We start from the raw sequence: 224,244 nt of genomic DNA, 5'->3' as shown, positions 1-224,244 counted from the left end.
GCAGAGCTATATGCAAATGTAACTATTTTTATCCCAATAAAAAATGTATTATTTTGGTTTTTTTAACCCATACGGGTGTTCGTTAATTTTAAATTAAAAATTTGTTTATTCTCACCACTAAATTAGTAAAATATTTTATAACTCTTATTGAAACTACAATATTATATTATGTACTTACTACTTTAAAAATTATAATACTGTTAAATATTCAAACATTGCTATGGTTTAGCTGTAAAAATCACAACTAGGTTTGCCCTGACAAAAGAGGAAATATGACTGTTTGCTCATCAACTGCCCATCATTTCTGAGATTATTTTCCCGATTTCGACTTTTGAAAAAAACATATATATCGTATCAAAATTCTTAGCATATTATAATCGTATGATGGTGTTGAACAAGCAAGCATTACAACTCAATAAAAAATTTTATATTAAATTATTAAGTTATAATACAATATAATTCAAATTTTTGATCAATCTTTTGATGAATTCTGTGTAATTGGATGATCATTTATAGGAGAACATCAAGGGATCACAACCAAGCCAGGGCCGAATCCGAAACGTCATGGATATCGTTAATTGTTCCATTGAAAGCTCGGATCGGGCAATGCCCCCTGATATGCTTTATTGTTTCTTAGCATAATAAACATATATCATGTTTATCTTAAGCGGTACTTACATACATTTCATAAATTAGTCCAATAATATCCATTGCGCCCGAAATTTATATCCACAAAATTAAATTTTTTTTTTCTGACATTTGATTTGAAAAATGAACAAATACCTATTATTAAATGAAACGTTACTACCTACGCATTAAAAATATTAAAGTTGTTATTCCAACGATTATATCATTATATAGTTAAATTCTACTATTGTTTATAATCATTGTTGCAAGCATTTATTATACACACTAATTTTTAATTCTACTTATGTGTATAGTTCAGAGTAATTAGTGCTTTTAATTTCTAGAACTTAGTCTAAAAACTTTTGATTTAAAAAAATCGTTTGTTTAATGAAAATGTACAATCTACGTATACATTGTATACAATAGGGAAATGAGTAGAATAATTTTTCTGATTTGAAAAGCCTGAACATGAATGGTTTCCTAAAAACTTATATATATATATTATATATACTACAAAATGCTCGTATAAATGTATACTACTTGTAGATTTAAATTAAGTTTTATTTATGCTCATAACTTATTATCATTATCTATATTAATTATTAAACAAGGTTTTTTCCTATCCTAATAAATAATGAGTGTTAAAATATATTCATACGTCAATATAACAAAATGTCTGAAGATATCTTATCTTTTTATTACAAAAAGCCTAATTTAATTGTAAAAATAATTTGATTTTGAATAATAACACTATAATTCTTTTCAATTAAAAGTTATTAATTACCTATTAGGTTAGGCTACCTTTTATAAGATTAACTACTTATTAAATATTTAATTAATTGTTTCAAACTAATTAGTATAGGTATTGATATTTTTGTCCTCTATATAATTTCAGAAAATTACAATATTTTAAGTGATTTGCGCATGAAAATATGACGCGATACAAAAGGAATAATTATGTATTTATAACTATTTGCAGTGAAGGTTTATGATTATACGATATTTTTAAATTGAAGCACTGAACAGAAAGAATCGTGAATACAGTAGTATAATGTTTCACTGAAATAATGTTTGACTTTATTTCTTATAAGTTATATATTAAATTTAAAAAAAAAAAAGAGAGATGGTAGTTTATATGACAATATTATACGACAAGTTCAATGGTTGAAAATCAAACACAGATATTATAATGATAATTATGATATAAATACAATTAAATAGACGGGTTTAATATAATCATAGGTTGATAATTAAAATTAAGTAAAATATAAATAAAATAATTAAAATCTTGCTTCGAGTTTAATGGGATAAGATAAAGAGATAATTACTATGGAATGCTATTATTGTGCATTCACTATTCAAGATAGCGAATAGGAGGCTTTACCGCTCACATGGATTAGATAATAATGCAATAACAGATCCAAAAGTGATTGAAGAAGACGAGGGAGGAAAATTTGGTTCAGAATTCATAAATTTTTTTTGTTGGAATGATCAATACTTGGTTTAGAATATTATGTCAAGAATTTTAAGTAAGCATAGGATTTGATATCCATTTTATAAATTTATTGATATGAATAGGTTCATAATATAGTTACCTAAATTAAAAAAAAAAACGTTTCCATGATGTGCGGAATCGAAAGATACACCTTACTGTTTTCAAATTTGGCCATTCGTTATATATTTTTGATAATGTTAAATGTTAATTAGTATTTATGTATATAACTCGATAACTGTAGTCAGTTAATTAAAACAATTTGTTTACCAACTATAAATACTTTTTTTCCTTTTTTACTTTTATCTTAACATAATATTAAATATATAACTTTATCTCTACAACGCAGACACACGAGTTATAATCTTCATACATTTTAATGTACCTATATGTATAATATGTTACTTCTTATTTCTTATTTATCTTATGTGTACTTATCATATACTGCATAATATTTTAGTTATTATTGTTAATTAATAATTATAACAATTAACTTGATAAATTACATTCTCTTTAATGCAATTTTATTGTTTCCCTATTAAAATGTATAATTGTATTTTGTACATACGTTATCATTTTTGTGTACAACACTTACATCAACTATCAGTTTTCCGTACATGTTATAAATCATCCACTGGTGAGTGGTTTTATAAATAGCGGAGACTATTATAATATATTCGTATATATCTTCCTATATACCTTCGAAAGTTCGAAATCCCCCAAAAATATACTTTATTAAACAAGTCTAATTCACCAGCTGATAATCGAAAAAATTAAATAGTGACAAAAGAGTGGTCCAAAAATTATTTAACAAAAATTAAGCATACAAATTAATGTTTTTTATGTAAAAAAAGGTGAACAAATTTAAGATATTTACTAATATATTGTAACTAATAATACTCAATAATCTATATTATAATATTACTTTTTATGGATGTCACATTTTTCCTGGGTAACTTGTTTTCTAATATGAAAATATTTTTGGTTAAAATATAATTAATACTCAATATATTTTAAGTATATAAAAAACTAACTTTCTATAAATTTAAATCTTTGTCTTTTTATGATATTATTTGAGTTTTTATCTATTATTTTGATTCTTCTTCCAAGTTTGAATTATACGATTCCTCCTTTCCGCCATAGGTTAGGTTAGTACTGTAGGTTCTTATGGAACTGTAGGTTGGTTTTACACGTGGGTGAGAGTTCTTAGCAGAATTTCTATTGGGGCAACCGCAGATTTCTGCCATGCCCCGGAGTGGGGGATGGCGGCACTTGTTCTCCGGACACCGTGACTTGCCCGGAGAAAAATGCTGCCCGATGGTCGAAGATCGAACCCGGTCCGGCTGAGCCACAGCCGACGCGGTAGACCACTCGGCCACCTCGTCCCAAATTTGTTTTTGTTTAAATGCATAAGCATTGATTATAAATACTATACAATAACATTATTATTATTTTTTTTATTGATTCTTAGTTCGAGAACTATAACAATTATTTAGTTGTAGGGACTAATATGAAAAGTGGACCTATCCAAAGTGGATCACTTTCTGCAATTAGCGATTAAAATACAATAATTTATCTTTCTCTTATGACTATTATATTACAATAATCTGTATGCTGTAACCAAGAGCAACTATTGATTTTCATCTCAAATCTCAAAATATAATTTCTTAAATGTTTAATAAAAAATATCGAGGGCCTTGTTATGACTTATTCTTATCGGTGTAATTGTATGGTCCCTTATGTCTAAAATATTTTTTTATTATTAGCTTAAAACATATAAGTTATTACAAATTAAAGTTACATATATATAGACATATAGTATACAATAATATGATATCCTCTTAATCTACATGATAGTATTTTTCTTATATAAGTTAAAGTCAGGATTATTATGATAATTAATATTTACAGTAGAACCTTATTAATCCGGACTTATAAGGGCTCTAGGTTGTCCGATTTAATGAATGTCCGGATTAGACAAAATAACCAAAAAACATGTCTCTATTATAGATTTAAGAATATTATATTAAACAAATTACAATATATGATAGGTATATTGCAAAAATGCAACATAATATTAGATCCAGCAAAAACATTACATATCAACGTAATGCATGTAATCATAATTATTATATATTTAGGCACACTTTCATTATCTGGTTTGAAAAAACTGGTAGTCTTTTGTTGTCTTCCTTTCGCATTGATTTATCGTATTAATAATTCAATAATTACAATATATGATAGGTACCTATATTGCAAAAATGCAACATAATATTAGATCCAGCAAAAACATTACATATCAACGTAATGCATGTAATCATAATTATTATATATTTAGGCACACTTTCATTATCTGGTTTGAAAAAACTGGTAGTCTTTTGTTGTCTTCCTTTCGCATTGATTTATCGTATTAATAATTCACGCAGATGTCTCAAATGTTCGTAATATACAGATATGTTTTCATCGTCGTTATCTCAACATATTTAAGGACAATATTTAGATGTTCTTTAATTTCACCAAGTTTTAGCTTAGACTTGATACTATCGTCTACTTCATCTTGTTCGTATATTCACCCGTTTCAGAGTTTTCTGCAGTGGTGAGGCTTTCAAAAATCTCATCTTCTGTTAAAATGTGATACTATTATGTTTATTTTAATCTACGGCATATACTGCGTATTTTTCGTAATATTAGACAACTGTCCGGATTAAGCGAAGTTCGGACTAATGGGGTCCAGATTAATGAGGTTCTACTGTACTCAGTGGCAGATTTAGCGTCAGGCAAAGTAGACAGTTGCCTAGGGCGGCAAATTTTTAGGGGCGGCAATTTTAGGCCAATATTTTATTGAAAATATACTCTAGGTTTCTTTTTGATTTTCTTATGTTCGGTGATTACTTTGAAGGATGGAAAATGAAAATGTTTAATATTTGTATAACATAATATTCTTGTTAATATGATTTCTTCATTATTTTATAATACTAATACATAACAATAAACGTCCAAGTAAATAATCGAACGACTGCCGGAACGTATATTATCTATTATCTAAATACTAACCATAGATTACATATTTCGTTATTTTGTTTTTTTACTAAGTCGTAATGGGACGGCAAAAAAAATTTGTCTAGGGGCGGCAATTGTGCACATGTAAATCCGTCTCTGACTGTACTTTAAAAGTAAAGCCTGGACGAAAATAAAAATTTAAAAAGTGGGTAAGTGAATGTCGCTCTGCTGTATATTAGGGGATGGGGTGGACCTCTGACTAGGGTAGGTTAAATTTAAATGCAATGATAGGTATCATTGTATACGAAAAACGAGTCTGAACGGAGATGATTTGTCAGTCTAGGATATATTATATTTAAATATTGTCATATATTCTATTTTGAAACAAATATTTTATTTTTCAATTAGGAAGCATTTTTTATAAGACATGGTTAATCAATTTTTCCAAAAATATTGCATGTAGTTATTATAATTCATAATACTTTATGGCTTATATTATCATAGACAGGGTGTCCCACAGAGATCTGACAAATGAAATAACTTTTGTTCTAATCAATATTTTTTTAAAATGTCTTTTAAATATAATCCATAGAAACTTGCACTACATTTTTAGAATAAATTTTTTATTTTTTAATACTGAAAATAAAAAACTTAAAAATTGATAAAAAAATTGTTCGAAATATTCAATATAGCCAATTTGTAACTTTGATTTTCAGAAAAATGTATATGGTAAAAACACTTATTTAAGTCAAATGGCTGATTTTTACAATTTTTTTAAATTTCTAAAAATCAGATTTACAAATTGGCTATATTGAATATTTCGAAAAAAAATTTATCAGTTTTTAAGTTTTTTATTTTCAGTATTAACAAATAAAAAAATGTATTCTAAAAATGTAGTGCAAGTGTCTATGGATTATATTTAAAAGGCATTTTTAAAAAATATTGATTAGAACAAAAGTTATTTCATTTGTCAGAATGTCAGATCTCTTTGGGACACCCTGTATGCCTGGTTCGAGGATAAATCGTTATCGTTACGCGATTTTATAAAAATTTAGAACTCAAACGCTCAAAACATTTTTCCTATAATGACGCTTCAAATTTTCTCTATAGCTATTTGAAGAAAAATTTATGGAAAACTTAGTGTTGCATTTTTTAAACTTAGATATAAATACAAACAATTTTATGAATGTTTAACTACCAAATAATTTGCAAATATTCATGGTTTTGACGAATTTTTATCAATATTTGAACTTCAAATGCTAATAAAAAAAAAATTGTGCCAATGTATTCTTATAATTTTTCAATCACTATAAGAATAACTTATGGGGAACTGTGAATTAAATTTTAAAGTATTTTGATTGGGCCAAAAAATTTTACCGACACTTAAAAAAAAATTCTCATAAAAATCGAAAATTTCAGTGGTCTATAAATAACTAAAAAAAAGTCAACAAATTCTGAAAATTAAACTGTATATAGATAACACTAACATAAACATTTGGTGAAAATTTCAAGAATTTACAGTGATTAGTTTTTGAATTACAACATATAGAAAAATCGATTGGTCGAAAACTGGTTTTGTGTAAAAATTCCCGTTTTTCTGTCACTTTTTTTTTGTTTTTCTCGATTTTTTTGAAAACTGTTGGAAAATGTTTACTTTTGACCTCTATAATGCACCAAGGATATTCACTTTTCCATCGGAAACCACCCCCAAAATTTGAAATTGAAGCATTATTTCGACTAGTTACGCTGTACACAGACACAAATAAATAAAACACACATTGTAAAATCAATACATTCATCACTTATTATTCGTTCAGAATCTAAAATTAGTAAGGTAACAGCAAATTGTATTGTTTAACTTTCGGTGTTTGGCGTATAACACCAAAAAGGCATTATAAAATAAATTTATGAAAATCGTGATATATTTATCTACCTATATCGGAAAACTGCAACATAATATAATTAATTGGTTAAACGTATGAATTATAAATATTATAACTATAAAATATTTTCTTCTTGCTCATTTATTTAACGTCGGAGAGTTTTTTAACAGACTTCTTCTGTTAGCTACGAACACCAAAATACCTGAAAAAAATGTTTAATATTTATGAAAAGAATAACTAAATAAGTATATTATAATATGATGTAGGTATATAGGCATTTTTATAAACTTAAACTTTTCCTAATAATGCTTGAATGATTTCGTCTACTAAAATTTTAAAGGGATATGAAAACAGATTAAACAGATCTACACTAATGTTACAAAACATATTATGCATATAAAATTATAAAATATATATATTTAAAAATATAAAACAAGGTTTCACTGGGGATTCAATAGATTTTAGAAAAATGTGTGTATCAACTATCAGAACATATTAGTCTTATTGGTTAGGATATAATTAGATGGAACACATTTAGTTTTTAAAATATTTAGTTTTTTTATATGAAGTATTTCACCCCTTCTAATCGGAACATTGGGATTTAAATGAAAAATCATGATTGCATCATCTATTATTATCAGGGTTAATATTTTTAACATCAAGTTAGTTTTGGGTAGGTTTACTAATAATATAACGCAATATTTGCTTTTTAAAAGAGAACCAATGCTAAATGTATTGTTACATTAATTATATTAATTATATTAGTAATTTGATATCGAATAAATATTATAATTAATATCATATTACCTTTTACTTAACATCGCAATTTTAAGATTTAAAAGTGCGTAATATGTCAGGATGATAAGTGATGGCAATATGAAAACTTGAGAGCAAAAATTTAATCTCCGGTTATTAAACATATAGATAGGACAGATAGGTTGACATGGTGCAACAATCAGTCATCTTCAGACTTGGATTGTTTAAATAGACAGAGATATATTAAATGAAGGTTATTTCCAAATGTTATCTTTTGGTTTTAAAATAAATGCAAATTCAATTTTAACAATATTTTCACCGGTGACAACGACACTACCTAGTACCTATATGAATTGAAGTTGGATCTAAATATATATCATTATTAATATATAATTAATTTAAATTAATCAATTAATTAGTTAATTTTTAATTTTTAAGTGCCGCTTGAAAAATTATTGTCTTCACATGTTGTATAAGTTTCCTTATCACATTTTCTTGTTAAACGACATATTATTTACATCGTTGATCGTTCGTGTTGCATAAAATATGAGGTATTACACGTTGTACGTGATTTTTTTTATTGAGACGTCCCTAGGCTTAATCCACATCGTAAACGAGAACGCGCTAATACCCGGTCAACTACAATCATAATTTATACGGAAAATGCATAGAAAAGTTCAATTATTGCGTATCATATTCGTCTTCTTAATCAATTTAACATAATATAGGTAATATAATTAAATAAATATTGAATTAAATATTTAATAGATTTCAATTTATAATTTATAAATTTTAATTTGTTATTTTGTTGTGGCACGGCATTCGGCCATTTCCAGTTTACTAAAATGTTGAATTTGTATAATTTTCACTCTCTGAATGTATATAACATCTATTATGTAAAATGACTGGAAATAATACATTTTTTTTATTGATCAAAATACACCGATAACTAGGCCATTAGTAAAAGACATTTATTTTTTAAGTTACATTTTTAGTATTTTAAGTATTCAAATTTTCTACATTAAATTAAATTGTACAGTTCTGTTTTCTTTTTTAGAAAAATTATGAATTATTCTAACTTATTCAGTATATTATTATACTTGATATAATAATAACAGACGTTTTTAATTTATTTAAATTAATGATAGTCTTATTAAGGCTTTATTAGGATTCATTTTTAAATTCAACACTATTCTAGCACTAAGAATAAACTATATTATTGTTACTATACTTATCATATTTTATTATATTAAGACCTATTTATTTTGTCTCTAATCACTCCGATAGGATCTCTTTATTCAACATGCTCCTATAAAATGTCAAAAAACTCCTTAATGAACATTTTTTCAAGGTCTTTGGACGTGTTTTTGATGCCAGCCGGCGATATTTGATGTAATTTGAAAATGGTGATGCATGAAGGGATTGGTGGTTTTTACTATTTTTCCAATAATTTTAAAGACCAGGAACTAGTGATAAATTCGATATCGACGATATCATATCGTTAAATCCAACGTAACAAAATAAATAACAATTAATTAAAGATTACTATTGTACATTGAACTGTAATCATTTATTAACTAAGCGACTAGGTCGACGATTGTGGCGATCAATTTCACTAGTGGTTGCCTATTCATCTTTTTAAAATACAATACGTTTAACGTTATAACACTTATAACTTAACCTTAAGGGATTTTATATGGGCAATTACTAACGAAACTGTTGGTTTCTCTGGGCATGGACCAATTGCGGCTAAAACAAAATTTGTATTTTAGGGTCAATATACCAATTGCGCTGTATATATTTTAGGGTCAGTGGACCAATTGCGCTGCATATATTTCAGGGTCATTGTACCGATTGCGCCTCTTATATTTTAGGTTAGTATATCAATATTACGCTCTTTAAATTTTACGGTCAATATATCAATTGTGCTTGTATCCAAAGTTGCCTGATATTTATTAATCAATTGATTACTGGCTAAAGCAACTGGTTATAATATATTTTATAACAGTATCGGAAATTTTATGAAACATTATTATTACGCACATATTTTTATCACGGAAATATGCTGCATTTGAGTGATAGATGAAAACAAGTTTTCATTATGTTATTATTATACCTCGTGGTGACCAAATTAATTATTTTATTGTAATTTCCATGTTATACTTATGATTATATTCTCCTTTTCTCGTGGTAAACAAATATATTATTATGTAAACTAACCAAATTATATTATTCTAAATTGTAATGCCATGCTAAAATTAATATTTAAAAAAATTATTATTATTCTTTAGACATGAAAAATACAAACATCGTGATTACCTTAAACTCAAAATAGTCAAAATCTTATTACTTAATGATTTAATCACCTATTCTCTTGTTATTATTAATATTATTTTATTTTAGTTTTCATTAATTAAACTGTATAATGGCTATAAGTTTCACCGACTTGGGGTTAGGGTCAACACGTGGCTTATAGGTCTTGAGTTAAGTGCTCCTTGATTCATGGGTGGTAAATAGTGCAAAGGTAGTAAAATACTATAAATCTCTCAATGTATTATACATTAATATTCGCAAAAAAATCGGTTAGTAACTATCTAATAAGTTTTCCTTGGGTAATGTAATTTTGTATAGAGCGCATTATGGATTGGCAATGAGCGTATCATAATCGTAAGGTCTACTACAAACTGGAATTCTGATAATACATCATCATTTAGAGTTTAGGCCATAAACTAGTGGCCGGAATGGCTCAAAGTAGTGATTTGATGGTAAATGTACATCATAAAAAGTAAAGAGTTACCATTTCCTAGCTCTATTATACTTCTCAGTCCTCGTCATAACACTTGCACACACATTGAAAACTGAATATAAAATTGCATAATACTTTGTTTTAATATATAATATATTATATACATTAAAAATACGTTTAATACCTATTAATATACGCACACTCTGCAGTAGTCGGCACACTATATAATATACGTACACGATATTCCTAACTAATTCCATGATATAATATAGTATGCAAAAATGTTGGTTTAGTTATAATGTACCTAGGTGTAGGTATAATATTAGAGTGTTAGACTTGTTAGTAACAAATTGTTACCTGTATAATGTATGTATATATTATATATATATTTATATATAAGTAATATAAATTTCGTTAAAAGATTTACATTCATAACCACACAATCGTACATGCTGTTATAGGTTAAGTTAGGTTTATCATTTTTATAAAGAATAAAAGTATAATATGTTTTCGTACTATGCAAATAGTTGATAATAATACTAACAAAATTTACTTGAAAATGTATGTATTTCATTAATCATTATAGATGTGTGTTGTTAATGTTATATTATCGCATTCACTATACTTCTATACAGTTTTCAATGATAAAATTAAATATTCACATTCACATCAGAATTCAAAAAATGTGTGCTGCTTAGATAAAAAAATAAAAAAAATTTTCCGATTGTAAATCATATAAAGTTGTATGTTTAACTGAATTAATTTTTTTTTTAGTATTTTTAATATTAAACTATTTATTTTCTCATATACCTAAGTAATGGAAATTAATAATTATATTGGTACCTAGCAAGTTTAATTTTATTAACTCATATATTATTGTTACTATGAATTTTAATCATATTGAATATTGTACTCGTCTTAAAACGTTTGTCACGGGTTAAATATCAATCTACACTCCTGAATTTATAAAAATCTAAATTATTATTAATTAATAATAATTATAGGTATAGGTACTAATAATTACACAAAAATAATTGTTTGATAATTAATAAATTTAAATTATTCCATTTTTTATCTATAATATACAATCTACATAAAAATCTTAATGCAATCAATAATATTTACGTAATGGAAAAAAATTACTTGGCAGCGGTGGGATTCGAACCCACGCCTCCGAGGAGACTGGTGCCTTAAACCAGCGCCTTAGACCGCTCGGCCACGCTACCCCAATGGGCTTTCGAAGTGAAACGGAGGTACTTTTCATAGGTATAGTCGTATATAGATAAATAATAATATCTAACCCTGTTTAGAATCTTACACAAAGGTCTCTAACGGGTTTTTAATGATTAAAGTGTAGAGATCTCTTTACCTATATTATGTCCTACAACGGAGTGCATATTAAACACGTTTTAACTGAATTCCAAACCTTTCATGTACCTACAACTATAAAAGTATATACAATTTAAGTATATTGTACCACTTGAAACAATTAAAATCTTCCTTATTCAAATCACTATTACTATATTAAACTCATAACCACAGACGACAGACCAAATGCTAAAACAAATTAAAAAAATTAACCTTATTTTTTCTTTTATGAATACAAATATGAATAAAATTAGTTTCACCTAATGTCCTAATGGCCCCTGTCGCTGAGATTTGTAATAATTAAAAAAAAAAAATACTTAATGCAGACATGCAGTTATTCACCAAATTAATATTACGTGTAGAATGTAGCGCACTATATATCATCCACTATAATTATCAATAGTTTAAACTCAATAATGAAATTTATATATGGAAATCACAATTCACATCTTCTTATAATTATACATAATATAGATAGGTAGATTGTAGATTAAAATTATGTATCACTGTATCAGTATGAAATTTAGAAGATTGATTCACACATGTAAAAAACTAAAATTCATATTATCATATCATTATTATTATGTATTAAATAATATTTTCTTGTCACACCTGCACCGAAAGTTTAGTTATCCATGACGATTGAAACGTTGAAAAACGACCTTATTCCGTCCAGCGGCGGCAAAGTGGGAATACCCATAATGACGGATGGTAAGATGTAAATCCCAATAAGTGATCGGCTATCTCCTGCACATCAAGACACTTAAATTTAAACACGTTCCTTAAAACATAAACTGTTGGTTATTTCTTATAATATTATATTCATATTATAACTTCCTTGCATGTTGCATGACACGTAAACATTTTTCTTTCATGAAATTGTTTTCGTAAAATAGTCTAGTTGTTGCTAGATCAATATTATATTACGTTTGCCGTAATCGCGATGAATGTAGATGCATGATGAAAAGTAGTGTGATGTGTAAATGTGTGGCCCATGTGGAAAGGCGATATCAGTCTTGAACGAAATGAGGTCTTCGACTGAAATAGTTCACTTCCAGCCACTTGCAACACAATATTGAATATAGGTACTATACTACTATATAGTATATACCAATGTAACTGTTTAACTAGGTTTATGCATTATGATAAATAGGTACCTATATAGCATATTTAATAATTAAAATATTTTTATTAGTTAATAATAATTATAGAATTACACTGCCTGCTGTAGATCATCTAGATAATTAAAAGTGGATTGCTTGATGCTAGAATAATTATATTGGTTTTTCAAAAAACAAAAAAAGTGAAGTGTACATGAAATGTTTAGTTTATTTATGTAAGGCATTTGTAAAAAAATCAATAATGTGCTGATAAAATTAATAACTCTTAAATAAAACTAAATAAACTCAATATTTAATATAAATGCAGAATAGAATAGGTATGTACAATTTTTTAAACTAAAATTTAGAATTATATTTTTAAAGGCAAAAAGAATCCAATTATATTTTGATAAATAATTGCTTATTCAAATATTCAATTGAATAGAATTGGTCACCGGTCAATTACCATAGATATGAGACTCCCTGCCTTTATGTAGGTATATTATAAGTAGAATACCAATGTTTTTATACGAATTATTTACATGAACAATGCCTATATGTAGTGCTCGAATTCGGAAAAATTAAGTAGAGGAGCTCAATCCAACGACTTAAAAACTGCGTTTTAAGTGCAAAATTAATCAAAGCAGATCCGTTCATTTCGCCCCCACACCCACCTTCCCACCAACAACCTTATGTACATTTTGAATATCTACCTACCACTTTTCAGCTACACATAATTTAATTATATGAAAACTACTGATTGTTATAATCTTGTTCCGGTCTGTGTGAATGTGTATAATTTGTAAAGAAAACATATTATAATATTTTTAATATCTTCAATTATTATCATTTTAATAATTAATTGAACACAAAATGACTTGAAAAGTCGAAATTCGATTACAATGCAAAATCGAAAAATTCAAAACACCGATAAATGATAACCATAACAGTAATAACTGAAACTGATAACATTTCGTTCGGAACCATGGAATAATATCTAACCCTATGTTCAGAACACGATATTTTTAGATAGTACCATCACACACTTGTATCTGTGCACCATATCTATTCAGTGGACCGCAAAAAAGCACGGCTGTAGATATTAAACCATCATGTAGAAAAGATATAATAAATTATTAAACTACAATATCAAAAATAATTTTGATATGAAGAATAGTGAAAATTTTTTTATATAATTGACATTAGGTAATTAAAAATCCATATTTTAATAAAAATGTTTCGGACATAATTTTTTACCGTCCCCTCGTCTAAGTAAAAAAAAATAGTAGGGAGCTCCGTCCCCCTGTACCCCCCCCCCCCCCCCCCCCAATTAGAGCACTGCCTATATGCGTTGCTAGTTTGCTATATCTATGTAATATAATGTATACGCAGGAAAATAATGTCAGAAGTCATGAAAATCTTGAAAGTCATAGAGAAATACAATATAATAAATACAGATTTCTAAATATTGAAATGTATAATTAAATATATTTTAGTTAGGAATAATATACGATCGTCCTAATCATATATAAATATTTTTTAGGTCTCGGATGTTTGATCGAATCTCTAACCTCAATAGGCTCAATAGCATTAAAAATAAACAATATTTGTTATATTATACCTACCGTTACAATACTTCCGCATTATAACGATTATATTGCTATGAATTCTAAAAATTTGATGTAACAAACGAGTCTTATTATTGAATCAACTTGGGTGGTGTGGGAGTTTATGTTCTGGACAAAATTATCAACAAAGCGAAATGCAGAGAGATGATTATCAGATTAATAGATTTCCGCAGAACTCGTAAAATAAACAAATAAGCTAATTATCTACATAATATTATATTATCTAACTATTTTAAAATTATCATTAATCATACGTGAGTGATTTCTGTTCGCATAGGTTAGGTTAGATCTATTATTTAACATGAAAAAACTTAAGCAACGCCTTACAGTTATGGATACTCTTTGATTGTTAGACCTCAACAAATCACACTAGTTCCCTATATATTTTATTTTCGTAGCTATTAGGGAGTGAGAAATGTTTTGAGTTTTCTATAACGTATATAAGTTAAAATAAGTAAGACTGTGAAATTATTGAATTTGCATTTTTTTTTTTTTTTTTTTAGATGCTTTTATTCATTAATAAATGTGCTTAAATGTATTACAATACAATACATGTTTAAATACATTAGCATAAAATGTCCCGTTTTTCTTTAATTTTAATTTTGTTTTCCCCAAAGATTTAGAAAGCCATTGGGTAATTTAAATGTTAACGACCTGAATACACCAACAAGATTATGATATTAATAATCAAAATATTGAAATCAAAAATCGAAGCATTATTTATTTCGACTATTATCGTGTATAGATCCACAGGCAAAAAAAAAATGAAAAAAACACATTGTAAAATCAATGCATTCATTGCTCCGATCAGAATCTAAAATGTAATGACTTACCTACACAAAAATTAAATTATAAGAATAGGATACATTTTAAAAGTTGGATTAAAAAAAATATATCTATTACAAAAGGATATAACATCATCATAGTGAAATAAAAATATTCTATATCTGCGAATATTATAAAATAATTTATAAATACAATTTTTCTTTAATGTCTCTTGTAAATTATTGTAAAACCAATTTTTTATCCTGTTTAATTTCAAAATAAATCATAATACCTTTATAAGCTGGTAGGTATAAACTCAATTTAATTTTTTCCGATGATATTTTTAAAGTTATAATTATATTGATTATAGATCGAAAAAAAATTAATGAAATGCACTTTCATGAAAAAAAAAAAACATAGTTTTGACATGTGCCATTATAATAATTAATAATATGTAGTCATCACTTCATCAGGGTGCGATTTAACGATGAACCTACTGAAATACCAAACTATATTACACTCGCTTGTAGTCTAATTTTAAACCGTGGTCTCAGTGCTCTAGAGTATGCACTACCGCCCGTCACCGGAAACTCAAAAACCGAAACCTGTAACGATGACATGCGCTCAATGACCTGGCGGTGTAGCGCGGAAGCTCGGGACTTGGATAACTCGCGCAGTAGTCTGTACGCAAGTGGTGCGCGAACTTCCGCTCTCGACGTACGCGTGCGCGTGTACGTCCTACTGTGTAGTGTGTGGTACAGAAATGTGATATTATTTTATTCTGTGGCGATGTTTACATATTGTACGAATGAATCGTCAAACTGGCACTGACGATATCGACACCCGGAAGCCGCTGCAGTAGTGTCACGTATTATGTGTATTTTGTATATATTATGAATAGGATAACGATAATATTATAGAATCGCCGTATACAATAATAACAGAACAGATCTATAGGTAAATGCGATGGGCGGAGCGGCGGTTACGGCGAACGGCCGCCAGACGCCGCCAGCAGCAGCAGCAGCTGTGGTGAGACGGTGTGGAAACTAAAAAGTAAAAAACCACCGTAGGTACGGAACGAGCAACGAGGTTTCTACAATAATATATAAAATATTTATGCGCAGAGGGAGACACTGCCGCGTGTGCGTGAAACGGAAACGAGGAAAAAAAAATTACAAAAAAATTGCAAACGAAAGACAATAATAAAATGATAATTGCAATAACAATATATTTACGGCGACCGTCGCCTGTTCCAGTCGACCACCACCAAATCTGCGTCGGCGGGTGGGCGGCGGCGACGACACACCGTAATATTTAATATGTATCATTCATGTATATGATATTATGCACAGCGCGGCGGATGACGATATACGCTCACGATATCTACATGTTCAAATAAATATATTTATGTGCACGGTCCGCCGCCGAGCACACGCGAATTATCCGGCGCGCCGTCAGTGTTGTCTGCGGCGTCTTTGGCGTACGTCCATAAACGGCGACCCCACGACTCTTGCGGAACAACAGCCCCCCGCGAAACAACTACCGACCAGACTGTTGTTATACTGCCGCCGCCGCCGTGGTTTTTAGCAGTGGTAGTCGCGCACCCGCCTGCAACCTCCACAGTTCACGCCGACGACAGTCGTGCACGCACGCACGTCGCCGCCGCGGTCTTGTTGCACGTGCTTATTTTTTCTCCGATCAACCCTCGGGTACCCTCTGCGATAATAATACAAATAATATAATTATTATTGATATCTTCGTAACTGTACCGGAACCAGAACGCCGCCAAGATGTTGGTAAGTGGCTGTCTTGTATTTTGTTATTTATTTATTAGGCACGTCGCACGCATAATTAATATGATAATTATCAACCACGGTTCAAACACATGGATATTATTTTAACCGTTTAATATTATTAACCGCCACCTTGGTTATTCGAATTTCGAACCATACGGGTATGTTTTTGCTCCTCGCGACGTTCCGCTGTCTATCGTATCACTGCTAGGTATATTATATAATAGCCGCCTGCCTGCGATGCGAATCGTGTACAATATCTTTCTCGGACCTTTGTACATTTTAACAATTGTACAGCACAATATTATAATATTATATAATATTCGAAGAAATTCTAAAAAAGTTTTGAAAAGAAATAGTGCAATAAACTGTAATATGGACCAAAGGTGGATTAAGGTTCACATAATAAGTTAAGAATTTAAAATCGAAAGTCGACTACGCGCTATATAGGTACAGGGCGCCAGGGTGGTATGACTAATTACGGGACTCGGGCAGAACAAAATATTAAATCGTTCGGAAAATAATAAATACAATTATAAATGAACCGAATCATTGTACAACAATATATTAAAGCTTATTAAATATTTATATAGTGTCACGATGGCCGATTCGAGTAAAAATAATCCACCCTGTACGCGTTCGATAACGAACGAGAAACTGGGGTCACGCGGACCGTTTTCTCGAATAGGTACATATTATGTTATCATTTACGGATGAAATAATAGTAGTTCGTCCCACGATTGGTTTCTGTTCACGGAATTGTAATCGTGTACAATTTATTGTCGCAACGCTCTACCGTCGACGAATTTTTACAAGAATATTACAATCGGATCAATTATGCTATAATATTCTATCATTTCTATCGTGTTGAACCATTTTCTATCATTACCTATGCATTAATAAAATTTGTTCATATTAATTGAATTACGACAGATATGAAATCGAATGTTTTTCGAACACTTTTATTGGTAGGTAGTAAGGTAGTATACTAGTATAATATTATATTTATTTATATAATACGAGTGGTGATCCGCGTCACTGTCGTAGTGCCGTGTCGCGACGTCACGCGCAAGAGACCACGTTTATTGCGTCATTGTTTTTCCCGCCACCGCCGCCGCAGTTCGTCACCGTTCAAGCTGCGGGCACCCCCCCAATTTGGAGCGCTCGCTAGACATCGGCGCGGCGCATTTGTTAATCTTTTTTTTTGGCACTGACTCGTCTCACCGACACGGACGCCGTCGCCGCGGACGTCAACCACTTACCGCTGCAGCGCTGCACGGCTGCACCGGCAAATGTCTTTTTATGTACCGGCTCGTCATAGTGTCATACGACTCATACGTAAGTCGACCGGACAAACCTCATGTTTCATGTCCTCATCTATACTTGTCCGAGCACTGCGGTCTGCAGTGCGGTTAAACGTCAACGGTCGTAACTAGGTTATTAATTGATCGTTCGCGGTGATATAGGATACAATATTTAAATGCAATATTGGACAACAATTAAAGCGTATTGCATGTTATTGATTTACCGTGTCAAAAATCTACCATAATATGTTATTATTTTAATGCGCAAAAGTCGTTTATAAAGACTTTATATATACCATAGACGATATACCTACAAATTAAGATAAAATATTATAGGTATATTATACATATTATTATATTGTACTATTATATTATATTATTTTGTACCTTTGTCAAAAGATTGTTTTGCCTGTAACAAGTAATAACAGTATTTATTTTCAGTTGTTACTATGATTTAGGAAATGCTAAGTTTGACATGATGAATTTTGATTCCTTTGACTTTGAGCCTTTGTACAGTACCTACATTGTGTTAGTTCTATTTGTTAATTTTGCAGATAATTCAAACTATGAATTTTAAGCGTTAAAGCCGTTAAAGGTATATACTTTTATTAATGTAAACGTCTACTAGAGCTTAAAAATGATATAATAATAGCTAGTATACTATTGAAAATCCTAAATTTAATATAATTAAGTCTAAAAAAATAGTTATAATATATATGTATCTACATAATATGTATATTGTATAGAATATTTTTAAAATGTTGACAGAATGTTGTTATTTATTAAAATGTCTATTGAACACTTATCTATTCTCATGTTTTTGCACAATATTTAATATTTTACTAATAAGTACATTTTTTTTTCAATAATTATAATATTTTTTAAATAATTTATTAATATTTTATAACACTGAAAATATTACGTGATGAACAAATTAACCTCTGCACTTAATAACTATATTTAACCTACCTAAATATGTTTTTATTATGGATAAAATTGTTAGTCTTACTTAAACAGATTTTATAATTATGAAATTGAACATGGTTTTACTCTGCAATTTTAGAGAGTATTAATTATTAATAGTCATAATGATATATTGATATATAATTCTCAGATAATGTAAGCTAGCTAAAAGGTATTGGATTATTAGATAAAACTTAAACTATTTATTATACTATATTAAAAATTATTTCACTAATTCATCATCCGTTTAAAATATTTTATACGAATAAATATAATAAACTGTTAAATGGAGCACGCACCTAATAATACCTATAATGCATTTATTACCTACAAGTAGTTATACATACATGTATACTTTTATTATCTTTTTTTCGATAAATTTTATCCAAAATAAATATAACTTATAGAAATGAATTATTAAATAAAAATATAAAATGTATAAATGTATAATAATATACAACATTATTATTTTATGTTTAAAAATAGATGAGTTAAATAACTTATTTTTCATTTTATATTTATTCTATTTAAATACATTTATCTACCGTTTTAGTCAAAACTTAAACTGATGTATAAAATAAAATAATATATCTATCACCTTTGAGCACATGCTTGTGTTGGGGGTACACTAATAAACCAATAAAGTAATAAGTAAGGTAATTAATGGGTTAAGTTTTGAAGGAGAATACAATTATTTTATGGCCATTTAACTTTCAAATTCTTAGATAATTGACATTGGATAATTAAAGGTAAAGTAAAAAAGTTTATTTTTATAAAATAGTAATATTTTTGAAAAATTGGATTTTAGCAATCAATATTAAAATACATTTAAGTTCATACGAAAGCTATTATAAGTATAACCAATTTTATTTAAAAAAAAAATGATTGTAGACTATATTGAACCGATTTCTCAATCAGAAAAGACGTCACCTCTTAATATTATACGATATATTCTAGTGGTTGAAGACAAGGGAAATTGTGACATCCGCTGATGATATGTAGACATACCTTAAAGAGTCCATGTAATATTTATTGGATCAGTAGGAAGCAATTGGTTCATTTTCAAACTATCAAAACATAATGTTATACCTAAAAAATTTGAATTGTACAATAACATACAATAAAATAAAAATGTAATATTCTCGTTAATATTTTATTGCAAATGAGAAAATAAATCTTATATTAATGATATTCTCGATATTCCGTTATCCACAATAACAATAGAGGTCTATCGATAATTTTGTAATTTTACTTTTAATTCTTGGATTACATTTAATTAAATAAAAATTTAAAATTATAATTTATAAAATTACCATGTCAGCCATTTCTTAATAAATTTTTAGCTTTATTTTATGACATGTTTACTTCTGAGATATCATGCAATAATTTTAGGGTTTCTATTATCATAATGCATTGGCTTTTGAAAACGATTATAGAAAACTTCTAGTAGTAAAATTTAATTTTTTTCCCAGAAAGATGCTAATGAGTAATTGATAATAATCTGCTGTAATTTAAAAGTATTTACTAAGAAATTTGCGTCCTATGTACTATTTGGTATTTATTATTTACATTACCGTCGTGATACAATGAAGCAGCTACCTAATTTTGATGATTAAGTCGATATAACTTATGTTTTGAAGAATAACTTATTATTATTAAGTAATTATACTACAGTAAAAACGAGACTAAACTATATCATTTTTGCAACTTTTTGCAATTTTATCGGAGAACAATTAAACTATAGATATCATTCACGCGTACATATCAAAATAACGTTTCATCACGTTTCAGAAACTATTTTTTTATAGAATGAATCTCATCTCAAAAATTTAAAATGTTTTTTGATATTATTTTGAAGCGAGTTATGAGGATATTTAAATTGTAATGTTTTAAGGAATTTTTTGCGAGTTCATTTTAAAGAAAATATAATTCATTTTATTTTATTAATTGAGTTCATATCCATTAATAATTATGTGTTATATTATATTAAACAATATACCTAGTTATTTTTAAATTTAAAATCATAAAATTATCAAGACCCACGTGGTCAAATAAAGAACGAGATAATCATTATTTATTCATGAATATTTAGCATAATTTTACAATTCGTATAGTAAATAATATTAAGTTATGAAACCTATATAAATATAACAATATGAACTTCAAACGATTTTTATAGTTTTGGCGATGTTACCTGAATATTATACCCGTAGCTGTTCTTAATACATTGATAAGATAATAGTATCTATAATAAAAGCATTATTGTTAATTATCAACAAGTAACAATTGTTACTATATTGGGTAGGTACTATAATTTTAACAAAACATTTTCACAATTTGAAATAGTATATAATTTGACTAAAATATTCATATATTGATGGCTAAATAGCAATAATAGACCATTTTCAAATCAACATATGTTTGTATAATTGTAATTTATGATAGGAGTTATTTTTTCATGCAGTGAGCCTATATCATACAACATTGAACATACAGATTGATTTTTTTATAGAAGAGCACTCATTCTTTCATATTTATTTTTTACAATTTAAACTTGTTACCAAAAATTTTTTACTATTTTTTTGTTAAAATTGTTTAAGTTTTATAATAATTGTTTTAATGATAAAATGTATTTTCAATTCCTTACTGTGAAGCAGAAAACTTTTCAGAATTTAAAAATCGAATATTCGATGAGTATAGTTTATGAGTTATAAGTAGGGTCCTGATTTCAATACAAAGTGCGTATTTTTTTGGTAGATCTTAGACAATGCTTTCCAAAGACATAATTCGTTTCATGTAACCAGTGTTTCAAAGTTTTATTTTACATTTTTTGCATATTTCAGCGTTTTTAGCATTTTTGGGTCATTTTTTTAGGTTTTAATGTATATTTGTTCAACAATAATCTATACAAATTTAGAGTATTTATTAATATATATATTTTAGTACTCATGTTTAGAATGAATATTTCCCTAAAAAAAAATTTATTTATATGTGTATATATATATGTGTACATGTCAACAGCATCAAGTAAATTTTTCTAATTTTTAGTTTTTTTTTTTTAATAAAATAATAAATAATAATAATATTTTATTTATAAATTCCAAATTAAAATACCAAATTGTATAAAATATGGATGGCATTTTAAAGGTAATTATGGGGTAAAATGATTTTTTTAAGGACATTTTTGGCTATTTTTTAGAGCATATTAGTACGTTTTTAAGTGCGTTTAAATCCGTGCCCTAGATAGGCTAGATATAAGTATATTAAAGTAATGATGAGCAGAGTGGATAAGGGTATCCCATAAAATGACGGTTCATTGTTACACGTCTACACTTATTGACATTTTAAATACTTAGTAGAAATTATAGATAAGTCATAACTCATAAGTAAAAAAATGTGTCTAAATCAAACCATCCCTATGACCGGGCCACGGGCCACGATTATAAGATATATTTTGATATAATATGTCAGGTTAATTGTTTAAATACATATTTTTTTCATACATGCAGTTGATAACTGCATTCTTTTTTTTAATATCTACTCTTCTTCGTCTTTTCCTTTGCCATGTCTCTCAACTATTCAGGGTCGGCCACTCTGGTCCTCAACTTCCACTTACTACGATCTTAATATCCTCCTCACAAACACCAGTCATTCTCATATCGCCCTCTATAACTTCAAACCATCTCTTTTTCGGTCTTCTTCTTCTTCTTTTTCCATCCACACTCATGTTTTTTGTCACTGAAACTACCTCAGTTTTTCTCTTTTTAAAACATGTCCTAGCCGTCTTGACCTATTCCCACGCAATTTTTCAACTATTGGAGTCACTCCTATTTACTCATTTCTTATTCTGTTTTCTCTCGTCTGCACTCCACTTATTCACTTATCATCTTCGCAACACTCATTTTCTTCTCCATTATCTTATCTATAGACCAACATTCCATACATCATCACCGACCTTACTATACTGTCTTTTAAAATTTGCCTTTTAACCTAATTGAGATTCTTCTATCGCATAGAACACCTGATGTTTCTCTCCACTTTATCTATCCACACTTAATCCTATACATAATACTATTTTTAATATCTATACTGAATAATAATAAAAAAATCAATAATAATAATTAACTGCCGCCATTTAGATTTAGATCGTTTAAAATTAAAGGTAAATTTAAAGGTAATGTTTAATAGAGATCGTGTAAATATTTTAAAATTTGGTATGAGGTAAACCACACAAATTAAAATTAAACGAACAATTCATATTTTTTTAGACTATTATTTAAGTGAGAAAAACAATATATTAAGTAGTTTGATTTATGACGTTGATAATATAATTTACCAGTCATTAAAGCCTTTAATTAATTTGTCATTTTTAATATATTGTTTATTTTATTGTGTGCATTAACTTTTAGAGCGAACAATTGCAGTGATCAATAATTGGGAAAATATTACTCATTATTTAGATACTCACACTTAACAGACCGGTTTGTCTTGCCTCGTTTTCAAATTAATGAAGTCGGTTTAAAAATCTTACCTCAGATGTTATGTTTCATGTACATCATATTATTTGTATTCAGCTAGTGAGAATAATAACTATTGATAATATTTTTATTTTTTTTTATTTAAAGGAAACTTTGTTTACAATATTAGTCTCGACAATTATGAATTATTATATCTTAACAATTACAAATAGAAACAAAAATGTATATCATATAATATAATGTATCGACATAATTTGAAATAAAAGTATTACATAATTTTAAGCAGAAGATATAGGAAGATAAGGTAATTAGAGGAGGAGTAGATGATTGACAACTTTAATTACCTAATAAAAGTAATAAAGGGTTAATTGTGATTTACGTCTTCAAGAAATTTGGAGATAAAACTTTCAGGCGAACACGTACGTGTTCAAACAATGTAGATTACGAAGTGATTTTATTGTAAAAACACCTATAAACAAAGTTGTAGTGGAGATTCATATCTAGTTCCGTAAAAAACCCGAATTTTGATATCTGTAAAACTTCGTAATATTATATTTCATGTTTTATCTTTTTCGATAGTTATTTTTAGGGCTTAAAATTTAAAAAATCAAAAATCGAGCTTTTACGGAACTAGATATGAATCTTTGAAATCTGAGATTGAAAATGAGATATTGAAATCTCCTTTCAATTTTGTTCAAAAGTGTTTTTACAATAAAACCACTCAGTAGGTAACCCATATTCTTTGAAAGAGAAAACTTGTTTTTAAAAGAAATTTTTAGCATACATTTGATGAGACGTCTTCTTAATTAAAATGTCTTGTTTTTGATTAAAGTATTGTTAATATTTTTAGATTCAAGGAGAGTATGGCGAATGATTTTAGATACCTTAGATAAAGTTAATTCTTGGTTTCATGATGAATAATATACGATGTATAGGGATAAACCTAGAAATCCGATTGTGCGAATGTGCGTCATTGAAATTGGTTATTAATGTATTAATCAGTTATTCACGCATACTCGGTATTAAACAAGGCTCTAGTTTTTCAGTAATTTTGGCATCAAATCTAATACACAAGCGTAATGGGTATAGGTTACATCCATAGATTGATCTTAGGTAGACGCAAGTGCCAAATAACTAATGCAACTTTAAAATACAGAATGTTTTTTCTTAAGAAAATCTGGATATTTGATTTGATTATGCCATGTTTATTTCACTAAATAGACCATCCTTTCATATAATTGAAAATTTCTATACAAAATAATTTCAATGTTTCACATGTGACAGGCTCCCAGTGACTGCTAATATGTCTTCAACTATCTAACATGTTTAAAAGCAAATACCTGAAATACCTATTTTACTTGAAAATTAAAAATTCCAGTTCTTTTTTTTAATATTTCAACTTATTCTAACGAAATATGAGTATAGACTATAGAGTAGTATAATAATATTAATACCGGAAAAAGAGGATTTTTATGCAACATCTGTTTTAGATAATAATGTTATTTGAATATAAGTAACTAATTTTAAAAATATTTCTGATTTTTTTTAGGTATTTATGTAGATATTAAAAATGACTACTTTTAGATTCTGAGCGTAACGAATGATGTGTTTTTTTCTATAATCAAAATATGGGGTAGTATAAATGCTCTGATTTTAGACATCAGCATCAAGATGAGTATGTAGTTGCTACATACAGGAGTTCAAAAATTGAAAATTCCGATCAACGTTTAGAAAAAGTCAGCAAAAATTAAATTTATAATTTTTTTTTTAAATTTCTAGTATAAAACCATGACAGCTTAACAGTTACATAGTAAACAAAAAAAAGAAAAACAATATGAAGTTAAGATTAATACAGATTAATACTTATATACTATATTGTCTATATTATGAAGCCAGCCTCCAGTATAAAGGTGATTATCATTTTAATAGCTGGTTCAGATTTGGTGTTTAAGATAGAGTCAAGATTGAGAGGAATTTTAAGGGATTTAAGAGTGTTTAATAGAATTTTTGTTTAAGCCGGAGGGCGGAACAGTTAAATAAAATATGAGGGAGGTCACAGATATACTCATATGAATGAAGTGTACAAAGTGGCGAGTTATTTGGTCCAAGTTTGAAATAGTGACTTGGTAATAAGGAATGTTCTATACGTAAACGATTAATTTGTTTGAAGTTTAAATTTTAATAAAACTCGTTATTCAAACGTAAAATGTAAACGAAAATCATCTGGATTAACATATCAAATTAAAAAATAATAATATAAATATAGTATTGCATAAACTACCCTTAGGTACAGTCGGTATTACAGACGATGTACCTTCTCACATTCATTGCTTAGAATAAGATTTTCGCGTACTTACATTGATTTATCATTGAATTAAAATGTAACATATTCATTAGAGTATGAGTATCATAATGATCTATTCTATGCGATACGGCAGAGCGAGTTTCACTCGATTTTCTTAGTTTAACTAGGGCTGAATAGGAAAGCAAAAATTTTAAAATGGCTTATGAATTATAATTACGCGTAAAAATTGTATAGACAAATCGTTCACAAAATGCATAACAATATTGTTATGACAATAATGATCACACAGTGCGCATAAATGATAATTTAGGTATTTGTCTCATAAATATTATTAGTACAATTATGGTTAAAACAGCTTCACTAACTACCGTTTTATTAATTGTTCAACAAAAAAAAAAAAAAAATAACGTATAAAACATAATTTATGCATATGTTTATTTATAGCTATACATTTTAATTGGGTTTCGTGATGTGTATACTGAATGTTAAATTAATGACAAAAAACAAATATGATTTACGAAAGGTGAAAGTAGGATAATAGGTATAACGGTTCCTCTATAATACAATAATTAACTATATATACATCTACTCTATCTGTGATCAATAATAATAAATTATAGTAGGGATACTCTAGTGGGGATCTACTAAAGAGATGTTCATAAATTATTGCAATCGGATTATACTGGATGTAGTAGCATTGAGTATCGGGAGCTGTCAACACCGACGCTGTCTTTTCTATTTACTTATTTATCCACCACTTCAAACTCACCATTTCGGGGAAAACAATAACCTCAGGTGTCGTATATTGTTTAATATGAATTGATGAATTTCGTATTACTATTATTATTACTATCGCTATTATTAATATTATTGTGTTAACAAGAGTCGCTAAAATTCAATAATGTAATAATGTTTGGGTACTAAATAGATATAAATTCTAAAATGTATATAAGTAGTGCGCACATCCAGTGCTGGGTTTTTGTTTGTACATATTTGTTTTTAAACGAGTAAATTATGAAAACTATACTTTTTAATGCTAAAATAAAGGATAAATGCACATATTAATAAACCATTAATAACACATCGTGTTATGATTTCTAATTTAGTTTTGAAAATTTGTTGTATTTCTAGGTGTATGTATAATGTATATATTATAATAGGTTAGGTATTCTATTATACATAAAAACACGGCTGTACTATGGCTTACTGCAAGGGCTTTATTTTTTAATTTAGTCATGATTTTCAATATTTTTCTAGTAAAAAATATAGTTTAGCTTATTAATTGTGCATAATAATTGTCTAGTGTTTCAATTTTAAAATGATACCTTATTTAGTACAGAATAACTAAACATTTTTAGATTTCCTGTAATCCTTTATTTTTTAAATTTCAGATTTCAAAATTAAATACTCATCCCAACAAGCACGCCCGTGGGATAAAATCCCATCCGGGGCATGATCAAAATTCTAAAACCAAATCAAAAAAATTATTTTAAATTTTAATATATTTCTAGTGTCTTCATTCTAAAATAGCATAACCTTAATAGAAAAACTACATTATGTCATCACATAAGTCCCTTATATGTGTAGGTTTACAATACAATATTATTATTTTTTGAATACATGTTAATGTAGATGTTATAAATTAATTATATTTATATTAATTATCAAATAAAAATTGTATGCATCTAGAACCTTGGTTGCATACAAAATGATTGTATAACGTCTTCAATGATTTGTTGTTTTTGCTTTTTAAAAATGTCTTTAATATGCGTGGCATTAAATTAGCAATAATTTTAAAATATTCTCAGTAGGGGCAACAATGGCCCTTTTGCCCCCCTGCGGGCGCCCTTGCATCCCAACATTTAGTAGTCTTTTGGAATTATTCTAATTGTACAAATAATAACTTTACTTTTTTTTACATAGGTAAGTACCTAACACAGCTATTACTTTTGACATATTTCAAGATAAGAATAGACAAATTAGGCGCATAGGTTAAATGCTTTGACAAAAAAAAAAAAAAAAAAAAAAACAATTATAATAAAAAAATCAAATGGTTATTAAAATTATAGTATTATTATTGCAATTATGGTCATGATCTCGAATTAATATAGAAATATACATATAATTTGATAAAAAAAAATAAATATCAAACATCTAATTAAATATTATTATCAATTGAAATATTATAAATTCACCTTAAATAATCTTTAATAATAAATAAGGTATATAAACTGATGTTGACGTCTTGTAGTCATGTTATTATATTATTATAATAATTGTCCGTATTTTAATTTGTAACACAGTAGACTGTTACAAAATTGAAAATAGACAACTTTTAGTACAAATTATATTTATATGTACCAATTATAAATAACGTAATATATGTACACAAGGTCTAAGTATTTTTAATTTTTATAATCATTACACAATATATTTTTACTTATATATCATCTATATATGATTGATTATATTTTGTATTTTATGTGTTTTTGTTCACATACGAGTAGGTATCTCTGTCGCTGATAGTGAGAGATGCAGCATCAACCATAAAAAGCAAAGTAACGTAAATGTTATGAATTATGAATAGGCAATGGGTTTCGTACCGATGAATGAAAAGGATATTAGATTTACTTATCACACATTATTTACATGTAAAAATAACATAAAATATTGTGGGTTGGCACTTTTCTTTATATTTGTATATAGCTATAAAATCACAATGACATAGATAAAATCGTGCATCACACAAATGAAATACAATTAATAACATTGTTTTCAAATAATAATAATTTTAACGTGTATTATAAATTATGATTGAACGCTTGTAATGCTTGTATACCAAAATTAAAAACCAATACATGCGAGTTTATCCTAACTATTGATTTAGAATATACAATGACTAATGTATTCGTCTTATTTTACTATATTTCAATGATTAAAATTGACGGTTATTTTGACTATTTCAGATTTTTCATTCCATACTAATGCATTGACTTAAATATCCAATAATTTATAAAAGGCTTATGTCATATCCATTAGTATAGTATAGCAGTAGCTATATACTCTAGGTGAAGAATAATAATACCTAAACCTATTATTATATATAATATGTAGTTATTAAACGTTTATTAATACTTTAAGTGACTATATAATTTACCATATACATTCTAATGGTATTGTATCTATATTACCATGTTAATACATTAAAATATATTTTTATGTTGACTTTCGTTTTAATTTAATAATTGTATACATATTATAATAATAATGGCAATTTCAGTCATTTTATATTTTCCCATATAACTTTATTGTATTTAACATTATTCAGAACAATAGATATCGAACTTGATACCATTTATTACAGTGTAAATACAAAATCAAATGTGTTAGGTAGGTACTTCATAGAAAATGATTTCATACACTCAATATTCATGCATTTACATCATGGTACAGTAAGTGTTGCATGCCACGTTTTAATTGGAAAAGAAAACAAATATCCATCATAATCAATGCAGTTTTATAACATATCAATAAGTGGCCAACAATACATAATTTCGATTCCTTCTGACAGATTAAAATGGTTTTATACATTTATATAGATATATATAATAGAAATCAATCAAAGATATTTAAATCCAGATTTGTCAACTATATACCAGTTTTATCCATTTATATTAAATCGTCATCTCATAAAAATTCTTAATAAATTATTGTGTATGGAACGGGTTACATGGTAACTTTAAAAAAATTACAACTTAAAATAAGAATTTATGCAAACGAACAAAAAACAATCCTTGACTTTCACATTTTCATAGTTTAAAGTTGTTTGTGTGTATCAATGTCATATTTATGATAAATATAATAAAGGGGGTGAATATTCAGGCGAGTTGTTAAATAGGTTGTGCTCTGAAAAATTACACGAGTTCGTCAAACGTTTCCAAATTAATTAATAATTTTAATAGACTTCTGCAAAAATGAATGGTGAAATTGTCTGTTTCGTGCTTAGGAACATTTCAGCATTTTTCGATTATAAATATTCGTAAGAAAACTGTTTAAGCTTACAATACGAAACACATACTCCAAAATAAGTTGAAATCATTCACAGTTAGAATAGTAAGTTAATTTTTTTTTTACGTATAAGTATTTTTGTATTCTTATTACAGCTTTATTAATTGAATACGCGTGGCATAATGTTTTTTTTTTTTTTTTATGTTAGATACACTTTCTTTTTTAAAACATGTTTTTGGTTTTTGAACAAATTTAAAGACAAAAAAAGTCATCAAGGTTTGTCTTATATCAACATTTGAATAATTTATTTAATCGCCATACATTTAATTCGTTTAATGTTAATTATTATATATGTATTGATAATCATATACCTATATGATTATAGTTTATATAATTATTAATATTATTTTCAATTGATTTTAAATATTTTTCTTGCGTATTATTATTAGATTATCTTAATCCAATGATGGAAATGGTAATTGATGTCATTCCTTTGAAATTGAAGCAATATAAATGAGTTACACACACTCTTATTAGTTATTATAGATAGCGAAGGTATCATACACATATTTGTTGTTTTCTTAAACCACCAAAAATATACTTCGTTAATCAAATACTATGACCAATCCTAACAAAAATTGGTTATCACTTTATTTAGGTCATATAGTGAATGTAAAATTATATTTCTGAAAGCTTGATTATAATTCAAATCTAAATGTTAAGATTTGTTATTGAATTTAATATATGTCAATATTTTCAACTTTATCAGTCGACCTTTGTAAATCTTAACAAAAAATACTGACAAGCTAGGTAGTATATTAGTATTATATGATAAACGCCCTTCAAATAGTTATTATATCGTTCGAGTTTTTTCATACCCAATACGTGGAACATTCAGCCATTAAATAATATGTGATCAAGTATATTCAGTGGCACAACCAAAAGAAGTAGATCCTGGAAATCCTATATATATCGAGTGTGTCAAATTTCAAATTAATAAAACGTTTTTATATTTTTTTTCTAATTACATTTATATATATATAATATATATATATAAATAAAAAATTTAGTATGATAACTTCTATAAAAACGGTTGATAGTATATTTTTTTAGATTTATATCCTTATAATGCTTGGTTTTTGTTCTATAACTAAACATTCTATTTTTTTTTTTTTTTGGAATACGATAATATTATATTTGTAATATTTATATCTAACTCCATAAAAAAATCCTAGTTTCACATTTGCGGTATATTTTGTATGACATATATTGTATTTAATACCATAATACGCCTGCAATAAAACAACATGTTTAATATTGTAATATAATGACGTATAGGTACACGGTGAAACTTAAAAACACATAAGTTTCAAAACTAGTATTGTAAAATATTTCATATGACTATTGGACTCAACAAATCATCACACCTGATATGAATAAATAAGATGTCGATACAACCATGCAACGTTTTCGTAAACATTCCAGACCTTGACCCTCTGCATCAGCACACTATACCATCATTCGTTATATTTTTTTTCAAAAGTGAATTATTCATGAATAGTTGTAATATTTATTCATCTTTCTCAATTTTTTTTTTGAAAAATGTTTTAAGTCAATCAAAAAAAAAATGTTTTCTACTAAATTAATGAAATACACTATAAAAACGTGTTTGTCTAGCTGCAATAATATCTACAGAAATATTATTGCTTTTAGGTAGTAGTTGTTGTGGAACTATATAGATTTATATTATATACATTAGGTATCCACCTTTTCTAATTTCTAATGTATTTAAACTCGTTTGAGTTATTCGGATTTTCTTAGAAAAGCGAAAAATATTCGCTTGATTTGAGAGGAATCATTAAAACATTTTTTTAACTAACAGTTGTCCATGCAGATTACTTTGCAGATGACGAATCGCGTTCTTTCGTAATATTTTTATTTTATCAAAGTATTTAATATACAATTGTATTGGTAAAAATACTATACTTATTATATGTCTTACATTTTTATAATAAATAATAAGTACCATCGAACAATAAATTGTATACTAAAAGACATAAAATAAACGAAAAAAATATGAACAATTTAAATAAATTATGAAGTCAAGTTAGTGTCTGATTACTATAAACTGAAGTAACCTTGCTGCAGCTTATATTTTTTCATAATTTAAACTTGAATTACTTTCAACTAATTAATAACTATTTTCAAAATATCAATTGTTATAATTTTTAGTAAAATAATAAGATTAATTAATTCCAATTTATATAGTTCGTGCTACATTTTCCACAACTAATCGGAAATCAATGTGCGTTAAATTTTACGGTTTACCTATAATTAAACATATTATAGCAACGGACATGAGTGGCCATTTACGTAGTAGAAAATAATATAATATTTAGAAGTGATTATATTTGATAAATTATAAGCTTAAATGTTAATATCGATAAATATATAACTGTCTCCACTTTCCATACATCCATATTTACAATCAGTAATATACTTATATTCATTAAATTAGCCTAAAAATCAAAAAAATCGCACAAATCATTACATTACCAACTAACAATATTAATCTGAAAATTAATCCAATTGCTCTCGTTATTTATTAGTTATTACGATATAGTAACACTCGACTTGAGTACTGTAGATAGTTGATGAACCTCGTGTGTTTTCATAAGATACGTAATTATATGTCTTCAGAATTGTATTAATGAGAAACTAATTGATCTAAATTATACGTTTCTTAATTTTTTAAATGTACAGTTGAAATGAAATAAATTAAACGCATGCGTTTTTTACTGGGGATTTTGTGAATCTAAGCTGATTCCACGACTATTGTATTTCAATTTAACGGTCTGTAAAATATAACACACAGGCGCCAATATAATTAACTGATGACCCCCAATTTCCATCCACTCAAGTCACTTGTGCTTTATTTCCACATTATTTATTATTTGAAATTTAACGAATTTCAAACAACTTGGGTGTGACATGATTGTAAATATTTGTATATAGTGCCAGTATAATTTATACCTAAATAAAATAATTATTTTGTATTTTGACCAATTTTACATACACTATGTAACTATTTGACTATAATTTAGGTTAAATTATTTAAATTAATAATAATAATAATAATAATAATAATAACATTTTAATATTAATATAGATATAACCGTACCTATATATTATGTACCTACTTTGACGATGCATATATTATTATTATTACGTTGTATATAATATATCGCTCGTGGGTATTATTTAATAATAACAATAAATAAATAAAATTTGTAATCGTTAATAACAGCATGTGAAATGCATAACGTATATTATTACTTATAATGAGTAGTTATAAATACCTAACTGTTGGAAACGTCACACTTTATACTTAATACTCTATATAATATATCAAGTGACTGATAATTTCTTTACCTATAGCTATATAATATGCCATATATATTATGATCTAATATTTATTTTTGGTCATAATTTTAATTTTTTTTTAATTTTCTGCTATCCTATTATGTATATAATGATTATGCAAACAATTCAATGAAATTTACCTACCATACACTACACTTAATACGAAATCCAATATTCATCATACCATTATATGTAAAGAAAATGCTATTATTCAGCACATTTCACACGATATATAATACTATTGTTATTAGAGTTCGCTTTTTCGACATTCAAACATAGAGTATTATATTATGGCTCAGCACCGTTTTCCATATATTCAAGTACTGAAAAAAAATTTCAATTAATAATCAGTATAATATATAAATACGCAATCGATTCTGAACGGGAATTGGTAGAATATTCAATAATTTATGAAAAAAAATCATTATTTTGAATTATTAGAAATACGCATGAATAGCATCGAATGTATTTAAAATTTGTTCATCACGACATCACCAAAGTAATAATAATAATAATAACTCAAAGCGTCTATATTACCTAAATATGAAAAAATAATGGGTCATAAATTTGTTTTTCATTAGGTATCTATTCTGTATCGCGTGAAGACCCGCGGAAATCAAAAAACAACCGATCTCTAAAGTGCATATACTGTCCTACACAGAGCCACAACTGCAAGAGCGCAAGCACGATATTCATATTTACCCGACAAAATTAAGAGAACGCCACACCCGTATTTGTTGTCTCAGTTTTACAAACGCGTAACATAGCAAATTTACGCTCAGCAGTTCACGTTTTACTTGGTTGGCTTAAAAATTAGAGTGGATAGACCTATTATGAAAATTGATGGTTAGAACATTATCTGTGTTTTTTTGGGAGTATTTTTATGATAATTCAGTTTTCAAGATATGCGTATAATAAATTGTAAAATAAAAATGCTCATAACTCACTTAAAAACTGAATTATCGTAAAAATACTTCCAACAAAACACAGATATGTTCTAACCATCAAGTTTCATAATAGGTCTATTCACTCTAATTTTTAAGCCAACCGAGTAAAACGTGAACTGCTGAGCGTGAATTTGCCATGTTACGCGTTTGTAAGACTGAGACAACAAATACGGTCGTCGCGCCCTCTTTAAGACCACTGCACTGCAGAAGCATACTAAAACCGCAAAATAGATTAAATTAAAATTATTTAATCTATTCTTTGCTAAAACCACGTTTTTGTTTGACCAACCAAAATTATAGTGATATACTATCAGATGTGTGCACGCGCTGTTCGCGGGATACATTCATTGCTTCGGCGGGTCTCGTGCAAATCTATAAAATTCTGGGGAAAAAACCAAGGACAAAAAGACACTAAATTATTGACGCGTAAACATAAAACATATAATATAATATATAGGTATTATATCGGGGGGTTTGGCAGTGATTTTTTCAAACGCGGTTCAGACAAACGTTGATGACAAACGATAATCATATTATTATGACAAATGGCCAATCATCTCGTCGGGAATCGTCCTTGGACCGTGCGCGCGCGCGCTCTAATATAATAAAATTATGCGTCGTCGGAGACGCGTACGTCTGCCGCGGCCAAAGAACATGCACAACGCATTCATTCACCGCGGGTGGCGGTCGCCGGTCGCCTGTCGGTCGGTCGAAACAAGACATTTACATGAAGAGCGAAGACCTCGTGGTCTGTGAGTCAGTAGATACAATAATACAATACATCAGTCGCTCGATCAACTGCACTCTACAAAATATAAGATCGCATCATCATTGGCTACAGATCATTGATCTTGGGAAAAGGAGGGGTTTGACATTTTTACCAAATATTGAAATTAGACAAACTCTCCGACCTTCAACTAAGACCGTAAATGCCCCCAAATATATACGTTAGGTAGGTATGGAAATGTAATGTATTTCAGAAACGCCAAGCTAGCCTTAGCAGTTAGTATATTATATAAGTTTAAAAAAAATATATGTGTAAGTAAACAATTAATATAAAATTAAAGCATAATATTTAGGCTCAGATATTGTAACAATAATGTTTTTTGTGTGAAGCTAATTCTTAAGAAATTAGAACTTTATTTATCGCATAAATTCATTTCATATCATTGTGATTATAATAAAATTAATTTAACTTCGTTTTTTTTAGTGTACCTACCTCTTTGCTAATTTTTCTTAAATCAGTCATGTATTTCATTATTTGTATTATATTAGCTAAGTCACCACTATATTATCACCAGAAATAAATCAAATGTTCGTGTTTTGTCATCTGCTTTATTTCGTTTGTTACCTATCGAAGTTAAAATTAATAGATTATTGATATAATAACTATCAGAATACAGGTTATTATAGTTTTAACATGATTAATTTTTCGATTTTTGGAAAGGGAAAATGGTTTGGCAATGTAATATGGAATGTACATTTATAAATACCTAATATTAAATTCGTTTTTTTAATCTTAATAGAATATATCTAAAATTAATCAAAATATAATTTTTTTTTTAGAATTTTTCAAACTTAAATTGAACAAAATACTTTTGTAACGGATTATTTTGATACACAAACACAATATTATACAAAAAAAACCTAGAATCTTTTTATACTTACTAAGTACTTATTTTCAATTATATAATACTCGTATGTTGTAGACTAAATAAACCTTCTTGGGAAGGAAGGATTGTACTTAAGCCCTCCCCCATATCTATGGATCGCAGTATATTTATATATTCTATAGTTCTATACATATAGACGCTGCACAATTCCGCCAGTATTCGGATTTATATTTTACTCGATCAGTGATGAGTTGGCGGACGGAAGGAATAAAACCTATTTGTGTGTACCGTGTCGAAAGAGGTGCATAGCAAAAAATGCGCTTAGGTTTTATATTATTGCGACGTGCAATGTGGTATACGAATTTACTCTATGTATTATATATTTATATACATCGATGGCACTCGTATACACCGTACAATATCCGATGACTATTACCGCGATCTCAGTTTTTATATCATTATTTTTTTAATATATTTCCTTAAACACCGATTTTTAAGACCAAACATGTAAAGCGCGTGATAGTTATACATATTTAATACGAGTGAACAATATCATAAAGTCAAGGTCAACATCGTCGTTATGCAATCACGCATAAATGCATAATAATAGATGAGGGAAATTACATTTACGCGTGTATATTATGCACAGGGTATGACTGTGGGTATACAAGATACATGTCAACTTTAAAAATAACCCCTTGTTATAGTGTGCGAGAAATTGAAATTCGGAGAGCTTATTTTTTCACATTGTTAAAATTGTAGGGTTTTTAAGAAAACTTTTCGATTGTATTCGATCTCATCGAATTTTTATACATATTGCAGTACTATTTACATTGTAATTAGTAGCTAAATACACAACGAAATTTTTTTGGTCCTCAAAAACTCCTATTTCGATGTAACTCATGGATTTTGAAATTTGCTAACAACAAACAAGCCGAAAGATTTACTTTATGGACGAATAAATTATATTATATCGGTAATGTGTGATAAATTATGTTAATATATCGAGCACGATACTTATTGGAAATAAGATATAAATTATTATTATTGTACATAAACAAATACATTTTTAATAGGTACTATATTCAATGGTTTTAAGTAGCATGTGAACATTTGATTTAATATGTTTCTTTTTTTTTTTTTTTGTAAGATAGAAGTTTCAGATAAACTATTTGTTTTGACAAAATCTCCCTTAGATGATACCGAAACAACTATGCATAATGATATATCTGTGCATAGTGCATATATAGTGATCATATGAGAAGATTATCTTTATCGTAATAGCATAATACGGCTTATTGTGTTTATACAATTCTGATTCAGTGACTTAGATCCAATTAGATTCTATATTACAATGTGCATATCAAAGCTGTATCGTTATAATACTATGTAAAACCAGAAGATATAACACATAACAATATTATTTGTTTGCTAAATAACAATATAAGTGTTTTCTTGACAGAATAATTAACAAAAATGTGTCATAGTTTTATAAATAATAATATATTAAAACCAGTTACATGTTTAACATTATTGTTTTATATTAGTTTACGCTTCCTTTCAAAAAACGAAATTCTAAATGAACACAATTGTATATTTCAAGTTTGTTTTGCTTGTTTGATAGAATAAACTGATCAACCACAACTTTAAAATTTTCTTACCTAATAAGGAACAACTATCTTTATTTTATTATTACTGTACTGAACAGTCGTGTTTCAGCTAAATAACTATTATAGAAATACAAAATATTTACGCCCAACATATAAATTTGTTTAATAGTTATATGATTTACGTATGAATGGAATGACGAATTTGATGCACACTAGTTGCTTTTAGGCACTGGTAAAGTCAAGTCACTTTTTTGGCTGTAAGGCTGTAACGACCAGATGATAAAATCATGACACGTTATGTGACTTATGCAAAATAATAAATAAAATAATTAGCTTTCCTTCCACCCCCACCCAACAAAAGAAAATCTTAATAAATGTTATTTTTATAATTTATTACGCATTATTGGATTTAAACGTTAAACACCTTTAACTTTGTTACCGCTGTGGCACTGTCTTAAATAACTATTTTTCTTTCTGGCTATAATTTTATAGGTATTACACTTTTTTTGCGATTTAGTCTGGCAGCCTATTTTCAATAGCATTCTTTCAAGTGTGACTGTCGAAATATGATTCGTTTAAAATTTTAATATAAAAAAATGAGACGATTTACGCAGTTATAAAAATTATTTTAAAAAAAAAATAGATTACGTTAAAATAATCACAAAATATGTAATAAAAGTGGTTTTCGCTTCAGATATTACGTCGAACTATATGTCTATATATGTATTACGCTTAAAAAAACGTTCTGACAGATTCACTGGTGCTTGAAACTATATTAATTAAATAAACAAAACATTTTGGAATTTTATTTAATATAATAAATAATAGCGATATTTCAAAGTGTTGCTTAAAAATATACTTACTCATCGAACTACTTGTAAAATGATCATGCTTATTTTTAATTGCCTTTCGATTTCTTCGAGTTCAAATGTGAATTCCGTTGGAATAATGCGTATAAATAGGTTACAGCATTATATACTATAGGTATAGGTCAATCTGCCAACGCACTAACGTCCGAGTCAATGATAGATTTCTTAGGTATAACTCCGTCCAATATGCGCTACTAAAATATAATGGCTACCTAATGGCTACTAAATATATAATGTCAATAGGTATATTATATATGTATTATATTAATGCAAACTAAAAATAAATTACACACATTTTATTTGACGATCGTGATCTATTTAAGAGTCAGGTTCATTAAATCGTACAATCCATACAGAGTGATTAATTTATCATAAGCGTAAAAAGTTTTGATGATACAGTGATTATTCTAATTAGGAAAATAATTTTATATTCTTCAATTTTTTTATTGTTATATACATATATAACAATTAATATTAATACCTATACGGGGTGATTTATGAAGCATAAAACACTCATTATTTCAAAAAGTGTTTTTGAAAATATAATTTTACATAGCTTCAAGTCGTTTACAAAACAACGTTTTTATTAAAAAATTATATTTTTAACATTTTTTTATTCCTATAATTTTTAAGTATTTTACTTTTTGGAATGAAAACATGTTTAAAACGTGGAATAATAGTACCTATAATAACTAAAAAAAAAAATTGATATAATATAATATTTGATTAATTTGTTTATATAATACACTTTTGCCATATGCTAAAAGTATAATAAATAAAATTGTCTTAAGGATGTATAATATCGAAAAATAATAAATGTCTCTTTTTTTAGTTCATAAAAAATCAATTTGTATTATATTAACTCCAATTTTTTATAACTGTTAATCGATTACCTATTTATAGACATAATAATTTATACAGCCATAATGTCCGTGATATTAGTTAGGTACTGTCACCTACTTAATATGCAAATATGTATATGATTATTATTAGGTTGTTAAAAAATGTTTGCCTATCTCTCAAAATTTTTTTATTCAAATTGTTTTACTATCTGTTCAGTTATTCGCTAGCATTGTAGGTTATACATTTCATAATGAACATAATGCCATCTATTATTACTAGTTTTGCTACATACCATCTAGACATATCACATATTATGAATATATGATATGATGAACATACTTAGTATTCATGTGAACAAAACTTTAACTTAATAATAATATTATTTTTCTCATTTTCAAAATATGTAGGTAAAATATATAATAGGTGGCAGTATTGTGCTAAACAGTTCCCATCCGTTCCCGGTATATAAAAGGGTAAAAAAAAAAAAAAAGTAAAATATATAATATATTTTTAATTTTGTTTTAGCATACATTAGACAGTGGTGGGTTTAGGGAGGGGGTATGGGGGAATCAGCTCCTCCTTGAGACAAAGCTATTTATTTTTTTAAGACAGTATTATGATACACCTATCAATCATTATTATAAAATATCTTCATTGAAAAAATATAGTCTCAACAAATAATAATATCATTGAACGATTTTAAAAAATTAAAAAACGAAACTTTGAATTAATAATGTAATATATATATAGTTATATTTTAAATAAACAGTTCATTTTTGTTATTAATTTAATTTAATTACTTTTATAAATGGTTTCAGATTAAAATTTATAGTAATATAACTATTTAAAATATGTTGTTATTGTGAAACAAATACATAAGAAAAAAATGGATTTACATATTAGTAAAAACATATTATGTTATTTAAAATTTAATTATTTAAAATACAACTACTTAAATTCTTGAGCCTCAATTAGCCCCCCCCCCCCCCAATGGTGAGTGGTAAAACCCGCCAGTGACTCTAGATCCAACTTTCCATATTTAATATATTTATCGCTTGTTTTACTCAATAGTATGATTGTTAGAAATTGTAATCTATAATGTGTAAAAAAATAATTTATGCATTTGCAGTTTCATTTGTTTGCCTTTTCAACAAATTTTTATTATTAGTTCACTTTTGTTCAATCGTTATATACCAACAAGTGTACAACACTAAAGTTTCAAATATTGTTAGCGCGTTCCAATACAGCAAGTTTTAAAAGTTTTTATGTCGAATATAATCTACCTACTTAATCTAGTTATATGTATATTCGTATGGTAGTATTGAACATTATATAATGATGATTCACTACTAAACTAGTTAGGTACTCATATTGTATTCAATAATATTATAAATATTTTTAGGTTCTTACCACCAGTGGCGTGTCTGTATTATAATTTTTATCTCATATGGTCAACTATTTAATTTTAACAGTATAAAATAAAATTAATCATTTTCCTGAAATCTCCATATGGCTCTGCACTCGCCGATTGTTTATATTTTCTCATTATCAATTCTATTGTGTATAACCATTAACCATGGATCATAAAATATTATTATTATTCTACCTATTATACAACAGCACTTTAATAATATGAACATTGAATAAGCGTAACGGTTCTGATAATATACCTATAAATTATAATAATATAGCAATATCACACACAGCATGTATAATTATAATAAATGATAATTAAAAGCATCGAAGTTTTTCTTTAGCATTTTTTATGGTTATAAGAGTGTAAATTAATTGCTTTTGTTTAAAATAATTGTACGTCACATATTCGTATACGGAGTTGGGTACATTTTTATGGCGTACTTAAGCTACTTAAGATAACTTAGGTTATTAGGCATAATACCTATATCGGCTATATTTTTAAGCACCCTTAAGAGTTGGAAGAAAAATTACATTAAGTCGTATATGCCAGATGTCTAAGTAAAATATATACTAGCCAGTGAAAATCATTCTAAAATTCTAAATTATATTTATTTTAAAATTTACCTACTATACCAGGGGTGGCCACAACGAAGCTCGCGAGCTGCATGCGACTCTTAAATCAATTTCGTGAGGCTCTTGAACCAAACTCAGACTAAAATTTAAAGTAAATAAATGTTCCTTCATTTGTTTTAAAATGAAAAATGTATCTTTATTTTGTAAACATTGCTTTACAATGTGTGGCTCACTTCGAATTAACTTTATAAATTTGCGGCTTCCAAAGTTAAGGTTAGTGGCCACCCCTGTACTATACAATTGCAAAATGTATGGCTTAAAAAAATGTAGAAAAAATGTGAATGTCAATTTTTAGGAACATTAGCAAGTTTTATTATTAAGTTCTTCAATCCTTTGTGAATTGTGAGTAATATCGAGTCATAATTCTGTAACTATATGTGAAAGTGAAATATTCTTTAAGTACAAAAATTTCCACGTGGCTTATAAAGTTATAAATTATAAGCTAACTTATAATATAACTTTAGTTTCAACCCAATATCCTATAGAAAATCAATCATTTCAAATCACTGTTGTTTGTATTTATTTCGATTAAATATATTTAGACAGTCACACCAGTCAGTATCGTATCATATTCATATAATACATATGTATTATATTATATATTTATATACCACTATGTTCCTATATGATACCTATATAATAATAATTATTGTCCTCTGTTTTTTTTCCAATTACTATAACTATTTCTTTTCTTACCGAAATAAATAAAATAATTACGATATCTATATAATGTTGTAGTTATGATACATTTTTCCATATACAATTATTTAAGCGCTTTACCATTTTTGTAGGTCATTATTCGAGGGTATTGAACTCGCACTAATCACATATGTCATATAATACCATATAACTGTGCATTATACTGTCGTTGAATGATTTTATAATGACCGTGACGTTTTTTTATGTATAGTACCAAGAAGTAAACTCCGGAAAAATAATGGATTTAGACGAGATCCTAAGCAACTTTGGATTGGGCTCATATCAAGTCACCGTCTGTGCTCTGATGGGGCTTGTGCTCATGTACTCGAACATATCACCGCTTAGTTACGCCATTACAGCCGGTGACCTTAAATACAGGTAAACTTGTGGGATATTTTTTTCACATCAGATAATATACGTATATTTATAGTATACGTTTTTATTACTGCGAACTGGACACAATAATTACGGACTATATACCTTAAAACCAGAACATGCACATGATCGTATAGATATTCAATTATATACGCACAATTAATAGTATATATATTATATAAATGTATAATTTTAGTATAATATAATTGATTTTGTATTAGGTATATTGTATAATACACATTAAGCAAAACGTAAGTTAACCGATCACTAAATACATGCGATGACTTCATAATATTTTTTTTAAGAGGATGCCACTGTGTTGTCTCTATCGCACAAGTGTGTAGCATAGCAAATTTCACGCTCAGCAGATAACGTTTATCTCCACTAGTTAAAAATTAAGAGCGAATTGAAAAAAAATTAAAGGCAAGATTATTATATAGGGATTCTCATATCCATTTTATTATATTTTAATTTTAAAGCGAGTTATGAATATTTTAAAATTGTAAATTGTTTGTATATCTATAAAAACACTCATAACTCGATTTAAAATCAAAATATAATACAAAGCCCATGAGATGCCCTATACATCATAATCTTGCCTTTAATTTTTTTATCAGGTCAATTCACTCTAAATTTTAAACTAACGGAGATAAACGTGATCTTCTGAGCGTAAAATTTACGAAGCTACGTACTTGTACGATGGATACCACAAATGCGGGTGTAGATTTAATTTATTTTATCTATTATAATTGTATATATAAGCAATTTGTCGATCTAAAATTGTTATAATATGTGCATTTATTATGTTTAAGTGTAATGACAATAAACATTCTCATGAAACATTCTTATACATTATGCGAATTAAATAATTTAAAGCTGCATCCAATTATTCATGAAGAAATAAAATAATTGAGTTTACCTTAATTACAATAAACACAGATAATAGGTAGCTTTTTTTGTGGTTAGTTAAAAATAAATACTACTTTTTTAACGTCAAAATCCACTCATTAGTATAAATTCTAATAGACACAAATATATTATGGAACCGTTAAATCAAATTAAAATACAAAATATAAAGTTATTAATTTATTATAAAATATTATTATACGGATAAACTTAATTAAACAAGTCACAGTATTACAGTAACAAATACATTCATCGATAAATGCGGCGCTGCTTATATAAAACAGAACTATATAGTAACTATTAAGTAATCTAGAATAACTAATCTACATAACTTCAATTTTTGTTATTTGATTTATTTCCACTTTAGCTGTGAGAAGTTAGAGCTAAATAAATTAGCTACAATTTGTAATGTTTAGGTTTGGCGAGCCTTTAATCATTTAAACCGTTAAAAGCTTATATTTTACTCGTAGAATGATGGGTATAATAATATTGGAATTAAAGAGTATACCTCTATACCTATTTATACTTGGAAGTTGAGTGCAATACAACCAAACCAAAACTATAATTTATGTATATAGGTAGGATAAGAGATAAAAGGAAAAACAAAATTATATTTATTCTTTCGTCCACATAAATCTAGTAAAAATGTTGTATGTGCAAATTGTGAGTTTATGTGCATATGTCATGTTATATGATATATATATATATCTTTTGTTGTATATTACAACTTTTCACAATTTTCTAAACAGATTCTGGGGAATCCTAAAAGTGACGTCCTAAAATACCATCAGAGTTCAATTTCCAAAATGTATTGAACGGTAAACTTTTAAACCACTCCTTTTACGAGGAAAAATTATAACATAAAAAAATCCATCATTGTAAAACCAATATATTCCTTCCAGAAATAAAACCCTTGTATACATATAATTTAAATTTTTGTTGACGAGTTGTTGGAAGTATACACTTTTTGTGATCGAATTTCATAGTTGCATCGCAAAAAAAATAAATTGAATTTAAAATTCAAGATGAAAATATATAAACTTCAAGTTTTTATAATTAAAAAAATTCAATTTGTCTTTTTTCTCTTAAAAAATTTAAAAAATGTGATAATATACATTGAATAATAAATAGTAAAAATACAGTATAAATAGTATAAAATTATATTTTAAGTACAAAGTTAACGAACCATGGATATTTCAGTGATAAGTAAATAATATATAAATCCACTGAGCTCTATTTCACTTTTTTACTTTCTGGGTTTTTCAAATAAAATTAATGAATTTTGGTTCAAAAATTATTCTGTTGCATCCTTGTATTGGATATATTATATTATTTTATTTGTTTAGTTATTTAATTATTTATGATCTTAATTAAATGTATTTCTTTAAAGTACCTTTTTTTTCCTGTTAAAACTTCTTTAGATACGTATTAATATGTATTTGAAACATATGTTGGAAATGCATTGAATGTGAGCAAAATTTTTTAAATGATAAATTATTTTTAAATAATATTAATTTTACGTTATTATGAAGTTTCATAGAATATGTACTTATAGTAATAGTATGATAGAATGATACTGTCTAATAGAAAATGAAATTTATATAACTTTATATAAAGTATAATTGTAAATAATAAAAAAATGAGAAATTATTTTTCATATTCACTTTCATTAAACAACCAAACCCCTCTACGTTCTTCCCTGTTTCACAGTAACAGTATAATTTCGTGTGTTCAAATATTTCTCCTAACATAAATAAATAAAACATGTAACTTACTCACCTTATAAATTATTGAATCGAATTGGTAGTACCTAAATTTAGATAAATATTATGTATATTATATTGATAGGTATTTCGTTATTACTAATTAATAAACGATCAATTATCAATAAAAATATAAGATTTTAAAAAAACCAACAATAGTAGAGAATTTAAAAATAGTAACAATCGTTATATAATATTGCAACTTATGTAACTTCATTACTTTATTAATGTACAAGGTTAGAAATGATTAATTTGTCAATCTTACTGCGTTTTTTTTTAACTGCATATCGTAATAAAATACGCATTACAAAATATAATCAATTGTATTGTAATTATAATGCATTTTAAAATGTAATCCTAAATTAAAAAAATAAACAATCGATTTTGTAATGTACTAAATTAAATATATTACTCTAAAATATTTAAAAACGTTATTGACAACATTATAAAAAATGATGTAAAATACGGGGCTAGGTAAATTGAGTCCGAGATAAGTTTGGTACATTTTGAAAGCGGTAAATTGAGTCCCGGGGAAAAATAGGTAGTAGGTAAGTTGAGTCCCAGAAAAAATAAGGCAGTAGGTAATTTGAGTCCCCAGGAAAAACGATTTATATGCATTTAAAATTTAAAAATGTGCACTATAAAATTTGTATTTATGATTTGTGAACAATTCATTGACTGCATGTATATGATTTTGAAAATAGCAACATGCATTTTGATTGCATAAAAAATAATTATATAATTAATAAAAATGCATGTTGCTATTTTCAAAATCATATACATGCAGTCAATGAATGTCCACAAATCACAAATAACAATTTTATAGTGCATATTTTTAAATTTTAAATGCATATAAATCGTTTTTCCCTGGGACCTAAATTACCTACTACCTTATTTTTTCTGGGACTCAACTTACCTACTACCTATTTTTCCACGGGACTCAATTTACCGAGTTAGGGTCATTTGGGACTCAATTTACCAATCCCGTTAAAATATATTTGGAAAAATATATTTTGGTCGGGCGCATTGGATAGGCATTTTTAGTACATTCGTGCTCATCAACTTAACTGTTTATAGTTAAATACTAATAATATAATTAATTCATTTTATAGTTTTTTTATTATGAATTTATAAACAACAATTATTCGATAAACTTAAGTTGGTTAAAATTTACAATCAAATTATTTTTTTAATTAAAACTTATCAACTTATAATATACCTACAACAAACTACATGGATATAAGTAGAATATTATTATAATATAGAATATTTTTCTGACACAAGGAGTAATACTTCAAAGAACAACAGTGCCTTCCAGACCTCCGAATTAATCAGAAATATGAGTAGATAAAAGCTTTGCCAATACTTTTTAATAAGAGATAATAATTATGATAGGTAGTAAAATTATATAGAATGTCGTTATCTTGTGTATTTAAACAAGAGCGTTCGGTTCTAATCAATTTCCACTTTCTACACAATCTTTTATCAAATATTGTGATTTTACTATAAGATAAAGATTATTATCGTTATTTTAAAATTTAAAATTGTGCTGCTATAAAAAATCTAGAACATGCTATACTGTGAAACGTATCAATAGTGTCTCGCATGACACCTGTACAACTATATTTTTAGATTGTAATTCGGATTTATTTTTACAAACTATCTGTTAAACGTATAATTATAATTTTTAACTGTGATTGTTTCAGATGCGAAATTCCACAGTGCGACATCGACAACCCAATTTACGATCCGGACTGGTTAAACCGGTCGATACCTTTCAACGAAAAGACCATAGAGCCATACAAATGCCTCAAGTACCACTACCGGAGTACCAACGGGACGGACGTCTCTGCAAATAACACGTGTAATTTCGATGCATTCGATGTCAATTCGAAAGAGAAGTGCAACAAATGGGTGTTTGGTGAAACGGAAAGAACGATAGTAAACGATGTGAGTGGGTGGCCTCAATTATATAATTTTACGTTACCCCTCTGACAATACCCGTTTTGTGCATACAGTTTGGTATTATGTGCGAGGAAAACAAATGGAAACTCAGCATGGTGGGAACCATCAACAGCATTGGTCAATTTATCGGCATTCCTTTAGCAGGATTTATTTCGGACAAGTGAGTAATATAATTATCTATAAAGTATACCTTATACTTATACCGCATTACCGCGTATGATGCATTGCTATAGCTTATTCGGTGTCGTCGTTTATACAATGTCTGTATAATATAATCATCGCTATAATATAATAGATTTGATATGGATGGTTTGTAGGCCTAATTTTCAAACATAAAATATTCATGTAATTACAATCCTTCAACATTTGAAATTTTTTAATTACATTTCACCCGGAGGATCTATTTATTACTTAACTGTTTTGTATGCGCCTCTACCCCGTCAATCATCAGAAAGTGGTTTACCATAGTTTGGATTTGATTTCATTTGAAATTTCTGTGGACGAGTTTGTTACACTTAGCATGTGTGTATTATTTGCCTGGATCAAGTCCATAGCACTGATCCCATATGGCTTAAATGGATAAATGTATGAATACAACTATTGCTTGACGTATACATCAAACAAATCATAGCAGTCGTAGTTTATTTTTACAAACTCGAACAAATCGAAACCACACACCGAAATAAAACTTTACCTATGAAATAAAACCCATAATCATAGTGGATAAGTTTTCAAATATCCACTTATAAAAACAAAACCCACCGTTATTGTTACATTTTGCATAATAATGAGTACCTATATGTATTCTATACATTTTTTTTTCTATTATTTCTATTAAGTTTTTTCTTTAATATTATGCACCTTTTTTTGTAAACATAAAGGTATGGACGGAAGTTTATCTTAATTATAGGGTCAGTTACGTCAGCCATACTCGGCACGGCCCGGTCCTTCACTACCGATTACTATTCATTTCTCATTTTCGAACTTTTGGATTCCATGGCTTCTAGTGGAGTGTATGGAGCCACATTTGTATTAGGTGAGAAATAAAACCCTTGAAATCACAAAACATGTTATAAAATCAATATACGTATTTATAATAATATCAAAATGTTTATTTCAGGTCTAGAATTAGTCAGTCCGAAATCGCGGGTTACCGTCAGTACTCTGATGGGCTGTTTCTATCCCATGGGCGCGGTTATTATGGGCTTCGCCGCTTATATGATTCTCGATTGGAGGGTAATGCTTAGGGTACTCTACTTGCCCGGATTACTTATATTAGGATACACTTGGTAAGTTTGATAATAATTTACCATTTCCATAGTACATAAACACGATTACACGTTTGAGTTGACATAATAAATGTAAAGTTTTAAACACATTTGTCTGTGTGCCGTTGTGATATAGGTACGTACCAGAGTCCATGCGATGGCTTCAAACGCAAAATCGAATCGAAGAAATGGCCAAAGTTCTGTCAAAAGTTGCCAAATCTAATGGCAAAACACTACCGTCTAGCGTCAAAGAAGCACTGATCGCCAACACCATAGTCAACGCCAACACCACGAAAGAGGTAATGATAAATTAGAAAAAATTTTAAATCGCCGCTCGATGGTTCATAAATTATAATTCCGTTAAAATATTGTAACATGATTAAATAAATAAATCAACATGATATAATAATATGTTTACCGATGTCGTTTCAGGCCGACGAAATCCAATTGTCTTGTAGTAAATTGATGAGTAAAATATTTAGTTCTAAAGAGATTTTCCTGCGGCTGATCAACTGCTCGTTTTGCTGGTTAGTATACGGTATCTAAATATATAATATTAAAATATATTCATCATAGGTAAATTATATGATGTTTTCTACCTTCTCGTTTTAAAATGTGATTAATTAAATATCTTGATAAATTTTTGTGACTTCAGGACAACGATTACGTTAGTTTATTACGGTCTCTCATTAACTTCTGTGGAGCTCTCCGGTAACAAATACTTGAACTTTATGCTTGTTAACATTGTAGAAGTACCAGCGTTTTTGACATCGTGGTATTTCATGGAACACTTTTCCAGACGAAATACTCAAGCGTTTTCATTCCTCTTCAGTGGCATCGGATGTATTATGGTGAACGTAATACCTATGAGTAAGCAAACCCTTGTTTTAGACAGATTTTTTTTCACGTAATTTTATTATTACCTTACGCGTGTTCTCTATAATATAATATGCAAATCATGTGGATATGTGATACATCTGGACTAAGGCATAATCAAGTAAAAATATTACCTTATCAAAATTTGTATAAATTCATATTAATATTATAAACTATAACTAATAGGTAACCCTTATTATACATATAACAAAACATGCAAATATATAAATACATATATTTTGTTTAATTAGAAAATCAACCATATAGGTAACCTATGTTATGTTATAATGGTACCTAAATAACTTGGTTAAGAAAAATTGATTGTAAAGCAAATTTCAAATTATACAACTTTATCTATTTAAAAAACAATTAGGTGCCTACCTAACTAGTTTTTTATAAAAATATAATTGTTGTTTATAACCGCATCTATCATTTTTGAAACCATTAACGAATATACTAATAAATACACTAATTCGTGTAATCGCGTCATGTCTATACGACGTGGCCTTTTTACAATAGAATCCACATATCATTAATTTACAGATTATCTGTGGACGAAACTATTCTTGTTCTTGAGCAGCAAGTACGCCATCACCATGGCATTTAATACTATGTACGTGTTCACCGCAGAGATGTTCCCCACCGAATTACGTATGTCATTATTCGGCATAGCTTCCATGTTTGGTCGAATGGGTTCCATGTTCGCTCCACAGATGACGCTGTTGGTGTGTATTTGACAATTTTTTTTCGATAGATCGATAAGCTCAATGAAAATAGAAACGCATAAATCATGCCCGATTTATTATTATTATATTATGTATAACGTCAAAATTATTTAAATACTGTTTCACAGAGTACCTATTTTGGACAATACGTGCCGATCATGTTGTTCGGAATCATATCATTTATGGCCGGGGCGTTAGCTTTCTTGTTCCCGGAAACAAAAGATCAAAAATTACCCGACACAGTTAAACAAGCTGAATTCGTTGGAGAGGTCTAAAAAGATTCTAAGTGGTTCGTAAATTCAACGGAAGTATAACGCTAGAATACACCGGTTGCAGTCGTGCCTTATGACATTTGTACATATAAGTTTTACTTTTAATGATGATTCCATGTGTCTCATAACGTATGATTTATTTTTATAATTATCTAACGCTAAGCAATAGTATTTTATAAACCCTAACTGAAGGAAACAAGTTTCTATAATCTTTAAGTTCACATCATTCATATATGTACTAACTCCACTAATTGTGTATGAATGTGTACTCTTTACATAATATTGAATTATTTTAAATGTATACATATTACATATAATGTAATGGTAAATAATATCTCAACAAATTCCATTTCATCACCCTTTTTTAGGTGTTCTTTTTTATATTTCTGAAATTACTGTGATATTAAATATGTATTAATTACACGATTTTAAAATTAAAAAAAAAAATTGTATGTTGTATAACTATATAGTATATAATATTATATATTATTTATAGTTAATATATATATATATATATAATATACAAGTGCTAATAGTGTTCCAACACTATAAATAAAATATGAACTGTTAATTTTAGCAATAATGTTGATTAATGATTATTATTATAATATATTTTATTAGGAAATACTTATACGAATGTATATTAGCATAAATAAATTTAAGGAATTAAAGACATTATATATTATATTATTATTTTAGTTGAAATTCTATAATATAATATTTTTATTTTAAAAAAATCATTATTTACAAGTTTAATGTATCGACCATTTTTGTTATAAAAATTAATAAAACACTTAAATTACCAAATTTTTGTTCTTATGTTATTATAGAAATAAACATATAGTTTTAATCAATCAAATAATAAATATTGTGTAAAAAATACAGGGTAATTCACCTAGCATGCTTACCTCCCCATACCATTTTACCTTTATTCGAATTCGAATTTTTATATTTTTTAATCGCGTTATACATATACATTATTATGCTTACTTTAATATACGAATATACCTATCAATATCATTTCCATCAATTACTGTTCTTGGAATTAAATGCTCGACTACAACCATTATAATTTTTCATCTAACCTAACCTATCTCCTCCAGCGATATAAAATACACTTCAGTTTGTCCGAAAACCATTTTTCTCTAAACAAATTATAATATAGTACTTAGATAAATAAAACATTAACATAGATACCTTTATGAAACATGTAAAAAAATATTTATAAAAAAATAAACTTATGAAAATGTGTTTAAAGAATGGTAGCTGCAGCGAGACGCCGTGCGCCGCCGGCGCCAAGCTAACGCCTCGCAGTCATTTCACCGTCATTATTACTAATTGCAAACAAATTGTTACCGCCTATCATAATATTGTAGATATTGTTGATATATTGTTGACTACCACCATCATCGTTGCCAACCATTATTCAAGGTGATTGCTTAATGCTTAGAAGGCAAACGCTCGAAAATTAGACTATTAAATTGTTCGACATAATTTAATGAACTATTTTGAAAATATTTTTGATGGCATTCTGCCAATTCATTACAATACAACATTCTTGAAGATAATTATATTTTTTACTGATTTTTAACGTAATTATTTTTTAAGAGTTTACTTTGAATTAAACAACAGCGCATATAACCTTTTAATTTCATATTCTTATAAGCAAAATAATTTTCTTAGTATTTTGATACATACAAATCGAACGAGTAAGTAGGCAATTAATTAACTAATTAATCGTAAATATTTAAAAATAAATGAATAAAGTTGAATTTCACAGGAGTAAAATGTCGGTTCAATATAGTCTGCTTGAACTATTCGGGAAATAAAAAATGTACGATGACGTTCAAAAATAAAAATAACGTTGTTTTATATTGACTTGAAATTAGGTATAACTATATAAAAATTATATTATTATGAAAATTGGAAAAAATTACTGTTTTTTGCCTGAAAAAGAATCACCTTACACATTGTCGTCATGCGGACATAACCACGCTAGTTAGTGGTTTTATTAACATAATGTCTTCTGTTTCACTATTTTAAATAACGGCGATAACGCACATATTGTGACGAACCACTTGGTGGCTGTATACCTTTGACTCGTGTCAAAAATATCGTCTCCTAGCCCCTATAGGTGAGCCAACGAGCCACGTCATGATGCACCGATCTCTGAAAGTCGTCTAATAGTGTCAATATTATATAACGGGGAAAACAAGAATTCGAGGACGGTCTTTAATCTACAAATTTTCTCTTGGCCTGCAACTGTGACTCATATAATATTTATTTAATAAAATATTATAAAAATATACAATAATATGCGTACGTACACCTGCAGTAGCGTAGCGAGATGGGAAAAGGCCCCTGGGCAGTAATTAATTTAGACCAATATAATTTTAATCAAAATTTAAAATATTACACATATTGTAATTTGTAGCTATGGATATAAGGACGGGTATACACTACGATGTCATAATGAAATAGATGGACGGAATTATTTTTAATGAGTAGTATAGGTACAAAAATGATTGGAGAAATCACGATAGGCCCTCAAAGCGACAATCTGAGCCCCGGGGAACTGCCCCACTTTGCCCTAGGATAGCTACCCCACTGACGTACCTACACGTACACCTGCATGTATGTAACCATACCGGTTATACCATCTCATATATATATACCGTGCATGAGCTCGTTTAATGTTATTATGTGCGTATACTATATATCATCTGCGGAAATGTATACTGTTGAAAGTATATCACGACATCAGAAGTAATTCTTGGGGGGAGGGGGGATAAGAGGTTATTATGGTCCTCAAAAACTAAATTATTGTGGTGTGCAACGTTATTATATAAACTGTAAATTTCGCACGAAAAAATATTCCGCAAGCTTCTGAATCGAGCGACCTAAACCAGTAAACCTATATATGTAATAATATGTTTGAGGGGCTTCAAGTCCGTATAGATATATATTATATAGTTGCGGTTGCAGCGCTGTCACATATAGTGCTGCATCAGATGATGCTCGACCAACTTCGACGAAAGTCAGTAATATAACTTAGTATAATCATTAATTATTATACTATAATAGCGCATATAAAAATAAAGTGCATATACGTTACGCGTAGGATAACATTCGATGTGGGTGGCTTATTGTCTACAATTTTATGAAATGTCTAAAATGATATATACTTAGACTTATCTAGTGTTTAATTTGTATTTTGAAATCTTCGCATCGAGCGTGATGTGTACATTGTGCACATTTCTCACTCGTCAGTTGACTTAAGAGTGCCATAAACCTAACCTAAAATGTACATATTATTATTATTATGCACACATCGTACAACGTGCACATAGCTTTTACATGAGTATTCCGCTGTATCTGCAAGTGTAGTGATGATAACCAGGTCCTATTTTTTAGTGAACCCCGACACAAAGTGTGTATTCCGAAATTGAAAGTGTGCACTACGGATTCGAAAAGTGTGTACCTACTAAATACTAATAAATAAGACTACTTGCTAGATAGTAATAGGTAGTACAGAATACATTATACACATTTTTTAAAAATACATTTTTTTAGCCCCCCACGGATCTGTATTATTTCATGATATATTAAAAGATGAGTAGTACGAATTTTTGTGAAAAATAGGGGTTGGACTGATAACAGTACGGCGATTTGGGCGAAGTGTATTATATAGTAATAACTAGTCGAGAGAACAATCGTAATAGATTTATATAATATATATAATATATATTATATCGTAAAGAGGTAACCTAACCTTATAAACAAGTAGTTTGGAGTATTCGTTACGGTGACAAAACATCTTTACAAAAATAATCTTATCTTTTACTATTTTTTATCGTATCAGTGTGAAACAGTTGCTATTAATAACCTGTTTCGTATTTTGAAATAACAACACTGATTTTCTGCCTTCTTGGTAATCATTTCATTTGTTTATTTTTAATTATATACAATGGGTAGTGATTACACTAGCACAACACTCAGGCCAAAAGGCGAGCTGCCGCGATCGGCGTAATTCCACGACGGACCAAAGGCGCTGCCACATTTACAAAGTAAGGTATAATTACGAGGAATTACACTGCAGTTTAGGGAACGGGGTCGACCACAGGCAGTGTCTAACTGTCAATATAGCGACTGCTGCCGTGCGAATCGAACCCGGAAATGGTAGACTCTCAAAAGCGACCGAGGGGAGGGGTGATAAGGGGGTTCTGTTGGTCGTGAATCCGGACACGGTGAGTGACGTCTCTCAAGCTCTGGCGATTTAGCAGATCCTGCGGAGTAGTTTTGTCCGGTCGCTGATATTGGTTCGGGTAGGTCGACGAGCCTGGTACACTTGTTGTATAAATATTAAATAGAATTGGTCGTAGATGTTCCTGGCCCGTGTCAACGGTTAGTAATTATTCAAACGAACTGTATTCGCGTTGACACGAGTAGAAGCTCGTTTCCGGGAGATGATGCTCACCAAGTGGTGAGATCGGCCTCCTTGATTGGTCGTCGCAGGCGGCTTGGTTTTGTCGCCGCTAAACAGACAGGGAGTACAACTCGTACAAACATGAAACAATATGTGTGGAGATTTCCAGACGGGTTGCTCACGGGTACGAGGAGTGTTGCTGTGCTAGCAATGTTAGCTGTTGCTCGTCGATATCGCCAAATGTTACTTGCAGCTTGTTAACGTTTTACTACTGAACTGCTCGTCGGCGATTGGTCACTCCGGTTCTCTTCTTCTTCTTGTCTTCGAGCGTTAATGTTTGGTTGAAAGTGGATCGAAGAATGTTGAAGTAGAAGTGTCTATTCTAAACGGATATACCGGTAGATATACCGGTATATATACCCGTTGGGGGATAGAAACCGGTGCTGATCGTTCGAAACCTTCTCGGTATGACAATGGATTATAGCACCGTTACTTTGTTATAGCAACCTGCTCGATGCGCTTTTTACTCGTCAACTCGTTGAAATTTAGTTGTCGAAAAATCGCTCTTTTGGTCGTGTGTTTCAGGTTCTATGTGCGCCACCGTTTGGGAATATCACGTTTATTGATGGTCTTGATAAAAACCTTTTTATATCGTCACATGGTATAAACGTCAAGTGTCTAGATATTTTAACGAGAATTGACAACACATAATTGAAGTTGTATAATCAGCAGAAGTAGGATACTTTACTAAAACTCTTTTTATATTTATATCAAACGTTGAATATTATTTAGATAAACAATTTTGTAATTATTTTACTCAAACATGTTCAAAGTATTTGAACACAACTATTGCGAGGTCATTTGTTAAAACTTATAAGTATAACTTGTGCAATCCATCGGGTATAAACTTCAACTTACGGGCCAATGATAGAAACAAAATACTATTTGACATTTTTTCAATAATATTCGATGTTCGTGTATCAACAAATTAACGAGAGCAAAAAATTGCAGCGAACGTGACACTAAAAAGTAGTAGTTTTCATCTGATTTTTAGACATTTACCTACACGAGTCCCCCGTCACCGTCAAAGATGTTTAAAAAAAATTGAATTTAGATCGAACTAGGTATTTAGATATTTACTGTTTAGTAAAGTTTCAATTTCATAAAACTCTCTGTATTTAGGATAATTTATTTTTTGTGGGAAAAAATGTCGTAAACAACGATATTCTGATCAACCTGTATATTACTCCGTGTAAATATCCTTCGACTATCCCTCTTCACGAGACTCCAACAAACCTGCCGCTACGATTCTACGATAATAAAAGTGTTCATACTGCGATATGTCATTATTTGAACTGTAACACACGTTCCCTACACACGTGTTGTACACTTGTACCGCGCACGGCGACGTTTTTAATTAATATTTAGGTATGTATACATTATTACCTGTAATATTATTTTTTTAAATCAACATATTTTGTCGTTTTACGCGTGTATTTATAATATTCAAATGTAGTCCTTCTCTTGGAGAGTAATCTAATTTTTCTTTTCTTTTTCTTTCAGACCGCCAAACACATTTGGATAAAAATGTTCAGGTACGTCTACTTGATCGTGTGCTTATTGTGTCTATTCTACATATTCCACGCCGTCTACATACTGTTTGTTGATTTGATATTGGATCTGGTGTATGGTTTTTTTACGGTGTTTTACGACCGTGTTGGCACCGTTACCGATATATAACAATACCAGTTAAGGTATTTCCATTGGAAAAATGTAGAGATATTCAAATCGCCGCAAAAAGGTTCTACTTTCATAAAAGATTAGGTACTACCGGCTGGTACAACAACTCCCCACATAGCAAAAAGCCGTTTTAAAATCATTTTTCAGAAAATAATAAATATTTTCAAAAGATTTTTTAATGGTCAACATATATTTTAAAAACGTTTTCAAGATTTTTTGGCCGGAAAAATGTTTTTTTTTCAAAATATTTTTAAAACATATTCATAATTCAATTTTTAAAATAAACTGTTAACAATCTTTTCAAAATATATGGTATTTTGTATTCATTTTAAAGATAACTTAAAAATATTTATTAATTAGTATTTACTTCATCATTTATTGATTTAAATGTATGAAAATATAATCCTGTATTATGGCCTATGGGGCATCATACTATATTATATAGTTAATATTCTAACTATATAATATTAGACTATTTTATGTCTTATCCTTAAAACCTAATAAACTTGTTGTATAATTCAACCTGGAGGACTCTAAACTGAATTATTTATTTTGGTTCATATTATATTATATTAATTTTAGTTCTCGAAATAAGTTAAATTTGTTGGGTAAATTGTAAGTTATATTTACTAAGAAAAAAAATTAATTATAAGGTTAGTGTTCATTCTGGTTATAAAATAGGATTTTGGATGTGGTTTGGATTTTTAAGGAATACGCGTAAAAATTAGACAAGTGCAGTCCTGTAATTTACATAACATTAAAAATAGTGTTTTGAATATGAATAATAAATAATAATAAACAATATATTAGACTATACTGATTCCAATATTCTCTTATTATTGTTAGCAAATAAAACAAAACATTTAAGATTAATTTATAATTATGAATAATTTATTACAATTAAAAAGAATGATTTTGTTGTTTCTTTTCTTCCCTGAATTTAACATTTGCCATGAAAAATGTCATTGGTTTTAATACTTCTTGGTCTGTGCAATTCCGATGTTTTTGTACACTTCTTACAGTTTCTAAAATATTAAGTACATTTTGTTTTATTAATGTGTGTAGACAGTATCATAATTATAATATATAACATCTGGGTTCTATTTGTATGAAATATTAGAATGGTTCAAGTTAATGTAAAATTAATAAACAACTTATTTTTTTTTTATCTTAAACATACAAAACAATTCTTACTTATTCTGTACTTTTATCAATCCTTATTAGTATTTAAGAATTTGTTAATTGTTATAGTAATTATAGAACAAATACAAGTTTTAACTTATATAAGTGGATATATTATAAATATATTAAACAATTAAAAAACAAATAATAATTTTATCTTTATAGGTAATGTAAATAAAGTATAAATGGATTGTATAAATAAATAGTGCATTTTAAAAGATTTATACATTTTGAAATAAATAAATAGCTAAAAACCTATTAAAAAATGTATTATATTATGTAATTAAATACTTAAATTTCATTATTGTTCAATTAACCTATTATTGCATTATATTAATTTTAAAAATTAAGTCTTAATCATATTTAAGGTATGTGCAGGGATATGATTTCATTAATAATATACTGCAGTAAAATATATATATGAGTATAGTTTGCATACTATTCCATATTATCAGAAAATTTCAATATTACGCCCTTTCTCTTGGATAATTCTATTTATGTTACTTAACATAGCAGCTCTGACACACATTATATTTATAAACTCTATTTAGTATATAACTTATTATTATTATATAGTATACTAAAAAAAAAATTACCACCAAATATGATGAAACAGGAATGAAGAGTAGCAAACACCATTTTATGTTTCTGTCCTGCTTAAGAAAATGCTGATAGCAAATTATTATGAAACATCTTCGACATTTTTTGGCGTGCCATATCTGAAACACTATCGTGTTCTAGTCTACTCAAGTAATGTACCTGCATAATAATAAAAAAATAAATTATAATTTTTAAGTAAAATTATTATTAAATGTATATCAAAGAATTATTATTAAACGCACCACTTTCTGCCGAAATTCAATGTCTCATAATTTTTCTTCAAATATATTTAGCTCATCAATATTTGTCATTGAGAATTTATAAATACTATCATTGACTAGATGAATATCTTCTTTTAAAAAAAAGATTTGTTTTGATTTGTATGAATATCAAAACATATTTTCAATCCTATCAATTTTTATCATATAATTTTTCATATCATATTTAATATTTGTAATGGAACAAGTCAAATTTTCAAAGTATTTTTTAAACCTGAAAAATTATTAATAATTTTCAATCTTATATACATATCACAAATCAGTTATCTATTATGGCATTGAAAAAGATGCAAATTATTTATTTATTTTATTACCATCGATAGCTAAGACCTCATTAGTATAAAGACTACAAGACATGGGTGATGTGTTAAAATCAACTTGAGTAGTAACAACATCATCAATATTATGATCATTCAAGGGATAGTTTCTTGTAGGGGACTTAAGCAAATCTGTGTTTATGCTTTCTGAAAGTGATAAGTAAAGTACAAAGTTAATTCAAGGAAACCTATTTGATTTATACAGACAGAGATGCAAAATAAATAAATTGAAATTTGTTATTTATCCTTATCTCGCTTTTTTCGTTATCAGTTTTGTTTTTATTATTTATATATGATAAAATAACGTTTTTGGACATTTTGGGTTCGATGGAAATTTTCTAAATTGGTTATGTTCCTATCTTTGTAACAGAACTCAAGTAGTTAAAATTTCTTTTTATTATTCCAATGAATACTTAGTTACCTCGGGAGTTCCTCAAGGATTTCATTTGGGACCACTTCTTTTCCTAATTTTTATCAATGATCTTCCTCTTATTCTAGATAGTTCGGTGAATATTTTGATGTTTGCTGATGATGTAAAAATTTACTGTAAAGTCAAAGATGTTGTTGACCAAAATTTGTTGTAATATAATTTAAATAAGCTTTTATTATGGAGTAAAAAAAACTATTTATCCTTAAATTATGATAAATGTAAAATTATAACCTTTTCACGTACTAAAAGTCCTGTTTTCCATAATTATCTTATTGATAACCATCCTCTTAAAAGATGTTCATCTATTACAGATTTAGGTATTTGTTTTGAATGTGATCTGTTGTTCAAAATAAATCATAAAGCTATCATAAATAAAGCGTATAAAATGTTGGGTTTTATTACTAGGAATACTAAAGACTTTAAAAATCCTATTTGTTTAAAAAATTTGTATACTTCTTTAGTTAGATCAAACCTAGAATTTGGCTCTTTAATTTGGTCTAATAACTTTTCAACTAATTCAAATGAGCTTAATAATATACAGTATAAATTTCTGAAAAGAGTTGCCTTTATTATGCATTGTACGATTTTCAGAGACTCGTTTCTGCTGGTTCAAGACGCTATAGGTATTGACCCTCTCAACATTAGACGTGATCTTATAGATATAATGTTTGTTTATGATATTTTATATAATAATGTAAACTGCCCAGCTATTTTAAGTTTAATTGGATTTAGAATACCTAATAGATATACGCGAAATTCTGATTTGTTCCATATACCTAATTTTAAAACAAATAGTGGAAAAAATTCTTTTTTCTCAAGAGCTATTTTTAATGCCAATAGAATCTCCACAGTCTTGGATTTTTTTTATTGTCTCGTCAAGTATTTAAATCTAAAACTTTGTTATTTTTAAAACATAGTGCCTAATTATTATTTCTTTGTTTTGTTTTATATACTTAATGTTATCTTTGTATTTCTTATCGTATTGTAAAATTGTTTTTTGTATTATCACATGTCTATCAGTTTTCATATTGTGTCAATTCTTATATTTTATTGTTTTTCTTTCTTTGTTAAAGGGCTTTGGCCCGTTGATTTTTATATAAATAAATAAATAATCATGTTCTGCCGCAGTCGCCACCCGCCATACAGAAATATCAAGAATATTTTATCCCGCAGACAGACATACCGTGGACCAACCAACACATAATTCTAAATGCTGATATCCCAAAAAACATTAAGCATTTCTATATATAGGTACATATCATGCGATATAATATAGGTAATAATAATATGATGATACTTTTTTGTTGTTGCCTTTTTGCTTGTAGTGCATAATAAATATGTACCTAGGTAATACTGTAATATAAGAATGACTGAAATACCTAATATTATTATAGGAACTCAAACTTTTTCTTTCCATTTGATATTTGAACCATTCTATATATGATTATAAATTATACATCCCTTGGCCTCTGTAGGCTATACTGCACTGAAGGTACTACAACGTGTTTATGATTGAGTCACACATTCTCATGTGTGTATCATTGGTGAGCACAGGAATCGGTGCAATAGTTGCTCTACTTACGACCATGTGTGTATCTAGGAGGACCTAAGGAGCTTTATCCCCCCCCCCCATTGGATTCTATAGTACTTTTCTGAAAAAATAAAGCTTCCTTCATTTCAGATTTTTAGATCCATGCCTTCTAAAAACTTAATTTTATGATGGAAAAATGGAAAATATCTGATGAATGAATCGTATATAATTGAGTACAAGAAGAGCTTCCAGAACCATTACTACCCTGCAGTCACACATCCGAATGTCTAACTTATTTTTTAAATTTTAAATTTTAATGTTAATTTTTATTATTCAACAACAATTTAATTAATAATCAATTTAATTTATATTTGTATATATTTGATATAATTGTATCAGTTGGTATTTTTTAATAAAAAACCAGAAGTATGAATAAATTTGTGGCATAAATAGCTTAAAATTAATCAAAATATTTTAAAAATTTAACTGTTCATCTAAATAAAATAATGTATTGAACATAATATGGAGAAAAGCTTAAAGTCCCACATGCCTAACAGTATGAATAATAATTTTTAATTACAACTAAAATCGTTAGTTTTCGTATGAATATACATTTTCGTCAACATTTGATGATAATGTTTGTAAAAACAACTAAACATAATAGGTATAGGTATATATTTTTTGTCTCAGTAAGAACAATTTATAAGGAACCTTGTAATTTTATTTTCAAGCTTACAATAGAAAATGTAGATGATATTGGATATTTAAATGTGTAGGTCATCGTTTTTCAACATTTTTAGTGTCGTGACCTCAAAATCACTTGGCGACCCTCCTATCTACTACAGTACTTCGTACTAAGTACAAATTTGAAAAATTAGTTTATCATATCATTAACATTAATCGATTAACAAAACGAATTATACCATTTTGAATATAAATGTATAAATACCACGAGTATACTCAGAAAAAAACATTTCTTAAAATCTACATTTTTATTACATTGATTTCTTGATATTCGAGTTTTCTTCAATTAATTACGAATTTCATTAAAACCACTAGTTTATACTCAATTACATCAGAATTATTTCAAATTAATGAAAAAAAAAGAAATTGAATCAATTGAATTGCATAAAATTGATAAATAAATATTATTTAAAGTAAGTTAACGAAAGTACTTGGATTTAGGATAAAATATTTGTATATGGACTTAAATTAATATCTAATTTCGTTGATATTATTAAATAATTAATACTTTAAAATTATGAAATAATAGTTTCATTTTAATGTGTTGGGGTCATTAATACAACGGGAATTATAATATAGAGGTACAAATAGTTGGTTTATTTAATATTATCATGATATATTATACTTGAATTAAATACAAGTGGCTGCTTAATTTATTTACTAAAACTGTAATTATTTCAAGTCACGATTAAAGATCTTTAATCATGTTTTAAGTTAAATATCCTTAACAACAATGAAAATATAATCATTTTAATGGAATTTGTGTGTTATTTATAGTATGGATTTTTCTTAAAAATGTTAAAATAATTAAATTATGGCAATGATAACAAAGAAAAAGATTCCATTAAAGGTTAAAATGATGCTAGTCCATCATAATATTGAGTATGCGTATACAGACATACAGTATACAACTGCAGTATAAGCTCTGCAATTGTATTATTAATCATATGATTCCAGTGTCGGTCTGGCTCATGACTGGGCCCCTGGTTAACTAATTTCGAATGGGCCCCTACAAACTTAATTTTAACTTAAACGAAAAAAAAATTTACTGTCATTTAATAAAATATTAAAACTATTTTATACATAATTAATAAAATTAGGTCGTTTTTTCCAACGTCTTTGTCAATATAAAAATATAATGTTATAAATATAAAAATGTAAGCCAACATTGTTACTTAACAATCTTACAAATAAAATACAAAATTTGAATTAAAAATTAACATTAAATTATTAAAAGTAATTTTTTAATTCTTTGCAATGAATTGCATGCATGACGATCCTATAACATATCAATAACTTTATCTTTGCTTTGCTTATACATTGAATGATATCATCTTCAACAAATATATCAGTTAAAGGATCCAAATATTGATGGCTAAATGAAGATTAATGTTTGCTTTTTAAAATTCTTAGTTTTGAAAACACTCGTTCACTCTTAATTTGTGTGCATGGACGTATAAGAACATATTTTAATGCTATGTACAGTGTATTGAACAAGCCCGTTTTAGTTGTAAGTTTAAAAAGAATTTGAAATATTTTTGGTAAATAGTTATTACAATTTTGTTCAATGCTTACATATTTATTAGAGTTATGACCAATTAGAATTTTAAGCACATGCCTATTTTTCATTACGTTTACAATTGGCTATGGGCCCCTAATATTGAAAAATATCCAAGGGCCCCCGGCGATCGCCGGGTAGCCGGGTGGGCCAGACCGACACTGTATGATTCCATCATTAATTATAAGAAAAATATACCATTAAAATGATAACGTGTGTAATAGTTTTAACTATGTATATTGGTTAATTATTTTTAAGAGTAAATTCAAATTTACACCTTAAATTAATACCACAATGTTATTGAGTTTAAGATGAATATAATAGATTATAGTACTTGTTTGTCATAATTTTAAGGAAGCCGTATCATTCTATCAAAATAAAACTGTTTAAAAATTATGATAAACATAATTTAATTGACGTGTAGTCGATTTAATTAATTTAAAAGATTCTATATTCATAAATTAATGAGTGAATTCCAAAGGCTCCAAATCATTCCCGTTTTCCATTAAATTTATAGACGTTTTTCATTAATAATAAAACATTTTTTTCTGGGTCTTTATATTACTATATAGTAATATAAACTTTTCACAAGTTAAAGTTATGTCTCGGATTTTTGGGAAAGCCATTACCGGTAGAGTACCTGTATTATTGTATTTTAAGTATTTTTTTGTTTGATAAAAAATTTAAATAAAAAGGTTCATTTTGTAAATCGGAATTATATTATTATTGACCTACGTGACCCCTAATTAATAAGGTGATCGCGAACCCCCAGGTTGAGAAACACTGATGTAGGTAATACCTATACCTACTGTGTCCCACGAGGATTTACCCATTACGATATCTCCCGAAATAATAGATAGCAAAATATTCTAGTTTTGTGATAAGACTCACAGGAATAAGAACTACAATAAAATTACTTCATATATTTTGATTTATTTTAATGTTTTGGTACAAAAGCTAAAAATATTTTTTTCTAAAAAAATTCATTAAAGCCATTTTGTAGTTTATTTTTCTGAAAGTAATGACGTTTTAAAATTTTATTTTCATTAATTTTTTTTTTATTTCAAGAAAAAATTGCGAATTTAACACCAGTCCAGAGTGTTATCAAACATGTGACGATGTGACCATTGTGACCATCTCGCCACGTACGTGCTCGTATACGGCCGGCCGAACGCTTTCAATGTGCCTAGTTAGAATTATATTTTATTTCTTCAAAATTAGAAAAAATATTAAATATCAGGAAAATAATGAAAATAAAATTTAGAAACGTCAATATTTTTAGAAAATTTAACTCTAACAAATAGCTATAGTCGATTTTTTTTAAAATAACTAAATAAAAAAATATATTTTTTAAATTTTTTACCAAAACATTTAAATAAATTATAAAATGAAATAATTGTAGTTCTTATTCCTGCGAGTCGTATTGCAAAACCAGAATTTTGATATCTCTATTATTTCGTGAGTATTGCAATGGATAAATCCGTAAATCCTCGCGGGACCCTCTAGGTACGCATAATCAAGAATGAGCAATTGGACACTAAAAATACTGAGGAAATTACTGAATACCAATTACATTGAATTTAATGTAGGTAACGACTAAAGAATACCTATTTTATTACGTTTTAATAATAATAGTAATTAATTAAAAATTGAAAAATCAAAAATCCGACTACCGGATGTTTTTTAATACGGTATACGAATAAAAAACCTCTTAGACGTTTTTCGATATTTCGACATTTTTTCCCGGACCCAAAAGCCATGTGAAAAGTCGATATTATAACAATATACCTACACAATTTTATGTTGATATATTAATTTGGATTTAATTTGATCACGTAGTATAAAGTTATTTTTGTGGTATATAAAATTATTGTTATGGCAACACTGCGTAGTATTGCTGTAGTGATGATATTGTGACAGTGACATGGACTCAGATTTCTGTTTTAAAAAAAATTATATGAATTATTAATACATTATAATTTTTATCATGCTTTAAATAATATTTGTGTATATATTTATAAATAAATCATATTAAGCGTATAATTTTTGAAATTAAATATGATTTTGATCACAAATTTTAAAAACCTTGTTCCTTTTCAAACACTGTATCCTCAATAAACTTAACATATTTGTAATTGTTTTTTATTTATTATTTAATAAGCAAATGGCGAATTATTTTTATGTAATAAGCAAATGGCGAATTATTTTTATGTAATAAATGTAAATATTCTTATAATAGTCACTGCTGTAAACAACATTTTATTATTATAGTCATTAATTTTTTTTTTTCATTAATCATAATTATATTTACTTGTGCGATTCACTTGTGAATTGTGAAAAAACTAAAACTAGAACTTTAATTTAACTCTCTGTTTTATAATATTATAAATAAATATTTATCAAAGACTTGATATTAGTGAATCAAATTCATATATAAAAGTATAATGTGAGAATATATTACTTATTAGTTATTATTAAAAACTGGATTTACGTTCTTTTAGATTTAAGCTTAGAACATCTAAAACAATATGATGCCCATATTCTCTTAAAAACCTTAAAATATTCTCTAAGAAATTTTAAAATATATCAAAATAATCAACCAATATCAATAAATGCTTTAAAAAGAAATTTTTTTTACAAATTCCTTTCATTAATTTGTGAAGTGTAAATTAACGTTTGCATTTTAAAATTAAATATTTATTTTTATTTTTTAACCTGGTATGGTTTATCTATGGTATGAAATAAACTGACAACATTGAAAGAGGTTAACACAGCAATTTATGATAGATGCTGAAAAATTGTGTTTTCTCTTTATCAAAGTGATCAGAAAAAAAATTCCTGGTAACATATTATTAAAATGGATACTAAATTAATATTTTTTTTTCATTATTTAAAAAATATTCTAAAATATTTAAATATATAATTATTCCTAACCCATGAAATTATCTCATTAAAAATTATTTTTAAAACTCATAATTGAATGAATCGTCCAAATTGTTTACTCTCATAAGACTACATACACTTAGTGAAGATATGTAAAAACATATAAATCTGTTCGTTACCTAATATAAGGTAGACAAATAAGTTTAAACAAAATTCAAAAATGTAATTGTTTTTTATTAAATAAGAAAAAATATATTTTAAGCTTATGTACCGTTAATTTGACAAACAGTCAAGTTTCCTTAAATCATTAACAACATTACTCTCCATCTGAACCAGAATCATCATCCAGAGATGCCTTAGCATATTTCAATGCATCATCAAATACATCTTTTGAAACTTCTTCATGTTTTCCATTAGTATGGCTACCTACCCAGCTAAGTTCAAGTTCAAACTGCTTATCTTTTAACTCATCATGCACCATGTAAATTCTAAAAATAAAATAAAATAATTGTCAAACCCATAATAAAAATATATATAAATAATAAAAAATAACAAATATTTTTATACATCTTAGCAGCTTCTTTAATCAATTCTTTACATGTCATTGTCTTCAAATTTAACTTTTCTATTTCAGTTTTTGCTGTTTGTTTAGCTTTACCAATAGCACATCCAAAATATCCCTAAAATTACAAAAAAAAAAAAAAATAATATGAACATAATAAATTAAATTTTAGTTTTTAATGTATATTAATAGAGTACACATTTTTAAATTAATATTAACATTTTTACTATTAAGTATTGAACTAGAACCAAATCTTTTTGCGTTAGAGTAGGTTTTATATGCAATTAGTTCAAAAATTCTTATCCTATAATCTTAGTGAACTCTATAGGTACAAACATGTTATACAACACTTATAAATGAATAAACAAAAACATACAAATGATACTCCAGCTGGATCAATCATATACATTTGAGGACCGTACTTAGGATCATAAGAGCCAATAATGACAGCACATCCAAATGGCCTAATAGCACTGTACAATGTATGAGCATGTATGTACATGGATACTCGTTCATTTAAATATTTCAATGAAATAGGCATACTGTATGACTGACGATATGATCTCGCTTCCTCACGTGCAATATCTAATATTGCACTGGCATCAGCAGTCAATCCTCCAACAGCCTACATGGAAAGTTACATTATTATATAATAGGCTAGAACATACATACACTTCAAAACATTTACCATTCCAATATGATCTTCCACACTGAACAACCTTTTTCCTGTACTATCTTCATGAAGTTTTGACGTGACCAACTTCTCAACAGCAAAAACAACACCATCAGAACCGCGTAAAGCTATGGCAGTCCTAACAAAAACATATCATGGTTTAATTAAAAATAACTTAATTATTAAATAGCTATATGATTTTTACCCGCTGTTTTCAACTGCTTTAAAAGCATATTCAACTTGAAATACTCGACCATCCGGAGAAAACTGAGATGCTGATAAATCATACTATAAAGAATATATTTTACATGTATTATATTTAACGAAATCTAAATTTTGTAAACATAATCATTTTTAATTTTATGAATTGTATATAATAAATGACACAAACAAATCGAAGATATAAAATGGTCAAATGGACATTGCCGTTTAAAAAATCAAAACATATACTTACACCAGTTCCAATTGAACTCATTTTGAATTATTTATAATTATTGTGAATAATAAAAGTTAAAGCACTCTCTAAATACCTATTATATTCAATGTATAAAAAAGGAACAATAATGTATACTTTTAACTTTTAAGTTGAACACTTAACGACTATCAGGATTTTTTTATTATTAATTATTCTTTATGAATGTAATTTTGCAAACTAACACTGATAATGCAAATAAATTTGATTAAAAAACATAACCTAACAAAACCAGTGTGACCATTTGGTATTTATCTATAATATTAAAGATTTAATATTTATGACCGGGCCATGCATCTTTTAATTCCTATGTCCTATCAGTTAATTCGTAAATATCGCATTTTTCAACGAATAAATTATAATGATATTGTTTTATAAATTCGATGAAATAATAAATACACATTGTAGTTTTAATAAAAATAAATTGTTATAATAATACCTATAAATGTGCAATTAAGATAGAGCGTTGCAAAATGCGATATTTACGAATTAACTGATTTAAAACTTTCGACAGTCATAAAAATGGCAATTTTGAAGATATCAACAAACTGTAAAGATCAAAGTTGCTCAAAAAAAATAGAGCAATCCAAATCCAGTGTCAAAAATAATGATTCCTATTTAAGAAATTTTTGTGCATGCGCAGATAAAAAAAAAAGAGGATATAAAATTAACAGTTGCAACGAGAAAATCAACAGTGTTCACATTCAAATGAAAGAATTAATCAACTTATGATTGCTGACTACAAATCTTTGTATAATAAATCAATAGCAAACCAACTCAACTGCAAGCAAATCAATTTTTTTAGAATATCTTTGATTCATAGTCTATTACACTGCATACTGAGTTTTTCAAGCTGAGTTGCCTACGAGCTGGTCCAACAATATTATTGCCTGCTAAACTAGACATAAACCAATTATTTGAAAATCTCAAGGTTCCAGTTGATAAACTTACGACTGCTGATCACAAACCTTTGGACATTAAATTGCCAGTTTTAAAATCATTCTTTAGTTCCAAATATACTGTACTAAAAAAACATGGGAAACCTTCAGAGTTTGTTTCACCAGCAAAAAACCAACTCAACTAGTATCTGAATAAAATTTTAAGGAAAAATACCCTTTACAAATATCTTATATTAATCCTTAAAGTTGTTTTTTTAATCATTCTATATTATGATGGTCGAAGGGCCCTAGCATAAATTTGTCCCTGACTCCGAAAAACCATGGAGCGTACCTTCATAAAGGTGCCGAATAATAAAGTACCCATTATGAGCTAAATACTACCTAACAACTAATATCATCCAATAATACAAACTATTCCATATTCATCTATCATCTTGATCAAAATCACAGCTAAAATTATCTATAGCCGTGGTTAAAATGATAAATTATTAAATTAATTAATTTAGCATGGTCAAAATCATTGAGCAAATAATATAACTATACATATTAATATATTATAATATAAAAATTTATGTCAAAAAGGTAAAAATAAATTATATGCTACATAGTTTGTACTGCCATCTATGGATTACATTCTACACCAGCACACTTATCAAAGTTAAAATATTATAATATTATTATCAAGGATTTCATTTTTAGTACACACTTATATAAAAATAATGAATGTAAAAACATGACTATAAAAAATAAATGTAAATGTGTAATTTTTATCATATCATAAACGATCAATGACTATAGAATATATTATTTAATTCCTAATCTGATATTCTGATTAGCGATTTATGATTATGCCAGTTGTTGGTTTAAAGTCAGTTGAATGTCATTGTGGTTTGTGGCTATGCAACACGCATTGAATTTAAAGTGAAATGTAACTTTTTCGAATTTAATTTAATATATTATGCCTATTTATCATCATTATCATCATTAAAGTTGTTGTCCAGATGAAAGTAAGTGCACAGATGACCTTCTATAAATCCAATTTCTTAGTGAAATCATGAAACATAAATATTATTATGGTGTCCATCAAATAACCAGTTATATTGTAATTAATATTTATTTTATATTCTGGGTAGTTATTGCTGGTAAATACTAATGTTACCAATTGAAATTTTTGAGCTCTGTTAATGGTATCTTAAAGAGACAATGCTGTTGACGTTATATTATATGGCTACCAATTGGTTTCAATCATATAGATTATCAAATATAAAATCAAAATTGAAAAAATACCTTGCAAACAATTTGACTTTAGTGCTATACAAAGAAAAAGATTTTGTAATATTAGACAATGAAAGTAAGTTAATTGTACATTTTTTTTTCTACTGAAAACATTTTTATGAAATTGTCATTTTAGACTTGTACAATAAAGAAAATGGTGATATATTTCTGTCCTTAAAACCTCATGGTATTACTTCCGACAGTTGCAAAGATGCTAAGTCTGCTCAACTTGATCAGATCCTATCATTTGTTGGGCACAAAAGGTCATGTTCAGTTTTCCCAGAGGTAATAATATATTCATGTATATTTATAACAATTAGATTGCTTAATTTAGATTTGAAAAATATTAAAGTATAAGTATTTACCAAAACTTTATAAATCTTATGAGTATGAAGAAAAAGATGATTTTGAGGAATCATCATGATTTTGGATTTATACCAGAAATATCAATAATTGAACCAATATTCTTTATAAGGCAGATAGTGGAGTAAAACAGGGAGAAAAAACTAATTTGTGTATGATGTTTTTAGATTTGTAAAAGTCAATAGAAATTCATGAGAGATATTTTATTGGTAAGGAAAGGATTGCTGGGGGCATATGCAAAAATAAAAGATGGCATAGCCCATGGAGGTAGACAAGGATGGGCAGGATGGCTAATTACCTCATATAGCTAGAAGCAAAGAAATAAAAATTAACAATTTATAAAATAATTGCATCGATAAATATAAAATATGATGTACTTAAAATATTGACAAATTTCATTTATGTTATCAGTCTTAATTAGATTGTTTTATTTTAATAGCAAACATTAAATGTGGATTGTTGGATTCTTATTCCAAATAACCCTATTACATTTCCTGCACACTTGAATACACACAAGCCAATATCTTTAAGTTTTGAAACAAAACTTCATTTATTGGTTGAAGCCACTTACAGAATGTTCAATGTTCATCAAAATATAAACAAATGTTTTGTAAGTTAAACACAATTTATGTAAATCTTTTATTTATATAGTGAGTGGTTATATAAATATATATTTTGTGTATTTTAGATTGAAGATTTTGGCGTGCCTAAAGCATGGAATGCTGGAGAAAATTTTGGTCTATTGTTGGAAACTGATCTGGATCACTTTGCTGAACTTGCCAATAATTTTATGGCTGATTCAAAGTCACTGTATCTGGGAAACCATATGGAATTACTACGAATACAAAGTCTGTAACAAATTATTTTTAAAATACATTGCCAATAACTGTTTAATTTTTTTTTTTTGTAGCTGTAAAAATTGAAGGTCAACCATGTGATATTAAAAATAGTGAATCAATTGCTTCTAACATTGATTTTATTTATAGTTTACATGATAATTATGGTACTTTTTATTGTATTTAACCTTTATAAGGACTTGTGTAATTTTGAACAGTTATTTTGCTTTTAGGTATTAACAAAAATGTAACAACTCTTCAATGGAAAAACTACTGTGACACACTTTATGCTGTATCTGTGGCTGCAGCAAATGTATTAAAATCTGGAAAACCTATTAATTTTTGGTACCATTTATTAATTTGTTTTAAATTGTTTCTCTTAATTTACAAATGAGTAATTTAATTTTCAGTTCAGCAGTATTGTCTAGAGAAACTGAAAACGAAACAAGTGTGGACGATCAGGTTGTTATTGAAAATATACAAGATGAAGTTGACAGTACTATTGTAAAAAATGTCAAATCAGAATATTATACTGAGAATAAAATTAATAAGAACGCTGCTCCTGCACTTGAAGTTACAAAAGATAATCACTTACAATATGTTCAATTAACCAATGAATATGAATTGAATAACGAATATGAATTGAACAATGAATTAAACAGAAAACCAAATAGTGTATATGACTATGAAAGTTCTTCAACTAGTTCCAATGAATCTATTAGTTTTCGAAGAATAGTTCTCACTCCGATTGAAGAAAATGAAATAAAAATATCAAGCGGGTATGAATATTTTAACTTCGTACCAATAGTGGTCAGCAAATACCAATAAAAATATTTCTTTCAATGGTTTATATATTTCTCTTCTTTTCCAGAATGAAACCAATCAAAAGTAGTCCTGATGTGTTTGGGATATACAGTAATTCTTTAAATTCTCCAATGACAAGAAGTCATCGATCATTTTCAGATTTTAGCAACAGTGTGGAAAAAAGACCTTTATGTCATACACCTGTACAACATAGTGGTGAATCAAAAACCGGAAAACCACCAAATATTATTATATTTAGTGAAAGTGCTTCTAGTGCACAACAAATCCAGCATTCATTGGAATCCGTCTTGCATAGATATAGGTAAAATAACTGTCATAATACTAACCGTAGTTAATTTAATGGTGTATAATAATATTTATAAAATAGTTTATTGTTTTTTATAATAATATATGAGTTTTGACAAGTTATAATAATAATATTATGTTTTGTATTTTTTAACTGTTATATTGTAAACCGTTTTAAATTATAAAATGTATTGATTATTTTTGTCAAAACTAATAAATATTGTTATTATTATTGTATTGTTTTAAAATATTAATATCTACAATTAATTATTTACTTATGATATAGGTACACAATCTATACATTAAGCTTAGAAAAAATGCTTCATTCTCCATGGACATCACAGACCACGATGGTAGTCGTCTATGGTGCTGTACCTGATGAACTTTATCCATTACTTGAGCAATACCTCTTAACAGAAGGAGGTCGAATCTTATGCTTGTGTTCTGATTTTCTTGGAACACTGCTCCCAACTGCTTTTAGTACAGCTGAAGTGTGTTCTGATGACATAGTAAGCTTCACATACCGTCCATTGTCCATGCGGACATCCCTCTTGCACCATGTTCTCTGTTACCAACCCAGCATACCTAATAATGATCATTTTCCATCTGAAAACGGGTAAAGACTTATATTAATTAATTCAATTATTAATTGAACTGCAATAATAATGTTTAAATGTTAATTTGTTAGCGTTAAAGAAGATAGAAATTTAAACGTTGTGGATATGTTTGATTCTAACAACAAGCATCATACTATTGACATCAAAGTTCTAGCTGCTGAAGATACCTGGGAAACGCCAAGTCTAATTTTAGCAACAGCACCGTCCGGAGGAAAAGTCATTTTCTCTCAAGTAATTGTTGATATTGCCTTTCTCATAAAATCCTTATAATTTATACATCATATGTATTATATATATTAATATTATTACAACTTAAGGTACATTTAGAAATCGATGCACATTTAAATGGAGAATACCGATCAACTACTGAGGATAGATATCTATTAATTAAAGATTTGTTGAGCACCCATTTGGGACTAGATTGTGTGTCGTGTGATCAAGAACCAAAACACACACCTGCTTATTTACTGGGAACTGAAAATGTGTGTGTAGTGCCTAATATATAATTTTATTGTTAATAATTCATATTCATAATTTTTTTTAATTTATAGGATAAAGTTAAATTTTTAACTTCATTAAATGGAAAAGTATCCATGAATAATGTGTTGTTACTGAAAGACTTAAAAGTTCAATTTTGTACTAAAGATGAAATGTGTATTGGAGCTAGTGAATACTCATTGCCTGTTATTTGCAATGATTTCCCAATGGACTTCAGTGAAGAAAATTATTTCAAAGTAAGCTTCATATATAATTACTACCAAGAAAATTACATATCATAACATTTTTTAATTAAAATTAATAAGACTGAGTGATATCTTGGACTGATATTTTTATTGTGTACTACCTATTTTTGAAGAAAAATGTAATTAATAATTTCAGAAAATAAATTTGACGCTATAAATTATTTTAAATTTTACCAGGCTATTTCTAATTTAACCAAGAAGCGTTTTCAATGACCCATATGTATGTAGCTAAATGTACAAATAGTTTGAATTTAATCAGTTGGAAAATTGATAGAAAAATCATGCTAGCATAAAAAAAATTAATATAAGAAAATTAAAAAATGAATATTATATTATAATCTAATATCAATATTTTGATACAAAACACAAAATGTATGAACTAAGAGTCCAAAAGTTTGTTAATGCCTTTATAGTTTATGATCACACTGTAAACTGTATATGATTATTCCAAATATTTCATAGTATTTTGTTATTATATTTAAATATATAATTGAACATTTATAGAATCTCCATACTGAAGAATTAGGACGCCTAGTTATTTTTGGAGAAGTCATGTCATCTTCCATGAAGCTCTTAAACGATCCAATATCCAGGCATGGGCTTGTAGTCATTCCAAAACAACAAATTACTGGAATTGGTAAAACTATTAACTTATTTTGTACCATACATTTATTTACTTAAACAACAAAAAATAAATAAGGACCATTCATGAATATATTATTATGCATGTACCTAATCTTTTTTAATACTTTTGTATTGAAAATAAGGTTATAATTTATTTCAAATAGGTAGAGGCGGTAATAAATGGTTGAGTCCAAATGGTTGTGCCATGTTTTCTGTACAATTACACATTCCTTTTGATTCGAAACTTGGTCAGAGACTAGCATTGCTACAACATGTTGTTGCATTGTCAGTCGTGTCAGCCATATGTTCACTACCCGGTGGCTATGATGTAAATATTGAAATAATATATTTTGTACATGCTCTTTATTCTGATTGATATTTAAATTGTTTATAGAAACTTGATCTCGGTTTAAAATGGCCAAATGATATATACGCTGGAGGAAATGCAAAAATTGGTGGCTTAGTCATCAGTAGTTCAGCAGCTGGAAACATAGCTATCTGTTCAATTGGTATTATTTTATTAATGTTACAATTTAATTTATAATGCATGGTTGCTTAGTTTTTATAATTCACTTTGCAGGATGTGGTGTAAATTTAAATAATAGTTTACCTACTACTTGCATAAATGACATAATCATTGAACATAACGCAAACACTCATAATCAACTTACGACATTGACTTATGAACAATATTTTGCCACTGTATTTACCGAACTGGAAAGGCTATTGAATCAAGTTCAAAATGGCAATGTAGATATTATATTTGATCTTTACTACAAATATTGGCTTCATAGGTAAACATAATTTTCTTTTAGTTTCTATATTGTCATGCTTAACATATTATTAATCTATTGTGTAATTTTCTATTAGTAATACGGTAGTTACAGTGCTTCGGCCAAATAAATCGTCATTCAAAGCCACTGTAATAGGACTTGATGACCATGGATTTCTGAGGGTTCGTTCAGAAGATGGAGACATTGTGGATGTCAGACCGGATGGAAATTCGTTTGATATGCTTGCTGGTCTCATAGCCCCAAAATAAATAAACTGATATCAATATTTTTCTCCAAAGTTTATTTTTATCAAATTTTTTACTAATGAATAATTCTTGGCCTAGTAATTCATGATAATTATTTTATCATAATATTAAATACATATAACAATTCAAAAAAATTTTTAGTTTTTGAACTTTTTCATATTTTTTAATTTTTGATTACTAATGATCAACTTAAATTATAATTATCATTATGAATTTATTCAAATCTTCTGAATGTTTTATTAAACATATAATATCTCATATTTTAATATTACTTAATTTTAAAAACATCCTTGGATAAATAAAAATAATTGGATTATTTAGTATAAATATCAAATAATTTTTAACATATTCAAACTTATTTTATTGAAAGCTAACCATTAAACAATAGAAAAATGTTTTCGACTAAACATTTTTTATTTTCATCAAGACTGGGTCGGCTTATATACTATATACTTAATTACGTGGTATATCAAATATATGTATAAGACTAATTACTATCAGATTATTCTTGATTTATTTATGTTTTTTGTAGTTGGTTTAGGGGCTTATATTGTGTATGTATATTTCAAAAACCAAATATTGTTACCAAAAAAATTATATCTAGTAAAATTTTGTGTTATTCAGTGTATTGTATGTTTAAATAAGTAGAAAATATTTTTCATGATAAATTGTTATACACACCACAACAACTTCTTTATAATATTATTAAAATATAATATATATTGTTATTCTCTCTAATATGTGGACTGAAATGTTCATTGCTTGTTAACGGAATTAAAAATTTTTATCTTTTGTGTATGTGTTAAAATAATATTTTCTTTGGTATATATATTATAATACCATATTTTTTGTGTATCTGTGTGCAACACCAGTATGGCATTATTCATATTTACCATTTTTATGTATACCTATGTATGATATAGTTATATAGACATATTGTTTTCATTGTTTTGTTCAAAATTATATTAATATTAATATTAAACATATTACTCTATATTATAAAGTATATAGAAAAAAATTTCTTTAATATTTGAATAGTTTATCATACTGTTATTATGCATTGAATAGACTGATTATCTGTGCTTTTTATACAAATATGTAATGTAGATACTTAATCATTCCATTAATGTGATTTTCTATTAGATAAGGTGTATGATTTTGTAATTTGTTAATGTTAATTTATTTTTAATGCAATAAAATGTTTAATAATATAATGTACTAATCATTTAGATGTAACTTTTTCAATAATATGTAATTATTAAGCTTTAAATCATGGACAAATCTTAGATATTGATGACTGATGTGTTGATGCCCTAACATGATTTATATTTAGTTGTCACAGGCACCAAACAATGCCACAGCCAAACTAAGTATATCACCAAAAACCTATAATATGTATTTTTATGATAATCGCCATTTACAGGTATATGTAATAACTAATCATAAATTACAAATTAATATTATCACCAAAATTTTTAAAATTCTTTCAGAAAATGTATTATAATTTAAACACCTAAAATTTATTGTCGTTCACTCTAACAATATGAGGTGGACACGGACATATAAACCAGGCAGATTTTAATAACAACTTGTGGGAGCTAAATACACATTGCATTTCTTTAGTCGTGCCAATGGAGAAATGAAGCTGGTAATTGATATACTATTTGTGTTTGGGCATAAGGATCAGCACAACGGTTCTAAAATACATAATATAAATGAAAATATATTGTTTGGCATCAAAAAACATAATGCTTCTAAATCCTATTATGCGTTATGTTCCAACCTATCAATAAACTATAAAAAATATAATAAACATAAATAGAGACATTTGATGGAAAGAAAATTCAATGAAAATTACAATTAACGAAACGGACAGAGAAAATTCTAGAATGTTCTAAAAAACCATTGTCATATCTATCTAAACATTCTAAACAATTCGGTACCGATGCGGCGGTACAGTGGGGCGAAGGCGACGCGGACACGGGTGGGCGCACGAAACTTCTCGAACCTTCTCGAACGTTCGGTCGGCCATATAAACGCTGAACGCGCGCCGCTCGGCAACAGTTTGAATTCGAAGCGGTAACAGTGCGATTCATTGTGCGACATACAACGATCTTACCACAATATTTGTCTATTCTCAGTGTTATTTCCGAGTGCGGTTTTAATTTAAAATACTAAGTGATTTTAAATCGTAGTCGATTATTGCAGTACTATATCTACTTAACTATTGTACTGTGCTTTCAATATCACATACTACCTATACGTTTGATTCTCGTCGTAATTTCTAATCGCATTAATTGTGCGCGTTTAACAACTATATTGCCGAAATGGTCAAAAGAACAGCGATTGGTATCGACTTGGGTACAACCTACTCTTGCGTGGGTGTCTGGCAACACGGAAAAGTTGAGGTAATCGCCAACGATCAAGGAAACAGGACCACGCCGAGTTATGTGGCATTCACGGACACCGAACGGTTGATCGGCGACGCGGCCAAGAACCAGGTGGCGATGAACCCTGTGAATACGGTGTTCGACGCCAAACGGTTGATCGGCCGTCGATTTGACGACGAAAAGACGCAAGCTGACATCAAACACTGGCCGTTCAAAGTGGTGAACGATTACGGTAAGCCCAAGATTCAAGTGGAATTCAAGGGAGAACGGAAGGTATTCGCTCCGGAAGAAATCAGTTCGATGGTGCTGACGAAAATGAAGGAGACCGCCGAAGCGTATTTGGGCCGTTCCGTGACGGACGCCGTGATCACGGTGCCGGCGTATTTCAACGATTCGCAGAGACAAGCGACCAAGGACGCGGGCGCCATAGCCGGTCTGAACGTGATGCGAATAATCAACGAACCGACGGCTGCGGCTTTGGCTTACGGTCTTGACAAGAACCTGAAAGGTGAGAGGAACGTGTTGATATTCGACCTGGGTGGCGGCACGTTCGATGTGTCCGTTCTGCAGATCGACGAGGGTTCGATATTCGAAGTGAAGTCAACGGCGGGTGACACACACTTGGGCGGCGAAGACTTTGACAACCGACTGGTGTCTCATTTGGCCGAAGAGTTCAAGAGGAAATTCAAAAAAGACGTTCACAAAAATCCGAGAGCGTTGAGGCGGTTGAGGACGGCCGCAGAACGTGCCAAGAGAACCCTGTCGTCCAGTTCGGAGGCCACAATAGAGATCGATGCTCTGATGGAAGGCGTCGATTTTTACACGCGAGTGTCCCGAGCGCGTTTCGAAGAGCTGTGCGCTGATCTGTTCAGGTCGACGTTGCAGCCGGTTGAGAAGGCATTGGCGGACGCCAAGTTGGACAAAGGAGACATACACGACATAGTGCTGGTGGGCGGTTCGACGAGGATCCCGAAGATCCAGAGTCTACTGCAAAACTATTTCTGCGGCAAACCGCTCAACCTGTCCATCAACCCCGACGAGGCAGTTGCTTACGGTGCCGCGGTACAGGCGGCCATACTCGGCGGCGACACGAGTTCTGCGATTCAAGACGTTTTGCTCGTGGACGTCACTCCCCTGTCGCTGGGCATCGAGACGGCTGGCGGCGTGATGACCAAGATCATCGAACGCAATTCCACCATTCCGTGTAAACAAACCCAAACGTTCACCACGTACGCGGACAACCAACCGGCCGTCACCATCCAGGTGTTCGAAGGAGAAAGGGCCATGACAAAGGACAACAACCTGTTGGGAACTTTCGACCTGACCGGAATACCTCCGGCGCCAAGAGGTACGCCCAAGATCGAGGTGACTTTCGATATGGATGCCAACGGTATATTGAACGTGTCGGCCAAGGACAACAGCTCTGGTCGTTCCAAGAATATCGTCATCAAGAACGACAAGGGCCGCCTGTCTCAAGCCGAAATCGATCGTATGCTCAGCGAGGCCGAACGGTACAAAGAAGAGGACGAACGACAAAAACTCAAGATCGCGGCCAAGAATCAGCTGGAGAGCTACGTGTTTAGTGTTAAACAAGCGTTGGACGAGGCAGGCGACAAGCTGACCGATTCCGAAAAGAATACCTGCAAGCAGGAGTGTGACGCAGTCATCCAGTGGTTGGACAACAATCAGTTGGCAGACAAAGAAGAGTACGAGCACAAACTAAAGGAGATCCAAAAGAGCTGTTCGGCTCTAATGATGAAGATACACGGAGCGGGTCAAGCCGGCTGCGGTGGCGGGCCACAACCCGGCGCCAATGGTTTCCCTGGATCCCGTCCCGGAGGACCTACCATCGAAGAAGTCGACTAATTGCTTTAATTATTATACGTATAATTGTATATTTGTAAATACTTGTGTGATTTGAATCCTATATTCTCATTGTTAAGTATTCACTTAGTAGATTTAATTTATGACTGATTTTTCTATTGTAAGATTATTTTGCTAAAACTTGGTTAAATAAATATTATTTATTAGTTGCTATACATATTATCTGTTTTTATTTGTCCTGAAAAATAACTACCTACCAGAAAGTGCAATTATTTAATAACGCATTTAATTAAGCTGTTATAATTAGTATAGGTACGTTGTATTTCATATTTATTGTTTGATTGTATCATATATTATGGTACATAAACTATTACTAATTACCAGTGGTTGACTTGGAATTAAAGTAGTAGAGGTACTCTGGTTACTTTTAAAATGTAGCGTCCCTAGCATTTTAATATAACTTACATAATCATGGTGGTGGGGGGTTAAAAGTATTTACTTAGCAATCCGTCCCATGCGTTCCCCTTTAAAAAAGAAGCAGGTGTACGCTAGCGTATCCAAAAAATTAATAGAGGTACTCGGTCCCCCCCGCCCCCCCTCACCCAAGTCAACAACTGCTAATTACCATGTCTAAAATATATTGACATTAAACGGTTTGAAATTATATAGGTTTGAAAATTTTAATCTACACAGTTTGAGCGTTTAAACACCATCGTAATTACTAATCAAAATATTTTAAATCTATTCAATTTAAAAAACCTTATCATGATTATCGCCAATATTGGCATATAGAATGGTCCAATTATTCACGGAAAATAGTTATTGACATAACAATAATGAATAAAGTGACTAAAGCCGTTTAGTTAAAAATGTTCACATTTTATAATAATGGCCATCGTCTGTTCGCCCGCTTATACACCATTGATTAAATTCAAATGCTTTTCTATGCATTTATTTTATTACTAAATCATTACTCCATGTCTACATAACTAAACGTATTTTGTACCCAAGGTTTATAGATCTATAAACCTTGTTTTGTTCCCATTGTTTAATGTTTTGTATACTGCGTCATGAAAAAAAACGTTCCTCGAAACATGTTAGATAATATGTAACATGTAATTAATAGTTTTTTGTAGTTCATTAATTGTCCTACAAAAACCTTTTTCTTGTCGGCAAGCTGTAACTTATAAAAACTATAAGTAATAAGTATGCATATAATATCTATTTTAATGATTGTATATGTCAACTAGTGTAATTCACACATCACACACACACACACGCGCGTAATTTAAGAGTACGCTACGCTTACAAGTATATTGTCTCCGTTTTACAAGTGTGTAACTTGGCAAAATTTACGCTCTGGAGATCACTTTTAGTTTAAAATTTAGAGTGAGTTGACCTCTTATAAAAATGAAAGGTAAAATTATTATGGATGGCTTCTCTAAGGCTTTTTATTAGAATTTAATTTTAAAACGAGGTATAAGTATCTGAAGACAAACAATTTATAATTTAAAAATACCTACTCATAATTCGCTTTAAAATTAAAATATAATAAAAAACCTATGAGAAGCCCTTCATTATAATGTTACCTTAAATTTTTATAAGAGGTCAACTCACTCTAAATTTTAAACTAATAGAGCTAAACGTGATCTGATGAGCATAAAATTTTCCATGTAATACGCACTTTTAAGACGAAGACAACACACCCGGGGTAGCGTCTTCTTAAGAATATATAAGCTGCACCACGGTATAGCCTTTTTACTTGTACGATACTTATGAGTTATGTTTGTGGTATTTCGTTAAGAATCGTTTCTGTGCTTTGGTTTTGAAATAATAAGTATACATTCAAATAGTTTAATTTATTAATTGTAACTTTAATTGACTGTGCAGTATCCGAAAAGTCTGCAGGTATACGATATAAACACGTAAACTTGTGACCGCGTAAAAATACAAATTATATCATAATTATAATAGTATTAACAGTACGTAACAGAGGTATTTATTCTCAGTCTTACCAGTGCGTTAGTGCGTAATATAGCAAATTTACTCTCAGCAGAACACTTGTAGCTCCTTTAGTTTAAAAATTACAGTGAATCGACCTATTATGAAACTTGATGGCAAGAACATTATCTGTGTTTGTACGTTGGTTTTTTACGATGATTCAATTTTTAAGTGAGTTATGAGCATTTTTAATGTACTCCACTGTTACGTACTCTTAAGTAATAATACTAATGATAATAATCATGCAATATAAAGTATATCACTATAGTCACACGAATATAATGTTTAAATACGGTTACATAGAAATGATTGATTCCCATACAAATAATTAAGAGGACGTGATACCCGCATGTGTTTTCTCCATCTTATAAATGCGTAACATGTTACATTTTTCGCTCAGCAGAACACGTGTAGCTCCGTTTGCTTAAAAATTAGAGTGAATTGACCTCTTATAAAATTTAATGATAAGATTATTATCTAGACAACCTCATATGCTTTTTATTTTATATTAAATTTAAAGCGAGTTATGAGTATTTTAAACTTGTAAATTTTTTGTGCATCTTAAAATACTCATAACTTCCTTTAAAATTTAAATAAAATAAAAAGCATATGAGGTTGTCTAGATAACAATCATACCTTTAAATTTTATAAGAGATCAATTCACTCTAATTTTTAAGCAAACGGAGCTACACGTGTTCTGCTGAACGTAAAATTTACTATATAATGCACTTGTAAGACAGAGACAACACATGCGGGTATCACGTCCTCTTAATAAGACATAGTGACAGAATTATACGAATAGTCAGTTAGTAAAATAACGTCGTATATATTGGTATTTACTATTATTTATCTACTAGGTACAAATATTGTGTTCATCCATCATCGTGTACTCAGTGTGCAGCCTCACGATCAGTGGCGTAATTTGGGTGAAAGGAGTATGGAGATATACCTCCCCCCCACTCACCAGTGATTTTTTAAATAACTTTAATTAAGTTACCGTAAGCACTTGGTTTTAAAAGATTTTATGATTTTGAAATAATAATTAAGAATTCATGGAGATTATCAAAGTTGAGATTTTTTTTTACCTAAGTAATTTAAAACTACAATACTTCAATATTAATTATAATACATGATAGAAAATTGAAAGGGACATAGTTAAAGATAATTTTGAAAACCACTTTCATACCAAATATACCTAATTTAATTTATAATAACTAGAGCTCAGATGTTTATGACTGCATATTATTTTTTTTTGCGAAACCATAATTATACGACCCGAGTATGATAAAAATTCGATTCGTGAATTCTAGATTACTACCTAATATATATAAACTTATTTTACATATTTTTGCATATTTAACATTTTTGAGCATAATATTATATTGATTATTTCTAGTCTTCTAGATTATTTAGCATTTATATTATATAAATTAAAAGTATAAATATATTAAAAATGTTCAATAATATTAATATATTATTATCATTTATCATCGTTAATTTGTTATACTTCCATGTTATAGACCAGCAGCGCAGTGGTTATATATGGAACTGACGACAATGTTTAATTTAGTATGCACCAATCATTGGTGAAACTAAGGGGGGGGTGCTTTGGGTCTTTAGCACTCCCTAAGTCAAAATTAGTACCCTAAAACATAATTCAAAAAATTAGGGCCCATTAAATCACAAAAAACCGGGAACATGAGCACCCCTTTGTGTACAAATTTCTAATAGCGCCGATGGCACCGATCAACTCTGTAGACTTGGATCGGTTGTATCCGATTTATAAAAACATATTATATTGTTCGATCGTCGAAGATCTTTTTAATTTTCTAATATTAAAAAATAAATGCTATACAGTGTAATCCTGGTACTTAAAGTATACTAAACCTATGTCAAATTTAATATTATAATAACATAATAGATCGGAAACTAATTTATCATTTATTTCAAATCCAATGCTGGATCGTGTATTTTGTAGTAAAGTAATTTTAAATACACATTTAAAAGAGTATATTATTTTTTTTAAATTAATATCAAGCATTTTTTTGAATAAAATTGTTGGAAAAATACATATATTTTATATATTTCATGCATATATAATTGCATATTATACATTTTTTAAATACATATTTTAATGATACTTTGGTCATTAACGTCCAAGCTCAAATAATAAAAAATTAATATGGTACTATGATCCATGACATTTAATGGTCAAGGGGGGTGTACCCGTGTAGGACGATAGTATATAAACTTATAATCCATCCCAGAAGGCCATAACTAATTTCAAATTACGCCACAGAACACGATAGACCTAAAAGGCTAAAATCAAAGGAATGTTGTAAAAAAAATTTAAATAAATTTGTATCAAAGCATAATATAATGATGTTGATTTTTTTTTTTTTTTAATTTCTTAGAGAATTTAATGAGAATATTTGTAGGTATTTGAGAGAATATTACATCAAAAATGTGATGTTTTAAGAGAATATATATATCCAGTGTTTAGCAAGCCCTATATATTTGTAAAATTTCTTACTCCACACTTGCATGCAATGATTTTATAAAGTGAAATTTTATTCTTGCTACTGTCTTAGAAAAAGCAAAAAGCAATGTATTACGTGTATTTATATATAATTATATATATATTTATTTATTTATATACAATAATTTAACAATGCAATTGAATAAAACAACAAAATTCAGGAAATACTCATATTTCCTAGTAGCTGCCATAACATTTATTTTTTGTTTTGTAAACCGTAGTCCGTAGTGCACAATTGTATATTCGTGATGCACATAAGAATAGGGCCTGGTGTTAAGTTATAAAACATAAAAAAAAGGCGAACGATTCAAGAAATAGTAAATTTTATGAATTTTTCTATTTAATAGTTTAATACTATGTATTATGATAAAATAATTTTCAGGAATTAATCATAAATGATAAAAACCATTAAAAAACGAATTGGGAAGAAATTTTGATGTCAGATTATTTTTCAGTTTTATGGAATCCTTATTTGTATTAATTTTATTAATTGCTTAATTGTTTTTATCATTGTTTGTATTGTTAAGTAACTCAGTATTAAATATAAATTACGAATTACAATATTACATACTTTCTGATATTTCCCCCGCGTCAATATTTTTTGCTTTCGACTTTTAGTTAAGATTCTTTATTTTTATTTTCTTCAATCATAAAACATTTTACATTATTAATTTATTTAATTTAAATAATTTAAAATGTAATATTTTAATATGTAAGAAATGAACAATAAAATGAAAATTATCTATATCTTAAATTTTGCTTTAAATAATTATTTTATTTTCAACAATTTATCTAATTCGTTTAATTTTATTTAAATTATTATATTATATGATATTTTTTGATCTATTAATGTTATAAATTCAAACCATTTTGTTAATTAACTTAAAATATAAATTAGGTTCAACTAATTACGTGACATATAACAAATCTTAATTGTTAAATATATATTCTTTTAATAAATTCACAATAATAATTATTATTTTTTCAAACTTGAGCACTTATTCAGGACTTACTAAGTCACCATAGTATTTGGGTTTTAGCATAAAAATCAGTACAACGGCTATTTATACTTTATAGTTAATTATGAAAATTATAATATTATATGTTGGTCAGAACTCAGAAGGCATCAACAAATCGAATGCTATTAATTCCTATACAATATGTTCGGATGCTCCTTGCCTACCTATAAATTAAAATTATTAAAATAAAAACAAATATATATAAAATGAAAAAAATAACTATTAACGAATAAGACAGGGAAAATTCTAGAATGTTCTTTAACACTATTGACTGTTGTTATATTGTATTTACGATTCGGTACCGATGCGCCGGTAGTGCGGTACAGTGGGGCGAAGGCGACGCGGACACGGGTGGGCGCACGAAACTTCTCGAACCTTCTCGAACGTTCGGTCGGCCATATAAACGCTGAACGCGCGCCGCTCGGCAACAGTTTGAATTCGAAGCGGTAACAGTGCGATTCATTGTGCGACATACAACGATCTTACCACAATATTTGTCTATTCTCAGTGTTATTTCCGAGTGCGGTTTTAATTTAAAATACTAAGTGATTTTAAATCGTAGTCGATTATTGCAGTACTATATCTACTTAACTATTGTACTGTGCTTTCAATATCACATACTACCTATACGTTTGATTCTCGTCGTAATTTCTAATCGCATTAATTGTGCGCGGTTAACAACTATATTGCCGAAATGGTCAAAAGAACAGCGATTGGTATCGACTTGGGTACAACCTACTCTTGCGTGGGTGTCTGGCAACACGGAAAAGTTGAGGTAATCGCCAACGATCAAGGAAACAGGACCACGCCGAGTTATGTGGCATTCACGGACACCGAACGGTTGATCGGCGACGCGGCCAAGAACCAGGTGGCGATGAACCCTGTGAATACGGTGTTCGACGCCAAACGGTTGATCGGCCGTCGATTTGACGACGAAAAGACGCAAGCTGACATCAAACACTGGCCGTTCAAAGTGGTGAACGATTACGGTAAGCCCAAGATTCAAGTGGAATTCAAGGGAGAACGGAAGGTATTCGCTCCGGAAGAAATCAGTTCGATGGTGCTGACGAAAATGAAGGAGACCGCCGAAGCGTATTTGGGCCGTTCCGTGACGGACGCCGTGATCACGGTGCCGGCGTATTTCAACGATTCGCAGAGACAAGCGACCAAGGACGCGGGTGCCATAGCCGGTCTGAACGTGATGCGAATAATCAACGAACCGACGGCTGCGGCTTTGGCTTACGGTCTTGACAAGAACCTGAAAGGTGAGAGGAACGTGTTGATATTCGACCTGGGTGGCGGCACGTTCGATGTGTCCGTTCTGCAGATCGACGAGGGTTCGATATTCGAAGTGAAGTCAACGGCGGGTGACACACACTTGGGCGGCGAAGACTTTGACAACCGACTGGTGTCTCATTTGGCCGAAGAGTTCAAGAGGAAATTCAAAAAAGACGTTCACAAAAATCCGAGAGCGTTGAGGCGGTTGAGGACGGCCGCAGAACGTGCCAAGAGAACCCTGTCGTCCAGTTCGGAGGCCACAATAGAGATCGATGCTCTGATGGAAGGCGTCGATTTTTACACGCGAGTGTCCCGAGCGCGTTTCGAAGAGCTGTGCGCTGATCTGTTCAGGTCGACGTTGCAGCCGGTTGAGAAGGCATTGGCGGACGCCAAGTTGGACAAAGGAGACATACACGACATAGTGCTGGTGGGCGGTTCGACGAGGATCCCGAAGATCCAGAGTCTACTGCAAAACTATTTCTGCGGCAAACCGCTCAACCTGTCCATCAACCCCGACGAGGCAGTTGCTTACGGTGCCGCGGTACAGGCGGCCATACTCGGCGGCGACACGAGTTCTGCGATTCAAGACGTTTTGCTCGTGGACGTCACTCCCCTGTCGCTGGGCATCGAGACGGCTGGCGGCGTGATGACCAAGATCATCGAACGCAATTCCACCATTCCGTGTAAACAAACCCAAACGTTCACCACGTACGCGGACAACCAACCGGCCGTCACCATCCAGGTGTTCGAAGGAGAAAGGGCCATGACAAAGGACAACAACCTGTTGGGAACTTTCGACCTGACCGGAATACCTCCGGCGCCAAGAGGTACGCCCAAGATCGAGGTGACTTTCGATATGGATGCCAACGGTATATTGAACGTGTCGGCCAAGGACAACAGCTCTGGTCGTTCCAAGAATATCGTCATCAAGAACGACAAGGGCCGCCTGTCTCAAGCCGAAATCGATCGTATGCTCAGCGAGGCCGAACGGTACAAAGAAGAGGACGAACGACAAAAACTCAAGATCGCGGCCAAGAATCAGCTGGAGAGCTACGTGTTTAGTGTTAAACAAGCGTTGGACGAGGCAGGCGACAAGCTGACCGATTCCGAAAAGAATACCTGCAAGCAGGAGTGTGACGCAGTCATCCAGTGGTTGGACAACAATCAGTTGGCAGACAAAGAAGAGTACGAGCACAAACTAAAGGAGACCCAAAAGAGCTGTTCGGCTCTAATGATGAAGATACACGGAGCGGGTCAAGCCGGCTGCGGCGGCGGGCCACAACCCGGCGCCAATGGTTTCCCTGGATCCCGTCCCGGAGGACCTACCATTGAAGAAGTCGACTAATTGCTTTAATTATTATACGTATAATTGTATATTTGTAAATACTTGAGTGATTTGAATCCTATATTCTCATTGTTAAGTATTCACTAAGTAGATTTAATTTATGACTGATTTTTCTATTGTAAGATTATTTTGCTAAAACTTGGTTAAATAAATATTATTTATTAGTTGCTATACATATTATCTGTTTTTATTTGTCCTGAAAAATAACTACCTACCAGAAAGTGCAATTATTTAATAACGCATTTAATTAAGCTGTTATAATTAGTATAGGTACGTTGTATTTCATATTTATTGTTTGATTGTATCATATATTATGGTACATAAACTATTACTAATTACCAGTGGTTGACTTGGAATTAAAGTAGTAGAGGTACTCTGGTTACTTTTAAAATGTAGCGTCCCTAGCATTTTAATATAACTTACATAATCATGGTGGTGGGGGGTTAAAAGTTTACTTAGCAATCCGTCCCATGCGTTCCCCTTTAAAAAAGAAGCAGGTGTACGCTAGCGTATCCAAAAAATTAATAGAGGTACTCGGTCCCCCCCGCCCCCCCTCACCCAAGTCAACAACTGCTAATTACCATGTCTAAAATATATTGACATTAAACGGTTTGAAATTATATAGGTTTGAAAATTTTAATCTACACAGTTTGAGCGTTTAAACACCATCGTAATTACTAATCAAAATATTTTAAATCTATTCAATTTAAAAAACCTTATCATGATTATCGCCAATATTGGCATATAGAATGGTCCAATTATTCACGGAAAATAGTTATTGACATAACAATAATGAATAAAGTGACTAAAGCCGTTTAGTTAAAAATGTTCACATTTTATAATAATGGCCATCGTCTGTTCGCCCGCTTATACACCATTGATTAAATTCAAATGCTTTTCTATGCATTTATTTTATTACTAAATCATTACTCCATGTCTACATAACTAAACGTATTTTGTACCCAAGGTTTATAGATCTATAAACCTTGTTTTGTTCCCATTGTTTAATGTTTTGTATACTGCGTCATGAAAAAAAACGTTCCTCGAAACATGTTAGATAATATGTAACATGTAATTAATAGTTTTTTGTAGTTCATTAATTGTCCTACAAAAACCTTTTTCTTGTCGGCAAGCTGTAACTTATAAAAACTATAAGTAATAAGTATGCATATAATATCTATTTTAATGATTGTATATGTCAACTAGTGTAATTCACACATCACACACACACACACGCGCGTAATTTAAGAGTACGCTACGCTTACAAGTATATTGTCTCCGTTTTACAAGTGTGTAACTTGGCAAAATTTACGCTCTGGAGATCACTTTTAGTTTAAAATTTAGAGTGAGTTGACCTCTTATAAAAATGAAAGGTAAAATTATTATGGATGGCTTCTCTAAGGCTTTTTATTAGAATTTAATTTTAAAACGAGGTATAAGTATCTGAAGACAAACAATTTATAATTTAAAAATACCTACTCATAATTCGCTTTAAAATTAAAATATAATAAAAAACCTATGAGAAGCCCTTCATTATAATGTTACCTTAAATTTTTATAAGAGGTCAACTCACTCTAAATTTTAAACTAATAGAGCTAAACGTGATCTGATGAGCATAAAATTTTCCATGTAATACGCACTTTTAAGACGAAGACAACACACCCGGGGTAGCGTCTTCTTAAGAATATATAAGCTGCACCACGGTATAGCCTTTTTACTTGTACGATACTTATGAGTTATGTTTGTGGTATTTCGTTAAGAATCGTTTCTGTGCTTTGGTTTTGAAATAATAAGTATACATTCAAATAGTTTAATTTATTAATTGTAACTTTAATTGACTGTGCAGTATCCGAAAAGTCTGCAGGTATACGATATAAACACGTAAACTTGTGACCGCGTAAAAATACAAATTATATCATAATTATAATAGTATTAACAGTACGTAACAGAGGTATTTATTCTCAGTCTTACCAGTGCGTTAGTGCGTAATATAGCAAATTTACTCTCAGCAGAACACTTGTAGCTCCTTTAGTTTAAAAATTACAGTGAATCGACCTATTATGAAACTTGATGGCAAGAACATTATCTGTGTTTGTACGTTGGTTTTTTACGATGATTCAATTTTTAAGTGAGTTATGAGCATTTTTAATGTACTCCACTGTTACGTACTCTTAAGTAATAATACTAATGATAATAATCATGCAATATAAAGTATATCACTATAGTCACACGAATATAATGTTTAAATACGGTTACATAGAAATGATTGATTCCCATACAAATAATTAAGAGGACGTGATACCCGCATGTGTTTTCTCCATCTTATAAATGCGTAACATGTTACATTTTTCGCTCAGCAGAACACGTGTAGCTCCGTTTGCTTAAAAATTAGAGTGAATTGACCTCTTATAAAATTTAATGATAAGATTATTATCTAGACAACCTCATATGCTTTTTATTTTATATTAAATTTAAAGCGAGTTATGAGTATTTTAAACTTGTAAATTTTTTGTGCATCTTAAAATACTCATAACTTCCTTTAAAATTTAAATAAAATAAAAAGCATATGAGGTTGTCTAGATAACAATCATACCTTTAAATTTTATAAGAGATCAATTCACTCTAATTTTTAAGCAAACGGAGCTACACGTGTTCTGCTGAACGTAAAATTTACTATATAATGCACTTGTAAGACAGAGACAACACATGCGGGTATCACGTCCTCTTAATAAGACATAGTGACAGAATTATACGAATAGTCAGTTAGTAAAATAACGTCGTATATATTGGTATTTACTATTATTTATCTACTAGGTACAAATATTGTGTTCATCCATCATCGTGTACTCAGTGTGCAGCCTCACGATCAGTGGCGTAATTTGGGTGAAAGGAGTATGGAGATATACCTCCCCCCCACTCACCAGTGATTTTTTAAATAACTTTAATTAAGTTACCGTAAGCACTTGGTTTTAAAAGATTTTATGATTTTGAAATAATAATTAAGAATTCATGGAGATTATCAAAGTTGAGATTTTTTTTTACCTAAGTAATTTAAAACTACAATACTTCAATATTAATTATAATACATGATAGAAAATTGAAAGGGACATAGTTAAAGATAATTTTGAAAACCACTTTCATACCAAATATACCTAATTTAATTTATAATAACTAGAGCTCAGATGTTTATGACTGCATATTATTTTTTTTTGCGAAACCATAATTATACGACCCGAGTATGATAAAAATTCGATTCGTGAATTCTAGATTACTACCTAATATATATAAACTTATTTTACATATTTTTGCATATTTAACATTTTTGAGCATAATATTATATTGATTATTTCTAGTCTTCTAGATTATTTAGCATTTATATTATATAAATTAAAAGTATAAATATATTAAAAATGTTCAATAATATTAATATATTATTATCATTTATCATCGTTAATTTGTTATACTTCCATGTTATAGACCAGCAGCGCAGTGGTTATATATGGAACTGACGACAATGTTTAATTTAGTATGCACCAATCATTGGTGAAACTAAGGGGGGGGTGCTTTGGGTCTTTAGCACTCCCTAAGTCAAAATTAGTACCCTAAAACATAATTCAAAAAATTAGGGCCCATTAAATCACAAAAAACCGGGAACATGAGCACCCCTTTGTGTACACATTTCTAATAGCGCCGATGGCACCGATCAACTCTGTAGACTTGGATCGGTTGTATCCGATTTATAAAAACATATTATATTGTTCGATCGTCGAAGATCTTTTTAATTTTCTAATATTAAAAAATAAATGCTATACAGTGTAATCCTGGTACTTAAAGTATACTAAACCTATGTCAAATTTAATATTATAATAACATAATAGATCGGAAACTAATTTATCATTTATTTCAAATCCAATGCTGGATCGTGTATTTTGTAGTAAAGTAATTTTAAATACACATTTAAAAGAGTATATTATTTTTTTTAAATTAATATCAAGCATTTTTTTGAATAAAATTGTTGGAAAAATACATATATTTTATATATTTCATGCATATATAATTGCATATTATACATTTTTTAAATACATATTTTAATGATACTTTGGTCATTAACGTCCAAGCTCAAATAATAAAAAATTAATATGGTACTATGATCCATGACATTTAATGGTCAAGGGGGGTGTACCCGTGTAGGACGATAGTATATAAACTTATAATCCATCCCAGAAGGCCATAACTAATTTCAAATTACGCCACAGAACACGATAGACCTAAAAGGCTAAAATCAAAGGAATGTTGTAAAAAAAATTTAAATAAATTTGTATCAAAGCATAATATAATGATGTTGATTTTTTTTTTTTTTTAATTTCTTAGAGAATTTAATGAGAATATTTGTAGGTATTTGAGAGAATATTACATCAAAAATGTGATGTTTTAAGAGAATATATATATCCAGTGTTTAGCAAGCCCTATATATTTGTAAAATTTCTTACTCCACACTTGCATGCAATGATTTTATAAAGTGAAATTTTATTCTTGCTACTGTCTTAGAAAAAGCAAAAAGCAATGTATTACGTGTATTTATATATAATTATATATATATTTATTTATTTATATACAATAATTTAACAATGCAATTGAATAAAACAACAAAATTCAGGAAATACTCATATTTCCTAGTAGCTGCCATAACATTTATTTTTTGTTTTGTAAACCGTAGTCCGTAGTGCACAATTGTATATTCGTGATGCACATAAGAATAGGGCCTGGTGTTAAGTTATAAAACATAAAAAAAAGGCGAACGATTCAAGAAATAGTAAATTTTATGAATTTTTCTATTTAATAGTTTAATACTATGTATTATGATAAAATAATTTTCAGGAATTAATCATAAATGATAAAAACCATTAAAAAACGAATTGGGAAGAAATTTTGATGTCAGATTATTTTTCAGTTTTATGGAATCCTTATTTGTATTAATTTTATTAATTGCTTAATTGTTTTTATCATTGTTTGTATTGTTAAGTAACTCAGTATTAAATATAAATTACGAATTACAATATTACATACTTTCTGATATTTCCCCCGCGTCAATATTTTTTGCTTTCGACTTTTAGTTAAGATTCTTTATTTTTATTTTCTTCAATCATAAAACATTTTACATTATTAATTTATTTAATTTAAATAATTTAAAATGTAATATTTTAATATGTAAGAAATGAACAATAAAATGAAAATTATCTATATCTTAAATTTTGCTTTAAATAATTATTTTATTTTCAACAATTTATCTAATTCGTTTAATTTTATTTAAATTATTATATTATATGATATTTTTTGATCTATTAATGTTATAAATTCAAACCATTTTGTTAATTAACTTAAAATATAAATTAGGTTCAACTAATTACGTGACATATAACAAATCTTAATTGTTAAATATATATTCTTTTAATAAATTCACAATAATAATTATTATTTTTTCAAACTTGAGCACTTATTCAGGACTTACTAAGTCACCATAGTATTTGGGTTTTAGCATAAAAATCAGTACAACGGCTATTTATACTTTATAGTTAATTATGAAAATTATAATATTATATGTTGGTCAGAACTCAGAAGGCATCAACAAATCGAATGCTATTAATTCCTATACAATATGTTCGGATGCTCCTTGCCTACCTATAAATTAAAATTATTAAAATAAAAACAAATATATATAAAATGAAAAAAATAACTATTAACGAATAAGACAGGGAAAATTCTAGAATGTTCTTTAACACTATTGACTGTTGTTATATTGTATTTACGATTCGGTACCGATGCGCCGGTAGTGCGGTACAGTGGGGCGAAGGCGACGCGGACACGGGTGGGCGCACGAAACTTCTCGAACCTTCTCGAACGTTCGGTCGGCCATATAAACGCTGAACGCGCGCCGCTCGGCAACAGTTTGAATTCGAAGCGGTAACAGTGCGATTCATTGTGCGACATACAACGATCTTACCACAATATTTGTCTATTCTCAGTGTTATTTCCGAGTGCGGTTTTAATTTAAAATACTAAGTGATTTTAAATCGTAGTCGATTATTGCAGTACTATATCTACTTAACTATTGTACTGTGCTTTCAATATCACATACTACCTATACGTTTGATTCTCGTCGTAATTTCTAATCGCATTAATTGTGCGCGGTTAACAACTATATTGCCGAAATGGTCAAAAGAACAGCGATTGGTATCGACTTGGGTACAACCTACTCTTGCGTGGGTGTCTGGCAACACGGAAAAGTTGAGGTAATCGCCAACGATCAAGGAAACAGGACCACGCCGAGTTATGTGGCATTCACGGACACCGAACGGTTGATCGGCGACGCGGCCAAGAACCAGGTGGCGATGAACCCTGTGAATACGGTGTTCGACGCCAAACGGTTGATCGGCCGTCGATTTGACGACGAAAAGACGCAAGCTGACATCAAACACTGGCCGTTCAAAGTGGTGAACGATTACGGTAAGCCCAAGATTCAAGTGGAATTCAAGGGAGAACGGAAGGTATTCGCTCCGGAAGAAATCAGTTCGATGGTGCTGACGAAAATGAAGGAGACCGCCGAAGCGTATTTGGGCCGTTCCGTGACGGACGCCGTGATCACGGTGCCGGCGTATTTCAACGATTCGCAGAGACAAGCGACCAAGGACGCGGGTGCCATAGCCGGTCTGAACGTGATGCGAATAATCAACGAACCGACGGCTGCGGCTTTGGCTTACGGTCTTGACAAGAACCTGAAAGGTGAGAGGAACGTGTTGATATTCGACCTGGGTGGCGGCACGTTCGATGTGTCCGTTCTGCAGATCGACGAGGGTTCGATATTCGAAGTGAAGTCAACGGCGGGTGACACACACTTGGGCGGCGAAGACTTTGACAACCGACTGGTGTCTCATTTGGCCGAAGAGTTCAAGAGGAAATTCAAAAAAGACGTTCACAAAAATCCGAGAGCGTTGAGGCGGTTGAGGACGGCCGCAGAACGTGCCAAGAGAACCCTGTCGTCCAGTTCGGAGGCCACAATAGAGATCGATGCTCTGATGGAAGGCGTCGATTTTTACACGCGAGTGTCCCGAGCGCGTTTCGAAGAGCTGTGCGCTGATCTGTTCAGGTCGACGTTGCAGCCGGTTGAGAAGGCATTGGCGGACGCCAAGTTGGACAAAGGAGACATACACGACATAGTGCTGGTGGGCGGTTCGACGAGGATCCCGAAGATCCAGAGTCTACTGCAAAACTATTTCTGCGGCAAACCGCTCAACCTGTCCATCAACCCCGACGAGGCAGTTGCTTACGGTGCCGCGGTACAGGCGGCCATACTCGGCGGCGACACGAGTTCTGCGATTCAAGACGTTTTGCTCGTGGACGTCACTCCCCTGTCGCTGGGCATCGAGACGGCTGGCGGCGTGATGACCAAGATCATCGAACGCAATTCCACCATTCCGTGTAAACAAACCCAAACGTTCACCACGTACGCGGACAACCAACCGGCCGTCACCATCCAGGTGTTCGAAGGAGAAAGGGCCATGACAAAGGACAACAACCTGTTGGGAACTTTCGACCTGACCGGAATACCTCCGGCGCCAAGAGGTACGCCCAAGATCGAGGTGACTTTCGATATGGATGCCAACGGTATATTGAACGTGTCGGCCAAGGACAACAGCTCTGGTCGTTCCAAGAATATCGTCATCAAGAACGACAAGGGCCGCCTGTCTCAAGCCGAAATCGATCGTATGCTCAGCGAGGCCGAACGGTACAAAGAAGAGGACGAACGACAAAAACTCAAGATCGCGGCCAAGAATCAGCTGGAGAGCTACGTGTTTAGTGTTAAACAAGCGTTGGACGAGGCAGGCGACAAGCTGACCGATTCCGAAAAGAATACCTGCAAGCAGGAGTGTGACGCAGTCATCCAGTGGTTGGACAACAATCAGTTGGCAGACAAAGAAGAGTACGAGCACAAACTAAAGGAGACCCAAAAGAGCTGTTCGGCTCTAATGATGAAGATACACGGAGCGGGTCAAGCCGGCTGCGGCGGCGGGCCACAACCCGGCGCCAATGGTTTCCCTGGATCCCGTCCCGGAGGACCTACCATTGAAGAAGTCGACTAATTGCTTTAATTATTATACGTATAATTGTATATTTGTAAATACTTGAGTGATTTGAATCCTATATTCTCATTGTTAAGTATTCACTAAGTAGATTTAATTTATGACTGATTTTTCTATTGTAAGATTATTTTGCTAAAACTTGGTTAAATAAATATTATTTATTAGTTGCTATACATATTATCTGTTTTTATTTGTCCTGAAAAATAACTACCTACCAGAAAGTGCAATTATTTAATAACGCATTTAATTAAGCTGTTATAATTAGTATAGGTACGTTGTATTTCATATTTATTGTTTGATTGTATCATATATTATGGTACATAAACTATTACTAATTACCAGTGGTTGACTTGGAATTAAAGTAGTAGAGGTACTCTGGTTACTTTTAAAATGTAGCGTCCCTAGCATTTTAATATAACTTACATAATCATGGTGGTGGGGGGTTAAAAGTTTACTTAGCAATCCGTCCCATGCGTTCCCCTTTAAAAAAGAAGCAGGTGTACGCTAGCGTATCCAAAAAATTAATAGAGGTACTCGGTCCCCCCGCCCCCCCCTCACCCAAGTCAACAACTGCTAATTACCATGTCTAAAATATATTGACATTAAACGGTTTGAAATTATATAGGTTTGAAAATTTTAATCTACACAGTTTGAGCGTTTAAACACCATCGTTAATTACTAATCAAAATATTTTAAATCTATTCAATTTAAAAAACCTTATCATGATTATCGCCAATATTGTTTATCTATATTACGCGGCTTAATATTCCATGATTGGTAGGTATTTTCTCTGATCATACTTAGAAGAGAAAATATTTATTTAGCATCTTTTTTAATCGTGTATACCCAATTATACTGATAGTCACGGACTAGTCCGTGTTGATAGTCGAATTGCTGATAACAAACTACTAAACTACGAGAAACGAGATCAACTTAGTACTTACTATTCACCAACGACACCAACTCAGTCATCTCACCGTTCAGTGTTCTACTGTTCTGTGTTCATCAGTTTTTAGTCCTGTTTATTGGCTGTCTCCCGTTATTTGCTACTCTGCAACTTTGCTAGGTATATTAGTATATTATAGTGTTTTGTCTTTGACTCGTTGTCGTCCAGATAGTAATGTTTATTACAAAAATGTAATAAATTAACAATTACCTGTTAATTTTATATTCAAATAAATTAATACAAAAATATTGGCACTTTGCAGATTAGTTATTATCAAATATACCTTTAAATATGTGAGTATGCTTTATTATTAGTTAATTTATACCAATTTTATTATAATGTGAAATTGTAATTTGTTGAGAATTTGACAGATTTTTAATATCTAATTTAATTTTTACAAACTATGATTGTATAATATACTCATTTATATATTACTCTAATGTTGCCTGTCATAAAGTATGCGGTCTACCACAAATAAATAAATTAAAAATTATATCATAATATTATAGTATAATTATTGTAGTAGTAATACCTAGTAAAAAATTTGTTTGTCAAAAAATTGTTGTCCTGTATAAAATAAATATAATATTATGTTATACAAAACTTCGGCCATATCTAGCACCATAATCCTGGGTACCTGTGTGCCACGGTTAATAGATATCAAAATATTATAAACATATACAAGGTGATTCTTTTAAGTGGGTACACTAATTATCTCGAAAAGTATTTACTTTTTTCAAAATATTTTTATACATGGTTTCAAGTTGTTAAAAAACCAACGTTTTCATTAAAAAATTATATTTTTAAATATTTTTTATCCTTATCATTTTTTAAGTTTTTTACTTTTTTGAATGACAACATAGAGTTTTAATTTCATATTCCAAAGCAGAATAATTTTCTAAGTATTTTGGTTCATAAAAATCGAATTTAGGGCCAGTAGTTTTTGAGTTATAAGTATTTAAAGTTTAGATTGGCAGAGTGGAGTGGTACGGGGTTACCCCGCAAAATGTTTGTCCACTACTCCGCTTGTCTAAACTTTAAATACATATAACTCATAAACTACTCATCCTAAATTTGATTTTTGTGAATCAAAATACTTAGGAAAATATTCTGCTTTGGAATATGAAATTAAAACTCTATGTTGTCATTCAAAAAAGTAAAAAACTTAAAAAATTATAAGGATAAAAAATATTTAAAAATATAATTTTTTAATAAAAACGTTGGTTTTTTAACAACTTGAAACTTTGTAAAAAAATATTTTGAAAAAAGTAAATACTTTTCGAGATAATTAATGTACCCACTTAAAAGAATCACTCTGTATAGATTTATGTGTATTTTTTTTTATATTTCAAAAATGTAATTATTGACAATGTATTATGAGATAAAAAAATTAACCTATTAATTATTAAAATTATAATTATTTTCTATTATATTTATTTATAATTTTTTATAAGATCGACACTTTGATATAACTTCTTATATAAAATATTAATTTTGGCCCAAATGATATGTCATTTATGCACCTTTGGCACTTATGTCATATAGTCAAGGCAATACAGATAAAGTGTTGACCGAAGAAAAAGATTAAAGCGTATCTATTAAGCCTATGTAAAAACCAGCTGGTTGTAGGTAGAGCCTATAGCGTTTGCCGGTAGGCCACATACTATATACTAATGTTAATATATAAAAAAAACAGTGGTGTTCGTATAGACCATAGAATTAGTGAAGATTTGTATAATGTTCTATGTGTCAATATAGGTCAGTATTTTTAAGATTTTTCAATAATACTTTCAAATTATTCACAATCAATAAAGTCTTGCTAATATGGTTAGTACAAGTACTTTTGATTTTTATGACTAATCTAGTTGTAAAATTTTAATTTTATCTAAACCATGGAGTCTATTTTATTTAGTCTGTGTCTGAACATCCAAGGCTCACGAAAAGGTTAACTTTTAAATTATGGCGATGTCAATAGTAATCTAATAAATCGTCTGGCTTCTTAGAAGTGCATACTCTGTCAACTTATTTAAGTAATTGATTTTCTATACATTTTAAGAAAAAAATAATTTCAATTTTATATGCATGTTGTCTTATTATCCATTATACTAAAAATAAAATAAACACGTTCAGATACTTGTCATTTTTATTATAGTATACTAAGTCATTTTGGGATTATTACTGGCTATAAGTTATGTCTGTCTATGAAAAATGTTAGCCTACAAACACTAAACAGTTTTAATTCTCTTTGTTGGAATTCAAAGTATGATATATATAAAATAAAATAAAATACATATTAAAACACATTAGGTACATGACATGTTGCTTATTATTTTAATAAATTATTGTCTTAATTTTTTTTTTTCAGCATTAATTTTAACTGTTCAAGATGCTCAGACTTTCAAAAACACTTAACAAACACAGTAGAAATATTCGTGGCTTAAGCGTTCTAAAAACTAAAACACCAAATGATGCTATTTTCAAAGTTGGGCAAGTAGTAGAAGGCTTTGTTGTTAAAGAAATCAGACCAGTTACTGACTTTCAACTTACTGCGTTGCGCCTCGAACACCAAAAATCTGGGGCAGATTATCTGCACATAGATAGAAATGACACAAACAATGTTTTTAGTGTAGCATTCCGTACAACACCGAAGCAGTCTAATGGATTGCCACATATTCTTGAACATACTACATTATGTGGCAGTAAAAAATTTCCATGCCGTGATCCATTTTTTAAAATGCTCAATCGATCCATGGCCAATTTCATGAATGCAATGACTGCACCTGATTATACCTTTTATCCATTCTGCACTGAAAATCAATCTGATTACTACAACCTAATGTCAGTGTATTTAGATGCTGTTTTCAATCCAATGTTACGAGAATCTGATTTTCGTCAAGAAGGTTGGCGTTTAGAACATAAAGATGTGGATGATAAGAGTTCTCCAATAGAAATAAAAGGGGTTGTTTATAATGAAATGAAAGGTGTGTATTCAGATAATCAACAAATTTACAATGATCATTTTCTGAATTATATTTTACCAAGTAATACATACGGCATCAATTCAGGTGGTGATCCTAATGTTATTCCATCTTTAACTCATTCAGATCTCGTTGCTTTTCACCATAGATATTATCATCCAAGTAATAGCCGTTTTTATTCTTATGGAAATTTTAACTTAGAAAATCATCTTAGATTTTTAAATGATACATTTCTAAAAGATTGTTCAGCAGATCCATCTATTAAAAATGAAACAATGGTTCCAAATGAAAAACGTTGGACAACATCTAAACGTGCACATGTTGCTTGCAGGGAAGATCCAATGGTACCTAAAGATAAACAATCGTCTTTAAGTATTGGCACCCTTTGGAGCGACATCACTAATACACAAGAAACCTTTGAGCTAGCTATACTTTCAAGATTATTATTAAATGGACCTAATGCTAAGTTTTACAAAGCTCTCATAGAACCAAACATTGGAACAGATTTCAGTGCTGCAACTGGCTTCACAGATCAAACGAGAGACTCATTTTTTGCAGTAGGGCTTCAGGGTTTAAAGGTATCAGATTTTGAACGCGTGGAATCAATTTACGAAGATACCATTAAATCAGTCATAAAGGAAGGTTTTGATAATCGTGATATTGATAATATTTTACATTCTGTTGAACTGTCTATGAGACATCAGACTTCAAATTTTGGATTACAACTCTTGTATGGTACTTTGCCTATTTGGAATCATGATGGTAATATTTTGGATTCAATGTGTGTCAGTGAAAAGATAGATGAATTTAAGAAAAAATTATCTAATCAACCTAATTATTTACAATCACTAGTTGATAAGTATTTGTTGAATAATAATCACAAACTTGTTATGACTATGTCACCTGAAAACAATTTTGAAGAATTGAGAAAAGAAAATGAGGAAAAGTTACTAAAAGAAAAACTGGCTACTTTATCTGATGCAGATAAAGAAAACATTTATCAACAGGGCTTGGAACTTCGGAATCAGCAAGATGCGACACAAGATGTTACATGTTTACCATCTTTGAGCATCAACGATTTAAAAAAGACAACTGATTCTGTACCACTTATAATGGAAAACATTAATAACACTCCAGTTTTTATATTTCCACAACCAACTAATCACGTGACTTATTTTAGGGGTTTAATAAACACATCACATTTATCTAATGATTTAAAGACACTCATTCCATTATTTTGTAATGTTGTAACCAGAATGGGTACTAAATCTATGGACTTTCGGCAGTTTGACCAATTGGTAAGGAAATCTACTGGAGGTTTGCAAGTGTCCCAATCCATTATAGATTCACCTAGAAATTTATTTAACATGAAAGAAAGTGTTATTCTGAATTCACATTGTTTAGACAAAAATGTTGATGAAATGTTTGATCTATGGAAACAAATATTTACCCAAGTAACTTTTGAAGATGAAAACAGATTCAAAACTCTTATACAAGAAGAAGCAAGTAGTTTGGCCAACAGTATTTCAGGTAGTGGGCACATGTATGCCATGTTGTGTGCAACTGCTGGTATCAATCCAATTGATGCTCAACGTGAAACATATGGTGGACTCCAATATGTAAGTGAAATGAAAAAAATTGCCCAAATTGATGATTTAAAACCAATATTGAAAAAACTAGAAAAAATCAGTGAAGAAATATTGAACAAAAATACTATGAAATGTTCTTTAACCATTGTAGACAATAATTCCACAGCAGTTAAAGGTCTGGAAAGTTTTCTAAACACAATTTGCGGAAATTGGGATCAGTTAAATGAATATAATAAAATTGATAAACAAGATAACAATGTTAAGTGTTTCCATCACGTGCTACCGTTTTCTGTAAATTATTGTGCAAAAGCTTTACCAGGCGTTCACTACGCTCATAAGGATTTTGCTCCTCTTAAAGTTCTTTGCAAGTATGTGAGCTCAAAATATTTATTACCTACAGTGAGAGAAAAAAATGGTGCTTATGGTTCTGGTGCTTCACTGAGTACGTCTGGAAGCATTCAAATGTTCTCTTACCGAGATCCAAAACCAATTGAGACATTTGAAGCCTTTGATGGTGTTTGTAATTGGGTAAATAAAAGAAATATAACAATTGAAGAACTGAATGAAGCAAAATTAGCCATATTCCAAGGAATAGATCATCCTGTAGCACCAATGTCAAAAGGTAATGCATTGTTTTTCAATGATATGGACCAACAAATTAGACAGCAACACAGAAATCAAATTATGAATGTAAAAATTGATGATCTATTAAATGTAGCTAACTTATACTTTTCAAACACACATTTTGCCAAAGCTTTAATAGGTCCAGCAAATAATGACATTCACTCGGGAGCTAATTGGAATGTGACTAACCATGAAGACTTATAAGTTATAAAATCATATTATTGTACATTGTATAATTTATAAATTTAGTCATAGGCTGACAACTACTAATGTTATTAAGTTTAAAAAGTTGTAAATAACTGTGTTGTTTTAGTATATAATTTGTAATAATTATGAATATTATAAGTTTGCAAACAAATCAAACTCTGATTAATATTAAAATGTTTTGAATTTTTAGTTAAACATACCTTGCCATTTTATTTTACTAAACATACATATTATTCATTAATATGGAGCACTCCATAAAGAATTTTCAGGTTTCAATAAAATGTATTTAATGAAGTATAACTCTCAAAACTAAAAATGTTGAAGCAGGTGCCAATCAAAAGTGCTGGTAAATACTATAAATTAGAATCATGATGCTTTGTACAATCTTAATGACAAAATAATGCTTTCAACACATTATGTGATACCCTATTTAGTATTTAGCCTTTATCTCATTATAAATTTTATATGCTTGATGATTAATACAAGTTAATTAACACTAATATGTCATTAATCATATAAATATGTAATATCAAATTTTACAGGGTAATATAAAATTATATTTATATACAAACATGAAACAAGAATTTTTATGCAAAAACAGTTTTTGAGAAAATCAATTTTCTTATTAATAATTGTCATTCAAAACTCAAAACTGAATAATTGTAATTTAAAATTTGTAAATACTTGAATCTTTCATCAAAAATTTATTATTTATTATATATTTTTTAAATACATATCATATTTATTTTTGTTATTTATATGACATAAAATAAGCTTTTTTGAATTATCTTTATACAATTTTTTTCTCTAAATCAAAAATTTTGATAACTTAACAATTAATACAAAATAATATGCATGATGTTCCTCATACGTAATTTTTGCTGTAATTTAAATAAAATAATTACTCAACAGATACCTAATACAGTAATACATTGATAAAATATTAAAATGTATACATTTTGTGGAGTATTGACAATATAACAAAAAAGTGCAAATTTTATAGTTGAAAATATATTAAATTTTTAATTTTATTATTGAAATTAAATAACAATTTTTTCCAACATGAATATGTTTTGGACAAATTGATCTAAATTATAGTCCGTTTTGGTGAAAAAATATATACTATATGTCTATATGGGCATTTATTCAATTAAAACTACCCTTTGGGAGAAGGCCCTATTATTTTTAAGGTATTGCAAAATATTATAATAACTTAAAGCTCAAATAAAAAATGGACAGTAAAGTTTAATAATACCTATATGGCTATATTATGCGTTAAATAATAATAAATCATAAGTTACTTAATAATAAACACATAATATTATTGTTTCGCAGTAAAAAATACAAAAATAGGTAATTGAATGGTCATAATATTTTCGTTACGAACTGTTCGATTTTCGAACCGAACCGAACACCCAGAATTCATAGACATTTAGTTATAGATCACAAATCATAGTCATAAAAAAGTTATAATATTTCATTTATTTGTTTAAGATAACTAAATGCGTAACGCGATATTATTTTATTTTTAAAATCAGCTATAGCTTTACTAGTCATATCACATTTTAATAAAGTGGTTATATATATATATATTGTATAGTATTGTATGTTTAAAGCTAATGATTAGTAAAGATTTCATCTGTATCTAGGTTTTAAGATTTTTACCTCGAACAGTCAAAAATAATTCCACTTATCCAAATGGACTATTAATTTTTTGGTAAAAAGTTAAAATCACCAACTTTGACCAGATAACCACCGACCTTGACGTTAGCATGATTAAAGACATCTTTAATCATGACGTTAGGCAGGTAACCTAAAAAAATGGGTACCTTAATGCGTTTGTTTACCTATAGCAAAAAATTAAACGCAGTGTTCTATTCAAAAACTTAGCCCACACATTGGCTCATATTTGATATTAGTGAACCCGTATCCGCCGTATAGATGTATATTTAGTAATTAGTTATAATATTATATTATTACTAATTAATATTTATATTATATGTAAGTATTACTTCATTAAAACTTAGTCAATAGTCGTCAGTTGTAGTCAACTCTTCCTAGAAGAAAGTCGTAAATACACCATTGCATTAGCCTGTGCGCCCGGATTGCTTATTAATTATTTTTAGGATTTATCTCGTGGCATTAATTTATAATCAATGATTTAACTAAATGTTTAACTGTTCAAGAATATAGCATTTTTCATATTTTCCACAATTTATAATAATATAGCCAAAACACGGCATAGCCTGTCAGTTGTCTCTTGTCGACGTGGACGAACCGCAATTTTTCATCTGTGAAAATGTGGAAATAAACGATGATAGTCTCGACGAGGTCAAACTATAAGTTAAGTCTCGTAAGGTGCTTGAGAAAGATTTTTCATTTTTTATACTTCTTTTTAAATTTATGTTGTAAATAATTTTATCCTTTATCAATTATTCAATTTATAGACGTATACAGAGTGCCCCGTGAGGATATACCCATTAGCCATAGACGTCAGAGTGGATTAGACGGTGACTCGCAGCCCGGATAAAAACCAGTTTTTTGCCGTTTAATCTATTAACTAAAAAAATTATTAATGAAAATTAATGAAAATAAAATATTGAAAGGTCAAAATAATGTTCAGCAAAATAAACTCTATAAAATAGGTATCTTTTTTTTTTTTATTATTCATGGTACAACTTCAACTGCTAAGGTTATTATAGCTTTTAACAAAATTAGTATTTAGTACATCATAGTAAAATATGGTTATACAATAGGTTCTTAAATTAGATTATACATATCAATTTGTTTTAAAAATGTAATTATTTTGTTGGTGTTGTCATAGGTAGGGCTGAGGGCTTCAAAAAGGTTGTCGGGCAATTTTAGATTTTTCTGGTATCTATATGGATACGGCAGTGGATAAGGAGATGCTTGACTGTGAGAGGTTCTCCGCAGGTTAGGCACATTACAGGTTCTTCTCTGCGCATAAGATGCCCATGGGGCATCTTTGAAGGTATCTTTATTTTTATAAAAAATTAAAAAATAAAATAAATGTAGCATGTAGGCATGTAAATCCCTTGTCTATGTGAGTCTAATAAAAAAAAAAACAAATTGATGATATTTATCTCAGGAGTCAGGAGATGTCGCATCGGGTAAATTCTTGTGTGACATTCTGTATTAAAAAAAAAAAAATAAAAATAAGAATGTAATATAATAATTAAAAGTTGTAGGTACATCGTAGATACCAGCAGCTGTATTGTATATATATAAATACGTAAAATAAGATAGGTATGTATTATTTTTTTACGTGATTATTATAATAGTCTATAGATACCTGCGAACCAAAAATTAAAATACCTTCCAACGAAAATAGCTTAATAGCTGAATTAATGATAACATAGGTACTTACATCAAATGATGAAGTGTAAAATGCTTTAAAAAAATAATGCAAAATTCAGTTGGTTTGATTTATAAAGTAAAAAAAATGTCATTGTACAGAACTTGAAAGTATGTATCAGTGGTGTAGCCTAAAAACAATTTTTGATGGTGCGTTGGAGGCTATACATTTTTTCTTTAGTTTTTATAGAGCTAAAAAACTTATCACCTGATATGACCCTAATGACACCATTATACATAAAAAAATTCGAAGGAATTTACTTCTTCCCATTTATCTGTAGCAACATAATTGGTGTCTATAAATACCTACTTTTTAAAGTACCTAATACTTATCTGTAAAATGTATGTGTGCCTAATTTTAATGTATGGGTGGTAGGTACCTAAATACTTTTCACATTAAATACATATTTGTATTTGTATTAAATACTTTTAAAAAATGTTTTTTATAAGATTGGGTAAGCAAATTGGTTAGATGGGTTATATTGCTATAGTGTTATAAATGTATAATAGGTGTATATTATCAGTAGGCTTATAGATAGCTATTCTAGCTAGGAATGCCTTAGATCAAAAAATAAAAATAATTGGTGTAAATATAACATGGATCATATCGTATAACCGCAGATTTTATATAATCTGTGGTATAACCATTGGACATTGATTGTATTATCACCTCAGACAGGTAAGGTCTTCAGTTACGAACCTGCAGTGAATAATTTGAATTTCCATTTTCCAAGTCTGCATTGCCCATTTTTCCGGCAGCCACAGGCCATATAGGGATTAGAATAAATAAAGATATTTACAATATTTTGTCAAGGATATAGTGTTAGAAATTAGAATCATAGAAACATAGATAATAGATTAGTTATGCAAATTTTACGCTATATTTTGATTTTTGATTTGGTGCTAAGGAGGAAAGATCTCAATCATAGTCTATAGATAAGTAGGTATATAAAAACAAGTACCTATATAATATATATATTTCTTTTCCAACTACCGCCTTCCACTAGTATATATACAGCCGAAATTTACGCTATTTATGAAGCATTAAAAATTGTCTTATCTTCAAACCCGGAAAATTGCAGCATTATCATCAGTGACTCTCTGAGAGCCCTCTCATCAATATCAAACCCCTATTAAAAAATCGAGCTCGTCCAACATATCCAGAAACTAATATCTGAAATAAATAGACCAACAAACTTCATGTGGGTCCCCTCTTACATTGGGATACCCGGAAATGAGAAAGCTGACTCTATAGCCTATGAAGCCACCTCCTTCCTTCACAAAGATAAACACAAACTCATCCGAAAATTTCAACATTATACATCATAAATTAATGGAAGAATGGCAAAAGTTCTGGTCTAACCTACACCTACCCCTCTCTAACAAACTGAGAAACGTAAAATAAAATAATCTATTAAAAATTAAAATACCCTTCCAACACCAAACGAAGAGATGAAGTAAATATTACTCGAGCTAAAATAGGCCACTCACATTTAACTCATGCTTATCTCAATATCTCAAAAGAAAAGAACCCCAGTATGTGATACTTGCAATGAGACACCAACACTAGAACATATCATCATAAATTGCACCAAATACACGGAAGCCCGCAAGATCCTCAAAAACCCCACCTCACTCCATCAAGCACTCTCAATGAAGACAATACGGGCACAATCAATGTACCTATTCTTCCATAGTATAAACATAAGACATCAATTGTAAACACATGTAAATACTTGTAATAATTATAATGTTCACTTATTTATATTAATTTAATGCAGGCTAAAGACCTTTGATGTCGAAGCCTTATAATAAATTTATAAAAAAAAATATATATATTTCAACAATTTTGTGCATTGAGCAAATTGGTACACCGTCCTTTCATCGTGGCTATTTCATCGCGAGCCTATTCGTTGTGCGTCAATTCATCGCCACTAGTTCATTGCTCTAAACATCCTCGCCAACATTTCATCGTGTAACAGTTTATCGAATACATTATATCGCGTGGCATATCAACGTGTATGACGCATCATCGCAATATTCATCATCGTATCAAATAAATAAATTAATTAGATTTTTTTATAAAATGTTTATTAATGTTTATTAAGCTTCATTACTTTAATAATTTAAAAAAAAAGTTCAATCGTTAAATACAATAATACAATAATAATATAAAATACAATAATAAATAAATAAAAATAAAAATATTCAATGTTTTTGGACATCAAAATTGAAGGCCAATCCTTTCAAATAGAACCAAATTGGTTTATTTCCGTAGTCATCTACAATCCTAATAATTCTTTCTGCTGTGACGCGGTATGTTTTCTGTCCAACCCGTGGAAGTCGGCCAGCAGTCAACTGTGTTTGGGTCGTTTATCGCAGTTTGGCAGTTTAGATAGGTGCGTTACCTATACAACATACACGTATATAATACGATGATAAAATCTCACGATAAAGTGAAGCGCGATGAAATTAAACGAGCGACGTAGTTCTCACGATGAAATAACCACGACGAAATATTCGCGATACGATACTACACGATTATTAAGCTTGCGATAAAACGTCAGCGATGATTTTTAGCGCAATAAATTGATGCCCGATGAAGTATGAACTGTCGCGGAATCGAGCAAATTACATAATAATACCACAGATTATATAATATAATACGACCTCTAATTTACAGGATACCTACTAGTACGATCTAGCGGTATTTTCTTTCATTTTCCACATTTTCCTTCCTTTGAAGTTTGATCAACGGATTCATAAACATTTTTACAAGTTTTCTTTATCCGTTCTTTGAACACGATGAAATTATTTATTTTCATACAATTCGGAATTTCCTCATGGCAAAACCGTTAAACATGACCGCCAGAGCGTGTTATAAGACGGTCAACTCTCGCGAGAACCGAGAACAATACCTTTTGCTTTATTATCTAAATAGAGGAAAGAGAAGTAGAGATTGGAGTACCGGAGTACCAGACGTGCACCACGGCGGCAGCAGGCTGTCTGTGTCGTCGCGCATTCTATAATCTATGGTTGAGCAACAATCTACAACCGCCGTGGTCCAACCACAGTCCATAAACGACAAACGTAATTAACTCGTAGATTATAGAATAGATTTCGTCTGTAAAAATTCCGGCGTGCCGGGTCCCGACTCCCGGTGTTTGTGGAAGTGGCGAGTGGCGGTTATCGTTATCCGTTCTATCAGAGAACGTCATGTGCCGCGTAAAATAAATAAAAATAATATAGTCACTGTTGTCGTAGAACACAATAGGTAATTCAGTAATTGTACGTTTTATCATTGCGTTATAAAATATTTGCATACAAGCATATCGATTGCCGAGCTCGACACCGACGGACGGACAAACGAAATTATATTTTAGTGTTGTATGATTTTTTTTTTTCGATTCTCCCTCGCCGGCCGCCGCTCCTGTTAACACCGCGACCGCAGTCGGCACCCACTCGTTTCGGCCGAAGGCGGTCGACGGTTTACTTTACGGTTATGTTACTATGCTAGTTTGATACTTCAGTTGTAGACTTGTAGTAGTTTAGTCTTTAGTCTGTCGCTCGCCGCGGCTCTTACTGCAGTCGTTGGCGTCGTCGGCGGTTTGTCCTTAATCTATGACACTGCGATTACGAGTTTACGACGACAGTGGTTGAGTGCCGAGTGGTGTTCCATTCGAACACAGTACGTGACGTGCAGACGTGATTAACGTTTTCAAAAATCCTAACTCGCCATGGCGTCTAATGCTCTCCAATCTGAAGCAACGTGAGTAGTCTTGCACCTATATATTATATCCGATATTCATCGCATGTTTAAAAATACTTAGCTTTCATGTAAGATGTAACTGATATTGTGAATATTAAACGATTTACGTTTACGTGTGTAGGTTGTAGGTATACAAGTGACTATAATAACACAACACGCGTACGTACCTCCGTAGTACAATAATATCGTTTTTGTATAGATAGATTAATTTCTATAATCCGTCTCGAAACACTTCACTTTGCAATCTTAAATATTTTGTGAATGAAGACAGTAGACATTGGAAAAGTGTGACAAAAAATTTAACTTAAAATAAGTATTGAAATGGGCTTGTAATTTTTACATTTGACTAACATTCTGATGTCTAGTTACACCCCAAGTTACACAGTTATTTGAGTTAAATATTTGCTTGTAAAAAAATGAATATTAAAATTGTTTACCAAATCATCGTTACTCCCGGGTCCTAGGTGCCACTTGATTATGTATATAGTTATAGTAGATGAATTTTAATTATTAAAATAGGTAGAAGTTAACCCGAGTTTACCTTATCTCATATTGCTGTCTATTTTTATGATTAAAACAAGCTTACTGTCACTGAGGCATTAATACCTACCTAATACTAACATGTATCTTGCATCTATGCATTTATAAGGTAAATCAAATGGATATTATTAAAAAAAAATTACAATTCATTCCATTTATATAAAATGTTATAGCTATATAGGCCTACGATAGAATATATTATAACCAAAAGTTTTCAGTTAAATATCATAAATTCCTTATTACATTTGGTGATAAATCATTCAATTGTTTTAAAATTATAAATATATAGTAGGGTACCTACCTACGTAATTTTAATTGTGAACTCATCATAAATTATATCAATATTGGTATTTATAGAATCAATTTTACCAGATTGACCTTTGCATTTTTCTTTTTATCTATTATAACAATTATTTTGATTACCTACTTATTTTATTCATAGTTTGTTAATCCAATTTAATTAAAATGAAACTTTTGTCTATCAAAAATTTGCTTATCATACATCTTGTACAGTGTGATTTATCATATATGCTCACCTACTTTTTCATTTAATAATGCATTTATTCAATTTCTGATTTTTGGAATTTTTTACATAAAGATCATTTTTTTAAATTCTTGAGATTTTTGTACTACTTTGTCCTGTGGCAATTCAAACTTCTGTTTTTCAAATAAAAACCCTCTTAGGTAGTCTAAAATATTAAATTGATTATTGCATGCACCTGATACAAAATTCAAACAAATAGTTTTTTTGATTTTACAATGTTTATATTACGGATAATAGTCCTTAAAAATATTTTTACTAAAATATAAAACAATCATACTTAACATCAATTTTAGTTTTTATTATAATTTGATAGTTGTTAATAATTACAATTAATGATACCTAGTATTAATTATTATATTTTCAAATTAAAATAATTTCACAGATTACAAACCTATATTATAGACATATTATCATTAAGATATAAAATTAAATAACGTAAAAACTAGGTACTCATTCAAATTTTGAATTAGGATCATCAACATTTAAAAAAAAGTTATTCATTTAATAATTTACCGTAAAAAAGTACTGATCAATTAGCCTTTTAGGTTTTATAATTTTATTGGCATTAATTTTTGCAGAAGGAACTTTTTATTTTTTAACAAAACATCAAATTTGTTGAATTGTTATTGTTATAAAATGTCTAACCACCTGTTACACTAACATGCATGTTAAAATAGTATTATTTATATCAAATGCAATGCTATTACAACTTAAAGATAATTAATATTTCTCTTTATTTTCTCATATTTTTTACCAACAAAGGTCAATTTAATAACTTGTTTTTAGCATTGTTCACTATTTTTTATTTTTCTATTATATTTTAATTAAACATAGTTAACAGGGTAACTGTGTATACATTAACACAATTAAATAATTGAAGCAATATATTGCATATTTTTATTTTTAGTTATGTATGTCATCCAACTAAAACTGTTAGTTTTTTAATGATCATAGTTGAATCAGAATTATGTGACCAAAGCTTACCTAACATATTATTATATTATTTATTCTTACAAATAAAACATTACTACATTTATTCTAACTTTTTTGGATTCTCTAATTTTCATGGAATTATGAAGTTGAAAATTCATAAAATTGTTGTAATTTTTACCTAAGGTAAAAAAAAACCAACTCAAGATTCTCCATAACTTTTTCTTCTAACAACTAAAAAAAAAACTCCAGAGTCAATATAGAAAACATTTTGTGAACAATATAATCATCTCCGTTCAGAATCATTTTTCATGTACAATGATATACCTGTCATTGCATTCAAATTTAATACATCCATTATAGTGACCTACTCTCCATCTCTACTATACAGCAGGTGACCCACTTGCCCACTTTTTTTATTATTAAAAACTATAAATGTCTGTATTATGCTAAAAAATTGACAATTTATGCCTAAAATATAATTTTAATGAATATGGTTTCAACTTCAATAAAAAAAAATTGGTGACGCTGATCAAATAACTGTAAAAAATATAAGCTATAGGGTGGTGAATGGTGATATCAACACCATGGCTTTTGAGTTTTGATACTTGTATAAAACATCTAATGGCCAATTCCTAACTCAAAATGACCCCTACGGGGATATAAATTACACATTTGTTCTTATTGAAAAACTATACATAAATCAAGTTGATTTTTACTATTAAACTACTTTTGTTAAATGAAATGTTCCATGTTATGTTTATACTTTATCTACTTATTGTATAGCTGTGATTGTCCTGTGCTTAATACTATCATATTACCTAATAAATAAATATAATTTTTTTTTTCAGAAAACTTCCATCTTCAAACCGTTTTTCGTAAGTATTGTTTTATTTACACTTTAAATTTGATACAATGAATTAATATTCATTAATACCTATATAGGAATATTTTTTTTATTTTTTTTTAAATGCAAAGAAAAATATTAAAAGGTATAAAATAATATTATATTAATATATTTATAATCATATTAATGATTATCAATGATTATAATGATTTTAGAATATAGTAAATATAATTGTTATTGAAATTGTATATTATATGATAATTTATAATTGCAGTTTATTACCAAAAATAATAAATGGAGGAATAGCAGGTATTATTGGAGTAACCATAGTTTTCCCACTGGATTTGGTTAAAACAAGACTTCAGAATCAAAAACCAGGTCCTGATGGATCCTTCATGTATAGATCGATGTAAGGCTATACAAAAGTAATAATTATAATTTAATAGTTTAATATTTTAAATTTAATGTATAGGTTTGATGCATTTCGAAAGACATATACTGCTGAAGGATATTTTGGAATGTATCGAGGGTCTGCTGTAAATATTTTGTTAATTACACCAGAAAAAGCCATTAAATTAGCTGCTAACGATCAATTTCGACATTGGTTGGCAACACCTGGGTATGTATGCTATAAAAAATTACTAAATAGATCAGAAGAAACACATTAAAAACTTTCATTTTTAAGGAAGCCTTTAACATTATTACGCGAAATGTTAGCTGGTGCAGGAGCAGGGCTTTTTCAAATTGTTGTTACCACTCCTATGGAATTATTAAAAATTCAAATGCAAGATGCAGGACGAGTTGCTGCGCAAGCTAAATTAGGTAAGGTTGTTTTTTTTTCCATAAAAATTTTTGTTTGGCTTTAAATTTAAATTTAAATAGTTTATTTTATTTATGATTTTTAGAAGGAAAAACTGTACCAAAAGTTTCAGCTACATCATTGGCACGAGAATTAGTTGCGTCTAAAGGGTTATTAGGTCTCTATCGTGGTGTGGGAGCTACAGGAATGCGTGATGTAACATTTTCCATCATTTATTTTCCGATGTTTGCTAGACTAAATGCTTTAGGACCACGTAAAAAGGATGGCTCTGGTATTTATTTTATTTTCCTCAAATCAACTTCAAATATAATTTATGATTTTTATTTATCAGGTGATGCAGTATTTTGGTGCTCATTTATGTCAGGTTGTGTAGCTGGTTCAAGTGCTGCTTTAGCTGTAAACCCAATTGATGTAATTAAAACTAGGTTACAGGCGATTAAAAAATCTGATGCCGAATTAGAATATAAAGGAGTTGTTGACTGTTTTACGTGAGATAATATTTATAAATAAATAAATAAATAATTATAATTATAATTTTAATTTTATTCTAGAAAAACATTACGTAATGAAGGTCCTTTGGCATTCTTCAGAGGTGGAGCATGTCGAATGATAGTGATTGCACCACTATTTGGAATCGCACAAACCGTTTATTACTTAGGAGTAGCTGAAAGAATTATGGGCGTGAAAAAATAAAGAGGCGATATTCAGTGTAAAGCAATAAAAAGTATCAGCAATTAGTTCACTTTTATCCTTACACAGTATTATTGTTAGCTCATTTTTTGCGTTTTCACATATTTCTTAGACATAGTTATATACTTATACGAATTTAAAATTTAGTACCTACAGGTCAAAAACCATTTACCAAATTTCACTAAATTATCATTGTGCAATTATATGATTCCGAGGCCAATAACAGTTCAGGGTTGTTATGATTTCCATATTTTTATTAATTTTGTTGGCTTAAATAGTTTATATAATTGTACTATTTTTATGAAAAAAAACCATTTATGATACTATGATAGACAATAGTTAAAGAAGTTAACTTAAATGAAAACCATAATTTAAATATATGTTACTTATATTAAGATTGAAATTAACTGTGATTGTTTATGGACATTATCTTCTTTGTGTACTTAAATATTACCTGTGTTGTCATGCATTCCGTGTCCAATGTAACCGTGATTATATGTTAATGCCAAATTTTATATTTTACTTACTATTATTAATGATGTAGTATTATGCTTGTTTTAACTATTTTAATGATGTCTAAAAACTATGATAAATTTGACAATTAACTTTATTAACTGAATAATTCTGTTTGTGTTTTTTTTGTTTTATTTTATAAAATGCTAAAAACATTTACACTTGGTACCTATAAACTCTAGTTTATCAAATAAAACTGGATATTATAATTATATAACTGTTTATTATTTACTAACTTATTTATTTCTTGAGTAAAATATCAGTTATAAATATATATTAATTTATTATAACTTATATAGATTCTCATAACAAACAAGAGAAAACATTTTTGATTCTGATGAATAGTAAGAGTGAGATTGATTCGATTGTAACATACAATCCATCATTATATTGTATATTTAATATTTATTTTATACAAAAAAATAATCTGATATTCAAATATATGTTTACATTTTGTATCGCACTGGTAATTCACCAAGCATGCTCGCTCATTTTTTTCAATAATTATAACATAATAAAAAAATTAACAAATTTCTTCAATTCTTTCTTGATTTATCAGAAGAAAGAAAACATTAGTTCTCTAGCAAAGATTATAATTTAAATGTGTTGTCACAATATTCAAATGTGAATAGTAGGGTGCTACGCTTTTAATCAACATAGTACATAGCCTTCATTGAATTTAATTTTGTGTTATATTGATAATTAAATTAGTCAAACATTCATGAATCTTCCTAGGAGATTGTAACTTAGTATTTGAATTAAACTCTAAAACAATGAAATATTTATTTTAAATTATAATTATAATTTTATTGTTCAATGTACAATGTAATCATTAAATTTTATCAAAGTTTCAAAAATTAGTCATCACAAACGGATATGATCAAAAGTAAGAACATGTAATTTTCCCATCACAAGAGCAGCCTAACAAATGTGTCGTCGTCCAGTGGTTGATATTAATTAATTTTAAGTGTACAAAACATTACTGGTTAATAGCTATGACATTGAAAGATGACCCTTATTTTTATTAACATTACCATCGTAATATTCTTATGTTTAATTATTGGTATATAATTATGTAGCTGCATTATCTCAACGATGTATGTTTCTTATCATTTATATCCATATAAAAATGAATGGGTATTAAAGTATTAGAAATATAGGTACAACAATGAATTACTTATTTAAATATTAATCTATTATCCATATTTGATAAAATTAGGTATATATAGGTACAAAATTCTGTCATATCTATATAGATAGATAGAAAACCCCTAATTGGTACCTATTATTATTTATTTTTCAAGTCTAATATTCCAAATTTCAATAGTAGTTATTATAGTACAAACTATGAAATCCTACTCCTACACATAAGTGGGATTTTTGTTTTTTTTTTTTTTTTTTACAGAGGGGGCTAAGGTGTGTTTAGAATTCCCAATTTTGAAATCAAAATTCTCATAGTGACATAGTATGTGTAGTACTGTAAAACCTACAGTACAGAGCCGTTATATTATTTATACATATAATAAATTAATAATTATTATTCTCAATATTCTCACTGTCTAATCTATATGATCATAAATCTAATTGTAAAGAAGGGCTTCATCAACTAAACTAGTTTTTTTATTGAAATGTGCCATCGGGTCTATCCTCCAACTAATACCATTATTAAATCAACTTATGTTTGGCTTCAATAGACAATTGGTAATCTTTAGGCGAGCGGTTCTCGACCTTCATAAGTGTTTTAATAGTGTCAGAAGTGCATAGTTCACATTTTATTTCAGTATGATTTTATATTTAAAAAAAAATATTTATAAATTAGGTAATTAATAAATATCATATAAGAAGGATAATATGTCAGAGTCGGGTGGAAATCGTCATGGTGATTTGCTATTACATAAGTCCAGTGGCGAACCCACTGACCTTTGTGGGGACTGGGGGAGGGGTTGTGTTAAGGGATATCAGCTAAGTGATGTTATGGTATAAATTAATTTTTATACAGTAAAAGGTAAAGTAGGTACGAGTTATATGATATTTGAATATTTCTAAAAACAGTTTTAAAGAAACATTTTGCGTATTATCAATTATTAATAGAAGTTTTACGCATAGACATATAATTATATAAATAAATATTTTTTTATGTCTATGGTTTTTCGGTTACGGGATATATACAGCAAAAACGACATATTATTATTATTAATTATTGCACTGTAACAGATATTTGGACATCTAGGCACATTTGGTATTATATATATATATATATATATATATATATAATTCTTATAAGAATATAATGTACTATTTGAAACCTATTTTCTTTGTTTTTTGTTCTGTATGTACTCATCTAACTACGATTCTGTTTTTATGTTATTTGTACAAATTACAAATTACGATTAACCGCATTACCGGTTTTGTCCTAGCCAGGGCGATCCAAAAACAAAATAAGTAGATGCCTATCTACTATAGGTTGTTCTTATGCGCGCATATATAGGTAGGCATTTATTATTTAATAATTATATAATCGTCATATATGATATATCGGATAGTTTTATTAAGAATATTGGACAAATTATTACAATATTTATATGATGGGTACCTACCTAGTGTCCTAGTATATTAAATGCACATCAATCCCTCCCACAAACATGACTAAATTACGCCAATATGCTATGCTCAGAATCCCCAAGCTTGAAACGATTTCCAAATTGAACATTTTTAATTTTTTGTTAAGTTAATTTATAACTTAACGAAGTTGTAAAAAATCGTTAACTTTCTCAGACTTTGAAATAACATTTTAGCTATAGCAATTTATGGTTGAAAGCTAATAAAAAGAAAATAACAAATAACAGCCCTACATCTACATTTTTTTGTCGTACTTGCACCCGCCACACCCAGGGAACGGTCATCGCCGATATCAAATATATATTATTATGTACAAGGTACAACGCTGACGCAATGCAATCTCGCAACAGGAGGGCAATATTCGTGTTTACAATAGCCCTGGTTAGAGTGAGCGGGTTGCTGAAAAAAGGGATCTGACGTCGGAGGGATTGTCCTTGAAAACGAAGAGCCTGCTCCTACTACTATCTGGCCAGTGGACACCGTGATCGCATTGTCCTGCAATCAGCGCGAACGCATTATCCATGACAAAATAAATATTATACAATACGGTAACCTACCTATCTATTTTGTTGTGGTTCACCATGACACATGCGCATCACTAAAAACCGATCACTATAGGTTCAGTGTTCAGCGTCTATACTATAATTGGAAAGATTCTTTTACGAAGTAGCGATCAGTGCGTTTTTCTTTCGACTCAAACAGTCGCGTTACCTATCCCTACTGCGGCATACTCCTTTTAGACAGTGGACTTGGTAAGTTTGCACATTTTTAAACATTTTAGTGGTGTATAGTTTATGTTCTATTCTGCAGAATTAACAACCTCAGCTCCCTCCGGAGAATCAGGTGGTAACTGCCTAAGCTCAAATATCTGATGAGTGGTGTCAGTGGTGACTGACAAGATCTTTAACACTTATTAGTGTAATCAGTGTAGAGAATTTACCTAGATATCATAAATTCTTTTAGTTTAGCTAATTTTGCATTATTGCAGACATATAAATACCTTAAAATTAGTCTAATTACTTAATTATACACAAAATAAAATAAATAATAATACATGTAGTTAAATAGTTTTAAATTCTTACAAATTCAATTTTTGAAACATCCTTTTTTATTGTATATATATAATAGGAATTTCAAAATTTAATATTTGATTTCTTGTGAAATATTTTAACTTTATGAAAAACTATTTCTCCAGTGAGGTAATAGGAACCTTGTACTAAATATTCAAACCTTTTGACATACAAGCATTATTAAAAATTCAATAGTGTAAAATTTGTTGAGTTATTATATTAAGTTCAGAAAATTCTTTTATACAATATTTGGTAGATTTCAAACTCTATACTACTGAGGCATTCCTTTTTAAGTATAATAAAAATACAAAATTAATTTTATCTAACACTGATGTAATGCCTATGCATTCATTTGAGAATCTATATTCTCGAATTCTTGTTTATTTTATCTATTATACCAAATACCAACAAAAATACATTTCCTACTTGAAACTATGCTCAAAATTAAAAACATTTTACATATTTCTGCACCAAAAAGTTTTGTATAAATAATGGTAAATATTTATAAAACTAACTTCAATAAATATAATATTTTTGTTTTTCATTGAATTTCTAATAAAATAATTTTTAATATTGTAAAAATTGTAGTTTTGTTAAAATGTATTTTTATTGATGTTACAAAAAAAAAAAAAAATAAATAAATAAATGATAATACAGCAATAACAATACCAATATAATTTGTATATTAATGAATTAAACAACAATTTACACGATAAAACTTGACACTAATCTACAACAAAGAAAAAAAAAATTCACTCAAAATATGAACTTAAAATATGTAGACTCAAAGGAAATAATTGTGATTGAACCTAAACTATGTATATATGGGATGGTTAAAATTTATTCAATACAATTTTTACCAAATGGAATGCGAAAAAATATTTTAAATAGAATGTTTAACTTTAGTTTTTAATACACATATTATTGCTGTGGGGATATTTTGTGATTATTCAGCAAATTTTCTGTTTGGATTGCGACCAAACAATGCAGTTCGTACAGCTGGTACCAATTGCTGTGCAATCAGTTCCAATCGCGATTCCAGTGTGTTACAGATTTTTATTTTATTCTTATGTGCCAACAACTCAATACCACCACATGTTTGAGGGGCTAAAAATGAATCGGTATCCAATTTCAGATTTACATCCTTATTGGATGCTGTCTTATACTCAGCTGCCACTTCTTCAACTAATTCTTCTACAACTGATAAATCTACTTCACGAACACGTAATGTGACATTTTTCTCCAACAACTAAACAGAACAGTAATAAAGTTATTTTTTAAGTATTATCATTTAAACTTATATAAATAAATTAATATTTTAATAAATAAATAATTATTATAATTAAATACAAATTTGGTATTAATATATTATTATATATTTTTGATAACCATAAACTTCTTGTATGCCAATGGCCATAGACAACAATGCTTATTTATTTAAATATATATAAAAAAAAATACTATACATTTTTTGAAAATAATATGGCCTTAAGGTTCCTTTTAACAATAAAAAAATAATTATAAGGAAGATAATAGATATTATACTTATGTCTTATGTGTTGTCTATATTTCATTTACATATAACAAGCCAAATTTAACATTAAGAAGAATATATCAAGCTCTATTATTTTTAATACTAAAGTGATTTGACCTATTATCAAATTTTATCTAGAGTACCTCTTAAATTTTTTATTAGTTAATTAATTTTGAAAAAAGTTGTGATGATTTTAAAATGTACAACATTCTCTTATATTTTTTATAAAATACTAATAAATCAATAATTTTTAATCAAAAATTTAGTTATACATAAATTTAGCCATTTATAAAATGTATTGTTTAATATAAGAACAATTTATTTATTTTAATACCTATTATTTACATCATACATTGCTATTGCTATTTGTCTAACCTGTAAGATTGCTTGCAATATTAATTTTCTAAGAACTTCTCTGTACAAATCAGGGTTATTTGTCACTTGGACTAAACGTTTCCTTGCTTCATCCAATACATCACTGACATGATCTTCTCGCACTTTCAATGTCTTAAGACGTGCTTGATTCAACATATTAGAGGATTGACTAAAAGATTTTAATGAATCAATTATTAAAACACTATATAATACTAGGTTCTATAGTTCGTAATATGTGTATTAAAATGTTATCACAATGTTGTTATATGTTTTTGATAAATAAAATAAATTATGATGTCTACCAATATATTTAAGCATTTCTTTCACTATTTAAAAAAAACCACATAAACTACATAAATGAATAAGATTACTATTATTTATTACTAAATTTAGATTCCAGAAATAACAGTATTTTAATACTTTAAAAATTATTTTCAATAATTTATCATAACTTAAAAGAAGGTTCTAACACTACTATATCAGGCAAGCTTTTTAATTAGGCACTGTACTGTAAAGTTTACAAATAAGTATTTTACAATCACTAACAATTTGTAGTACCTTACAAAAAATGTATTTTATGTTTTCTATTGTATGTAGTTTTGGATAAAACAAAAATGGGGATCTATATTCATAATAATTAACTACTGGTATTTATGATGCTATAATTAATTGTCAGATGGACAGTTCTTATACGTTTTATTCAAACAACTATTGTAACCTTGAAGTGGACAAGGGTGTGTTCAACTTGTAGACAAACACTTCAAAGGCACACTCACATTTTTTTCTGTAACTCCACTTGTTTCTCTTTGCGTTCAAAATACTCCATGATCTTGAGCCGTTGATGTTGGACCAGACGGCCTTTTTCAATGTTGAATTCTTCTTCGGCTTTGGCATCGATTTCCTCAGCTTTCTCATTGGCTTCTTGTTCGATGAAGGCCATCATGTGTTTGATCTGTAGAAAGAAAATATAAATTGATGAATAAGGGTTGGCATGGTCGGAGTGTTATAAGTAAACAGAACACAGCATCAAAGAAAAGATATGGTGACAAATGAAGTGACCGCAAGGTGTCGGTATGACAGTAGTAGCTGAGCATAGAAAATCCTGCAAGATACTCACTTGTTTTTGGACATCGGCATCGCTGAGCGCCATTTTTGAAACGTGTGCTAGACGTGAAAAATATCGACGAGATGAAAATCTAGAAAATCGAAATGAGTCTGAAAAAAAAAATTAAGAAACGGGCAACGAGCAGCGAAATGGAACAACCAACGCCCAATGGTAAATTAAGTGCAACAGCAGTGCGACGGGTTGGTAGGAATTGGATAACGGTGGGCGGAGTGGGGCGCAGAGTCGTAGAAGAAGATATTGCTGCGTTATCAGCGCGTTATCATTGGGACGTCCGGGAAGACGGGAATTTTTTGACAACGGGGAGGTGAAAATTACGATTTCTGGTGGCCACGACTCGGAAATCGAGTACTGACGGATGTGCGCTTGAGTCCCGAATTTACCCATGAACCCGAGTCCGGCGAACCATCGTGGCCGTTTTCTCTTCCACGGAATGTAGCTGGTGCTTTGTTTTGCTCACCAGACGTGTTATTGAGTTTGTCGGCGGCCGAGTAGGTGTACTTATCGTATATAGGAGCATACACACACACACACACACACACACACACAGTCTAGTCTTCCCCGCTCGGCCGTTTCGCAAAAGTCTACCTTACAATAACTATACATATACGATTTATATATATTGTTATAATACAAGACGAGACCGTTGCCGACCCTCACCACCAGGGCATCGTCAATCGTCATCATCATCATCGACACCGCCGCCGCCGACACAACTGCTGTTGCTTGAGTCGCGCGTCTAGTCCGCGAGAGTTGTTACAAAGCGTTATAGTGGTCTCGACAACTCTGGTTTTTTTTTCTTTTTTTTTTTCCATCATATTTTCTTTGCTCCACGCCGTCGTGTCACGGACCAGTGACCATTGACTGTCCTCAAAAATCATCTTTCCACCATAATTATTTATCTTCAACTCTTATTTTTACCCACTCCGAGTCCGCCGCCACCGCGGCGTCTTCGCGCGTTTGCGTGTGAGTGTAAATCTGCGTGTGTGTGCGTGTGTAGCAGTACGCTTTTCGGCACCACACGCCGCCACCACCTCCGCTTAACACGGTAAAACGCGCGCCAACATACGGACCGTGCGTCGGTGCCAAAACGACATCGTCAACAACAATAACAACAACAACAACAACAATAGCAACAAAAACGACGTTGACGACGACAAGAACGACCTCGTCAACACGGACGGTAGCTTTTGCTTTTGAGCGCGCTGGCCCTTGCGCCAGTCATGTCGGCCAGCGGACGTTGTTGAACGGATCGACAGACGGCCGTCACCGCTCGCGCACTTCCATTTGGCAGCACCTCCCCCCCGGAAGGTAAGCACTGAGCGGGGCCGTCGCCGTACGTGTATTCGCAGGTCTAAAATACGACGCACTCGTTTTTCACGGTCGCCTGCTCGCCGACATCGAATTTTTGATTTCCCGTCTCCTTTGTCCTCTCTCGTCCTCGTTGTTTCCTATCGTTTGCCGGTGGTGGTCTGCGCATGTTATTCCAAAGGAAGTCCGTTGGTCAGTCGCCTTCCATCGCGTCACTGTGCCTCGGAACAATGAAAACCATGCGCACACCTCTGTGCTTGCGATTCGAGTCCACTGAGTATAGTTATAGTATAGTGTGTCGGTTTTGTATTTTACCGTTTTGATGTCGTTGCACGTCTCAAAACAACATTGTTCTTGTGGTTGTAAGCTCACCGATTGACTAACTCTTGTTCATTTTGATTAGTAACATTTGTATTAAAGTACTCGATCAATGTATACAAGTATATTATTCGGTGTAGACCTGATGTTAAAATATTCTCTGTATTACTCTAAAACCGGCAAGTAACTATTTGATGGAAGTGGACATTTTGTCCATTATTACTGTATTATACCTACCTTGCTATTTTATATTTCCATATAAATTTGAGCAGACAATCAACATAATATGTAAATGATGAATTAAGAGATAATAGCTTTTGTACCTATGTGGAAAAATGTGATTTGAGATTTAAATTTTGAGTATGTAAGTTAAATGTGAATGTACCTACGTTTAAATGATTCAAAATGTATTGGTTGAAGCAATGGTTAAATCATAACAATTGAATTAAACTGATTTTTTCACACTTGATGGTGTTTTCAATTTTCTTTTAAATTATTTATTGCTCATTTATTATAGGTATACAGTATTCTATTATATTTCTGGGTTAGTTTAATTTAATGCAAATAAATGCAATAATATGCTAATAAAAGTTCATTAAAATATCTTGGCTTACCTAATACCTTTTTAAAAATTGTGTACAAAAATTAACCATCTTTTAATTGTTTTTAAATATGCTTCTCTATCTGATGTATTTGAGTTAATGTTTTATAAATTAATAAGTATCAACTCGTTTACCACTAAGATAATAATTTAATTATCACCTCGATTATCACTATATATTTACATCATTAGTTCATTACCTATTGCGGTTATTAAGCTATGCTTTGGTTATATAAAAATTTATAAAAATTTCATGCAACAAATGACAGATATTAAACCTTTCCTTTAATGGATTGTATTTTACAATTAATGTTGGTATATTGTTATTACTCAATTTTTAAGTAGCTGTTTTTCTAGTGTTAATCGCACTTCTATAAATTTGTCGGGTATTTATAATATAAAAAATAAGTATATGTTCATTTGCTTTTTATTTAAACTTCACAAATAGGTACAACATTTTGAACAATTATTATGGTTATAACTATTAAACTGTTGTCCTAATTTCTGATAAAAATTCATCAATATTATTGTATTAATTTTCACCGAACTAAATAAATAAGATCTCTGTAAACATTAAATATTGATTCAAGTTCATTGTTTTGAATAATATTGTTGTACAAAATAAGTTACTAATTTTAAGACATTAATTTACGAATCAGTTATTATTATTGCTGTATATTCATAACTTATGTATACCTAATAATACACAATTTAAATGATTTGAATTATCATAAAATAACTATTGACAAAACTCAAAAGAAAATTTTTGGTATCTGACCTCTTTAAAATATCAAACAGATATTTAAATTATATTAAATGTTTATTAACTTTGTGTTGTTGTAAACAACTTAAAAAAAAAATATTTTGTGTTTAATTTTAACAAAAAAAACTTATCAAATTGTGAACCAACTGTAGGTACTTACTGATGAACAATATATCTGTAGAGTGCACTTTTACTTATACTGACAATACCTTGACTATATCATATATATTTCAAGAAAAACACTAATTAGTTTTTTCTATTATAGTTACAGTATCTACTTGAAAAATTTGAATTAATAAAGATCATTATTATTGTATTGTATTATTTTTAAAATAAGGCAAATACATAGGTGCATACATAAATAATAAAAACTTGATTATAATAATTTATTATTATCGTTATTATTTTTTATTTTAATATATTATACTTATAAAATTTAGTGGGTAATTAAAGCAGACATTTTATTTGTGCATATAGATTTTATATGTACATAAGTATACATAATTTAAACCTCTATGACAGACATAATTTAAAATATAGTACCTATTGTACTTTTATCATTTTGGTTAGCTTCTGTACAATTTTTGTTATTTTATAACTTTTAGTGGATACCTGAAAAACAATTTTACATAATTCAATTTGTTTAATCAAACTGGTTTTCAGGGAGGCTCACACTGTGTTTGCCTTTAAACAATCTCAATTAAATTTAAAATTTACATAACTGTATTACCTAATACTTATGAGAATAATAAAAGTATATTTGCATCAAATAACTCTAAAAAATTACCATTCTGTAACATAAAAACAAATTACAGAATTATAAGGTACCAAACACTACAACTTATACATAATTATTATATCACACTTAAATATTATGTAGTATTTAGTATCATTTGCTTATCATTAATTTGTCTTTAATTATAAAGCAATGTTTTATTCAGTTTTGAATATTAAATGAATATTATGAAAATAAAAATTTGAAATAAGTGGTACCTATAATAATAATATAATTTTAACTATAAATATATATATATATATTGGTTCTATTGATTTATTTTAATGGAGTTCTAGTGTTTAAATAATTTTCCATCTGTACTTCCTGATATTTCTCAAAAATTTTTAAATTTTTAAAATAAATCAAATATATTTACTAAAATATTTATTTGTGTTTTCTAGCAAGCTGAATATAAGACGTGTGCTTAGGCACATTACAAAGTTAACAACAGGCGCAACAGTGGCTACCGCGGCAGCAAGCAAATGTTTACACCACAACACCAACAGCTGTCGCCTAATCGGGCGTCAATCAACATGCAGTCGCCACAAGCCAGTAACCTATCGAGAGGTATATTTCAGAGAGGTGGGTTTGCGACCAACCCTGGAGCAGACAGGCGAAATCATATGCCGGGTATCGCATCACTCATGCAAGAATGGTTTGTCACAAATCCTAGAAAAAAAAACAAATGTATATGTATAATAGTTTGAAATGTATACATAATTTAATAAAGGAGTTCAACATCATTGGCGAATAACGCAATGAATAACTATGGTGGGTCAAGTTCTAGTAGCAGTCGATCTACGTCTGGCTACAACTTGTCTTCCCAGCATGGTTTTCATTCGGCATTTGGCAGCAACCATGTTGACAATGGCAATGCGGCACCTCCTATACTGGACCCGTCAGAGTTTCCTTCTCTCACCACTGGACGTATATCCGGCAGTGGGCAAGGAGACAATGTCGGTGTTCTACATTCCAGCACAATGCCTGCAGGAAAACCTTATGGTAAACATTCACCATTCAAATCATTTGATCAGCTGTTTAGTAGTGAGTTAAAATTCTGTATTTGTGTAGTTACTTAGTGATATAATTGTATAAACTATTAAGAGATACAATCTTATTTGATACTTTTTATTTATATTAATTGTGCTTTACTATTATAGTGGGAATGGTGAAAGCACCGACGTCTGAAACGAGTGAATTTACAATGAGTAGTAAAGACTTCCCTGCATTGCCTGGTACGCAACCTCTCAGTGTTACAACTACCTCGTCTACGACAACGGATCCAAATCAACAGTCCTCAACAACAACTTCTGGCTCGACGACCATTTCATTAGATCAGAATGGAATGCAATCGTCTACTGACCATCTGTCAGATCAGAGACTGAACAACCTGAATAGCCAATCGGACAATAATTCTCAAGAAAATGGAGATTCGGGAACTAAAAAAGGAGTGCAAACATCACCTGATGGTTTGTGTTATAAATCAATTGTGCTGTTTATCAAACTTAATTTAAAATGTTATATAGGTAAAGTGACTAACATACCTGGTAGTATGGTACGTGATCAATTTGGAATTGTTGGTCTATTGACATTTATCAGGGCAGCAGAATCGGATCCCAACTTGGTATCATTGGCTCTTGGACAAGATTTAACTGCACTAGGGCTGAACTTGAACTCACCTGAAAACATTTACCCAACTTTTGCTGGTCCTTGGGCAGATGCCCCATGTCGACCGCAAGACGTTGAATTCCATGGACCTCCTGAGTATATTATTAATCATGGAATCAGGTAAAAAATATAAAAATAATTATGTATTCTCAGAATCTAATATTGTTTATTAATACACCTTAGGGATAAGTTAGCGCAAGTTAAGTTGTCTAGGTATAAAGAAGACCTGTTGTTCTACCTCTTTTATACCAATTATGGCGATGCGATACAATTGGCGGCGGCTAATGAATTGTAATTAAATTTGTTTTTCTGTATATTCTTCACATAGTAATATTAATATACCATTTAAATTGCATCAGGTACTCTCGAGACTGGCGTTATCATATGGAAGAGCGCGTATGGATTACGCAAGCGCCTGGATTGAGTTTAATAGAAAAAACTAGTACATATGAACGGGGCACGTATTATGTGTTTGATGCGCTCACGTGGCGCAAAGTGCCCAAGGAATTTCTGTTGGAGTACAGCAAGTTGGAAGGTCGACCCACCGTACCAAATGTGCCGCTCACCACCCCTAATCTACTCTGACACAACGAGCACCGTCGGGGCGTAGACGCACTGCCAACAGCGACCGAACCTGACGTACACCAGCCCACGACGGTCGTTCTCAATGCAGCCATCGTCAACTCCTAAAAACCCTTTCTCACTCCCAGTAACCTCCAAGTATATATGGAATACCTACAGAACAATACTTTCTGTCCCCTTTGCCCACAATACACTCCTACGAAATGAAATAAAAATTATACAAGTATTTATAATAACCGATAGATTTGCTGTCATTTTTTTCTGGTGAATACACTCCCACCATATTAATTTAACATTTATTATAAATAAAACAAAAGTTATTTATAGTCATTTTATAAAAGAAACTTACGTACAATTTTGTAAAGACAAAATAAGCAAAGATAAAAAAAAAAAAATCATTCTTCATTTATTAAGATTATGTTATTTGTTTTTAAGTTGATAAATAAAATTTTGAAACAATAAATAATTTGTTTTATTTTTTTTTCCGAAAATATGGAATGGTTTAGTAAAATGTTTACATATTCAGAACTAATTCAACCACAATATTAATAAGTAAAATGTTTTGTACATGAATATTTCATATACCAACAGCAAAGGTTAATGGAAAACAAAAATAATTAAAATAAATCTATAGTTAAGTTTTATTGAAAATTTTATTTCTGTTTTACAAAAGTTCAGGCAAATATTTCCTGATAATTCCATCTCTGCATGCAGTGTAGAGAAACCTTGTATCTGTACTGACATCGTAGATTGGACCAGCATTAGCACCAGTCAAGTATGCTTTTTTGCCATTAACAGACCGTATTACACAGGAACCATCACCATGTCCGCAAACTACAAATTCTTTAAACAAGCAGAGACAATGGACTGGTGAATTGGTGTCAAATATGCAATATTTAATCACTAGTTGTTCATCAAGCCAAATAACACGTCCGTCATTACAACCAACATAAGTTTGTGCATCTTCATTCAAATGACAAACATTTACTGGACAGTCTAAGTTGTTTGAAGCAATTATCTTGCGTGCATACACTCCAATCAATGATATCATTCCATTTTCACAGCCAATTAGTAAACATTTATCATCTGTGCCGATTTCTATGTCAGCTGCAACAATAAATATGCTCAATTGTATTTTAAAAATCACCCCTATTTGGTCAATTATCTAATTTGTTAATGTTTATGATAAATAAATCAAAATTCATCTTTGTAAACAACGAAGACATTTTCATTAAAAAAATTTGACATTTATATTAATTGTGTTTATTATAAAAGTTATAAAACGGTTAAATGTTTAAGCTAAAATTAGAATGCCAAATTTTAGGGTGGGATCCAGCTAGAAAGAGCCTTAATATTTTTGGTTTGAAAATTGTCTAAAAAGAAAATTCAAAACAAAGAATTTGAATGCGTAAATAATTATATAAGAATAAATTGTTTTCAAGACGGTAAACCAATAATACCTATTAATATTCTAGTTATAAAAATGGATGGTCACAAAGTTTAACACTTTGTACTAGGTGCTTAATTTATATGCATATTAACTAATTGAAACGTTTAATTTTATATTTTTAAAGTATGTACATTAATTAATGGTAGGAATAAAGCTCAGGGGAAAAAAATTCTATTTTATAAAGACAATAGGCAATAGCTAATAAATACAAAATAAAAAGATATATTTAAAAAAAAAAATACTAATTATAAATCATAAAAAAAATGTCATTGAATCGTAGTTAATAATATTATTAAAAAATTATATATATTATACATATATCACTAACTTTGATTATAGGCGTGCGCAGACTTTATTCACAGGTTATGCGATAAGACAAATGGGGGCCCTCAAAATAAAAAAAAACCTTAAACCTATATTGCATCTATGACCATCTACATAATTTTATTAAATTTAAAAGAATAAATAATTTATTCTAAGAAACGGTTCTGAGCCATTAAACATTTTCTTTTACCACATATAGGACTCAATTTCAATCTAAGTTTTTTCAAATATACTACTTATACCTTCTTTGCTCTCTCAAATTTAAAAACACACATAATTTTACAGTAGAATATTAAACAATGCATTGTAGAGTAGTTTGAAATTTGAATTATATTTATTAAAACAAAATGTATTATTTCCTAAAAATAAAGCATATATTATATTCAGTGCTCAAATTGGGAAATTGAAAGGAAAGGAACTCAAGTATAAATTCAAAAACAGCATTCCAACTGAACATTTATTGAGTACCTACTAACCCGTGGGGGGCTTTGTCCCCCACACCTATTTAATTACTACCACAATATCACTATATTTTTATTAGTTTATATATTTTATTTCTGTAAATGTTAATATTTGAAAATAATAATAATCAGTTGAATAAAATAAAATTCTCCTCCAACACTTACGAGTTTATTTTATTTTTTACAGTACCTATTTAATATTTTATAAGATTGAATAAATATAGAATTAAAATATCCATTGGCATTTAATACCGTGTACCCGTGCGTTTTTTTAGAAAAATATAGTATGGGAACGCTATTTAAAATCAAAAGGTAGTATAGGAGCTGAGTTCCCATAAGCCCCCCCCCCCAAATCGAGCACTGATTATATTGAATGTCTTTAAATAATTTGTTGGTCACAAGAAAATTTAAAACTAAAAAAACATTTTTTTAAATACTATATAAGATATTATCAAAAAATGTATTGGTATAATAAACATGGGCCCTTCAAGTGAAGACGCAAACTATGCAACGGCTTACCCTGCATACTCTATGCCATGGTTTCCCAACCGGTGTGCCGCGAACTTACCATTTTAAACTGTTAATGTGCACAGTCTATGTGCACACACTGCACAACTATGAATTTGATAACTTGTCAGGAATATTTATACAAAATAGAAAAAATATATATATTTATAAAAAAAAACCATTGTATAAATTATTATCGCTGTAACTCAATATTTTAGGCTATAGCTTTTAAAAAATCTTGAAGACAAAGTTTTATTTAAAATGTTCCAAGTCTTACTAACTTTTTTCCCCCAAAACTTTCTGTTCCCCGCATTAATTATATTACTTACAAGCAGGTATATTTCGTTCTCCCAGATTTAAACTTTTTGTTGAACTTATTGAACAACAATTTATATGCGTTGTGTTATTTAGGTTAATGAGATCGTCTATAACTTTTCCACTCCCAACATGCCATAATTTTGATGTTCCATCTCTAAAAAATAGAAAAAAATGTTTTATTAAAGAAATTAAAATTATCACTTGATTTTAATAATATTTTTAAATACTTTGAAACTGATATTATATTTTTTCCTCTGTCTATAATATCTAGATCAGTAACAGCTTTTGTATGCCCTAGAAGTGTTTTAGCACATTCTCCAGTTTCAGCACTCCAAATTTTGATCCGTAAATCAGCCCCACAACTTAATATAACTTTTACACTAGGAAACCAACGACAACAATAAATATCACCATAATGTCCTGTCATTGTAACCTATAATTTCATTAATAAAAGTTAACAATGTTAGGAAATAAGAAATAACAATACAATCATTTTTATCTCAGATATTTTTGCCCTGGTTATTTTTATTGTTTACCCAATACTAAGCATCCACATTTTTCAAAAATAAAATAAGTTTTATTTAGCCTCACTTCTTTTTCTTTTTCATGATCTATGCTACTCCAAGACTTCAAAACACTATCTGAGGCAGACACACACAGGCCACCGACCACATCCAATGATGTCACCTATAATAAAACTGATGGTTTTAGCATAAATTCTTCTATTAGAAGCAAGTATATTAAACTTACACTAGCATTATGAACATCTTTGAAAACTCTGTATGGTGATAATAATGTAACTGATGGACAGGACAAATGCTTTGCTTGAATGGCATGTGATGATACAGATTCAACTTCAAACCCATTTGTCCCCTGTATAATGGGTATTCCATTAAGCTTGTGTGATGTGCATTGTAAATGACCATGTACACTAGGACCATCTAAAGAAATACAAAAAATCAAATTTTATGTTTGTATAATATTTTTCTTAAAAAAATTATTAATGTTTATTAGATAGTAAGGTATAGAATAAAATATAATGTATGGTTTAAAATGCAATAAATCAGTATTATATTTACTTCTCGGCTTGACAGATATCCAAACACGATTTTCAACAGATCTAAAAATTAAAAGCATAACCAATAACCAAAGCTATTACAAACACATATTGAATTAAAAAATTCACCTGATGCATTCATCCCAATCATGTTGAATATACATAGAGTACTCATTCATAATTGAGCAATGTTTTGATAATTTTCTGAAACAAAAATTCTATTTTGATTGTATAATTGATTATTGAAACACGAAACGACCAAGTTGTTTAAAAAGATAAATGAAAAATACCACATAAAGTTTATAGTAAAATAGTATACACAAATCATATTAATCAGTTCAGACAAATATTATTTATTTAAAATAATTTCATAAAAAAATATTATTCTAAGAGCAAAAAAATATAAAAAACAAGTGTTAGCAAAAAATTGATTTTCATACATCTACATAATAAGTAAGTAATCACCCAAAGAAATTATGTTCATATTGTAAAATTTACGTTATACAGTATTTATAACTTTGTGCCGTTAAATATAATATTATAACATTGTACTTAAAACTAAATTTATTATAGTTAGCGAAATATTACCTAAAGAAAGATTTCTATGAGCAGTGAATTCAGAGTCAACTCAACTTTTCAAAGATTTCTAACAAATTTATGTAACGTGACGGCCGAGTTTTTGATGAAACAAATAAGAAATAACCATAATAACTATAATAATAAAGTAATAAGTAATAATCACGATTAAAGATAGTCTATCCCGTGGTAATAATCAATCAGCAATAACATTGTCATTTGTCAATTTCCGTTTAAAAATTAATATTTTACCAGACAGTAAATAAAAACGGTTTATATCACTAGAAAAAAAAACGGTTTATATCAGTATCATGGAAGAAATGTGTCATATCTATTCGGCTTGGAATAAACAACAAATTATAATATCTCTGGCCGCCAAATAGAATATTATTTAAATTTTTATTTTGTTTAATATTATATTATTCATAAATTGGTGAATTATAAATCGACAATGATTTATTAATGTCCACATAGTAGTTTCATAAGAGTTTAATATAATGGCATCAAATAGTTTTATTTATAACTTCTTAATCATACATTACAATGGTATTTAGATTATGTTTATTAACATAGCAAGAAAAATGTAATAGAATTAAACTTTATGTATTTTGTATTGGATTTATATGTTAAATGGCTTTAAACAGGTAAGCATAATATAAGATTGTTAATTTATTATTCATTATTAATTTCTTATGCTCTATATGCGTGCGCATGGGTGGTGCAGGGTATGCAAATACACCACCTGCTGAATCTTGAAAACTATTTTTTTATTCAAGTATGTTACTCTTAGTATATCTTTTGTAATAAATCAATCAAAAATTAAATCTAAAATTTGTTTTCTTAATAGTTATCAATTATCATAGGCAATAGACATGAACATATTATAATAAAAGGTATCTATATAGGCTTGCTAGGTACATCTGCATTTATAGACCATGCCAAGCATTTCTATTATTGTGGATAGAAAAACATTTTGGATGGTGGCAAAAATAGTAGCGAATATAGTGATTAATTGTAAAATAGGAATGGACCACCTGCAAGCTATGTCTGTGCACGCCTATGCACAGGTTAAATTATCAAACTTAAATAAAGGACCATACAAAAATACATTTCTTGAAGAAATAATGTAAATAAATCATTATACATACCTATAAAGATACTGTAATATGTACCTAAGTACCTATAATATATCTTTCTGTGTTATAAATATATTTATAAATAATTTTTAAACACAAGTGATTTTTTTATTTTTTTAAAGTACTGTGTATTACAATAACATATTAAGATGTTTGTTGTGTGAATTTTAATACTGTATAAGTCTCTTGCATACAACTAAAAAAATTTACATTTCTAACATCATAACATTCATAATTAATTCCATTAAACTATTATATAAACATATAAATATAATTTATACACCTTTATACAAATATAATAATTTATGGTATGTTTAATAATGTAAAACAAATAAGCTGGTAACCAAATCTCTATTGACATGTAAAGTTCTCAAGAACATTTTTAATTTGAATATTCAAGGTAGTACCTATCGGTAGATAAGTTATTAGTTGTATTAATTATAAATTAAATATAAAATCTCATTAGTTATATTTAAGACAAATTATTAGACAGCAAATAGAAATGTTTGCACATTATACTAAAGAGTCGGATTTATGTAGTTAGACATTTAAAATATCATGAATATTTGAAATATCTTATAATACTTTCAATACTTAAGACCTAAGTTTCTGGTGAGCTTAATTCTAAATAAAAATAAATTATTTTTTATTTTTTATAAATTTAAACCAATATATTTTATAATTGTTACTAATTTATTACAATATTAAACAAATGCACAACTTAATTTAATTTTAATTTATAACATGTTAATAAACAAATTTGTTTCATACAATCTTAAAAATAATTTAATGTCTATACTTCATTTCTCACAATCATAATTAATTTCAAAAATGATCAAATGGTTATCCAGTAATATCACTCAGTATATCATCCATCTGAAATTGACAAAGATGAAATATACAAATGAACTGAAGAAAACTTAATTGAGTGTCCATGTTATACATTGATATCTTGGTCTATCTGGAACTTGGAACCCCTCCTTTGCTATTTACAACAAAGAAACAAATGTATTTAATTGTAATTCTTGTAAATATATTTTAAGTGTAACCATATAGATCATATTGTGTAACTCAACTACCACAAATTATGTGTTATTGATTTATTTTGATAACACCTTGGAGGACAAACAGTATATTGCCAATATGACATACTGACATATTTAACTATAGTTAATATATGTGTAGTTGTATGCATAATATATTAGGTACAGTGTGAACTTGTATTATTTTTCTATTTCATAGGCTATTTTGGTCATAAGTAATTATATTACTATACTTACTATATTCCAAATAAGTTTGGAAAAACTGTGCAGCCTCTGATGATAGGACTGCTGTGATTGGCTAGTAGTTAACAACCGCTAACGAGAGTGCAAACTCCGAATGTTCTATTGTCGGAATATTGAATTTTTAATACTTGTTAAGTGTTTCTTTACGATTTAATTAATATGTTCAAGCTGTCTGTACTATTAAAACTGGATACTGGTTCAACAAAATTTTAACACCTACAAATTAAAAGTTTGTTAAAAATATTTCAATGCACCATATATTTTCTCTCAGACCTAAGATAAACATAACAACCAAATTTGCGCACAGCAGATCCAATTTTGTAATGTTAGCTTTAATATTAGAATTAACATAGAATCAAAATTGAAAGAAAAAATGTTTTACAAGTAAATATTTATTTATATTTTATTTTTAAATGAAGTTATGGGTATTTAAAATTTGTAACATATATTTTACATTGTTATTTATTTATATATTTATCATGACTAAACGGGCTGAGCACTTTGGACACAAATATCAATCAACGCACACATTTAGATATACCATAATAAAACTGTATCACATAATATCAGACAATATAATAATATCACCATACAAATAACTCATTTTTAAATTAAAATATCGATAAAATTATCTAAGGTTCCCACAATAACATTTTTAGCTTTTAATTTTAGAATTCACTCTAATATTAATGTTTTTATAACTTGAATTAGAATTCTTAAAATGTATACTTAGTCTGTAGAATTGCCTTTAAGAAAATCATCATCTGAAAAATTGTCAATTCATTGGCTGGACTTCCTAATTCCTAGTAGATGGTACATCATGTATTTCAGTTTTGAGAACCATGATATAATACATTGTGTGAACTAAAAACAGTAACAGACAACATGCAGTTAACTATTAAGTGGCGTTTAACAAACATTTAAAATTTTAGAGACCTCAGATATTAACTTACTTATGTGTACCGTGAGTATCACTACCGTGAACAGCTCAAGTCTAACGTCTATAAAGACTACGACTACTAACACTATAGTCTATAGTCATTGTTCATTAATCAACATAAACAATAATATTAATGACCTAGTCAGTCTTTGATAAGAATGTGTACATCGGATTGCCTGTATAAGTTCTAAACATATTAGAAAATAATATATTGGCAGTGGTTGGATATTTAGATGTATAGCATGGTAAAAGGACATTTCGCACACACCGTTTCATCCCCGTCAAAAAAACGAGTCCACGGCATAGACATATTAAGAATATATTATTTCTTAATATGTCTATGGTCCACGGACATTTCGTCCCCGTCTATTATTAGAATAGGACATTTGGCCCACATGAATAATTATGTATAATAGTATACTTATTTCACGGATAATATCATATACTAATAAATAATAATATACCTTAGTATATCATTCGAGTATTTATTTAGCTACCCATGAAACGTTTATAGTCCCAGGTATTTTTAATCACCAAATACAAATCGCTTTTTTTAAACTTAAAATTTCAATTATTTTTAAAACGTTCAATTTCAATATAATTTATATTAATAGGTGGTGATGACCACATTAGAAGTAGGTATAGACGACCAAAAACACATTTAATTGACTTTGACTTTATTTGAAAATTGACTATGACAATGTTATCCAAATACAATATTCACCAACCAACAAATGTTTGATATCTGTACATTTGTAAATGTACCTGTTATATTTTTATATAGGCACTTATTTTTTTTTAGTTTATTAATGTAGAACGTAAAAAGTTTTTTAAAAATGTTATAATATAATGTGGCCATCCCCACATATTAATATCAATTATATTGAAATTGTGCGTTTTAAAAAGAATTGAAATTTAAGTTAAAAGTAAGCAATATACAATTTGGTGTAGTACCTACCAAAGTTGAAATACCTAAATTTGATTGGACTAAATACTGTGTGTTATTTTTACCGATCAATCCTGAAGGTAATCATTGGACTTTATTTATTATGGACTTCATTTTGGGCTGTGTGTTTTACTTAGATCCTATGCGTCCAGAATCAGGTTACTTATACTTACCTCAATTAAAAATAGGCTGGTAAGTCGTGGATTTCGCTCTGCTGTACAGTAGGTTACAAGTGTGTTACTGTAATGGATCGAATTAGATTTGAATCCAATGATATTATATCATTGTATACGAAAAACGATTCTGAGCGAAGACGGTTTATCTGTCTAGGATATATTATAGATTATTAAAAATTTTCAAATCTTAGATTTCAAAAGAAAAATTTTCATGAATTTCTAGAATAAAATAATTTACGAATTTTCGTGATTTTTACGTATGTTGTCAAAATTAAAATTTGAATGCACGTAAAAAAAAAATGTAGCTATAGATTTCTTTTATTTTTCAACTGCTATGGCAAAACTATATTATGAGCCTTGTATTAAATTCTCAAATCAAATTGCCGTAATTTTTACGTATTAAGTCAATATTTGAACTTCAAATACTAATAAAAAAAAATTGTGCCTATGTATTCTTATAATTTTTTAATCACTATAATAATAACTTATGAGGAACCTTGTATTAAATTTTCAAGTTTTTTTGGTCGTCCAACATTTTTTTTACCGACACTTCAAAAAAAAATTCTCAAAAAAATCGAAAATTTCAGTGGTCTATAAATAACTCAAAAAAAGTCGAAAATGTTTGAAAATTAAACTGTATATAGATATCACTACCATTAACATTTGGTGAAAATTTCAAGTATTTACAGTGATTAGTTTTTGAATAACAACCATATAAAAATATCGATTTTTTTTAAAACTGTTGGAAAATGTTTACTTTTGACCTCTATAATGCACCAAGGATCTTCAATTTTACATCGGAAACCACCCCCAAAGTTTGAAATCGAAGCATTATTTCGACTAGTTATGCTGTACACAGACACACAAAAAAAAAAAACACACATCATTGTAAAATCAATACATTCATCACTTCGTTCAGAATTTAAAAAACTAATAATGATCGAAAATTTCAAATGCCTATGAATAGTTCAACTTAAGTCGAAAATTTTTGATAATTCCACCGTGGATAGAATAGAATAGGTATACTTATATAAACATTCGGTGAAAATTTCATGTATCTATGGTCATTTGTTTTAAAGTTACATCAAAAACCAAAATCGATTTTGTCGAAAAATGAGTGTGCATAAAATTTCCCGTTTTCACCTTAATTTTTAGTTTGTTTTTCTCGATTATTTAGAAAAGTATTAAGAATTTTTGACTTCAATTTTCCCCCAAAGTACCAACTAGATTCACTTTCTGATCGAACGAGGTACTGAAGTTGAAGCACTTTTACTGCCTCAAAATGTGATGACAGACACACAAAAAAAAACACACATCATTGTAAAATCACAGAATATATGAAATATTTTATATTTATATTAATATTAATATTAATTAATTTAATAATATTATATTATATTAATATTGATTAATATTAATATTTTATATTTCATATATTCTGTGGTAAAATCAATACATTCATAGCTCCGCTCAGAATCTAAAAATGTTGTTTTCAATGTGTGATAATGCAAAAGCGAAATATTTGCTACATAAAATTATTCTTAAGACAATAGAGTATCCTTTACAGAATGATAGTAACAAGTAACAACTGCGGAGTGTTTGTGTTGTTTTATTGTAGTATGTATAGTCCAATGTTTACGCAGAGCTTTTCAAAGGATGTTAATGTGAGAAATTTAAGAAATACATTGCGGTATCGATGTTTGATACCTATACTCTGAAAACATCAGTGAAAGATGCATTATGTGTGCAGAAAATAGGTAAGTAAATTTTACTTGGATGAAAAATGTAATAAATGTCAGCGAAAAATTCATAATGTATGTGTAGGGAGTGTACGTTATAAATTGATGACTAAAGAATTGAAAAATGAAAACTTCACTTGTGTCTTATGCAATAAATATATTAATAAATTATCTATTTTGAATAGATAATAAAAACTAATAAGAAATACACATAAACAAACTAATACATTGTAAGTAGTTATGAATGGTTGTATAAATTATTAATTATAAATTATTGTTTAGTAAAATGGGATCTATTTTTTAACATACAATTATGTAAGTAACTAAGTCATATCTTTAAGAGTGGGCATTAACAACTAATTAAATTTATAAACTATTAACTTTTGCTTATAACAATTTTATGTTTACCTAACTTATCTTGAACATGCCTACCTTTGCATATCTCAGCGTTAACTCCACCATTGACGGTCCTCAGTCCGTATGTAAAAGGAGGAAGGGCGCTTTAAAGATATATTTTTTTTGTAATTTTCAAGTATTTAAAATCAATGATGCTTCTTTGGGTTTAATATGTTTGATATTCATGTATTGTTCTTTTAAATTGGTTTTTAATTGTAAAATTATCTATGGTTATTGCGTTTTTTTTTTTCATTTTATAGGTTATAACTGCTGAATTAATAGCCAATGTTTATAGTACACAGGACCAGGACATGTGATATGAATTGGGAAGTGGAAACAAATATCTAGTTCAAACATTTAGAGTAGTAATGGCAATTGGATTCATTAATATTCAGACATTGAAAGAAGCTTTATGATTTAAGGATTCAGAGTTTCCTTTATTTGATAATATGCCAAATTCTCCATCTGGTGCAAAATCCTTATACATGAGTAAATATCTTTAACATAATAATTTATGTATACCTAATTAATTATTGTTATTGGTATTTTTAACTATTTATGGTGTCATTGTTATAAAGATATTCATAAGAGCAAGAGCATGCAAATTGAAAAGCGAGAAAATATCAATAATCTATCTATGCAATATTCACCTTCAGGAAACCATGGAAGTGGCACAGGTAGGATTTACTAGCCACTATTTAAGGGATTCAGAGTTGCCTAGTTTTGATGTTCCAAAAGCTCACACTTCAAAATCAATACCATCTGCAGGTATATTTTAATTCCATATTTAATAATTATCAATTCAAATTTTTTTTAAGTCATTTTTTTTATAGATGATCAGTTTTCACCTCCATTATTTGCCTCACTATCAAATTTCCCATCATATCAAATTCTGTAAAATAACCGCGATGAATCAAAAAATTTATGAGGTAATTAACAAAAATATTTATTAATTATTTTTAAGTATTGCTTTATAAATAATAAATTTATTCATAAAATATAGATTGGTAATAAAACAACTGATGATATTACAGTTACAAGAACATTGGAAAACCAATGATTTGCTCAATAAATTGTTGTTGACCAGATCAGAAAATGATGCTACGGTATCTCACAATTTCAACCGAGAACAATTTACTAATACTGCTGTCACTTTAAATGACATTCAACATTTAGATGAATCTTTAAAATAAGCTGCATCAAGATATTTAATTGTATGCAATGTTTAAATAATTTTTTATATGAGTTTAACATTTGATGAACTAACAATATAATTATAATTGTTGATTTTTTTTATTTGATTGAACAGCTCAAGCAATGAGGTTGTTTCACAATTGAAGATACTACTGCTTAAATGCTTAGATTATTGTTTACTGTCCAATGTGGCTCATTATATAATTATGAGGGGAAAAATTCAAACAAATTTGCTTTTATGGATCAAACAATTCATGACATTATTATTGGTAACTATTATTATCATAATAATAATTACATATAAAAATATTTAAATAACAAATTGTTTTGCTGTAAAATTAGATATTAATATATATTTTTTTTTAGATACAGCCTTGTTTAAGCATCAAAATGGACAATGATACAGAACAAAAAGTAGTAAGAAAAATAAAAAGTTTGGTGGAGATTAGCCAACAAGAATTAATAATAAAATAGGGGGAAATATGAAACAAAAACATAATTGTATATTCTTAGCCATTAAAATAGGTACTTAGTTAAATGTAAAAAGACAGAATGTATGTATGTATGTATATGTATGTATACAGTATACAGTATGTGTAGGTATGTATGCTATTATGCTAATATAACTGAAAAATACTAATTTTCTAATGTTAATTTTGATAACCTTATGTTAATTTTGTATTTGTGATTTTTTATTGCATATATAAGTGTTTTTTAAATGCATACTATGTTATTTTTTAGTTAAATTTTATAATAAAATAGTATTTTTAGTCTTATTTATAGTCGTGAATTATCTAATCGCATTAAATTGTTATGTATTTATTATCGTATTAACACAAATTTTATTTCTTAAAAAATTGTATATAATATTGATTTTTAGGATAAAAACTGTAATTCAATAGCAATCATGTATAGTATACAGTATACATTGTATACTTTATAAGTAATGTTGAAAATAATTAAGATAAAATAAATTTTATTTTTGCATATTTACTATTTTATAAGATATATTATTTCCACATAATAAGAGCATAAATGTATATTTCTAAGGGTCCGGAGTTCCACCAGTTACGGGCTTGATTGCATAGATGACTATTAAATACAAATTAATTTGTGGTACACATTAATTTGGTCTAATACTGAAGTGTTTATTGTGAACATAAACAATAACATTATTATAACAAATAACAATATATAATAACATTATTAAATTATTTGTTGGTTGTCATCCAATTCATAGAGAATAAGCTGATAAAAAGAATCCATATGAAACCTTTTACATTTTAATTTCTTTTAAGTTAAATAAACATAACTATTCTACTGATGTAACCGCCTTCTACCTACTTTCATGTAACTGTTTACTAATATTTGATATTTATTATGACAGTTAAATCATTTTAAAGAACAAGGCATTATATATAATACTAGTAATACTACATGATATTATTGTATAATCATTACCTCAATTTTTAGTTTTGTATTCTGTTTAACAATATATTTTATATAGCATGGTATAATGTACATTATTAATATACTGATTGCCCTTTAAGGCATTAACGTAATTAATAAAAAATAACTTTAAGAAGGCCTAATAGTTAAGGTAAAAGTATACAATAGAATCTATTGAATAGATAAATTAAGTCTTAAACTACTCAAGATCAGGTAAAGATTACAGAGCTATTAATTAAATGCAAGAAAATCGTGGGTAATCTAAATATCACAGTCATTTATCACTTGATATGTTATAAATAAAACTAATTGCTAAATGGTTAAGTATCCAATATCATTGAAATTAAGAACCTATATGTATATTTTATTCAGTTGTGTATTTGTAGTTGTGTGTGTATCAAGGGGAGTAATCAAGAGGCTGCCTCTGAGTTTTTTATGACTTGGTGTAACCACTGTACCCTGGTAGGTAATAGCCCATAACTCATAGGATATAATTTAGTATTAACTTAAACAGTTAATAACAAATATTACAGTTATTGGAGCTGCAAGGTGTGAGAAACATTAAATCACAAAACAATTAATTAGATTAAACTATCCTCTGAAAACTTTATCATGCAACTATAGAATAATATAATATAAATTCTAGGATGCAAATATGCAATATCTTACTAGTTTTAATTATTTATATTAACTAAGCGTACTTAAAAATTATCTATTTGAATAAATTAATGAATCAACGAATATTGTTTGAGTTATAAAAATATAATAAATATTTGAACTTGGCGGCCAGAGATATTATAATTTGTTGTTTATTCCAAGCCGAATAGATATGACACATTTCTTCCATGATACTGATATAAACCGTTTTTTTTTCTAGTGATATAAACCGTTTTTATTTACTGTCTGGTAATATTTTTATCGATATTGTTATTGTTGTTAACTGCATATCAGATATTTTACTGATAACTGATAAGAAAATTATCATACTAGACCTATAAATATATTTATATCTCAATGTAATTCATACATTTTTCAATAGTTTGTTTTTATTAACTCGACAATATGATATATTTTAGCATGATAAATTTATTAATTTTTTCATGTATTTTAGTTTAGACAATATTATATTGTATAATAATATTATATGCATTCATATTTCATACTTTCATAATTAATTTAAATAATGACTTAGTAAGGATTAAGGCGGTGGGTTCAACCCACTGAGTTGTGAAGTTTAAATGTCAAATATCATGACTTGTAATGAATACTAGGGGACGTCAAATCTGGCAAACACACGTGTGTTGTTCATGTCATGACAAAATAAATTTATTTTGTAATGGTCCATGTCTTACTAACGCATTAGGAGGTATTAGGTATATTATATTAAATTTTACGTGCAGCAGTTCCAATTTTGTGTTTGTTAGCTAAATACATCAGTGTATCATTGACCTATTATAATATAGTCGTTGGTTTTTATATTTTAATTTTAATTGAATTATGACCATGTAAGGTATTGGTAATATGTATGTATTTGATCATTATTCACTTAAAAATTAAAACATCAAACAAAACCAACGAGAAAACCTAGATAATGTTCTTATATTTAAGTTAGGTCAATTCATTTTAATATTTAACCTAACGATAGTAATACAACACAAAATTTTAACTAATGGACATTCATAATGACATATTATTATGCGCTAGTAAGACGGAAACAACACGATACACAGGTACTATTTCTTCTCAAAGATCAACATCTTATGACTTAACTACATATTACAACAGTCAAAACTCATAAACACTAATTTTAAATGGTTCAATATTATTAAGTTATACAGATATATGACAAATTGCATTCTTGACAAGCAAATATTAAATATGTAATTAAAATCAACAATTTTTAATTAACTCTTTGATAGTTATGTATGTTAAGGTAAATTATTAATTTAATCCTGAAAGTGAATTTAACTATTAAATTATTTAGTGGATGTTATTATCTTGTTAAGAATTGTAATGTGTAGTACTTATGTTTTTTTTTTTTTTTTTTACTTATACTTTATAGTATTCTTAGATTTATATTAGGTATTTCAACAGAGTAACGGCCAAAATGGTAAAATAAAAATGTATACTGTACATTATAATTATTATCAATTTGAGTATATTATAATTTAAACTTGACTACCTAGTTAATAAGTTTATGAAATAAATATCTGTAACAAAATAAAATTAGATAGATGTTATAAGTAGATGGGGTAAAAATATATTTTACAATTTCCACACTGTTTACTAATAAATCTTGTACACAAACAACAAATAAAACAATTATTAATGGTAGTACAATTAACTAAATTGTTTAAACATTTTAAAATTCAACAACAATAAAATTACATAAAGATAACATTGGTTCTTAATAAACAGTTAATGAATTTTCAAACAGCAGACTTAAATCTTCTTCTGATTGTTCTCTTGGAGCAAGCTTTGTAATTCTATGCTGTGGTAAAGTACCTTTCACTAACCCGGGTATGTCGTCTTTAGTATACCCAAGAGCTGACAAACCGTTATCGATTTTCATGTCTTGCATGTATCCTCGAATGACATCAGCTAATAACTTCCCAGCATCAGCATTTTTAACACCACTGACATCAGCACCCAGCAATTTAGCGCCTTCAATGTGGCGTTCTGGACTAGCTGAAGATGTGAACTCAAACACTGCTGGCCCAGACATGATGACACTTAACCCGTGAGGAATAATTGGATGATCAGTAACATAGTCAGTGGCTTGATATTGTTTTACATTTCCTGAGATTGGATATGACAGTGCATGACATAAATGGACACCGGCATTACCAAAACCGACACCAGCCATTGTAGAGGCTAAGTGCATGCTAGAACGTGCTTCAAAGTCTTCAGGGTCGTATACAGCCCTTTTGAAGTACTTCTTAATGACATCCAATGCATACCGAGCCCAAACATCTGAAATAGGATTACGACCCTGGTATGCAGGTCTTAAAATTGGATTGGTTGGACGTGGAGACCTCTCGTTGTATGGTACAGCTGTAAATGATTCTAATGCATGGCCAAATACATCAAAACCACTAAAAGCACAAACTCTTTCTGGCTGGCTTAATGCATGCAAGGGATCAACAATGCCTAAAGTAGGTCTTAATGCCCGATTTGCAATACCAGTTTTGGCCTTCAACTTTTCATAATCAAAAATACAAACGCCAGTAGTCTCACTTCCAGTACCAGTGGTGGTTGGTACAGCTATCAATGGCTTTAATGGCACAGTTACTGGTTTTCCTTTTCCAATGGGAGGATTAACATAATCCAACAACTCAGCTTCAGGATCAGAATAGTACAAGTTGGCTGCCTTACATGTATCCATGACAGAACCACCTCCTACAGCTATGAATGCATCAAACTCCAAATTACGCACAAAGTTTGTCGCAGCCTCAAGGCTTTTCTCGTTAGGCTCCACTCTAATTTTATCATAAAGGTCATATTTAATATCGTTTTTGGTGAGCGAGTCCAAAACAGCTTTTACTGGCGGCAAGTTCACCAAGTTTGAATCAGTCATGACACACACACGTTTAGCTTGCATATTAACCATGTCCATACCCAGCTCTTTGGTAACACCAGGGCCATACCGAATAGTTGAGCATGCCATTTCAAAAGCGTACTCTTTTTGATCCACGCTAGTACTGAGCCTTGAAGGTAGAGCCCCTAAATTGGAATGAGAGGGACATCTACATGAAACTGAATTCAAAGTATCCATTAGGCTAATTACTCTTGACCTCATGTTGGCGGTTCTAAAAAAAAAAGATTGAAATAACATTATGATAAAGGTAAATGCAAAACATTTGATACTATTTATTTAACTTACCTTTAATCCTTACCGATACAGGCAATACAGAGATTCTAAATGACACTCTTCAACCTCAAGACTGATCTCAGCAATTACTAGAATCAAAATGTGTATGGTGCGACTATTAAAAAACGATAATACATTCAGTAATCACTGATGTAAATTCTAAGATCTGAATTCTGAATGTCGTTGAAGAGCAGACTGCAGTCACGAGTCACGACACTCGCGTTGAAAATAAAATAATTGATAACAATATCAATGGGATTCAACAGGTGTTGGTAATAGTTTTTTTTTTTATACAATATGTAATATTATGTAGGTTTTAGATGTAAACAAATTACGTCAAACTACTCAATCGATAATATGTTATTAATTATACTCATATACAGGTAGGTACATATGTATGGTATTTTACGAATTATCTGGATTAATAGTAAAGAATCCGTTGGGTAATTAAAGAAAACATTTAAGTTTTTAAATAACATATAATCTTGATAGTTGTACGCCCTGATTATTAAATAGGTATATACAATTATTAAGTTCCCCAATTAAAGATGTTTGGCCGGTAATTTACCAGATCATATTATATTTAACATGAACTACACTGTATTACCTATTTATTGGGCATTGACTTAATGGCTATAATACCTATCGTATATCGTTTAATAATTTCTGAAAGGTACCAACTCGTTCCAATATCTCATTATTATACTGTTGACCTTTTACTAATTAGGTACCCATCTACGTACAAGAAATATTTTTATTGTTAATTTTATAATATTATGGACTTTTGACTTTTCCCTTTAATCAGTTGATATTTACGCTGATAAAAATTAAAAACGAACAATACAATTTTATTATAATACCTACTAAACTATAAACTGTTATAGTTTTTACCTATTCAAAATTTTACAAGTTCTAAGTTTTAGTTAATCTTAGTTTTTAGTTATAATATTTAACGCCTAATACTATTAAATTCTAATAGGGTGATATTTTATTTACTATATTAGGTATATGTGGTTCTCTGGGTTCTCAGAGAAAATATGCCTGTATTTAATTAAAAAATCAAGGTTTTAGCGTATAAGGTACCTGTACAATATAATAGGTTTATAATACATATGATATACCTATTTATAATTAAATAAATGTATACTTACATATTTTTATCTAAAATATAAAATACTGTTATATCAAATATGAAAATGTTACCGACTAGTTTTAAATATTTAGTTAAATTAAAAAATATATTAATTTATGTTGTACACCTTAAAAAAATTGGCAGCTACGAGCTACAGCAAAAAAATTTAAACAATAGATCTATTATTGTTTTAAGGATAAAAAAATAAATATTGGTGGAAATAAAATTCAATACACCTACACTCAATTAGGTATACAACATTATTTTATCATATTATTAAATAACAATAATGTTTTCTAACAATATTCAAAATCAGAAATCCCTCTTTATTTAATTTGAAACGCGTGTATTAAACTATTAAACATCAAAAAATAAATAAATATTCTTTAATTGTGAGTACTATTAATTAACCATTGCAGTCGTTGCTTTACTGTGTAGACACATATTATTATAAGTAGGTATTATATTGATTATCGCCTTATTAGTCTCTTCGAATAATTTTAATAATATTATGATTAATAGATAATTATATCGTTTCTATATGGTTATGGTAATATGATATATCCGTTATATCGGTATGAGTTGGTATATAGTACCTATATACTATTACGAGTTTACGACAAACAACTTATTTTGGACGTCACTGAAAAATCGTTTACGCGTAGGTACGAAGGTACGACTAAAACAAAGAACACCTATGAAAAAAACTAATCCGTTAAAATAGGTACAAAAGATTTATTATTATGATTTGTATTAGATATATAGATACTTAGGATCGCATATTCGTTGTACCATTGATTTTAGAATATACTAAAATCAATGGTTGTACTTCAGGGTCTGAAGTGCATTTACGTGACGACTAGAAAAAAAGGCTCTCGACACATTTCGTAAGTCATCTCAGACGTGATCCCACGTACACATGATAATGCATACCCTATACGTTTTATAGTTTCCAATTTATTTTATTATTAATAAACTCGTGACACGGCTGAAAAATTTACAAGTGTTTAAGTACCCAAGAAAAAAAAACGCGAAATATCTAAATAATCTTTAGTTAGATAAATTTGATTAGAATATTTATGAATATAATATTATACAGTCATAGGCGCCCGCAGAAATTTTTCTAGGGGGGGGGGGCAATGTTAGGATTTGAAGATAAATATTATAATTTTACTAGGTGTTTTAAAATAATAACCTTTTTTATTGTTATACTCGTATACAATATATTATATTTTATTATATTACAACTTATTTTATACTTTAAATTTTTTGTATAGTATATAGTAATTTATCTTAAAACATTCAATTAAAAAAAATATTTTGAAAAAGCCATGGGGGACAAATGCCCCAGCTTGCCCCTCCCCCTGCGGGCGCCTATGTATACAGTGTCATATAAATAAAAACTATATAAAAAAATGAATGTATCAATAAAACTAAAGAAAATGAAATTTTATTATATCTTAACAATGATAAAGATTAAAGTAATAAGTATTGTATTTATAATTTATATAATTGTCGAGCTATAATTGTTTTTACTGGAAGCTAATAAAAAAAAAAAGTATTGTATTATAGTATATTACAATTAAATACATTTACTAAATGATTATTGGTTACCTGCTTAAAAATAATAATTATATAGTGAACTTACCTATTAATAATATTATAATTTATAACTAACCAAAATAAATCTATAGATTTAAGTACGAAATTAAAAAAAAATTATTATGCAATATTCTTGTAACGATCCACTAACATTAAAATTATAATTTTTGGCCAGTCCTTTATGTTACCTTCTGCATTAAAATTTATATTGTAATAAAACAATTATAATCGTTATAAAACATTAGGAACTAGTTTATAAGTAAAATTTGATGTTACTCAAAACTCAATACTAAATAATGTATTGTTGTACCTATACATTTTTTTGTGTTGTTAATTTATTATTATTATTATTCAAATAAATAAATATGATGTAAAGGTACAAAATATATAATAACTAAAATTATATTAATAAATTAGGTTATATAATTTTAAAGCATGGAATTAATGGATGAACGACACACAATGAATGGACAAGTAGCACCCCATAAACGGCTCAAGTCAAGAGAAAGTTTCCTTGGAGCATGTAAACCCCGCTAACAAAAATACCAGCAAACGAACGCCTAGAAAAGTGGAAAGAGGAATCAACCAACTCTGACATGATTAAAGAAGCATTACCCCCTGGACATCAACTACCATATCGAGATTGGAAAACATTAAATCGAATACGGACAAGAACAGCCCGCACACAGGTAAATCTTGTAAAATGGGGCATTGAAGAAAATCCAAGATGCGAATGTGGAGAAATACAAGACGACAAGCACCTGCTGAAATGCACGAATGCACCATATAATATAAAAAATAATTTTTTAGTTCAATTTAATATATATATATTTAAATTTTTTTAAATATGTTTTTATAGGAAAGTGTGTTTAAAAAAAAATTATTTTTTATTTATTTTTAACTTTTTTTTTTTTTGTCACAAAATGACAACGGATTATTGTATTGTCATCCAAGACCTTGGGTCTATACCAATTTTCAGAATTTTTCATCGTCAAAAAGTGCCTCAAATCGAGCGCGCAAGATTTGATTACTGACAAACAGACGTGAAAGCGACCTTAAGAAAAGTGTGTAAAAATAAAAATGATCTGTTTAATACACTGACTGATCGAGTAATTGATTTTATAAAATATTGGTCAGAGATAGATATGAGTTTTGTCGGCCACACGAGAAGAAGAAGAAAAGCATGGAAATACATATGTTAAAATAAATAAAAAATAATATCAATAATTTGAGTAAAATCATTGAATGTTTAATGTTTGTTGGTAAGAACCATTTTTCTTGGATTCCCATTTTATTTCCCATTGTTGACTCAATAATGATAGGAGACATAGGTACTCATGTATATAGGTCAGTATGAAAATATATAGATACAGGATTACAGGAATATGTAGATTATAGAGTCTGGAGGACATTATAAAAAAATGCTACCTACTGCAGAGCAAGAAAAAAAAACTTACACACTATACTTCTAGTAGTATTTATATAGTTATAGTATCTACAATCTATTTATATGTAATGATTTACGGGTAGGTATATTATATGTATACAACAATATCCTTGCATACATATAGCTGGTATACCTAATATCAGTAATACTTGATTAATAGCTATACTAATTAATAATTTCTAATGCAACTAGTCGCCGTACAAACATAATAGGTATAATTATAATTCCATTAAAAAAATATAATAATGTAGATATTATGATTATAGTAAATTATTAAACATGTATCCTGGCATTCGCTTAAAATTACGAGAAATTAATATAATTATAATATTATATATACTGCTGTAATATTTAAAAGCAATATGTACATAATCATATCAAACTATTTTTGTATAAACTCAGTTGTAATAGATAATTGTTATAAATTTGTATCACATCCCCTTTAAAAACTATAGAAGATCACCAAAAAGTCCGAGGTGAGTGGGTCTGAGTAAAAAAGTCTGAACCATAAAAAATTAATGGTGAAAAAATCCGGTACATAATTAGGTAAAAGGAAAAATACGATGTAATACACAATCTAATGTTCCAAATTAGTATATTAATATAAATTTTAACTAAATAATTTATTTGATAAAATTAGTAAATAGTCTTATTGTAGATACTATTACCAATATTGGTAAAATCTCAACTTAAACTGAGAAAAAATTATTATATTATATATATATATCGCTTTTGTATAAATAATATTTTAGATTTTTTAAATAGATATTGAGTGACTTATTCATTATAATTATTGAATTTTATTTTAAATATTGTTCTACAATGTATATTATATATATATACTTTTTTTGGCTTAAGACTTATTTACTGCGATTCTTATAAACTATTTATAGGAAAATAAAAAAATAGCAACATTTATATAATACATTAGGTACTACGATATGGATATGCGTATAATATTAAATACTCAATTTCGACTTTCGATTTGAGTTTACCCAATTTCGTAGGTGTAGGTCCTCTTGTTTATTCATGTAATATGGCAGTATTTGTGTGATCACTTCGGTTTAACGGTTTCACATTGGCCCAATGCTGTATAATATATTATATGTAAGTTGATAAACTTAACTTGAATAGAATGCAAGATAGTATTATACCTTCCTATTATATTATATATATATATATATATATATATATATTTATTTAGGTCTGGGATATGACCAACGTTTTGACCGCCGTCAAACTGACGCCAGTTCCATACACTGAGGTCTTATAGACGTTGCAGACGAACAAAAAAATAAATATTTTACCCTCGAGGGCCAATGTTATGGCATAGTTGTTGTCTCACACCCCGCAGATTATGATGACCAACATTGTGTAGTCTATACGATTTAGAAGAAAACGGTTCTGCAATACACAATTGCAATAACACCACCCACAAAGTGCTGTACAACAATAACGAAATAAACCTTAAATTGTATTGTATATATAACAGTAGAATGGGTAGGTCGTAGGTAGGTACTATATATATATATATATAAGGACATAAGTGCGGCACGTATAAAATAAATATATACCTACCTATATCGTCTTCAGTTGTGACAAAAACCAACCGACTATATTATGATCACTGTATTATAATAATAATATAACATATATATATATATATATATATATATATATATATGAATAAGCAACCATACGACCCACTGTGTCCTCAAAGTGATTTTCGTCGACAAGACACGTACCTAAATAAGGCTATAAAGGTTGTACCCGAGGCGGGTGACCAAAAAAAAAATAAAAAAAATAATGCCTACAGGAATTTATATTATATTATGGACTGTTGTCGTATACCAATAATCTATACTCAATAGTAGAGGGACAAAAAGGCGCCGAACATAAATTATACCTGAACATAAAGGTTCGAATTATGCCTCAATCTGCAGTCTATTCACTATACATTTAAGTCTGTTTTTTTGAATCGTATGAGGCTTTGTGATATTAACTATTAACAACACTATCTTTATCTCCGTTGTTCTCTTATATTCTTATAGTTCTGTGAAGACGACAATACTACAGACCTTAAGACTGCAGGCATCAATTTATGTGCTCCAAACGATGCTATTTCAACAGACGGGATTATATAATTGTGTGAATAGTATAAATATATATATCATTAAAAAAATTAATATAATATTTTTACAAATAAGTATATTATATATTATACTTATCATTAAAAATTAATACGTAGGTAGGTACTACAAATGATTCTAATAAAAAAAACTCCAAATTATGCTTTGATGATTACACGTATGTTCTAAAACATTTTTTGAGATTGATCAACAACAAGTATTCAAGTATTTGGTATTTGGGTCTTAATAATACATTAATACGTAACCAAAATGAGGTTAGAAATTGATACAGTTGAAATTAAGTTGGCTCAGAAATCTTGATACAATAAATTATTGTGTACGTTTTTACTTATTTTATTTGATCAGTAAGTTGAAAAGTAAATATTAAGTATATTTTAATATTGTTTTAAAAGTATTTTTTTGTTCATTGTATTTAAATTAATTTTATTTTAGATCCTTTATTTTTTGGGTAGATCTTGAAAATTTAATACAAGGTTTTAAACATATTGTTACAATAGCAGCTGAAAAATAAAATAAATTCATGGTCACAATTTTTTTAATAAGCATTCAAAGTTTGAATTTTGACAAAATACGTAAAAATTACGAAAATTCGCAAATTATTTTAAGCTAGAAATTCATAAAAGTTTTTCTTTTTAAATCTAAGATTAGAATCGTTTTTCGTATACAATGATATAATATCATTGGATTTAAATTTAATTCCATCCATTACGCAGTAACCCACTTGTAACCTACTGTACAACTGAGCGACATCCACTTTCCCGCTTTTTAAATTTAAAATTTACTTTAGTAAATACATTTTTATAGATTTATTTTACTTGATTGTTATCAATATATTTTTATATATTATTAACTTGGCATTACTAATTAGTGTAATTATTATTTACGAGACATTAGTAAATTTACTAATTACTACTTATTAATTTTAACAAAACATATTATGTTATTTAATAAATTATACTAGGTGCTAAATTTTTCTATAAATTATAATAATTTATAACACTATTAAATATATAGTAACGCAAATAAAAAATACATGTTAGGTACCTATATTATTATAATATATTTATTTTTCTGATTATCGCATATGGATAATTTAAGTACCTGCTATAATAATATACTGCAATGCCTGCAATTTAATAGATATTGATAATCTTGGTCTTATTATAAACCATTTTAAGTAAGAGTTGACTTAGTTGAGTAAATATTATTGGGAAATTGATAGTACCAGGGGGATTTTACAACAATATGAAGATAATCATATTGTTGTAAATTCGCCTCCGATAGTTTTGTCCAATTACGAAAGTAATAAAAAGAACATCAAATCTGATTAAATCTATAAGTGAAAAGAATGCGGCTTATAGTTTACCTATGAAAAAGAATGTTACAAGAAAGTTCAATTAAAAAATATAATAGTGAGTAGTTAATTATTATAACTAATGAGGATTGAGCACCATAATACCTACCTACTAAGAATAAAAAAAGTATACTAGGTATTATAAATAAATATTGTACTTACAGTAACATATATTTTATATTAAAATAATAGATACCTATCTATATATCTCTATATTCTCTGGTTTTATTTTAAAACATCACAATTTCATCACGTGGCTTTAAAGCTAGGTAAACTTTTTTTTAATTCCTGTAAAAGAACTATTAAGAAGAATTTCGCATTATATAATATTACTTAAGGTAAATATGATAAAATTGAAAAATTAAATGAACGTCACTATATTTCACTAAAATAAATAGTAAAACCCAAGTTTAAAATTTTTCACAAATTGTGTAGATATTTTAAAATTAATATTTTTTGCCTTTGACATAAAACTGTATTTTAATTATTATATATATATATATTAATATTATCAGTATTAACTGTGTTTTTGATATTGTGACCTTTGGGAATTTCTTGAGTGGGTCTGAATCGACCCTTATTTGATGTCCAGGATGCGTATAGAATTAGGTACAATCACCAAAGTGCTTCCTAAGATAAAAAAAGTCATAATTTTGATGTAGTCCACGTGTGTCTCAGTTCATTTAGGGTAAGTTTCCAAGGTACGCCACGAGTAGGTGAACTGGCCTGTACTCCAAAAATATAATTTGCGTCTCTTGTTTATGTATTAATTTATTATTTTAGCTCTCAACTTCAACTTTGGGTGAACCTTCTATTATTTTTATTTAAAAAAAAATTTCTTTATATTTTAAGTTATCGAGTTTGGTATATTATTTATAATAGAAAAACAAAATAAAATACACGTGCTTCTAAACAGGTATTTAAATTTTAAATTATAAACGTTTCTTAAATATATTATAATATGCAATATTCATTTTCCGACGAGTTAAGATAGAGTTTCACCTTGTTATTAAAATTTATAATATTTATACAGGACATCTATAAGTCGCCTAACGTATATATATATACAGAATGATTCCCAAGTATGCTCACCACTTTTTTTTTAACAATATATTAATTATTCAAATTCTGATTTTTGGAATTTTCAAGTATACTTATTAAAGGCCGTATTTTTAAATATTTAGATTTTTTTTACCATTTCATTGGTTTCCTGAGGTGAAAAAAACTTAGGTTTTTAAAATTAAAAACCCCATTTTTACAGTACATTTTTAAGTTTAATATAGATTTTTGAAAATTTTAAATCAAAATTTGTACGAATAGTTTTTAAGATGTTAAAGTTAATGTAATGATATATGAATTATATGATTGAATTATTATATATATGTAAGAATAAATTAATGTGCTTGTAAATAAATTAAAAACTATTGATTCGACTCGTTTTACACAAATAGGTAATATATATAAATATTATGCAGGTATATGTCAACTTATCAAGTTCATGAAAATATTCTAATTTATTAACTTTAGGGATGGAATAAAAAATAATACAAGTAGATACCTAAGTGGTATCCTAAGTTGTACCTATTATAATAGTTTAACAGTTACAATTATAACCGATTGGTTTTTCGCTATTTAATACATTTTCTATTTAATAATTCAGTTATTTATTTGTTTACACTTCCAAATTTCCAATAAAACTTACAGTTATTATACAATAATATATTATTACAATAAATCCATAGATTTTCGTTTGTAGATTTATAAGTTATAACAAAAAATAAATAACTTATGACGTATAGAAATTTTAAACATTTCATTATTAGTCAAACAATAATTTTCTATGTGTCTATGCATGGATATGCAATATGCATACAATAAAATATTTTAACTAATTTTAGGTTATTATATATACCTAATATATATATTTAAAATTTTAGAAATTTGAGATATGGCCGGAAACCTATGACTTGTAAATAATACATAGAACATGGTATTAGAGTTCCAATATATTATTATACATTTATACTAAAAATATTTCATTTCTAAATTTGTGTACAAAATCTTAATATTTTAACTTTTTAAAAAGCAATTTAGATTTTTCCAAAAAGTTTATGTTTTTTCATATATCATGTGGTGCAAGTTATAGACGGTTCTGCATAATATTATGAATGTATGAATAATAATTAAAAAAAAACTGTATTATGGTATAGGTAGACGATATATGTACCAACCGAGTCAACCGACTTATATATTTTAGTGCATATTACTATAATATTAATAAATATAATATTTTGATTTCTCTTTATAATTATACGGACAACACAGAGCAGGGTTTATTGTGTACTTTAGCTAAAATATAATATCATACCGGTATTCGGAAAAAAAAGCCCCGTACCAACTAAATATATAACACATTTTTTATTATAGTGTACATTTTATAATTAGAAATTTTTAAATATGAATATTATATTTTATATTTTATATTATATGAACGAAAAACAACATATTTTGTAATAATAAAAAGTTGTAGATACTAAGATACCAAGACTAGTTTTCAGATAGATAGAGTCTACAATAAAATATAATACCTTCACAATTTTTAAGATAAAGTCAAATGTCAATTACTTTTATTACTTATATACTTTAATTTTTTATATTTCAAATGTATATTTCTATCTATAGTTTAATAAATACTTAGTGTATTAAATTAGATGATACATAATAATATAATAATTAATGAAAAACAATTGTTAATATTAATGTTTTATCAGTTAATTAAATATTATTATGACCTAAAAGTATATACAAATATTAAACTAGTATTTTATAATATAATATTAATTTTGGTTATAGATACGCGCGAGTATATTTTAAAGAAGTGTTCCATAGTCACATATAGATAAATATTATTATTATATAAAAGTATGTATAAATTTAAAAAGTTAAAAAAATGTTACATAATAATGTTGAAATGTATACCTATATTGTTTAATAATTTCAAATTATAAAATGTACACTATAATAAAAAATGTGTTATGTATTTAGTTGGTACGGGGCTTTTTTTTCCTATATAGGTGGGGCTTTTTTTACCTATTTTGATATCGGGGCTTTTTTTCCTAGATTCATCATACCTATTACCTATTATCAATGCTATTATGTATATTATATAGCCATAATACGTTCCACATCGACCTCGATCGTCGTTGATGCCGTGCCAAAGTGTTGTTTTTAATCGGATACGAGCGCTTCGTTGGCATTATATTAAATTTTTATGTTTTTTACACCTTGCATGGCGTGCGAGTGTTTTTCAATAAATATATATATTATATAGCGCTGCAAACCTATTATACACTGCAGCGACCGTCGGAGACATGATTTATTTCGCCTTTCCATCGAATCGATGAAATAAAATGTCGACCATTTAACAATGAATCATGCGTATTACCTATATACGATTTTGTGTACACACGATGTATCATGTATTTAGTAATTATCATATAACATGTATATAGGTGTTATATGCGCCAATGCCATGCTTGAAAATTTTTCGCATATAGGATGTCAAAATGTTTGCGAAAACGAATCTATATAAGTATATATTATAAAAGTTAATTCTTAAAAGTTTTTCCGTCATAAAATGAGTCGAAAATGTCTTATTTTCAAATAAGATATATACCCAGCGCCGTATAACGTATATATAACCTATATCATCTGCAGCCTGCAGGTTATGACCGCACTATACTCGTATTATATTAGACGTAAACAAGAAGTAGGTCGTAATTTGATTCCTTGCAGTTTAAGAGTCACCACCATATTTACACGGCAGGAGTAATATTATATTGTATTATTCTTATGGCTATTGCTATCGCAGTGTCGTTCTCGATTTATGGCGTGGCCGTCGCACAAATATGCGCAAGGAAGTAGAAATAATATCGAATGGAACACGCGCGCGCTGATCGGTTTCCGGTGATCTCTTGTACGACTAAACAAGACGAAACCTATAATATGTGTAGAAAATTTAAAACGAAAAAATTAATAAATCATTAAGTAAACAGTTCAAACATTATTTATCCCGCTAGTATATCTAGTTTTTTATAGTGTCGATGATTTTAAATGTCTTTATAAATATCGTGATAATCGTAATTATTATAATATTACTGGATTTACCTATCATAGATTAAGGTTATTATATACTCGAAAATTCATTTGGTTTTTTCAACATACAAAAAATATAAATACGATGTATAATAATGTAAATAAAATAACCAGCTAATGCAAATACCAGCTTATACTCGCATGTAGTCGTATATGTATACATATAACATATATTTTATTATGTCACAACCGCACTAAACGATGAAAAAATACGTACAATTTCCACTGTATATTATACAGGGTGTAACAGATAGAACTGACTTTTAGAATAACTTTTGTTCTAATCAATATTTAAAAAAATTTTTTTTGTTTATTATTAAGAGACCCTTGCGCTAAACGTACAATATAAATAAAAAAAATTCATTTTTTTAATAGTACAAATAAAAAAATTTAAATTTGATTAAATTTTAGTTGGAAAAATTGAAAATAACCAATTTGTAAATTTAATTAAAAGAAATAGTTTGATGGTAAAAATATTTATCTAAATCAATTAGTTTATTTTTTAGAATTTTTTTAAATATCAATATTTTTTCGCATAAATTACTTTGGAGCGTTATAACTTTTTCAAATATTATTTTCAATATTATTTCTGAAATGAGTATATTTCTTAAATTAGTTATTAATTATATAATTTTCAAAATTTTTGTTGTACGTTTAATTAGCATAATTTTTTTTTTTTAGTCAGTTCTATCTGATACACCCTGTATATAGAGGGATCGCATACGAAATTATGTATACAACTTTGTATATTATGTTTGTCACGATAATAATATAATATATGCCAATAACTAAATAGACCCACTGTATCTATATATAGGTACCCGATGTCAAACAAATTCAAACAAATTACGTCCTAAATATTATGGCAAAAAAAAAAAAAATTGCGTAAAGTCCATTATACATTTACTATATAGAAAAGTTTGATTTTCCAGCCAACCAGAGAGTGGTTTTCCGGGGTACCCGATATCAAAAAAATTCCAACTAATTACGTTTTTACTAAGTTGCTATACTGGTGAAAAAACATTATGCAAAAGTCACAGGTGAGTGGGTATACCGCATATGACTATTATCGTGTACCTACTATGCGTATATATAAAGCTGTTTTAGTGTGTACACAGCACAACAACAAAAAGCTTTAATCATCGAAATGTTAGTGGCCCGGATTAAGGCGTAAGCAGTGTATGCTTTAGCCTACACAAGTACACAACTACGGATTTAGGGGCACGGGCACCGCATACTATCCTGATGTTATTTTAAATTTTTATTTAAATATATCGGAAATTTGAAATAGTAATATTCAATCATAGATAATATTGTTATAATATTAATATTATTAATATTTATTATCTATGTAATCAATAATAAAAAATAGAAACGTATAAATTAATGGTTCGTTATTTTTTATAATATGATTATTTTATATTTTTATAAATCTAAAATATATTTAATTTAATTTTAATTTTATGTTTTTACTTGTTTTCACATATTATATACATGTACATATTGTGGCTAATAAACCTAAAATAATATTTTATTGTTTAATCAAGTATCGAGTATAGAGAAATGTGTACAATATTTTTTTTAAATAGGCGGGGCACCAAATCTTTTACAGCCTATGGGCACTGTAGATCTTAATCCGGGCCTGATTATAGTGTTATTAATTATTATATATAGTTCAATAAACAATTGAGCGCATCGCCGTTATACGTTTACGGTGAAAACATTATAAAATAATACTATTGAACAAAATGTAAAAACAACGACCGAGCCTTATTATATTATGTACTTAGTAGGCTTATTTGTCGTACCTACGATAAGTATCTACCTATATGCTAGACTGGTAGAGATAAATAATAATATTTGGGATGCTCGAACATTGCAATAACCGCGTTCTAAACGGTTAATACTTTAACACGCATAATATGATGCTGATGATGTAATCGTTGTAGCCAAGTACTGCAGTGGTATGCAGATCCATTTTTCCATGTGGGGCATAGTTAATTTTTTTACACCCTGCACCGGCCACCACCCATCCAAAACTAAAAGTTACAAAATAATATATGTTTTATTAAGGGCCTTTATACAGTTATATGAAAACACAATATTTATTAAATAAAAACAATTTAAAAAAAACCCACACTCACCCCATTTTCAAGGGGTGATATACGATTGCGAACGTTTTTACCTGCCTTTTTCCGTACAGCGTTACCAGATTCATTGTTAGTAAATTATATTTATATTATAAAATTGATTTTATATTATATATGTATTATTTTAAGTCAGTTTTATAACTCCCCCCCTTCAACACACGCAATATTTTCAGTTTTAAAACAAACACAGACACAAACTTTGACAATAATAAATTCTATTAAAAATAAAGCTATGGCCAAAAAAAATAAATCTAGAATTGAATCAAAATTAAACAATTTAAATGATTATAAAATCCATAAGAATCTAATTTTATATTTACAAAAAACTAATAATTCCTACCAAGGAAAAAATTTAAATAACAAAAAAAAATACAGAACAACTATTTTACTTTTTTAAAATTGATTTGTATACCTATTTATTTGCTTGTAACTTATTAAACATTATTGAACAGTATTATTAGTATTAATATCGAATTTTTTTTAATCAAGCACCGTTTTTAACATTAACTATTATTTTGTATACCTAATTGTATTTTAGTTTGTAACGTAGTTATAACGTCACATTGTATTATTTATATATAATATATATACTTAGAAATATGTATAAACTTGGCAACGTAGCTTAAAAAACCGTTTGCAATCGTTTGGTTTTCGGCTAAAAAAACAAATTCATCGATAAGTGACATTCGTTCGCAATCGTGTTATATCCATTTTAAAAGGATCCATCTTAGGGCCTAGGCCTCATTTGTGTCTTGTCTGCACGCCACTGACCAAGTATATATTACATACTTGGCAAAAGTAAACGTTTATTCATATATCTAATAAATGGGGATTTAGTAATAACAAATTATAAAATATATTTTGATATATTCACAAAAATACAACGATGTACGCTCTACTCACACTGCACGAGCATCTAACCAAATATAGTGTATATAACCGGTACTCATATCAGTACCTATACTATTATATGTGTTCAGGCGCGTATACAAGGGGGGTTTTAGGGGTTCAAACCCCCCCCCGAAATTTCAGGAAAAAAGTTTTATTATTTATTAATTTTTAGTTTAGTTTTATTTAATTACTCGCATTTCCATCGTAATATGACTCGTAGTGCTCGATCACTATCTATATTATAATCGTCAATCACACCACTACATGACCACATAAAAATAAATATAGATTTCATATGAAACCCCCGGTGCAAGCCGATATCATTTTTATTACATTAGCAACAATGAACGAAGTTTGACGAAAGTGCCGATGCGATAACGATATATACTAATATAATAATATAATATCTGAAATGTCTTTTGTCAATTTAGTATATGTCTGACAATCGTCTTGTCGTCTTTAACCTTTTAAAAGTGTATTTTTTTTTGTTCGCGTGATTAAGTGTTAGTGTGAATGCGTGGTAATACTTATTAAAAATGAAAAGAAATAATTCTAATCAATCGACATTATTAAACTTTGGTGTGAAAAAATTTAAAAAAGATTTAATAACTGCACCGGATAGCAATACACCTGTAAATACCAGTAATACCACAGAAAACAAAAGGTTAGTTTCTTCTTTGGTTTCTTCATCAGAGGGATTATTCAATAGTCACGATCAAGACATAGGTTTATATTTAAATAACAATGCAATTGATGACGCTAAAAAGTACAAATTGTTAAAGGACCCGTGGATCCCACCTAATAATTATGAGTTTCCTATTTCTCAAAGTCGACATTTAAAATTTCAAACTGATTGGTTTAGGCGCTATGCGTGGTTAGTTTATTCCAAACATGTAGAAGGTGCATTATGTAAAATTTGTGTATTGTGTTCGAATGTTTTTGCTGGTAAAGGTTCACATCAAAAATTAGGAGCTCTAATTAAAGTACCTTTTACGAAATGGAAAGACGCAATCGAACGTTTTAACCAACACTCAAAAAGTGAATGTCATAAATTATCCACTATGCGAGCCGACGATTTTATAAAAATAATGGAAAATAAAAAAAATTCTATCGTTAATGAAATTGATTCTTCGCGTAAAAAACAAGTGTTAGAAAACCGAACTAAACTTTTTTCTATTATAGAAACAATAATATTATGTGGTCGTCAAAACATCGCTTTGAGGGGCCATCGCGACACGGGTCACATATATGACAACGATTCTGAAGTAAATGATGGCAATTTTCGATCATTATTAAGATTTAAAGCGCAAACAGATTCTTTATTGAAAAACCATCTACAAAATTCGACTACATTTGCTTCTTATACAAGTCCTAATATTCAAAATACATTAATACAAATATGCGGGGAATTAATTCAAGAAAATAGAATATCAAAAATTAAAACATCAAAGTATTTTTCAATTTTAGTGGATGAAACTCAAGATATTTCCCGATTGGAACAAATGTCGATTTGTGTGCGTTATGTTGATCTTGATACCTCGACATATTGTATTCGGGAAGATTTTCTTGAGTTTGTTGTTGCAGATAATTTGACTGGTGAGGGTTTATCTAAAACAATAATGCAGCAAATTGAAAAACTTGGTTTAGAAAAACAATATCTAGTCGGACAGGGTTATGATGGGGCCGCAGCTATGAGCGGGCAGTTCAAAGGTGTTCAAAAATATATCACAGGTCAGGTGCCATATGCATTATATGTTCATTGCGCAGCTCACTCACTGAACTTGGCGATAAGTAGTTCATGCAAAGTTGTGTCTATAAGAAATTGTATCGGAACGGTTTCCTCAGTCGTTACATTTTTTCGAGCTTCTTCACAGAGATCACATATTTTAACTGAAAATATTAAAAAATATGTTCCTAATAGTCGCCAGTTAACTTTAATACGAATGTGCGAAACTAGATGGATTGAACGTCATGAGTGTATAACTCGTTTCAAAGAGTTGTATTTGAGCATTTACCATGCTTTAAAACAATCGGAGAGTAGTTCCAATATTGAAACGTCAAAAGCTGCATTTCAATTATCTTGTGCCATTAGCGCTTCGAATTTTGTAATTTCTTTACACGTAATTGAAAACATATTTTCTATTACCTTACCCCTATGCATAGCATTACAAAAAGTCAATATAGATTTATCTTATTGTTATGAACGAGTTGATGACGTACGTACAATCTTAATTAAAAAAAGGAGTAACTCAGATGAGAGTTTTAAAAATATTTTTTCTGATTGCGAAAAAGCAATGCTTGAAGGTGATATTAATATACCTATTAAATTGTCCAGAACAGTAGGTCGGCAAACTTGTCGAGATAACACACCAGCTGATACACAAGAACAATATTATAAACGTACTATTTTTTTGCCTTTATTGGATCATTTTATTCTTCAACTAGAAGAAAGGTTTTCCAAACATCATCGTATAATGTCCAGTTTACAATTATTAATTCCTAAGTACATAACTCAAAATACTACATATTTAAACACATTAACGGAATGTGCACTGTTTTACAAACCATTATTACCTAATTTTGATACGTTTGATACTGAGATTAAAATCTGGCAAACACAGTGGCAAAATGTATCTGCTGATGATCGCCCAAAATGTTCATTAACTACCTTAAGTCAAATTTCTAGCGATTTCTATCCGAATATAAAGTGCCTTTTAACAATATTAGCTACTTTACCTGTAACGACTGTTACTGCAGAGCGTTCATTTTCAACATTGCGGAGACTGAAAACCTATTTAAGAAATAATATTGGACAAGATCGATTGACAGGATTATCGCTCATGAATATTTATAGAAATGATGACATTGATATTGACGAAGTCATTAACAGATTTGCAAGACTACCTCGAAAAAAAGATTTTATATTATAAAAATTCAAAATACATGTTTTTAATTAAATATTATTTAAATTGTTTTTAATAATTAACGAATTTTATGAGAAATTATAAAATAAATTGTACTATACCTAATTGAAGTTGTGTAAATTTCTTGTTAGACTATAGTTTAGGTTAGATTATATAATTAAAAAAATGTACAACCAAAACCCCCCCCAAAATATTTTTTTGTGTACGCGCCTGTATGTGTTGACGGTAGATATACCTATTAAGTGTACAGTCGGACTTAAATAACTCGAAGTTGAAAGAATCGGTAAAAAAGTTTGAGGTATCATAGACTTTGAGTCAGCCAAGTTGGACTGTATATGTATATGGCTTACACTGGGTAGTATAAAATGTCCAAATGCGGTCCTTCAATAATAGTCAAGCATACAGTTCTCATATGTTCTCATTATTATATAAATCAAGCAATTATAATTTGTATACTTATTGATGCATGTAGGTACCTACCTAAAAATCGAATGTCGTCACGATTAGGTGTTAATTGCGGGGAGGCACATTAATGTGAGGTATAAAATATGTGTATAGGACTTAAAATCGATGCGTGACACACTACACCAAAACGACGCGACACATATTAAACCATTCAATGGAGACTACAATTTCTTTTTACCCAGTTGTCAAAACTACATAGGAATGACGTACCTATGTCATGTTATAACGCAGTAGTTCTCAACCTTTTTTGGTTCACGGCATACTATTATACATCACAAGTTTTCACGGCACACTCACGCACTTGACATCCACAACAACATCGGAAAGTTAGGCTTTTCGACACTAACAAACATAAAAAACAAAAAAACGGGAGAGGCTTCTTTCCGTTGATCAGAGAATGCGTGTCTGCTTGTCTTCAACTCGACCACGTATTGAACTTTTGTGTACGAAACGACAAGCTCGAGTTTCTCAATAATAATTAAAAATCTATTAACTTTATGATATAAAATTCCGTTGTTTACTTTAAATAATTTAGTTCTTAAAATATTATTTTGTTGCTGTATAAAAAAAAAATTTCATATTTAATAACATTTCTCGTTGCACACCTAGACAATCTCGCGGCACACCGGTTGAGAACCAATGTTATAACGTATATAAATACGTCTAAAGATGAATAGGTGCGCGTACTTTAATAACGTGTTAACACACCTAACACAATTTATACATTTAGGTTGGATATTGCCGTTTTACATAATTAAAGTGTTTTAAAATAAAGTATGCCGTCGTCATATTGATGTTCGTGCTAAACAGAGTGATGCGTTGTTTTAAGTTGCATACATTTTCATGAAACATCAATACGAGAGAAAAGTTATTTATAAAATATTAAAACGTAAACGCAATGAAATATAATGACCTGAAATTCATATTTTTTTTTTTTTTTGAAATACTATTCTTTTAAATACTAACCAACTGATATTACTATCTTTCTTTTATATTTTATGTTAAACAAAGTGCTGGAATTAATTGAAGGGAGTAGCAGAAAATGGAGTTTTTATTGTGTTTGAAAAATATTTATTATTTATGCACACAACCTTTTTATCATAACTCCTATAGTCCAACGTTTTATCAACCTGCAGTGGTACCTACGCTAAAAAAATCCCCCTAAAAAAAAAAAAATGGAAAGGATCTTTATTCACATTAAATATTATTTGGTTTATTTGATATTAACAATAATTGTATTATTTATATACACATTTTTTCTTACGCATTAAAAGCTTATATTATAATAGATTTGTTGTTACTAATGAAATAAAATCTCATACACGTAAATTAATAACGTATACATTTTTGATAAGCAAAAAAACGAGGCGTTATTTGGTCAAGAGGTGCAATAGATGCCAGGTGGTATGCCGACATAAAATAGGTCGAGATTAAGAACCCCTGCCCTATATATAGCCAATTATGAGACATATTTAAATATATTCAGGTGCACACATTTGTTCTTACATTTTTGCTTCATCATTCAACTTGTTTTCAAATTCAAGTAGCAGTTCATATAAGTAGATATATTATACAGACATTGCAGAGAAATGTGATATTTTAGCTAACGCGATCGCTCTACAATTTTCTCGAATCTTTTCAATAAATTAAAATGACGTATAATATGTACATAGACAAGAGGGTACGGCTGCGCAAAGTGCCAATGACGGCGTATGGTCCGATCGGCTATTATTATAATATTCGATCGGATTTGAAATTCTACGCACTTCCGTAAATAATTAATATTTAAAATTGCATCACGGGCACATATAGATATAGTGTCAAGTGGGTACTGAAGTTTTGCCGTACATCGATAATTCAATTACGCATTATATTATACGTACTCATAGGACACATGTATTCCACAGGCACTGCATGTGCGCCTTCGCAGTTATTTTTATGAAATAGATTGGCTTGCAGGACATTCATCGCCCAGCAGGGGTGAATATTATCGATCATTCGATGTAACTAATAATACTATTATACAGAGTGTACTAGGTGGCGTCTGAGGCGATTAAATGTTTAACTCTCAATGTTACTATACACATATAAGGATGATAATATATGTGTCTACGAAGTAGAATACTTACGACGTGTCCTTCGATGCACCGAATAAAAAATTATCCTGCAATCATTAAAATGTATAAAATAAAGTTTCTTTTGTTACGTTGTACGTTAAGAAGAATCAATATACATATATGTTTATGAACACGGCCGAGGTTAAATTTATAATTTAAAAATTAAAATTGCGGTATATGATGTATATGTATTTTTTATTATTTGGTTTTTTCTTTTATATAATATTTTATAGTAATAATAATAGTATTAATAATAATAAAAAAAAAACATTTCAACTCTTTGCGCTCCAATTTAATTATATAATAATAGTAACAATAAACGCGTATTCGGGATTGCACTGCGAAATGTAAATACGTCGGCCGCACGTACAATAAATTGCCAGCAAAAATTAGTTATGTTGTGTTTAAGTCTTCTATTTACTCAACTAAAAAGGTGTTACTAGAAAACGATTAACTGACAAGGGAGCGCAAAGTGTTAAGTGCGTCTTCACAACTCATCATAATATATACACATAAACAACGTTATAAAATCCGAGATTCAAAACAAAACATCAACAAATTTGTTAAGTACATTTAACAATTTTTTTTTTCATTTTTTCATTTTTTATGAAACATTTTTAATATTCCGACTTCGTTACCTTTAAAACAATCATGTCATACGAGACAATAAAAGCTGCCTAAACATTATTTTGTAGTCATTTTAAGTTTTCAATGAAGGTTTGTATACAGTGTGATGTTAATTATTAGTATTACAATAACATTAGAATCCAAGATATGCAACTTCGGATTGTCAACAATTGCCTAATTATTTAATAAGCAGTTAAGTATAAGTTATGATTACAAGTGAAGAGTAATGAGAAACGTGAAGTATTTACTTTTCTATACTTAAATCTATAAGAAACAAGTTTTAACAATGGTATAAAAATGTACACTGTAAATTGCATATAATTAAGAATTAAATTTTAGCCAAGTATAGATAAATAAATTATTATGTGTAATGTATACTTCTAAAAATAAGTTAAATATCCTAAGCATTTATATGTACATATAATATAAATCACAATACATATTGTAATTCAAGAAACTTGAGAATGTTAATAGATGTAATATAAGAGGAAATTTGAGTACATTGTTTAATGTACATTAAAATTATGGTTTACCACAAATGTAAAATAAATATTAATCATTATTATAGCAAATATAATATATTGTGAAAAAGCCATTGGTGTTCATCTCGAGTTTCTTGATTGTCTAACAAGAATACAATATCCATAAGGCGTAAGTTAGAACAGATAATAAAATAACAAAGGTATTACTACATAAATGTTACACGACAATATAGGTGACAAGAAATGTGAACATAATAAGCGCAACTAGAGGGATGCTAGGAGGACTTCAGCACCACAAAATGTTTAAACCCTATTCTTTGTTTTTATTTTATAATTTTATTTAGATATTTAATGGTTTTCTATAATGTTCACTGAACACTTATCCAATATCTATAGTATTAGCACCCCAAAAAATGTAGGTCTAGTTGCGCCTATGAATTCTATGAATTATGACACAATTTATCTTTAACTCAAGTATGATATACATTTTAATATTGAGAAAGAAATAAATTATTTAAAATTAGGAAAAAATGGGCTAAAATAGTGTATTGAAAACATGTGCTAGTCAAATATCACTAGCATAATTTTGTAAGTACATAAATACATATGTAAAAGCTCATTCATTTAAAAATTATATAATGTTAACACTTAGCAACAAAAAATAAAAAACAAATTGGGACGGTGTTTTTTTGTAACATCTCACTAGGATTTAAAAAAATTCATAATACTTAATCAGATACTAGGTTAAGTCAACTTTAAGTTTCCTTTATAACAGATACATGATGTGAATGAACACAAAGCAACATGATTTATTTAGCTACTAAGGGGATTAGGTATTAACAGATGTGGAAAGTCCGACTGGCCATACTTTCACCCTAAAAATAGAGATACTTCAAAGGAACAAGAGATATTAGAGATCAACAATATATATGACAAATCGACAATAAAAATTATTTAAAAAATAATAAATATTAAATATGTTAAATAACAGTCATTTTTTTAATGTCATTAATAAAAAAAATAATAAAAAACTTGTATCAATCAAAAATTAAAATATTTTTTTTTTAAATTGTTCATTCAAAACTTTTATAACATAACTATACAAAAGAGTAACAATTCATAAATATACTCTTTAAATTGTTTAATTAAATTGAATTAAAAAAAAAAAAAAAAACGATTATCAGTCTTTCCCTAAAGCATGAGTCGGAATTTCCACATATCATACTGTTAACACCACTAATCATTTGCCATATTATCATACATGTATTTCTTGTTCTTCACATTTTCCAATAGTAGTGTAGTGTATCTTTCTCGAAGAAGTATTAAATTCAGGTCTCAATCGTTTCAATCCAAACCTAGATACATATACTACAACACCCAAAAATGCAATTACAGCACAAAACACAAACAGCATTACCAATTTGTGTCCCCCGTGACCACTATCAATTAATGTGGTACGTATTGGAGTTGGACAATCGTTGCGATAAGCAGCATATGGGTCAAGAGGATTTTTTTGCAAATCTTGGCTACATCTTATCGATTCACTGTTGCGAACACTCACCTTAGTGGTACGCAACCAACTATATAAGTTTTCTATGTTACAGCCACACGAGAATGGATTATTGGACAAGTCGATGGCCAAAGATCTATTGTTTGATAGAACACTATCTAAGGCAGAGAATTGTTCTTCAGAGAGCCCACGTATATGATTACCTTCTAAGTCAATGAAACGCAAATGTTGCATGCACTTTATATCAAAATCAATGCCTGTAAGTTTATTGTTGCTGAGATGTAAGTCGAGGAGACGAGGTAATGGGCAGAAAACACTAGGTTCCACTATGACACTCATCTTATTTTGTTCAAGATGGAGTTTGGCCAAGCGACTTAAATTACTGTACATAAATACTTGATGCAAGTCAGCAGTTATATTCACAACACCTTCATCAGCAAATGCATCAGTGAGATGTAATTCTATCAAACTATCAAAGTTTGAAAAAACTCTATAAAAAAAAAAATGTTATTAATTCTTAAAATTTGTTAAAAAAAAAAAAGAATAAAATAGAAAATATTTATATTATGCAATATACATAGATTATGGATGAACTTTATTATTAATAGGATTATGTTATATTATATCGGGAGAAATGATGGAAGGAGCCATTAAATTAAATTAAATTTCTATCAGCATTTTAGACTAAAATTGCTCCATACATGTATATACATGTATTGCTCTATACATTCAATTTAAAAATAATAATAATTTAAAAAATTTGTTTGCATTTATAATAATTATAAATTATTGTATTAAATATATTAATAAATTATAAAATAACTGAAAATTTTGTTATATTCAATTTGAGTTTATGTAAATTAAAGAATAATACGGAAAAATATATACCAATTTTTAATTTTACTTAAATTATATATAGGGACAATATTTAAAATTAGTGCATAAATAAATCCTTATTTAGATATATTATTGCTGGATAATTCAATCAGTAGGTGGTCCTACTAGGTGTGGCAAGCAAACAACATGATGAGATCACACACTAGTGAGTAATTATTATTTCGAATGAATACCAAGATAGTGACCTCACAAATTTATATAATAGCTTACTTAATATTCATTAGAGATGAATAACACTAAACCACCTTTTATAACACTTAATGGTTAAAAAAAATAAAAAATAGTTAAATTTAAATTTGAAAACATGCCTAAAATTAATAATGGCAACAATAGACTATCCTATATCTAACAGATTTATGTTAGAATATATTTTTTTTAAACATGAGATAGGTATATTGGTTAAATTAAAACCAAGAGGTCATTATCACTAAGGCATAAATTAAATTATGACATGTATGTTATTACCTTAGGCATTTGGATGAAAACAAAAAGAATAATGTTTGAAACTCACCTGGGATGATGTAATCCAATGCCATTCAATCCGATTTGATTATTGTTGAGTATCAGCCGTTCGACATTTGAAACGTGATGATAACTCTTTCCTTTAATCTCTTGAATGCCGTTGTTGGACATGTCCAGGAATCGTAGTTTTTCCATGGTGCTGTTGACCCCAAATATGTTTGTTGGCAGCTCGGGCATATAGTTGCCGGTGAATATCAGTACCTGCGATTAAAGCCACATGAGTTGGTACAGATATGGTGAGACAAAGTAATGGATTAGGGAGTCCTCGTTTACCATACCTACAATTATCACACTAATATAAATCAAAATTATGTATGGACGGTCGAAATCATAAGTAAAATTTAAGGGAGAAGATTGATATGGGTGAAATATCGTCACTGGTATAATTAATCAAGAAGGCTAATAGCCGTTTCCAAGAGGTGTGAGATGGCCAAAGAAAAATGATGATTCATGAACGTAGACACCACCTGGAGGTGAGTTACCTATGGCATATAATATTTCAAGGCAATTTTTTTTACGATTTGCATTTTTATGTTTGGAATAATTTCTGAACCACAAAATGTCGTGTACGTTACCCTCCACAAGCGATAGCTGATCACTTACCTCGGTCTCGCTGGGCAGGTTTAGGAACACGTCGATGCTCTGTTGCATGGACAGCCCTGTTCCAGTGCAGTTGACGGCGTACAATTCCTGTCGGTCGTATGTCGTCCGGCCGCAGAAGCAAGCGCTCAGCTCGGACCTGGTGCACCGGACCGGCGGCTGCCCGGACGCTGCGGCCGCCGGCGGCGGAGCCAGTAGCACCACCAGCAGGAGCACTACCAGTAGCGCGGCCACGGAAGCCGCCGGGACGGTGGACGCGGCCATCGGATCGTCCACGCCGGAACGCGAGAGGATCGGGTTTTCACACACGGGCCCGGGAGAGCTGCACTACCACCAACGATTAGCAATCACGGACGAGGCAGCGGTGGTACCACCGAACGGACGGACAGGCGACAGCTCGTCGTCACCACCACCACTGCAGGCGGCTGCGGGGGACGGCGGGACGCATGCGAGACGACGATGACCGCTTAACGCGAACGGACGTGTTGAGCGACGAAATCGTTTTTATCGAACAAACAACCGCGCGCGCGGTCGACCTAAATAGTATCGTACGCGAGTCGGGCAAAATCGGTTTTTTCTCCTATATTGTTTTCCCTTTTTTTCTTTTTCTTTTTCGCGCACTGTCTTTTTATTATTATTATTATTTTGAGGTTATCGACATGGGGGTGGTTATGGAGGCACGAAGTTACCCGGCCATTTTGTTCGAAGGAGCGCACGGGCCCAGGTCGAAAATTTAGTGTCCAACGGGGAAGAGTTTCAGTTGTGATATTATATTTTAACTATGTATTTATAACGACGGGGTACGCACCTGCGACGATATAATAATATAGATCGAACACTGCAGCTTGCTGGCTTCGGTTTTATAGTCTTAAAACTTAATAATATGTATTTTAATTATTTATTAATTGATCGTAATTTTCAACGTCGCGAACAATTTTAAATGTTTCATATCTCGGACGGGGGTCGTATGATAAAAATTAAAAATAATATTATATTATAGTAATACACTACACGAATGTCGGAATGACACGCACGACCGAACACCGTGCCGCAATATTAGTCAACACTCAACTGAATACTGATGCGGCGATCTGTTTTCACCGATAGATACGGAATTACGATGACGACGACGACGATGCGCGTGATGCACTGGGCACTGACATGTAGATCCGCACGCGGTGGGGGCTCGCGAACAATGATGCGATTTATTGGATTATCAATTATTATCATCGGAGCGACGAGAACGAGACGCGTCCTCAGTCCACTCGGCACTCGGTAGGCCGACCTCGATTCGAGTATTTCGCGCACGCGGGGGCATAAGTTATGCCGCATAACGTAATAAATAATAATATAATATATTTTACCCGCGAAGCGACGGCCAGCCGAGGTCCTCCACCGAATGCCGCAATAAAAATAAACATGAACATTTTACATAATATTGGAATAGGTACATGCACGTGAGCGCATACAATGTAATACGTTCGATCGGCAGCATTTTTACGTTTTTAAGGGGGGAAAAAAACGAAGAAAAACGGTTTTTACCCAATTGTATAATATGTGTACATAGTTTGAACTGCAGTCGTATTAACTACCTATTTATTGTATAACAGATAAAGACCAAGTCAAAATCCGATTGAATTTTTTTTAATGGAACATTAAAAAAAAAAAAAAATGTATTCTGGTGTAGTAGGTAGCATGTTACATCGTAAAAAAATCTATATATTATGTATAATATATTAAAGATGCCTAATATCAATAATTTTTTTTTTAATTGATGATAATGTGTTATTTATATGTGTTAGTTGTGTCACAAACCCTGAAAATTCACGTGGAATTGAGAAAAAATCTAAATTTAAAAAAAAAAAAGTATTTCGATAAAATAATCATGTGAAATACGATAGATATACGTAGGATACCTAGGTACTAGGTTCATTCGATCGACATTTTTTTTTCAATTACTTTCATTGTTTGGATTTTTAGATCAAACTTTTTGCATTAATTGTTCCGGTTCGAGCATATTTTGTACATTTCATTTGTGGTTTCGAACAATAACATTATCACGATATATTTCACAACTCACACACCCTAGTAAGCTGGTGAAGTAAAATTCAAAATCCTGATTTTGCCATCTTGGTAAATAAAAAATACGCAAAAATCACTAAAATTAAAGTATTAAATTTTTGCTTGTAATATTTAGTTAAAACAATAAAATATTTTTTTATTTAAGAAATCGTATTTATACTAATCGAACAAACAATTATATCTACCTCTTTAACAATTTAACATTGCCAATCCAATCGATCACAGACCATCCTGTACGCAGTGCAAATAAATATATAGTTGTCCATACCTTCACGGACGCAAAGTAATTTTTACATACCTACCATAATTAAGTACCACATTACTGCATACGATATAATTGCAATAATAAAATGGCTAATATTAGATGGAATATTGCACGTACGAAGCATTTCTCATAATTATATAATGTTCAATAATATATATTATGCTATCGGCTAAAACGTGCGTATTTGTCTCAACCGATGTGATTTATGTGGAAAAAAATTGTGTTCGCTGTCGACCCGGACGCACGTTAAACTGTAAAATGTCTATTGTCAAGTACGCCTGGACGACGTTTACACAAAACCAACATAAATCATGATGAGTGATGACCTAAACCTAATGGTTATTTGTGTTATGATAACTATTTTAATACGAACACTAGACCTTGATCATGTGAAAGACAGTACTTTGTTGAAGAGGCTTGGGACTGTACCTACTGGTCTATTCAACACTGTCACTATAAGATAGAATATATTACAATAGGACCTATTATTCATCCGAGGCAGAACAAGAGCATATTATTATTACAATATTATTAAATAATATCGATTTGTTTTATAACAGGCATAATCTACGACTAATTATATTATACGTCAGTGGCGCAACTTGATAACAAAGGATCCCTGTGAACACAATATCCAGCCTGGGGCCCTCGATTTCAAATAAAAATTGACAACCGTCATACCTTAAATTATAACTCTAAAATAAATTATTTTCTCATAAGTTATATTTATTATTTATAAATATTTATGTAAAATTAAACATAAAAATTAAATTTTTCTTGCTTTCGTGGCAGAAAAGTCATCAACGATTTTGTTTGTACCTATCTAATATAATATATTAATATTGTGCCGAGTTTTCTTTTTCAATGGCTGAGGGTGAGTTGCGGCCCGACCTTTCGTTTCCGGTGTTGGAGACCGGTGAATTCCGGCCCGATAATATTTTAGGTATAGGTTAGTTGCGGCCCGAGTAATTGTAACATTCATTACATATGTACCTTACTTGTATAATATATATTATATATCTATTACCTATGTACCGTATAAACGAAATGTTCAATACGTATGGGAAGTTATATTTTTGTATAGGTATAATTTGATAAAGATAATATAGATAGGTTTTATCTTATTATCTGCCATATATGACTTACATTATGAATGCTTTGATTTTTTTTGGACATTATTATCATAATATATTACACCAATTATACTTTTATTTATTTTTATTATTTTTTTTTTTAATATAATGTCATAACATTAATATATTATATTATATTCTATAATTTTATGAATACTTTTATTTTCTTTACGACCAATATTAATATAAGAACGACAATTTATACTAGAAAATACCTACATAATATTGTGATGTTTATATACTATTACTATATATAGACATATAGTATATAATATATATATGTAATATATACATTATTGTATGGCCGCAACTCGTACGTTATTTAGGGTTTGGGCCGCAACTCACCAACACTGTTTTCAATAATCAAAAAACTGATTATGTTGTCTATCTTTTTTCAATCGAGTTTCGCAGGCTATTATTAATAAATCTTAATTTTGAGTACCTACAGCAACTGCCAACTGTTACAATTAAGACTAAATAAACAATACACGCACTTAATGAATCACTATTCACTGTATGTAGTACTAAGATAATGTTCTAAAATAAATATGACAAGATATTTTATTGATAGTAATTGATTTGTACCTATCCTAAGTCTAGACTTCATCAAGCAAGCTCCACCAACATCGAAATGTTCAATTGAAAATCTTGTTCACCCTGGTAGATGTGATGTTGTTAGATTGGCTGGTACAATAATATTGTTTATAAATTGAAAGTTAAAGCAAATTATATAATAATAAGCGTATATTACAGACTGTTGAGTATCTATATGACATGCCATGGACGATGGACCCCAGTGAATTGTGCACTTAATGTCAATACTTCCGTAAATTGAGCCACCGATATAAATATAACTTAGGTTTCTGTAAGGCTAAGCTTTCTAAGAAAATAGAAATTGATAAGTGAATCGAAAATCAAAAACGTAGCTACTATTTCACTTTTTCTAAAAACAATATACCTACATCAATTATATATATATTTTTTTAAATCCTACAGTATTGTAGATATACCGTTCACCTATAATATATTTATTATAAGGTATAGGTACGTATATTTTTAATGCAGATTGTAACAAGACGTTATGGTCGATGTAACTGATCATTTTATTAGGTATAAGTAAAATTACTACGGTAGTTAATAGTTATATCTTAACTGGAGGTACTTGAAATGTTTACACAGGTATCCATTATTAGTTAAATATTACAACCGGACCGGTATCAACGTTATCACTTAATTATTAGATATTTGATACAGACAATTTTTTTCATCAACAATAGAAAACAATCAACATAAAATTAAACATGTTAAATGTTTATAAATAGCTCAGAAAGAGAATATGATGCGTAAAAAATGATAATACAAACATTAATTAATATATTTATTTAAGTAGGTACCTATCTACAGTTTTAGTATTATCCAGTAGTTGAAATTCAACCAGAATAACTTAATTATTTAATTTACTCATAAAATAAAATTGAGTATAAAATATAATATTTCGTTAAATTCAAATTCAAAATTAAATTCAAGTTAAAAATGGAATACTATCTTTATAATTTTTGCTCCTTCTGCATATTGCCAATAATGCAAACAAAGAGAAATATAATTAAATTAATTAGTTCTTGATAACTTGATCGGTATTTACTGTTTATTAATTTTGGTTAGAAAACTTAATGACTTAGGGTAGAACAAATTTATAGTATTTATACTTTGTAGTATATGTTATGCTACAAACTTAATTCATTTTAAAGTTAAGTTTAGTAAACTATTAAACTAAAATGTGGATTATGAACACTTAGTAAAGATCTAATACATTTTTAAGTTGATTAAACTAGAGAGATTACTGAATAAATCTAAGTGAAATAGTCGTAATTATCAAACAATATAAATACTGTGACTGATCAGATTAGTTTTAGAATGCAATATCTTAAGGATCATACAAATTCTAGTGATTTGACATAGTATTAGTTAGAAAGAAGATAATATATGGTAAAATATGAGTGAAAGAAGGATAGCATACTAGTCTGTGTATACACAGAGGTTACCTATAGAATGACTCATACAGTTGAGTGAATAAGTTGATAACTGATTAATAATTTATAACAATCAAAACTTCCAATAATTACACGAAAAAAACTGTTTTGAATATAAACTGAGAGATCCATTTAATGCACACTCATTATTTTAAAAATTATTGAAGTTTTTAATTTTTTCAATAACATACTGTTTAATTTCTTATACTTAAGTCAAATATTTTTTTGAGTATTCCAATACATAAAAACTGAGTTTTGAATGAATTGTTTAGGAATATTATTTATCAAAGTTTATGGGATCAATGAAAGAACCACCAAACTGATAGATGAGATATTGACAAATTAAGTCATGGGCCAGGCACGGCAAAATCCATGGCACTGAAATGATTTTTGGGCAAGCTAAAATTTTTTTACTTAAATATATATAGTAAATAATAATATGATTTAAGAAACTGATGAATGCAGTGTCACATGTATTTTAACAAAAGTTCTGATTATAAACCAAATATCAACAAATTGGTATTAAGTATTCAATAACAAAAAATCAATAATATTAACAAAGTAATATTATTAAAATAGTATGCACCTAAACTAATCTTTTTTTTAAATATTTTTCACGACACGCTAAAAAAAAGATAACTTTTGGCATGCACCGTTCAAAAGGTTTGCCAGCCATCATAGGCTATATTATATTTTTGTAGTTTTCAGTTATATGTAAAACATATTTGATATTTTAGTATTCTTTTTATATTATTTGACTGCCACTGTCAACGTGACAGTACTTCTCCCACTATTTTGTATTCTCCTACCACTAGACACATACATTAGCCAGCTCATTGATATGTTGTTTACTTAGTATATGAATATGTTCTGAATTTTAAGTAAAAGTTTGTATTAAATCTTAGTTAAAATAAAAATATAGTATCTATTAATATACTTGGATAACTTACTATTAAATTTACTTAGTGAGAGTATTTACTTGGGTTCTATATCACAGATTTTAAAGTAAAATTCTCATTTTTGAAGTTTTTATTTTTTCAGACTCTAAGATTATTTAAAATGTTAGATTACTAAGACGAGGAAAATTTGGGATATTAGATAAATTTTTTTTAAAGTTTTATGTTTTATTGAAATAACACACTTTGCACATTAAACGGTTTAGGATTCCATCTCTTCGCCTTGTAACTCTTTAAGGTACGCAGCTTTGGCTTCCACAACACGTTGTTTGCGCTCAGCGTTGGTCAATTTCTTGGCGTTCCAGCGTTTAGGTTCCTTTGAAACTTCCTTCTTCGGCTTTCTATCTCGTTTAGGGTCACTCCTGATATTTTCATGTGCTTTCTTGTACATATTTTCCAACTAAAAAAAAATTGTAAAATTAAGATTTTTTTTTAAAATCCAATATGAATATTTAATTTTGCAACACTAAACAGCCTGTTGATATGTTTAACTAACTTCTAAAAAATTTTATATAAAATACTTATAGTAAAAAAAAAAAATAGATATGAATATAGATGTTTTTTTTTAACGAAATAATAATGAATTTATTTATTGATGTTGATGAGTCTAAAGTTGAAGAGTGTGAAGAAACTAACTCAGTTGTAGTTTTGATTGTTTCGCAAAATTTTTAACAAGCTCTTTGATAGTTGGTACTAGAGTAACATTAAATAAATAAATAATTCATTATCATATACACAATGACTATAATCTCAGAAGAATTAATTATTAAACAATATTATGATTTCATATACCCATTTTATCATGTGCAACAAAATATATGTTCAAATTTTACTTGCTAAGTTCAAAATTAGATTTTCAAAAACAAAATATGATTCATTTTATATTTTCTAATAGGAATCATTTATCAATGATTATTTAGCGATACCGTGTCATAACTTTGAAGTTTAAGTCTATAAGAGAGCACAACACCCGTATTGTTGTCTCAGTCTTACAAACGCGTAACATAGAAAATGTACACTCAGCAGTTAGCTTGAATAAAAATTAATAATAATTAACTAATAATAAAATTTAACTTGACCTATTATGAAACTTAATGGTAAGAACACTATTATTTTGGTTGGAAGTATTTTACGATAATTCATTTTTCTAGTGAGTTGTGCGCGTATAATAAATTGTAAAATTAAAATGCTCATAACTCATTTAAAAACTTAATCATCGTAATAATACTTCTTACAAAACAAAAATAAGGTTCTTATCTTCAAAATTCATAATAGTTTTAAACACTAAAATTTTTAAGCTAATGGAGTAAAACGTAAACTGCAGAGTGTAAATTTATTATGTTACGTGTAGTCTGTAAGAATGATTCAACAAATACGTGTATTGCACCTTCTTACTATATTATTAATGTAATACAAATTTACAGAATCAATTACAGATACTGCAATTTTAATTATTGAAAAAGAATGCATATCAAGAATCTGTGTATTGAAAGTGAAATAGATAACTTTGCTTTCTAAATCATCAATAATATTCTACGCCATAGGTTTAAATGTTTTTTCTTGTTTAAAGTACAGGAAAAATTAAATTTTTACATAAAATGGAAATTATTTGCAATTATTAAAAAACAATTAACCCAGTAAAATCTATAATTTGTATGTTTTAGTAGTATCATATGAAGGAAAAAAAGATGGTTTTGAGGGATCTGGAAGGAAACCTTCTACCTATGAAAATCTCTCATCACAAAAATTAATATAATGCAGAAGTAAAAATAATCTTTTATTAAACTAATAATAATGTAGGTATAGGTAAACTAGTATAAAAATGTGATCTACTTCAAAAATAATTGTCGTATTGAATAGTTAGGTAATCAGTATATGGTTGCGATGCCTTCTAAAATATTGTACAATTTTACAAATGCTTAATATCAGGGATCACGTTATAAAGAGGATACATTTAAGACAGTAAATACCTATTTGTTTATTTATAATTTTCAATAGAAATTCAAAACTTTAATTAAAATTTTCACTATTTTTAATTCTATAAAATATTTTAATGTTATATCTATTGTGTTTTTTTTTTTTTTTTTATCCGATACATATTTAGTATGTACTAATAAATTTAATTTTCAATGAATTTAAATTATTTAATGCTAAAATAAAAAGACTTACATCATCTGCAACAATTCCTAATTTGATGTACTGAGAGAATTGACGATTGTAAGCATCTTCATCCTCTTCTTCTAATTTTCGCATGTATTCAGCTACATGCAAACCCAAAATGTGTTTACGATGAGTTTCAGCACTGTATTCTTTGGCTTCAGCATCGTAGCCTGGGAATCGTTTCACGCTATGAAACAAAAATTATCAGTAAAAAATTAGATACATAAATACAAGAATTTTTTATTTACCTATGAGGAATGTTGAAACCTCCATCGACAGCTCCTTTCATTGCTCCAAATACTCTAGCACCAGTACTGGTTTTCATCAAACCAACATCTAGATTGCAACGGAAAGCATTTGGACCTTCATCAGCAGGTTCGACGTAATATTCTTCACCGTTAGCTTCTTTTAATCCTTCATACAAACGATCCAAACCAAGTTTTTTCAATAACTAGATATAAACAAATGGAATTAACACAAGACGTCACAACTTAAAAATTAAATTGAATAACTTACCCTGCGAGCGACTAAAAGTCCAGTGCAGTAAGCAGCAGCGTAGTTGGTTAAACCTACTTTAACACCATATTTAGGCAATTCATGGCTGTAGGCAGCGCATACGATTTTGTCTCCTTCAATGCGAGAGTGTGCAACCTGTGTTAAGAGAACATTTAATGAAAATATATTACAAGCATTGAAAACAAATTTATACGAACCTGGCATGTGATGTCTCGGTTAGAGAAACGAACGATTAAACGGTACTTGGGTGTATCATATTTGTTCTTGTCCTGGACGATCAAACGTTTTCGTGCATAGTAGTCAGTTTTACCTTCACGACGCCTCTTGAATTTGACTTGATAACGTTTAAAGTATTGTTTGTTCTTAACAACTTTAACGAAACCCTGAAAGTATGAACGATATGATTAACATACAAAAATGCTTTCGTCATTAATAAAATGTCTGAAAGGATGGACAGCATCTAAGTAAAGCTAGTGGTAAGCAATTTTATCCGGTCGAATCCACAAAAGTATAAAACGCAAAACTTAAACAATTCGAAATAAGTTTACTTAAGTTTGAATAATTTCGATTACTTACCATTATTAATATGAAAAATCACAAACGAACGACGTAAACCTGAGGGATACGCCGTGCAAAAGTAATGATTTTTTAGGAGAAGTAATAATACTCAAAAGAGACAACAACTTCGGAAGGAGATAACGTAACCTATAAATTGCGGTACATTATCATGGAAGACAATACTGTAGACATTACACGTGCCGTGATGGTGATCATGGTTCATGGTTTTTACTCCATGCTTAACTTTAGTATCACTTTATGAGTGATAAGCGATTACTGAGCCTACGAACAGTACGAACGGAGTATGCACATTATTTTAGTGCCGTGTCTCGTGTAGTATCGTGAAAAGTTGAAAGTAGTGGGGATGATGTTGGACATAATGTCATAATTATAATATTATTGTTATCTATTTATCTAGTAATAATAAATAGTAATATATCCCAAAATGGCGAATGTAATATACTTTCACTTAGTTTACTTATTGTACTTAATTTGTACTTTTACTATTAAATATTAGTTATTACTACACGACAATACAACATAAGAGTCCTAAGACATAACTTAACTGGTGACCTACTTGTGGTGCTGACATAGGTGATGTTGTACATCAAGTCGAGGGATATTTTTTTGTATTATTGCATACTTATACCTATTATTATTTAAATTGTAATATAAAGTAAACTCTTCGATTAGCTAAATTAGCCATTTTTTTTACCACCATAATTCTAAAAACGGTAATTTATCTACGTTTAAAAAAAAATTCGCGTGGGCACTATAGATAAGATTTATGCCGGTAAACACTGTATAATATCGATTATTTTGAAGTGTTGTAACTTATGAACGATATGTTTCCGCAATTTTTTTCAAACATTTTTTAATTCAGCATTCTCAAACAGTAATAAACATGTATTTTAAGAAAAAAAAGTGTCCGGCATAGAAAAGTCCGATAAAGTGGACTTATTCCATATCAGCTATTAGCATTGTCCACGATGTAGAGGAGATCTTCTCTACATCGTGGCATTGTCAGAGATATTTTTGATTAGGTACATGACAACAACAAAGTTCAAAAACTTATCAGTCATCAGTGCGTTTCGATTAAACATTTTCTCTTCATAACATATTTAACATTCAAATATTCTACGACCTCGTTACATTCGTTAAATGCTCTTACAAACCTTTTAGTATTGCTGTTGAAAAGTCACTGACAGCGTGTGACATGAAATGTGCCACACTGCCCACACTGTCGTTTATTGAATTTTCCTAACCCAAATTGCCAATTTGTTATTGCACTAGCAGTTGAGATTATATAAAAAGGTTATATTGAATTATAATGGTCACGACACTATCTTCTCTTATGTCTCCTTTGAGGGTTTCCAGGTATATATTGTGTCTTAGTCAAGTGCTGAGAATTGAGATTAGTGGGTTAGGGTGGTTTTCTTGTCATAAACGATAACGTTTATTTATAGGTAATTAAGAAAATTTCTGAGTCTGTTTTGATGTATAAATCTGTGTGAAGTATGTGGTTGGTTACTAGGGGGCCTTAGTTATCATGCGCAAGGTGATCGATTTAAGTCTTTGCATTCTGTTTAAATTTAACAATTTAGCCGTTTGCCCGCGCCACATATACATATATGATATATACACAGATATATATAGATTTCATAAGTCTATATGGGCATGAGAAGTTGCTTATAGATTAATTATTTGATATTGATATTGAGTCAAGTGGACGATCGCTAAAATCTCTACGATTTTATTATAACTTTTGATTTATCATAATATTAAATAATAATAATAATAATATCTACAGTATTTATTCCGTAAAAATTAGTAAGAACTTCCAGTTCGAAATGCCAAACATAATGCGCTATACCACAGATTGTCTGAGTTACCACAGCTTTGGTGTACCACTGTTATGTATTATATTTGTTATAAGTTACACAGGATTCAATATTTTCATAAGTTATTTCCTTCCTATTCTTTCAGGGAAGTTGATTTAAAAATGTACAATCTTTAATCATAGGACGTATTGAATATATGTATATAAATAATAAATATTTAAATTCACAATACTTTTTCATTCTCAGTACTCGCATTCCCTGGTATAATACCAATCCTGTATTTGTAGTTTGTACCATCATATTTAAGCTGTGAGACAATTATTTCAAAATTAACCTTTGGCGTGTGGTACTATATAATAGACTAAAATATTTATTGAATTATGGTAATGTATTACACGGGGTTGTATTATAAAACGACAGAATATGATATCAATTTTAATGATGTCTGTATTTTATTTTAAAATCAATATTTGAAGAAAAAAAATATTAAACCAACAGTAAGTGGTTCTATACAAATCATCAGATATAATTTGCTTAAAAAATACATTTTATAGCATTTATGAAATAATTGTTGATCTGAACATTCAATAAGGAACTACAACCTAATCTTCGGGTAAGATGGGCTAGCATTTTTTTCGCTCTACATTTTTAATGTTACACTGCACAAGTAGGATATGATTTTGGATTGATCTATGTACATATTTATTATTATCAGGACGTATACAAGGGGGAGGGCGACCGCCCTCGATCGCCCTCCTGAACATTTACTTGTGTTTGTAGTACTATGAACCTATTTACTGACAATTAATCGAACTTCAACTAAAATGTAATAAGATTTTTATTTTTTATTTAAAATTCGATAATTTGCCAACATTAATATTTTTATACTGTATAGTATTAAAATGATACCTACTAATGAACTAATGATGTTATAGGCACGTTTTTTTACGAACACGAGATTTATTTATCAAAACTAAAGAAATCAAAAAAATCAAAAACAGTCGTAATAGTAATCAGGGGCGTATTCAGCTCATCTTCTGTGGGGGGAGAGTGCGAAAAATTGATTCATTAATGAAAAATATTATTAACAATAAGAAAAAAAAATAAGAAAGTAACATGAAACAAATTAGTAAAATACCAATAAAAAGACCGCCACTACTGAATAATGACCGATTTCTACTTAATCTTCCCAACTGACAAAACCCTTCTTTTTTTTTTTTTTTGGGGGGGGGGGGATAGAAACTCCCGCTCGGAATGTCCTCTTGATCACTGAATTTCTATCTTTGTATAAACATACATTTATTAATTAATTTACCTCGGTAAAAATTAATACTTTTGGTAGTTTTGGTATTATGTTATTATTTAAAATAATTTTAATAACATATTTCATAAAACCATGATAATATAAATTTAAATAATGTAATAATTTTATTGTTACAAACTAGTTATAACTACATAATTAAATAACTTTATATTGTTAACGAACATCAAATGATCAGTTATAATTACATTTAAAAATTATATAACAAAATGCAATTTTCATTTAATTTTAGAAAACCTTTATTTTATAATATTATCGATATAATATATATATATTATTATTATCCAATGTTTATAGATAATATTATCTATTTCTACGTAGGTATCATTTTAATATACTATACAGTATTAAAATATTAATGTTGGCAAATTATCGAATTTTAAATAAAAAATAAAAATCTTATTACATTTTAGTTGAAGTTCGATTAATTGTCAGTAAATAGGTTCATAGTACTACAAACACAAGTAAATGTACAGGAGGGCGGTCGAGGGCGGTCGCCCTCCCCCTTGTATACGTCCTGATAATAATAAATATGTACATAAGATCAAACCAAAATCATATCCTACTTGTGCAGTGTAACATTAAAAATGTAGAGTGAAAAAAATGCTAGCCCATATTACCCGAAGATTAGTTTGTAGTTCCTTATTGAATGTTCAGATCAACAATTATTTCATAAATGCTATTTTTAAGCAAATTATATCTGATAATTTGTATAGAACCACTTAAAATACAATTTCTTTGAGTGCGACATGCAGCAATAACCAATTAACATAAATAAATATAATATAATATAACAGTGAAATTTTAAAGTTTTAAATTTTTGGTGGTTCCTTAAAACTAAATATTTTTGCAACACATAGTTCAATCTCGCAAATACAGAGTATTATATACTAAACATTATAGTATTAAAGCCATATGCATAGGTAGTACAAATCATTAATCATACAAATCATTAACGACTTAGCTATTAATATTAGAATATAAAGTATACCCTAGAAATTTAAGTACCTACCCATGAATAATATTTTTAAATTGCAACTATAACTAAAATTGTTATTCTTGATTATTTAATATGTAATTTCATCCAAACTTCAACTTAAAATAACTACACAAATTAAGCTGTGTTCGAATAGTTTTTAGATTTTATTGCAGCAGAATTAACTTCTTACGTGGAACCTTGTTTTTAATTTTCAATCCTTAGCTATACAATTTAAACATGTTATATATTTTTAACAATTGAAGAATTTGTAAATTTTCAATTGAATAAATGTTGTCAAAATTTGAACTTTAAATGGTTATAAAAAAAACATGCATTGGTATTTTTAATATTTTCCAACTGCACTTACTTCTTAGGTATAAATTAGTTTTAGAAAGATACATTTTTATGAATTTCTAACTCAAACAGAATCTAAAATATGTATGTTGGGTACCTATAATATAAAGTGTGTATCTACATTGCCTTTAAATAATATAATACAATATTAACAATTAAGTGCTTATAAATGTGATCTTGGTCCTTAGAAATAGGTACATTATATAATTTTAATTTTTTTTCTTCTTAATTGACTTACGGCTACACTACATATAGACCATTGGATGATTTTTCTTAGTAGGTTTTTAACTATGGGGGTTGTTATGGTAGGTTGGTAACATATATATGTGTGGCAAGGTTTTTGCCACTAAAAACTCGGGTGGTCACCAATTTGGTGAGCGGGCGGTGCGCATTCTCAATGTTGAGTGATTGATCGCAACAATCAATCCACATAGATATTATATATATATATATATAGGTATATACACAGTGTGATCACGATTTATGGTAACACTAAATATCTCAGGTGAATGACCTTGTATTGAACTGGCGTTTTCGGGAGGTGATAGGGAGTATCTAAATACATATTTTTGGATAAATTTCAAATTATTAACACTTTTGGTGTGCGCATGCGCAATACAACTTACATTTTTTTAAATAGAAACACAATTTTTTTCTATATATTCAGATAGATTATTTTTTTTTGAGCATTTTTCGTATTAACAGTTTTTTTTCTATTTTCAAAACTGACCAAGTTTTGAGTACCTAAGTCAAAATTTGGATTTATGCATAATTCTTATTTAATGAAATTTTTATTTATAACCACTGGAAATAATAAAATAAGTGCCAAATAAATGTTTAATTTACTTTATCTATATATATTGTTTAATATACACAATCCTTAAAGGTTACATATTATATCTTATACACAGAATAAAATAATTAATGAGTCCTGATGTGGTGTGGTGACTGGTGGTTATGTCACAGTCACTAACGTGGTGCTGCGGTCAAGCATCGTTTGGTGTCACTAGCGGATGGGTGACCACCCGGGTATTTACATTTTAGTGATAAATCCTCGCCTCACATACATGTGTTCCTTATCCAACCTTAAACCCTCTACAAAAATGCTAATTACCATAGTTATCGATGCTTAAGTTTATTAAAAACGAATAAAAATTAATATAAGTCACTTTAGTTACCTTTATTTACCAAACACAAATAAAATAATATTTCAATTTTAAAATCTATAAGAATGTCTATTCTTTTAATAGTGGATCATATGATTCATTGTTATTATTAAGAAAACGAAATACTCAAAACGTGGTACCTATTAACGTTTGTTTGTAAAGTTACTTTCAATCAGTGGAAAAACAGTATACTATGATTTTTTAAGCCTTATTAATGATTAAAAAATGATATCAGGTTCATTAATGTATGATTATTCAGAGTTCAATTGGGGATAGCTGACAAAAGTATACAAACATGTACATAAAATAAATTGACTTGAGTATATTTTAAGATAAAAAGAAAAACTACGGGAAGGAAATGTGCACCTTTAGGAAAATTAATTTCAAGCAACAAAACAAATTTGATTAGTTAAAAAAGTATGCTGTAATGGAAGCTGGATGTCGTAATTTATTGTGATTTTTAAACCCAATTAATTAATAACTATTCATTTCATCAATGAATGATTATTCAGATTTTACTAAGGGATCGCTGGCAAATGAATATAATATAAATTTACTTAATTCTACTATAAAGTGCTGTCTATAGTTATATTATATAAAAAAAAAAAACAGCGAAAGGAACACGGATCACGGGTGCCAAATAACATGTACCTATTGTGAAGTAAAAAAAAAATTAATTAACTTTGAAAGTAGGTATGGTTAAGTGGAACCAGGAGATTGGAACCTACATATAAAGATTATTGGTACAATTATTAAATAATTTATATAATTTATAAATAATTGGTTTTCTATTATTTTGAACGTTTTCGAATTAACGTGTTCTGTTAGCGTTTTTCTGTTTAAAAATAGCGATGAATAATTTACTGATGATGTAATGTTTTCGAATGTAATATTAATAATTAATTTAAGTTAATCATAGTTTTATGGTATTAAATAACTTAGTTTTTTTATCCATTCAAACGTCGAACAAAGAAATTTCTTGGCGTAGGTAGTTATTTTAACTTTTTTTTCGTTTGAACTTAGATACATTTTTTTATTAGCTCATGCATACATTTAACACCCAAAGCATAATAATTAAGCACAACATTTCTTATAAGCGGAATTGAAAATTAAATTCTAAAGTGAAATCAAACACGTTTTGAAGGTACAAGTGTTCATCAATGTTCACAAATGTTGTTGGTATTGTAAAATATATAATTAAGATCAATTCTTAAAAATTGTGACAACCTGGGGTTTTTCTACCCCCAGAAATCACCCATGAGATCCTGGGATTGGATCTCATGACCTATGATCCGAACAGGTATTATATAACATTGCAATTCATGATATAGATAGTCACTCGCGCAACAAATAGGTATAATAATAATTGGGAAGATATAATAATAATTGTAATACCCAACAGGTACGTTCAACCTTAATAGCGTTGATGATTATAAGAAAAGGTATGCTCATAGCGTTAAATGGTAATAATATAGATTCTTAAAGTTCTGTGACGTTATAAACTACAATAAAGTATTTTATAAGTTTATATAAAAAAATCTATCAGAAAGTCATTTGAAGTATTTCATTACTACTTAAATATTATGATTTTTCATTTACATTGATATTTTTTAAATATTTAGAATAATTTAAAAATTTTTATAGGGAATTGAAATTTTAGAATTTGTTGAATTGATTTTTTCTTTGATTATACAAATGTTTATGCTTATTTAAAAATCTTGAATAGTTAGTACGAGGTTCCTTATACATTTTACTTATATAGCAATTACAAAAATAAAACACTTACGCCCATATTATGCATACATTTTTTGTTTTAAGCAAGGTTTGAATTTTGATGTATAACGAAAATTTTCCAATTATATTTTGTAGTTAAAAATTTATAAAATTTACAATAATTTCTATTATTTGTATATTTTACTTACTTATCGTTTTTATAAATTGCAAATTACATCGTTTTTTTGTAACTGATATTACATGCATATTATTAAAATTATACATAATCAATTGAAATTTATGGTATATATTTAACGGCTCATCCGCTCATCCAAATATTTCAAAATAGGTTATATTTCAACAGACGTTGAATATTAAGTTAAAGCTATATAAGAATATGGTTCACAAAATAATAGTCAATGTTTATAGTCGTTAAACAATTATCATTAAGTAGACACGTTTTAATTGCATTGCGAAGAACTAACTATTACATATAGGTATTATATATAAGCTAATAATGTTACCGGAAATGTTGACATTTAGGAAATGATGACAGTTCCTATAGGAAATGTTGACAATTCCTAATAGCGGAAGGAAATGATATCATTGCCTAGTTCATGTTATCATTTCCTAACGATATTAGGCAATGATGCCATATATATTTTTCTTAGATATTTTAATTTAATCTGTCACAATTATTAATTACCCTGTTATTACACTAATAAATAATCAATGATCAATAATTAGTAAAAAATTTAATATTTTTTTTTTTAATCACTTTATTAAATTCACTTCGCATTTTATTCAAATCCATTTTAACGAAAAAATACGTACTGCACTAAGAAGATAAGCACACACTACTAAGCGGACCGTGTTGTATGGACAGGTAGGGGGACACTTTTAATAAAAAACGTAAATGGTACGTTAAACATATTATGCGATACCTATGTGATAGCTATGACATTTTCCAAACAACCATTTTAACGATATCAGTCATTACCCACCTGATATTTTTTTTTATAGAACACGGACAATATTGACAGTAATGACCGTATAATGGTTTTTAGCATCTCACCGTTCCGAGTAAGTTGATAGCTATCGTTATAATATAGCTTTACATTGTAAAGCCACATGACCTGCAACATCATAATCGCCAATGCTTTCGTGTAAGAAACCGGTACGTGATAACTAGGGCTCGAATGTTTATGCACTTAAAACTACTCTAATATAAATAAATAAAATTATAAAATATGTATTTTTAGCCAATAAAAACACAAAAATATGTAAAATAAAAATAGTATTATTTGATTCAGTAAAACATGAATTAAATTTGTACCTAGGTTAGCATTAAATTGAATAAATAGAAAAAAATATGCAATTTCATAAATATCCGAGCCCTAGTGATAACATTGCCTAAAAAAGTACGGAAATGATGACAATTCCTAGGCGATGATATCATTTCCTTCCGCTATTAGGAATTGTCATCATTTCCTAGGAACTGTCATCATTTCCTAAATTGTCAAAATTTTCGGTAACATATATAACATTTTGACAATTATTAGGACTATCCTATCACCGAAACAAATTAATAGGTATAAGTACGCTAATTGTTGTAATTTTATACTATAGCCAATAATAAGGGACAGTTAAATTACAATTTTGGATTTATATTCATTTAAGCATAGTTGCATGAGTTAATAAATCGTAATTTGTATAATCAAGATTATATGAAATGACAATTAAAATTTATAATTCACAATAATTGACGTATACATATATGTATACTTTTTTTTCGGTATATTAAATATTTGTTTCGTATACTGAATGAACGCGTAACTATATTTACTGTTTTACGTGCTCATTTGATTTAGATTGTACATTTCCATAACAGAGTTTATAATCTAATGAAAATGCAGAGACAATTAATGATAATTATATTATTTTATGATTGAAAGTCTTCTCGTATAATGATTATAATATAATATAATTCTATTTATACAATATGCAAAACAGATGATGTTATTGATTTCCTTTGTTGAATAATTTTATAATTTTATTTCTTTAAAAGTTTAAAGAGTACTTCGATTTTTTTTTTTGAAAAACCGGAAAACTATTAAATTTACACCATACAGAGAAATGTAAGCATATTTTTTTTGTGTGAATCGAACATTTTAAAATTCATTTATAACATGATAAAAACCTAAAGATTAGTGAAGTAAGTTTATACCATGCAGTGTCTATAGCTTTAAAATTGTAAGTAATGTTTTTAAAATTTTTTATTATTGGTTTGATGGCCTAGGGAATCGTTAAAACCGTAAAATAATTAAATAATAATATATAAACTTGTCAGGTATATTCTCTGCAGGGAGCCTTCCTATTAACGTTAATTGTAAATCGTGATTTTCGTCTTAGTTATCTAACTTACTGATTGTATATATATATTATGTAGGTATTGTATAGACTTTAATTATATATTTTTTTTAAATTAAATTAAAAAAAATTGCTTTAAAATTAAATTTGAAAAGATTTTCAAATATATATATATATATTATTTTTATTGTGTAGTCATATTTATTTTTTACTAACGCTAATTACTAATTAGGTAGACATTCAGTGTATATAGTAATTGTAATTTATAAGTTAATTAAAAAAGTTGAACAATATCCAAATTTTATTTTAATTTAGATTACCATATGTACATGTAGTTTTAAACTTTTTGAAATTGTTTTGTCAAGCAAATTTTTATAATAAAAAAAAAGATTCATCAATATGTCAAATCAGTGAAGTAATTTTAATGGTCAAACACACATACTAACAAAATATTACAACTTACAAGTAATGGAAGAACTCAACAAATGTAAAACACCTAATATTTTTGCTGTGGCCGTAAAACCACATCCATAGAAAATCTAAAGCCTTTTAAAATTTAAAATATTCGAAAAACTTGATAGAATGACGAAACAAACAAAATTTAATATAAGTAACAATTATAAAAAAAGCGGGTAAGTCATAGATGTCGCTCTGCTGTACAGTAGGTTACAAGTGAGTTACTGTAATGGATGGAATTACATTTGAATCCAATGATATTATATCATTGTGACATTGTATACGTAAAACGATTCTGAGCGGAGACGGTTTATCTGTCTAGGATATATTATAGATACTTAATTAAAAATGTTCAAATTTTAGATATAAAAGAAAAAGTTTATATGAATTTCTAGCATAAAATAATTTACGAATTTTCGTGATTTTTACGTATGTTGTCAAACCTCAAACTTTGGATGCTTATAAAAAAAAAATTGTTATTATATATTTATTTTACTTTTCAACTGCTATTGTTAGAAAATGTTAGGAGCCTTGTATTAAATTTTCAAGCTTTTCTACCCAACAAATAAATTTTTATCGATATTAATTTAAAAAATTTAACATTAATTTAAAATTACCTACCATTATTGTTTTAATATAAATATAATATTATAGGTTATAATTTGTATGCTTATTGTTCATATTTAAATTTAAAAAAAAGATGAATATTTTTTTATATAAGTTCTAATATTCATGTCACACAATTTCAATTAAAATTAAGACTACATTTTCTCTCACTCACACAAAATAAATCTTTTTTAATTTACCAATAGAGAAAACTTTCGTTCAACGGGAGACGTATTAATCTCAGTTTGGTATACTTTTGACGTTTCACTAGACCATATGTATAATATAATCAGAGTTTTAAAAGCCATCGTAAGAAAAATACATACAGACATCATAATATATATATTTATTTATATAGAATAGGTTATATAAACTAAATATGTATATGAATAAATATTTAGATATATTGTAGAATATTATATACATACGCTTTAACAAATACAATGGTGGAAAACTGTCACGGGCAGACCACTTATTTAACTTGATTCAAAAAGTGTCAAAAATGTATAGTTGGTTGCTTCTGTACACGATATATAGTATGACAACGGTTATCGCGCACATATATATTATGATATACTTCGTTTGTTACGTACTCGAGTGCAACAATTAAAAATTCAATATAATATTACGACATTATCGTAACGATAGTGTTATAATTATAATATACAAAGTGCAACACAAAGAACTGACAGATATAATTAACTAACCGTAATAATTTTTATTCATATCAATATTTTATAATCAAACTAGTATCGTTGATTATACAGGGTCCGTCAAAACAAACGCATGTTTTTCAAAATAATGCTACGCTCAAAGTAATTTCAGTAAAAATTGTCTTATTATATCAAAAAATGCATACGAATTTTTTTTTATATGTAACAAAATTTAGGTTTTGAAAATAATGTCATACATATGGCTAATTTCGCGTTTTGAGGACATTCCGTGACTCCCTTGCTCCATTAACTTGACAACATGCAATTTTTTTGGTGGGATCACATAAAATCAAAAGTCTACCAATACAAACCACGAACCCTTGATGAATTGAAAAACGAGATCACTCAAGTGGTGAGAAAAATTTTCGGGACAGATCCTGATCGACGTGATAGGATCATTTCGCGAGTGCCTGCATCCCTACGTTGTGGACGTCCGTCAAGTTGGCACCGGCACTTTCTTCAAACAACTCAAAATTGGTATCAAAATTTTGCTACAAATTTGCTACATTTTGCTACGCTATTTTTAGAATTTGCTACTATTTGGTTTTTCCGGAAATCCGGAAACAAACATGCCAGTGCTATCTTGACGTAGCACCGGCACTTTCTCCAAACAACTCAAAACAGGTATCAAAATTTTGCTACGAATTTGCTACATTTTGCTACGCTATTTTTAGAATTTGCTACAATTTGGTTTTTCCAGAATCCCGGAAAATCGAAAATTTCCCAGCACCGGCACTTTCTCCAAACAACTCAAAATTGGTATCAAAATTTTGCTACGAATTTGCTACATTTTGCTACGCTATTTTTAGAATTTGCTACAATTTGGTTTTTCCAGAATCCCGGAAAATCGAAAATTTCCCAGCACCGGCACTTTCTCCAAACAACTCAAAATTGGTATCAAAATTTTGCTACGAATTTGCTACATTTTGCTACGCTATTTTTAGAATTTGCTACTATTTGGTTTTTCCGGAAATCCGGAAACAAACATGCCAGTGCTATCTTGACGTAGCACCGGCACTTTCTCCAAACAACTCAAAATTGGTATCAAAATTTTGCTACGAATTTGCTACATTTTGCTACGCTATTTTTAGAATTTGCTACAATTTGGTTTTCCCAGAATCCCAGAAAACAGAAAATTTCCCAGCACCGGCACTTTGATGTTAAAAGAGCTGATGGCCTGTGGAATATTCACGACGACTTGGTAAACAAAATAACAACATATAAAAACACCGAAAAAATTGAAGTTCAACCCCATATTTTATTTTATGTAAAAGAGTAAAATAAAAGTAAAATTATATTAATTTGGAGAATAGATGATAATAATTGAAATAAATTTAAAGTACTTATATTTCAGTTTATTAATTTTTGTATATATTTTGTTTTATGATATGTTTTGTATATTTCGTTAGAATTATTATTGAATTCGTACAACTATTATACCTTTTGATGCCCATTTAAGCTTTTGTATGACTAAAGTTTTTGATTGATATTAATTATTTGCTAAACAATCCGGTTACTTATTATTATTACTATATTCTTTATTGAGTCAAATAAATGGTAAAACTAAAATGATTTTCTACAGTTCATTTATTTATAATATATACTATACTTAGACAACGATTGTCCAGTACTATAATATTAACATGTTGAAAATAGGTTTAAACATATATTGACTGGAATATGTTTAATTTGGAAATTTAAAATGTTGATAACATCTATTTAAATTCAATTTAATTTTTTGTTGTTCATACCCCGTGCTATAGGCTATAAAAATGTATAATAAGTGCTGGCGCTAAAAATATTTCAAGATTCTATACTTCCAACGCAGAAGAAAGTTCTGAATTTTATATATCTCATTAGTTGTGAAACGCATTATAGCACATGAATGGAACAATAATCTATGAAAATAAAAAATGTTAATACCTATTATATCATGGTATTTGGTCAAAGTGCCGGTGCTGGGAAATTTTCTGTTTTCCGGGATTCCGGGAAAACCAGGAGGTAGCAAATTCCAAAAACAGCGTAGCAAAATGTAGCAAATTCATAGCAAAATGTGGATACCAATTTTGAGTTGTTTGGAGAAAGTGCCGGCGCTACGTCAAGATAGCATCGGCATGTCTGTTTCCGGATTTCCGGAAAAACCAAATAGTAGCAAATTCTAAAAATAGCGTAGCAAAATGTAGCAAATTCGTAGCAAAATTTTGATACAAATTTTGAGTTGTTTTGAGAAAGTGCCGGTGCTGGGAAATTTTCGATTTTCCGGGATTCTGGGAAAACCAAATTGTAGCAAATTCTAAAAATAGCGTAGCAAAATGTAGCAAATTTGTAGCAAAATTTTGATACCAATTTTGAGTTGTTTGGAGAAAGTGCCGGTGCTGGGAAATTTTCGATTTTCCGGGATTCTGGAAAAACCAAATTGTAGCAAATTCTAAAAATAGCGTAGCAAAATGTAGCAAATTCGTAGCAAAATTTTGATACCCGTTTTGAATTGTTTGGAGAAAGTGCCGGTGCTACGTCAAGATAGCACTGGCATGTTTGTTTCCGGATTTCCGGAAAAACCAAATAGTAGCAAATTCTAAAAATAGCGTAGCAAAATGTAGCAAATTCGTAGCAAAATTTTGATACCAATTTTGAGTTGTTTGGAGAAAGTGCCGGTGCCAACTTGACGGACGTACTTTGTGGCTCAAGAGCGTCATATGCCCGACATTATTTTCAAAACCTAAATTTTGTTACATGTAAAAAAATTGCATATGCATTTTTAATTATAATAAAACATTTTTTACTGAAATTAATTTGAGCATAGCATCATTTTGAAATACATGCGTTTGTTCTGATGGCTCCTGTATTTTAGGTAGGTACACTTAATTATTATAAGGGTGATTTTTTAATAATGATAAAAACAAAAGTTATTGCACATTTGTCTCAGAGTTCAGCACTCATCTTTTATTTTTAAGGCTATATTATAATAATTTATTTATATTACTTTTAAAAAATTGTTTTTTTTTTTTTTTTGTTTTGGATAATTTTATTAATAGCTTAAAATGAGACAAAATATTTTTAAAATTATAATGTTCCCATGTATTTAGGAAATAGTAATGTACATAATGTCTCAAATTCAATGAAATAAATACAAATACATCCATACCAGCTTTGCTCAGTATTAACAATATCAAATTAATATTATAATCTATTAATATTATATCTTTTGGACGGCACGTTGTGTAGGCAATTTAGTTACATTGGCTTGAAGCTGTTGCTTTTTGCAGTAGTGGTTTTAATGTACAATAATTTTTCAACCATGTTTGGTAGTGTTAATTTCAGCACATGTTCTTATAGTCAAAATATAAGTTCATCAGACACAATTTGTATGTTATCTGTAAATTGCGTAATCCACCCATGAACCAATTATTCGTATGTATGCACCTAAACTCTATAGACCACCCGGTTACCAATTCGGTAATTGGTAACCATCTTGTACACCAATATACACCGATATTCACCAAGTGGTCCCATGACGGGAGTACCTATATATGCGCTTAATATATCAATTCCTGGTCGTATATTACGTACGATCTCAAAGTTCTTACCGTAATACATTCGCAGGGGACTCGTCAGAAGGATAATAACATTATCCATTTCCGTATTATACAGTGTTGAGAGAGCGAGTATAATGTTCAAACGAGATATAGAAGCTTCACGTGCAATTATTATACTGCAACCGATGTTAAAGGCGATTACTTTTTAGCCAAACACAGATGCATGCATAATAATCTTTACAGGACACGAGACGCGACGACACGACTACGACTATAAAAACAAATTATTCAAAACGATACGTCTTGTTTTTAACTGTTCTACGTAATACTATTCAAACACTGTAGTTGTAGTCTTGAGCAATTTTGTCAAGTACTCAGACAAAATTGGTGATAGGGGGGGGGGGGGGGTGGAGTGACCGAGCGGACTAAGGCGTCTGTTGCCATGCACGCAGTCGCCGGTTCAAACCTCGGTCACGGGCGGCATCGCTCTTTGGGCATTTCGCGGTGTTTGGAGAGAGAGGCCGCCGCCCCCCCCCCCCCCCCTCAACCGGGCATGGCAGAAACCTACGGGTGCCCATTAAAAATTCTGCCAAAATACCCACGTGTTTAAAACCTACAGTGCCTTTCCCTACAGTTCCCCCAGGCTAATGACCTCAGTTGTCGAAGCCTTAACCCTAAAAAAAAAAAAAAAAAATTGGTGATTATAAGTAAAATATAAAGGTAAATAATTGAAAGCTTGGAACGTATCACATATATATTATGATATAAAATGTAGTCAACTTGTTAAAAATGACAATATAAATTTTTGATTTCATGTTTTTCAGAGTGCATTGACCATAAAATTGAATTTAGAATGAGCATAGTTAATTAATTATAAGTATTTCAAGTTTTGACGAGCGAAGAGCCATAAGAGGTACCCCGATAAAGGTTAATTTCTGGTCCATTATATTGCATTATATACAAACTTTAAATTATACTTACATAACTAATTAACAACTTGTTCGGAATTCAATTTATTGTGTATTGACATTCCTTGAACAATTATTTAATTATTTAATTATTCAATTATTTAACAATTATTTACAAATATTTTGTTGTGGATTTCGGATTAAAAAAATTGTCGTCATACAAAAAAATAATAAACTTAAATAAAGATAAAGATAAAACATTGTAAAAGTTACATTTTTCCTATCAAGATTTTAATGTTGCTTACTATATTTTGTAATATAATCATAGAAATTTCTTTTTAAATAATATCTTAGGCATTTGGGCGAGAACGAATACGTACCCACCAGGTTCGGCCATATGATGTCGGTGGCGATTTTGTTGTACGTATATAAAAAAATATTATTTAACGAAGTTTTGGAATGAGGATAAGGTGAAAAGAATCGCATAGGAAGAGACACGCAATCTTTTTTTCTACGTTTCTCGCCGTTCGTCAGTGCCAAAAACGAATCATAAGATGTGGGTGAAATGAAGTTCTTCCTGTAAGCGTGGATAATGGTACATACGTTTCGTGTATATAAATATTATATTATAGAAGTACTGCAATAGATAAAGCACGATAATTGGTAAGTTAATTTCACGGAGGGGTGAGGGCGTATCAGCACTGTTTATGCTCCCTAGACTTTGCTATCGGTCTCCAAAAATCATTCGAGATTATCATGAAACTACGGACCTAACATACGTGAAAGCACGAAAATGATGACAACGACGACGACATTATGTGCCCCGATCTTGCGAGTTATTAAACGGTTATAGTAGTGGTTATCTATAACATATTTTCTCGTTCTGTCTGCCATATTATTATGTACATAATTGGTACCGTGGTCCATGGACGTTGATCGTTAAACGCGCGTGCAGATTATTTAGGCATCCTCTTCCAATGGTATATTCAAATTATTTTCGTTATTGAAGTGGGGGTTGACAATAAATTGTTGACAAATTTTATCTGAAAATGATTTATTTATGAAAATGTAGACATTATTAATTATCAATTTTCAGGTGTACAACCGCATCCCCCTATGAATGTCCTCTTCAACACAATATATTATGGTTTAATATACGCGAGGTTTTCGTATAATATTACAATATACTTAGCAACTTTTTGAGCTCATACCTAGTAACATTTTCCAATTGAATTCTCGAAAAAATTTCGTTTATAATTTCATTTAATATATTCTCTGGTCGTATTTTATAGTGACGTATGAATAGAATAACGTTGTTGTAAATATACCGTCAGTCGAAAATACGACGCGAAACGATTGGTTTCAGTGGTGTTTGTGGACGCACTCGGTTATACTCTATTATATTATGAGTTTTGAGTACATAACGATTATAGTAAAAATACGTTCAAGTTTATAATTTAATAAAAAAAAGTAAATTTCTGTTTGTTTGCTCGTCAATGTTTTCTATATGAAACAATAACCCGGTATGATTATTTTAATAATAATTTAGGAAATACTATATTAAAAGGAAAAAATTATACATTTCAGAAAACATATTATTTCGCACATCACACTTGCATATTGCAGCTTTAAATCGATTAAAATATCACGAATATCTCGTGGTTAGGTGATTTGGATCAGAAAATTTGAGACAAAGTTTGAATTTTTAAAAGATAATAAAAACTTATTTTAAACCAATAAGTTCGTAATTTTGTGTCAGTGACTTTGATTGACAAGTGAATAATATAAAAACATTCCTCCATAAATCTAATATTTATTTACATTTGATAGATAAATAATTGTTTTTCAGTAAGAAAAATAAATAGATTTTAGTTAAATAAAAATAACGAATACAATATATAGGCTATACAAGTAGTTTGTAAAAATGCGAAAAGACATATTATTATTGCCTCAAAATTTGTTCAAATATTTTACTTGAGAGGTGTTTTTAATATTTCACGCATTAACTTTAATTTTGTAAAAATACAAAAAATGTAATAATTGGACGAAAATATCTGAAACATTTTTTATTAATATTTATAAATAAACAATTTTTTTTGAAGAATTATTTAAGTTCATGTTATTATTTGTTATTTTTCGTCATGATTTTACTAGTTTATTTAGTAAATATACTGTGTATTGGCTTTTGTCGGTCATCGATTAATTACCCTCATTCTATGGGCAATAGGTTGCCGCACGAACGCCAATGGAACAGATAACTTTTCGTGTACAGAATATTAACTATGAAGTCAATAAGATAACCTTGAAACTTTTACCACCTTTGCTGATTACCTTTGAAGAAAATTGTATGATTCATTACGTTGGAAACTATACCTACATAGTATAAATATGTAGATCCATACACGAAAATAGTTCTCGATTAACTCATTATATTTTAACTTTTAAGGTGTTATTATAACGAATAGTGCTACCATGAGTTTAAATATATACTGTATTACTACCCGTTAAGTAAAAATCTTCAGAGTGATTGGAGTAGTAAATTATTTTTTGTTGTTTTCAAACAGAATTTTATACTTTTTTTGTTTTAGCTTTTGAAAAGCAAGTGTGTTGTATAAAATTGATCCATTTACGTTGTGCGTTACGAAAAACCTGGAGAATTGGAATTTTCCCACCCCTACCACAAAAAAAAATCGTTTATGATATACTTACAATACTTACATATTTACAAAGGTTATAATATATGTTGAAAAATTATAAAAAACGGCCGCTGCTATCGTTAATGTAAGATCAATAAAAATAATGTGGGTAAGTGGATCATAGCTCTACTGTGCAATAGGTTACAAGTGGGTCACTGTAATGGATGGTATTTATTTTGAATTCAATGATATAATATAATTGTATACGAAAAACGATTATGAGCAGAGACGGTTTGTCAGTCTAGGATATTTTAACTAAATAATTTGTAAATATATGAATTTAATACATTTTGTTAAAATTTTCAATTTAAACGGTTATAAAGAAAAGTGCCTATATATATATATATATATATATTTAATATTTTTTAACTACTATTATATAAATTTATGAGGGACTTTATTTTAAATTTTCAAGCTTTTTAACCCAAAGAATATAATTTTATTGACAATTATAGAATAAAAACTAAAAAAAATTAAAACTTCAAATGCCTATATCTTAACTTTAAAAGAGTTGAAATATTTTGAATATTGTATCATTTATATTTATCATTTATATAAAATGACAAAATAAATATTTGTTGAAAAATTTAAGTACCCTACGACCTACGGTTAATAGTTTTTGAGTAACAATAAAAAAAAAAAATCGAAGTACTATTTCAAAAACTTATCGTGTACACACACACAAAAAAAAAAAAAAAAAACACACATCATTGTAAAATCAATACATTCATCACTTCGTTCAGAATCTAAAAACACACATCATTGTAAAATCAATACATTCATCGTTCCGCTTAGAATCTAAAATAGTAGAAATATATAGTGTCATAAATACTTAGTTTGGTCTATGTAAATGTAATTAGTATTTCCCAAAAACTACATATGTAAGCATAGACAATAAGTGCTTAGCAAATAATGGATTACCCTATATACGATATCATTGTATAATAGTTATTAGTTTCCCTCGACAGTCAATTTTCGACACGAATAATGACCAAAACGATATATATATACGTTAGGCGTATATATCGATCCCTAAGCTACCTTTAATTGTACATGTTCGCCGATGTGGATGCATCGCGATGATCTTCTTGTCCGGTCGTCAAGTGCCATTACATTTTCACCATCATTTTTCATTTCGTCCAACACCCCGATAAATCCTTCTCGCCATTCGACCGCCGTTAAATGTTTTCGGATGGATCGCCATTATGAAATATAATAAATAATAATCCTAATAATAGTTTGAAGTTTTTTCCAATAGTTGGATCATGTATTATTTAATTTTTTTGAATATATCATGTCAACATCACATTCTCTTATTGAATATATTTATGAACATATCATGAAATACAATTTAAAATTAAAATTAAAAACAACAACAATAATAATAATAATAATAACTTATTGTGGAAAATGTAATATTATATTCTCGGCATGTCCTATAACTGTCTAATCGTGACATGGGACTGACAGTCGAGAATCGGACGAGAATCAAATCAGTTGTATGGAAAAAGGCATCTCGTTGTCTGATCGTCAACAGTATTACAACCAAAAAATAAATGAAAATTACAGTAGGTATGGAATTCAATGTTTTATTCAATGACAAAAAATAAATAAAATAATATAATATTGTTGAAATATATTGTTCCAAATCGGCAAAAACTAATTCTACACGTGTAGTATTTACCATGCAGTTACATAAATATGTATAGTTATCCTGGAAACATGTTTCTGTTTATTATTCTAATTTTTATTTAATACGTTTACCATAATAGGTTAGAAATCAAAAAAAAAAAAAAATTGTTTGTTAAATGTTGTTATACACTACAGAAGAGTGTAAGACTTATTTATTTGTATGTAGAAATGTGTGAAGTAAAATGAGTGTCTGCCGTTAAGCTACAATTCGTTCGATATTCCCATTTATAGTCGGAATTTCCCCATATCTGTGCCACTGGTTTCCGGTGAATTGCGTTAGCATAAAACAAAACCTCGGTATCGGTAACGTGTCCGTTACAAAACACAGAACGGAGGTAGATATTTTTATAACCATATTATACGATTGGAATGATAATTATTATTTATGATAGTGTACCTTTCTTTATCCCACGAAACAAGATAAATACGACTGCTGCAGACAACGAGGGTTGGATTTCAACGCCCATTTTAAAATAATATTTAAATTTATTTTTCGGTAACATAATATTATATTCTGTAAAACACGATCTGAATTATTTTACGAATATATGGTTTTTCAAACTCTGCTTGTTTATTATAAGGTTGAATAAATAAAATTTAAAAATTGTTTATATGAAAGCAATTAATGGTAATTAATATTTACACATTTAAAATTATGTTTGTATAATAATATGATGGTTTTCTGCTTTTCATGGTCATACAAATGTAATGGTCTTTGAAGTTGTATGATATTATACAGGATGATTTTTTTATCAACTAACACTCATTGTTTCAAAAATCATTGACTTTTAAAAAAATGATATATCCATGCTGTTCTAGAACTATATATTATTTAATATTTTTCATCCTTATATTTATTAAGTAACTGGTAAGCGACTATCAACTTTTGATTTTAAAATGAAAACCTGTACTTAGAATTTCATAAACTAATAAGGCTATTTTTTTATGAATTTCATGTTTAAATTTTCATTTTTCATAAATCCGTTGACCAGATATAGCCTACCAAAGTTGGATGGTTTTGGGAAGTGTTTGTGTGTAAATACTTAGTCAGTAGATACTCTAGAAATTAGGATTTTTATGTCTCGGGGCAAAAGATATTATACTTTTCATCTTCATTTTATCAAGTACAATGTATTGTAAGCTTAATTTTTGCCCCAAAATGTATTTTATAATAGCCATTTAGCAGGATGATGTGCACCTCTTCCCACTGAATGCACTACCTCATTAGTCATAATACTTAATATAACTTATTAATTATAAAGACAAGGAGTTAAAGGTAATAAATACGATATCGTCTGACCCAAGATATAGTGGTAATAATCTTTGTATCTGATATGTGCTATTGGTACTTTGTACAATGATTGTAACTATTTTACCTTGGGCTCGGAATTTATTACCTTTAACTTTTGCTCTTTATGACCAATGCTGCAAATTGCGGTTATCACTTTCAGTAGGATGAACTGCGCAAAACCCTTCCCTAAATGAGTATTATAAAATACATTTTGGGGCAAAACTTAAGCTACTTGATAAATTGATTTGAAAAGCGTAATATCTTTTACCCCTATCCTAATTTTATTGATTGGGTATCTACTGTCTAGGTATTTACGTACAAACAGCTACCAAAACCATTCAACTTTGGTAAGTTATATCTAGTCAATGGATCAACAAAAAATGAAACTTTAAACGTGAAAATTCATTAAAAAAAAATAGTCTTATTAGTTTATGAAATAATCTTTGAAAATCAAGTGTTTTACCTAATAAATATAAGGGTGAAAAAAAATTATATAGTTCTAGAACAGCATGGATTTAAAATTTTGAAAAAAGTCAATAGTTTTTGAAACAATGAGTGTTGATTGATAAAAGAATCACCCTGTATACACTTTTAACTATATACAAAATTACGCAAATAAAACTACTTTGAACAAAAAAATATGAATGCGTATTAAATGTATATTATTAATCATATTATTACAAGCTAATCGCATTTGAAATTTGAAATAAGAACCAATTGATTTGATGAAAGGTGCACTACGGTATTTCGTTCGGTGGTAAGTGCACCGTCCCATCGACATATCAAACCAAGTGTATGTCAGTCATTCATCCGGAATTCCGGTACTATACAGTAATTATTATAGCCTCGTACCACTCTAATTACCCATCTCTGTTAAAATTTAATTCAATGCTAGTTTTTTCATAGTTAACGATGAGAAAGTTCCAATCTAATAATATATATTTTGTAAAAAAATTCTAAAAATTTAAAAGAATTCTGTTTTGATACTAAAAATATAATTATTAATAAGCCTATCATAAAAAGTATTAGAAAACTTATTAAAAAAAACACCTTATGAATATTTAATACAACAACTCGTGTTTTAAAAATCTTAAAATGACATTTGATGAATTGATATATGGGCAAATTAGTTAACCAGACTTCAATCGTATTATTATAATAATTGTTTGAACATATGTTTATTCGTATGTCTTGTACGGTTAACTTGATAGAACCGTTATCGAGATAAATATACCTATATAGTATGTAAATAGAACGTCAACAATTAGGCTATAGGTATCATCATTAATTATAAATACTAGTGTTTATAATCAATGCTATTATTTACTGTGATGGTGAATTATTGTAAACTTGAACGTTTCAAAGATTATAGCTTATAAATAATGCAGCTAACAAAATTTTTGACACTCAAAAAGTATGCACTTTAATATAATTTCAAACTTTATATTTAATGGATATGCGTATAATATAGATAATAATATGTTGGTTCCAAAATTAATTTAAATTTTAAAATTATTTCACAGAAATATAGGTACAAATAAGTGATAATAATAATATGGCAACAGAACAGACATTCTTGAATCCTGTACACGAAATGTATTCCTCGTGCATCGCATATCAGCTCCTCCTATTCATTTACTAGGAAAAACAAGTAAAACAAAAAGTCGTTAAGAGAATACAATAATATAATATAATATGGGAAAACTTTTGAGAAACTGAATGTTTTTAAACACTATAAATGACCATAAATTAATATAACTAAATACATTAATATATCATTTTTTCAATCCAGCATTAGTATTTTAAATAAACTTATTACTGTATTAAAGATTTTAATATAAGCGTAGTATATAAATTATTTTGGTAAATTAACCGTGGTTTAATTATAGGTAGATCTTATTTGGTGGTAACGGATATTGGTGGAAAAGAGAAAGGTCTACTTTTGGTGGAAACGTGTTACGCCCGATTATAGTAACGATCGATTTTCGCCGAGATACTTTATTAATTAATTGTTCCGTCTATAGGTACAATATACATAATTTTAGATTATGTTGTGTTGTTTTACTATGACATTTTTTCATATATGAGATACCTAGTTACGGATTTTCCAGGGTACCTGTTAACCGTTATAATATTATATATGCTGCACTCTGCAGTGAAATTGGACGACTCCCAAAGTATCAACATTTAACGGAGTCGAGACGACCGTTTTGGGGTGCGTTGTCGTTGCGACTATTCTTTCGACAAAAGTCGAGATTTTATAATAATTATTTAATCGAATAAAAGAATTTGTCGAAATATAATTATATGACGCGAAACGCGTTGGTATAGAACCGAAAACAATTTAGTGTGGGTGGCACACTATTAATAATGTTTTTCACGGCACGGCAGTTGGCGTGCCAAGTCGTTATGGGTTCAGCCCAGCTCACAATTCCCGCTGTGGTTAAAAAATAATATATAAATATATATTACTCGACCGGGTAGGTATGTATACAATAATAAATGTATGCGTCCTCTGGGCTTAAAGGTTATATCTAGTTCACTGTCGTGCACGAGTATTTTAATATATTAAACGCACAAGTGTTACATAATGGATTAGGTAGGTACTATATGTAAAGTAATTGCGAATAAAACAGATAAATAAATAAAAAAAAATGTATAAATAACTACGAAATATATTATAAGTATGTGTAGTACGGAGGGAAAAGGGCAAGTCGAGAAATAAACAGAAAACAGAAAAATCGCTGTGAGACATGCAACAATTGCAAATGAGCGACGGCGGCGGTACGATGACGACTGTGTGCGATGTAAAAGTGACTTAATTCGCAACTCGCAAGAAACGAGTCCCAGGTTAGAGTTTCTTTCCCCACTCCTTCCCTAACCCACACAATAATAATAATAATAACAACACTATAATTTACTCGCGTCGGTCGGCGTTTTTTTTCTTTACTTTATCGAGGGTCGAATCTCGTTAAAATTCCACGGCACGTCCCTAAACACCGGAAATAACACATTAAAACTTTAATCATTATACTAAATCCTTGTTTAGTAGTGCGAACTACGTTTTTTTTTTGACCTACGCTCGTTTCAAAGTTGGACCGAAATAAACAAATTGGTTGTGTGTGCGTCTAAATATTGTAATTTTTTTCTCCAAACAATTGTGTTTTATCAGAATAATAACAACACATATACAATTATTTATAAAGATAACACTAAGCTTTCGGTCATGATATTTCCAATATCTAAATCTTGCATATTAAATTATTAAATTATTGAATTAATAATAATTGAGCAATATCGTTTTCGAGTTTCTGTGATGTATTATCTTTAATTTATTGATTATGTGTTTTTATTTTTTCATAAATATGCGCGCTCTTCACGAATCTTCTTTTGTATATTTCGCGGAAAAAACCGTTTGCCGAGTTCGGCTTTTAATCGTAAAAAAAAATAAAAATGGTCTGAAAAATTGTGAAATAAAGTAAGAGTACTTTTAGGCACCTATAAAATATATTTTTGTCCATATCATGGACTCTATGGGAACGAAATAACATAAAATCCACGTTGGATAATATAAACGTTTATAGACCTATAGAATCTGGGCTTTTATTATTTCGATTTGACCGATGGAAAAATATATTGTTAAAATACGAATTCGGGGTGTATTGTAAAACGAGTGATGTATGTCGAGTCGTATAACGTAATATTTTATAGAATGTACTCGTATAGGTTTTGATACAACACGCAGAGTAAAATGACCTCGCAGTCATATACGTATTAAAGCGAGGATGGGCTATTTGAGGACGCGATCGCCACGGGCGTCGAAATTTGTGGTGCGATACTTCTTTGTCCGGGAATAATATTCGGGTTGATCAAAGATATTGTTATTTTTTAACCTTCGTTGTATTGTATTTCCTATTGATATCTTATGAGTGACTCATTGTAACTACAGCGATTTGTTTATGTTGGACATTTTTGACTTTCAAATATAGCTATCGTTGTTTGTATTATCGATCGCTATTGATTATTAATATTTAATTAACAACTGATTATTTTTTACTGCTATGCATCTAGAACAAATTAGGAACTTCAGTTTTTAGTTGTTAAAATATATATGCTAAGGATACTTATAGTCCCTAAAAGGTTTTATTAAACTATCTATATTAAATATTTAATCAAGTACATTATATTTAATCATATATAATTTTCACAAAATATAAAAGCAATATAGTAATATAGATGAGTATCAAATCACTACGGTTTTCAAATCATTATACAGTTCCTATCATCCTTGGCAGGTGCAAAAAGTTAAATAACTAAAGAAAATTTGTTTGAATTTCAAAATAGTTGGTGTCGGTACTAAACACTTCTTAAACGACCTAAAGCATACTTGTGTTTGATAGTAAGGTAGTTATTACTAAAAAATTCCATATGGAACAGAATGTGAATTAAACTCAAATAAACTCAACCTAGATGCAAAAAAAAATGGTGGAGATCATAATATAATATTGTGCTTTCCGAATCACACACTAATGCACTAAAATGTAAAAAACGGCTCAAAAAATTTTATGAAAAGGAAAAAATTAATTATAGCAATGGAGATCAACAATATTTTAAATGCGTAGTCGTCACTCGCCCGCTGCAGCGGTGTGGTTCGTACTCCAAACGATCGCCGTCGGTCCTGCAGGGTATATGATATATAATTGTTATTTTGTCCAATCGATGTGACCTCTTCGTAGGACTGTCACGGTTGTCTTCCAAATACTGCACTCTCCTAACTATATATATATGTTGCTATATAATGTAGTTGCGGCTTTGTTGTCCCCTATATACGTATATATATATACATATAGTATATACTCAACGCCGTTGCCGTTTGTATACATATATATATATATATATATATAGACGTCGGTAATTGGTTCGTTTCGATCTCGATTAAACCGCCGCCATTAAAAACTTCAGTCGGCCGTTGTTCGTATATAAAAGCCCTTAAGACTTTCACATTCGCGCGCGCGTTACGTGCACCGAATATATTCTCTAATGCGTCGCGATCACCGCGAGGTCGAACCCCTCTCCCGATTGGCACAGGTCGTTTGTCTTGCGTGCCGATCGCCGATCGCCGTCCGTCCGTCCGTCCGTCTCCTGCAGCTCGCGCGTTGGTGCCATATTGTATAGGGTCAAAAACTATTGTTATTATACCTACCCACATCGTCGCCACCGATCGATATTTCGTCCGTAAACGTATATTTCCGCAGTTGTCGCAACGTTCGCCACCGTTCACTGTGTGCGGTGTTTCTAAACGCGGATAACATAATCGCGGGACAATCGTCGTCGTCGTCCGATACGTTTTTTGATGGTCTTTATTGTGGGCGGGTGGATGGGTGGGGAGTGTAGCGCCGTTGCGTTGTCAGGTCCGATTTATACGGCGGCGCCCCAACGACTACGTTTGCGCGTAAACCGATAAATCATCATTTCGAATAATAATTGTTTGCAAATTCCTTGCAACATTTTTTTTTTGTTTTATGAAGCAGTTTATAAACTTTTTTTTCATCACAGTTTATACATAGGTACATCATTACAATAACGGGTACTCACAAACGTGTTGGTATATAAATTATCATTATTAATGCGTTACGCATATTTTTTTTTACCATCACCTCTCATACCATATTTATATAATCGTGATTTTTATTGAATTTGGTTTTTATGATTTCAGTTATTTTTGAATTTGTCCCTTTTGTGGTGCATATAATTCACTATTTTTCAAGGATGAAATGTATATTTCATGATGCGTTTTTTCGGGGAGCATTAATATTCACAGCCCTAAAAATAATATATGACCTGCAGTGATGCTACTGACAACAAGTCATGATATTCGTTTAATACCTAAAATAGACTATAAACGGTTATTTTTATTTGAATTAATTTCTTTATACTTTCAAACAGTCATTAGTCATAGCTTGCTTCAATAGATTAAAATTTACTTAATCATGCACGTTTTTCACTGTCAATTAACAAAAGTAAAAACGATAAAAAGTGTTTTAGAATACTGCTAAAATTCAAACATATATTTACTTAACCTTCAATAAGAATAACAATCTCGAATGTATTTTGGTACCTACATATATTTAGTAATAAAATAATTTAATTTAAGTATATTATTTTTCTCGGCATTTGAATAATAACGTAGGTACCTATTCCATTATTCGTATATTTTTATATTTATATTTTAAATCTCAAACGAAAAACCTATTGTTTGCGGAGCGCTATTTATTACTAGGTAGGTACGTAATGTTCGTATGTGGTTGAAAACTATTTACAACATTTCTTCGGAAGATGTATGGTGATTTGATCACAGCGATTATACGACAATGTAATCTCGTTGCTAGTTTCTCGGTGCTCGTATAATCGACTGGAAATTCAGATTATATGTGAATAGATTAACGTGGCTTGCTAGACTACAACTTAGATTATGTTCCTAGTAAAAATGAACTTTTTACCATTACCTACCCAGACGTAAATGTCTGCAATACGTCACGCGCGAATTACGTAGTATGCTACCTACAAATAGAAGAGCTGTAAATAAATCATTTTTTAGTTGCCGTATTATATTTTATAACTGCATATTGGCGTAAGATTTTTGAACGAGCGCAAAAACATCAGGACAAAAGGTTGCTTTGATGTACAAATACACATGCAGGAAACTATAATATGTGCTTTGAACAGCGATGCTATTCTACGATTTTCAAGGATATGAATTTCATAGAATTAAAAATAATATGTATGTGAAATGCGCTGTACAAACACCCTCTTTCGGTCTTCGTTTCAACGTAATGGTTGACCCTCAGACCTGTCTGTCCTTGTACAAACTAAAAACTGTAAACCAGTTGCCGTGTTGATATTAGTCCATTGGTGTAAATAGGGGGAGGCCTAAAGGGTATTACTGGTATTAGCACCCCCAATTTTAAAATTAGCACCCTCAAATATTATTCGTGTTTATGTGTCAAAAACTTTTTCTAACAAAAAACAAACTAAAACGAGTAAATGCATAGCTTAAGCCCCCCTAGTTTTTTTTTTATTGAAATTGCGACTATGGATATTTCTTTAAGCTTTAGTTTAAGGAAAGGGGGCGTTTTAGTAGCTTAACATAGAAAAAATGTTTTCGTCATCGGGCCGAAGACTGTCTAATTGTGTACAGGGAGACTGTCTAAACGTGTATAGTGTATAGGCATTACTCATCTACGTTTTATTCAGCGTGTTATGTTTCAAAACGTTTATAATTTATTTATTAACATTATGCAAAGTGATCATTTACAATAATACTGCATTAAACACGAAACTTATATATTAAGACACAGTGGTGTAAGTAGCTATTATAGTTAATTTAATTTATGTAATGTAAATATTTTTCATAAATTGTAATTTTTTTGATATTTGCACGGATATCCAACTACTTCAAAGAGAATTAACCAAGTTTCAAGAGGAGGAGTGGTGGAGGTCGCCAACGTAGCACTCCTCCCCTCTAAAAACTATTACTGTTGTGGACATAATTTAACGTATTTAACGTTGCACATAATAATTATATGATATCCACGATTGATAATAATATATTATAGTATGATAGGTATACGACTCTGTATTCGATTGTCGGAATGTGTGAACGGTAACGAATTAAAACGTCAGTATCATATTATAAACGTGTCAGAGACTTCAGTTTATTCGATTTGCATATATTATGTTGTTGTCGAAATATACTGCGAAAAGTTTTAAAACTCCGATGAAATATTGACCTCTAGTCCTTTTCGAATATATCAACGAAAAATGGTATTAAACCGAATGAATACTATATAAAGTTCACACACTGATTTTTGAATATAAGTTCCTATCCAATTATGCGTGGTATTCATGTGAACTCGTGCAGAATTGTTTATGGGTTTTATGTCTGTATGAAATAAATAAATTGCCGACCGAAAATAATTCGACTTCAACACGCTGTTCGCTCGGCGTTTTTACACGTTTTGTCTGGCATTGGTATTGTATAACAATTTTCAAAAATATTAGTAAAAACTATGAATTATTTATAATATACGCGTATAATAGATGCCGAATTTAAATTAAATTACATTTTATAAAATAATTGCGTTAATATGTACTACACACGTAAAAATATTGTCATTTCATGTCACGAAACAACAGACGATCTTAAATAATTACATTCCTGAGAAATTACGATCGCTATGGCAAACTACTCGTTATACCTATAGTGTATTATAGTTATTAATTATTATTGAGTATTTTGCCGTCTCAAAAGAGCTTAAAGTTTCGTCTGGAAGTTGTATTCTATTATTTAATTCTGTTTTATGCTTGTAGAGATTTCGCTTATTTTCGGTATCTCATTTATTCCTCCCTAGTCAGTTAAGCCACCATCGCCGTCGCGCTCTCAAATCTCAAGTGATGGCACAGTCACGACCGTTCTTGATTAAAAGCGTCGTTCATATTTATTCGATGGAAGGGAGAGGGAGGAAAGAGCTGATTTTCTGAAAGAAATTTAAAAACGGAAATTTCTGATGTACAGTACTCTTAATAATATTATAATACGGTCGAACGTTCATGTACCTACTGTAGAAACGAAAAGAGAAAACGATTCTGCAGGGAGAAAATCACTCGAAGGAGACGCCATAAAAATCACTGTTAGACGTCGCTGCATAAAGTAATATTATTATTATTATTATTGTCTACTCATACATGTATAAAAACACACTTTGGATACTTATATATGCACGTATTGACGAAGTTAACTTTCCGCCGACGAGACGGTTGTCGTAGATATATGTTCATCGCGTTGCACGTACGGCACATAAAACTTTCGAGACGTATTTCCGGTGGATTTGTATACATATTATATGGGTAACCCGATGCGAGTACGCGTAACCTTTGTGGTAGTTTTAAATGATGTACTTGCCCCGAATATCAATCACGAAGACAATGACGTCACGAAAGTGATTTTTTAAGCGGAATTTATGTTAAATAATATTATGATATCGGGCCCCCTGTGTAAGTGTGAAATAAAAATTTCGATATCTCATCCTAAAAACGACATATTATACGTCGGTGGATGATTTCGGTTCGGGTTAAATCGTATGAACGCCTTATAAACAACGCCACGTGCGAGAAACGAGAGTTTTATCTAATGATACATAATATAATATAAGCGTGTAATATTCGGACTGATCTGTTTTGTTTAACAGAATATCTTGCATTTCTGTGAGGTATTATATTCGTGTTTTTTTAAATATTCTTTTTTACTTAAAATGTGTATGCATATTTACAATAAAATATAATATTTTACCAATTTATTTATCGCGGAAAAACATTTGACATTTTACTCCGTAAAACTTGCGATCCACTGAAATTTAGTAATGTAAAAAAAACTATTTACTTTGCAGAATTTGATATTTCCTAAAAAACGGTTTTCCAAAATTATAATCATGCAATAAATATTCCGATCAAAAAACTAATGATAGGTATTAGTCATGATTTAAAAATTAAAAACTTAAAAATCCATCGTAATGGAAAAAAATACTAAACCATAATTGTATATTTTTTGTAGAAAAACGTTGATTATAATAAATATTATTACCAACTATTTTTTCAATAGTTGAATTTGAGAATTATATGAAATAATTTAAAAGAACAATCACGCTTTAGGTAAGTATTACATTATATATTAGTGTGTTACATATTTACATTTTGTGTTATCGTCTGCCTCTCGTTTTCGAAGGTTCTTTTTACTGAATTGCTATAATAAATAATAATATTAAAATTTAAAGGAGTCGCGTTTTTTCGTTTTATTCCATCGATAAGCCGCGAGTGTACCTATATAGTATACAATATGTTATTACTATAGAATACTATGACTTTTTTCTACTCAGAAAGAGGTTTGGTTTAAGGTTTAAACGCGGATAAATAATTTTATAATTATAATATCATCTTTACAACGTACACAAACTATACCTGAGGCGAATGACGTCTTTCTGTCCATTTGTTTACTAAAAAATATGAACGATACGATTTGGTGTTTTTATATCCTAAAAGTTATTAACTGTAGGGTTGTGAATTCAATGGATTTATGTGGTGTTTTTTTTTTCTATTTAGCCATAGAAACAGCTACTTTCGATCAACTGTGGTCTTTTAGTGTTTGGTACTTATCTTTTTTTTAAATTTTGTATACTTTTAGTTATAAGCTTATGAATCATGAGGTCATATAAAAATATAATAACAACATTACAATCTTTTGCGAAAGTAAGTCATAACAGTTTGATGTTTCAATTTGACAAATATTATCGAATATAGTTTACTTCATAATCACTAAATAGGTTTTATGTTATAAAGTCTCCCAAATTTCCCATCACGCAAAGAGTCTCTAGTGGGGGACTTCTTAATCACGAATACCATGTGTCTTTTTTTTCTGTCTCTTATCACTTATACTCATTATGCTAAAAAGTATAGATTATAATGATTATATAATTATTATAAAAAATAAAAATAAAAATGTTATAAAGTCTATGGGAAATATCTTATATGAAATACAAATATTAATATACCAATGATATATTAGGTAAATGCAAATTATAAAAATGAAAAAACTACAGTTAAATAAATTAAGCAGTTATACATAAAATTACACAGAATAAATAAGAATAATGGAAAAAATAATTCGAATTCCAGTTTATAATTTGGAAGTTATGAAAACAAAAATTATTTGGGTTGTTTGTTTTAGGTTTTGAGTGTTTCAATTTTCAAAGGGTTTTATGAGTTTTATCAGTCCTGATAAATTAAGATGTATAGTCTTGCAGATATTAAATTTGTAAGTGGTGGCCATTCAAAAACGATATTATTTTCTGCGTTTTCGAATTTGTTTTACATCCCTTACCAAATATATTTAGGATACTTCACGTATATTACGTAAGATAAATGCACTACATATGTTATTCGCGAAACGATATATACTTTTATTTATGCGTCATTAAATTGTTAACCCGAGACATTTATACATTTTACTGCGCAATTTTGTTTTAGGGGATGACTGCCGAGTTCTTTCCCTATAATATATATTCTTTGCGTACCACGAACTATTGAAGCAGACAGTATATGAAAGTATGTAGGTATTTTAGGTACTTTAATATGTTATAGTATTATTAAAATAACAGACCAATTTTTTTTCTGCACGTCTTACTGAAAAAAAATTCAGAATGAATCTTTTTTGCACTCCGCACGTGCTTAATTTGCATATACGTCATAGTAACACTCGTTTGGTTTTGTCCGTTCGTAGTGTGTGAACATTAATAGGTAATATATTTTGGGTTCTATCTCTGTGTATAATTTTCGAAAGCAAAAAGTTAATCACGATATAAATTTTGTCGTCGTATACGTAATAATAATGATTAGAAACACATGTAGTATTATCAAGATGAATCTCATAGCGCGTTTTCAAAATACATTGAAACTTCTACTAGCGGACACCTCTCAAAAGTGGGCACATTTCCAATAGTGGATATTTTCAAATTCCTCTAAAAATATATATGTACACATAGAAGTTATACCTCTATAATTATTAACAGACCTAGTATCACTATAAAGTATGAACTATTAGTGAAATTATAAATTACCTCCCATAAATAATGATAGCTAGAGACGAAGTTTGCATAGTGTCTCCGTACTCTGATCTAAGGGTGCAGTATAATGAAGGATCTATAAAAATTTACATTTCGAAGACCGTCTCATACAGAGATTTTGTTTTTGTAAACAGAAATCAAATATTTTTTTAAACCTATACCTATACTATGCCGCGTCGTATTTCATATTTATTAATTTTTTCACAAGCGATCTCTGGTAAAGATAAAAATACTATATTTATATTTAAATTATTTAAACATGTTATTTTCATGTCATTATATTAATAGATTTCCTACCGATTCGATAAATTGAAACTTGTTGAATTATTCCATCAAATATAAAATCAAACGTATGGTCGTATGGAGAAGTTTTGAAAACAATAAATAATTTATAAATTAAAATAGATGGAATTTCAGGGTTATTCATGGTAGATTATCTGCAAATACTTCATGGCAAACAAAAAACATAAACAAATACTAATCGATTTTTTAATTGGACATAAATACGTTATATTAAATACTAAATAATTACCCACTTTTAAATACATTCATTCTTAAAATAAATAGTCAATATATACAATAATAATATGTAACTTTTCATAAATTATAATAAATATACCGAATGTGATTTGTACAACAATTTTTTTTATGTGCATGGTTTTTAATAAATTTGTCCCTATAATAATTCAGCATTTACTAGCTATTATAATAAGGGTATTATATTTAATTCCCTATGACTGTCAACCATATTGTACATTGTACAAGTTTAATTAAGTCATAATACATTATTCAACTATAATCCTGGTGTTCATAACAATTACGCGGTTTTCGATTTATATGATATAATATATCTCTACGTGATAAATGTATCGATTATTATATTATCGTCAAAATGCTGTAACGTACGCTGCAAATAGTTTACACGTGGTCTATCATTATTGTTATTCGTAATATCAGACGACTTAATCGATTTTCATAGTACGGTATCGTTTACATTGATACGATATTATGACTATACAGAGTGTGTTTGATGGGCGCACCGGCGTAAATTGGCTGCTGCGGCTAGTACACGAGTATACGAGTATACTACATCTGTGGTCTGTAAATAAATATGACATAAAATCATTAAAACAATTACAACGTCGATATCGTTACAATGTGATGACACATCCTTTATACAATATTATTTACCATAGTATACATGTAGAAATATTTGATTAGAAGATTGAAACAGCTGTTCTCATTCGTTTTTTGTTCCCGATATCCATACATTTTTTAAAACAAATCCAAGGGATCAAAAAAGGATTATTTGAAATTAATTTAATTAATTGAATAATTTAATTCAGATTTGTCTCGTGGAGCATAGTTTGAGAACCACTTGATTATCGTTCTGGTGCCACTTAAAATTTAATAAAAAAATTTGAATGATAAGTGAATCCGTGTTATTTTTCATGGTTTTGGTTTATTTATGTTTTTTTTTATTGACAACTTGGAAGATTTGCAAAAGCTTGGTAATAATTTTTTCAATGGTAATTTGATTTTTGATTATTTTTTGATTAATTTAAAGAAGTATAATATTGTAGTCACAACGAAATGTATATATTATTTATAACATTTTTCCGCATCACCGACATTGATCGTTTTGTGTTCGATATTAATGAAACGCGTTGTGTCGTATATATGATATTATTCTCGTACACAACGTGCATCATTTCTAAATAATTTATTCAATTTTTTAATATTTATATTAATATGATAGAATACACTATACTACATTACCGAAATTATTTTGTTGTGCTTGATTATCATGAAACGTATTTTGTCATTATATTTTCAGGTAATATGTAACATTTCTATACAATTTAATAAAGTTTTTCTTAGTTTTTATATTATTAAGGCAGAAAGATTTATAGTTTAAAACATAAATGAATCATTGATATTATTATAGCTTAAAACTAAGCTCACATGGAATTATAATTTATGCAGTCCTTTTGACAGTAAAATTAATAACATTTGGTTATCGAACAAATATGAATAATTAGATATTTTGTATGGTAATTCTACCTTTATCAAATCAAATGTTTTGAAGCAATATAACCACAGAGTTGGGTATTGAGTATCGACCAGTGGTTTTTAAATTTTAAATTATTCATGTTGGAGTATCAGCGTTTAATGGGAAAATCTACTGTCATATTTGCAATCGAATTGCTAATTCAAAACGTTGCCATAATTATTCTAACATTATGCAAGGACAAAATATTAGCGGCGTATTTTTATTCCTCACTTTGTGTACGGGATACAATAAGATCTAGAAAAAATAGATTATATTGCTGTACATATATGAATTGGATATTTAAAATAGAGTGCATTACAAAAATAGTAAAATGACTCGACTGTGGTCCATTAGCAAAATGTGTAAGACGGCGTAATGTATAGGCAATTTAGGTACACACACAGCACCACAAAAATGATTTAATATTAGTTTGTATATGTATGGATACATTATTTAAATAACTCTGTCTAACCGTTATTGTACCCTCGTCCATACAACTAGTTGAAATGTAATTTTAGTTAATTAGAGTTTTAAAATTTTCAATGTCTATTCGAGTTGGTATTCTTGTAGTTTTAATAAACTTAATTGCAGATTTTGAACGATTACAGTATATTATGAAAAAAAATTCTAGTGATGTAATCATGTCTGGCAGGTCGTTCGAGGCGCGTCTGTGATGTCAAATCCATTTGCTGGAAAAATTCATGATGTAGCTAATAAACGACACGGGAAAACACATCCATTCTGTGCATTAGGTAATCCCGGACTAAAGTTGTGTAATCTGTTGTCGGATTGATTATTTTCTTTGTCTAATTTTGTGAGATTTTAGCGTTATTCATAGTCGGTGAAACTGCAAATGCCAGAAATAAACCTATACAGCGTATCTTAGAGATGATCAAAGTATTTATTTCACTGAAAAGGTTTCCTTAAAAAATATATATTTATTCGATTAGACGTTTACCTTATGAGTTAGCAAAAACTTTTTTTTGGGTCATTGAGTATATTATGATGACCATTGGACAAAAAAAAGAAAAAGAAAAGAAACGTTGATAAAGTAGTTTTTAGTCCAGTTATTATTAAAGTCATTAATCTACATAACAAACTTTGAAGTCATGGCTTGTGAAGTAATGAACTATAATGTCAAATAAATGACGTGTACTCAAATAATACTAATACATACGAAATAATGAAATGAAAAACTACGTTCTTTCATTACTAATTTATAAGCGAAAAAACGATGAGGATCTATTTTTAAATTTAGGGTTTTGAAAAATAAATGAATAAAATAAACAACTTTTTGATGGAGCATTATAAAATTATATAATTTTCATGCAAAAGAAAAATTTGTCTAAAGGAAACTATAAACACTTTTTTCATCTACTTTAAAATGTTATTGTTAAAAAATAAAATTATGTCCATTGACGTAAAATACACCCTGTATGTATATCGTTTTTCAGTAGGACAAATAATATGATATTATTATTTCTTTAAATATTTATGCAAATAAAAATGTATTAAAGCAATTAATTTTATCAGCAATTAGAAAATACATATATATATATGACCAAACGTTTTATTTATTTAATAGTAAGTATAGTGTTTGAACTAAAAGTATTTTTTGGCATCAACTTTAAAAAGTTTTCCCTCTTTTTATGAATTGAAAAAAACGTCGACTTATGATTCTTAAAGGCGAACTATATTATTTTTCCCTTTAAATATTTCAACAGAAAATGTCCTCCTAAAAACTTTCAACACATAAAACTAATTCTGGCTTAATGATTGTTATTTTTCCACATTGTTCACCTCAATTAAAATTTTTTCTTTATAATTATTAATGGTTAATTATTTTTATAATTCAATAACGAAGTTTAGGCGTGCGTATTGTAAAGAAATCCTATAATCACCGGTATTCGAGTTTGGAATATTCCAACACGATGACTATTTTAAAATCACAAAATGTTTACACGATGATAATACGAGTGTGATGAATCAATGCGTAAGCTTATAACGAAGTAGAAAAATAAATTTGAATATAAAAAAAAAAAAAACATATGGAAAAAAATAATATATTTTCCGTATAAAAGTCAGTGTCTGACATATTATACACATGTAATGATATGTATCATGTTTGATAATATTGTATAATGTGTGCATATATTATATTTGAGAAGTTCTTAAAATAAATTTCGATCACCGGAAAATATTGACCATTTATAGTAGACAAAAGTGTATGATAAATGACCACCGTTACGAAATTTATTAAAAAGTCCATAAACAAGTGCAACGATATCGTTTTAATGTGCTGTACTCGGGTTTTTCTTATCGTGTTATTAAATATTTAAAACCATTATGGTTATCTAGATTAATGTGGTTCTAACAAGTAGGGATATGTATCGTATTTATACGTTTAATGTTGTCTCATATTTTTTAGTCTGTTTAATTTCAAAGTATTAAATTATTTTGTAGTGATTATGTGACTTAATAGTTGGTGTATTTATACGAGTTCTCGATTGTTTAAATGCAGTAATTGTTGTTGAACGAAATAAAGTTTAAGATCTTACAACGATTGTCGTTATTTATAACGGTGTAAAATATCAAAGTATCGCATTTTAACAGTTGGTTAGGTTATAACTATATATATATATATATATATGGGTTTATGATTTTACCAACATTTACAAACTTGTTATTTTTAATTATTGGGGTGTAAAATATTTATGAAAAACTTATCATATTACTTTTCAAGCTATTTGACTTAGAAATTAAGATTTTATCATAGATAAATCGTAAAAACTACTAAACAAATTAAGAATGTTAAATCTCCATAAAGAAAGAGTCAAATCATTTTGAAAATTATATCAATCCTACAAGATTTCTGTTAATTATTTTGTAAGAAATTCAAATCTCTTTAACCATTCGTTTTTGAATTAAAACGAAAATATTTTGTTATTTCGAGTTATACATTTTGAAAATTATTAGAAATTTTATCAACTAGTACCAATTTGCTTCCACAGACCACCCTCGAAGTTTAAAATGTATGCATCCGAAATGTGGTGACAAAAGGTAATTACATTTCATTACATAACCATTACATTCATTGCTCCGCTCAAAATCCAACATTGAATATTGTATTAAAAACTATTATAAATTATAATTGAGAGATTTTTTTATACATAAATAGAATAAAGGTGATGTATTATAGTAACAACTGTGTCTAGAATTTGATGACATACGTATTTAATACAACAACTCTTTTATTGAGATTTCTTGCATGTCAGGTAAGAAGTTGACAAAAGCTGTTGGATAATAGTTATGTATATTTTTAGTATATTTACCTACTCGTCATCACGCATTTTTCATGTCCACCGTTGTAAATGTGAACAGCGAGACCATAAAACAATAACCCAGCTTAAATTCTATCTCGTTACCTCTATATAAACGATAACACATGGTCGTACGATACATATAATCTTATGGACTTTGTCTGACATAAATATAACCTCGACTACTAGTATTTATAATACTCATATTCTGCGCCGATGCAATTTAAGTGATGATAAAATGTTGTTTCTATAGATGTAAGTACTTCGTATCGATTCAATGGAGTTTAACGTAATACTTCGTCAGACGACGACAATATTGCAAAGGTTAGACACGCTCGAATGTTTTTATCTAAAGATATAGCAAAAATTATATTGAGATGGAAAAACTTATACATAGTTTGATTATTCAAAGTAAAGTTTTTTCATTTCGACCTTATTTTACATTTATTATGACTTACTAAGAACTGAACTGTTATAGTAATGAAAAATACGAATTAAACATTAAATTACATTTGATGATACCATAATAATAAAATTATTTTTACCAACATTAAAGCAAACTGTAAAAAAAAAAAAAAAAATAAAATTTGAGTTTTCCTAATCAAAAACAATTAACTTATATAATTTTTTATAAATATAATACTGATACTGAATATAATAGACGTAATGATTATATTTGTCTATTTCATATACCTGAATATGACTGTACATGATTTCTTCATGGACTATTTATTCAGAAATTTAATTAAGATTAAATAAAGGTCATATATATATTACTTTAATTTCATCATGTTCCATAAAACACGGTTCAGACGACATACTTTCAATTTGGTAAAATTTTTTTTATAATATTAAAACTAATTACAGTGTTCATCTGAAATTTTTAATAATTGCTATTTTTCCAGTTAAAATTAACCATTATAATCATTTTTATATTATCCTCCATTATTATTATTAAATTTTTTGTACAAGAATTTAATACCTAAAAAAAATCTGATTAAAAAAAAAGCACATTAATGTCGCACAAGGCTGAATCGGAATAATATTTTGCTGTTGTTCAAAATTACTATACAGGTGTAATTGTTTTATTGGTGTGTTATTCGAAGACATTTGTTTTAAGACTTATATCATCGTACAAATTTGAAAATGGAATCAAAATACATATTAGGCTTTGTGAATATACCTTATGTACAGAAATAATCATTGACTATAATCTTTATAATATATAAATGTGAAAATGAAAACCTATGAGTGATATGTTCTCGGAAACTACTGAACCGATCGTTATGATTTATTTTTTAAATTAAAGAGTTCATTGCGTCGAAGGTTTATGCATTTGATCGATTTTCTAACTTAATAAACAAAGGAGTTATCAATTATAATACATTTTCATAAAATTCAGATTGAAATTTTTGTTTATAAACCGTTGCCATGAATTATAGTTAATCGTTTTAAGTCGTTGCCACGAGTACAAACAAACCATTTATTATAATAGAATACATCGACTATTTGATATTTGTACATATTCAATTAGTAAAAATTAACGGTCATTGATATTGGTTAATATTGGTTATTTTTTTTTTTTTTAAGTTTGGTATCCTAACCTTATGTTTTATCGATAATTATGAATTTAAGACGGTAAGTGGAAATACATGGGCGTTATGTAATTTGTCACGAATTTGTTCCGGGCAACGCCGGGCAATTCAGCTAGAATAACATATAATTATTTTTTTCAGGACTACAATCGTGTTGTCATGTGTTGCATGATTAAAATAAAAAAAATTAATTATTATACTCCGTGATAATTTTTTTGCAGTCGATAGGTTCATTTTTTATTTCCATGATTGATGAGTTTTATTAAATCCAATTCCATCGTGTTAAATATACGTTTTATACAATTAAGTTTAAAATTCATTGAAGGAATTAATAATATTAACGGTATTTGTGATTAAAAAAAAAAAACTATAATTGTTGTCAATATGAAATTGAATATGTTAATATGTTCATATTATATATAACTTATTTAGAATAGTCGATCAAATATTAATTATACGTTTGATATTAGTCTCATAAAATCGATAAACATAAAATATAATATAAATGTTGTTTCTAGGATAAATCAGTAAATAATTAATAGTTGACAATTTTATTGTTTTAAATAGGTAAATTTTATTTTATAGCAATGACTTTTCTACTTTTTTCTAATCAACTGACATGTTGCGTTTCTTATAGATAGTTTATATTATATATATTTTATGCAGCAGTATCATTTGATTTATTTTTGATTAGTGGTGTTTTATAACTTTGATTGTTTTTGAAATTAAATATTGTGAACTTTGTGCATTATTAATGAATGATTAAATAGTCATTATTAATGTTAAATGAAAAATTACCTATATTGTTTGCCATAAATTGTATTAACATCTTGTATTAAGCAAAATAATGATTTACAAAAGATTTATGTACTACATAATCGTATCAATATATTATATGCTTATATTATGCACACTACTGTAGAACTATTATTAATATTAATATGAAATAAGAATTTTAATATTACAAAGGAACAAAATGATTTTAAATAGACTTTAATTAAAATACTTTCTAAGTCTTGACAACTTTTGTTCCTTTGACTTTTATTAATGGAAACTTTGTTACGCATATTAAACCTAAAAAATCTAAATCACTATAACCATTTTTTAAATTACAACTTATTATTAAACATTATATCAATTAATTTTCTAAAGTCTTAAGTTTTAAAATATTTTTGTGCTCGCTTAAATATTTTATCTCAATATATTAAGACATCTACAATACTTCTCTTGCTTTTAAATTTTTATATTTACTAAAAGATTTACCTATATAAGTAAAAATTATTTGCATCTTTAAAAATTTGTTATTCATATTTCATTAGTAATTATTGATTATAAGTTTATAATTCAAACTATAAACTAAAAATTAAACGATACATTTACATTGTTAGTTTTTATAAATTAAATAATTGTATTTAAAAAAAAAATAATTTATGTACCTATAGCAGGTACTATTTTTTCGTCGAATTAACTTTTAAAAATTATAAAGATGTTCAAACACAAAATATTATTATTGCAAATTAATATTCATGTGTTCATTTTGAGTACCTACCATTTGTAGTTATAAATTGAGATATTTAAACATAATTATAAAAACATATCGTTAATTAAATTTTTTTTAAAATGTTTTTTTTAAATGTTTTTAAAAAACAACTCATTATAAAGAACGGAAAATATCACAAAAATTATTTAATGATTGTAATATAATATAATAGATTCTCTTAAAATTGAATAGCTGAATTCATTGAGTTTTTAGTAGCTGGCTAATTGTATATGTGCATCGCAATAAGTAATTTTATGTATTATTTTATTACATGAGTTGAAATTACTTCATTCGAAATTATGCTGAATAAACAAAATCAATTTTATTCGTATGGAAATAAACGTTTGATAATAATTATTATTACGAGTACTAAAGTATCTCGTAATTATAATGGAATAATTATTTCTCAGTTAATGACTTTAATAGTCTCTACAAGATATTTTCTTCGTCGAATCCAATTAAATACACTCGTAATCCGCATCATACTAATCATATTATACAAACACCACAGCCATTGTATAGCCATAATACTTATTAATTATTCTAAACCGCCAAATACGTTTTGTAATTATTTTCGGAGATATATTGATTTTGCACCCGACAAAAATGTTTGTGTTTTTTTGACGTAAATGTCATAACTCATAAGTGTTACTATATTTGGCAAAAATCAACAGCGATTTTTCGCGTTCATGCTGTCGTCGCATGTGTATATAATATATTAGTTATTTCAGAGATCGGCCGATTACAAGTTGTGTGAATTTACAGAATGGCCCATTTATCTGTGTACGTTGATTATTTTTAGTTTTGGTATATTTGATAGGAGTAATGGAACAACAGTTTTGGGAGTATCCTTGTGGAATTTCACTTTAAACAACTATTTTTAATTGACTACAGGTTTGAAATATATTTTTTATTCATCTAAACACTCAAAAAAATATTCTGCTCTAGAATTTGAAATTAAAATCATATTACCTCTTAAAAAAAATATTGTTTAAGTCTTAAATCTTGTAAACCTACCATAATTTATTGTAACTAATGGCCATGTAGCTGCCGAGTTTTATTTGATCAATAAAAAAAAAAAATCAAATTGTAATCATTTGAAAGATAAACTTTATGATTTGTAAAAATAATATTTTCAGAAAAGTGAACACTTTTAAAAATATCGAGTGTAGATACTTAAATTGGCCACCTTGTATATCGCAAATAGTTGACTCAAGAATCGTTGACGATTTGAATGTCAAGTATCTGGACAAATATAATTATAGAGGTAGAGAAAAGGAACACAAAACGTGATTTTGGTAGGAAAAATAAACGAAAAATTTAAATAGCAACTACATAAAACAATATATTGCATATTACAATATAATGGTGACTTTTTCCATGCCTACCTATTTAGGTTCAAGTAAGCATATAGGCTTGATGAAAAATTACATTAATATGGAAACAAATATACTTCGAAATTATTGAGGAAAACAAAAAGTCAAGTTGGTAATATTCGTAAAATTACAACAACAAAAAACTACTTCTGTAATGTGTTAACAGTTTAACACTTAACTTTTTCGTCAAATATCTGAAAAATTGACCTGTACAATAAAGGTTAGATATTTTGTTTGTAGAACAGCGTTGCTTATAGTAAATTCTGCCTAGAAAATTGGTTGAAATGAACAACAACAACAACAACAATAAAAAAAACTGTCCGTCCCTCATTGATATTGCGTCAGTTTAATATGTCGTTCACCTTGTTAAAATAATTGCAAGCTAAACTATACGTGTATCTGAAGTACTACAATAAAGCTTAATATCACATACCACCGCTACACACAACAATTCAAAAATTTTTTTTATGGCATACCGCATACCTATCTTTTAAAAACTATATATGTTGTAATAATCGAAAATAATATCTCAGAAATGAACATTTTCTAATGTTATACGTTAGGTGTACATTTTTTTCCATTTGAAAATCGATCAATGGTTGTTTGGACTTCCAATTTTCATGCACCTGTATTTGAAAATTCTATCCTGATATCCTTATCGCATCTTTTTGGAAACGTCGATGACAACAATCTGTCTTTCAATAATATACCTACGCCCTTAGATCATATACTATGGATGGATAGCCACGGCGTATTATGTCCACACAAAAAGTTGTTACCGATATCATCGACGAGTCTCTTGATTAGTTGCTTAATCTACGCATGCGCGAGGTTATACGAGATTACTCGATGTTTATCATCTGGATTATTAATGATATTAATTATTAATATAATCTAAGCTTAGACCATATTATATGATCTAAGAATCTAAGATAATATCAAATATTGTAATTTATAGCACTATAGCATTATACTACTTTTTATAGTTATAATTTATAATTATACTAATTATAACTTATTACTGCTTACCAAGTTACAATAGTAGATACCTTATTAAATTATTCAACCTTAAACAAATTAAATAAATAACTTCCCTTTTTAGTTTTGACATTATGGCTAACTATAATGCATGTGTGTTTTGTTTAAAATCTGTAAAATTAAATCCTGGATTAACTTTGCATGTGTAAGTTCATTAATTAATTATGCATTTATAGTGGCATATGGTCTAAGCTGATATCTGATTCCCCAGCTGGTAAATATGCGACGATTAACCTCACGCATGCGCATATCGAGCACCTAATCAAGAGACTCGTCGATGATATCAGCAACAAAAAAATACGCCGTGGCTCCATCCATAGTATATGATCTAAGCCTACGCTCAAGGTAAATGTTATTTTTTTTTTTTCAAAAACACCACTTCACTAAAAAACAACAGATACGACAATAGTTACATAGCCATGCTCTCGTATACGCCACCGAGTGAAACGATTTTCAGAGCCTATCCAAGCGTGAATGCTGCAGTCCGA

At 29.0% G+C, this 224,244-nt stretch overlaps 13 protein-coding genes, 2 long non-coding RNA genes, 1 other non-coding gene and 3 pseudogenes across 24 annotated transcripts; 10 read left to right on the top strand and 9 right to left on the bottom strand.

The window, feature by feature from the left end:
* Nucleotides 1-11,648: 11,648 nt before the first annotated feature.
* On the bottom strand, nucleotides 11,649-11,730 carry TRNAL-AAG (transfer RNA leucine (anticodon AAG)). Its single transcript has one exon. It is a non-coding gene; the product is annotated as a tRNA-Leu (tRNA).
* Nucleotides 11,731-16,108: 4,378 nt separating this feature from the next.
* LOC107167623 (solute carrier family 22 member 4-like) lies at nucleotides 16,109-50,621 on the top strand. The gene is made up of 11 exons (XM_015516767.2): nucleotides 16,109-17,161; nucleotides 42,481-42,647; nucleotides 47,020-47,263; nucleotides 47,332-47,438; nucleotides 48,160-48,314; nucleotides 48,399-48,567; nucleotides 48,683-48,845; nucleotides 48,979-49,073; nucleotides 49,202-49,416; nucleotides 49,966-50,147; nucleotides 50,276-50,621. Exons 1-11 carry the CDS (start codon nucleotides 17,156-17,158, stop codon nucleotides 50,420-50,422), a joined length of 1,650 nt encoding a protein of 549 aa, XP_015372253.1. The 5' UTR covers nucleotides 16,109-17,155; the 3' UTR covers nucleotides 50,423-50,621.
* A 5,381-nt stretch (nucleotides 50,622-56,002) lies between these two features.
* LOC149055115 (uncharacterized) lies at nucleotides 56,003-56,893 on the top strand. The gene is made up of 2 exons (XR_016192107.1): nucleotides 56,003-56,273; nucleotides 56,409-56,893. It is a non-coding gene; the product is annotated as an uncharacterized LOC149055115 (long non-coding RNA).
* A 477-nt stretch (nucleotides 56,894-57,370) lies between these two features.
* Nucleotides 57,371-63,570, bottom strand: LOC149055114 (uncharacterized; annotated as a pseudogene). The gene is made up of 5 exons (XR_016192106.1): nucleotides 59,384-63,570; nucleotides 58,960-59,109; nucleotides 58,610-58,859; nucleotides 58,367-58,526; nucleotides 57,371-57,610 (listed from the first exon to the last, which is right to left on the bottom strand). The product of XR_016192106.1 is annotated as an uncharacterized LOC149055114 (transcript).
* A 2,751-nt stretch (nucleotides 63,571-66,321) lies between these two features.
* On the bottom strand, nucleotides 66,322-67,970 carry Prosalpha7 (proteasome alpha7 subunit). Its single transcript, XM_089229680.1, has 6 exons — nucleotides 67,798-67,970; nucleotides 67,549-67,631; nucleotides 67,359-67,482; nucleotides 67,047-67,295; nucleotides 66,676-66,788; nucleotides 66,322-66,596 (listed from the first exon to the last, which is right to left on the bottom strand). Exons 1-6 carry the CDS (start codon nucleotides 67,816-67,818, stop codon nucleotides 66,425-66,427), a joined length of 762 nt encoding a protein of 253 aa, XP_089085806.1. The 5' UTR covers nucleotides 67,819-67,970; the 3' UTR covers nucleotides 66,322-66,424.
* A 1,478-nt stretch (nucleotides 67,971-69,448) lies between these two features.
* On the top strand, nucleotides 69,449-76,543 carry Hcs (holocarboxylase synthetase-like protein). 3 transcript variants are annotated; one of them, XM_089228541.1, is made up of 18 exons: nucleotides 69,449-69,721; nucleotides 69,848-70,065; nucleotides 70,126-70,274; nucleotides 70,792-70,962; nucleotides 71,041-71,200; nucleotides 71,263-71,355; nucleotides 71,422-71,533; nucleotides 71,599-71,967; nucleotides 72,060-72,314; nucleotides 72,585-72,914; nucleotides 72,987-73,146; nucleotides 73,233-73,397; nucleotides 73,467-73,649; nucleotides 74,163-74,295; nucleotides 74,447-74,610; nucleotides 74,677-74,791; nucleotides 74,863-75,076; nucleotides 75,153-76,543. In XM_089228541.1, the coding sequence occupies exons 2-18, from the start codon at nucleotides 69,918-69,920 to the stop codon at nucleotides 75,322-75,324; spliced, it is 3,093 nt and encodes a 1,030-aa protein (XP_089084667.1). In that variant the 5' UTR covers nucleotides 69,449-69,721; nucleotides 69,848-69,917; the 3' UTR covers nucleotides 75,325-76,543. The 3 variants fall into 3 exon arrangements, with proteins under 3 accessions (XP_089084667.1, XP_089084666.1, XP_089084668.1); XM_089228540.1 differs by having other exon boundaries at nucleotides 71,407-71,533; XM_089228542.1 differs by lacking the exon at nucleotides 71,263-71,355.
* Nucleotides 76,544-77,385: 842 nt separating this feature from the next.
* LOC149055113 (heat shock protein 70 A2-like) lies at nucleotides 77,386-79,750 on the top strand. Its single transcript, XM_089228543.1, has one exon. The coding sequence runs from the start codon at nucleotides 77,649-77,651 to the stop codon at nucleotides 79,575-79,577; it is 1,929 nt and encodes a 642-aa protein (XP_089084669.1). The 5' UTR covers nucleotides 77,386-77,648; the 3' UTR covers nucleotides 79,578-79,750.
* A 5,761-nt stretch (nucleotides 79,751-85,511) lies between these two features.
* Nucleotides 85,512-87,890, top strand: LOC149055112 (heat shock protein 70 A2 pseudogene; annotated as a pseudogene).
* Nucleotides 87,891-93,649: 5,759 nt separating this feature from the next.
* On the top strand, nucleotides 93,650-96,028 carry LOC107167510 (heat shock protein 70 A2 pseudogene; annotated as a pseudogene).
* Nucleotides 96,029-96,753: 725 nt separating this feature from the next.
* LOC107163676 (presequence protease, mitochondrial) lies at nucleotides 96,754-102,394 on the top strand. Of its 2 annotated transcripts, XM_089229232.1 has the most exons (3): nucleotides 96,754-96,921; nucleotides 97,064-97,094; nucleotides 99,167-102,394. In XM_089229232.1, the coding sequence occupies exon 3, from the start codon at nucleotides 99,188-99,190 to the stop codon at nucleotides 102,194-102,196; it is 3,009 nt and encodes a 1,002-aa protein (XP_089085358.1). In that variant the 5' UTR covers nucleotides 96,754-96,921; nucleotides 97,064-97,094; nucleotides 99,167-99,187; the 3' UTR covers nucleotides 102,197-102,394. The 2 variants fall into 2 exon arrangements, with proteins under 2 accessions (XP_089085358.1, XP_089085357.1); XM_089229231.1 differs by having other exon boundaries at nucleotides 96,754-97,094.
* Nucleotides 102,395-108,852: 6,458 nt separating this feature from the next.
* Nucleotides 108,853-114,444, top strand: LOC107172012 (mitochondrial glutamate carrier 1-like). Its single transcript, XM_089229037.1, has 8 exons — nucleotides 108,853-109,343; nucleotides 112,209-112,235; nucleotides 112,479-112,613; nucleotides 112,677-112,823; nucleotides 112,890-113,026; nucleotides 113,110-113,295; nucleotides 113,356-113,512; nucleotides 113,576-114,444. The coding sequence occupies exons 1-8, from the start codon at nucleotides 109,312-109,314 to the stop codon at nucleotides 113,715-113,717; spliced, it is 963 nt and encodes a 320-aa protein (XP_089085163.1). The 5' UTR covers nucleotides 108,853-109,311; the 3' UTR covers nucleotides 113,718-114,444.
* Nucleotides 114,445-117,466: 3,022 nt separating this feature from the next.
* Rga (CCR4-NOT transcription complex subunit regena) lies at nucleotides 117,467-127,432 on the top strand. Of its 3 annotated transcripts, none has more exons than XM_089228201.1 (7): nucleotides 117,467-117,598; nucleotides 125,118-125,371; nucleotides 125,447-125,760; nucleotides 125,877-126,185; nucleotides 126,243-126,504; nucleotides 126,568-126,675; nucleotides 126,744-127,432. In XM_089228201.1, exons 2-7 carry the CDS (start codon nucleotides 125,199-125,201, stop codon nucleotides 126,967-126,969), a joined length of 1,392 nt encoding a protein of 463 aa, XP_089084327.1. In that variant the 5' UTR covers nucleotides 117,467-117,598; nucleotides 125,118-125,198; the 3' UTR covers nucleotides 126,970-127,432. The 3 variants fall into 3 exon arrangements, with proteins under 3 accessions (XP_089084327.1, XP_015366696.1, XP_015366695.1); XM_015511210.2 differs by lacking the exon at nucleotides 117,467-117,598 and adding an exon at nucleotides 121,488-122,259 and having other exon boundaries at nucleotides 125,447-125,718; XM_015511209.2 differs by lacking the exon at nucleotides 117,467-117,598 and adding an exon at nucleotides 121,490-122,259.
* Vha26 (V-type proton ATPase subunit Vha26) lies at nucleotides 118,577-121,130 on the bottom strand. Its single transcript, XM_015522279.2, has 4 exons — nucleotides 120,943-121,130; nucleotides 120,602-120,777; nucleotides 119,826-119,994; nucleotides 118,577-119,165 (listed from the first exon to the last, which is right to left on the bottom strand). The coding sequence occupies exons 1-4, from the start codon at nucleotides 120,973-120,975 to the stop codon at nucleotides 118,863-118,865; spliced, it is 681 nt and encodes a 226-aa protein (XP_015377765.1). The 5' UTR covers nucleotides 120,976-121,130; the 3' UTR covers nucleotides 118,577-118,862.
* A 151-nt stretch (nucleotides 127,433-127,583) lies between the features above and the next one.
* On the bottom strand, nucleotides 127,584-131,909 carry LOC107163657 (proteasomal ATPase-associated factor 1-like). 2 transcript variants are annotated; one of them, XM_015511181.2, is made up of 8 exons: nucleotides 131,672-131,909; nucleotides 131,213-131,287; nucleotides 131,106-131,146; nucleotides 130,777-130,967; nucleotides 130,618-130,713; nucleotides 130,254-130,459; nucleotides 130,038-130,180; nucleotides 127,584-128,073 (listed from the first exon to the last, which is right to left on the bottom strand). In XM_015511181.2, exons 2-8 carry the CDS (start codon nucleotides 131,260-131,262, stop codon nucleotides 127,631-127,633), a joined length of 1,170 nt encoding a protein of 389 aa, XP_015366667.1. In that variant the 5' UTR covers nucleotides 131,263-131,287; nucleotides 131,672-131,909; the 3' UTR covers nucleotides 127,584-127,630. The 2 variants fall into 2 exon arrangements, with proteins under 2 accessions (XP_015366667.1, XP_015366668.1); XM_015511182.2 differs by having other exon boundaries at nucleotides 131,213-131,301; nucleotides 131,672-131,900.
* A 1,026-nt stretch (nucleotides 131,910-132,935) lies between these two features.
* On the bottom strand, nucleotides 132,936-136,347 carry LOC149055111 (uncharacterized). 2 transcript variants are annotated; one of them, XR_016192133.1, is made up of 4 exons: nucleotides 135,018-136,347; nucleotides 134,811-134,945; nucleotides 134,076-134,297; nucleotides 132,936-133,780 (listed from the first exon to the last, which is right to left on the bottom strand). It is a non-coding gene; the product is annotated as an uncharacterized LOC149055111 (long non-coding RNA). The 2 variants fall into 2 exon arrangements; XR_016192132.1 differs by having other exon boundaries at nucleotides 132,937-133,780; nucleotides 135,035-135,780.
* Nucleotides 136,348-143,158: 6,811 nt separating this feature from the next.
* T3dh (Type III alcohol dehydrogenase) lies at nucleotides 143,159-145,028 on the bottom strand. Its single transcript, XM_015511178.2, has 2 exons — nucleotides 144,805-145,028; nucleotides 143,159-144,730 (listed from the first exon to the last, which is right to left on the bottom strand). The coding sequence occupies exon 2, from the start codon at nucleotides 144,718-144,720 to the stop codon at nucleotides 143,329-143,331; it is 1,392 nt and encodes a 463-aa protein (XP_015366664.1). The 5' UTR covers nucleotides 144,721-144,730; nucleotides 144,805-145,028; the 3' UTR covers nucleotides 143,159-143,328.
* Nucleotides 145,029-160,209: 15,181 nt separating this feature from the next.
* Nucleotides 160,210-162,603, top strand: LOC107172831 (52 kDa repressor of the inhibitor of the protein kinase-like). The gene is made up of 2 exons (XM_089229504.1): nucleotides 160,210-161,041; nucleotides 161,141-162,603. The coding sequence occupies exons 1-2, from the start codon at nucleotides 160,210-160,212 to the stop codon at nucleotides 162,601-162,603; spliced, it is 2,295 nt and encodes a 764-aa protein (XP_089085630.1).
* A 2,752-nt stretch (nucleotides 162,604-165,355) lies between these two features.
* On the bottom strand, nucleotides 165,356-170,948 carry LOC107163669 (trophoblast glycoprotein). The gene is made up of 3 exons (XM_015511204.2): nucleotides 169,821-170,948; nucleotides 169,207-169,418; nucleotides 165,356-168,288 (listed from the first exon to the last, which is right to left on the bottom strand). Exons 1-3 carry the CDS (start codon nucleotides 170,079-170,081, stop codon nucleotides 167,544-167,546), a joined length of 1,218 nt encoding a protein of 405 aa, XP_015366690.2. The 5' UTR covers nucleotides 170,082-170,948; the 3' UTR covers nucleotides 165,356-167,543.
* Nucleotides 170,949-176,430: 5,482 nt separating this feature from the next.
* RpL5 (ribosomal protein L5) lies at nucleotides 176,431-179,694 on the bottom strand. The gene is made up of 6 exons (XM_015511205.2): nucleotides 179,536-179,694; nucleotides 179,157-179,342; nucleotides 178,960-179,094; nucleotides 178,692-178,894; nucleotides 178,453-178,630; nucleotides 176,431-176,683 (listed from the first exon to the last, which is right to left on the bottom strand). Exons 1-6 carry the CDS (start codon nucleotides 179,536-179,538, stop codon nucleotides 176,486-176,488), a joined length of 903 nt encoding a protein of 300 aa, XP_015366691.1. The 5' UTR covers nucleotides 179,539-179,694; the 3' UTR covers nucleotides 176,431-176,485.
* Nucleotides 179,695-224,244: the final 44,550 nt, after the last annotated feature.

Source organism: Diuraphis noxia, unplaced genomic scaffold (assembly GCF_037042655.1).
Source record: "Diuraphis noxia isolate RWA-SAM2 unplaced genomic scaffold, SU_Dnox_SAM2 contig0005, whole genome shotgun sequence".
In the NCBI taxonomy this organism is placed as follows: Eukaryota; Metazoa; Arthropoda; class Insecta; order Hemiptera; family Aphididae; genus Diuraphis; species Diuraphis noxia.
Note: the sequence above shows the minus strand (reverse complement) of the source record. Positions and strands in the feature narration are given on the sequence as shown.

Bases quoted from the DNA above. Each gene is read 5' to 3' on its own strand.
- LOC107167623 (XM_015516767.2), top strand. The intron at 42,648-47,019 runs GTAAACTTGTGG...TGATTGTTTCAG, and splicing joins GCCGGTGACCTTAAATACAG to ATGCGAAATTCCACAGTGCG. The intron at 48,568-48,682 runs GTAAGTTTGATA...GTTGTGATATAG, and splicing joins CTTATATTAGGATACACTTG to GTACGTACCAGAGTCCATGC.
- Prosalpha7 (XM_089229680.1), bottom strand. From the start codon at position 67,818: ATGAGTTCAATTGGAACTGGT. The intron at 66,789-67,046 runs GTATGTTTTTGT...TTGTAATTTTAG, and splicing joins ATCCAGCTGGAGTATCATTT to GGATATTTTGGATGTGCTAT. The intron at 66,597-66,675 runs GTATAAAAATAT...TTTTATTTTTAG, and splicing joins ATTAAAGAAGCTGCTAAGAT to AATTTACATGGTGCATGATG.
- Hcs (XM_089228540.1), top strand. From the start codon at position 69,918: ATGCTGTTGACGTTATATTATATGGCTACCAATTGGTTTCAATCATAT. The intron at 70,275-70,791 runs GTAATAATATAT...TTATTTTAATAG, and splicing joins CATGTTCAGTTTTCCCAGAG to CAAACATTAAATGTGGATTG. The intron at 74,296-74,446 runs GTAAAACTATTA...TATTTCAAATAG, and splicing joins ACAACAAATTACTGGAATTG to GTAGAGGCGGTAATAAATGG.
- LOC149055113 (XM_089228543.1), top strand. From the start codon at position 77,649: ATGGTCAAAAGAACAGCGATTGGTATCGACTTGGGTACAACCTACTCT.
- LOC107163676 (XM_089229232.1), top strand. From the start codon at position 99,188: ATGCTCAGACTTTCAAAAACACTTAACAAACACAGTAGAAATATTCGT.
- LOC107172012 (XM_089229037.1), top strand. From the start codon at position 109,312: ATGGCGTCTAATGCTCTCCAATCTGAAGCAAC. The intron at 112,236-112,478 runs GTAAGTATTGTT...TTATAATTGCAG, and splicing joins CCATCTTCAAACCGTTTTTC to TTTATTACCAAAAATAATAA. The intron at 113,296-113,355 runs GTATTTATTTTA...TTTATTTATCAG, and splicing joins ACGTAAAAAGGATGGCTCTG to GTGATGCAGTATTTTGGTGC.
- Vha26 (XM_015522279.2), bottom strand. From the start codon at position 120,975: ATGGCGCTCAGCGATGCCGATGTCCAAAAACAA. The intron at 120,778-120,942 runs GTGAGTATCTTG...TTCTTTCTACAG, and splicing joins ATGCCGATGTCCAAAAACAA to ATCAAACACATGATGGCCTT. The intron at 119,995-120,601 runs GTGAGTGTGCCT...AAAATCTTTTAG, and splicing joins GTGGAGTTACAGAAAAAAAT to TCAATCCTCTAATATGTTGA.
- Rga (XM_089228201.1), top strand. From the start codon at position 125,199: ATGTTTACACCACAACACCAACAGCTGTCGCCTAATCGGGCGTCAATC. The intron at 125,761-125,876 runs GTGAGTTAAAAT...TTACTATTATAG, and splicing joins ATTTGATCAGCTGTTTAGTA to TGGGAATGGTGAAAGCACCG. The intron at 126,505-126,567 runs GTAAAAAATATA...AATACACCTTAG, and splicing joins ATTATTAATCATGGAATCAG to GGATAAGTTAGCGCAAGTTA.
- LOC107163657 (XM_015511181.2), bottom strand. From the start codon at position 131,262: ATGAATGAGTACTCTATGTATATTCAACATGATTGGGATGAATGCATC. The intron at 130,460-130,617 runs GTGAGGCTAAAT...ATGAAATTATAG, and splicing joins ATCATGAAAAAGAAAAAGAA to GTTACAATGACAGGACATTA. The intron at 128,074-130,037 runs GTAAGTAATATA...TTATTGTTGCAG, and splicing joins AGAACGAAATATACCTGCTT to CTGACATAGAAATCGGCACA.
- T3dh (XM_015511178.2), bottom strand. From the start codon at position 144,720: ATGAGGTCAAGAGTAATTAGCCTAATGGATACTTTGAATTCAGTTTCA.
- LOC107172831 (XM_089229504.1), top strand. From the start codon at position 160,210: ATGAAAAGAAATAATTCTAATCAATCGACATTATTAAACTTTGGTGTG. The intron at 161,042-161,140 runs GTCCTAATATTC...TTTCAATTTTAG, and splicing joins TACATTTGCTTCTTATACAA to TGGATGAAACTCAAGATATT.
- LOC107163669 (XM_015511204.2), bottom strand. From the start codon at position 170,081: ATGGCCGCGTCCACCGTCCCGGCGGCTTCCGTGGCCGCGCTACTGGTA. The intron at 169,419-169,820 runs GTAAGTGATCAG...CTTTAATCGCAG, and splicing joins ACCTGCCCAGCGAGACCGAG to GTACTGATATTCACCGGCAA. The intron at 168,289-169,206 runs GTGAGTTTCAAA...TTTTTTTTATAG, and splicing joins ATTGGATTACATCATCCCAG to AGTTTTTTCAAACTTTGATA.
- RpL5 (XM_015511205.2), bottom strand. The intron at 178,631-178,691 runs GTAAATAAAAAA...TTTGTTTCATAG, and splicing joins GGTTTCAACATTCCTCATAG to CGTGAAACGATTCCCAGGCT. The intron at 176,684-178,452 runs GTAAGTCTTTTT...ATTTTTTTTTAG, and splicing joins TAGGAATTGTTGCAGATGAT to TTGGAAAATATGTACAAGAA.